General features: G+C 39.1%; 15 protein-coding genes and 2 long non-coding RNA genes across 50 annotated transcripts; 11 read left to right on the top strand and 6 right to left on the bottom strand.

Moving 5' to 3' along the window:
* Positions 1-11,778: 11,778 nt before the first annotated feature.
* Positions 11,779-17,581, bottom strand: mzt2b (mitotic spindle organizing protein 2B). 3 transcript variants are annotated; one of them, XM_003455158.5, is made up of 5 exons: positions 17,425-17,581; positions 17,025-17,210; positions 16,774-16,934; positions 15,301-15,438; positions 11,779-12,525 (listed from the first exon to the last, which is right to left on the bottom strand). In XM_003455158.5, the coding sequence occupies exons 2-5, from the start codon at positions 17,198-17,200 to the stop codon at positions 12,377-12,379; spliced, it is 624 nt and encodes a 207-aa protein (XP_003455206.2). In that variant the 5' UTR covers positions 17,201-17,210; positions 17,425-17,581; the 3' UTR covers positions 11,779-12,376. The 3 variants fall into 3 exon arrangements, with proteins under 3 accessions (XP_003455206.2, XP_005459739.1, XP_019216228.1); XM_005459682.4 differs by having other exon boundaries at positions 17,025-17,125; positions 17,425-17,576; XM_019360683.2 differs by lacking the exon at positions 15,301-15,438 and having other exon boundaries at positions 17,425-17,577.
* A 57-nt stretch (positions 17,582-17,638) lies between these two features.
* trim23 (tripartite motif containing 23) lies at positions 17,639-27,316 on the top strand. Its single transcript, XM_005459683.3, is given in 13 exon segments — positions 17,639-17,965; positions 18,588-18,629; positions 18,631-18,723; positions 18,725-18,752; positions 19,158-19,279; positions 19,369-19,647; positions 19,728-19,910; positions 19,992-20,207; positions 20,346-20,480; positions 20,598-20,727; positions 20,841-20,951; positions 24,936-25,060; positions 25,140-27,316. Coding segments are annotated over 13 exon segments (1,833 nt in total). The 5' UTR covers positions 17,639-17,776; the 3' UTR covers positions 25,320-27,316.
* Positions 27,317-27,508: 192 nt separating this feature from the next.
* Positions 27,509-33,811, bottom strand: ppwd1 (peptidylprolyl isomerase domain and WD repeat containing 1). Its single transcript, XM_003455156.4, has 11 exons — positions 33,485-33,811; positions 33,265-33,367; positions 32,300-32,403; positions 32,023-32,143; positions 31,456-31,903; positions 31,180-31,370; positions 30,800-30,989; positions 30,531-30,712; positions 30,367-30,448; positions 30,101-30,283; positions 27,509-27,715 (listed from the first exon to the last, which is right to left on the bottom strand). Exons 1-11 carry the CDS (start codon positions 33,615-33,617, stop codon positions 27,572-27,574), a joined length of 1,881 nt encoding a protein of 626 aa, XP_003455204.1. The 5' UTR covers positions 33,618-33,811; the 3' UTR covers positions 27,509-27,571.
* A 56-nt stretch (positions 33,812-33,867) lies between these two features.
* cwc27 (CWC27 spliceosome associated cyclophilin) lies at positions 33,868-64,702 on the top strand. The gene is made up of 14 exons (XM_013277541.1): positions 33,868-34,296; positions 34,425-34,521; positions 34,984-35,096; positions 35,208-35,351; positions 35,514-35,612; positions 35,701-35,804; positions 37,759-37,828; positions 38,040-38,119; positions 38,210-38,252; positions 38,329-38,504; positions 51,051-51,154; positions 57,885-57,994; positions 58,098-58,201; positions 64,199-64,702. The coding sequence occupies exons 1-14, from the start codon at positions 34,255-34,257 to the stop codon at positions 64,359-64,361; spliced, it is 1,449 nt and encodes a 482-aa protein (XP_013132995.1). The 5' UTR covers positions 33,868-34,254; the 3' UTR covers positions 64,362-64,702.
* A 14,683-nt stretch (positions 64,703-79,385) lies between these two features.
* adamts6 (ADAM metallopeptidase with thrombospondin type 1 motif, 6) lies at positions 79,386-152,943 on the bottom strand. 3 transcript variants are annotated; one of them, XM_003455154.5, is made up of 26 exons: positions 152,475-152,943; positions 150,942-151,104; positions 150,714-150,854; positions 150,228-150,610; positions 147,756-147,930; positions 146,939-147,141; positions 146,720-146,803; positions 144,428-144,573; positions 140,743-140,786; positions 136,298-136,403; positions 134,584-134,730; positions 127,644-127,785; positions 122,143-122,250; positions 118,689-118,834; positions 115,813-115,876; positions 112,814-112,916; positions 111,746-111,879; positions 104,749-104,872; positions 103,000-103,080; positions 97,544-97,707; positions 96,056-96,194; positions 94,129-94,258; positions 90,212-90,416; positions 89,952-90,128; positions 86,013-86,169; positions 79,386-83,124 (listed from the first exon to the last, which is right to left on the bottom strand). In XM_003455154.5, exons 3-26 carry the CDS (start codon positions 150,811-150,813, stop codon positions 83,015-83,017), a joined length of 3,372 nt encoding a protein of 1,123 aa, XP_003455202.1. In that variant the 5' UTR covers positions 150,814-150,854; positions 150,942-151,104; positions 152,475-152,943; the 3' UTR covers positions 79,386-83,014. The 3 variants fall into 3 exon arrangements, with proteins under 3 accessions (XP_003455202.1, XP_019216231.1, XP_019216229.1); XM_019360686.2 differs by having other exon boundaries at positions 82,986-83,124; positions 150,942-151,040; XM_019360684.2 differs by lacking the exon at positions 152,475-152,943 and adding an exon at positions 151,887-152,412 and having other exon boundaries at positions 82,986-83,124.
* Positions 152,944-156,271: 3,328 nt separating this feature from the next.
* On the top strand, positions 156,272-164,121 carry LOC100700860 (placenta associated 8). Of its 3 annotated transcripts, none has more exons than XM_019362035.2 (4): positions 156,272-156,399; positions 161,448-161,553; positions 162,081-162,205; positions 163,650-164,121. In XM_019362035.2, the coding sequence occupies exons 2-4, from the start codon at positions 161,469-161,471 to the stop codon at positions 163,752-163,754; spliced, it is 315 nt and encodes a 104-aa protein (XP_019217580.1). In that variant the 5' UTR covers positions 156,272-156,399; positions 161,448-161,468; the 3' UTR covers positions 163,755-164,121. The 3 variants fall into 3 exon arrangements, with proteins under 3 accessions (XP_019217580.1, XP_005459738.1, XP_003455201.1); XM_005459681.3 differs by lacking the exon at positions 156,272-156,399 and adding an exon at positions 158,043-158,239; XM_003455153.4 differs by lacking the exon at positions 156,272-156,399 and adding an exon at positions 160,200-160,296.
* A 2,758-nt stretch (positions 164,122-166,879) lies between these two features.
* Positions 166,880-173,796, bottom strand: cops4 (COP9 constitutive photomorphogenic homolog subunit 4 (Arabidopsis)). Its single transcript, XM_003455152.5, has 10 exons — positions 173,620-173,796; positions 171,741-171,820; positions 171,490-171,641; positions 171,272-171,375; positions 171,026-171,179; positions 170,783-170,933; positions 170,491-170,661; positions 170,065-170,180; positions 169,831-169,915; positions 166,880-167,426 (listed from the first exon to the last, which is right to left on the bottom strand). The coding sequence occupies exons 1-10, from the start codon at positions 173,691-173,693 to the stop codon at positions 167,293-167,295; spliced, it is 1,221 nt and encodes a 406-aa protein (XP_003455200.1). The 5' UTR covers positions 173,694-173,796; the 3' UTR covers positions 166,880-167,292.
* Positions 173,797-177,118: 3,322 nt separating this feature from the next.
* Positions 177,119-193,097, top strand: lin54 (lin-54 DREAM MuvB core complex component). 3 transcript variants are annotated; one of them, XM_005459679.4, is made up of 14 exons: positions 177,119-177,252; positions 179,223-179,995; positions 181,588-181,699; positions 181,841-181,971; positions 186,769-186,924; positions 188,132-188,324; positions 188,420-188,493; positions 188,578-188,775; positions 188,912-189,003; positions 189,183-189,254; positions 190,522-190,624; positions 190,716-190,853; positions 190,952-191,154; positions 192,049-193,097. In XM_005459679.4, the coding sequence occupies exons 2-14, from the start codon at positions 179,252-179,254 to the stop codon at positions 192,248-192,250; spliced, it is 2,418 nt and encodes an 805-aa protein (XP_005459736.1). In that variant the 5' UTR covers positions 177,119-177,252; positions 179,223-179,251; the 3' UTR covers positions 192,251-193,097. The 3 variants fall into 3 exon arrangements, with proteins under 3 accessions (XP_005459736.1, XP_005459737.1, XP_019216232.1); XM_005459680.4 differs by lacking the exon at positions 177,119-177,252 and adding an exon at positions 177,324-178,514; XM_019360687.2 differs by lacking the exon at positions 177,119-177,252 and adding an exon at positions 178,560-178,714.
* Positions 193,098-194,461: 1,364 nt separating this feature from the next.
* LOC106099039 (uncharacterized) lies at positions 194,462-195,242 on the top strand. The gene is made up of 2 exons (XR_003220845.1): positions 194,462-194,593; positions 195,055-195,242. It is a non-coding gene; the product is annotated as an uncharacterized LOC106099039 (long non-coding RNA).
* A 2,143-nt stretch (positions 195,243-197,385) lies between these two features.
* sec31a (SEC31 homolog A, COPII coat complex component) lies at positions 197,386-226,334 on the top strand. Of its 9 annotated transcripts, none has more exons than XM_005459672.4 (28): positions 197,386-197,696; positions 198,840-198,919; positions 202,478-202,601; positions 202,692-202,890; positions 202,991-203,086; positions 204,113-204,253; positions 204,360-204,502; positions 204,935-205,034; positions 205,124-205,285; positions 205,767-205,919; positions 206,018-206,248; positions 206,341-206,415; positions 206,509-206,550; positions 209,845-210,138; positions 211,078-211,192; positions 211,802-211,980; positions 212,063-212,189; positions 212,374-212,519; positions 213,325-213,498; positions 215,387-215,623; positions 216,501-216,602; positions 217,082-217,184; positions 218,382-218,783; positions 222,196-222,251; positions 223,404-223,646; positions 224,048-224,167; positions 224,255-224,326; positions 224,873-226,334. In XM_005459672.4, the coding sequence occupies exons 2-28, from the start codon at positions 198,841-198,843 to the stop codon at positions 225,050-225,052; spliced, it is 4,095 nt and encodes a 1,364-aa protein (XP_005459729.1). In that variant the 5' UTR covers positions 197,386-197,696; position 198,840; the 3' UTR covers positions 225,053-226,334. The 9 variants fall into 9 exon arrangements, with proteins under 9 accessions (XP_005459729.1, XP_005459731.1, XP_005459730.1 ...); XM_005459674.4 differs by having other exon boundaries at positions 197,387-197,696; positions 218,382-218,738; XM_005459673.4 differs by having other exon boundaries at positions 197,387-197,696; positions 218,382-218,738; positions 223,401-223,646.
* Positions 226,335-234,370: 8,036 nt separating this feature from the next.
* LOC109202746 (mucin-2) lies at positions 234,371-239,399 on the top strand. Of its 4 annotated transcripts, none has more exons than XM_019360691.2 (9): positions 234,371-235,165; positions 236,543-236,661; positions 236,750-236,872; positions 237,541-237,606; positions 237,750-237,817; positions 238,483-238,588; positions 238,786-238,891; positions 239,040-239,101; positions 239,196-239,399. In XM_019360691.2, the coding sequence occupies exons 1-9, from the start codon at positions 234,481-234,483 to the stop codon at positions 239,286-239,288; spliced, it is 1,428 nt and encodes a 475-aa protein (XP_019216236.1). In that variant the 5' UTR covers positions 234,371-234,480; the 3' UTR covers positions 239,289-239,399. The 4 variants fall into 4 exon arrangements, with proteins under 4 accessions (XP_019216236.1, XP_019216235.1, XP_025765266.1 ...); XM_019360690.2 differs by having other exon boundaries at positions 237,729-237,817; XM_025909481.1 differs by lacking the exon at positions 239,196-239,399 and having other exon boundaries at positions 237,729-237,817; positions 238,786-238,884; positions 239,038-239,106.
* A 573-nt stretch (positions 239,400-239,972) lies between these two features.
* On the top strand, positions 239,973-245,877 carry tmem150c (transmembrane protein 150C). 2 transcript variants are annotated; one of them, XM_013277539.3, is made up of 8 exons: positions 239,973-240,271; positions 241,371-241,485; positions 242,833-242,886; positions 242,965-243,000; positions 243,098-243,165; positions 243,421-243,548; positions 243,652-243,868; positions 244,052-244,068. In XM_013277539.3, coding segments are annotated over exons 2-8 (579 nt in total). In that variant the 5' UTR covers positions 239,973-240,271; positions 241,371-241,411; the 3' UTR covers positions 244,054-244,068. The 2 variants fall into 2 exon arrangements, with proteins under 2 accessions (XP_013132993.1, XP_013132992.1); XM_013277538.3 differs by lacking the exon at positions 244,052-244,068 and adding an exon at positions 245,267-245,877 and having other exon boundaries at positions 239,982-240,271; positions 243,652-243,829.
* Positions 245,878-246,163: 286 nt separating this feature from the next.
* On the bottom strand, positions 246,164-252,384 carry LOC102078962 (uncharacterized). 6 transcript variants are annotated; one of them, XR_003221212.1, is made up of 5 exons: positions 249,647-249,972; positions 249,297-249,567; positions 248,116-248,912; positions 247,182-247,307; positions 246,164-247,055 (listed from the first exon to the last, which is right to left on the bottom strand). It is a non-coding gene; the product is annotated as an uncharacterized LOC102078962 (long non-coding RNA). The 6 variants fall into 6 exon arrangements; XR_003221211.1 differs by adding an exon at positions 249,979-252,384 and having other exon boundaries at positions 246,164-248,912; positions 249,647-249,868; XR_003221210.1 differs by having other exon boundaries at positions 247,182-248,912.
* Positions 252,385-252,545: 161 nt separating this feature from the next.
* On the top strand, positions 252,546-256,626 carry enoph1 (enolase-phosphatase 1). Of its 2 annotated transcripts, none has more exons than XM_003455122.5 (6): positions 252,546-252,873; positions 254,186-254,287; positions 254,580-254,782; positions 254,938-255,070; positions 255,281-255,404; positions 255,708-256,626. In XM_003455122.5, the coding sequence occupies exons 1-6, from the start codon at positions 252,790-252,792 to the stop codon at positions 255,845-255,847; spliced, it is 786 nt and encodes a 261-aa protein (XP_003455170.1). In that variant the 5' UTR covers positions 252,546-252,789; the 3' UTR covers positions 255,848-256,626. The 2 variants fall into 2 exon arrangements, with proteins under 2 accessions (XP_003455170.1, XP_013132991.1); XM_013277537.3 differs by lacking the exon at positions 252,546-252,873 and adding an exon at positions 252,881-252,998.
* A 641-nt stretch (positions 256,627-257,267) lies between these two features.
* On the top strand, positions 257,268-264,678 carry hnrnpd (heterogeneous nuclear ribonucleoprotein D). 6 transcript variants are annotated; one of them, XR_002062659.2, is made up of 9 exons: positions 257,268-257,807; positions 259,166-259,334; positions 259,691-259,852; positions 259,971-260,102; positions 262,178-262,274; positions 262,603-262,758; positions 262,842-262,935; positions 263,282-263,383; positions 264,187-264,678. XR_002062659.2 is itself a non-coding variant. In XM_005459667.4 (8 exons), the coding sequence occupies exons 1-7, from the start codon at positions 257,641-257,643 to the stop codon at positions 262,907-262,909; spliced, it is 951 nt and encodes a 316-aa protein (XP_005459724.1). In that variant the 5' UTR covers positions 257,268-257,640; the 3' UTR covers positions 262,910-262,935; positions 264,187-264,678. The 6 variants fall into 6 exon arrangements, 4 of the variants coding, with proteins under 4 accessions (XP_005459724.1, XP_005459723.1, XP_003455195.1 ...); XR_001225344.3 differs by having other exon boundaries at positions 262,842-263,383; XM_005459667.4 differs by lacking the exon at positions 263,282-263,383.
* si:ch73-234b20.5 (vesicle-associated membrane protein 8) lies at positions 264,499-267,383 on the bottom strand. Of its 3 annotated transcripts, none has more exons than XM_013277534.3 (4): positions 267,243-267,383; positions 266,813-266,852; positions 266,262-266,432; positions 264,499-265,071 (listed from the first exon to the last, which is right to left on the bottom strand). In XM_013277534.3, the coding sequence occupies exons 2-4, from the start codon at positions 266,813-266,815 to the stop codon at positions 264,934-264,936; spliced, it is 312 nt and encodes a 103-aa protein (XP_013132988.1). In that variant the 5' UTR covers positions 266,816-266,852; positions 267,243-267,383; the 3' UTR covers positions 264,499-264,933. The 3 variants fall into 3 exon arrangements, with proteins under 3 accessions (XP_013132988.1, XP_013132989.1, XP_013132990.1); XM_013277535.3 differs by having other exon boundaries at positions 266,813-266,894; positions 267,243-267,380; XM_013277536.3 differs by lacking the exon at positions 266,813-266,852 and having other exon boundaries at positions 267,243-267,378.
* Positions 267,384-268,023: 640 nt separating this feature from the next.
* Positions 268,024-273,813, top strand: mat2al (methionine adenosyltransferase II, alpha-like). The gene is made up of 9 exons (XM_013277527.3): positions 268,024-269,752; positions 270,702-270,779; positions 271,177-271,299; positions 271,406-271,518; positions 272,301-272,444; positions 272,554-272,772; positions 272,861-273,043; positions 273,164-273,297; positions 273,377-273,813. The coding sequence occupies exons 1-9, from the start codon at positions 269,677-269,679 to the stop codon at positions 273,477-273,479; spliced, it is 1,173 nt and encodes a 390-aa protein (XP_013132981.1). The 5' UTR covers positions 268,024-269,676; the 3' UTR covers positions 273,480-273,813.
* Positions 273,814-285,447: the final 11,634 nt, after the last annotated feature.

The following is a 285,447-nucleotide window of genomic DNA, read 5'->3' as shown; positions in this document are numbered from 1 at the left end:
CATCCTTTTCTATTTGTCTTTATCTCCTTCCGCTCTTTCTCCCACTTCTTTCTGTTCTTCCTTCATTCCTTCCTCCCTTCAGAGTGGTGCTGTAGCAGCAGCCTGCCATGCTCTGCTGATTTCTAGCTGGAAGATGAAGATCGGCGGGGGAGCTCAGTCTGGCTGTGGGCAGCTGAGCGTTGGACAGAACACACATACAGACACACACACAAAGAAAGAAATGGGAAGAGACTGTATGTGAGCCCAGCTATGAGAGGAACTGTAGGTGAACATTTGCACCTTGTCATACTGAAATCTTTAACTTCCGACACACATTATCCTTTTGAGAAAGAAGGACTCTTTATTTATGTCTTTACACACGACGGAAGGACGATATATCTCAGCAACTTTGAAAATGTATTTTTGTCTCTAAGGGAGATTCTGCAGTCGCTACATTTGTCACTTGCATTGAAATTTTGGTATTCTTTGTCATTATGTATTGTTTTAAACAGTAAATAAAATAATTAGCATTGCAAACACGCATTAATGATAAGAAACAGCTCATTGTCTTGAAATTAATTGTCTTGATGGACTACAGGATGTTTTTGATTTCTAACGAAAGTTGCATTTGCAAGAACTCACACAGAACAGCAGAACAGGCTTTTTCATAAAAAGAAAGAAAAATGGAAAACCTAAGAACAGTAGGCCAAAAGTATTCAAATCTGAAGGCAAAGTCATCAAAGCTAGAAAGCACCGTGCCTTCATTAGTGCCTATTGATCAAGTGAACCGGACAACATGTTTACCAAACACTAATGATACTGCTGAAAAGTGAAATGCAAACAGAGAGATTGACATGGACAGGTCCATGTGTGGGATGAAGCGACACTCCACAGAGAGGAGGAGAGCCGGGAGAGGAGGCAGGAGAGGTGATGATGTGATAATGGAGGCGGTGGAGAGAAAACACTCCGAGGGTTGCACGGGAAGAGTATAGAGACGACGGATGCACTCCAAGTATTGGACAGAGGAGCAGGTAAAGTCGACTGCAGGTGAATGGAAGAGTGGGGGCCTGTGTGGGAGAGAGGAAGGGAGAGGGAGGGAGAGAGAAAGCGAGAAGGGGCGGGGGCAGGCATATTAAAAATGCAGCAGTGGGGAGCAGGCCGGGGATTCACAGTAATTAGATGACAAAACGGCGGCGGGCTGGAGATGAGAGAGAGGGGTCACACACAATGCCACTGCCGCCGGGTAATTTGTAAGTGTCAATCACCAGCCTGCCAGGGGAAAAGCGAGAGGGAGAGAGGGAAGTGAGAGGGCGACGAGGGAGGAAGGGAGGGAGGAGGGAATGAAGAAGGGGTGCAGGCAGAGATAGAGGGAGTGAGACTGAATATGAGGGTGCTAGCAAGCTGACAGAGAGGAAGGAAGAAAGAGGTTTTTTGGGGTGGGGGAAAGAAAAGATCAGAAAAGGAAGAGAAAAGGCAAATTTAAAGATAGAGAGAAGAGTGCGAGGCAACGACCAGAGGACAAAGAGAATAACTAGAAACTATGATTTGGGGGGGAGGGGGGATTTTTGATCTCTAAAAATCTTGTTAAAAAGTGGTGATATCGTTCAGTTTGTCATTACACATTATTTTTAGTTATGCATTACTCTAAAAACAGAGTATACACATAAATACAATCAAACCCCAAGACAATGCAGAGAGTAACATTTAGTCTGCAGTGCTCGGAGAATTAAAAAAAAACTAAATGTTTAACATAACAGTTTTCATTTCAGCAGCTTTGTTTTGTTGAGATTAAAAAGTTCTAGAAACAGTGTCTCACTTAGATTGGACAACCATGAATTTTCCTACAAATGTCCCCTCATTATTTGTTTAACAATAGGACCAGCACCAAAACTTCGAATGAATTAACTCATAAATTTAAAAAAAAAAAAAAAAAAAGATCTAATAAATAAATTCAACCTCTTTCCAGTGTTTTCTGCATGAGTGGATAATGTTATAAAATCAAAAACTTTTTTTATTTACTTAAAATAAGAGTGAACGTAAGTCTTTATTTTAGAATCATAAGAAAGATTGAGGAAAAATACAAAAATGGCCAGAATTAAATGGTCCAGCCTCCAACCTTAATAAACTGTCAAGTCCCTTCTAAACTTCAAAATTCAGGTGCAACTGCACAGAGAGGTTCAGCTCTCTGAGGCGCCACAGGAGTTGAATGAAAATGAGATTAACCTTAACGGGATCAGCAATGTATGTAAATATTCGTTACGTTATAGGCTAATTTATGGCTTTTTCCATGTGGTTTGATAGACGGATGAATGTGTGTGTGTGTGTGTGTGTGTGTGTGTGTGTGTGTGTCTGCGAGACAGGTCTTTCATTCTTTTCAGAGTGGGTACAATGGGGGTGGGGGGTGGGGTATTGGGGGGCAGTTGTTGGCATATTTCCAGCACGCCAGTGAGTGAGGACCCAACACAATGAGCATGCGGCACGGTGATGTTGGACAGCCAGCCCGTGCACGTGCAAACACACATGCACGCATCAACAAAATGGGGTAAAAGCATGTCACGAGAAGATGAAGAAAAAAAAAGTACATAATCTGTCTTTACACATGCAAAATACTTGTGCCGATACTGTACTGTAGCAGGGAGTCAGGGCTGTAACATAACATGACATAACAGCACTGACATATAAAGGACTCCTCAGGGGGGAAATGTCCTGCACTACAACTGGGTGCTTTATCTCTGGGCTTGCACACACCTGTAGAGGCGTGGATGCATGAATACAGACACGAAAGGTTAAAATACTGCATGCAACCAGAAACTAGGAGCTGTTTTGTTAAATAGCTAAAAAGAAAAACATAACATGGAACAAATATATTTTTCTTTAAAAAATGGGAGATGTTGATTGCTGTTTGTTCTCCCGCTTTCATTGATCCAAGCAAATACGGGTACTCAGACAGAAAGAGCTCAGAAATAATTCCTACCCAACAGGTTTAAAAGTTTGTAAACTGCAAATTGGAGGTGTATTAATTAAATATGCAGAAATAAAAGTCAATTAAAAATCTTCAGAGTTGAAATACACAGATTAGAAAGAATTGTCTAAATCTCACATAGACAAGGGTAGAGGAGTAACCTCCATCGTTTCCCTAATTAAAAAGAATTTGGAGCACCGCAACACACACATGCACACAAAACACCTTTGAAAGCATCTTAATTGGGAAATGATTAAAATCCTCTTTTCTTCCTTGTTTATTCTTTAGTTGACAATTAGCAGCTCATAATCAGCAGCACAGTTGTTGTTACTTCTCCTCCTCATAACAGCTATTACACGTATTCTTTAGAAAGTTTAAACAGATGTCATTTACACTGACTACTATGAAAAGGATGCCAAAGCCCTGGACACACTGCCAAAGGTCTAGGAATACTGTGGTTATCACTTACCCCAGTGCAATCAATCGGAAAAGCTGTAGACATTTTCGATCGTTTGGAAATTGTTTAGTTTAGAAAATACCAGAAAACGGGGAGAAAAAATCCCATCATATATTACAGTTTAGTTATTAAAAGCAATATTGTACATTAAAAATAGGCGACGTGCATATAAAGTATGTATTATTCACGGTTGATTGCATTTACTTGAAATCAGTTTTAAAAATTGAAAATTAAAGTGGATCTGTTTTTTAAACTAGTGGATCATTTAAGTTTTTTTAATTTAAAAAGCGGCTTATTTCCACATAAAATGCCACTTGCTTTGATAGCGATCAATAAATGCTGTGAAATGAAAAGTAAAATATTCTGTGGAATGAATTAGAGGGGCACTCTTGAGTAGCATGGAATGGGGAAAAAATTGCAGGCACTTGATTATATTTAGTTACATTTCACCAGTGGCAAATTGCTTGTTTTGTCTGACCAACATGTTAAACAAGTTAAAAATATGCAAACTCGTTGCCTCAGAACAAGTAAGCGCTAATTGAAGATGATGAGTTATTATAACATGTCTGTTTTAAGTGTGATATTTCAATTAAGTAGTATAAATAACCTAAAAGTCGATGAACCTGATACACTGTGCTAGAGCATGTGTGCTGCACTGTACATAACTTAGTTGTGCTGACGGAAAAATAAACAAACTGCAAAGCAACACACAAGACACAGGCAAGTGATTACAGTGAAACACTGATAAGACAAATATGTTGCAGAGTAAAACAGGACAAACAAGTAAGAGTCTCTGCACTTGAAAAGTGTGTGTGCATGTATGTTCATGTGTGCATCCCTCTTATCTCCAATACTGTCTGACCAGAAGGGGGAACCAAAGAGGGGCTGAAGAAGGGGGATAAAGGAATGGAAAATAAATCAATAAATTATGGCTATTGTTACTACAATCACATCCCACTAGGGATAGAGTGGTGCTTGGACTCTAGAACAGCAAGGGCAGCATGGTTAGGCTCGTAGGGTGAACAATATTACAGTTATCATTAATATTGTAATCATGTATGTTTCAATTCATCCTCTTTGTCCGCAAGATCATCATGTTTGCCGTTTTTCTGTTAAGTATGATTTTAGTTCCTTTTCTGAGATGCGTAGAGACCTCTTATAGAAGGAAACTGGCCCACTGGGTTTGATCCTTATCAAACGGCCCCCCAGACCCTGATGAGTGGGGACAACTTAAAAAACATTATGAAATGCTTTTTTTCCTAAAACTTAAGTGTTTAATATTACCTTCGATTTTTTTTTTCCCAAACTCCCTTTGCCCCTATACTCAACAGTTACACTAATTTAGCTAACAGCTCATTAATACGCCTGAACATGAACACTTGAGTCTAAGTCATGATGTTCAGTTGCAAGTTAAACCTTTAAACTGTTCCCTGCCACATCACAGAGCAACAACAATCAAAGCTGAAATGCAACATAACTGACAATGTCTATACAAAGGGAAAAAACAAGCATAAATCAGTAGTATTTGAACATCTATGCAGACAATAATTATGGAAAACTCCATTTAAACTTGTTTCTCCTGGAATGTCAAAAAAGGCTTAGCTTTGCTTCCGATCATTGCACGGAAACATATTTGAGACACAATCTGATAGTTGGTCTGGAGTGGCCTGATTAGACAAGCATATATTTATATAGTTGTAATAGTAAAGATTAGAAGCACCTTTCTACTGTAACTATGGAGATTTCAGAAAACAAATAATATAAGACAACAGCTGTGCACAGTGCCTCCCCTATTGTGTGTGCGTGTGTGTCAGCGTGTGTGTAACCTGACAGCCTGCCACACAATAGGGGTCCAAGTGAGTGTGAATTCTATTCGTTCCCACAGCTGCCATTAACAGACGGAATGAACAGCCTCTTGCTAATAAAGTGAATAAATAAATAAAGCTTAAGAGGCCTTGTTTACCTCCTCAGTCTCTGTTGATTAGTGCTACTTAACAAAAAAGCAGGATTCGGTATGTATGTGTGGATTAACTCTTTGTCATTACAGTCAGGGTTTATATGTTTACTTTGGTAATTACAGTTACTCGAGAATCATGCTGTTTGGTGGATTGTAAATCAGATTATGGTTAATGTAAAACAGCAGCGAGTGAACAAGAGAGCAGCAAAAGTGTCTGCAGAAAGTTTTAGTTTCCACACTTCAGTCATAAACTCAATCACTGTTAAAAGACAAGGCTGTGAGAGGCAGTATTGCTTTACAAATTTAGAAAACCATACAACACATGACAACAGATTTGTATTTATACTGCTCAATGATTAGTTCATTAAAAACACTGAATAATCAATTAATTTGCTTTGTTTTATGGATTAATACACCCATGCTGTAGTATATGTAGAAATGGTTTAAATAAACTACTCGGTGCATGTGTGTGTTTACTGTAATAACAAAGCCCAAATGAGCATTTTATCATTTTATCATGTGGCTGAGGCACACGGGAATTAAAATGCAAGTTATGAGCAAAGACATTATAAAAGGTGATGTTTGTCCTGCCTTCCCTCCAAGAACAAAGTAAGCAGCAGAAATGGGAAACGTGAGCTACTAATGGTTTTTATAGAGGTTCACAACAGTTTCAGCTGTGTGGTGGCAGATATACAGTCAAGGTGAAACATAAACTACGTCTATTTTTGTACTTTGTAGTTGTTATCAGGACATAATAACAATTATGTGGTCCACATAAAACCAAAGTTTTGGAAGTCTGCTGGTTTGAAGCATTCAAGTGTGTGTTAACACAGTGTCAAGGAGTGGCAATTGCTACTACTCATAAGGGAAGGGTTAAAAAGGTCCAAAACAAACAAAGGGAAAAGATTAATTCCCAGATGTGGACGTCCCAATTAGTATGCTGTTACATAGCATGGTGTCAGTTAGTCTGTTAAAGTTCATGACAGTACAATTTGAAAAGGTCTTAAAAAGTATGTAAGCTTGTTTGGATAGGTTTGTCAGGAGAAGGCCTGATTTTGGGACAAATGTCCTTTGGACAGAGGAGACAGCATGCAGTGGAGATGTTTGGTCACTATTCACAGTGGCACTTTTGGTGAAAACCAAGCTCAGCGTAGCAACTCAAACACCTTGACCAACTGTCAAGCATGATGGTGAAGGGGTGATGGCTTGGGCTTGTTTTTCAGCCACAGGACCTTTCCATCTTGCCATTATTGAACCAATAATGAACTCCTGTTTATACAGAATCATCTCTCTGACAGTTAAAGCTCAACCAAAACTGGATCAAGCAATAATCCCAAGCACAGCAGCAAATAGACAACAGAATAGCTGAAAAAGAAAAGAATCAAGGTTTTGCAGTGGGCCAATCAAACTCCAGACCTTAACCCAGCTGAAATGTTGTGGCGGGACATTAAGAGAGCTTTCTATAATTGAAAGCTGTTGTAAAGAACAGTGGGCCAAAACTCCTCCACAACAATGAGAGAGACCGATGAAGTCGTACAGAAAGTGATTACTTCAAGTTATTGCCGCTAAAGGTGGTTCTAAAAGCTATTGAATCATGGAGTGTTTTCACACACAGCACCTGCACTTTGGCTTTGTTTTTGTTAATTAACTGATCACACTGTGCAATATGTCATGTGTTGTTCATCTGACTTTGAATTCATCTAATTTAAAACTTTGTAAGCAGATAATTCAATATCCAATCCTGACTTTTTACCATCACTGTATCCACTTGTCTAAGTTGTAAAGATCTAAGTTGTTTTTTGTTTTCTCTCAGCTTACTGTATCCATAATATGTTCAATGGGATAAGCAGAGATGCTATTGGTGTCAACACTCTGGACTGGGATTTAATACATAAAAATATTATCATATAACATATTATAATATTATCATGTTCATATCATATATATTATTATATAATAACATTGATTAATACAAATAAACAAAAATATGAAACTTATTTTGGGGGTTGAATTATTTAAATGTTGTTCCACTGACATGAAATTAATGGTTGTTTCCCTCTTAATAGGAGTTTTACAGTACCTCGGTCAAGTCAAGAAAGCTGCCAGGTAGCAAGACGTGTATCAAGAAAGAGTTTTATATCAAAGTTAATTTACTGGATAGTTTTTTGTTGGCATTCTCCCCAGAATTTCTGTTTTCCCAAATTCAAAATGTTGAAATATTGTTAAGCCAAATTGCAATTTTATGATGGTCAAAATACATGATGAGATAAGATGACTGCAAATCTTTGGTGACTCATAAAAGAATAGAGTAGAATCAGCTGATATTTGCTTGTTAACCTCATATAATCAGAAAGAAAATCTGTGGAAAGAGGTGTAGCTTTGCTTTGAATAAGAAGACAGAACACAGACAAAGCAGAGAGGCTCTGATTTTTTTTTCTCTGCATTGTCTACCATATTCTGACTATTTCATGTGTTTTTTGTGGTTTTACAAGGTCACTCAACTTTCCTCAGTTGGTTTGACATTTTATAAACTCACGACAATTTTAAACTAATTCTAAGATCAGCTCCAAGTCACATTTTAAGGTGGTCAGTTTTTGTGTTTTTGAAAAAGTGTGTTACCTCTTCTTTAACGCTGCTTTAACCTCCTAAGACCCGAACTCTTGCACGGCATGCATTTTTAATTTCTCTTTGATATTTGGGCATATTGGGACAAAGAATAAAAACAAAGAATTACCAGATTTTTTTTTAACCTGATTTTTGTTTCTAAGAAAAATGAGAGCCACATATGAGGATATTTGTTTAAAATTTCGATAGAACAGTGACAGTATAATGTCCTTGTAAGTGGATATCAGGACCTTGTAGCTCAAAATTGAGTATTTTGGTCTAAATAACCCAAAATGACGATGTGATGTCCACATATGTGGACCCCAGGTCCTAGGAGGTTAATATCACATCTGAGTTTTCGTCTTAGAATACAAAAGCAGCTATGCAAGAGTCTTTTAAGACACCCTTTACACTATATCACACACACACAGACACATACATCATTATCTTTTCTCACTTATCTCTAGTGGTATCTAGCCATGTAGATACTCTTGTATTTGAAATATCTTTCACTGACTTTACTGCCTACATGCAGAAACAATGCAGGTGAACCTGTCTGGTGTTCACATTCAAGGCTGTAGCTATAATTACCAATACTTAGGTCATGTCCTTGAATTTTCTTTTAGGAGGTGTTTTTAGTCATCCCAAAGAAATGTATTTTTTTTCTAAACCACATTTTGTCTTATCACATGTTATCGCTTTATGTGTGACAAGATAATGTCACTTCAAGGTCTTCAAGGTCTATTTTATCGTATGCATCGTATGCAGGAATGCAATTTGACCGTTGATTTTGCAGGAGGTTTCCTGTAGAGAGGTACTGAAGGAAGTGTTATTACTTTAAAAAGGGAGATTTCTGAACTGCAGGCTCGTTGGCTAATAATTATGACTCACAAGAAGTTAGCCAAACTGAGTAGTCACGGTCCTGACGTGTTAGCATCATTTTTCCAAGAAAAAATGACCAAGAAAATCCATATATGTTTTACTAAGATTTTAAAATTTATTGCAAATTGCAACAAATTCAAACCATAAAGTGTGGCCACACTGTGACATTCTCATAATGCTCAACGCTGAAAAAGCAATCATCAGTGTTTTAAGAATCTCAGGAGATTTAGGTGTTCAGAAGATAGAACCGACATTTCCTGATTCAACTAAATGGACAAATATGTTGCTTTATAACTTGGACTATTGTTAACCCTATTGCTGCTTTTGGCAGAAATAAAGCAACTTTTATGGTCCTCTAGTGCTGATCCAGCTACAAGAGGAACAATGATGGAAGGGGAGGATCAGTGGGAAAATGTTTAGCTGCTGGTTGAAAGACTATAGTTTGAGGCGGGTATAGAGAGTGAATGGAGATAGAGACAGAGGATAGAGGGAGGTGCTGGTGGTGGTGGTGGGAGGGTGCAACAAGATGGAGAGAGACTGCCTGCACATACTGTCAAGGCAGTTAATATAAGGTGTGGAGATAAGGCCCCACAGACAAACATTGACCAAATCAGGCATTTCAGCAGCGCAGCCCAAACTGTCAGTCAGCCTGAGAGACAGACCAACAATCAGCACTCTACCTCTGATAAGGGCTCTACTGGGCGCGTGCAGGAAATAGCCAATCTGCAGCCGGCCTGGCAAGGAGGGTGGATGGCGGGGAGTGGGATGATGGAGAGCAAAGGGGTTAGAGGGAGGGAGTGGATGTATAGACAACAAGTGAGGGAAAGTGGCCTATAAATTTCCAGAGAAATGTGGGCCGAGAGTTCATGGAAAGTGATAATACCTGAGAGAAAAAGGGGAAAGATGGAAAGAAGAGAGAAACGGGATATTCCTGCGTACCACACCCAAATCCTTTCAGAGAGAAAGCGATTCAGTAGGGAATATAAGTGACTTGGTTAAAAAAGAGAGGGAGAAAGAGAGAGAGAGAGGGAGAGACAAGAGGTGTGATATCGACTCTTAAAATAGCGTCTCTCCCCAGTTTTTTGTCACCTGGGAACAGCTTGCACAGAGAATGTGAGAACTTGGTTTAGACCAGCACCTTACATTAATGATTTGCCAACAGCTTTGACTAGCTCATTCTTCAACATGCCATTCGCCTTGCCTCACACACAATAGCATCATTTCATCCTCTCTATTGATTAATGGAGCATATAGTGTGTGCAGGCGCGTGCACGTGTTTGCAGGCCTGAATGTTTTTCAGCGTGCCTGAGTGACGAATAACGCTCCCTATTTAATGAAAGGCTCTGTACGGGCTACGAAATTCCCTCATAACAAAATAAACACATCCAAAATACTGGAGCGGATGCCAATGGAAATCCAAGTCGGTTGGAAGGCCACTCCTCGTATCTTGGATCCACACTGGCCCCTGTAGGTGACATCGAGGCACTGCAGGCTGGCAGCAACTTTGAAGAAATAAATTCCCAGCTGTTTACCTTTGTCAAACACATTTAGGCTCCTCCAAGCAAAACAGTAAGGAGCCCCAACAGCTGGCGAGTATTTATTTTCAGAAGTGGAGTCAGAGGGGTGTCTGAGCTTCCTTGATCATGAACCAAACTGCCATTACCATGACCACTGATAACAGTAGGAATCGTAAACAAGCTAATCACCGAGGGCCTATTTGTATTCTCGTTTGTGTTTGCACGCGCTGATGTGCAGGGGGGAGGGCGCAAAAACTAGAGAACAGGCGAGGGTGGCAGGGGGGAACGGGTAGGGTCTCCGATGGAGGGTGGAGTGCGTGCGAAAGGGTTAAGTTCCCTCCCTGGTTGCATGCTGCTTTCCCTTGCTCTGTCAAGCCCCATTAAACCTGCTACACCACAGCAATATGGTGCCATCAATTACAGGCACGCTGCCATCAATGCAGAGCGCAGAGGAGAGGCAGGAGCACATAAACAGGACAAACGGCCACATAAAAGACATAAAGCCCTGCAGCCTGCCTCTCTCTCAAACACACACACACGCACGCACATCACCCCCTCTCAGTCTCTCTCTGCACCTTTTACCTTTTTGACGTGTCATTCTGTTTCTGAATGAGTCTGGGTTTGTTTCAAATACACATGGGAAAGAAAAAAAACCTGAACAATGCATGCATTCCTGATTCATTCATGATACTGAAGCAAATTTATGAAAAAGACTAAAAACTGTGTGAAAATTTAGGCTCCCTGTGTTAACTGCAGTGTGCTTCTACTGCCCCCGTGTGACAGAAGAAAACCGAATCACCAGTACAGAGCCCAAAAAAATGTCCAAACTTTTAAAAGCGCGTATTAACTTTACAGAACTCCATGCTCACCATCTTCTCATCATCAAAAGACCGAAAGCTCCAAAAGCAGTGAGAAAACCTCAAAGTGACACAAATCTGCATTTCAACTCTTTTGCATTTCTCAAATTCTTTGCTGCATTTCTCTTTCGGTCTCAGACAAAGAACCATTTGTCTGAGATGGAAAGCCATTTTTACTGACCAGCGAAGAGAACAAGAGCCACTCTTTACCTTTGGGTGCCGTATTGTCTTCAGTATAACAGGTCAGAGAAAGACACTGACAATGTCACAAAACAACTGAAAATCAAACATTGGGAAAATCGTGAAGATGCAGTGTTGCTGTGCACCACATACTGCTGATTATAAGATGACATATAACAGACATACCTCTGCACTCACTTTTAAACACCTTTAACATAACTGAGAATGAAATCTGCTGAATTTGAATCAGGTAACTGATCTTTTTTTTCCCCTAAATTACATCAAATACAAGCGACTATTCCAGTACATAGTTTTTGCATGCTGTAAAACGTGGAATTGGTGTATCTTGCCGCAGCAAGAGTAAAAAAGACAAATCTGATAAGTAAATTCTTAGGAGATTTATTAAAGAAGTGATATAAAAAAGAAAAACGTTCACGATGAATAGACATTTCTCACTAGAAATAATTCAAATTAAAACAATTATTTTTGTCTTCTTTTGTGTCTTACTCGTTTGAATTGCAAATACCAACTGGGCAAAAAGCTTTAGCCACCAAAATCTGACAAAGTAATAAGGAGACACACCACACACCCATTTTGAAATAGTTAGAACTTTAAAGGACTAGATTATCTAAATTTGAACAAATTTATTATTTTTTTTTATTGTATTTTTTTTTTTTTTTACATCAGTGACACTTGATTAAGTGATGCAGGCAGCTTTAATTTTTCAGTACAACAGACACTCCCTCAAAACATATCTTACAGTTAAGTGTCGGTGCCTGAACCACATAAAAAAAAAATCAGATGGATTATTTACACCAACCATTCATCTTTTAAAAGGAGGAGGAAAATAAAACCAGAACACCTATATTTATTTGTAATCTAGGTAAACCAGTCCTTCAAGATGTGAAACAGAGAAAGGTACACATAAGTTAAATGTAAAGAAACCTACATATTTACAAATAGCCTCCAAATGCCAGAGTTTTAGGTCGAGTTTATCTGTGAGGAAGAACTACTGCTGCCGGAGCTCTTGGTTTTCTGCCCTCTCGTGGCACTGGGCTGCCGCTGCACTCTCTGGCTGGAAGCCTCTCTGCTCTTCTCACTGTGGCTGGTACCGGCTTTACTGCGTACTCCTGAAACGAAGCAAAAAAGAAAATGCACTCAGGGAAAGGAGGAAATAAATGTTTAGGTGACTGTTATAGGACTGTTCGCATATACCATGCAATATGGTATTTTAGAAAAATAAAAATGGAAATGGTAATGACGGGGGAATGAAAAAGTGCAGCTGATAAAACAGCTCATTTTCTTATATACTTGACAGTATGTCACAACAGCACTGCGCATTAACTATGAAGTGGCGAGAAAGTGCCCTCAGAAATTATGAACTGCAAATATAGCAAGTGTCAAGAGACTTGACTATTTTACTGGTGAAGGAAGACAAAAAAAAAAAAAAAAAAAAAAAAAGGACTGTGTTATTAATAATGAATAAAAAAAAAAATAAAGTACTACTACTATAGCCTTTAGCTTACAGCTTACTTTAGCCAATATAGCTATACTTAAACAGATCTTCCTGTGTAAATGACATAATTCAGACACTTAACCGATTCTTTCCTTACATACACGATGGTTTAGTGCTCGTCACAGTGCTGTGCAAAAGTCTTGCGTCACCCGTTATTTCTTTATATTTTGCTTGGAAAATGAAAAATGGTAGCTGTGATTTACTGAAACAAGCATACATGGAAATACAGTATATAAGACAAAAAAGAAAAAAGAACTTGTACTATTTTAATGAGTGATAAAGTCTTTTCATTGAAAAATCTATTCTTCCGCACAGCCCGAACTCTCTTTAACTGTTTATTTAAGTAGTCTTCAAGAACATTTCTCCAGGCTTCTGAAGAACATTTGAAGCTCTTCTTTGGATATTTGCTGCCTTTTGTTTTCTTCTCTGTCAAGATGATTCAATAGCGCTTCAATAATGGTGAAATCAAGAGTTTTGGGGAGGCCAATCCATGACCGATTTGTGTTCTAGTTTTTCTATCCAGGTATGCTTTTGTGCACTGGCAGTATGTCTGGGCTCACTGCCATGTGGAAAAATGAACCTGTTGTCCAACTAGATTTCTTTCTTTCTTTTAGCTTTCCAGACGGGACTGTATGGTGGATCAAAAACTGACGGTACTTTATATGTTCTCAATTCAATCTATTTTGACAAGATTATTTAAAGTTTCACATTTGATTCATCACTCTATAAGACCTGATGCCACTGATTTTCAGTCTAGTTCTTTTGAAATATGAACATATATTGAAATATAGTATACCTCTGCATTTTCTCTCCGTTTCCCTTCCTTAAGAATGGCTTTTTGATGGCCACCCATTCCACTGAGCATATTTCAAATGAGGCTTCAGCAAAGAGTAGATGGATCAGCTGAAGGGCCAGATCCACCTCTAAGGTCCTCTTTGCTGGATTTTTTTCCCTATGTCTTAAAGACACGACTGTCAGATACTGTTCATGTACCGTAGATAGTTTTCTGACCTGCCAACTTCTTGTTTTGTCCTTCACTTCTCCAGTTTCCTCAATTTTTTTTTTTTTTTTTTTGGGGGGGGGGGGGGGGGGCCACACTGCACACCCATGCCTAGATACACCAGCTCTAAAAATGATCAGGTACAAGGCCTGGACTAAAAGGGAGTGGAAAAAGCAATCAAAGAAAAACTCTGAAGGACCTTTAGAAAACCTGGAGAAATATTTCTCAAGACCACTTTAAAAATACTGGAAATTCCCAGTACTACCCCTCAGATTCCTAGACGACATGCCTACAGAATCAATTTCAAAACCCTACGTTATTATTTTTTTGAAAAACCTTTAGGTCAAGGTTAGTGAGATTAAAACTCGTCCGAGATTTTTAGTAGATGCACCTATGGTATCAATTTGAAGGTTCTATGTCGCTTCGTTCTCAAGTTATTGCATTCACATACTTAAGTGTCCACGCTGCCCTCCCACCCAGCTCAGTGACAGCAATATCCCATAAGCCTTAGCAAAAATAATAATACAGGAAAAAGTGGAATTTTTTTTTCCAGCTGATAGTGATATTGTTCATTTTGTTTTTGTTTTACAAAAAAGTATTTCAATAGTGTTTATACTCTCCATTTGTACTAAAATCACAGATTTTAGCATTCATTTTTATTCTGAAAGGGCTTCTTCAAGTGAAAGTTCTGTATTATATATCACTAAACTGATGTAACCATTTACAAATACAAAATCAAGACATTGGGGTTGCTTAGGGTTAGGGTTCTTAGCAAGTCAAATGTTTAATACGTTATTTATAAAGTCATAAAAAGCTTGGTGCCCGCACACTTTTCTCTGCTTTATTTGTCAAGTTTAAGTTTCTGACCATTTATACTGTAGAAGACTATAAACTTGACTATCATTATTAATCTGTAAGTCTTTAGTGAAATCCTGAAAATAGAACTCAATAAGTGCATATTGTATGAACCAAGTCAAGATCCCCTTCTTTTGTGCCGCCACTCATATGGTGACAGGTTAATCACCACACAGCAACATAAAAGACTTCTTTTTTTTAACTTGTAAATTCAAGCTACTCTTGTGTAAAAGAATCAATAAAAAAGTACTTCAGAGTTTCTTTTTTAACTTTCTAGCCACTTAAAAACAAAGGGAAAAAAATCCACTGCACAGTGAATAAATCTCCTTGAGTATGAAAACATCCAAGGGCAAATTCAATTTTTGCGGTCCACACACAATCGCATGCATGCACATATAAAGAAAGCACAGCATGCAGTTTTTTTTTTCCCAAATCCTGCTCCATATCAAATTGCACATAAATACAACTTTTGTTAATGAGAAAGGCAAGCAAGTGGGCAGATGAAGGTGGAGGAGAGAGTGCAGCAAAAGGGACCTTGAGAGTGAGGAGAACTAGTGTCTTGGGGGCTGTAGACCACAATCTTAGTGTTGACCCTTGTGGCTCTGGGGCCTGCTGCTGAGGGGGGAGCTGCGGCAGGTTTAGGGCTCTTTCCAGAAGCCAAAGAGTCCTCTTCTTCAGGAAACAAGACACACAGAAAAAAAGAAAGAAAAGAAAGAACTGACCGGGATAGAGAGGAAATCAGAAAAACCTGTAACACAGTGAGGATGAGCGATTTGTAGATGAGTTTGCATGACTATGCCTGTCTTCAGATACCCTCCTTTTATGTGGAAAACCGTGCTGTGTGGGGTGAAGTGAAGATTGGATTTAGTTAGTGAGGTCAGGTAAGGGAAGAGTGCGGCACAGAACCTCTGCTACAGCGTGTACAGAACTTAAATGGGGGAACGTGATAATTTCACACACTTAAAAAGCAAAGAGAAGAGCAAAGAAAGAATATAACATAAATTGTTAGAAAAAGAAATTTAAAATTCTGAGTCTTTGCATCAAAAATCTAATCTGTAGCCACATACACACACGCTTTTTGTTATCAGAAATTACTGTTACCAACAACTGGGCTTGTTTGCATTGGAAAGTAGGTTGGTCTCAGGACCCCCTCTGACCAGTGTTCTTCCCTAATGTTCCCTAATCCTTGGACCTTTGATGTTCTCCATTCCCACCAGCTCATACACCACTCAAGCATAACATTATCACCAACTGCCTAATATTGTGTTGGTCCACATGGACTCCACTAGATGCCCTAGAGGTGTGCTTTGGTATCTGGGACCAAGAGGTTAGCAACAGATCCTTTAAGTCCTTTAAGATGTGAGGTGGGGACTCCATGGATCGGACTTATCATATCTCACAGATGTTTGATTAGACCGAGATCTGGGAATTTTGATAGTTTATACAATAACAGTTTATATATCGATTTTAAAAAAAACACTACATACATAATTTATGTTAACATAATAAAGATTTGTGGCATAACTATGCTACACTTTACAAAAGACAGTGATGAGTTCTTTCTCCTTCTAGCCTTGGCTTTCCTTAAAGGTGCAGGGTTTTATATTGCCGTAAAAAAAAGTGAACCCATAATGATTAAAAAGAGCAAAACACATCCTAAACTTTCCTGACTTTCAGAGGGTTAAACTGTAGGTGACAAATGACAGCCCACTTTTCCTCAGTCAGTTGTGATCTGGGGGGACGGATATCTAAATCCTAGCTAGTGTTTGTGGCTGCTGCATCCTGGACTGACCAATGTTGGGTTAGGAGGACCCAACAGAGGGGGAAAACATGAACGGACTAGGATAAGACAGTATAAATGGGGAGACTAAAACTTCCCAGCCTGATTTCTGCAATGTTTCTTAGTTAAAAGAAGCCAGACTATGTGCGCTGAAAGATATTCAACATTTAAATGAAAAATATACATATACTTTCAGTTGCATTACATCCCATTCTTCAGATACTAACCTCTGGCTTCTGTGTGCGCTGTGGTCATGCTTGTGGTGTGGGTGCCAGTTGAAGGGTCTACACCACAGCTTTCAGCTACCCTCTGTCCTGCACACATTGCCTTCAAAGTCTGGAAGACCGCTTGAGGAGCCACATTCATCTTCAGCAAGTCGACTATGATTCTGTGAGGAGGAGGAAGGGGGTGAGGACATAAAACCACGGTCTTCTCCTCCATGTAAACCACAGTTAAGGCCGATTATTATTAAACATACTTAAAAACTTCCTGATCCACAGTGATTCCTGCAGCCTGAGTAAGTTCGAACAGCTCCATTTCTTCGGCGCTGAGGACTTTCTTCTTCTTTATTGCATATTTCTGCACGTTAGATGTGACAACCAGCGCAGGGGAGTCAGGGGCGGAGGGAATCGTTTGTTGTGCTTGTTGAGACATCACTAATGAACTGAGGGGTTAGATTAAATAAGAAGGTAAAATAAGATGCAATGACCAAAAGAAAAACAGCGTAAACGATTGTTGCCCGCCCACGGCGAAACACGGCGTAACTGAACCTCCTCTCCGAATCAAAAATATCAAAATTTATCAAAAATATAACCACAATGAGACCTAAATGATTAACACAGCAAACGCCTGATTCCTCAAAATTAAAATATACCTACCATTAAGAGCGCAATGCCCAACGTTCAGTTGCTTCTGTTTGAGCCAAGCGTGACGCGCCAAAAATACGTCATTGTCTTGCCTTTCATACGTAATGCACGCAAAAATAAAATACAAGAAAAAAGTGGGTTTTTAAAAGTTACATTATTCAGTTGTCCGTCACGTCTTCATTTAAGATTTTAAATCCATGTTTTACAACCCCATATTAATTTAAAAAGTCTTTCCAGGGGGAAATCTTGCCGCTACTCAGCTATTTTCAAACGCCCTTAGGTATTTATTTGGGCAGGGTTTTTTTTCGTAAATTGAACATAAGTCACTGGAAATATATAGGCACGGTAGCCTATACTAGTAGAGATGCTAATAGAGCGAAAAAGAACGAAACCGGAAGTGCTTCTGGGGATTGTCCTCTCAAACCTGCTCGGGTCTCTGCGCTGTCGTCCAAGAATGGCCGCTGCTGCAGCAGGAATAAACAAGCAGGGCGCCGTAGCGACGATGGAGCCCTGTATCCGACACGGGAGAGGAGCTAATGGGAGCACGGTTAAGGTTGTAATGGTGTCACTACAATCTTGGATCAAACTACATGTCGATCGCTGGTGTTTGGCTGTTTTGTTATGTTGAGCGAATGACCGACATCAGGCTTGCCTCTGACGCTTTTGATTTTGGGCGAATGCTGCTGCGTTGGCGTCGTTGGCAGGAGGATGTCAGAGCTTTATTTTATAAATCGGAACAGAGTCATGTGTAAACACTGTTTCACAAGACGGTCATTTTTTTAGCGCTGCTTTATACCTTTAGACTTGTGCACGTTGACATGGCTGGTATTTGTGCCTGCATCATGCTAGCAGATGAGCTGGCTGGTCTTCTGTCGCTAGTTGGCGTCTGTGCTAGCTGTGCTTCACTGCTGCAGTTCCTCTGTGAGGGAGCCCAGCTCAGAGTGTGACCGTGTCAGAAGCTGCTTTTCGTACTGCTTTCAATGCATTCACTTAAAGATCACTGAAAGTAGAAATCAGAAGTGTTATTCAACTGTAACGCTACGGGTCAAGATGACTGCATCCGACTAGTTATTGTTCTGTCTGAGACCTTATAGAGCATCTCTCTGCAGTAACCCAGAAGCATCTGTACGCCCCAGTGATCGGGTGCTTTAATACTGGTATATGTTTATTTGCAGGTGCTGGAATGTGGTGTTTGTGAGGATGTCTTCTCTCTCCAGGGGGGACAAGGTCCCTCGTCTTCTGCTCTGCGGCCACACGGTGTGCCATGACTGTCTAACCCGGTTGCCCCTCCATGGCAGAGCGGTCCGCTGCCCCCTTTGACAGGCAGGTCACTGAGCTGGGTGAGTGATGTCATCACGCTTTCCAGCATTGTATATATAGCGGACACATATGTGTAATACCTGCTATATAAATCATTAAGTGAAATTCAGTTGCTGAATCCTGAGACTGCTCATTCTTCTAAAAACAAGAGCATAAAAAGAGCTATCAAAACCAACTAAGAACCTTAGAACAACATCCTGTGATCTGCATGTTTCTGTTAATTTGACTTCATGCCAGCCCCTTAAAAACAAAAGACTTTTACCCAGAAGTTGTGAAAAATTGGGTGTTTATTACAGAAAACATTATTCTCGCTGCAGAAATCTGTGATCCAGTTGAGGCTAAAGTTGTTTTTGAGGGCATGGAGCTGTACAGTGCTGGCATTATTTGCCTTTCAAAGTGAGTTTGCTTTCTTCACATTTGCTTAGGGGACTCTGGAGTTTGGGGTCTAAAGAAAAACTTTGCTCTGCTTGAACTCTTGGAGAGACTCCAGAATGGAGCGACTAACCAGTCAGGAATGGCAGAGGATGCCTTGAAAGGCATGGGAGAAGTAAGGCAGCTATGATTTTACTGATAAGAGATGTGTCACCTTCACACCTTCTGCATGCTTTATCCTCAATCCATCTTTTTTTAAACTAGTGTATAATTCGCTGCGATGAGGATGAGAGCCACACAGCCTCCATGTACTGTACCGTGTGTGCCACCCACCTGTGTGGCGAGTGCTCTCAGCTCACCCACTCCACTCGAACACTGGCCAAACACCGGCGGGTGCCACTGGCCGATAAGCCCCATGAGAAGACCCTGTGTCCACAGCATCAGGTCCACGCCATCGAGTTTGTCTGCCTGGAGGAAGCTTGTCAGTCCGGGCCCCTCATGTGCTGTGTATGTAAGGAGTATGGCAAGCACCAGGGCCATAAGGTAGCTGAAAAACTTGTTCCCATATTAGATATAGTCACTGAAAAAGATATGGTTATATATTGCCCTATTTTCCCTAACAGCATGCCGTTCTTGAGACTGAAGCCAATCAGATTCGTGCATCCATTCTCGACATGGCCCACTGTATCCGAACCTTCACAGAGGAGGTGTCCGAGTACTCGAGGAAGTTGGTGGGCATCGTGCAGCAGATAGAAGGTGGCGAGCAGATAGTTGAGGATGGAGTAGGCATGGCACACACTGAACATGTAAGACAAAGGGCTTCTTAATAAAATACAAATGATCATGCTTCTGTTTTGGCACTTATATCTTTCCCGTGTGTGCTTCAGGTCCCCGGCACAGCAGAGAGCGCCCGCTCCTGCGTCCGAGCTTATTTTGCAGATCTGCACGAGACCCTGTGTCGACAGGAGGAGATGGCGCTGAGCGTGGTGGATGCACATGTAAGGGAGAGGCTCATCTGGCTGAGGCAGCAGCAGGAGGATATGACCATCCTGCTGTCTCAGGTGTCCACCGCCTGCCTGCACTGTGAGAAAACACTTCAGCAGGTAGGAGATGTGAGGAGTTTAGGAACTCGTTTCCTTCTTTTTCCTCACCCCAGTTAAGATCAAAGCTGTGGTGATTTGTGGAAATGCTTGTGTAATGCCTTTAAAGGTGTGATGTGCGTTGCTTCTTATGTGCTTTAGGACGACTGCAGAGTTGTTCTGGCAAAGCAGGAGATCAACTGTTTGCTGGAGACGCTTCAGAAGCAGCAACACCAGTTCACTGAGCTGGCAGATCACATTCAGCTGGATGCTGGCATCCCAGTCACCTTCACTAAGGTACATACTGTCGCTGTTCATAGAAATTTGCTTCTGTAAACCAAGTATGTCACAAAAAATGGAAAAGCCTTGGGTTTTCCTATAAATGTAGTAATGACATTGAAAATGTCCTTTCAGGACAACAGGGTCCACATTGGTCCAAAGATGGAGATCCGCGTAGTGACTCTGGGGCTCGATGGCGCTGGAAAAACCACCATCCTCTTCAAGCTGAAGCAAGACGAGTTCATGCAGCCCATCCCAACCATTGGTGAATGCACTTGCAGTTTAATGGTTCACAGAGTTACTTTAGAGTCAGGATAATGCAAGTCTTTTTTTTTAATATTATCCTATATTAAAGCTTGTTTTTAATCTTTGTCCAAGGTTTCAATGTGGAGACGGTTGAATATAAGAACCTAAAATTCACCATCTGGGATGTGGGTGGGAAGCACAAGCTCAGACCCCTCTGGAAACACTATTATCTAAACACTCAAGGTATGTTTTGTGCTTTCTGTGCTTTGGATATTTATAGCATGTTCTTGAATTTAACTAGTACTTTTGTGTGACTTGGACCACTGACAGGTGAAGTGAATAATTTGGAGCATCTAGTTAAATGCACAGTTCTGCTGGGAAATCTTGGCTTTGTGTGTATTTCACTTTGACGTTCACATACAGTATATAAAAGACGAATGTAGTCACGGTGCCCATTGGGTTGCAGAGTCTAGTTTTAAGGCCTTGGCTTCTAGTATTTTGGCCAGAGGTATATTGGAGCCAGAAGTAACCATATTTGGACAAGGACATGGTCTGTTAGGGGACTTAACTGCACAGGAGTTCATATTAGGTGTTTATTAAAAATAATGTAAAACAGGTGAGGTTTTCTGACTGAAATTAGCAAAATTGAGGTCCAGCAGAGAGCTGATTGCAGGTGGTGTGGATACCCAAGTTTGTGAGGCGATGTAGGATTTTAAAAGTCATTCAATACTGTATTTGCATCTGCTGAAAACCTCTGGGAGTTTAAATCCTGGTGACACTAACTTTAATAGCAAGGTCAGTTGTCAACTTTCAGAAAATAGCATATGATTTTCAAACTTATACATCCATTGATGCATCTGCTCAGTGTCTAAAGGTTTAGCATTGGTGGGCACCAGTATTTTTGAATGAAGCTATGGAGATAGTGGATATACTTGACAAAAAGTGTTGAAGATGGAGCTGTCTGCTGGGGGTAAAGAGGAAGTTAACAGAGAACACTCAAAGATGTAGTGAAAGACGACAGGGTTAAAGTGACAGAGGAGGGTGCTAGGGTAGAGTGACGTGGCAGATGGCGTCGCTGTGACGACCCCTAAAGGGAGTAGCCAATAGAAGTTCTCTACAGATTGACTCAATTTCGTAGGCAGACTCAAGGGTGTGGTGGCAGTGAGAGGTCAAATGTACTGTGATGTAAGGAAACACCAGCAAATGGAAAATAAAAAACTGCAAAAACACACAAAACACAACCGAAATTAAATAAAACACAACAAAATATTTTTACAGCAACAATGATGTGACTGAACAGCTGCAGAAGTGACAGAAACCAAAACATGTGTAGGGTTTAAATGAAACACATGTAATGAAGAGAAGAGGAAGTTTCATCAGTGATGTGAGGGATTGATTTGTGGTGTGAGCTTTGCAGCATTTTTTTTGTTTCCATTGTGTTTTATTGAAATTCTGTTTTGTGAGCTTTTGCAGCGTTTTTCCAGTTGCTTGTTTGACCTCTCAGGGCCACCGTAAAAGTGGCTATTTGAGTTACGTCAATTTTTTGAAGCTCTAAGTTTGCTTCATTTTTCAGCCCTAGAAGCTGCTGCTTTGTGCCAGCTTATCAAACATTGTTTAACAATTCCTCCTGCCACGGTCTAAAAACTGTTCCGGTATGGCTCCGGGCATACAACAAAGAGCATAAGGCACTGACCGAGAATCCAAACTCCCCAGATCCCTATCCAATCAAAGGTCTGTGGAACAAGCCTGATCCATGGTGGCCCCACCTCCTCACCCAAAAGATCCACAGCTAACGTCCCAGTGCATGATTCCACAGACACTGGGACTGTATCTGACTGTTCAGAGCTGTTTTGGCAACAACAGTAGGACTTACAGCATATTAGTGTGTGATTTTAATGTTTCCCTCGATCAGCGTATGTTGACTTTAAGGTTTCTGAGAAACATTTGATCCCTATCATGTCACTGAAGCATTGCAGGTTCGAAGGAAAAATCATTGTTGTTCATGAGTAAACAGGCCCTTGCTTGCCAGACAAGCTTTTGGACTCCGTGTATTAAAAAAAAGCGTAATTGATTCGCTTTTTTTGCCATCTTTTTCGCAGCCATCTACTTCTAACCCACAGTACTGGTTAAAGTGATGGAATCATTAATGTTGTTACACTGTATCCTCTGCAGACCTGAAATATCTCCAGGAAATGTCAAGGCAATCCATCAGATAGTTGACATTTATGGTACAGACTGAACCATAAATGTCAACCTCTTTGTGGTGTGAGCGGAAAAGTCAGAGGATCACCAAAGTCAGCTGGTTTCATCCTTCGGGATCCATGCATATCTCAAACAAAAAAAAAGAACGTCTGACAGTGGCCACTGATGGGTTAAGAGAAATCATGGCACACCACAGAGTGATTGGTCAGACAACAGACCACAATAGTCTAGAGGTACTAGTAAAAAAGAGATTTTTTTGTTTTTATTTCAAATTCCTGGCGGGGTGTAAAGAGATGTCTTTGTTGCACCTTCAATCTGTTTGTGGTTTCAGCACAGGGAGGGAATTAAACAAAGTTAGAAAAATATACCAAAATAAACCCAGTGATTACATTGGCTAAATGAGAAACAGGTTGATTTACAGCCTCACTAAACTGTGAGGTCACACAGCGTGGTTCTGGCTAACAGCAAAGCAAACCCTCATTTATCTTGCAAAATTTAACATATTCCAGCTATCATGAGTTTGTTAACTTTAAAGTGTAGGCATGTGAAAGGCTTGTCGTTTACTTTAAAATAATTTGAGGACAATACAAGCACATTGGCTGAAGTACATTAATCATGGGTTCTGTTCAGAAGGAAGAATACCAGACACATTTACTTGGTCTTAACATAATCTACAAATAACCTGTGATTTATATATTAGAGAGCTCCACATTTTTTGTCTTGGACTCTACTGAAGTAGCTCTGCGCTTGACTCACAGTTTAAAATAATCCTTATTTTATGAGGTGTGGTGATGGGCCTCAGGAAGTTTTAGCTCTTTTCCTTTAAGCCGGCTTTATTGTGATCAGCTGCCCCTCAGGAACAAGATTTACCTCTCACCCACCTGCATAGCATGTGGCCATTTTTCAAACCTTTGTGGATATTATGGTTTTACTTGATTTGTTCTTGTTTTACATTGGTTGCATTCCATTATTCATTTTAGGTTTTACCATTTTGGGCTTTTAGTACATAGGACAGTAAAGATGGGAAAATGAGCCCTTACAGGCTGGCTAAATGATGCCCATGTCAGGCGGGGCTAGGGCCTCCCTGTATAATAGGCTGACTTAGCGCCAGATGTGATTTAAAAAAAAGCCTCTTCTCGCTTCTCACAGAAGCCTGTAGACAACTGTGCTGTTAGGTGCTAAGCTGAACTGTCCACAAATTCAAGTGAACAGCTCTGTCACCAGGTGCTTTGTTGCCAACATTTCAGTTGTTCACTAGCATACAAAAAGTAGCATTACTTTCCTGTTGCTGGTGTTTCGTAGCAATACTTTCACCCTGGGAAGTAGCAATAGTTTCCCAGAGAGTTTGTAGTGCGGAGATCTGGTAGAAGTGTATTCCAAAGTCTTACGGGTAGGTTCTGAGTCCCATGGTAGTCGGGTGAGCAGGTATAACAGACAAAAGAGAAAATGAAAAAGGCTAACCTGTGTGAGGCTGCTACAGCACAAGGAGAAATTGTGATGCCCAATGATTTGGCCACAATGCTGTGCAGAGAGAGACCCTCAGCCCATCGCTACTGCTTTCCCGTTGCTGGAGGTCCACGGAGTATGTGAGGGTTTCCCCCCTGCTGATGTCACCCTGGGAGGTGATGCTAATGAAGTCTGAACTTTTAGCTCATAGGAATTATTTGAACTTATTTTTGTCACATTTGTACAAGCATCACCCTTCACAGCATTTGTATGATGGAAGAAGGGGAAAGGCATCATAGGTCTGCTTTAACAGTAAATCAGATGTAGACAGAAGCCGCAATCTAACAGTTCTACAGGAAAATCCGTCCTGAACTGAGCATACTATGACTGCACTTGGGAGAAAGCACCTACTGCTCTTAACAGAATAGGGGTGGTGCCAGCCTTTCAGCGCTACATGTACAAAACGTTTGTACCCATAGTTGTTGTCAGTCTTGATAAGAAAGGTGTACAGACCACTATTGCCAATCATCAAATGCTTTAATGGTAAATCTCTCTCTTCCAACTCTCATATTTGTGCAGCGGTGGTGTTTGTGATTGACAGCTGCCACCGGGATAGACTCATGGAGGCCCACAGTGAGCTGGCCAAACTGCTGACAGAGAAGGAGCTGCGAGATGCCTTGCTGCTCATCTTTGCAAATAAACAGGTAGTGTAAAGAAAAAAGAAGACACATAATCTTGATTAAGCTCAGAGATGCCAGTTTGCATCACCTGTCCACTTTTCAGGACGTTCCCGGCGCTGTGTCTGTGGAAGAGATGACGGAGCTGCTGAGTCTGCACAAGCTGTGCTGTGGGAGGAGCTGGCACATTCAGGGCTGTGACGCCCGCAGCGGGATGGGCCTCCACGAGGGGCTGGATTGGCTCTCCAGACAGCTGGTAGCTGCCGGCGTCCTGGACGTCGCCTAAATGCCGCCTCTCTCCACATGCGGACTCTTTTCACCCTCCACCCAACCCCCCGAATCTGAACACAAACCCCCCAACCTCTGAGCCTGGTTCATCAGTTCTCCAAAAACTTTTTAACATGAGCTTCGCTACAAGGCTGCAGCTTTAAACCCGACTTCTCCACCTTTCCATCTCCAAGCACCATTGTCGGCAAAGAAAACAAAAGACGTATATATCTTCTCTAGCTTCGTAATATGGGAACTACAAATATGTCTTCAAGCCTGCCCTTCCTGCTACTCCCGACCTCTGAGAAATAGTCACTGGACCTAAATCCTGAGTTGAGACTACGTCCTCCCGTCCTGCTTTATGCCTTCATGTAGCTTACACACTTCATTTTTTCTTCATAGTTTAGGTGATGAGCAGTTTATCTGGCATTTATAGCTTTTGAACTTAGGTCCGGTTAAATGTTAGACATGCTCCTTGTGCCCTGACAAAGTGAACTGTGTCTGTTTTTTCTATCCCACGTTAACTCACCATAACTCCCCAAATACGTGACCTTGAACTGAACTAAATGCACACCGGTCCATGTTGTGATGATAGTATCATTTATGTATGCTTTTTAGTATGCTTAAAATCGTCCTGACAGTTGACTTTAGTCCCCTTTCAGTTTATTCCAGTACACTTGCAGGTTAAGTGAGATGGAACAGAAACATTGTTATGGTGTAAAGGGGACCTCTTATGCACACTTTCAGCTCCATAATTTTATTCTTGGATTAATTTTGGAGTAGCTTTGCATGATTCTCAAATCAGAATACTACATACTCATCTTATACTGGGGCTTCGGTGACAGTCTCCCCCAACACTTGGACTTTGCTCCAAAGTAAGGTTTCAAAAAGCTTTTTATCCCCCATGGAAGTTCTAGTTATTCCACTTCCTTCCACAGATTTCAATTCAGGATTCTTTGGCTGCCACATGTCTGCAACAAGCCGTTTTCCTTCTCTCCGTGTAGGTCAACTCATAAAGAGCATCATAAAGAGCAAAACTTATTATAATGTCACCATTATAATGACATACATATACCAGAAAGGAAGGAAAAGCATAACTTTTCAAGGATAACATAGGTCTACTTTAAATGGACACAGTGGCTTCAAGCAGTCTAATGTTCAGATTTTGCCTGGTCATCTACCGTAAGGAATAGCAGCTGATTTTTTTCTTTGGATCTTTATGTACAAAGTCTTTTGTTTTGTTTTGTTTTTAAGTGTGTGAACATATTTAAAAGTCACAGCTGGTGAGGTTTGGTTTGAATGTAGTGTTTTCTGTTACTAAGCAAACTGTTACCTGAGCTCGCTGATGAGCAGGACGAGCAGACTTTACTTTGATACAAGCTGTTGTGGGGTAAAAACAAATCAGAGTTTTTAAATGCACCAATTCTGCCTCCGTTTTGTGGAGCGTACTGCATGCAGAATTTGTCGACTGCACTCGTCTGCCGCCTCGCTCCAGAGTTTCCATTTGAAAGCAAATGAACCATCTGCTGTTTCTTAAGTAGACTATGAGACTGAGTGTTAACTTCAATGCGAAAGAAAAAAAAAAGTCTTGAAAATATTCCTCTATCCTACACAAGTTTTTTTGTTTTTCTGGAGTGCTTTCAAGATGGTACACCATTAATCAGCCTTCAGTAATTCTGTAATGTGAAAGTAGTGAAACTTTAAACCTAACACTTACACTTGTCTTGTTATTGAGGAACCATCATTTGAGTTTGATTTGATCTTTATTCATTGCTATGTAATGTTAACTATTTGTACTTATGTATAAAAATATTTAAACAACTACAAAAAGAAAAATGCACGTGTGAAAAGCTTTTCCGCATAGTTTGCAACATCATTTCCCTTTGTTTTGGTTTTTTTTTTGGAAACGTAGAAGCACAAAGTGCATTGAAACCTTTGTTACCAGTGGACTTGAATATGGCTTTTGTAAATTATACATAATGTGATGCTCTATAATAAATTTATTCGACTGGTAAAGTGACTGATAGTTAAACACCTCAAGATGAACATTCAAAGCACTTCTTACTACAAATATTATTCACACAGCACTTGTCTCCATCATTCATTCACACACACACACACACACACACACACACAGAGTTGCATTGGGGCAACTCAGGGTTCGGTATCTTGCCTGATGATACTTCGACAGGTAAACTGGAGACACACTCTTATAACAACATTTGGTCTTCTTTAATAAATCACTGTACATTACATGACAAAGGCATACAATTACTTTATGGTGATGTTAATAATGCTGATGTCTTCATATGGCTTGTCAGTCTTCGGGTTGACTTTGGCATTGGAGATCCTCTGGACTGCCTCCATGCCTTTAGTGCACCTCCCAAACACAGTGTGCTTGTTATCAAGCCAGGGCTGCAGAAAAACAAATTTAAAAAAAATATATATATATCACACATATGTTGATCTTATAAGCACTGTTGTACATTGCTGACCGAGGTCATTATCCTTAACTAAATATAAAGCATTTTAGTTAAATAAAAGGCAAAAAGCAAGACATTTGAAAAACACAACTAAGTTAAACAAGGATGGTGCAGAGGTTAGCACCATCAAATCGAGGGGGCTTGGATTCAGCATCTGGGTAGAGCCTTCCTGTATGCTGTTTGCACATTCTTTCCGGGTACTCTGGCTTTATCCCACAGTCCACCACAGTCCAAAGATATGTATGTCTAACCTAACAGTACTGCTATCCTTGTTTACACCTTGGTTACTCTAACCCTTCTCTTTTCTGTCTTCCTCTAAAGTCCATACAACTTCAACCACTGCTTGCATCATCACCAAAACTCCTTCCATTGGTCACACCACAGCCGTCCTTCAGCAGCTCCACCGACTTCTGGTAGATTTGATTACAAGATTTTGCTCCTCGTGTTTAAGGAGATTCAAAGCCTCACTCCACAGTACCTCTCTGAGCTGCTGCCATTTGCATTCTCAGGTCTTCTTCTTCCTATTTCAGAGTCCCTCCTTCCCATTTGAATACCATGGGGTATAGAGCCTTCAACTGTTAAGCAGCTAAGAAAATGCATGGATGGATAGAACTAACCCCTACCCCTACCCAACTAAACTTAAGTCTTAGTCAGATCAAATCTGTCAACACAACCTGCAAAATGAGGCTTTGGTGCACATTTATCGAGACTTAGGTGGATTTTTTGTTTCTGCATTACCGGTAAACCAATGCTGAAACTATGTTATAAGTGCAAACCTTCTCAAGCATACACCAGTAACTACTCAATAACCTGCCCTGCTCTTCTGACAACTGTAGCTACATGTGGTTTGGTTCAGCCTGCAATGTCATTGTTTACTCCTATTCATGTCTGGTAACTATTTTCTCCCCATACTTTTAAATTGACTGGAAGAGATTTAGCAAGACGGGTATAAATGCTGATTACCCATTATGTGTAGTAAGCTCTGCTTAGAGTCAACACAGAATCTTTATCCTGAAAAAAAATCCCCCATTCATAAAAAGTCAATTGGAAACTATATATAAAAAAACAAAAACAAAACTCAAAATTAAAAAAAGAAAACAAAACTATAGTAATTCTATTGCTAACTTCACCCCCCATTTAGAATCATTTGCGTATTAAACCGTGAGTCTGGCTCATGTAGTGATGTTGTGGATTTTGAAAACTTTGGTGAATGTGATTTAATCAAGATATGCAGTGTAATGATTCTGTGTCAGCAACTTTATTTGAAGAAAGAATTTACACACCTGATATGTGCAGGTCTTAACCTACACACACCTGATGCACCAGGTCTGTGTAGGCTTCCATTACACTCTGAGTGCCTGACAGTATTCATGTTTACTGTTGCCATGTTACACAGAAAGGGAATGAAACCCAACACTGTGCTTGGTCAATTACATGCAGCATTACAAGATTGTTGACACTGATGCTGTTCCAGGAACGACACCAGACTTTGCTGAATCGTGCATTTTCTGCTGTATCGCAAACGATGTGTTAATATAAATAAAAAATGACTTCATCTGTAGTTATGGTGAAAGGAAAGTGCACAGTAATTTTTAAGGTTTTACATATCAAGATGTAATAAAACATTATCTAGGTGTTATGAGCACTTCGGTAAATACAACCTTTCAACATTTCAAGCAGGTTGAGGTGTGGACTTTGGGTGGGCCATGGAACACCTTGATTGTTTTCTTTTCCAGTCAGAAGTAGGTAGTAGGTTTGCCACTGTGCTTGGGATCATTTGCCTGTTGCACAACTCACTTTCACTTTAGCTGTCAGACAGATGGCTTCACATCTGACTCTAAAATAACTTTGGTTTACACAGAAGTTCACAGTCAAGTCAATGGCTGAAAGATGCCCAAGTCTAACCATCGCCCCACCAATTCCATGTTTAGGAGCTGATGTGAGCGGTTTGTGTTGCCATGCCATTTGGTTTCACCAAACCTGACACAGTGCATTATGACCATAAGTCCTGAGATTTGTTAAATGAATATGAGACAGTGTCATATGTCATATTTTGTTATTCGTCTGAGGTTGTATTGATCTAATTTACCCAATTACCTAAATTATTTTTATTATGACCTGATAAATAAAATCTTAGACCCAATAAAGGGTGTACTTTATACAATCTTCTTTTTACCATAATTCTAATTATAAGTTTGAAATGGTAATGTCACCATCTTACATGTAGCTGTCGTACTTTTTCAGAAAAGTAAATTGAAATCTTATTCACACAATGATAAAATACAGGTCTGAAAGTGGTTTTAGTTGGGCTACTTACAGTGGGTACCACGGTGACAAAAAACTGTGAGCCATTGGTGCCGGGGCCTGCGTTTGCCATGCTAAGTGTGTATGGGCGGTCGTGTCTCAGCGTGGCGTGGAACTCGTCTTCAAACTCCCCTCCCCAGATGCTCTCTCCTCCCATGCCTGTTCCTGTGGGGTCTCCAGTCTGAATCATGAAGCCCTGTCAACGACAAAGAGACAAACACTCAGAGCCGGAATCACACAGTTGATCGCCAAGCTTCATAAAGAAAAAGGACAACGTACCTTGATCACTCTGTGAAATATGTGGCCATTGTAGTATCCATTCCTGCTGTGGACGCAGAAGTTCTCCACAGTTTTGGGGCATCTAAAATCAAAGAGAGGAAAAGTTCTGTTTCTGTCTTCTAAAATGAAAGGAGGAGCCAAAAGCATTCACACTGAGGACTTACTCCACAGGGAAAAGCTTGATGTGGATGTCTCCCATAGTGGTGTGGATGATGGCACTGTCAGACACTCTCTTGGGGCCCTCGGCCTGCGTGGCGGCCATCACCTCTTCCTTTGAGGGCTTCTCGTTAAAGATGTCTCTGTCCGAATCGGCGCTCTTGGTATCCTCTGGTTCTCTCTTCGAAAACTTCAAAAAGAGACGACAAAAAACTTATAGTAAGAAGGGAAAAAAATGTAGCACTGTCACTTTGAAATGAATGCCTTTCTGTCTCACCAAGTAAAAGCGGTTCTTCTTAAAAGCACTACAGAAGATGGTTGGGTCAGGCTCTACGTTCTGTAAGGCAGGGTTGTCAGAAGCTTTCATCTCCACAGTGGGTGCCACTTGCATGGCCTTTGCAACACCCTGGAACAAACTCAGCTGAACCACACGGATGTTCTCTAGCTTCCCAAGGATCCGCACACATCTAGAAAACAAGAAACACAGGGCTCGGGAGTTATATGTCTATATAACTCTGCATGTGAAGTGGTGACGTTATCACTTTTGATTTCATCAGTTTGTATACTACAATTAAAATACTCATTTACATCTCTTAAACATTATTTTATTACGAAACACAACTGTGATTTAGTCTCCACCTTCATTTGTGAGCATACCTGTTGGTTTCCACATTGATGACCTTGATGCCCAGCATGGTCCCATACAGAACAAAGTGGCCAGTCTCATCAAAGATGATGTTTGTCAACCGGATACCATCCACCTTCTCCAGTTCTCTCTCCACAGCCATCCGCCTCCCAAACTCCATGTCAGGAAGCTGCTGTCTCATCTGCTGCAGCTCTGTGAACATCTAACACACATATAGCAGCTGTGATTAGCGTGCAAAATTCATAACGCTAGCAATGATCCAGGCTGAAAGGTGAATGGCAGGTTACCGTTAATGATTCATCAAACACTCGCATTAGTTTTCCTGTTAGGAATCGGAAGATTCTGACTTTCCTATCAGAAGCGATGGTGGCCATCTTCTTCCCATCGGGGGAAAAGGCAAGGCTGGTGGGATAGGTTTTGTGTTTTGCAAATTCATACAAGTCAGTGTCCGTTTTGTATTCCCAATCCACATGTTTGGGGAACTTGAATTCATTTGGAAGGCCCGTCCAGTACTCCAGCATTCCCGCTTTGTCAGCAGACACAATGACTCGAAACTTGGGATTCAGGCGGATTTGGGAAAGCGGTGCGGAGTGCATTTTGTCAAAGACATGGAAGGGGTCATTGCCTCCCCTGCCATCATAGATGAAGATCTTCCCTGTGGACTTTTCTGAGCAGGCTACTGTGCAGATGGCATCTCCAGGATTATAGATCCACTCAGACTGGCCTGGATGAAAGCTACATACAGACAGATCACAGTAGAGAAACCAATCAAATTAAAGGAGAACTTGCACTCCAAATCTATCAGCAGTAAAAACATTATTGTGTCTAGCAAGAAAATTTTCATTTAGACTCACCCCAACTTCAGCATATTGATCATGTCAAAATTGACCACGTCAAATACTTTCATGGCCTGATCATCACCAACCGAACAGAAAAGGGCCCCTTCCGCACTGACCGCAATGCTTTCTATTACACCTGGGCAAAAAGCAAGAACAGTGTTTATACACATCCTTTTCACTCATTAAAGACACGTTATATTATAACATACAATGCACCGGGTCTCCATAACCCCCTCTCAGTCCAGTGCCACTCCGATTGTTAAAAAGAAGTTATCACGAATTAAGTTCATACCGAGATGACTTCGAAAGTGTTTGACAAACTCTATCCCCTCGTCCTCCTTCTTCTTCCAAAATTTGACATGGCCATCCTGGCTGGCAGTGATGATGAAGTCTGTCCTGAAACAGCACAATGTTATGGCGTTATTTCAGCTTCAGCCTACTTTTCCTATCCACATCCCATCTACTGATGGAGTTAGACAATCTTTATTTGAAGTAAAGAGAAAATTTTAAAAATCAGGATTGCGAATATGGATGCATCAAAGTTTTTCTTTGTTTGCCTGTTTTGTTTTGGGGGGTTTTGTCATTCAATTTATGCCAGGGAAACAGATAATAATACAATAATACACTTTCAGGCTAAAAGTGATGAGACCCAACAGATAAATGTTAGCCATTGCTGATGATAAAATGTCCTCTTACACGCTCACAGGTCAACAGCAAACAACACAGCTTATATGAGCTGATGGAACTTCATTGTTATTACAGATACAGCACTCAGTGGCTTTTCAAACAAACAATGAACAAACACAACCAACTAATAACATGTAATACAGCCTGCAAGGTTCCTCTATAAACAGTAAGCTGCAGGAAATTGGCATGACTTGTCACAGGAATGATAGAAAATACATCAATAATAATTATTAAAACGGCTGCCCACTCTTAAATAAAAGAACTACTAAATTCTGTTGCTTCGTTTAGATTTCCCAGGTGATGGTATCATAAACGTCACCATTTTAGGTTGACTTTTTTTTTTACATATTACTTTGGGACAAACATGAATGCTAACAATGGATCAGCACAAAGACAGTCCTGGAATATGAGGTATACTGGTAATACTAATAATTGATAGTTTAGGCATTTTAACATTGGATCGCTTTTATTAAGGTGGTTTAATAAGCTGGATGTAAGTGAGTAGTGCTGTAAAGTGGAAAAGCTTTCTCACACATATAAAGGAAAGTTTCCTTGTAGCTGCTGACTTACTTTGTACAAACTAAGTGTGTGATGACGTCCCTGTGCATATAGCTCCGTTCATACATTGCAGCCGACGGGAGGTTGTCCAGATAGACACGCTCGTACTCGAGTACTGAGAGAAACAAATACACACAGAAGTTAACGGACGGCGTTTGGCGCTTTATTAGCAGTGATTAGAGAGCAGTCGCAAAAAGCTGCCAGTGTGCCGAATGAACACCCAGAATCCCACCTTTTCTTTTCTTTGCCTTTGTGGCTTCGCTTGGCATGGGTCCAACCCACTCGGCATCTTCTTCGTCCCCATCCCCATCATGATCATCATCTACTTTGCGCTTCAGTTCCACATTCTTTTCAGTAGCCGCCATTGCCGTGATCGCCCGTGTGGTCCTTCCGTAAATACGGTACTTCCGTTCAGCGCCTAAATCTCAGATTTTTTGTGTAGTTGTTTTTGTTTCAAGTACAAGTTGCTAAAATTCTACAATTATTAATTATAAACAACATGTTATGTGTCTCACTTTTTCTCAAGAACACATAATTATTAGGATTAATGAGATTACGCTGTAATTACACGGAACTTGTTGTTTCCAGGGGGCAGTTGTGATAGCGCACTAGGAGCGATCCAAAAATCTGTTTCTCGGGGTGAAGTACCGAGCTTGTTTTGGATTGTTTTGTCATCAAAACTCTCGGAGTTTGATTCACGTGCGAATAAAAGTTTTTTATGTATTTTATGAAAACAGAAAAAAAAACAAATTAAGTGATGTTCTTTGAAAAAAACGGAACAGAAAATCAATAATTAAACCGAAACCCCTATGTTCTCGGAAGTAAACAATCAACTCATGTATTGCCAATATGGCTGTAAAGAGTGAAATGTGAAATGTATCACATTTAAAGTTACCTACTGTAACAAACTTTACTATCTGTATATTCGAGGAACCTAAAGTTCAGATCGTGTGAGAATATATTTTTTATTCTGCTAACAAAACACAGAAACGTAGCGGCAGGATGAGCAACATTTACATTCAAGAGCCACCAACAAATGGGAAGGTAAGCGCCAGTTTACAATTTGAACTTTAGGTTTTTCGTGCATAATATTGCGGATTTGTAGGTACCAATAGCTAGCCACTCCTAACACTGTTTAGCTCTGAATGTATAATTTCGTGGTCTTTTCGCAGGTCCTGTTAAAGACAACAGCAGGTGATATTGACATTGAGTTGTGGTCCAAGGAGGCTCCTAAAGCATGCAGGAACTTCGTGCAGCTGTGCATGGAAGGTAAGAATTCACTAAGGAAGTGCAGAAACCACTGGAGAATAACCTCAAATTCAGTTTGCGCTAAATTAGGCCGAATTATTCCAGGCGTGCCCTTAAAATATATTGGTTTGGTAAAACTAGCCTCTTTAAGTATTAGGCCATGATGCGTGTAAGTGTTATATTTTTTATCTTATTTTGAAGATTATTGATGGACTAAAATGTGAAGAAATTTTGAGTCTTAGACATAGTTACTTATATATTTCTTAAATGTTAGCAGTCGTTTTTTTTTTTTTTTGTTCACTTGTAAGCAGAGAAATGGCTGCTGTCAGTGTACATAAGACTTTTTTTTAAATCCCAGAACCTATATTCAGCTGAGCACTGTCTTTATTTAAATGTCCTTGTTGGCTCAGATTTCTTGATTGTTAGTAGGGAACTGTTGTTGCCTTATTGTTTTTTAGTATACAGTATGTCTTGATCTTCTAGGTTATTATGATGGTACAGTGTTCCACAGAGTGGTGCCTGATTTCATCGTTCAGGGGGGAGATCCTACTGGGACAGGGGCAGGTGGAGAGTCCATCTATGGCCGACCGTTCAAGGTGAGAATGCTTTTCTTCTCATTTTATTTTTAATTCTGAAGTGGATTTCTAATTCCTATGTGCAGGTGACACTAAAATACAATGTCTTCTAAACTTTCTGTCGCCTTTCAGGATGAGTTTCACTCTAGGTTGCGCTTCAATCGGAGGGGTTTGGTTGCCATGGCAAATGCAGGGCCACATGACAATGGCAGTCAGTTTTTTCTCACCTTGGGACGTGCAGATGAACTCAACAATAAACATACCATATTTGGCAAGGTAAAGCTGTAAGAACATGATGACTTATTTTCTATCTGTATTCATGAATGAATGCTGTCTTCAATGAATATATGAATATACCAAGATGAGTGCCATTTTCCCCAGGCAGGATGTGATAAGAGTGTGCCTGACCATTTCTATTTTCTGCAATCCCCACTCCAGGTCACTGGAGACACCGTGTATAATATGCTCAGATTAGCAGAAGTTGAGTGTGATGGTGAGGAAAGACCTCTGAATCCTCACAAGATCAAATCTGCTGAGGTATTTTAGTTCATTCTATTTTACCTGCTCAGCAATATGTTTAGTATCTAGCTTCTGTAATTTAAGCTTTTCTTTTTGTCTCTCCTAGGTGTTACATTCTCCGTTTGATGACATCATACCTCGTGAAATAAAGAAACTCAAAAAGGAAAAGGATAAAGAAGAGACGAAGAAATCACAGTCAAAAGCCACAAAGTGAGTGCTCGGCCTTCATCTGTCTTTCTGATTGAAACAAGATCAAGACTGTACCCAGGAGCACCTGCATTTTTGTACATAAGGGAATATATTATGCTCATTTCCTTATCTATATATAGATATTTTCTTGTACTTTACTAGAGTAGCTTTGTATGATTCACAGTACTCATTTGTCTTATACTGAGTCTTATACTGAGCCTTGGTCTATACTTCATCATCTATGTAAAACAGGTTAAACCTTTAAGGCAACCCATTCTATATGCCAACTTTTTTAGCTACCCCCGGTGTTGTTGCTCCTTTAGCTTAGCACCTACCAGAAGACTACAGAGGTCATAGACCACAAAGTTATTCTGAAGTGAAATCGAGTGTTTAAAAACAATGAAAGTGTCCACTGTAGCTGCTGTTTATGCTTCTCATACTGGTCACTGGTGGTCACACTGATTATCTCTTCATCATGGCACATGTTAGTAGGTGAGATATGTTAGACAGAAAATTAACTTTTTCCCCCAATTGATGTTATAAGCAGGAAAGATATGCAGTGGTCAGTGTCATTGGCGGCCAAGGCTCGTTGAGGCGCCTGGGGAGGGACATTTGGCCCGTGTTTCAATCCAACAATCTAGATACTGTAGCTCAAACTGCCAAAAATGTATTGCTGTTTCTGATAGAATCAGAATACACAGTACATTACATTGTTGTGTATGCATAGGCACAGTCCAGTTAGCATGCCCATGCTGACCCCTGTCCACCACAGAAAGTACCAAGCATCAGTATTGAACTACAGAGCAGTGGAAGAAGGTGGCCTGGTCTGATGAATTATGTGGATGTGCATCATTTACCTGTACCTACCATCAGGCCTCTTTCATTTTTCAGCAATGGTTTGAGGACAACAGGCGCAACAATGATTTTTTAAGTGTTGACTTGGCATCCAAATTCTACTTAAAGGATCTGTTGCTTGCATCTTTGTGCCAGATACCATAGCACACCTTCAGGAGTCTTGTGAAGTCAGGGGCCAACACAGAGGGACCAACAAAATATTAGGCAGTTGGCTATAATGCCTGATTGGTGTATGTGCTGTTATCCCAGATCTTTGTTGTTTTGTGTATATGTTGGTGTTAAACTATTAGAAAAAAATTTCTTCACACAGATTGTTTAGGTCAGTATTAAACCTCTGCTTTTGGTCTCTTGGCTCCTAGGGAATAATTGTACCTGTGCTAGCCTCATTATTATTATTATCATTATTATTATTATTATTATTTGAAACTTTGGCCCTGGTTTATATACAATATGGACAAAAGTGCCTGGCAACTTACACATTACACCTACAGGAGCTGATCGGCCATTGAAACCCATGCCACGAAGCTAGTAGCATGTCATAATTGTGCTGATGTGAGGCTGCAGTTTCTAGATCAGCAGAGCATTGATGATTACATGCACTGTGCCTCAGCATCTCAGTAACTTTTTATGGTCTGCCACGCTGCGACTGAGTTACTGTGATTCCTAAAGCCTTCCTCTTTGCAATCATGCCACTTATAATTAATCATGGAATATCTTGGATGGAAGAAATTTCACAAACTAACTTGCTGATCCTAATACAGGTCTACAGCTCCATGTCAGGGAGCTCTTTAGAGCAACCCATTCTTTCACAAATGTTGTGAAGGCAGACTGCATGGCTTACATACACCTGTGGCAATGTGACTGAAAACACCTGAATGCAAAGATTAGCAGGTTTGGTCCAGTATATTTGGCCTCATACTGTTAGCCTAGATCGCAACACTTCCCGTTCTTCTCTTTGAAGAACCTGAATGATAGGCTGAACTAGAGGTAAAAAGTTTAATAGGTCCTCATTTCTGTTTGCTACATGTTTAATGTATTTTTAGTGCCAATAATGTTATTGATAAAGATTTATAACAGTATGTTATTTCCCTGCAATCACCCATGTTGGTGTGTTTTGCAGGAATTTCAGTCTTTTATCATTTGGAGAGGAAGCTGAAGAAGATGAGGAGATGGTGAATCAAGTCAGCCAGGTACTGGATCATAAAGCCATTATATGTGGGCACCTCTGACATTTACTCTTATGCCACTCACACATCACAACTAGGTGTATATTAGAAATATTAAGACATTTCAAAAAGGACATAGACATGTAAATAACTGTTGTCTGGGCATTTTTCTTTTCTTTTCTTTTCTTTTCTTTTCTTTTCTTTTCGTTTCGTTTCTTTTCTTTTTTTTTAATAGACATTCAAGGGAAAAAGCAAAAGCAGCCATGACCTTTTGAAAGATGATCCCAGACTGAGCTCTGTTCCAGCAGTTGATAAGTAATTCATTAATAGTTATTAATCTATTTTAATTTCCTTTTTAAATTTGAATTATTAAAAAGTCTGAACCTATGTTGGCTCTGCTCACAGGGGTAAGAAAAAAAAAGCATCTGCATCTGGTGATGCAGCTTTGGTAAGTCTTTTAGATTTTCCTCCATTTCCTCTCAGAGGCGAAGTATCAACATTAAATGTTTGATATGTTTCTCCAGTCAGGTGACGAGGCTGAGGGTGATGTTGAGGATGACATGGACACAGATGAGGAATATGACTCGGAGAAGAAAGAGAAGATCAGAGAGCTCATAAGTAAAAAGCTAAAGAAGGAAAAGGGTGGAGAGAAAGTGACAGAGCCCACTGAAGAGGAGCAAGAAAAAAAGATGAGCCGCAGGTATGTTTTTTTTTTTCTTGTTTGTTTGTTTGTTTGTTTGCAACCCTGCTGCAATAAATTAACCTGAACTACTAGAAAAATTTAAAATGTAGCTACAGCATACTGATCTTTCTGAAATTATGTATTTTGAAAAATGTTACCACTAAAAACTGTTGTGTGTAGTTAAAATGACATGGCTGCTAAAAACAAAAAAATAGTATTTCATAGTTTTTCAGCAGCGTCTTATGGTTGTTGTTGAACTTGTAATGTGGTGTGACATCCTGGTGGGGGAGCTATTGGACTATGTAATATATAGACGATGCTAAACCTTACCTATTTAATGATTGTTAATATAACTTTTATTTTCCTGACAAGGAAAATATTTAGTAAGTCCAAGAGACAAATTGTTACTTTTCAGTGTTCATAGCTGCATATTTTTTTTCTTTTTTCAATTAGGTAATTGTTAGTCTGAGATTCCTAAAGACATAGCAGTGCAACACAATGATAAACAACAATTTGAAACCCACAAATTTCAAATTTCATTCAGATGTGATAAATAAAAGCACCAAATTTCAGTTCATGAGAAGCAGGAAATGGTAAACCTTTAGCATCTTTACAAGAAAAATGTCGTTGTTTTAGTTCCACCTTGACCTAATCTTGAAATTTCATGACAACAAGAACAAATTCAAGAGAGATGAGAAGGATTTGTATAATATTTTAACAGCTCAGTGGCCTAGACACAGTAGAAACAATCATTAGCTCGTATTAATTAGTGCCTCTCTGCAGCAGCAAATCCTCTTGAACAGTCATGTTTTGTCTGGCGGTTTCTCTGATGCAGTTGTGGTTGGATTGCTGGAGGACTTTGTTGTACAAATTAATGTATATTTAAAAATTTAGATTTGGTGTTACTTGTTCCTGAGCTATTTTAGATTGTCATCCTTTAGTGCCAGCCTTACAGCCACTTTGATGCTGATTTGCTCACTGTACCGGAAAGAAGGTTTTTGGGGCTCTTGAGCTCCAGACTGAAGCACTTGAGGCTCATAGGGCAGAGCGGTTCATACCTTGACATCACTATTTGAAACTTTAGTCATGTTTAATTTGAGCATCCACCATTTGAAACAATATATATGTCACAGAAGATAAGAAAATGCATAAGAAAATGCATAATAGATACCCCTTTTAAGTCATTAGTAGCAAAGCATTTATCTTTAACAGGCATATCTTAACTGGATTTATTTAAAATATTCCTCAGATGTATTTAAGCATTCTAATGTGATAGATTTCCAACCTGAAATAGATGGGGAACCTTAATCTTTATTAGATTTTTAGATAAAAGTAAGCCCAATTAGTTATGAAAAATAAGTTACGGGGCCAACTTGGTTATTTTTATTCATGTGTAGTGATTTATCCAGTTTCAAAAGCTGAATCCAGAGAATATTTGAAGCTTTGGCTTGAAATGAGTTCAATTAAAAATACGTTATCACAATACATTTTTACAGGACCCAGTGTAGTCTGATGAAATAGTAAGTACACCCGATCATAGCTTTAGTAGCATTCACTGGAAATAATTGTTTTGTGTTTGACCCTATCAATCTCTCACATCGTTGTGGAGGAATTTTGGCCCACTCTTCTCAACATTGCTTCACTTCATTGAGGTTTGCAAACATTCGTTTATGCACAGTTTTCTTAAGATCCAGTCACAGCATTTCAGTCAGATTGAGGTCTGGACTTTGCTGGGCCATTGCAACACCTTGATTCTTTTCTCTTTTTTTTCAGCCATTCTGTTGTAGATTTGCGGCTGTGATGGGGATCACTGTCCCGTTGCATGACCCAGTTTCAGCAAAGCTTTAACTGTCGACAGATGGCCTCGCATTTGACATTAAAGTGTGTTAGTATACAGAGGAGTTTATGGTTTACTCAGTGATTGTTAGGTGCCCAAATCCTCTAGCTGCAAAACAAGTATATATCATCAGGCCTCCCCCATCCTGCTTGACAGTTGGTGTGAGGTGTTTGTGCTGATATGCTGTGCTTGTTTTTTGACAAAAATAATCTCCACTTTTACCTTGTCTGTCCAAAGAACATTGCTCCAGAATATATATAAAAGACAGGCACAGCCTCCTCTGTAGTTTAGCTTCATGGTAATCTCTTTCTTGATCTTCCAGTGTCAAGAGTGACCATATTTAGACAAGAGCTTCAGTGGGCTGCCCACTAGGAGCTGTTGTGACCTGAGGGTTGTTTTGGCCAGCAGGAGTAGAAAACAGTATTTTTGAATGATGCGCAGCTCTCTTATAATCGCCTATAAGCTTTTACACTGTGGCCATGAGAGCAGGTGTGGACCACAAACAAATAGAGGCAGTGCTTTCTCTCTTTCTCAAGAAGGCACACTATGTCTGCTTGCCTCTTCCTACGCATAATGTTAAATCACCTCTCAACCACCTTTCCTCTCAAAAAGGAGAAGTGGTTGAGGACCAAAAAAAGATGATGGATCAAAAAACGATGCAGTTAAATACTTAAAAAAAATAAGTGTCAGCCCTGAACCAGCTGTTATACATTAAATGTCAATAAATCTGTGTGTGAAGTTTTTTGATAGTTTGATTTGATGCTTGAATGCAAAGGTATTCATTTGACTGTTTGAGCTAATTCAGGATCTTTTTGTGTTTTAAAAGTGTGACTCTTTGTTTGCATTTGTCTTCGAGGGTTTTTTGAGGGTGGGTCACTCTGACTGGTTAATGCCAAATGTTTGGATTTTTAATCTGGATAACTTTCATTCCACATTAGCATAGTGAATACATGTCATGGGGTATGGCTATATCCTGGTAGTGGAATTGTATAATTCCATTTGTTTACAAAAGGCACCATAAATATTTCCAAACGTCCACTTTAGTGGTTTCAGTTTGCAGAGTCCTAACACAAACCTGACAGCTGTAGGATATAGCTGTGTGTCTGTCAGAACATTTGCAGCCATAACTAGAAGCATTAGTGAAGTTCACACACGAGATATAAAGAAGAATCCTCCTCATACAGTTTTTATGAAGGGAGAGAAACTGAAGCTATGGAAAAACTGCTCCTATTTAAGGAATACTCTATGAATTTTTATTGGAAATTTGAAGTTGGTCGATTCACAAGACAAACTAAAAAGAATGGTCTAAATCAAAGTAGCAGAGACTGAAGAATCTTCCTGCTCCTATGCTGTTAGATATAACCTGGAAGCCATACATTTTAGACATCCTGCTTGAAGAAGTATGATGGAAGTTTGAAGTTCTTATTGAGAAACTAAGACTAAAATCATGCACCCTGATTTCATGAGTAGCAGTGGATGAACTTAAGAAAGTTCCTGCTCACAGCTATTTTGATTCTTTACATTTGCCGTGGAAAACTTTGAGGTCAGAATTCTGAAATTTCATACCAAAAAGTCCTAGTCAATAGTATTTGAAAAGCTCCAAACAAACCACTAGATCCTCAATTTCCCATGATACAGCTAACTTCACATTTAAACTTTAAAAACAAGCCCAAACTTAGAATACCCAATATTGTATAACTGATAAGTTTTTTTCACTTGTTACAAAACTTTCTTCAGAGCCAAAGAGACATTAAACAACTGATTTCAAAGCCTCCTTGTGACAAGAACACTAAACTTGCAGTGGCTTTTCAAGAAGAATTGTCTACTGGAAGTCCTTATCTCCAGTTCTCCTACTTTTTCCCCAAAATGATTTATTTAGTTCTCACCCAATGAAGTGGAGTCTAACCTGTTTTTCTTTACATTACCTCCAGCTCTGTCAATACACACCCACTTACTTTGATACATTCTCACAAACACATGCACACACACACACGCACCAAAGCTTGCACATCTCAGTTGTTTCTCACTGGACCAACATCAGGACTCTGCTCTTTGAAGCAGGAAAATTGGCATACAACACGAATTGCTTACTTAGCGGTAAACAGCACGTCTGTCCAAGCCAGCAGTGTGAGCGCAATGGAGGTGAGAGTGATGGTGTGTGTGATAATATTTGGATGAAAATGACCTGTGGAGAATGGAGAGAGTGATTTAACAGTTATCTCTCCACAATATCCTCTTAACAGGTAGCTCTCAGCACACATAATCAACATACCCCTCTCTCATTAGTGCTAATAGGATAAAGAGTGGGCCCCCAGTCAGGTGTGTGTGTGTGTGTGTGTGTGTGTGTTTGTGTGCGTGTGTGCGTGCCCTGACTGACAGCCAGCCCAATGCAGGCAGACTGCAGTATATTAAACACAAGCGCAGATTGTTTTGCTACAAGAACTGTAACCCAACACAGTGGTTTGTCTTGGCAGGGAATCAAAGAGCAGGCTGGTAGGTACAGTGTTAGTACAGGACAAAGAGGGCATTGTTGCAGGGTGAGCTTGCTCTCCCACTGTTGCTTTGCTTTGGGCTTTCAGCTACTTTGTCCGCAAGGAAGAACACCAACTGCTATCTAGTCACCTGGGAAAAAAGAGGCAGGATGTTAACAGCAGTCACTAATCTCCATTCTGTCTGATGGCCTTCACTGCTGCATGACTTCTGCTATTTGGTCTTTCATTTAATTCCTTTGTACTTGCTATGTGTGTGAGTGTGAGTATGTGAGAGAGAGATATACAGGTTTGTAGTGACTTACGGAGTAAATTTTACAAAGCCCCCCCTATTGCTGAGAAAACCATGAAATTAGGAGCGTGCATGAATCCAAAATAGTTTTGACTTGATGTAAAAACTATCTTAAGTTGCTTTCCAGGAGCCAGATGATATTCCACTGCAATATTCCGTCATTGCAAAATGCTTGGACTTGTTCATATTCAGCATTCAGTTTCCAGATAATGCTTTACCTGTTTGTTTTACAACATTAAAACTAAGGACACAATTGATCAAAACACCTTCATTTCTCCCAGAGTTTGCCTTAACTTCTTGTGTAGTCGATGTTGTTGGTACCTCTCTTTAAGCCTTTACAGTTTGACACTCCCTTTATGTTACTATTGATCAAGCGGCTTTGCTCTTTCAAGTAGGCCTCTTTGTCTTGAGGTGGGAGGGTGGGGGTGCTTTATAAAAGACACTACGGAATGAAGTCCCAAAAGCAGTGTATGTGGTAGTCGCCACTTTTGTTAAACCCGACGGGGCATGACTGGGGAAGCAAAATGCTTCCATATGGCTGTGGGACACAGGGTGAGCTGCTTCTGCCAGCATGGCCTGGCTCCCTCTGCTGTTTCTGGTAATGGCTTTTTAGTTACAGCAGGCTGAAGATAATGACAGAACAGCACATCCTGTTATTTATTCCACTTGTTATCACTTATGTGATTTGGTGACTTAATAATACAGATGGAATGACTTTTTTTTTTTTTTTAATTCAGTATGTCTTCCAGATTTTCATTTTCATGTGATCTGTAGAATATTCTAATTAAAATTACATTTGGTGGGGACTTGTGTGTATACATATGATACATAGAAATGTATTTAGGTGTGAATAAATGTAGGAAAATAAAGGATCCAGTATCTGATTTACAGTGACTTTTCAATATTGATTATGATATAGATTTTCTTCTTTAGAGTGTAAGAATACTGGATTTTGGGGCCCAATGCCAGCAACAGTTTTAGGGTAGTAAAAAATGTATTCATCAGCACATTGACTGTTTTTTGTTTAATATATATACTCTGCTTTTCCCATATGTTTATGAAAAGCTATGAGGGTCATTGTTCATTAACTTTGCATCCCGAACCAGCTAACATCTTATTGTGCTTGACTTTGCATTACTGTCTGCTCCACTGTGATGCAACTCTCCTACATGTGCTGCAGACAATACTAAGTGTGTTTTAAAGAAATAAGTTGAAACCATTCTGTAGGACAGTCTGTTTAATGACACTATTTCTAAAGCTACCCAAGCATCTTTTTTGAGTGTTGTACTATATTACAAAAAGAACGTTTTACAGCCAGTATAAGAGTATGCCAATATCAGTATATTATATTGGCTGTAAATTAATGTTTAATGTTCCTTTCAAACATTCCCAGCCCAAAGAAATTTTAACATCATAAAAGAAAACCAGGAGATATTCTCATCTGAGGAGGTGGAACCAGTGAATTTGTATATAATATATAATTTCAAGTTATCATAGTGTCAAACTCCTCGAGAGAAAAGAAAAATCTCTGTTCCCTCTGGCACTCTGCCATGTGCTCTAATCAAAGCTGTGTGTGTTTTAATCTTCTGAATGTCTTCTTAATTCGTTGAGTTGTTTAGTCTATAAAATGTTACCACAATTTTCCAAAACCTGAGTGTAAATGTTTGTGGGAGAGTCAGTTTACGTTAATATAAAACAGAGGAAAACCAAATCTTCGTGTTGGAGAAGGTTTTAGTTCAAAAACGACTACAAAGATTAATCATTTTTTAAAAGAGTTGCTGACTCGCTTTCCGTTGATTGACTAACTAATGAATTAACCGGCCCCTGTAGTTCTATTCTTCATCTGTTGGTCTTCTGCCACATTGGGTCTGTTTCTCTTTCCACATTTCAAACATCTTTTCAGTATTTAAAACACCTTAAGAAAGCATTCCCCTAGCCTTGTGGACAGTTTACCTTAAATGAGACATCAGACACTAATTATCCTGACCAAGCTGCAGACAGTATGTCACTGTGTATTAATTGGCTGCACCTGTCTCTTGTCATTGGTCATAACCCAGTGCGTTCTCAGGGAAAGGTTGCAGAGATCATGAAAGCATTCGGTGCTGCGTTTGTACAGAAACCTGCTTGAGATAATCCAGTTCTTGGCAGCAGAGTTGTGTATGTTTTGGAACTGCCAGGTTTACACATCTCTGGACCATTGTAGCATGTCTGCCCCATATGGGGCACTTGCTTGCTGGAAACAGTTCCATACAGCAATGCATATTTAAGATGTGTGAAGTTTCGAGGTTTTTTTTTTTGTTTGTTTGTTTTATATAATTCAAAGTGAATAAAAAGCAAAAGTGAGGCTTGGACTGTAATCAACATCATCATCATCTGGTACTGTGCACATTTATGTCTTATTCTCTCATAAAGGCAAAATATTTAAGTGAAGTTGAAAAGTGAAACTAAATATAATTCATACAGTTAATACTCTATGACATTAATGAGTTACTTCCAGTATAACTGATTGGATGAAGGCTAAAGCATCGTTTCTGAAATTAGGCAGGTGAAGCGCTCTAAAAAAGGAACCTTGGTCCACTGCGTTAACCTAGATCACTCTGCAAAGTCATGCAAATTCCTGTGTGGAGGTTAGATTCCTCAACTCCAGCTCACAGTTCTCCTTGGCTTTTGACCAAGCCATGGAGTGCCCCCCGAGGGGAGTTCACCCAGCCACCTTGTTATTCTAGCACATTCATCCACATCACTTGCTCAGTCATTAGACTGGATTTAATCCAACGTAGCAAAGAGAAGCTGCTGCTGCCACCCTTGTGGTGTACTTACTCTAAACAACTCTGAGGTGTTAAATTTTACTTTTAGACATACCTTTGACCCATCTTAATCACATTGTGGACACATTTTAAGTGAAAACTGTTTGATTTCTGCCGGTATTTACATTTCGTGAAAGCCACTTGAAGGCAAGATGAGAATACAAAGAAATCCAAAAAAGGACAGCACAGCATGCTTGTCCATTTTGGAAAAACTATTGAATTTTTGATGAACCATACAGTCATCACTGTACTATTTTTAAGGTTGTCAAATTCCTGTGTCAGCCTCAGACTCCTGCCAGACACTGGAGTATTAAATGCAAGGTTCTGAATCATGAGTACTTGGTATACTGCCAATCATTTCATATGCTTTCTTTATGAAAAGTTAATCATCCACAGCTCTCTGGTTTTCACATTTCTTGAATTTTCAGAAGGAGTGACAGTAGCTGGCAGCCCCAAAGTACACTCAGACCGCAGGGGCTAGTAGGGAGTCACAAAAAAGATTGATAATATATCTAGTCCTGCCAGTTTTGGTCTGTTTATCTGGCAACAAATGACAACAGATGAGTGCCTCTCCGATTGGCCTTGTTTTTTAAAATGATTGTTCAATTCTTCTCTCCTGCTGGCAAATAGATTGCCTTATTCAGAAAAGGGATGGGTAGACTTGCAGAAATGGGACAAGAAGGAGCTACCCTGTGCTTTCTCTCCTTTATTATCTTCTTCAGGTATTCTTGCCTTGCACTGAATGAAGTGTTATTAAAGTGTTATTTTCTTTTGTTTTTTTTCCTTGTTTTTTGCTGAACCTGAGTTATAAATGTCCATCTTAACACTGATAATGCTGGCTGCCTAAAAAAAAAAATCTATGACTAAAACATGCATTTACATACATTAGACAAAACATTGTGATTCAGACTGGGCAACAAGTGTAGAAACAGAGTAGTTTGTTGTGTTATGATGTGAGGGTCTTGGGAGGAATTTGCTGAGCCCCAAGGTGTGTCCTAACAGGTGTTGGTGGGGCTTTTCCTGTCCTTTCTGCCCTTTTTTCTTTATTGGCACTATGGTTATGGGGCTGATTGTTCAGCTGTTGCCTTGGATACATCTCCTGTTTTCCTAATGGCAACATGTAAAGGCAGGCCAAAAATGATCACGTAGTCCAGTGTGTTCTTTACTCAAAAAATAGGCTTGCAAAATCCTTCCTATTAATGCCTATTAATGCCAGAGAAGTGTCAGGGATGATGTTCCTATAAAACCCACAAGAGATACTAGATTAAAGGGCATTTGGAAATCCCAACTGTATGATCATCAGTACTGCCAAAACTACAGAATTGCCTCACAATTAAATGAATGAGGAGCTTCTGTATAAGGATAATATAATATAGTGTACTGCACAGTCTTTGCCAGCAAGTCTTTATTATTAGAATGGTCATCTGAGCTCAGTGAGCTGTGAAAGATGGCCACTGCAACTAGTAAAATAACAACAACAATAATAATAACAATAACTAGTAAAAAGCAACATGCCTATGTGACTTTTTGGAGGCAGGTAAATTTGTGTTGACTAGGTGCACTCAAAAAAAATAAGCATTAAATAAATCATAGAAAGGATTTCCACGCGATTAAACTGCTTTATTTTAGCATTAACGAGCTAACCGCGCTAACATGTTGACGCCGTGCAGCCCCACGCACAGGGCGATCCGTGATAACTCATTAACGGAGATTTGCCACATTAATGCAGTTATGGCGTTAAAGTCATTTTAACGAGATTAACGCTGACAGCACTAATCAAATTACAATTTAGACTCTTGTAAATGTAACAACCACCCAAATTCACTTTTTTGAGTGTTTGGCTAAAGAGGCTAAAACCTCAATCTTCAGCTGGTCAACCCTGTGATGTTTCAGTGTCCACAGCAGTATATATTCCTAGCAGCTAATTTCAATTAAAAGGTCTAATATTTTTTAACTTGATAAACATTAGCAATCCTAGCACCATCATCCTTCGATACTTGCATGCCTTTACTGAATATGGTTAGACAGTACTGGTGAAATAGTCAATACACGGAACAAAAGTCTTGGTCCCTCGCTACATTCGATACCAGTGTTATTCCCAAGTATTAGTATTCCCAAATCATATCAGATGATAGCAGACAAGTTTTGAAATTGTTACCAAGAAGTACAAAAAATTGCTAGAACATTGTATAAATGGGAAGAGCAGGATCAAGCATGTTTTTGAAACTTGATCCGTACTACTAGTAAGGCTATTAAACGGTCATTCCTTGTGTGTGTGATTTTTTTAAAAATATCTTAATGAAAGAGCAGTATTAATTATTGGAGCTGAGCTTGCATTTGCGCAGTCTTTGTTAAATCTGACAGTTGGTATTAAAAAGTTCTGTTGCTGCCTTCATCACCTTAAAAAAACGAAATAGTTAACTGGCCACCTACTGCAGTAATTCTGCAGTATCGTGGATGGAGAGTTTTCTGCTATCATTTTAATCAAAGAGTACCACCAGAGAGACAAAAACCCATTCATCATGTGGGAGTGTGAATGGCAGCTGGAGTCTTCAAATTATTATGTTCTTTGCCCACCTATGGGTTTTCACATCTGTGTCGCATTACAATGCTTTATGTAAAATATGTCTTAGAAAAGAGGTTTGTTGTTATTGATTCTCCTGTAGACTGAGCTGAGCAAGCAACTTCCTTGCATAGGCAGTGTCTGATTCTGCCAACCAGTTTCTACCCTTGGCAACCTAGTTTGGATTCAGCTGAAGCATTTTTTTTTCTTCAGGAAAATAGAGGACTAACAACTGTATGTCTGACTGATTCCTTATGTGTATCCTCAGAAGAACCAGGAAAGCTAACAAGGAAGAGACATGACATCAAGTCAGACACAGCTGTTAATATTTGCTGAGCCACTTACAGTTAAAATATCACTCAGTTTGATGCCTCAGTACTTTGCCACAGACAATGTCAGAGAATTAAACAAATATAGCACTAGCTACAAACACAAGAATCAAAGTTCCACATAAAAGGAAAGAGAAAGGATATAAATGAATGTCTGTCCAGAAAAGCAGATGTAGGAAACAAAAGCAGCCATTGTTTGGTCTGGAGATGCCTCAGATGTTTCTAGGCCAGGGGCCCAGACTGTGCAGCTTACCTGTGCTTTGTGGCTCTGCAAGTGAATGGGATGAAAACAGAGCTGTCAGGCAGTACAAAAATATTATCATTTCTTAACATAACATATCTGCTCTGTAACTGGCAGAAGTCTCAGTCATATGATGGGGAACAATAATCAGCATTGCTGGCCTCGTATGAGCTGGGCTTCAGGCCGCCTGCCAAAAAGGACACCACCTTGGAGTTAAGGAAGTGAGGATGTGCCTTGGCCTGCCTCTGTCATCCAGTTAAAGGTTTTATAAGGGTGGCTAGCCAGGAGAGGAGTGCCTGGGATAGTTATTGCAGTGCCACTTGAGCAGAGGAAGTATAAAGTTTTTTATTACTTCTGCCACTCAGAGCATTGTGTATTTTATGTATCGAAAAACATTCATATTTAACTTCACACAACTTGTGTAGTGCTCTGATTTATATGCAAATTAAATATGTGCATGTTCTTTTGTACAAATATGAACATGATACTGACCTCATTAACAAATTTTCTTGAGGTCAAATTTAGCTTTAGATTGACAAAAGAAAAAAGAACTGTAACTCTGTTTTGAAAACCAACACCAGAGATTCATCACTTTACATTTATATCACAAAAGGGATGAGTTTATGGTCTGAAACACAGCTTTGGTTCTTGGCTTGAAAGGGTTGCACTTGTATTGACTTTGGACTTCTTGAGCTTGACTTGGGGGCCACAGGCTAGTGTACTTCTAGTGCCGGTCCAAAGCTTGGATAAATGTGGAGGGTGTAGTCTAGCTAGGCATGTGTCGGGGTGATTTGTGGCTGAAGGATAGCAGCGAGAGAGAAATGGAAGGTTTCCAAGATGGTAGCGAGACAAACTATGATGTATGGGTTGGAGATGGTGGTGCTGACAAAAAGAGTTGAAGATGTTAAGATTTTCATTGGAGTGGTCAAGATCACAAATAAGTTTGTCAGAGGAGCAGCTCAGGTTGAGCGGTTTCGAGACAAAGTTAGAGAGTGAGACAGTTAGAACATGTGCCAAGGAGAGAGACTGAATATATTACGCACATAGGATGTTGAAGATGGAGCTGCCAGGCAGGAAGAAATGAAAAGTACCTGAAGGAAGTTCATGGATGTAGTGAAGGGCATGCAGCTGGTTGGTGTGACAGAGGAGGATGCAAGTGATAGGGTGAGATGCAAGCAGATCTCTAAAGGAAGCAGTCGAAGAAAGAGGAGGAAGATTTAGGCTTTAGACTGACTGGTTTTGACATGGTTCTTGTTAGTTATTACCTGTGACTTGACTTGGAAAATGTCTAAATCAACCTGGGATTTAATTTTTGAGTTCTTGATCTTCACTTGAGACCAAAGTTCAAATTCCAGACTCGCCTCTTTCCACTTTGGTCTTGACCATAATAAAAAGATGGGTAATACCCACTGTGACATCATCCACTAGTTAGTGAAGTCCTGTTTGAAGTGTCAAGTTGAGTGATTTGGCTGTCACCATTTGGATGTTTTGAAACTCAATCAGATGAGCGAAGAACCGATCTGACTGAGAAATCGGGGGACACTGGTCGTTTGCAGGCTAGCGTCTTGTTTGACTCTAAATGGGAACTATAATTTAAAAAGTTAACATCATGTTGTATTCAGTAAGACTTCAAACAAGCAGCTAAGGGCATAAACTCTCGAGGAAAGTGTTTTCTGTTTACTGAACCAACACCAGCTTTTCCATGTGCATTCTTTATTCTGTGTTTGGTGTATGTGCCCACCATAATGACAAGTAACAACTTGTTTGTTTATAAAGACATTTAATATTCTTAAAACTTAAAAAAATGTATGCCTTGTGTTTGTTTTGCGATGAAGCCAGTGGAGCCAAATGTCTGTTTAAACTATTCTCTTCTTGTTTGTAATGGATGACTTTTTTCTTTGAGCCTGTTTCTCTGGGATTCTTCTTGTCTGTTAACAAGTGTATTCCTTTTATAACAGATGTATAGTTGTGTTTATGATCTCAAAACTGTATTTCTCCATTTACAGTGATGAATTACGGAAAGAGGCACGGCAGTTGAAGAAGGAACTGCAGGCCATAAAGCAAAGAAAAGAAGAAAGTTCAAAACCTGCAAAAGATGACGTCAAGGAGGGTATGTGTGCAAATGTTTAATCCCCTACATGTACTCTTAAATGTGTCCTGGTGTAATCCATTATATTTTAAATTTATTGGTGGCAGATGATATAGTGGATGTATATTATATGTATATAATATATATTTATAGGTTTAGGGGTTTTTTTTTTTAATGATCTTTAAAAGTAGATCTAAGTGTGAAGTAAGTCTCTAGGAGGGTGGTCTGTGCTACATTCTCTGCTAATGGACACTGAGACAGGCAACCCTCTGATTTTGTCAATTAGTTGCAGACGTCTATTTCCCCCCCACTTAAACAGCCTACATTTTTGTGTTGAAGCTTTCTGAAAATTGCATGGGTAAAAATTGTTGAGTGGCCGCCATGGTTGCACATCAAACCCAATGTGTTTGTTAGTTTGCAGCTTTGGCCCAACTAAATTCTGTACAAATCTGCCCCCAAATCTCCTCGGGTCTTCACCACACTCCAGTCTGTCATAATGCCGTCAATCACTGGATTTTTGCTGACGCTGAAACGCATTTTTGAGAATTACAAAAACCACTCAGACACAGAGGTTAGCCTGAGGTTGTGTGTGTTGTTGTGCAACAAAACAAAGTGGTTTACAGGGGGTGTCTGCAGGGAGCAGCCTAAGTGTGGGATTACCACCAGCCAAAATTTACAAAAGTCCACGAAGAGCTCTTGTTGCTCAAACATTGTTTTTGTCTCCGCAAACACTGATGGAGTCATGCTTTTAAGTAGAGACACAGACCCTAATGTTTATTTGCTGCCAATTGGCGGCATGATTTTAGATTAAAGAGGACAAAATGCAGTCACTATGTTGTACTCCAATACTATTATTAACTACAATTCTTTTGCTCTCTCTAAATTTGTGTTGCTCTCAATTATATCTCTATTCTAACACTTAAGAAGTAGTCTCTAAAAAAATCCACTTATTGATTCAGGTGTTGAGACAGTAGCAGCCTTGCATTGTTATACCTAATGGCAAGCAGCCTAAGCTCCTCTATTATCTTACAAGGTATTTAAACTCAGCCAGAGGCCTTTGTTTTGTCCTTTCCTGTCAGCTTAGCCAGAGGCAGGGGTTTCTTTTAAAGAGTTCCTCGTTACATTTTTGTGTTGGAAACAAAAGTTAATTCCATTAAATGGAATGATAGATGTCACGGGCCAATGGCCACTGCAGGGGAGACGGATGTCTGCTTAAATGCAGTAAATCTTGTAACTCCACTCAGCCACAGACGAGCACTGTGGTGAGGTTTTTGTTTTATCTCATATCACTGGAGAAGCTGTGCAGTAATAAGGGCTACGCACGCGCACACACACACACACACACACACACACACACACACACACACAGACAATGCCATCCCTTTATGCTAAAGATTTTCTCCTGATTCTGCTTTGACCACTTTGTGAAGGTCACCGTCTGGTGCCATTCGCTCACATGTGTCTTTAATTGGTCAGTGCTGACTCAGTGAACACATGATGCATGTTTGAATTATTTTGCATCTGTAACAAATCGTCGGGGCGGGGCGGGTAAATGATGTCATCTGAGATAAGGCAAAACGGGAAAGTCATGATGGCATCTCCAAATTAACATTTTCTGCAGCTGACAGTGAAAAGTCCTAGAGATGATCAGTTTACTGTCACTTACGAGGCAGTTCAGATTATCAAAGATTTTTCTACTGTAAATAATTGAATACTTGAAATAACATAAAATAAATGTAAAAAAAAAACAATAATAATAGTAATTTATTGTGCTTGCACTAAAATATTCTCAAACCCATATTCTTCAGCCTGTAATATATCAGTGTGTATATGATTGTTGATCTGCATGCCTGCCTGATGTCATTCTGTGTCCATTCCTTACCCTCACTCACCGCTGTGCCTGGCATTAAACTTGATTGGCCTGAAATGCAAACCGTCTCTTCAGAATTCACCTTTAGCACACAGTTTAGTTCATCACAATCATCACTTCAGTTTTCTCTTCAGTTTTCACATAAATTATAGCATGTTCCTGCAGTCTGGATTTCTCTTTCTTGGCATGACCACTGGTACCAGAGCCAAAAATAAGAGAGGCATTCTGAAACCACTGTCCATTCAAAACGCTCTAAAATGATGTGGCAGCAGTCTTTATCCCACTTAGATATTATACAGGTCTGCCTGTGTATTCCTGGTGTTGTATTACACTGGTGCCTTGTCAGTCATGTTGTTCATTTTTAGAACATGTATCAATTGAATGCTATCTGAAATGCCAAATACTATGATTGGAATTATTATTTTAACTGTTCAGCAGATCAACTGGGAGTCTTAGACCAGCTTGATTGTTTTCACAAAACACATCTTTGGTATTTTCATCCACTTTAAACCCCCAAAAGCACTGCTCAGATAAAATAAGGTAACTCATTGCCTTGTTTTTTTTAGTCAGATATTTTCATAATTTGATCGCATGCTATCAAATCAGATGTTTTTACTGTTTGATTACAGTAAAACATGTATTATGTCATCTCAATGACACCCAGGAAGCAAGTACAAGCAACATGATGACCAGAGGGCACAGAAAACTGATAACATTCAGTGACAATGGGCAACATAACCACTAGAAACATTATGTTGCCACTTAAAAATTTCTCTGCTTTGAGGCAAGCAATTGAACCTACTGCCAATTAGAGGGTTACTTAGGCAACTCGAGACAGAAATGTTCTCTAGCAACCAGCAGGTACAAAGCAATGCAAGTCAGGGAATTGAATCCGAATTGCCAACGACTCTGAAACATGCCAGTAAGTGACATATGAGTGAGTAGTATAAATTAGAGGCTTACCTAGGCAACAGGAGCCTGGGATGTCCACTAGTTACCAATCATCAGCTACAAAGTGATGCAAGTAAATCACAAGCACATCACTTCCTGCATGGACTCTCAATGATGGAGTCCCTTTAGTTTTCTTAATGTCTTGCTTATTTTGTTTATGAATTACAAAAGGCAGTATATCACTGAATTGTGGTTACTTTAGGAAGGCATGTGTCATGCATCTATACAACAGCAACACAAAGCCATCTAAAAATTCATTTCAGAGAGGTGTTTCTTTTTTTGTGTGTTTCTTTTTAAACAATCAGCAGTGCAGCTTTTAAGTTTACGCAGTTTACTCAGTTTAACTACCTTTATTTATTACTTCTTATTGTGCCACTTTGACTTTGTTAAAAACTCTTGATTGTTTAACAGAGAATGGGGAAAACTTGATCCTGTGAAAGGGGCGTTTGTCGTCCACAACACACCTCGGTTGCTATAACAGCAGCTTGATTTGTAGCTCTCTAGATCCCAGGTGACAGGAAAGGGGAGGAATATAATTAGAAATGTCATCAAACTCAGGGATAGTGAGTGACAACAGCTGGAGAGGGGATGTGTGTTCTTCGCGTATGACCTCAGGGCATCATCAGTCAGCGTCCGACATGTCACAGGTTGCAGCAGAGGTGACTGGGCAAGAGATGGAAGGAGATCACGCGTTTGTGTCATAAATCAAGTCAGAAAAAGGGCTGCCCCTCCAAGCAGCACAACAGACTTTAGTAATGACACCAGTCAAGTGGGGGAAAGTGTTATACTTTGATTTTTTTTTTTTCCCCCTTTTTTGTGATCTGTGTGCATTTGTTTTGGAAATTAAGTGATTTCTTATTTGGAGTTATTTGCAAAGGATCCACCAGAATTTCACTCAACAAAACTGAAGCACTCACCTCTTGAATGAGCTGTACTGTACCACGAAGCAGGTTACATTATTCAGTTAAGTTTTTGTTTGTATAGCACCAAATCACAACAACAGTTACCTCAAGGTGCTTTATATTGTAAAGTATAGAGAGAAACATCAGAAAACTCCCTTTGAGCAGTTTGCGACAGTGGGAAGGAAAAACTCCCTTTTAACAAGATTAGACCTTCGGCAGACCGAGGCCCGGGGAGGGCGATCTCTTGACATTTGGTTTGGAGCGACTCCTTCTAATTTTCTCAAAGTGCATAATTAATTATTTTTTAAAGACACATAAATATTTTTTTTTCTTTTTTTTTTGTAGTTATAACACATTTTGTATTTGTCTTTTATTCAAACCAAGATTGATCAATGACTTGCATGAAACATGACCTGTCCAGTTTGTTTGTTTTTTTGTTTTTTTTTATCATATCCTCCTGAGAACCGAGGAAAAGGGAATTTCCTCATTGCACTTTTGTGTAATTGTGATTTCTTTCTTCTTGTACAGCTAAAAGAGGCCACCCAAACACATAAGATATCATGGAAAGCTCCTCTATTTAGTACATTAGGACATTAGTAGGTTAGCTGAAATAAGTCAAAAGATATAGACCAAAACAAATGTCCATTACAGAGGACATAAATGAATAGCCTGGTTCTCAGGAGGATATTTAAGGGTTTCAGTTGGTATAGTCTCTAGTTAGTTGTGCATGCTTGGGTCATTTAAACAAGCTTTTCAGTAAGGTCTGGTTCATATGCCTGCCTTAAGTTCTTTGTTGTTCTGTTAGTTTATTTTGGGAAATATGTTGTCTCATGAACTCATAAAATAGCAGCTCTCTCCTAAATGACAAGCAGGGGCCTCGTATGTTTTCTCTGTTGCATCATTTATTTAGTGCAGCTGAATATGTCAGAGCATCCAGTCAGGAGTGGCACAGCTTGGCGAGTGAGGTGACGGTGATCTGGGGCTTGTGTCTGTGTGTGACATCACATTTTGTTGTGGAAAGAAAGTGCTCAGACAGCCAGCAGACTGTGCTCACTGTCTGCCACTCGGTGACTTCACAGACTGTACGGCTGAACTCTGAGATTTACAGAAGCACATTAACTGCGTGAGACACCGATGTCAGCACGCTGATTGTCTCTCCTTCCATTCACGATGAGAGAATTTTTCACACATACTGCAGAGAGGACAGTTTGGTGGAAAAGTATTCCCAGCATACTGTGATTTTACCCTCTCTGTCTGTACTTTGTGACACACACAGCTCATATAGTACATCTGTTGCACTAGACGGCTACAGTCTAGTTTCCTTCCTTTAATTTGTATTAGAGATGAAACTAAGAATATCCTCATTATCAGTTATTTCAGTTGGTTGTGCTCTCACATATATGTTATGTCTGTAAATTAGACAAAACATAGAACATATAAAGAAGTAAAAATCCAAGGTGGCGTCTTTATATGCCATTTTTGGTGCTGTTTTGTCTGACTTTCAGTCTAAAACTGCTTCAGTGTTCAGAAGATTATGAAAAATAAAAATATTTACATTTAAGAAGCTTTATTAAATGTTTTTTTCACTTCATAGGTTTTGTCCAGCAAGTGATGTGAGAAAGAAAAAAAGCAAACAAGAATGAATCAACAACATGATTAATCCTCTTCTTTTCAGTGCAGCTTTATTTCCACATTACAGATCAGTGATGATTAGCTGAAGAATCTCTGACTCCTGCAAGTCAAGTTCCACATACGTTATAATTTAGTCTAGTATATTTTGAAGTAGCCTAACAGTTGTATCAGTTTCTGTATGTAGTCAACAAAGGCTGTTAAGTACAGTCAGTGCAGTATTTCAACGTTTATAGTTTTCATTATCAACTATAGGGTACGCTAATAATGAAACAATAAAAAAATGAGTCTCTTTTTCTTATTTGAATTCAAAAGTTTAAAAAGAGCTTTTGATCTTCAAATAAACTGCTTAATTTAAAAAAATAATTTTAAAATGTACTCCTGTTCAGTCCTTTCAAACGGGTTCAGACACTTGGAGATGGTGCAAACCCCTATTTTCCTTACATTTGTCGCCTTCTGTAATCATTGAAAAATTATAATAATAGAATTTTTTTTAAATCCTTGATAATATTTCAGTGGGACCAGTTAAGTGACCTTTACTACTCTCAAATCAGCTGAATATGGTTCAAGCATGCTCTAATCTGTGCTAAAGTTTAACCGAGCCGATTAAATCTTAAGGCCCGTTATGTATGTCATCTCTGATCAGGAAAAAATTAGGGATGATTATTTTATTCCTTCTTTGTGATGGTGAGCAGTAGCATGGATACATACAGAGCATGACAGTCTGAGATGGACGGACTATCTTTTCAGTTTTCTGGTAATCATGGTCATGGAGCATGTACAGCAGCATCTGTGAAGGCTTTTCCTTTCATGTTTTCTTGCTGTTCTTGTTCTGTTTTTGTTTTTTTTGTTTTTTTTACCTGTCGTTTGTTAAGTAGCAGTTAATTACACTTAAAACTGAACATCTAGAGTTGGCACAGTAATTCATTTATTTATTTATTTATTTAATTAGTTATTTTAAATCTGGTAAAATATCCCTGAATTCTGTTCAGTTTAGGAACAGTTTCACAAGTGGTCAAAAAGACGAAACCAAAGACAAAGACTATGATTAAAAGCCTCTCCAGTTATCTTTGCAAGAACCAGTTTGAATTTTAGACCATCAGAATAATGTAATTTTGTAAAAGTTAAAACTTCTTGGCCGGCTCTCATTCTGGCTCCCTCAGGCCAGAGAGAGTCGCTCATCCAAACAAGCTCAAACTTGGCAGTGCACTTAACTCATTTCCTTGGCAACACAGCCAGCAAGCTTGAAGTGGTTTGGATAAACAGTTGTTGAGATAGGTAAAGAACAGTTGGAAGTACGGACATGCAGAGATTTCTCAAGTTGTTAGTTAAGATTTGTCTGATTTCTTGCTTTGCTGCTATAACAGCTGTCTACTTTGTCTCTTTTGACTCTCTAAAGTGGAGAAAAAGCCAACCAATGAAGCCGTGGCTGAGTACTTGGAGGGAAGAAAGAAATATGAAGGGCTCAAAAACCGAAAACTGAAAAAAGGCTCAAGCAGAGAAGAACAGGCAAGAGGGCACAATATGTTGCACTAAATTACTGAAATTGAAATAGACTGTAAATTCTGTAGTTGTTAACGTGAGTTTTAATGATGTCTGATCTTTACGGTAGACGCTGGCCCTGCTCAACAGCTTCAAGTCCAAGCTGTCATCAGCCATCACTGAGGGTCCACAGGAAGACGTGGAGGAGCTGGCAGAGGATGATGACAAAGGATGGTCAGTGAGCCTGACACTATTCGAGATAAATAAGCGGGATATTTTCATTTTCTTTTTTCATGGTCATCTTTTAGGAAATAATCCAGACGTTGTTCATTTATTTCAATTAATGCCACTGAATAAAGCAAAGTCAAGCATGATCATGATCAAGACTTCACCCTTTTGGGTCCATTGAAACTGTATGTAATGTTTGGAGAGTACATAGTACCTCAAGACATTTCCCTTATTCAGCTAGTCAACTTCTTCACTGTCATTGCCACTAACACTATGTGCTATGTGAAAGTAAATCTGTGTACCAGTCCACTCACTGCAATTGCTGCTACTGGTATCATCATCCAGCCAAGCTTTCTAAAAAATAATTGTGGCCATTGAAATAACATCAAAAATATAAACCCCTTACTCCAGTGGTCCATATTTTCAGATGGGGCATTTTTTGGAAAGTCATTGTTGTTGTCATAGTTTTTGATTAATCCTTTTAGAGGTTGATGAAGTACAGGGCACAACATGGATACTGTTTGATTTAACAGATAACTTTAGTATCTTTAGCCCACTGGCAGCTAAAGCACCAGATATTTTGTCAGAAGGAGGTGAAAGAAACTGATTTTTAGTGATGTCAATTTCATCAACAGTCAAGTTATCCTTGTACCAGCCAATTTTTTGTGACCGGATGCAATCATATCCAATTATACTACTGCATGTACTTGTGCAAGAAATCGAGGCACAGAATTACAAAATCAACACATCCATCCATCCATCCATTCGCTTCCGCTTATCCTTTTCAGGGTGTGGGGGGGGCTGGAGCCTATCCCACCTGTCTTAGGGTGAGAGGCAGGGTACACCCTGGACAGGTCGGCAGTCTGTCACAGGGCTAACACATAGACACAGACAACCATTCGCACTCACATTCACTCTCGCATTGGGCAATTTAGTGTTTCCAATTAACCTAACCCCACTAACTGCATGTTTTTGGAGTGTGGGAGGAAGCTGGAGTACCTGGAGAGAACCCACGCAAACACGGGGAGAACCTGCAACCTCCACACAGAAGGACCCTGGCCTGACACATTTATGTTAAAAATGACTATTTAGTCTTTAAAATTTGAAGACATTTAAAAGATTAAATGGAAGACGGTTAAATTTTCATTTAAATGTTGCTTTTGGTTATTTTTTTTTAGTTTAAACTTGCTGATTATAGTGTTATACTCATAGACAGTAATAAAGACATAACCACTATGATGTCACCCACTGGTGTCTGGATTCCCATTTTTGAGGTTTCGAGATTACCGCTTTCCCTCATCAACATCTTGGTTGCAAGAAAACTGATGTAACAAGAAGAGGTGGGTCTGAGTGTAAAACCACTCACTCATCGGCAAATGGTTGTGACTGACAAGTTGTTAGTCAATGAGCAAGCGGATAATACTACGTTCCTCATTTCTAAAACATGGTATGAGCAAAAAGGTCAACAATGAAAGCCTTCTCCACCCCATAGCTTTCTATGGGGGGAAAAGGCTCGATCTGGACGTTTGTTTGCAACCCCAGCTATCGCCATCTGGTGGCTGTAAGACAGAATGCAGGTTTTAAGGCACTTCCGCAGTGGCTTCATTTTTCTGACTGTCTGTCTTTTTTGCTGTATCTGGTTAGACTACTTTAATAGATGAACAAACTTACTAGTCCAACTGTTAACCGAAATGCTGAGGCTATATAACTCCATTCCCCCAAGAAAAGTACCACATCATTGTTCTATAACTTAAATTCACTGTTCACTGCAGTCAATAATAGTAGAAGCTCTGAGCAGTACGTGAGCACACCAGTCCTCCCAGAGCCCAAGAAGCAGTCTGGCATACACACTATTTTGTGGACAGTGAAGTTTAAGCATGACAGGCTAACTAGAAAAAAGTTGTTTTATTATTTCATTCATATTATGATGACTATCGCTAAAAGACAACATAATATCAGGAGCAACAAACATGAGACAATGAAAAAAAAATCCTTCCTTGTACAGATGAACCTGAACTCTATGAGATCTAAAGCTCACTCCAAGTTCTGATAAATGTGTGTGAAAGTTCAGGTTGTGTGCTTGTGTGTGTGTGTCATGTTGGGATTTCAAGCCACAGCCACCAGATTGGCCATCAGGAAATCAGGCCTGACTGTGTGTTTTCCTCTCATATTCTGTTTTTCACCAAAGATCTCAAAGTCTAACTGCACAGAGTGAGGGTTTGAAATGAATACCATGTGTTTGAACGTGAGCAAAGTGTCTGTGCGCAAGAGATTTAGAATAACAAAATCTGTAGTTTCTATTAGTCTCAAGAAGCCCCCTTGAAGTTCAGTCTGTGTGTGCGTTTGTGTGTCAGCGTGCATATGTGGGGGCCCTAATGAATTTGAGAGAAACCCTGGCTGGCGTTTGGAGCCTCTCCCAGCTGTAGACACCTCACTGCGTTGCCCCTGCCAGGTATGGTGAGAAGGGAGGGACAGGGCAGTAGCATAGCAGTCCTAGAAAAACACCAGTGGGGAAGTCTGTGCCACTCTAGGAGTACTGCGAACAGAATCTGGGTTACAACAGGTCAGACATTGGAAGTCAAGTCTGGGCCAGAGGAGGTAAACTATTCCATCTGTGTCTGTGTCTCCAAATTCTGACTCTCCCTCTACAGCCCCCTCCTCCCCCAACTCCTCCTGCTTTGCTAACACACAACCTCAGAGCCCACTCTCTCAAAGCAAAGAGCCCTCCATTGCTTTCACCATTCCTCCATATTCAGTAAATCCCACCCCCTGCTTCAGTAAAAAGAATGCAAGACAAATAAATAGAAGAAAGGCTTCTGTAGACTCACATTATGGCAGCACAGCGGTTTTGATAAGCTTCGAACGCTGCCTTTCCACATCATGTTTCAGAGCTGGATGACTCTGAGGCTGTATGACCGGCAGGCTGTCATCACAGAGACTGCTAGACAAATTATCAGAGGCGGCATGCTCACGCAGCAGGAGTCCTCAGGGCCTGCCAGAGTCTAGCCGTGACATTCTAGATGAGCTGTCACAACTCCTGCCGATTTCAAATGAACAGGAGAAAAACCAGATCGCACCGACATACTAAAACACCCCAACCGCGCAGACACGCACAAGAGGGCATGCACACTAGAACAACCCTTGTTTAAGTTTACAGCATGGAGTTTTGTTTTTTAATACAGGCATGTGGAAACACACTGAAACAATCTGTTGATCGTGAACTTCGAAGGAAGCATTTAAAGATTTTCTTATTTTAGGTATGAACAAAACTACGTTTGCATTTCCATCTGGTGCTCTGGTTTCATACGACAAGCATAGCATGAGCTGATTGTGAATAGAATTTGGGTAGCACAATTGTTCCACCATGTAATGTTGGTTGGTATTGTTCATCGAAGGATTGACTCAAATAATGTACATAATATGTGTACCAGCTCAAGTTTGGGTATCAAAACATGAATTCAGTTTATTTCCCTAATTAAATCACAAGTTTTAAACCAGTTTTTGACAGATTTCTATTGTGTCGCCTTCTTTTTATGACAGGTGGTCTAATAGATTTTTTAAAAGTTAAATAAAGCACTGTACTTCTAAAATTGCATGAACAAGCAATAGGAAAGTTTTTTTTTTAAAGAAACAAATAACGTAACTTAAGATACATTTAAACCCAAGTTGTAGTCTAATCATAAAATGGTGTGTGTGTGTGGTTTATATTTTACCTTTCCTTCCCCCAATTCCAGTACCAGAACCAGGGGGGAGATGGGTGGTAATAATTTATAAAGGTATCTGAGTATCACACAGCCAGTTCTGAACCAGTTACAGTGTAAAGCTACCTTTGCAGCAACCCTGTGAGGCCATAATTAGGCACAAGTTAACGTGCTTAAAGTGAAAGCTAACATTGTAATGATGTACACTTGTGTGAATTCAGGTTCACAACAACAATTAAGCCAGTCATTTTAGAACTACCAGTTATCCTAAAGGTTAACTGCTGGACAAAGCTGGAGTACCTGGGGATGATGGAGACCATGAAACTCCACAGATAAAGGCCCAAAGCAGGTTAAAAATGCAAACCTTGCTGCGAGGGAACTGTGCCATTCACTGCCATTGCAGCTATGCTGCAACACTAACTGGAACCATTACTGATTAAGATGAAAATGTAGAGTGATTACATTTTTACCTTTTTTACATTTTGAAAAAAAAGACTTGAAGCTGGGAAAATGACTTCTCAGTTTAGGAAATGAGGCTAAAAAGAATGTGAATGCAAGTTAACCATGATTATTATGTTAGTTCTTTGTGTTAGAGTGCTAACATGTGGGTCTGTGGAAAACCTGTACCAAAGTTAGAGGACCACCAGAGTCACTAGGGTTAAGCCTCTCGGGACCAGGAATGTAGGAAACTCCAGTATTGGTTGAAAAAATTCAGTGTGGACTGTAGTCGTGTTTATTTTATGGTAAATAGCCTCATAGCTTTGAGTAGTTCCAATTTTTTTTCTTGGACCAGGACAAACAGGGATGTAGTTTACTGATGTAATGGGAGGGATTGATTGATCAGTTGCTTCTGCTTTGTAGGTTAGTTAGCTGTGAGCAGCTGAAATCCTGTTAGTATTTTATTTGTGAAGACTTCACCTTGGTAGTTTTTTTGTTGGGAAATGCCCTGCTTCTTTTATCTGTTTTTTTAGAAAGCCACAGTGAGGGTAAGCCACACTAGGTAAATAAACACAATACTATAGGTTTAATGTCAAAAAACACTGGTGATTGTAGAGCATCTATTTAAGTCGTTTTAGCTACTGTTTAAAGAACACTATTATCTTGACAAATTAGACTCTTAGTCTTGATTTAACATTTCAACTGGGTTTAAAGGTTCATTAAGTAATCTTATCAGATCATTAAATAGAAAAAAATAATGTAGTAGTTTCTAAATATACGTTGATTAGTGTGTAATTATCTGCCAAAGAGCTCAGTTTTGCTTTCATCTGACCAAAACACTTTCCCCCAAGTTTCTTTGAATCATTTACATGTTAACTGGTAAGATTATGATGAACCTGTAGATGTGCCTTCTTGTCAGGGGGGACCTATCTGGCGCTGCAATATTTCGATCCATTACAACAGAGTGTGTTACCAAAGGTTTTCTTGGTGACTGTGGTTCCAAGCGCCTCTCATGTAGTTTTGTGCTGATGCATCAACTTTCATATAATCATCTTCACCCCATGAGGCAAGACCTTGCATGGAGCCAAGGACGATTGATGGTCAACAGTTGGCATCTTTTCAACCAGCTTCTTGATCTTGTAATCCATTCCAGTCTTGTGTAGTTCTACAGACTTGTTCCTGCCATCCTCTTTGGTTTTTCCCCAAGGTGATGTTTTATAGGCTTTTCTATTCTACTTGAGCACTCAACGCTCATTCACCCATTCAAACACAGTTATACAAGCACTATTTTCTATGCCTAAATGTTTTCTATTTAACATTCACACGTTTTCACACTCCAATGATCACATCGGAGTGCAAATAAAGGTTCAGTATCTTGCCCGAGGGATTGAACCACCAACCTTCATATTGGTAGATGACCTCTGTCTACTTCCTGAGCTACAGCCACCTATCAGGAGTATCTGTAATTGATTCTTTCCCACACAGCCGATCTGCAGGAGCCCAAATTCTAGCTGGGTTGTAGGGCATCGAGTACTTATTTCACTCAATGAAATGCAAATCCATTTATAATTTTGATGTAATATTTTTTTTCTGGATTTTTGGTTTATATCCTGTCTATTTCCATTAAAATGAAGCAACCATAAAAATTAAAGACTGTTAATTTCTTTGTGTGAGCAAGCTTAAGAATTCAGCAGGTCAAATAGTTATTTTCCCCTGCTTCAACTAATTATTGGGTTTGTTGTTACGAAACTTCTCAAAGCAAAAGAGAAACTGGCCTCTAGGTAACGGTTCCACAGAGCAGTGATTTAGTGGATCCTGTCCTGCTGTTCTTTGAACTCTCTCCACCTCTCTTTGTCTGATTTAGGATGGCCCATGTTCTGCAGTTTGATGAGCAAAGCAGAAAAGTCAAGGATGCCAACATGCAGGATGAGGACACCTTTGAGATCTATGACCCGCGCAACCCCGTTAACAAACGCAGGAGAGAGGAGAGCAAGAAGATCCTGAAAGAAAAGAAGGCCAAGAGGTGAGGTCACAAGGTCATAGTTCGTGCCGAAGCCATGTGACTAAAACCAAAACTGGCCGTACAGCATCCTGCCAGTCTACCTTTCCATCGCTTCAAACCCGGCTTTGTTGAACCATTTCTTGGTGCGAACATTGCAAATGAGGATGCTGAGCCGAAAACACGATGTCCCTGTTTTCTGTGAGGAAACGGCTTCTCCACAGCTTCACCTGAACAGTTACTCATCAGGAGGAAAAAAGTAAAAACCCTTACATGTAATGTTCATTTATATGATTTTGTATTTTCTGTTTACAGTTAAATGTGAGCCTTAGACTTTGTTAGAAAAATAAATACCAATCATAAACAGCCTGTAATGACTCTGTTCTGTTTGATTTTAAACAAATGTATCACTAAGGACCCGTTTTTCAGGATAAATTGATACTCTAATGCAGTTTGTGAGGCCTTTCTTGCTTACATGGTAGGGCTATAAAACCTGGTGTATGTGCCCACTCTCTTCTTTCCATCTGGCATTAACTATTCGTGTTTGGACAGCTCATCCCTCCTCTGCTTGCACTGGTGCTATGGCTGACTTCCACATTCAAGTGTTCCTTCAGATTTAGTTTGAACAAATATGCAAGTAAATCTCTTGTGTGGACAGCCTACTATTCACTTAGCTTTCAGCCAGTTTGGGACAAGGCAGGCATATAGACCAGAACAATACTTGCACAAAAAAATGCTTACCTAATATCATTTAGGTCAGGGTATGGATACGGAAAAGCTGAGTGTCCTGTGGTTTCTGGCACAAGGATGTTGACAGGCAAGTGTGGCTTCTTTTGGCTTGACGGTGATGGTCTTTGTCATGTTACTCAAGCCTTTCCTGGATAGTTTTTGTGGTGTCTGGACCCATTATCACTTCTGGGGAGCGCTTGTGCAGTCAGGGAAGGTGTTTGATGGTCAACATCAATGTTTACGTGAGCAGCACATATCAAATGAATGCTATGACCTTCATGAACCACAACAGAATATAGTATTGTTATGTAAACTGTTTTAGTCAGTCAGCCTGGCTCTGGCTTTAATGTTGAGGCTGATCAGCGAATGCACATGCTCCAAATCAGCTATATATCATGGGTCTTTACCATTGGAATACTGCTTCATGGTTATAGTCAGTTAAAACAGCAGAAAGTACCACATTCTGTGGGTCTTTGGATATGAAAAATGAATGAAAGAATGATTCAAACCCAAGCAACAGGGAGTAACATTTCACAGGTATCCTAATATACAGATTTCCAAATGTTTTAAGTACGTTTGCATGAATCTGAGTTCAAATAAAATTCATCTATTTTATACTGGGCATTGGTGCAGTCCCTTAGCTCATCCTCTGTCTGGAGAAAAAAAAACATTTTAGCTCCCTTTCCCCCTGTCTTTAAGCCAGCTTTCTTGGCAGCCCTTGCTAACAGAAGGTTGGCAAGGAGCAGGTAGAAGGAACAGCAGGTGGGCGGAGCTTCTGTGCTTACAACTAGAGCGCCAATCAAAATCAAGAAGGGGTGGGTCTTAGAAAATCAGCTCTCAACAGTTGCAAAGAAGAAACTGATTGTAGTTGTCACCGAAGAGCCAATAAATTGCAACTTAACACTGAAGAAGTAGCCTAGCAACGATTACAGTGCTTGAGAGAAGCCCTCTAAAACTGAGGTCATGGGGGCTTTCAGTTAAAAAATGGCTGGCTGTGGACACAGACCCTAGAGTGGACAATTGATACCACCCTTTTCCGTAAGACAAATATGAATCTACAGCTGTTAGTGGCTCAGCTTAGCATAAAGACTGGAAACACTGTGCCACTAGCCTGGCACAGTCCACAGAGCAGGTGTAAAAACATCATTACACATTTAATGGACAGTTACGAGAAGTATTGATTTTCTCAGTGAACTTTATGCTATGATTGCATACTTCACAAAATATTAAATAGAAAAACAACTTTTTAATGCTGGGGTAAAAAGCAGAGACAGCTCAGTCATCCGGACACATTTCTTTTTCATTGTCCTGCTCGGGTCATCACAGGAGCAGTCAGGGCTTGTTGAAAACAGAACTGTTCAAACACTTAACTCAAAATGATCAGCTGCCGTGTGTGACCAGGAGCAGCACACTTGTTTTTTTTAACTGGACTTGTGGGATTATACTTAAATTTCAATATGAAACAGGCCAGCTCTGCCCAAGCTGCCGAACATTTAAAACAGGTGATACAGTGGTCTGACTGACTCTGTGCTTCTGGGTCTTGGTCACAATTAAATGTGCCAGTGTTAATAACTGAGATATTCTGAAATGTAACGAGAGATTCACTTTTTTCTTGAGTATGTCATAAAACAAGCCTTGTAATACTCCCATGCTCTTTCGCTCTAATTTCTAATGGCCACACTGGCCTTGAAGAGACTCTTCAGATAAATTAGTTCTTTACAAGGACTCTGCTTGCCAAGTAAATCGGTAATTTATGTTTGAAGGGAAGCCAGAGAGAAAGACGAGGTGGAGAATATTTAACATCTCTCTGCATCACTGCACCCAACTTCCAGTAGAAAATACCCCTCTTTTGCTCATCATGTGATTCCGGAGGAATGAGATGGGAAGGTAATGGCATTATCATGCTCTTCCATTGCCTTCTCCTTCTGCCCTTGGGTGTAAGCATTAAAAATGACAAGCTAATCCTTCTAATGTCTAAAGACATGACTAATTAAATTAAACATTCATTTTGGAACCAGGGCATTTTGTTCTTCTCTTTCCATGTAACTTGTATTTATGACATTGAAGAAGGGATTTACCATAAAGAACATAAGAAAGCAAGGTTCTTTAGATGTCTAGATTGCAAAACCACTGGGGGCATCTGATCAGTCCCAAAAGTCTGTATGGAGTCTTTATTACAATGACAAATCCAGACTCAGATAAACAGCTATCTCAAGCAATGAAAAGTACAAGGAGACCTGGTCTGGCCCCCTCAGTGCCCTTATCTCAGCTTGATGGAGTCAGTCTGGGATTACATGTGGAGACAAGACAGAAAAACTGTGGCAAGTTGTCTCAGTTGCTTTCTCATATGTTGAATAGCTATGCAAGAGAACACATGTGTGTTACTGTGACCATGAGTCCTCCCTCTATAGCTAACTCCTCTGGGTGCAATGGCCAGAAGAAAAATGCAAGATCAAAGAGGAGATGGTTTGTACAGGCACAGCAGAGTGTCATTGTTAAGCTCTGGCAATTCCCAGACGTCCAAGGACAGAGCAGTGAGTTCATTTGTCTCTGCTGTCAGCTTTTTGTCTGCACCTTATTGTTGAAGGACAGTTTCAAAATTTTCTTACTCCATCCTAATACAGCACTTGCATACCCATGACTACACTGAAAGATTTGCTGGTGCTCAGACTGCTATTCTTGTCCATACATCAGATAAAGTAATTTCGCTGTCAGTGGTGAAAGCATATGTTGTATCAGGATTCTGCAGTTTGAGTTAGTTAAATTAAACAAGTATCACTGAAACTTGGAATATGGGGTTTAGGAACAAATTCTTTCTTCTTCCTCAGACAGGGTTTGCTTGTGAAGGTGAAATAGTGTGATAGTAGATACCAAAATGAAATTTTATCAGATCCATGAATTTAAAAGATAATCAGACAACAGCACACAGTGCATTGGTTTACAATGCTCAGAAGCAAGATTATACACTTTTAGAAAATAATGTTTATTTGTGTAAAATAGTGTTATGTTAGAATAGAATGTCCTCCATCCAGGATCCTAATTACATAACAGTTATGTTATATTAACAGCCAAATGTCTCTAGCTGTTTAAACTGCAGCATATTAGTTTTTCTAATCAACAACAAACAAATTTGATGTAGAAGAACTTCATTCATTTTGGTTATAGAACTTAAAGGCAGTCACTTCACCAAATGTTTCATGCTCAGTAAAAATAGCAGTGGGATGCAATTTAATATCTATAACCTGGTACTGTGTGATGTTAGAATAATAAGAAAAATGTTGTTTCTGCAGTAAATCAGACACTCCAATTAAACATTATAAATTATGTAATTAATACTGATGTTGTTATAAGCAGAATGTTACTGTTTGGGAAAATGTAATGAGAAGAAGGATGAGCACAAGTAGCAACCTTTTGAGGTTGTGATATCACAGAGAATCACTTCATCAACACATGCTTGTGAAACAAACTAGCTATCTGGCAATAGAGTTGGCAAGACAGCATTACCATGTTGTTTAAATATAGTCATGTCCTCTTTTAAGCAAGAAAACAAAATGCCAGTGCCATATATCATAGTGCATCTATGCAAGGTAATAGACATGAGTATGACATCTGTCACAAACCTATTATGCTACAGTCTCACGATAGAAAACGGCGACAGGACCAAAACTGTTGTGAGCATGTGCAATGGACTTGTGATCTTGTTGCTTTTGAAATGGTTGCTTGAAAGCGTGGGACAACGCCTGCAACAACTTGCAGTCAGCTGCTATCCTCAAAGCAACATCTGTGCATCAGTTTGCGGTTGAAGTAAAGTTGGCAAGAAAGTACAGTCTGTTTGTGATAATACAGCAATTAACTGTAAAACATTAGCAAAAATAGCAAATCTTTTGCAATTTTTGTTATGTTTCCAAATCTGGTACTGTCTTCATATACAGAACTTCACATTAATTGTTTCCTTTCCATGTATAGCCAAACCTCACAGAATTTAAATATATAAAGTGATCTCAGTGACTTCAAGTCAGATTGCAGTTGTTTGGAGATAGGTTGCCTCCCACCAGGCAACTTTAAGACTGAAAGTGGTTGTCCAGAGGTTGAAGGTGTTGCACGCTCAGCCTCTGGCCAGTCAGCTGTTTCATTCCAAGTATTTGCCGTCAGTCACTGACAGCAAAAATTTCAACACAATCACCAAGCAAATACTAATTGTTCCTAAGAGGTTCCTGTTTTAGCTCTAGTCTAATTGAGCCATTACTAGAATCTATGCTAAAATGTAAAACTATGAATCTATTAACTATTAGCGTTAGCTGTCAACTAAAGTGGTGAACACAATAAATCAGTCAGTATATGAGCAAATTAGTTCACGCTAGAAAGGGATTTCTACACTTCTAAAACAGACAGGAGGAGGAATTACAGTCACCAATAACTCTTTTGATGTACATATGTGCATGTGGGTATTGTTTTAAGGCGGAAAAATGTGAATTGGTATTTTAACATCTGCTGAATCAGGGCTCCTTCTCCTTTAATATGCTTTGCTTGGATTAAAGTCCTCATGTCACTGATCATATTTCACAGCTACTTTATAAGATTTATTTTTCATATAGGCCAAGTCTTTCTCTTCCCTATTACAGTGCTTCTTCTCTTTTTTCCCTCTGTATGAACACAGTATTCTCAAAAAGTTCTTCTTGTGTTACACCAGACCAAAATTAGCAAGTGCTTTTGTTTTAACATACTAAGCTGATAAAGTAATACAGAGCAGTCTTTGTCTGGCAGTGTTGCTATGTTCTTTTTGTTGCTGGTATATTTATGGATCATAGTTGAGGCTACTTAGACACACCTTGAAAATGACATGCCAGAGCAAAGATGCCAGCCAGTGCTGGGTGATGCAGAGAACTGCCCGGGTGTTGGGATATGAGCAATAACATATTCATTTTGCCAAATATTAAGTCCAACAAAGGCCTGCCTGTGAAATTTCCAATACCACAGCAATTGGACAGGGCTGAAAAGGAATGAATGCAATTCTCTAGAAACTGAGTACACTGAAGGACACCAGTGTAAACAATAAATTAAGGCCAAGACTACAACTACCACCAAGGTTAAACTAAAAAAAAAAAAACTCAGAAAAGCTGCATTTGACCTCAAACTGGAACGAGTCATAGAATTGAGTTACATGGGCAGGAGTTGCTTTGTCAGATTTTATGAAATGTTTCCATTTCAGATCTAAAAGTCTAAGATGAATTTATTTCATATACTGACAGAGTACAGGAATATGTAAATATACCTGTATTTTGATAAGCGCCCAGAAATGTATGGTTCACATGGGCCTCAATGTGGTTTGGATTCAGTGCAGACAAGAATTCTATCCAGTCATGGTATACATGAATCCACTGTTTAATGACAGTTTCCTCAGCTTGGCCCCAACATATGATGCAATCTGACATATTAGAAATAATGGCGTGCATGAATGTCTTAGCAGCGTTGAGTACTGCATTGAGAGGCAGCCTCTAATGCGCCTAAAATTGATGAGATTATACTTAATAGTTCTGATCATTTTTCTTAATGTGATTTTTAAAACTGAAATTTGAGTCAAGAATCATCCCAAGGTATTTAAACCTACTCACAATTTCAATCCTCTCACCTTTAATGAAGGTTTCTGCTCTAGCAGGTTGTTGTATTATTCAACCCAACTGTTCAACCAATCAGCATTAGATCAATTCAATAGGGAAAAATGAATTTTCCCCAACCGATTGTGAGTGGTTGCTGGTAGTTGCTGTGAAATCAGTTACTATTTCCCAGTATTAGTCAGTGACCCCATGGTAACCATTCGTTGCTAAAGAATAACATGTATTCCCTGACCAACTGCATGGCAGTTGTTTGCAGGAGGTTGCTTGCTACTGCTATGTGAAATTGGTTGCAAATATGTTTAAAGCACTGCACCAAAAACCTACTTAAAAATGCTTTGGGCACTAGCAGATTGAAGCGGTTGCCTGTAGTTTGTATGGAAGACACGACTTGTTTTCCATACAAACCTGGCAACCATCAGTCCCAATAAACAAGTGGTTGCCAGAGAGTCATGGACTAGTGTCTATGCCTGTGTGACTGAGGCCTGAGGTTTTTTTTTAACTCCGACAGTCCCAGATGGATGGATGGATATTTTTTAACTAGATTTCTCTAGAAGTGGACACTGCTAAGTTTTTCATGAAGTCTTACAAGAATCACAAAGCTTATCCTCAGGCAAAGAAAAAAATGTTACAAGCTCAGACAGGTTGTCCTTCAGCTTTAACTCACTGTGACTTTTACAAAAATCACACGGTACTGCTGTTGTTACTTCTGACACATACCGCTCTGTTCAGTTCAGTGCTTATTTGGTTGCTGTGTTACATTACCTAAATAAAGTGTAATCACTTTTGTGCCATGACTATGTGTAGTATGTTTTCCAACTTGTTGTATTTCTTGTTGTGGTTTCTGATGGCCAGGACACTGGAGAACAATTTAATAAAATCAGAAATTATATATTCTGATTGCCTAGGGTTAGAGTTTGGGTTGGGTTTGGAGTCATCACCAATTATGATTTAGACCTCCAAAAGTTTACAGTGGCTCACAGAACCTCATAGAATATTGCAAATCCAAATATTTCCTTCTGAAACTGAAAGTTATGATAGCTGCAGTAGTTTTATGAAAATTGTGTTATCTGCACAATTTTGTTTGTAGGTGTGACTTGTCCTTTTTTTTACCATCTTAAAGACAAGAACAAGGGCTGTAATGGACTTCTGTTCTCTTATTATTACAACTTACTGATGAATCTCTTTTTCACTTAATTGAATTGCTTTCAAGCAGACCATTTCATCTTTACAGCCACTTTTTCACTGTAACGAGAGAGCAGTGAAATTACAGACACTATTAAACAGGATGACTTTTTCCTCCAGAAGACATTTTGTTACCTCATAAATTAATTACAATTACAGGCTACTAAAAGAATAGATCTTTAAAAGGTTTCACATTACTGGAGCTGTCAAACGCTTGGCGTGCCTTGACTGGATGTCCTCAACATGTCCATGTATTACAAAGAGATTCACCTTTTACTGTAGCAGTGAAGGACGCGCAAAACAGAGACAGAAGCAGCATTACAATGCAACTGAACGGCCTTGTAGTTTTCTGCACTGCCTCCTCATTACCATTTGTTCTCATTAGCTTACTCTCATTTATTAGATGTAGACAGCTGGAGCAGAAAAGGATGAATCACAACATCATTCACTCGTGATGGATTTCATAATGTCCTGAAGTGAGGATGTCCTTAAGCGTGGTGCATATAGAGTACGCAGTTCAACAGCACCATTTAGCCAAATGATAACACACACGTGCACACACACACACACACACACACACACACACACACACACACACACACACACAAAATTATTCAACACCATCCACAACCAAGCAAGGGCTCTTGGCTTTATTCCACTGGCCTAAGTGATTGGCTATTGATTGCTTAAACATATAATCCACTTACCTGCTGTTTGTCCTGCTGACAGAGGACAGTAATGTAACAAAGCCGTATCCTTTAAAGACGACCCAGCTGGTAAAACAGTACACACTGCTTTTGGAGAAAGCCAAAATTGACAGTTTATTTAGCTTTCTAAAAACAGGGAGTAGTAAAAACAGCACTGTGGCGCTGCTACTAGGATATCGCTTGAATCCATTTAGTAACCCTTTAAATTTTCAAAAATTTAATCTAATACTACAGGCTATACCCAGGGGAATCTACACCAAGTCTGTATGGTTTACCGAAGATACATAAACAGGGTGCACCTTTAAGACCGATTGTCTGCATGATCAACTCAGTCACCTATAACATCTCTAAGTTTCTGGCTTCGATCCTCAACCCGTTGGTAGGCAGCTCTGAACACCACATCCAGAACACCTTGGATTTTGTTGAGAAGGTGAGAGATGTCATTATGGAGGCAGATGAAACCATGTTCTCGTACAATGTTACATCTCTCTTCACTTACATCCCAGTCACGGAAGCGTTGAAGGTAGTTCGTAAGAGATTACAGGGTGACCCCAACCTCAGCAACAGGACCACTCTCAGCACCGACCAAGTGTGTTTGCTTTTGGAACTGTGTCTTAATTCCACCTTTTTCACATACAAGGGCCAGTACTACAGGCAGAAACATGGGTGTGCCATGGGTTTCCCAGTTTCGTGGCCAACTTGTACATGGAAGAAGTGGAAAAGAGGGCTTTGCTATCCTACCCTGGAACAACACCAAGTCATTGGTTCAGGTATGTGGATGACACCTGGGTGAAAATCAAATCTCAGGACGTACTACAATTCACGGATCACATTAACTCGTGAGAAGAGATATTTTACTGTTATTTTATCATTGCATCAGAATCATATAATAAGCATTGCATTAAAGCATTTATTGAAGCTATTGACATTACATTAAAGTTTGGATGACAGTGATTGTTATAACCTCATGTTAATCTTCTATTTACAGGTATTGTCATAATCCCATATTAACATTTTCTATTACAGGTGCAGTGATAATCATTTTGTTATACATGCATTGTATTTTTGTGCTTGGGCTTGGTCAACTAGCGGAGGGTTGGAAGCTTTGTTCAGCGCGAGGTCCGAACAATCTATTGTGTTAAGGACTTTGAGCTATGGAAAGAACACGCTTACAAAACACATATACTATGTGATTTATTATTATCCTTTATTCATTTATATTCTTTTATTAAGCTTTGAATAGTGGCATTTGATTAGAACATTTATTCAACATATTACATGTATGGTTTCAGTTAGGTTATTGCACACATGAAGAGTTGGCCTCTGTCCTTATAGACAGAGTGGATGCTGAGGTCGAGACGCACACATACACACACACACACAAACAGTAGTTAAGACTCATGTTTAGGTAATAGTTCAGATATTCAAATAATAGTTTGCAAAGCCTTGTAGCTGTAAGATTATGTTTGCAGAAGAGACAGTTTGTTCTAGGGGATAGGCAGAGTTAGAAGATTACCGGGAAGGATCTGGCCTCGGGAAGAAGAAGATGTTCTTTTAATGTGTTAAAAGTTGTCAACATTGATTGTATTGTACCTACTTTACGCATGAGGGGGCATTCCAATACCCTGATTTTCATAAAAACTATTGTTGTGTGGTTTTCGGTGAGAGATCGGATGCTGTCTGCGTGCAGTGTTCATCTCCCACACGTGTCTTCATTAAAATCATCGTTTGACTTGACCCGGCCGGACCAGTGTTGTTATTTTGGTTTTCCTCTTGTATCCATCCCCAATATTTTGAACTCGTGACAGTCGGTGGACCGACACATCAAATTCACCAGGGAGGATATGAAAAGTAGCAGGTTAGCCTTCTTAGACTGTGAGATTTCCATCAGTAGTGGGGGACATCTAAAAGCTGATGTGTACCATAAACCTACACATACAAATCAGTATTTAAGGTTTGACGCTCATCATCCACTGGAGCATAAACTGGGTGTCATCAGGACTCTACAAGACAGAGCGAACACCATCCCCACAGACACAACGGCCAGGGAAGCAGAAGAACAGCACATCAAGAAGGCCCTGAGTAAATGTGGTTATCCCAGCTGGACATTTGTCAAAGCTGGGAAGGCACCTAAAGAAAGCTCCAGCTGATCCAGGAGAGAAGGGCATCCGCTGCCTAAGAGAAAACCTGTAGTGATCCTGTATGTGTCAGGAGTATTGGAACAGCTGAGACGCATTTTTTATAAACACCTAGTCTCTGTGGCTTTTAAACCCCAAAATACGCTGCGCCAAAGATTGGTCCACCCTAAGGATCGGGTCCCCCGACACAAACAGAGTAATATAGTGTACGCTGTTAAGTGCCAGGAGGATTGCCAGGATTTATACATCGGGGAAACCAAACAACCTCTGGCGAAGCAGATGGCACAACACAGAAGAGCCACCTTGTCAGGCCAGGACTCCGCAGTCTATTCACACTTACAGGCCAGTGGACACTCTTTCAAGGATGAGGATGTACACATCCTGGACAGGGAGGAACGGTGGTTTGAGCGGGGAGTCAAGGAGGCCATTTACATGAAAAGGGAAAGACCATCTCTGAATCGAGGAGGGGGCCTGAGGGAACATCTTTCGCCATCTTACAATGCTGTGATTGCAGCCATTCTCCAACTCTCAGTGAATGGTACTTATGGCCATTGATCAGTGTTCTTTGATCAATGAGCTTTGATCAGTGGTTGTTGATCAGCGGTCATGAGAATTTGCATATTAATGATCAAGGAACTGACCTCCCAGACCACTGTTCCTTCAGTGGTGCTAGTTTCAGTCATTATGCAATGCACTGTTTATAATATTGGGGAAATCTGCAGTCAGCTGAGACTGAAGAAGTCACTTGGATGAGTGACGAAACGTTTCTCCCACTGAAAACGCTACAACCAGATGAACAGAATCAAACTTTGGGGAATTACTTCAAGTATTGCTGCTAAAGCTGGTTCTTTCACAGTCATGTGAAAAAGAAGAAAGTCAGTAGCTGGAAAAATATGATTTTTACATTATTTAAGATGTTTTTAAATGACAGTTTACTTTTTATGACCTGGTAATGATTAAACTTTATTTCACTCAATCATTTAGATAAAGGCTTCATATGTTCCCAAACAACAGACTGGAGGTGCTACTAAGACAGCTGCCTAGTTGTGAGACTTTGGTTTAATACAACAGTGTTCTTCTAGATGAGAAGTGCTTCCATTAAAGCAGTGGTTCTTAACCAGGGTTCGATCGAACCCTAGGGGTTCAGTGAGTCGGTCTCAGGGGTTCGGCAGAGCCTCCGCCGTGACATGCACGCCTCATTTTGTGCACCAGTAAAAAACATATTTATGTCTTGAATTTGAAAAAAATCATATTTTATTTTTCACTAAAGAGGGGTTCAGTGAATGCGCATATTAAACTGGTGGTGTTTGGTACCTCCAACAAGGTTAAGAACCACTGCATTAAAGTTTTCCTCTTTGTTTCCATTTTCCACCAAAATAAAAATAGCCACATCATTAGCCACATTCTGCTGCACAACCCGCCAGTAACAACTCCGTTCTAGGCTTCCCGTGGTGTATACACATAACTTTCTATGTGCCATATTTCAGTTCATTCACAAACACTGCCCTGCTGAAATGTAACAGTATGGCATCCATATACACATTAGTGTGTTTAGTCCACTGAGAAAGGTGTGAATAAAAGCACATTGTCCTGGTGTATGTGATAGCATGGCTGTTGCCTTCTCCTATGAAGTTAGTGGCCCTCAGGCCTTTGATCTCACCCATGGCGGTTCAGTCTGGGTCTCAGCTGTGGGAAAAAGCAGCAGGGCTTAATAGGACAGAGCCCAGTAGATAGCAGGTGCTGAAGCCATGACCTTCCCATCCCAGGCCAGCATTCCTGCCTGTCAGACCCCCCGGATCCACGCATGTAGTGTCTCCAGCCACACCATCTGGAGCCGTTTGTCCTGCTGCACTGCGTTCAAATGGAAGAGTGTCCAAAACACTTCAAGCACTCATCGCACACACTGCAGTAGCACAGTTCTTCTGATTAAGATAAACCTTTACAGTGCTACTGTATGTTATTCATCACTATGCTAATCCTCACACCTCTCAGCTGGAGAATAGGCACACAAACAGAGCTATGGCAGGGACACAGGACCACAGCCAAGAGTAATGCCACAGGTATTTGGGGTTTTAAACTTCAAGGGGAGGCAGATTGTTAAGTCGGACACACAGCAGAAAACTCTCGGAGGAATTCCAGCATGTAGTGGAGCCTGAGTTCTCAACCTGGGAATTGTTGGTATCTTATCATTGGTGTATCTTTGCACAGCTTTGTTTTGTCATAGCTTGTAAGATATTGTGTTGCTGATAAAACACAGCAATGGCTTCTTTCACTGTCAGGAGTTTGCTAGAGAAATCTGATCCTCGTCCTCTCCACACCTCTTATCATAAGTAGCCTGCTAGCTCCTAGTCTTACTAAGCCGATGTACTGGGAATCACACTATCACTCCTCCATTCAAGTGTCTCCCTGCAAGTCAGAGAGACTAATTTTATCTCCTTAACTATTAAAGGTAACATATGAGGGTAAAAACATTACTCTTTGCATTTCTGTAGTTTTCATATTATAACTAGTTGTGAACATGCAATGAAGTGCTAGGTGGGGTACTCTTATTTGTGTTTGTGCAGTTGAGCGATTAGCTTTTTTTTTCTTCTTTTTTTAAAGATTTTTTACCTTCATGCTGGACTCTGCTGTCTCTACCCCCCCCCCCCAACTATGCATAGCATCATCACTGTCATGCTACACGTCTGTATTGGTTGCATACCCTAAAATCCCTCAGTATGCACAGCAAAAGAAAACCAACCATGAATGATACTCAAGCTGCTTTTGGAGCCAGTTTCTGGAACATTATAGCACCTGAACTGCAATTTGTGGAACTTCTGCTTTGGCTTCATTTTTTTAGTCCTGGAAGCTGCCCCTTGCTTGGTTCTTCTCCTGCTGTATTACAGTTGAATTGGAAATCAAAAAATCAGTTGAGATGTTGCACACTGGTATCCTCAAATGTTGCACACAGGAGAGCTAAAACCTGTTCTTTTAAACTTGCATTTAAGAGAAAATCACATAATTTCTATATTTTTTTAAAAGTTATATTTGACTAGTTAAAAGTGCAGTTGTAGCTATTGTTGAATGGCCTATTGTTAGTCTTCCCAGTCAACCAAGAAACTACTTTTTCATGTCACCATCCCAGACAAATAAGTCAGCTCGATGGATTGGCGGGATTCTAAGGCCTGAACTCACGAGACTTAAGACCTGCAGCCCTGAAACCAAGAAAGGTAAATACCAGTAAATCTTGCTTTCATTGCCTGGAGGCTTCTTGTCCATGTGTACATTCACAGTATCCAGTGGATGGCTTCTGTTTCTTTCTGTTTGTGTGTTGAGTCTACAGCAAGCTCTCATGGACGTATGTGCTCACATAATCAGGTGTAAATGTTTCATGTAAGGCAGTCACCTCATGGCTGTCAGGTCATCTGCAGATACAGGATCCCTCAGCTTCTTATTTTTTTCTCTCTCCTTGTCACCTTAAGCTCCGCAGGTTGGGGCTAATGTAATCACAGACCCCTGCAGAAGGGCCAGTGTAAGAGACAGAAGCTGGGCCAGACATACAGGTATTCTAAACTGGTTACATTAAACCAAACAGGCCATCTGTCTCCCCCAGTAATTGGACACTGGATTAGACAGAGATGGCTGTGTTTCCCAGCCAAGTGGGTTAGTTACTGTTTATTTGGAATTAATTACCAGGGAGAGTGGAAATCTCAGAGCTTCCTACAAGTGGACCTAGACACTTTCTGATGGGGATAAGAGAACGTAGAGTCCAATAATAAGACTATATCAACAAAAATGTTTGGAAAGTTGTTTGACACCGCTCCAACAAAGTCTTATGCTTGAATCTCAGATAATGATGTGGCTGGGGATTTAGAGTAAGGTGGATCAGTCCCTTCTTTGATATGGTCACCCTAAACTGAGGCAGCAAATGAATGCACTTCTTTAAAGCTGGTAACCAATATCCTGGTGTAACACCATCAGCTGTTCTCACTCTGAGGGTATTCCAAAAGTTGAATTAAAAAAAAAAGAAAAAAAAAAAAGAGTATACATCTCTTAAACCCTGTGAGAGTGGGGCATCCACCCTGGCACCATTACTTATTTCCTCCTGAGTGTTTCCTTCTCACACGAATCACTGCTGAGGTATTGCAATGCGTAACCCTAACGTATAACTCCAACTCCATGCTGTTCCAGTACGTGATTCTCTTCACAAGTATTGATAATAAGCTGGCAGAAAAAACACATTCTGATGAACATTAATACATTAATTGTTTTTCCCCAGTAAAAGTTCCTTTTTGACTTCTCTAAAACACAGGGTTAGAGAAGAAACGATAAAGATAATAACATAATAAAATAAAATAAAAAGACTAAATGTTTAGTTTGATGACGGCTATTAACATTTATACAAATAAATAATGTTGATTCGAATTCTTTGAGGCGACTGTTGTGATTTGGCGCTATATAAATAAAACTGAATTACTTTATCTCCTGCCTAGCAGCTCCATGTTCAACATCCTTTGTCTAATATAGCCACCATCCTGCCGCTGCACATCTAAACTAGCTCAGCTCCACCTCTTTGTCTCCAAACCACTGAACCTGAGCAAAACCAAGTTAATGATGGAAATAACCTTGCCATGTAAGTTTAAGGTTGCACGCTCTAATATGTTTTGACAAGCATAGTAAAAATGAATGTGTTAACAGAGGATTCTGTTTAAAAGCTGCTCTTTTTATTCATTTATCTACTTAAAAAAAAGTTGGTGAAGGGCCGTATCACGGCATTTTTTTTTCACTATGCTAAATTTCAGTTTGCATGCAGTGAAATCAATGTACAAGTGACAATGCAATAAATTAGCATATAATTTACATTTGAAAAAAAATTAGTAACAGTGTACCAACAATAATACTGAATACAAAATATATGCAGCTAATCACATGATGCTTTTCATTTCGCTTGCACTTCAGATACGTTTTGAAGCAATGTGACATTCAAATATCCAAGTTCACAGCAACGAGTACCAGTTTGATTAAGTTGTCTTTTCTTTTTCTTTTTTTTAAAATGGAGCTTCTTAATCCCACAGCCAGTAGATGAGTCAGTTCAAGCAGTTTGAATTCTGCTGTCTTTGAATGCAGCATCCACCATCCTTTCCAACAAAATCTGCTCAGCACTGTCATTCTGAAGGTGGCTACAAAACAAAACAAAAAAAACGTAGCAGCAGCAAAATTATAACGTCGGTTTTAACAGCTCTGACAAGATCCTTACACACTTTAATTGCTGTTCCCCTTTCACAACCCAAACGTCACCTGGGTGAAGTGATCGCTTTCGTCCGGGGGTGTGACTGTTTTGTTGGCTGCACAAGCAACAATACACAGTTGACAATGAAAATTCCCAGTGTGAGGTATAGACAGATACAAACTAAACGATAACATGACCAGCATTAAATCAACAGAAATTTTGACAAGTATATATATATTTTTTTCATACTGTTTGGATCCAGCCTCACTTTTCTTTTCTTATTAGCACACTGGAACGGGTTTGAATGGAAGCACCCACTTGATAGCACCAGAAGCCTGGGAAGGCTGCAAGCCTCGAAGCATAGCAGGAGGAAAGAGAGGTAAACACAGTATTTCTTGGAAATTAAAAAAAAAAAAATACAAGAGCAGGGCAAGCACCACTGAGTATGCTGTTTTTGTTTTGTTTTTTTATTCATTTATGGGACAAAGATGATGATGATGATGATGATGATGATGATGATGATGATGATGATGATGATGAACATGATGGGGGTAGGAGGCAGAATGTGGTGTCTGTGAGCAGCAGAGTGACGCCCGCTTACATAGCCTGGCAACAAAAGTGGTGTTTGCATGTATATTTAACAGCAATATCTCAATATTTGTGAAACAGGTCTGTTCACTTCCCTGTGAATAATCCCACATGTTAACTTAGTCCAAAAGGCTGGAAGGTTGCTTTCTTAAACACTCTAAATCTTAATTTTGTCCTATATCACCTCCCATTTTTTTTGGGGGGGGGGGGTTGTTTTTTCATTAGAACAATTTTTAAAAGTATGTTTTTCAGTTTCAGTTTCTGATGCACATACCCAGCTCCAAAATGCCTAGTTGGTTTTATTATGTGCCAGCAAGCATCTTTGATGAGAATGAATGGATAGGCTACATTTAGTTCATTAGTCCCCTTTAAAGCATCAGCTTCACAAGTCAGGCAGCCAGTAGGGACTCCAGGTCACAAGTAGTCCTGTGTTTAACCTCCCATAAAGCCAGAAGTGTTCAACAATATTGACAACCAAATCTTCAAATTAAGTCTTTGCTTGCATTGGTGGCTTCAAGCAGATACAGTACTGCTTATTTAAAGATCACAGAGCTAAATTAAACAGATATGTTAGCTGTTGCTGAACTGGTCTTCATACGGCATTTATATGGAGCTGGTTTTGTACTAAATACAAAAGCAACATTATAAACACTTAATGATTTATGTCGTAATTTACATTTAAATGGTGACTTTTAATGATCCTTTTTTTTTCTTCTTTTTTTTACATTAAATGTTAATTGTAAATTGGTGAGCTTTAGATGTGCTAATAGGTTGATTCATGTCACCCTAGCTAATCAGCATTTTCCCTCCACTTTTCCTAAGGTCTTAGTCAAACAGCTGTGCACACTAGTGTGCAGACCAGTTAATGACCTCCTGCCAACCCCCGTGTGTATTTTACGACTGTTTGGCAACTGATTGCTGGAGGTTGCTGGCAGTCACTAGCATAAATTGGTCGCTGAGAGGGTGCTGGACAAAAAAATTCTCTGAAATTGCTTTGGACACTGGCAGATTTCCATGTTCAGCTGTTTTTTTGCATGGAAGAAGCGGACTTACCAAGCGATAGTGAAATGGTAAGTGTAACCTAAACATTTGCTTTCAAAGTAAAAGTTACACATTCCAAAATATGTAGGTTGCAGCAGTAAGACACAACTTATTCTTTAAAAGCAAATGTAAACTAATTAAAATGTCATTAAAGGTCAAGAAATAAATGTCTGCAGACAAGTTGGCATTTTTCATGCAAACTACAGGTGACCACAGGAATCTGCTAGCAACTAAAGCAATCACAAGGAGGTTTGCTGAGGATCACTCTATTTGTGTTGCCAGTATGAAAGTGTGACTGAGGCCTGAGCTAACAATCGTCTTGCCCAGACCTCATACATCAATCTTTTCATGTAATCATTGGTAAGAAGGCCATTTTGCAAACTGCGGGGCTATTAGTTTACCTCAAAAAGATCCTTAAAGAGAGTATGTAATGGTGACTGCACTTTGACTCAGATGAACAAAACATATAAATCCTTTACTACTAAACTCAGTAAGATGCTAGGTAAAGGTCTGGTCACTAATTTTTCATGTGGCGTAGGCACCATTTGAAAAGATGACTTTGGTGATTTTGGGTGAACTTTTACCTGACTGTTAAGAACTAAGGCACCCAGCTGGGGGGGGGGGGGGGGGGGGGATTTAAAAATCTCCAATAACCACGGTGTATTTTTTGGCCCTGGATTAACATATATATATAATATACAAATCCTTACAGTATACAAGGGTTTAACATATGTTACAGTATGTAATATTTTCACTCAAGCACAAAGAAACTGAATATGAATTCAATCACATTACATTCCCTTCCATAACAGTAGGCTACTATCTGGCAAAAAGATGATCAGAGGACAATATATCAGCTCTGTTTTGGATTGTACAATAAATATACAGTACACCAACAGGGATTCTCTGTTGCATTTGAGCAGTAAATTGGTATTTACATGAAAAAAGTGCACCGAAGCCAGAAGTCTGCTCTGCCATTAGCACCATCACAGTCATCCCAAAGACAGGAGTCTCCCATCCCCCCTCTTCTAATCTCCGGGGTACATCCTCTGTGAGCGATGTGTCCAGCACTTTGGATTCGTAAAAAAAACAAACACTGAGGAAGACTAACAATGATATTAATAATTATTATTATAATAAAAGATAACATCACCAACAGTTAATCTTCCGAGTTCCACTTCACAGAAGTGAAAATGTAAAAAACAAAAAAATAATGTTTGTGTCAGCATTATGGGCTGAGCAGTGGTTTAGATTCCACCACGACAGAGGGCAGGAGTATGGGGTGTGATAAACAGGGAAATCCTCACTTTTCTCCCGTCTTCAACATTGACAACTTTTTCATTCTTCCACTGGTTCAGAGTCGGGATGCATTTTCCAGTCTGCTGTTTTCTTCTCACCCTCTTAAGCACTGTATCCCTCCATCTTTCTTGCCTTTATGGCCATCTTCTTGTCTCGCTCTTGTATTCAAAGGGTCAGTGCCCCTGGCATGTCTTGCAGCACATCTGTCTGAAGTACGCTCGACTGCAGAACTTGAACTTCAGTACCAGCGGGCAATAAGCCACTTTGTTTACATCTTTGCATTCTGTGGAGAGACAGAAAAGAGCTCAGGTATAAAGACAGCAAAAGAAAACATATCTTTTATTAGTCTGGCTATGTTTAAGAGGAAAACTCCTCGTCGTAGCAGCTGACTAAAAAAAGACACACACAAGAAAGTTTTTATACCTAACATAACACAATCATTTACATATTGTCACCTTTTAAGTAAAACCACACCTATTTCCCTAGACTATATATAAATATATCTAATGAGAGCCTTAAACCTGCATTCTTTCTAATGGCCAGCAGGAGGCGGTTTCTCTGCTTGGAAAAAAAAGGGGTTAAGAGTATAAAAATCTATAAGAAAATGACCCCACTTCTTTCTTAAGCCATGACTTCAGTAAAAACTTTTTTGATGAGTTTACTATCTCAGTGGTTAGTGTCAGGCTTTATTTAAAGAAGCATGATGTTAAGTTTATAAAGTATGATCGCATTAAGAGTAAGGTGATATCACAGTGGCTGCATATAGTGCTGTGGAAAAGTATTTGCCCCCTTCCTAATTTCTTAGTCTTTTTACATATTTGTCACACATGTTTCAGAACATTGAACAAATTTTAATATTAGACCAGGAAAACCTTAGTACATAAAATATATTAAATACTGGTTTTATTTCTAAGGTGGAAAAAAATATCTAAACCTACACGGTCCTGTATTAACTTATTAACTGGTTGTGCCACCCTTAGCAGCAAAACCTTCATATGAGATTTTTTGTGACATTCAGAGGTGAACTTGCTAGTGTATTTTGGATTACTATCTTGCTTGATAACCCAATTGCGCTTATGCTTCAGGTCGTCAACTGATGGTTGGACATTCTCCTTCATAATTTTCTTGTAGAGAGCAGAATTCATGGTTCCATCAATTACGGCATTCATCCAGGCCCTGAAGCAGCAAAGCAGCCCCAGACCAGTACACTACCACCACCATGTTTGACTGTGCCAAATATAACAGGACTCAAACTTTCTGCAACTTTTGTCTTGTCAGTCCACAGAATATTTTCCCAAAAGTCTTGGGAATCATCAAGATATTTTTGGCAAATGTAAAACTAGCATTTTTGTTCTTTTTGATCAGCAGTGGTTTTTGCCTTGAAATTCTCCAATGGATGCAATTTTTCTCTTTCTTATTGTTGAATCATGAAGACTGACCTAGACTGAGACAAGTGAGGCCTGCAGTTAGATGTTGTTCTGGATTCTTCTGTGACCTCTTGGAGTTGATGATGCACTATTAGAGTAATTTAGGTAAGCTGGCCTGCCCTCCAAGTTTTCTCTATTTGTGGATAATGGCTCTCAACATGGTTCACTGGAGTCCCAAAGCCTAAGAAATGGCTTTGTAACCCTTTCCAAACTGATAAATGTCAATGGCATGTTTGTTTCTCAGCTGTTTCCTTAGATCATGGCATGATGTGTTATTTCTAGAGATTTTTTAGAGATCTGCTTCACTTTGTCAGACAGGTTCTCTTTAAGTGATTTCTTGATTCAGCGGGTCTGGCAGTAATCAGGCCTGGCTGTGGCTAGTGAAATTGAACTCAGCTTTCCAAAAAATGTGGTTAATCACAGTTAATTCATGACTTAACAAGAGGGAGCCATTACTTTTTCATATAGGGCCAGGTAGGCTATTTTCTCCTAATAGAGGAAACCATTATTTAAAAACTGCATTTTCACAAGTAATCTTTTACTAATATTAAAATGTGTTTGCTGATCTAAAACATTTAAGTGTAACAAATATATATTAAAAAAACTAGGAAATCAGGAAAGAAACAAATACTTTTTCACAGCACTGTGCATCTTTTATATACATCTTGTTCTCATGGAACAATATTATCAATCATTTGAAGTATTTCTGAATTGAAAATGCAGTGACAGCTGACATGCTGACTCCAAATGTGAGCTACATCAAAATTCAAATGATATCTCATCAACACTAATAATATACAGTCATTTTTCTTTGCAACATTATATTTAATAGAAATAACACATCTAGCTTTTGTTTTGCAGCAAAGGCAAACTTGATAAATAGGTTAAAATAGATGGTCAGAAGAGGTTGCGTATTTATTAAATACTTTCAGAATGAAGGCAAGTCATTAAACAGCGATGTAATGATAACATATGAGATGTACAAACTGGACTAAACTGCTACATGAGAGCTTGTGGATCTCCCTCAGGTCTGAATAGAATAAAACTGCAACTATACTTGGACGCAGAGACTAAGACAGATCCTGGCCTCGTTCACTAACTGGGCTGGCTGCCATCCCTACTATGCACACTCACAGACACACACATACACACACAGACTGCTTGCTGGATGCCAGACAGGCAGTGCTCTAAATGCCTTATCATGATCAGAGTGTCTTCCCTTATTAGGCTTTGGCCCCTGCCTTCTCAGAGCCAAATGAAACGAGACATTGCCTCACTGCTGTCCGTAAAGGAACAATTAGCCTACAGCTAATCCCATTAGCCAGCCTGTAAACGCTGCTCACGTTTTCCATTCAGGCTAATCGAAGGCCCCTTCTCTACATATCTGAATAGCCATCCATCATGTGTAAGTGTATATGGAGGGTTGAGCTGCTTCGCTTTGACTAGGAGCCAACCTCACTGGAAAGATTAATGTTGCTGGCAAAGTGTAGAAGAGTGTGTCATCCAACTGTGTTTAGGTCATAGTAGAACAGTGAAGATGAAGATAGAGATAGTTTATAACCTTTTCAAGTGGGGCTTTGTGTAAAAGCCGTGCACATACAGCACAATATCTATGAGCATAAAGCAATCAACCTTTGCTTATAAAGAAACTGCAGATCAGAAATTGTCTTCTCGACCGTGATGAAAACTGCGAGAAGTAAACTTTTCACACGATTTGACACGATGGCACGTTTCATCATCTCACCATCACCACTGGAGATCGGGGTGGCATCGCACTTGCTCTCACACTGCTGCATGGTGGCTGGTCGGAGGGACTCTGCGCAGTCATTCGATGGCTGTCCTGTGTAGGACAGACACTGTACCGTCCTCATCTGCTGGCCCAGACCACACTGTGCTGAACACTGAAACAAAGAGCACCAGACCAAAAGTCACTGTCTGCACAACACCATATTTAGCCAGTAAATTTAACAAGTTAAATGAGAACCATCTTTTCTCTGTGACCCTGAATACTAGGCAGGGAGTCTGCGCTCCCTCATGGACCTTCACACACATAGTAATCCCTGCACATGCACACATACACTGTACGACCTGATCCAATCAAACAATCACTGGGGCACAAAGGGAGGGAGCACACAGAGCCAACCAGAGTCACCTTCCTCAATCTGAATTCATTTTCCTACATTTGAGCAAACAGGTCAAATGAGGTTGAAAAGGTTACCTTTTGGCATTCTTTTAACTTTATACTTGTTGTGAGTCTTGTTTTCCTTTTCTTTCCCTCTGCTCATTTCTTCTTCACCCTCTGAAGGCTTTTGCAACATCTGTTTTGAAAACTGCTTGTCAAGGGATATTTTGTGCACATGTATATTAAGGGTTTAGACTGGTTAGTAATTCTGCTCATGATCACAAAAAGAAACGTGAAGCTCTCTTCAAGCTTTTTTTCCCACATTTAACTATTATTACATTTATTTATTTGCTTATAATAATTTGTATCAAAAATCTTATTTGCAAAAAAACAAAATAAAGACAAAGACATTCCCAAACAAAAATGTGAGAAAGATAGCAAGGTTTATGTTGTTTTTATTCTTGCCACGTGTCCTGAGTTTGATGTCATGAATAGAAGTGACTGAGCAAATGACGCGGTGCAAAGAGCGATCAATGCAGAGGGTATACTGGCACCTAGAGTGGCTTGATATAGGTTTGGGCAATAGGACAGCTGTAATGGATATCAGCCAGTTGGTCAATTTGCTTTTTTTCTCATTTTTTCTTGTTGTTATACTGAAATAAATCTTAAAATCTGCCTTGTATCTAAAGGGCAATCGAAAACATTTGACTAACAGGAACACATCTGTTTCTGCTGCAATACTGAAATTGTTTGCAGTGTTTTATTGTTGAAAATTATTATTATTATTGTTGAATCATGAAGACATGGATCATGAGGCATCTTGAAGTTTTTTTGTTTTATTTTGGGTTCTTTTGTGTCACTGATGTTTTAATTTTGGTAGGCTGGCCACTACTGGGAAGATTTAGCACTGTTCCAAGTTTTCTCCATTTGTGGATAATGCCTCTCACTGTGGTTCACTGAAGTCCTAAAGCCTAAAAGCCTAACAAACAGCTTTGTAACCCTTTCCAAACAAATACATTTCAATGTCTCTGTTTTTCAGCTGTTTCTTGAGATTGTGGCATGATGTGTTGTTTTCTAAGATCTTTGAGCCTAGGTTTGATTTAAGTGATTTCTTCATTCAACAGGTCTGGCAGTAATCAGGCACGGGTTCGGCTGGTGAAACTGAGCCCAGCTTTCCAAAAAGAAAAAGGGGGGGGGGGGGGGATCCAATTACTTTTTCACGCATAGCCAGGTAGGTTTGCATAGCTTTTCCCTTAATAAATAAAATCATAATTTATACATTATTTTGTGTTTATTTGGGTTATCTTTGACTAATATTAAATTTGTTTGACGATTTAAAACATTCAAGTGTGACGAAAATGCGATAAACAAAGAAATCAGGAAGAGGGCAAATACTTATTCACAGCACTGTATGATGATGATGATGATGATTGCATCATCCTTTCCAGTAAAAAAAAAAAATATCCAGCCAAGTGAAGAACGCTCTTTAAGAGGCAAGCATATAACTATCCAAGTCCTCCATGATCCATGATGAAAACACTTAATGAGAGCAAATAAAAGCCATTGAACAACTGATGTTCCAAAACATATTGCATCACCTCATGGTGGAGACAGTGTTACGCACTGACATGCATGACTTGTCTAATGGTGCTGGGAGACTAGTTCTCATTGAATGAATGTTGTTTATTTTTTTTTGGCAAACTTAAGGTCAAATGACCCAAGAAAAAAGAGAAACTGCAGTAAAGGACTGGCAAAGTAATCACAAAGGATGAATCCGATTTTTTTGATTTCTATTAGGTTGAGGCAGGAAGCCTGAAGCCTGAAAGATTCTCCAAGAAGTATGAGTTTTTTATTTATGAATACGGTAAATTGTCCAACTTAAAAATGGCTGCAATTCCACAAAGATTAATGTGATATCAATGTCCCACCGCTCAAACTACAGCAGAAATTCTGCACTTTAAGGCTATTTACTCATAATATAACTGTAAATTTGCTTTGTTGGTGCATAAAAGTTTGCCTTGGTAAACACAAAATGCGCTCCTGACTCTTTATATGCTAGTTGTTATAAAAAGTGAGATTGGCCTTGTGGGCAGCCGCTGATCTCCTTTGTAGAAGGAAAAAAAAAAAAAACAGACAGAAACAAACTAGTAAAACTAATAAAAAACAAAAGGTGTAGGTGCCAGCACACTTTCGACTCTATAATGGAATTGTTCATCTGAGCTGATGCTGGAAAGACTGAGAGAAAACACACCTGTGAGCCATAACTATGTGTGTGTGCTCATATACGAGTGTGTGAAATAAACCCAGTCACCCCCCACCTCTTTCTGTCACCTTCACAGATTCTCTCTGGCTGCCTTAGATCAGTGAGCCTGCATGTCATCCCTTCCCAATTAGAGAGACTTTATTAGGGCCCGCTGCAAGCTATGACAGATGGCATACGTCAGTGGTGCAACTTTAGTGGGATTTGAACTGGAGACCTTTTGGCCTGGGAGACTGGGATCTTGGTAGCTGGCAACAATCTCCCCTTTCTGGCGCTTTGAGGGTCAGCTGGCCAGAGAGGGACGAGAGTAGTGGAGGCTAAGCTTGTAATTACAGCCAGAAAAACAGAATAGGTGGGGGAGAGAGGGAGAGGGGGGAAGAGAGTATACACACACACACACACACACACACACACACTTCTACAGTGTGTCAGAAAGTGCTGTGTAAGGGCAGACTCCAGCTGTTGGTCTATGAGGTATTAACCTTGGCTCAGCATGGCAAGAAGCCTGTCCTTTGATGGACTATGTTGAGGTTAACATTTTGGTCTGCTTTGTTTACGGCTCAGACTAAATTGTAAAGGTGTGTTATCGATATTTGTGTGTGTTAACGGGCATGTGGCAGATATGAAAAGAACCCAGAAAGCTACGACTTAAACTGCCAGACTCTCAACCTTTGACTTCTGACCTGATCGGCACAGCTGAAACCATGACATCACCTTCATCAGAGCACACAATCCTTGCACAACTGCCTTCTAAACATCAGAGCACACTGTTTAAAATTCCACTTCTACACCGAGTTACTAACAAATCCTACAAAATAACAAGCCATACTTTTTGTAGATACAACTATCTCTGACGCACGACTTTTTGGCGTCCTCTCAGCAATATGAGTCAGCTGTGTTGTAAAGTGTTGAGCAGCTTTTTCAGAGCATACTAAGTCATATCAGGGTGAGCCCAAAACTTCTACTCCTCTGTCTTCCTCAAAACCCTGTTCCTGGAAGTGACAGAGAGGCCTGGTCTGGGGTGCAGATAAACTTCAAACAGCCAAGAAGATATTACTGCTGCCGATCACATACTCCAGGCCTGTTTTAACTCTTGGAATCACAAACACAAACACAGCCTCTATGCACTCACATGCGTCACAGGCCTGATTGGAATCCCCAGTATTTCATCCAGGTGTAAATGATACAAATCATTCACCTACACATAGAGTTTTATCTGTGGAAACTTTGTCTTTTAAACATGCCAGTAGGATTAACCGCCATACTGTTGTGGAAGAAGTTAGAGAGAGACAAGGTCCTACCTGTCCCCATTCACCAGGGATCCAGCGGGGAGGAGGACAGCGCCCTAAAGTGCAGCGCATTCGGACTTGAGGTTTGTTATGGATCGAGCAGCGGGCAGGCGGAAAGGTCTTGGTGAGGTCGCTGCTCTTACACAAGGCAATGCGGTGCTTAAAGCCAGGACCACATTTAGGTGTGCACTACAGAGGGAAGGAAAAGTGTTAAACACATATCTTGACAGTGCAATGAGTTACAGAAAAACACTTATTATTACTGGCATTACCTCAGACCAATCCAGGGTGACCCACTTTGGAGGACAGGACTGGTTGTTGCAGGACTCTCTCTCGATAGGCCGATGAGTCAAACAGTGAGTGTCCTCCAGTGTCTCCTCCTCAGCGGGACCAATCTTCCTGATACAGAGGACTGTCCTCGTCCTTATCCCGCCATCGCACGTCTTTGGACACTCTGACCAGTCGCCAATAAACCATCTGGAGGATGGAGCAACCAATGCTAACACTTTTGTTGTAAAGTGATTTCACGAGGTTATACTCACTATAAACACGCATTAAATAACTTTACTATAGTCACATTGCCAAAGAGGGAAAGAAGCAAGGCATCAAACATTAATACTTTGCAGTATCAAGAGTATCAATATATATAGTAAAAAAGGTAAATATGGCAACTGAGTGGCCTAGCCTGGCTTTTTTAAATTAATGTACAGACAAGACAGTGGTATCATTGGACAAAAAGAAAGCGCATAAAGTATTATGGGGGTTTTTATAAGACTATTAAATAACTGTTTTAATATTTTGACAGCTGTCTTTTGTAATATTTGCTGTAATATCCATTCTCATCAACATAAAAGAAAATTATATACCACAGGAAATTACACACTTTTTAAAGAAGTTTAAACTTGCTGCCTGGCTGACAGGTAACTAATGCTGAGGAGTGCATTTTAGTGCTATGCCATGTCAAGATGATTAGCTTTTGAACCTGAGAAAATTAGACCCAGTCATATTCAACCCCCTCCAGACTTTAGAATTAATATCATAAAACTGCACAGACAACAGTCCTCCAAACACATCCAGCCTGTGAGATATTACATCATCTAAAGGAATGTATACAGAATTAACGACATGTTCAAACATCTGTGTTAGCTTTCATTACCGGCGCCCATAAAACCCTGGGCTATTCTAAAACAATTGTGTTTACATGGTCTCCTTTAGTCGGCCTTTCCTGACGCTGCAAAAGGAGTGTTTGCCTTCCTAACAAACACAAATGCTGCATGAGCGCTCTAACTCGACACACACACACACACACACACACACACACACAAACATATATACACACACAAGAACTGCCACAGCCTTCTAGTACTAATCAAAATAAATGCGATACCACAAGTCTGCGTCCACTGAATACAGATGTGAAAATAAATTACCCAAGACTGCAGTCTGAACATATGAAAACAAATTACCGCTGATACAGTAGATTTACAATACTATCAGTTTTTTTGGCTGACACCCAGCTCAAAGACACCGGCGCTCCCTCTCATATACAAATAATTGTCAGCTAGTCTGAAACTAATTAACCTGGTGCATTTAATCCCTCTTTTTCCAGACATTATTGAAGTGAGTTTGGCCATTCTTCCAGCTACAGCGAAGGGATTTACAGACATTTGGCCACCAAACACAAGTTCATATTCCACCTGTATACGTGTGTGTTACCCCTCGAGGTTTGGTAAGGATGCCAAAACAATCAAACACAGGTGGTCATTTTCAGAGCTCTTATTTCTGGCATGAAGCAGATATTGAAAATAGTTAACATATGAAGTTATAAATCACTGCCATTTTATTTTATTATTTTCTTCCAAACACATTTTACAACTAGGGCTCATTGAAGGCGAATTAATATCATGAGTCAGTCTCATTTTTATGGAGGCTTTTTCTTTTGAAAACATTAACTTAGGCTGCTATACTCTGTGTTTTCATTATTGTTTTTATATTAACAATGCATTAAATGTTAGTACGTAATGCAAAAGATCCTGATCATACCAAAATGATGAACCTACAGAGAACTACCTTGTCAAAAAAGCATTATAGCATGCATCCATCCAGGATGGAACCTATTGCAGCTGCCACAGGGCGAAAGCCGGGGTACGCCCTGGACAGGTGGCCAGTCTGTTGAAGCCTAACACAGAGAGACTGACAACCATTCAAACTCACATTCATATCACCAATTAACCTAACTCTGCTAAGTGCATGTCTTTGAACAAGCTGGAGTACCCAGAGAGAACCCATGCAGACCCATTCATTCTTCCTTCTGTGAGGCAACAGTGCCAACCGCCGTGCCACCACGATGCCCCTACATGTTTCAGCAAAATCTTTTGGGTTCATACCCTGTAGTGCTCCAGTTTTTTTTAATTCTTTCTGCTCGCATGAGTTTTGTTTCCAGGTGTTTTTCACCAAAAAAAAAGGAAAAAAAAGAAAAAAAGAAACACAGTTACCAACTAGTTGATCACATAACGAAGCATTTAGTGGGATGAGACCGAAAACAGAGCTAAAGGTAAGCAAATACATACTTAACGTTGCATGAACATCATCACAAATACAGCGATGAACATCTATACATATTTTATGCACTCCATTTGCATTTGTTTCACATCATGACCAACATAAGTCGGCAGTACGCAACTTAACAATCAACAACATTTGTATCCGGGGCAGAATTTCCTTCAAGTCACCACTAAACACAGAATGAAGAATTAGAATAAGCACCGGAGATGAGTTAAGTTGAATGCTAATATGCGATCTAGCGTGGGAAAAGCCAAGCACAGAGACCAAACTGAGCACAAAATCAGCCAAGCAATGACATAATGAAGAACTCAACTTCCCAATATTTACAGTGTTTGCAGTCTTCCAATATTTCATCTTCTTTTGGCTACATGCCACCATTGATCATCTGCCTCAATCTAACTTTTTCACTGTCCTCACTATCCTCACAACATCATCTTCTGTCCAACCAGGAAACTGCATATCCTCTCACACTACATACATACACCATCGTTGTCATCTTCCGCTTTTCCTCATGCCTGGCAGCTCCATGGTCAAAATCCCTTGCATTCTTAATTAACACATTATGTAACTAATTTCAGTTATAACATTATAATTACAATTGTTATTTTTATGAATGAGTATTTATCTCTCTGCATTGTTATTAAAGCACAGTAATTCAAAGAACATATGCAATTTGACATCTTTCGTTAAAGATTTTTAGAAAATAAGCAAATAGATCAATTAATTTGTTTTTGCATGCCAATTTAGTAGTTTTTAGGAAATATAAGAGTAAAAAATTTACACTTTGGACTTTAGCCTGGTATTCACATCTTGCTTTACATGTCGTTGTCTTTGCATCGCATAGCTGTTCCACCCAGTTCAGGATCAATAATTACTTTTCTAAACTCTCACTTCCTTATATATGAAATGTTACATTTACTAGTTTTAATGGTTTCTTTCTATATATAAAAAACATACTGCATCAAATATACCAAGCAGCCTAGTTGGAGTGAATCAGCTAATGCTGAAACAACACTGTAAATCAAGAAAATATTTACATTTTTTTTCCTTTGGTTTCGAGTTTCTTTCAGGAAATTCTGTGAGGAACAACTTAGTGGAAGACTGATGGCTGGATCAGTGCAGCTGTGCAACTATCTGTTATGATGATAGGAGCTAAGCCTAAGGTCTAAGCTGTAGATTTACAATTTACCTTCTGACAGAATAAGACACAAGCAGGAGAAACAGAATTCTTCAAAAGCATTTAAAGGAGCCAGGTGAGGGAGTGAGGGCATCTGTGTCAGACACCTCTTGTTTCAGACTACTAACAACCTAAATATGCTGCAGGGGGTAGCGGGTGAGAAGGAAGTTTCTATAGTAATGCTAGAGCCGCTGCTGGCCTCATGACCCAAACCCTGACAAGAAGATGAAGATAGAAGGAATTTTATTAAGTGTAACAACTTTTCTCTGAATTTTTATCACTGCACTGTGATTCTGAGATAAAATAAGCAATGTAGAGATGTTACCTTCTACTTGGCCCCTGTAACACTCACTGTGTTCATCATTTTTCTCTAATTTTAGTCATTTGACAGATTTTACAATAGTAACCATCTCATAAAAAGAAGAATCATGAGTGAGTATTACGTACTCTGGAGGACACGGCTCAGTATTGCAGTCTCTCTGGTTTTCTGGAGGTTTGCTGTCTGGGTCACAGTAGTTGTTCTGTACCACTGAGTTGTCGTCCAGCCTTTTACAGACTAACTCCTGCTTCTGAGAACCTGCAGGAGAAAACACTGATCAATAGTGCGGCGCGGAGCTCAGCTGATCTGGCACATTAAAAGGCCTTCGCAGACACAGAAGCCTGCCGGCCGTCGTGTCGTGCACCGTGTTAAGAGCGGAGATGGGATCATTTTCATTCTGTAGTAAATCCAGACATGTAAATTCGTGATTCTTTGCAGGATATGTTGGCAAATCACTTTTACAGAGCAGAGAGCTCTTTACCTTGGCTTCTGCCAGAAAGAATGAAGGCTACCGTATCGGTGTCACACCTCCCACTGTGTGTGCGCGCCTGCTGCATGTGTTTTGTGTGTGCGCGTGCATGCGTACCAACCAGGAAGGGGTCTGTTTGGACCCTCCTGGGACATATCCCACAGCAGACCTGTCTGGCAGATGTAATGAGATATGGATGCATGTGTGTGCGTGTGCGCGTGTGTGTGTGCGTGTGTGTGTAGTATAGAAAATACACACATCTGTGCTTGAAGTGAAATACAGTTTAGAGGAATAGTAGAAAAGTTTCACTTGAAAGGCTGTCAAAAGGTGGTTTTCACTGATTTTTTTTTCACTGTGGTGATAAATTGAACAATACTTTATGATTAGCTGAGCTAGCACTATTGAATAGGTGTATGATTAAATAACATTTTACTGATTTAAAGCTCTGCACGGTCAGACACACACAGTAGACACAAATTAGATCATTTGGATCAACAATGCAAAGGCATGTTTATGATGCTGGAAAGCCATGGGTACTTCCCCATCTAAGGAATAGTTTTCTGGTCTGGACTTGGAAATCCTTTCTCAGAAGAACCCACATGCTTATTCAGTCATGCTTTTACAAAATATTACAAACCCTTCCAGGCCACGCTTGACAACTGGGAAGAAACACTATTTATTGTTATATGAAACCCATGGCTTTTGGACTAAAAGGTTTGGTTTAGTCATTCTTAAGGCCATAGTCAACATTTCACTGTGGTTTCTGATTTTGAATGTTTGTAGGACAGGCGACTGGGAAGAGCAGCTGCATCTCTACCCCATCACTGGTAAACCAGAAGCTATGCAGAGCAGCTCATTCACAGAATTTGCGCTATATTCATTACTTTGGCTATATTATTTAAAATATACATACTGAATTTATTAGAGGGCTGAATCTCCAGGGTAATGATTCTGGCAAACCATTCTCAAATTATGATACTGGGTTTCTGCACAGCGTTCTTCAGCATTTGTGGAAATATTGGTTGGGGAAGATTTACAGAATAACACACAAGATATAAAGTTTTAAACATTTGAAAATGGTTAGAAATATTTAAAGAGAATGTAAACACCCACAGCATGTTATGGTATTTAACACCAAAATGCTTGGAGTGCTAAAAAGGCAACTGACCATCATAGCTCAGTAGAATGTCAGACATTAATCTTTTCTCCAGAGTTTAATAACACAGTCTCTTATATTACTTTACATGCTTTGTGCCAATCTATGCTTAATAGCATTTTACAAAATATAATAAATTAAAAGATGCATTTGGAACCATTACAGATGCAAAAAATTAACTATTTTCCACCATGCTGTGAGCATTAAAAGAGAGGAGCTATGATCTAATTTAATATAATAAATGTACTTAAGCTAAAGAAAAACACAAGTAAATAAGCATTTAATAGGTTAAACGGAGCACCCCGGAGCTCTTTGACACTAGTTTTACATTTGACAGAGGCCAAGCAGAGAACATAAAAAGCACAAGGTAGTTGTAATGGTACTAGCACAGACAAAAAGTCTGTCATCAAAGATTACAGGGTGGACTTGCCTCCGGCACAGGTAGCTGAGCATTCAGACCAGGGCAGGTGGTGCCAGGAGAAGCCCACCTCATTATCACCACTCCCTGTGCGCTGGATGGGGACGTTGAACTTGTAGTGTATTCCAAGGTTCTGCTCTTGAAGGAGGACCTGAAGGGGCACCAGCCAAAAACATAAATAAAATAATTTGTGGAACCAGCTATAAGTATCACTCACTGGCATCATGTGCTACCAAACATCAATTCATATAGACAACAACAGATGATGAGCAGTGTAAACATTAAACTCAAGTCACGTTTCTATTCATCTGCATATTCTTTTTTAAATAACCAAGTATCAACAGATCAGGCATCGTATTACTCTAAGTCAGCCACAGGGTGAAGCTCAGACAGAAATCCCAGAACAATAGTTCGCCACCTTCTGCACATCCTCCTGGCCAATCTGATCTGAAATGTTCTATTTAAGTTGGTTCAGCAAACATATAGTTGTTGTTGTTGCCTCTACAAGCCACACCTCCACCTCAGTTCCTCCATTTCATGCCATTTATGTCATCTCTGCCTTAATCAGTCTCATGACCATTATCACTGATGACTTCCCTGTTTTTATGTGGACTTGCTGATATTCTCTGGAAGAGTGTAGGAGATTACCGTATAGCTCAGAAAAGAGCCTTAAAGTGGACTTGAGAGAACGAACTCTCTTTTCTTGATGTTCTATGAGGCTCATATCAGTCTTGTAGGCATAAAAGAAGAATTAGGAAGCCAGGATGTGCAAACCACAAAAAATGGCTAGCAGTTAAGTAGTCACTTTCTTACCATTGGTGATGTGGTCTGGTATTTTCAGCATATGCTGCAACAACCACTAAGTACTACAACAAGAAAGTGCTCAGTCGCCTCACAATATCTCACAAACGGACAGAAACCATCAATCCATTTAAAGTATTGTATGTATTCAACCATATATTTACATGGCAGTTAACATGTATAACTATAACTAAAGTACCACTCAATAATATCAGATTTTCTTCAGAACGATAGGTATGTTTCTCTTACCCATACCATTTTATGACTCTTTAGACCCCAAATTACTGGCTGAGGGTTACCCGTATAAGCTGGGAAACCAGGTTTAAGTTTCAAAGTCCAAAATACTCTCGGAAACTTTTCCAAGAAAGTTCGGCTTTGGGCCACCTTCAAATTGACAACAGTTTTGGTTTAAACTACTTTCTGGAAGTATTTTCTGAAAGTTGTACCCCTACATATAGGAGTTATGGTAGGTAACGAGTCCCTTGTTTTTACTGACCAGTCAGACCATGCATACTGGGCATTATGGAAAGTACAAAGCTAAATGGAGCCTTTAGATGGTGAAAAAAAACGGGTCAGTGTAATCTTTGGTATTTCAAAAAGTGTTTTTGTCAAATCTATTGTAACAGATGTTCAAAATAAAATGATGGTCATATAAATGATGTAAGAACTAGATTTGTAACAAATGAAATGTTATATTACCATGACAACCAGATTTTCAGTGGTAGCACCCAACGCTTCTAAAGACTCTGGTTCATCAGAGGGTCTCTTGTAGTGGAAGGCTGTCCCTGCAATGTCAAACTTCCTGGGCCAGTCAATAGTCCACGCTCCATTGATGTAATAATCATCCCCTTCAGATTTCAAAGCTAGGAATTCAGATGACAAGAAAAGTTTTCAGAATGCTGAAATCAAAAACAGACAGGAACAGTAGCTGGAGACAATCATTTGTTGTGATGTCACTGCCATTGTTTGTCTTCTTCATCAACCTCAGCCCCACCCCAAAAAGTCACTGACAACTTGCTATTTGGACACACTCAGCAGAACCAGACTCACGCTGCCAAGAAAGACATTCACGTGCACCGACACGTATATGCATCTAATTTAGGAAGAGAAGAAAAGCACAGTTCAGGTGAAAGCTTGGACGAATCTCATGAATACCGCTCTGTCTGGTTGTCAAAACAAAAGCTGGTCTCCAAGCACAACAGATCTGAAAATATCCACTTTCTCTGCATTGAAATGGGGCCAAATTGAGGAGAAACAATCCAACCGCTCACTCTTCTGACTCCTTGGCTCACGCTCTGCAGATCTCCCCCTCTGTAGCATTCACGCAGATTTGAAGAACAATAGTTTACTGCTCTTAATCATATCACAATCTCCTTCTCCAGAAATGTGCTTTCAACACATCTGGCACTGATTGTGGGCATTGTGACATTTGAACAGTGCAGTTTACGCAAGTCTTTATATTTATATTGTTTGACTAAAACTTAATAAAGGATTTTTTTTTAAATGCTAACTTTGCTGACCTAAATAGCAAGGACTCAACAATGCTACAAAAGAAAAATATTATCATTATCATTGAGGTCACAGATGAACTGCATAACAAAGTAAATAATAGATCAAGTCTAACACAATAGCCAAAACTACACTCTTTAAACTTTGATATATAGACATCATATCCCCCATAACCCCCCAGTGGACCAGGCAGCTGTCACCATGGCCCTGTAAATCTGGTCTCTGGTTCAAAGTATAACTTAAACCCTCCATTAACAGCATCCCCTATAAATTCAGCACGCAGTCAGATGTCTTTCTTGCGTTAATCAAAAAGTGGCTTAATTGAACTGTTTTTTTTCTGATTGTTCTGTATGGGGTGTGTGGTCTCAGACTGTTTTTGTCTTAACATTAGGCGACGGGACATTAAATGATGGGATCATCCTTTTGTTCTTGACAAAGACACAAGGAAATTACTAGAAATGTGGTTGACACAGAACTGAACAGATAATAGGAAACAGGATGACATTGCAAAATGCCAAGTCATCACACTGCAGTGATTTATAAGGCTTAAAGTGATTGATTAAAAGTAAAACAAGATCAAGAGTCTACGTCCATGCTAGGGAGGCTGTGAAACTATACTGGTGACTCTATATGGTCAGATTGGATGACTCTGAAGAAAGCCATGAGTCAATAAAATTCTCCTACATACAACAAGTTTTCTTTACAGCTTTACCCTCTTCAGATTTAAGCACTTCTGCACGCACCTTAGAAGCAGGTGGAGCTGTGCCAGAAACCTGCAGTCTGTTTACAAATACAGACAGGTCACAGAGCTACCCACAGGTTTTCTAAAATTTAATGATCTTGCATTAATTTGAAGAAATTAAATTAGATCATTTGAAAAACCTTACTGATGCTCTGAAGGTATGCCATGAAACGATGTTGGCTCCATGAAGAGGTGATTTTCTCCATGAAAATGAACGATGATTTGAAACAGATTAAAAATCTTCTATCAGGCTAGAGGAGTCTTTAAGGACTCATTAGAAGAGCTGCTAGGTATTTTTAAATTACCTCATAGGCTTGTTAAAACATGCCCGTTAATCAGCTTTTAGAGAAGCCAGGCGTTTTTTACTGTGACCCAAATGTTTGCACTGGTCAGCAACTTTTCAGAAGTAGTCTGTTAGAGAGATAAAATCTCATTTGTCTTACAATTTCTTAGTATATCCTGCCAGGCCAAGTCAAGATGTGTTAAGGTGGCATGTCAGTTTCATCAGCTATCCAGAATATTATGACGTATAGGTTTTCTGGTTTCAGCATTTGAGTACATATCTATCAATTGATGTGTCCAAAACCAAACATCTTTGATTATTCAACAATGTAGGCTACCAATAGAAGAATGGCAAAGGGTACACCTTGAAAAATGTTTGCCCCCTTCCTGATTTATTAGTTTGTTGCATATCTGTCACCGTTGAATGTTTCAGATCATCAAACAAATTTTAATATAACACAAAGATAACCCAAGTACATACAAAATGCAGTTATCAAATTATGATTTTATTTATTAAGGGGAAAAAGCTACCCAAACCCACTGTATGAAAGACTAATTGCCCCCTAAACTCAGTAACTAAATAACTGTTATGCCACACTTGGCAGCAAGAAATGAAATCAACCATTTGCCATTAGTAGCAATGAGTCTTTCACATTGCTGTGATATAGCCTTCATTTTTTTCTGTCTTTAGCCCTTCAGAGATAGACTTGCTGGTATGTTTCAGATCATGGTCCTGTTGCATAACCCAAGTGTGTTTTAGCTTCAGGGCATAAACTGATAGTCAGACATTCTCTTCCAGGATTTTCTGTGGAGAGTAGAATTCATTGTTCCATCAGTTCTATCAGAAAGTTTTCCAGGTTTTGAAGCAGCAAAGTGACCCCAGATCATCGCAATACCAACACTAACCTAGTAGCATATTATGGAAAAAAGATCCAACCAACAAGCTAACATTATTTCAGTCTCCAGAGTTAGAACTGTTGGACTGAATATATTTCAGAAACATTATGGCTATATACCAGCAGTAAGTGTGGTGATTTTAAATCAGTACTAACATTAAAATGGTAATGCTAACATACATGCTGTGATAGTGCTAGCAGTTAGTGGTTTAGCAGGTAACTATAGGTTACCAGCATAGCTGGACTGGCCATCGGGCATACCGGGCATTTGCCCGGGGCCGATGGTGATTTTTAGTTTTTATGGGCCATTGGTTTTTTGGGGGTTTTTTACGTAACGGTATAAACAATGAAAGGTGGTGGATTGGCCAGATGCTGGCAGATGTGTAAAAATAACTCAATTGCTTGGCAGTGGCTATGGCGGAGCTTCCACAGATTCAGTAACATTAGCAAGTGGTGGAGGCCAGCAGCTGGATGAGGGAAAGGTGAGGCAGGAGGATGAGAGACCCGAGGCGGCCGCCGGCCGAGTATCAGGGGAACTGAACTTCAGGTAAGAAGTTATGAATTGCAGTCTATCTGGGTCAGATATAAACCAAGTTTAGATATAGTTCATTTTCGTTGTGCTGACTTTTTACAGTCAGTTACAATAACTCGTACTGCGTACTAACTAGAATGACGGAGTTTCTGGGCGGGTGCTTTATTTTATTCATAAGGTTAGTTATTAAAGAACAGAATCGTCTCGTATTCAGAGAAAATATTACGTGTTTCGTATTGGGGTGAAAAGAAACGCGATTTGTCCCGTACTTCAGCTAGAATTTAAAAAAAAGACACAAAGCTGGAGCTATTCTGCGTCTTTACGCTACACAGCTGCCTCTTCTTCTGTCATTCTCTCCCCCTCCCTCTCCTGTTGCTACTTCAATCATGAAACTGATCAATGATCAGCTGATCGGCTTTTCTGTCGCACGTCCCGTCTCTCCTGTTTGTTTATCGTCCACTTTGTGCCAGAAAGAGGAAACCAGCGGAGGTCGCACTAAACAACAGCACCACTGAAGCTTGATAAGCTGTTGTTAGAATTTATATATTACTTTCTGGTATCAGCTGGTGTTTGCTGGAGCCACAGCCGTAAAAGCTGTTGGTCATGATATCGGTTTGGATATGTGGTGAGAGGGAAACATGAAGATGAAACCAGGAGATGTTCTTACTGAATCATCAGAGCTGAACAGGTGATGGAGAAACAGGTTTACCTTTTAGGTGACATGAATGAGTTGAAGGGAAGTTATGAACTGTTTCTGAGAGACAAATAACACCAGGATCCTTTTCTACGTTGCTGACAGCTGGTAACTGTGCAGGGGCGGGTCTAGCAAAGTCTTGCCAGGGGGCCAGGTAGGGCATTAACAGGGAAAGGGGGGCACAAAGAAATACTTTTCTTTCTTATTCTCATTTAAAATGTCTCGCTTTTAATAAATAATTATCTGAATCTTACAACCAATGTTTTCATTTGATGTAAACTGTATAGAAATCCATTATTGTACATTGTAATTTTTTTTCAGGGTCCCATCATTACTGTATATGATGCCAGTATTTTCCCACATTTTATAGATACTTTACCAATACTGTGTGTAAAATGTCATCAAAAAGTCAATTAAGTTTTATTCTTTCTCACCTGTCTTTCTGTCTCCTTTCACTTTTTAAAGGTTGCCATGTTAGAAAAAATATTTGCCCTGGCATGCTGTTTATTGATGTGGTAAATAAATAGTTTATGAAAATATCACTAAATCTGTCATTTATTAGTTTTAATATTCAGTAATGATCATGTCTCACCTCTAGTCTTCTCTGTCTTAATTTCAGGTTTCCACCATGTGTTGTAGATAGTTTAGGAGGTTAACTCGACCAAGCAGTCTTTGGGTTTTGGCTAAGTATTGTTTAGAATACCAGAATAGGGAGGATGGTGTAGGTTTAAGTTTATTGGATTGATACATATATACCAACAAGACAGTGTACATCACTGTCACAACAGCATTTGTTTTCATTCAAAGGCTTTATGGTTTTCCTATAATACCTGGTGGGCCAGTCTCTAGTCAAAATGCCCTGGCCAATATTTTGTCCCAGTCCAGCCCTGGTTACCAGCCTACTTATGATCACTAGCTAGACTGTTTCAGAAGATTGTTGGAATCTACATCCCGTAAACCACCTTTCTCTTAATTTCAACAAAAGCAATCCAGATCCACATGTAAATTATACCTTTGCAAATGCAGGTAATAGTGTTTCCATTTATCTCGCTGATAAAACAGATGAACAGTCACAGTTCTAGCTATCATGGAGAAATTAGTACATAAGGCAAAATACAGCTGCTTGTCATTGCAGGTACAAGGACAAACTAAAGTGGACAGCATGGGCAATTTTAAGAAATTTCACAGCAGTCAATTTAATCACTCTATATGGATTTTCCTCAAATGCCAATCTTTTGAAGGCATGAGGATTTTTAAATATATTTAAAAATATACTCTCAGTTAAATATACTTAACTTAGAATTAGAAATGTCACGCTTATGGTGCTTGCAAGAGAAGCCAATTGGTCATGAAATCAGTGGGCTATCCAGCATTTATTAGGACCAAAGTCTCAACAGATAGATTCCACCTTACACTTCTATCACTGCAGGTAAAAGCTAATAAAAATCTAATAAAATAATTCTATACATGTGTCTTTATCATTTCAAGGGTGTTACTTACCAATATAGTTCTTTGACATAGTCACTTCTTTGATTTCTATGTGAACAGAACCTTTTGGGATTTGAACCACCTCCATGTAGCCTGGAAGACAAGAACTTATATCGTTAAGATAGTGTTCCTCCCACTGACACAACCGCAGTTCTCATTCCTATCTGACATGTTTTACAACACAGAGAACACACAGAGTTACATATCATACAAGGTAGGAGTACATATATAGAATAAATTCCAAATCATCCAAAATGGACAAAGCAATCTTCCAGTAGCATGAAACATTCTCCTTTTTTTTAACACTTACACACACATGCACACACACACACACACAGTATTTTTAGATGGTTTACTAGCCATACCATAGAAGGAGAAATGTTTTCTCTGTCTCTTTTGCTCACTATAGACTACCTCAGACCACAACCAGCACCAAGTCCCTTTCTCTGCTAGTGACTCCTTCACTCCATTCCTTCATTCCTTCACTGATGTAAGTAATGGGAAAAGTATTGCATTTAGATGTGTCAGCATAATTTTAAGTGGCTCAAAACATTTGCCATGTTAAAAAACATGAAAAAAAAAATCACATGTTGATAAAAGATTATTTTTGTTGCGTGAAGGATGTTTTGACATTTGGACAGTCTCCACTGACTTTAAATTTGTCACAAGTGGTTAGACATTTCTGCATATTCTACATATATAAACTGCATTTTGCCCCCTTTCAGTAACTTACTGTAAAATCAACAGAGCCAGAAGTGATCTGCTGGTTAAGGTAAAAGTTTGTAGCTACACAATCATCTAATGAATATTCCATATTCTTGTTTTGTTGGCTGATATGTTGAAACAATAGCTAACAATAGCTAATTTTAATTAAATATCACCAGATTTAAATAAATAAATAAAAATTAAACAACTTTAAGAGTAAAAGCTGAATTCTGTGGAACCTAGTTTTGTGGAACCTCGCTGTTTGTCCAAAATTGCTCCTTGACAAATAGTAATTGAGCCACCAAAACTGGCACACAGGTACATTTATGATGACATAATGATCCCAATGACCATTTGTCTCATTTTCTTGTGTATAACACCTTGTAAAAGAATGCTATAATTTTAATTTCACAACATCTAAAATACCAATTACCCATTTTTGATATCAACAAATTGTGATGTTTACAGTATCAATATTATAACACACTGTTTGACTCATTAAGGTTTGAAGTTTATTGCTCTTAGAGACCTAGAGGTTCAACAAAAACAACTGTGTAAATGTATCTGAGGCTAATTCATTTTAAGCCATGTGCCTTAGTCCAGCCTACAAACGCATCTTTTCAGTCATTGTATGCATTTTTGTCAAGAACATGTTATTGAAATACATTAATGGATATAAATATGCAACCATAATGAAAGTTAAATTATAAATTAATCATTTACTTTATGGGTGTATATTCAATTGAACTTAATCTTGCATACCACTTTTTCATCACACTTATTACACTTAATGGGGGTTGATAACGTCTGGCTAATGAGTCTAGTAGACAATGCACAGTTGGCATGGTCCTTTAATCGTACCAAGATGTGACTGCATTTTGCTGTATAGAAACATACAGTGACTCCCATATTGTGTGTTTACATGCAATAAGATCTGGCTGTACAGTCACATCAATCACCAATTTTTTTTTATTTTTTTTTTACTTTTCTCAGTGTCATTAATTTTAACAGCTTAAACACACTAAGGAACACTTTCTGAAATCAGATGTGTTTTACCTCCTCTGGGTAGAGACTTGTTAAAGAGTCCCTCTGTGGCCTCGCAGGTGCTGCCATCCCCTCCACACACACGGCATCTGTCTTCTTTGGCATCTGAGCCGAGTATGTTGTCACAGCCAACATGCTTTGAAGTTGAACAAAGTTAGAGATTGAGAATCAGCATCGTTTTAAATGAAAACTAGAAAAGGGGTTCAATGTTTGCTTTATTTTGTACTATTTTACATTAAAAAAATAAGTTTTTTCAAAGATCAACTGGTTACATTCCAGAAAACAGGCTTTATGTCTTAAAAGAATAGTTCAACCTTTTGTGAAATATAGCTATGTGCTAAACTACATCATGAAGGGAAATAATAGATTAGTGTGTCGGTAAAAATTAAATCATAGTTAGGTGCATCTACTACACTACTAAGGAGTCTGTTTATCCAGCTCTGTTCAAAGGTAACAAAATACACTAAACACTGCCCTTAAAGTTAATTTAATAAAGTTATACTGTTTATTTAAGCTCCAAAAAGTGGTGTAAAAATATTGTTTTGCAAGCATTATGTAAAGGTTAAACCAACCAGATTTAATGTGTTATTTACCAAACTACAAAGCACTACTGTGTGACTGTAATAGGAATATTTTCATTAGTTATTACACAGTTGTTAGTAGTTGTTTCTTTTTGTTTCCAGGCTTTATGCTTGGCTCAGCTAATTAGCCACCAGCTGTACAGTATCATTGTACAGTAACATCATATGGGTAGCATCAAACGTCACCATTTAACACTTAAGAAAAAGGCAAACTCAGAAATGTCCCCAAATGTCAAACGATTGCTTAAAAGCCCATAAAACCTTCCCTTTAAAAGAAATAGTAAGACATGACTGACATGTTCACTGTGGGGGAGTTTTTTGGAAAGAATTTGTTTGTTCCTGAAGGAAGTCCCCAGAATACAGTGCCGTACTTTATTTATACAGTATTCACATAGGCCCATGCAAAGAGTAGTCCTTATTTTTGGGAGCTTCAGTGGACACACATACTGAGTATAAATCTTCATTCTTTACATTGAAAATCTGTCAAAATTCGTCAAAATACTTTTGACAAATCCAATTCCAAAAAATGTAAATAGAAATGTAATGCAATGACTTACAAATCTTATAAACCTATATCTTTTTCACGGTAGAACATAAAAACTCATCAAATATTTAAACTGAGACATTCTACTAGTTCCTGAAAAATATTAGCTCATTTTAATTTTGATGGCAATAATACATCTCAAAGTTGGGAAGGGAGCAATGAAGGGAAGGAAAAAAGTGGAACTAAAAGGAAACAGCTGGAGAAGCACTTTGTGACTAATGAGGTTAATTGGTAAATGGTCAGTAACATGAATACTCAATAAAAAAGAGCATCTTAGTCTTAGTCAAAAGTAAAGATGGGCAGAGATTCCCCAATCTACAAAAAGTTATGTCGACAAATTTTTTGAACAATTTAAGAATAATGCTCTGCAACGTAAAATTGCTAAGACTAGCTAAATCATCAAAAGTCGCAGAGAACCTGCAGAAATCTCTGTGTGCAAGGGACAAGTCAGTACTGGACTGCTGTGATCTTTGGCCTTCAGGCAGCACTACATTAAAAACCCGATTCTGATATGGAAATTAAATCCAGAAATCATTGTCTGTTAACATATTTTGCAGTGCCGTCTACAAACGCAGGTTAAAGCTCTATCATCCATATGTGAACATGAGCCAGAAGGGCTATTGTCTTCTCTGGGCCAAAGATAATTTAAAATGGACTGTTTATATACATTTTAATCAGTGTCCCAATACTAGTCAAGTTAGCATTAACAGCTGTAACTGTTTTTCTATCAGAGAGAAGCTTATTAAACTACCAGATTCAGAGTCTGAAACTAGCCAGTCTAACAGATATAAAATGTGTTGGCTCCAAATAAATTTTAATATGGAGTCCTTATGGACCCCATTAAATTTTTTATCTGTGCTCAATTTGCAGTGATTGCTTCATTGCTTGATTGGAAATGCCTTGGAGCTTCACAGAGGGACTGCTGGTGTTCAGTAGGTTTTAACTTAAGTTTTTCATTATGTCATTTTTTTTTTTTTTTTTTTTTTACTATTATTTAAAGGCCTTTAAGGGCTACAGTGCCAGTAGTGCTGTCTGTTGATGGTTAGTTCTAAAGCATTTCAGTATTATGCAAAGAACTGCAACTTACTGCTAATACTTTACATGAGAATATTTTACATCAATCTTTTTACACTTACATTTACTTTCATAAAAATGTGAATGCAGCACTTTAACTTAGAGAACTGAGAGCACTGACAGCTTTATGAAAATTACTTTCATTTTTGTTACACGAAAGGACAAGGACAAAGCTGTAAAGTGCAAACTGTCCAGATCAGAAAGAATCCACTGCTGCTGGCAGAACATTTGCAAAGACAAAAAGACAAAGCTATTAGCGAAGAACTCCAGATTAAGAAAGATGTTACAACTGAGTCTGTGCTAACCTTGAAACTATGAAGGGTGTTAGCTTAGTGATTTTGTGTTAGTGTGGTAGCCTAAAGTTTACATTAGTAACTGTAATTATGTGTCAGTGCATCAGTTCACTCATATTGTGAATGTCTACAGTAGATGAGCATTATCTGAAAGTCAAAAAAAATCTAACAAAGACATCACATCTTTGTTGATTTTCTTCCAACAGCACCTGAGAGATACATCTGGCCGTTCAGCTGATCCATCTACTGTTTGCCAAAGCGTCACTGGAAATAGTGGCTCTCAAGAAGCTATTGTTGAGGAAGTGAAACATTGTGAAAAGGCTAAGGTATGCTAAATTACACAAGAACTGGTCTGAAAATCTGTGAAAGTGGGCCTTATGGAGTATTGAATCCAAATTTAAATTTCTTTGGTTCAAATCGATATTTACAGAAGAAGCCAGGAGAGACATACAAATGTCAACAGCAAAGTTCAGGCTGTGTTGAAGAATAAAGGCGGTAATCCCAAATACTCCTTGAATTGTACAAACTCTCTTTGTGCCTTACATACTGTATTTCCATTTATTTGCACATTTCAGTAAATCACTGCAACTATCATGCAGTGGTGAATATTGTACATGTGTAGAAATGCTCTTACTTTGCACACATGCACAAGCAAGATTACTACTTGTTTGTGGGATGTTAGGGAATTAGACTCACTCTAAATTCACCAGGCTTGCAGACATAGCACTTTCTATGCTGAGCACTCAAAGCACTTTTTACTACACGCGTCATTCATCTATTCACACAATGTCAATAATCAATGCCTATAAGTGCTGTCTTACTATCACACAAACACTCACTCTAATGGATTCATCAGGGGCAATTTGGGGTTAATCATCCTGCCCAAGGACACCTCGACATCCAGACTGAAGGAATCATGCCCTTCCTCCTGAGGCAGAGCTGCCCATCATCTGCTGTCTATAGTATGTCACACCTTGATTACCCTAATAAGAAAATACATTGATCTTGAGGTAAGCTGTTCTAAGAGCGAAGCCTACTCCAAAAAAGAAGAAAAAAAGAAGGAGAGTTTATGACTGAAGAAACTAAAATAATTAAGCTTCCGAGGAGGAAGCCAGAGAAGGCGTAGCTTTCCAAAGTGTTTCCTCAGGAGAGTCGACAGTTACAAAAAAAAAAAAAAAAGGAGGCTCAGGCTATGCTAAGGCAGTCAATGTTGTATCCCATGAGATACAGACAACTAAAGAGGGAAAATTTTTGACATTCAAGTTGATTTGGAAAAAAGGAAGGAGGAAAAGAGGGAAGCGGGTGGAGGAGCACCTGATCTGCCAGCTTGAGATGAGAAACTCACTGCAATTATTGAAATAACATCCACAGATGAGTTATTGGACATTTATGTTGATTAAAAAGAGGGTAAAATATCAGCTGACCAGGGTTTGAGAGCAGCAATGACACCAAACCTGATGACTACAGACGGATTTCTGTTGTCATTGATCCTTACAGTTGTCCTGTGGGTTTCCTAGGTTCTTTTTTTACTCTGTCACAATCTCCAGTGTTATTCGTAATCGTTCCTCCTCTCTTTCTCTCTCTCCCCCCACCACATGTGCACAGCATAGCAGTTTTGAGTGTTTCTGAGATCTTTCCAGGCAGACAGTGTTCCAGAGATTTATCACAGTGTGACAGTAAACCCACAGAGAGCCAGCCCCTGAAATAAAACGACAAGCCGGATTCAGAAAACCCACAATACTCCTTCAGCGAGGAATATTCCACCTCTTCTGAGTTTTCTTGCTATTAAAGCACACATCATGTTGTGTTTTTATATTAGACTCGCAGTAATGTTGTGGGCAAAGACGCTGCGCTTTTATGCCAAACAGGGTTTCAGTTGTATCGGTCAGGTGGAAGTCAAAGCAAATACTTTAAAGTGAGCAACCAAAAAGTTATTTCAGCTGCATCTCAGAAAATACACACTCACTACACAAAATGATTTACAGTCATGAAAACAAAGACAGCATCAACTGCCAACCCCTTTCAATAAAATGTTATTTTTCCTTGTTATTAAATCAGCCTTTTCAAAAATATATATAATCATTATTCAATCAAAAAAAACAATGATTTTTGTGTTTTATTTACCACAAAACAATTCTGGTGGAGGCTGCAGAGTACTGATAAGAGTCAAAAAGAGCTATTCAGCAGTCATTCGATCACAATCAGCCACAGTCAAAGACCGGATTGTTCTTCACTGGAGAATGGTGCGGTTTTGAGCTTCGGCTCTTTTGTTTACGCAGTCAGTATCTCACTAGCAGAGTTGTTATAGATAAAAACTGGCTCACATGCTGAGCAAACTCTTACTAAGCTAAGAGATAAAATGTCACTTTAACAGGAACTTGATAAAATGCCAGGGTTAAACACCCACAAAGGACGGTGCTATAGCACAGTGTTTTGGTTGATGTTATTATTGCAAATCAGCATCAGCGTTCGTGTGAAACAAACATTTCATTTTCTGTTAATTTACGTGATTTGCCTTCATCGAGCAGGAGTCGTCTCATATTCATGTATGACTACAAATATTAGAATTGCTTTGAAAAGCTCTGAATGTAAAATCAAATTGAAAGGTAAAAGCTCATTCTTGACTAGAACATGAAGTAATGGTAATGTTTAGAGTCAGTCTTTCTAGATTTAAACATCACTGGGTCTCAAACTCTTTCTACAGTTCAATAAAACTTGAGTTTTATTTTTATAGCTCTTGCCATAATTCCATTAAACGTACATCCAAAAAGTCTTGAAACACAAGCCAGAAGCTTTCCGCAACAATTAAAGATATGTACAGTTTAGCCAGATTAGCTATGAGGCACAGTGAAAACATTCTGAGTTTGTGCCCCCTTCGAGGTCAACTACTTGTGCAGCCAAAATCCCCCCTCAAGTCCTCCTTCTACGTTTACACTTACTTGAAATCCTCCCTGAAAACGTATTAGTTCATATCTGCTGCTTTACCATGGACCTCAAAGCTTGCCAAACTGCAACCTTTAAAGTGGACATATTAAAAACATTTCCATCTCCTTATTTTGATTCTTTGATACTACTAGAGTAACTCCTCATGATTCACAGTACATAATAATCCTTATTTATCTAATAGGCGTAGGCGCCGTCTCATCATTTCATCCTTAATGGCAAATGGACTGGTTTTCTATAGCACTTTTCTACTCTACGTGAGCACTCACTTTACCTAACACACACTTTATATAACATGTCTCATTAACTTGAATGCATCAGGAGCTACTCAGAGTTCAGTTTCGTGCCCATGGATGATATGACATCCAGACTGGAGCAGCCAGGGTTTGAACTCCCAACCTTTGAATTAGTAGATCTCCTGCTCTACAGCTGCTCCTAAAGAACTCTTTTTCATTCCTCTCCCTTTAAGGCACATATTTGAAACTTAATGCCGGCCAAATATGGGCTTTTGCATATTTTAATCAGGCTTGTGTATTACTTTACGTTTTCAATAAATTTCAGCCCGCCCAGTTGTACTGTGGTCTGCACAGAAACATGCATTCTGAGTAAATGCAAAACTAAACAGACGTGGACTTCTACAGTAACTGCATGCTGACAAGCTAGCTAATCACAGAAGAAACAGTAAAGTGAATGCTGCAAGACTGATCAATTCTACCAAGCTGGGAAACTGATTAGCCTAAGGCTTTACTGCATGTAAATGCAAACCCGTTAACCATTTGTCACGAGAAACTTCCTACTTTTAGAAAACAGAGGCTTCAGAATGTCACTGAATTACAAAACGGTGTGCAACTACAGCATGCTTGCTGCTAACAACTTGGTTTTGCTAATTAATCTTTAAGTCAGTGGTCTACAGAATATCAACAAATAAAAAATTTTTTAAAACTATTTTCATAATCACATAACACAAAAAAAGTAATAACTTCTAATTAACTAACTAATAAACCTAATGCTTTTCCTCAAAAATTACTTACTCAAAAAACTATTACGAGAACAGTTGTTTATTGATTATGTAGTTAACTGAAAAAACACAATAGACACAATAAGTCCAATAATTACAAGGCATGCTGGAGCGGTGGTTAGCGCTGTCACCTCACAGCAAGAAGGCTTTTTTTACCCTGCATTTTTGATTCCTCATAGCTTCCTCATAGTTACCTCAATATTTCCTCAAACTACCCACATTAAATTTTCTGGACTGAAAACAACTTTTAAGCTCTATTTTTTATGTTTAAATGAACTCACAAGCCAAAGCCACAATCTTAGTTTTTGTCATGTACAAAGAAAAAAACAAACAAACAGCTGATTGTAAGGGTGTCAGGTTGGAGGCACTGGTTGATTTTTCATTGCATGACCCTCACTGATGCGGTTAGATAATTATAAAGATATTTACTATTTAATACATGTGCAGGGAGCAACAACAGTTTGTTGTAACAACTACTTTTCCTTCAATAATGAGAATCAAAAATACATTTGTAAAGCACAAGAAATGTTTGAAGATGTGGTTTTGGCTCCCTTACCTTACACTCTCCATTAATGCAAATGTCCAGCGAGTCAGCCTGACATTGGGTGCCATCTATGACAGCAGGAGACCGCTCAGTGTAGAAGTTATAGCCTTCTGCCAAGCAGTTCAGCGCACAGGGCTTCACACCACCTGGGTTACACAGCATGGACGAAAACCGAGCACGTCATTACATCATTACCTAAAGTTCAGTTTCACACAAGGAACAGACAGCGTGACCTGGCCCCTGACTGAACCCTAACAACACAGAGACCAGCAAATGCTGATGCTATTCCAGGACTTCCAGTCAGCTCTGGGATCTTCTCTTAACTTGTTGACAGTAATAATCATGAGGGGGGGGAAAGTCAGCGGTGCTCAGATCTAAAACCCCCAAAACTTGACGTCACTGTAACATTGACAGCAACAGAGACAGCGCTACTTGCCAAAAACAATTACACTGACATCCACGTGTAGGTTATCTCCTGTTTTTACATGACGCCTCAGCCCACGGAGCGCTATAAGAGAGGAGGTGATGGATTTGACAAAACAGACTTAAGCTCTCACATCTCTGAAAGAAAACAAAAGCTGTGTTTACATGCTTCAAACTTTATCACTTTTCTCTGAGATATTTGTGGTTTTAGTTAAGTGGATATTTTCCTTGATCTGCAGACTTCAAGGAGAGACACTCCTGCCAGTACCTATGACAATACAACAGTCCTTCCACTGGTATTGGCTCAATAAAAAACTGTTGATCCAGAGAGGGGAAAAAAAGCCTGAGATGGGTCCAGAAACCAGACTAGCCTGCAAACTGTCATTTGAGACACAAAAGGGATGATAGGGAGGCTTTACAGCTCAGCTCTTAGAGAGTTTTGTCAGAGCAACAGCTTCAGCTCTTAGCAAGTTCAAACTGAGAGTGAGTAATTATTAATTATTTAATATGAATTCAGTGGGAGTGAATTTAACTCTGATCAAACTTCATCCAGACACCATTGCCTATATAGTAATTAATCGTTCATGTTATACAGAAATACTTTGAAACCATGGATGTACTGTACAAACAGCTGATCACAACTAGTCCTGAACTCACCCCCAGTGTAAGGCTTCCAGTTGTAGTACTTCCCGCGGAAAGGGGAGTTGTCAAAATCAGCGCACTGCTTCTCTCGGAAATCACGAGATCCTACAGGGCACGCCTGCAAACAACAGTGAAACTGAATGTGAATACAAAGGACCAGTTCACATTAGACTGGTGCCAGTGACCTTTGGAATTAAGGTCAGTAAGAGTGATCTCCAGCAGCTTGTCATTATAATAACTGTGTGATCTGCCATGTAATCGGTTCATGTCAATATCTCGTCATTTAACCAGCACCATCTGCACTGCATTGAAATTAATCTGGAGAGTGACTATACAGGTTAGTACCAACAAGCCCACAGGTCTGGTACTCTCCACCTCAACGAATTCAAGTTCCTAAACTGAACCTCTGATAACAGCTAACACTTTAGCCCTCCAACCTCCTTTGACTTCTGAAAAGCCAAATTGCTAAAATCAAGCTTTAAAACAGGACTTGACAAACCAATCACATCAAGGGGGTACATCCATCTTTTACAGAGTCTATGTGTAGGTTTGCGTGTTGTTGCCTTTTGAGTAAATTAATTATCTGCTCATTTTATTTTCTAATATCCCTACTTTATTAACAATGTCACATTTTTTTTTTTTTTTACAGAGTAAAGAAGATGTGTTTCTTGGCATTTCTGTCTGAGAACATTGTGTTCTGTGTTCAGATGAATTGTTTATGTGTGGATTTATGATGGATAATGAAACATTTCTTTGGCTAGCTAATTAGAAACATAAACCGAGCCAGAGGAGGTGAAACAGCCCAGTATAGAATGCAGGCCGGGGCAGACTGAGTTCTGGCTCTGATTCTGGGATGGCACTCTACTGTGTGGATAATGCGCCAATAAGAGGAGGTAAAAAGTGGAAAGAAACACTTTACTGGTGTGAAAAGGTCCTTAGGAACCGCAAAACACTCTCCCTCGGTACAAATAAAGGCTCTCGGGTCAAAGCTGTATTTCACGTGCTCAGAGTGTTCCATGCTGGAGTGGGCCATAGGGAGGATAGGCCACTTTCATTACCATTCAAGTGTTTTGCCAATTTAGCCGCTTTAAACTTGCACATCAAACATGCAGATCCAGTCAGAGGAGACAGAATAATATTATTGCAAGTGTGTGTTGAAATGAGAACACAGTACCAAATGAGATTTACATGTGCTAACGTCTGTTGGAACAAAAGAAAAGATCACTTTAATAATGTTGGGTTTTCATCAATGTTTAACTTGTTGATTATCGACTGATTAAAATAATAATAGAACAAAAGGCACAAAAAGGGAGAAAAGTCCTATCATTTAAGCAACTGGAGTCCAGTTGCTTAAATGCTTGACACTTTCCCTTCATTATCTTGACTTTAAGCCAACACAATTTAAAAATTGAAGTTCTTAAAAACGTATTGTCTGTGCCTCTTGAGGAACTTAATATAAAAAAAAAATGTGGTATTTGTAGTGGGCTTTATAAACAAATCTAATTAAATGTCAGTGCTCTACCAGTGCTTGACCAAAAATGAGAAATAGAGTGAAAAAGACAACAAAAGAAGTCAGATAAGAAGATAAAATATAAATAATAAAAGGTAACAGAATTAGCACAAAAATACAATTGTGAAATATTATGCAAAATAAATTGATTGCTATAGAATGTTAAAACAAAATTATTATTATTAATCTCAGAGGTTTCTTCCTGTTAAAAGGGTCTTTTTTCTTCCCACTGTTGCCAAGTGCTAAGCAACCTCCTACAATCACTTGCCAACCGGTAAATTGGTAACTTCTGGTTATCATCAGGGTCACTGACAAGTCTTTAGGCGTGGATGATTGGGATTAGCAATCTATTTTACAGCAGCTGCCTCCAGCAACTACTCGCAACCAGTCAAGGAAATACTCATTTAACTGTTCTTAGAGATAACACGTTAAGTTAGATGCTAGTGGGATGGCTCTATGATTGGCATGCTCTTGGTAGTCCACCAGTTTGGTGAAATATTGCAAAAATTACTGTGATAAAATCTTTATACTGAAGATATGCATGGTAATCAGAGGATGAATCCTAGTGATTTGGGGGACCATCTGACATCACCAGCACCACCAGTTTTAATTTAGGTAATGAAATATCTCAACATGTATGGCATAAGCACAGATTATGATTAAGACATATGTTTTTTTAACTATGCTAAAGAGAAAAGATCCTAATGACTCTGGCAATCATCAGACCTTTTTCCAAGGACTGCTACTACCAGTTTAACTGTTTTGAATAAATAGGCTGTCTGCCATGAAACTTGGCCCACCCATTTATATACTTTTGAGGATAATTTGTGAGTATTTGTCATTGTATCTACATTTGGCACGCTCTCTCACACTCACATGCTTCCTTGGACAAGGTGTGGTTAGTGTGATGAAATAGTGGTTAGGGACATTGCTTGTTTTCCAAAGAAAACACTCAGTGCTTGCTCAGAACTGTTATTTTTAAGACTTGTGGTTAAATGTCTACTAAGGCCCTAATTATTTCAATTTTCACCTAGTGAAAAAAGGCCACCTAGAAATAGTTGAACAGAGATCTTAACTTGCAGCCATGTCAAATATTTGGATAAAACATTGCTCCAGACCTCAAAAAAAAAAAAACCTTGCTTCTTATGAAATACACATTGAACTGTCATCATCGTTTGACTCAAGTGAAATGTCACAAACAATAAATGAACTATAAAATGACAGAGGGCGCGAATAAACCCAAAGTCACCAGGGGAATATTGAATCTCTGCCTGTTCATTTTTATCATTGTCTGTCCTACGTTCCAGGAAGAAAATATGTCAGAAAGCTTAAAGGCAACGTGATGCTGTGAGCTAGTGTGCAGCCTGTAAAGCCCTTTTCTAAGATAACATGTTCTGCAGGAGAGCTGTGGAAGAGCAAAGAGGTGATCCAACATTTTTTTAAGTCGCTCACATGCTACCTGGCAGAAAATGAAAGAGGGAGGCAAAGAAATGAAGAAACTCACGTTAGTGTTACAGGATCTGTATCGTTTCCTCTCTCCGAGACAGTACTTGCCTCCTCCAGATGGGCTGAGAGACACAACAGAAATAAATGAGGGATGGGGAAAAGAGACACTTTACATCAAACCACATAAAACACCATAAATTATATTCACAAATTCCTCTCAGAGATTATCTTTAGGGCAAACAGTACATAAGAGATTTTTTTTTCTGATGAAACAGGCGCAAAAAAGTCTCTGCCAGAAAACAAAGAGTGTTTGTGTGTCAGCATTTGCTGCTTTGTTGAGCATCTGTGCCAATGATTCATTCAGGAAATCCAAGCTGTTCTAAGAGCTCTTAAATGTGACATGACATTTCAAGTCTAATGACTCTTAACTCATGCTTTTCCTTCTACTACTCTTCACTACACATCTACCACATCTCTGAAGGTTTTCTTTTCCTTTCCCTGTCATCTCTCTGCTTTTTCTCACCTTCAGAAGCCTCCCTTCCCTTCGCTTTATTGCAAAAAAACTGTGAGACAGGCCCTGTAATGAATGTGTTAGAGGCTGTGTCTGGCTGTGTTTTTTCTGCCTCCCTCCTCTTTGCATGGCTGAGCAGCAGTGATCACCTTACACAGGTGTTCCACATTATGCCTGTGCATTCACCTCCTCCCCTTTTTCTTCCTTCCCTCTGGTTCACCCTGGCTCTTTTTCTTGCCTTCCCATGACGTGTTTGACGTAATACCTAGTTTCCAAAACAAAGGAATGCGACAATGGAAGAAGGATAAAGATCCCAGAAGTCTACTTGCCCGCCAAAGGTGCACTGGTCAATGATTTGTCTAGTGAGGACACATGGGAGGTTTTAAAGTAAACCTACGCATCTCCATAATCTTTGAAGAAGAGTAAGCTATGTCTTAACTTATTGCACATGTCACATTGACCGAGACTTCGTGAAACTGCATGAGAACAAAGACTAAGAGCCTTTACAGTCAGTTGTAATGGCTGCAAAGTATTATCTGAAACAGCTAATATTGGTCTTTGTGGTAATTTCAGGTTACTGTTACACTGAGGCTTGCAGATTTTGATTTGAGGTGTTTTTGTCTTAACTGACAGTTGCGTTGGTGTATTCCTTTCTTTCCCCATTTCAAATAACATTTGTCCCTGTTGTTCAAATTTAGAAAATGGTAAAGAAGAAATCCAGGCTTTCAATTGAGCCTTGGAAAGCCAGTTACTATGGCTCATATTGCACACTTCTCTACTTAGACTCGCTGTTTTGAGTACATAAGTGTGTTTCACAGTGACAGTGAAATGCACTACGAGTATCCAGATGGTGAACTCATAACAATCAAGAAGAGTGTGGAACAATGTTCACGTCCTGCCATCAACGATCGTCATCTTCGGTATGCAGCAGAATGGGAAGGACCACCAAACAATTTTCAACCAATGGTGTCTACACTAGCCATGGACAGTATGCCAAAAGGACTTGAGGTTTTTTTTTACAGTATGAACTGAAATAAGTGACTAAGACTCATAAACTCAGCAGCCAAATATTCACAAAGGTCCTGGCAGAGGACCATTTTCCCATAAACTTCCACAGGCCCAGGAGTCTTTTTGGAAGCCCTGTGGTGGCCTTAAAAAAAAAGGCTTATGGCACTTTTGTGATGGCTTCACTTTTTAGAGCCCGAAGCTAAATCTGTATTTTTATACCTACCTTTTATACCTTACTAAGTAAAATTATATCTTAAAAAGTACTTTTCAGTTCAATAGAAGTCTTGACCTATTTAGAACTCTCCTACTGAGTTTGAGACCATTTTGAAAATTTTGGTCGTTACCAGAAAGCGAGATCATCCAAGCTAACGACTAACTGCCAGTAAATGGGTGTGGGGTTACACAAGTTATTGGTCACATCCAAATGGTGACAGTAAAAACATTTATAATGAGGCTAAAAATGGGAATTCCAAAGCCAAAAACATGGTTGAAACCCCAACGTCATCTCTATGGTCAAAACTGATCAAAAATGAACAATAGATGAACGGATATTATTTCCACACAGAACAGAGGCTGTGTCGGTCAACAATATTTTGAAGTTATTTATGGTTTTGTACATATAAATTCTATTGTTTGTAGGAATGGTGAACTTAATGTATTATAAAATTACAATTACCACATACCACATTAGATTTGAAGCTGCTTAGCTCAGTAGGGTAATTGGGGGACTTCAAAGTAGAAGGCTGCTTTGTTTATCCATAACTACCATAAAATCTATCTTACTAGAAATTTTAACCAGGCGTCTAGGCAATGTTGAACACGTTACTTGAACCAATGTCATAGTAAAATCCAAGACATCAGTTCAACTTTCATTTTAGAGCTGACTCGACTCGACATCGAGAAAAAAACAACAACTGATGGTTTTCTGGGCAGTAGAGATGTTTACAAGTCCAGCAAATATGCAGCAATATTCTTAAATGTGTTTAATAATGACAAATGTGACTCAAATATTCACCCCCTACATTTGGCTGTCGAGCTGCTAAATTGTTATTTGTTCTAAGCAGGTGGATGATTTTAAAATGGACATTAAAATCACTGTACCGCATGTGAGAATATTTACACTTGTCATAAATTAAAAACGTCATGACCTGTAGGAGTCAACATAGAAAAACAGGAAAATTAGAGGTTAATATTTTTACTTTAGGTCTAACAGTTTACTTTTCCCACTAAAGAAGCATTTAGCCTTGTGAATACTTCAGACTTGACTGCTATATAACTACTGTAGCTTGACTCACACTAGGACACACATCCGCACAGCCCCACATACACATGCACATCTACACACAAACACACACTTGTAGGCAAGGACCTGGATGTGTGTGTTCAGCTTGCTGTGGCTTACTTTGCCTACTTACGCTGGGCTGTCACAGTGCCTCATGGAGGAGGATACACCGCCCCCACAGGTCCTGCTGCACTCCCCCCAAATGGACCATGGCCCCCAGCCTCCATCCACACTCTGAGGCCAGGTACCAAACGCAACGCACTCCCCCTGGTAGCACCACTGGGTGGGGAGAAGCAGAAGCAGGCACAGAGTGGAAAACTTTGGTTATTACATATCTTAATAATTTCTTCAGACACACTTACCAGCTTCAAATTAAAGATGCCCATTCTCGCTATAACATACAGCTTATTAGAATATTTATGAGAATTTATGAATTTATGAGGACACATAATTCAAAATATATCTGCACATAGGAAAATATTGGCCGTGCAGTGTCCAATTTTTGAAGATTTCGTCCAATAATTAATTCTCGTGTATCTCGTGACTCTTCTATATTTATTTAATGTTTCCATTATGGAAGGTTCCAAGAGAGGTGAGGCAGAGAAAGAGCTGAACTACGTTTCAGGAGTAATCATGTTAATCTGTTCAGAGTTGTGGGGGAAGAGGGGATCAGAGACTGTCCTTTGTCCCTCCAACTGTGTCAGTAGGTTAATAACCCTCTAGAGACCGGTACAGTCAAGGTGAGGGCTAGGCTGAGCTGCTGCGTTCTTTATCTCTCTCACTCATTCACTTTCTGAGATGCTGTCTAAACAAGATTAGCATTGTGGAGAAAGAGAAATGTAGAGGACCAACCGATGAGGGCACAGAACCTCAGCGTTAACTGTAAGTTTATTGGTCAATTTGAACACACAGAAGAAACGCAAAGCTCCCCTCTATTGGTTAATTTCTGGCTGTCTCCCCTCCCGCTTTCCCTTCCCCCAGTCTCTACCTCTATCTCTGTCTGGTCCTGTTGGAAGGGGCTCTCTCCATTACACGCTGGGTGAGAAATGGCTGACATTCATATTCCTTTGAAGCCGTCCCCAGCAGGGGCAGACAGAGTATGCCACTGGCTCTCCTAAAGCTGCTCCAAAAGCTGTTCCAAAGCCCCCCAGGCTCAACCTGGGGCCCCCTGTGTTGTACAGGACTCTGTCCGTGGGCCCTGGTCCTCAAAGGCTCCACTGAGCTAATGGTAATTATGGGTGACAGCTCGTGACACTCTCCTATTCTTCCCTTTTACCCCTCGGACCATCCGGTGACAATGGTTGCCGTAATCCGTGTTAAAACAGTCTCCCCTAACCTGGCTGGCATCAGCACTCGGCTGATGACCTAAAGCCTGGCCTGCTTACGTCTGTGAGTTTGTGTATGTGTGTGTGGGTGTGTGGTTGCACCAAATGCATGAGTGCACACTAGTGAGGTACCACTAGCTACACACAGAGAAGAGAATAAAAGTGCTTGTTTCACATCACAGGTCACCAGTATTAAATATAGCTGCAGTGCTGAAAGGGCAGGTTCACCCAAATTCTAATTTAAAACATATACACTTCTAGAGGTAGCTTGGTCCATCTGGCAGCCTATTTTCACTTGGAAAAAATGTGTATTCCCTGACGGTTGCTGGCTGTCATTGGGTGAAATCGGTCACTGCAGGCCACTGAACCAAAAACCTCCTTGTGACTGCTTTGGTCACGAGCAGATTGCCGCGGTCACCCATCATTAACTGACTCATATACAAACACTTGCTAACTAAGAGCAGAGCGGTAGTGAAACTTGAAAAGGTGCAATGCAAAGTGCATAAAATAAAAGTTGTGTTACCTCTGAAACCAGCACATTTCAAAAGGCACAACTGTGAAGGTAAACAGTGTCTGTTTCCAATTTGTATCACACTCTTGACATTTTCACAAACACTTAGAGGCTTAGGTGAGTGTGTGCAGACAAGTTGGCAACTTCCATGCAAACTTGCAGCTGACAACAGTAGCCTGCTGGCGACCAAAGCAATCGCAAACAGGTTTTCAGTCAGACACCATGTACTTCATTGTGACCAATTTCACTCACCTACAGCAAACAGTTGCCACAACCGCTCACTAAGCAGGCAAGCAACTCATAAGTATTTTAACTCTCAATCTCTGGTGACAGGCAACTTGTCTCTAAAGAATTACAGTCCAAATTGGATTTCCCACAATCACTCTCAGACATAGTGGCAAAGGTTTGCAAGTAACTGCAATCTATTTTATAAACGCAGTCAATGTTGCAACCAATCTGAATCAGTCTGTGCTGATGAGCACAATTCATCTGCGAAGTGGCTCTTTCTAATAGGGTCCTTGACTTGACTGGCTACCAGTTGGTTGTATTCTGGTTATATTCCAACATAAAGGGATAGCTCAGATTGAGCAATATGGAGGCAAAGTTAGAGAGGCAAGGCTGAGATCGTTTGGACATGTGCAGAGGAGGGATAGTGGATATACTGGACAAAAAATGTGGAATATGGAGCTGCCAGGCACGAGGAAAAGAGGAAGACCTCAGAGGAGACTCATGGATGTAGTGAAGTGAAGGAGGACATGCAGATGTTTAGTGTGCTAGAGGAGGATTCCAGAGATAGAAGCAGATTGACCACTGTGGTGATCCCAAAAACAAAAGAAGATAAGAATAAAGTTTCCTAGTGCCTAGGCCATTTCCATTTAAATAACTATCCCACAGTAACTATCACTATATCAGGAGGGATTTCTGAATTTCTGAACTTTCATATCGATGAGCTTCTGTCTATACTGAAAATGCAAGTAGTTAATGTGAATTTCTGTTTAGTTTCAAATTTCTGTGCATGTAGATGGCAAAAGATTTGCAAGAGACAGTAACACATTTATGACTTCCTACTGCATTTCCTAGTGACTGTAGTATACAGTGCTGAGGAAAAAATAGTTATACTCTTTCTGAAATGGAGGAATTTTAGACCACTCTTCTTTGCAGAATTGTTTTAATTCAGCTACACTGAAGGGTTTTCAAGCATAAATGACCTGCTAAAGGTTATACCAAAGCATCTCAATTTAATTTGAGACCAGACTTTGATTAGGCCATTGGAAAACCTACATTTTGTTTTATATTACATATTTATATTTACATATTGTCCTGCTGGATAACCCAAATGTGTGCTTGAGCTTCAGGATGCAAACCGGTGGCAAACCCATCCCAGAGTGATAGATGTTAATGACTTTCTCTCTTTATTGTGACAGGTTTTGTCAGACAGGTTCTATTTAGGTGATTTCTTGATTCATCAGGTCTGGCAGTAATCACAACTAGGTGTGTCTAGTGAAATTGAGCTCAGATTTCCACAAAATGTGGTGAATCACAGTTAATTAATGATTGAACAAGTTTGGGCAATTACTTTTTCACACAGGGTTAGGTTTTTTATGTCTTTTTTTCCTGTTAATAAATGAAATCATCATTTAAAAATAGCATTTTTGTATTTATTTGAGACATCTTTTTCTCATATTAAAAAATTGTGTATCTGGAAAAAAAACTTTAACCTTTAAATGTCTGAGAAACACCAGATGACTTACCCCTTTCTCAATGTTGCCTGTCTGGCACAGGGTCCCCTCTGCAGCAGGAATACTGTTAGTTACACAACGGTTGCTTTTGCTAAGGCACCAGAGCTCTCTACACACTTCCTAGGAAAGAAGGCAAAAGCAAGTTGGTCAGAATAAATCAATTCAGCAAGCTGGGGGTGGATTTGTTAAATAAGGCTAAAAATGATTTATCAATGGCCTTTTACTGGTTTTCCTTTTAGTATTTTTTTTCGCAGTCTGACAGCTGTGAGAACAACAAAAAAGAATGGCATGGAAATGTGTCTATAAATCCACACAATTCCAGATCGAATCAGAGGATCAGAGATGATGAGACCACATCAAGACTGCTATCTTCAAGAGCCCATATGCTTTGGATCATAGTGTATTTTGAGCAACATGCTAAGGGTCACTGTGTGTTTTTAATGCTCTCTTATGAGAAATGAAGAGTCAGCTAGATCAACACCATGACTAACGTTTGCTCATGTTCATCTCAGGACCACATGGGACCGTGACATCAGTTCAAGAAATCCAACTTTGGCTTCTTAGGGGAAATAAAGAGTGAGCAATAGGCCTCCCAAGTCTTAGATAAAGATGGCTTGTAGCCTAACAAATATCCTTAGTATTACTGATTTGTCTGCGTAAACATCATCACTCTTCAGTACAGAACGGAGAAATCATTTAGATTACTGAAAGAGAAGAAATACACTGTTAAGTTGCCCCCTAATAAATAACTGGATAAAGTGAGCACATGATGTGCTGCACAACCAAGACTGGATTTCCTGTTTAAGTAAACTGGGTTGCCTAAAGTCTTAACTTCAAAGGTTTTATAACACAATTGAGTAGAGCAGAAGAACAAGCTCATGAAAAAGAATAACGAGCCAACACGTAGATTCTGACCCCCAAGGTCAGTAAATATCCCACAGCTCTCCAGCTCCTTGAGCCTATCCAGATTCAATAATGCAGCTAACTGCCAGTCTCTGGGTGCAGGGACTCCCCTATGCCAGCTGGTTTTAATAAGCCACCCCTGCTGCTCCATTCACTATCTCAGCCGTGGTAAAAGGTCACTGACCAGGCCTCAACAAACATGGATGCGGGGCTGATAGATTTATGTCAGACGAGAACAAGCTGGTGATAAAAAAGGTCAGAGACAATCAGTAAGAGCCCCACTAATATCAAAAGATTGTTTGTTTTTCATATGTTTCATACATTTTATGACAACCCTTGGTTCAAGGATTTTTATAATCTACAAATTAAGCCTAACCCCCTGAAGGCATTGTGGTTCTTAACCCTGGGAGGCATATAGACATATATATATTGTGTACTGTTCAAGTACAGTGATTTTGTATATACAGTTCGCTTCTTAGATTGTCTGAAGTGACTTCATTTTGTCCATGTTCCAAGATTTGTAAATAGGATAGAATTAAAGTGGTTGTATACAGTAATATAATGATATACCATTCAAACAATTCAAAACAAACGTCAACCTCCAAAATAATCACAAGTTTTAATCTTACCTCTCCAGAACTGTGTGAGCAAAACCAGAAAAGTTTAAGCATCATAAATAATTTTTTTTAAAATTTGGTATACCTAATAAGCTGTTTGTTCATATATACTGTATACATGATCCGCATGTGGTGTATGGAAGCTGCAGTGCATTTTTCTGGCTGCTTCTTACTAAGTCAGTGTCACAACTTTTGTCAGTGATAGCTGCCCTGTGCTGTTCTTGTGTTTTGCTGCCGCTCTTCCCAGCTCTGACTCATATATGCACATGCAGAGGTGGAAAGATTCCAAAACTGAGGCAATTCCTGAAAATGGAAATATCAGTTTCTTTTGATATTGCTGAGCCTCAGTGAATCATGACACAAGAATTGCCTGAGGACAGATATGGAGTATTAGCATTTTCAAAGCTTTTTCCTAACATGGGACAAAAAAAAGCAAACAAAAAACTTGAGGAAAATAGTAAAAGCTAGCATTTTACAGGCATGCTAGACTACCTGGAGACAGCAACATTTTGAGCATGGTCACATGCTAACAACAAAAATGTACGTACAATATCTTAGCTTTGCGTAGCAAAAAAAATCTTGTGATAACAAGAGACCTTGAAATTTGTCTTTTGGTACAAATATCAATGAATATCTGAGTTTTTGGTTTTTAAGATATTTCAGACTGGACCATGGTGGTTTCCCCAGACAACTCTCAGTGCCATCCTTACAGTTGTGTAGCTACAATGACTAAAAATAGTTTTGGACTGTTGGTAATAAACTAAAATGGTTTTTGATATTGTTGGTCATAGAAAATATTATGCCTTTTTAAAATCAGCAAGTTTGTTGAAGCAGGCACCAGGTCACAAGAGGGAAGCCAAACATATCGCTTGGGTAAACTCCCAAATAGTATGTCCAAACGTGGAAACGTTTGGTACATTCTGGGTAAGAATTGGCTTCAGAAACCAGATTCTTCCATTTATTAAAGCTTTGATCTTTTTCTGTGGTTACATCCATCCTCTCACTGAGGGCATCGATTTCAAAGTATGAAATAAATCTGATCGTCAGATGAAAAACTCCAATCGAGCTCTGATAAATCAGCGCCGGAATTCCACCCTTTCATAAATGGGTGTCTTTCTTGGCAATCTAAAACCACAATTATGAGCTTAGGAGCCAAAATAACAGAGCGTTGATTTGGGCCTTGTTGTAATCTGCTGTCAGATATTTCTTTCAATGAAAAGAAATAACTCTGTGATCTCAACTAATTCTCTGTCCTCTCTTCCATCATGTGCCCAATTTTCTATGTGATGCAGAGCAATATTACATTACTGTCCATTAGATATCAGAGGAATCTTTCAGCTGCTCATTTAAATGTGTGGTTGGTTCTTGTCTTTCACTGCCTGTGTCGCCTTGTGCCCCGTGGTTTTCTCATTAGTCAAGAGGGGGGGGTGACATATTGTCATTGCAGACCAAAAAAAATAAATAAATAACAGAAGACGGGTATGTTGGCTTCAGTCCTTCATCTGTGATTCTTAGATATTAATAAAAGTATTGTCTTCCTTTTCACCCCCTTTTAATCTAAATGAGGAAATAATGAAAAAAATGAGTTTTTCTATGACTTTTTTTTTTTAACTTAACACTTAGGGTTAACCACACTCAAAGGCATGGTAAGACACAATATGGTTAGAAAACTGGGATGATGAAGTACATTTTCACACACTCATTAATTCCAGCATTGGAAAGGTTAGGGAGAGAGGCTTTCTGATCTAACTGACCATCACAGATGTAGTACACTGGCCTCTTAAGGCACATTTAACCCTCTACAGGAGTTTCCTCAGGACCTTAGACTAAATCAGTCTGTTTTTACCACAGGGACCAGGGTTTAAATGAAGTTCTGTGTTCCGTTGTATTTATCTATTTATCTATTTTCCAGTTTCAGTGCCCAGGTTGGAAAGCTGTAGCCCACAATCAGAGGCAGCAGGACTGAAAACCCACCTGTGCTAACTGTTGTTGCAGTTGTCTGTCATTTGCTTGACATGGCGCAATCTTTGCTGCAAAATCTTCTGCATTACAACCACCTAATGCACTGGAGTCCGGAGTATGTCAGTGGACTCATTTGCTCCAATGAAAATGACCAACTGTCTCAAACAACTTTTTTATTTCCTTGTGAAAATGTAATTTGGTTACTTGGTAGTTTCAGTGTCCAGATAAATTAGATAGTTATTAAAAAATAAGAATGTATAGGGATATATTGCATGTTTTTTTTATATTGCAGTTAAAAGAAATCAAGATGTCAAGAAAACTAATAAGTGCTAAAAAGATTGGCATTTCTGCATTTACTTTTCAGACAGCTCAGCCCTTTCCATATGGTTATAATATGGGGGCTATAAGGTCAGATAACAAATGTGCAGTACAATTCTAAAGACCTGATGGAAAATTATTGACATCACAGGTCCTTTTGTTTGCTACATTTTGACAAATCGCCAACATGGAAAGACATGTTACAGTAGATACTAGCACTTCCTGTTTGCACTGTAGCCATGTAAAAGGTTTTAACAATGATAATTACACAACATTAAATTCTGAAGGACTTTTTTCTTAGTTACTTTCTTGTTCTACAAAATTTTTAACTTTAAGTGATCCCTTAAGAGTCTAAAACCTGAAGATGCTCAGGTTTACTATGACAGAGCAGTCATGTACTGTTAGTTACACAACAGTTGCTTTTCTAAGGCACATCCTAGGATAGAGGGCAAAACAAGTTGGTCAGAATAAATTAAATCAGCAGGCTGAGGGTGGATTTGTTAAATACAGGCAAAAATGATTTATCAGTTGCTCTTTACTGGTTTTCCTTTGAGTGTTTTTCTTGGTGTAGTCTAACAGCTGTGAGAACAAGAAAGAAGAAGACAAATGGCATGAAAATGTGTCTATAAATCTACACAATTCCAGATCAAATCAGAGGATCAGAGCTGACGAGACAACAATGATTTGGTTTTAAGAGCCCATATGCTTTGCATCATAGTGTGAAGATGCTCAGGTTTACTATGACAGAGCAATTTTTAATGATTCCAATGAATATTCATTGATTTATGTATATTCATTCTTAATGGACACTGAAGATCCTAACATCACACCAATGTATGCATAATGTTTCTATGTACAATATTAAGCAAAAAGTCTTGAGTCACCCATCTTTATTTCTTCTGTTTCTTTTTTTTCTTTCTTTGTTTCCCTTCTTTATTTCTTCTATTTTCCTTCCAAGGAGCCGACTGGCTTGTAATATTTTTTAAAAAGGCTTTGAGCAATAACTCTTCAGTTGTCTTCCAGTGTCCTTTTTTTTTCTTCATTTGGACATTGGCTGCTTTTTCACTCATTTTTAATCCAGTCCTTGTATCTGACCATTTTCAGATTTTGTTTCTTTGCTTAGCCACTTAATATTGACCTGTGAATCATTCAATCATAAACAGCCACCTAATTCAAGGGATGAACAGTTGCTGTGTCTACACATAACAGAAAACTTAGGAGAGAGATACAGCAGTCTGCTGCTATCTTAAAACACGGTGGAGGCTCTGTCATGGTCGTGTACATTTCAGGGAATTATGTTTATTATTTCTTGTCAACATTGTTGAAATTATAAATACAGAAAAAGGTGGTCATAGCAAATATTGACTTTCTAGCTCATTAGAATTCTACAAATTGTGTTTTTACCTTATACTACATTTCTATGCATGTTTGCACATTTTAATAAATTACTGTGCCTGTTTCTAATTACTGCAAATATTCATGTGTTTGTTTATATCCTTATTCCACTTTGAAAGTAAAGTCTAGCAATGTTTGAGTATTGTATCTACTGTGATATATCTTTCACTGTGCACTCTGTGTTCCAAAACTTGCACTTGGGAACTAGAAAATTTTATTTTAACTGCCCAAGACATAATATAGAAGAGAGATCCCATTTTCTCAGTGTAAAGAGAAAGAATCAGAAGGAGAGTAGCCTGAAAGATGCTGGTTTCTTACCCCATACTTGCACTGGCGTGAAGAGGTTCCATACTGGAAGCGACACTGCTCATCTGCATCATACACCTGCCCCGGGGCCACTGTTGGGTACAGGAAGTCTCGTTTCAGAGGTTCATTGTCCAGACACGTCCCCCGACCTGAGCTGTCAAAAAAACAAACCTACAATAGGATTGTTTCTTACACAAAGGAACCTTTCTACACTTGGATAATGGCCAAGTTAGAGATGCCAAGACCAGAACAATTAAAGTCAACCCCCTCTGAGACCTTTGCTAGTTTTCTGTGACTCCTTTAATTTTAGTACCAAACTACTGTTATAGGACGCTTTGACAAAGATCTGAAAAGTCATGTAATTAATGCTGATATTAGACATCAACGCCTCTTCATCAAATGAAGTGTTGAAGCACAAGCAGACATTTTACCCAAGGCAATAGGGTGCAGGCTGTCAGCCTAGAATGGCCAGCCCTCTCTGGTTATATGGCTACGTGCTCCACTATTGTGTGTATGACTCCTTAGACTGAGCCCACCGACTGCCAATTAAATGACAGTTCAGGAAAATAAAGAAAGAAATCTGGAGTTAGATTTGGATCTTATGTCCAGACCTAGGATTGTTTAGTCTGTTTTGTCAAATAAAAATATGCACAACATGTACACCACCAAAACCAGACACACACACACATACATACACACTGCAATTTTGTATTCTAGGAGTTAAAACAATGAAAATACTTTTACCAGCACAGACACTCGCTGGCATGAGGTTATAACTGATTTTTTTCTATGAGAGACTACATCCACTGGTCTTCCCTGAGTCAGAGGATTCTCTTGAGGCAGAGTATTACCATGACTGTTTACTATAAGAACTATGTGTTCCTTCCAGATGTGGCAGCTGTAGCATGCAGTGGAATGCTTCTCATCCCTTTAAAGGCAAAGTGGGCTTGATGACAACAACAATGTAAGTGCTACACATTATGATTGATCAAACTACAACTTAGGCCCAGAATGAAAATGAGGGGAAGAGTCAACAATAATATTAAGATAAATTAAACACCCGGACATGATTAGCACAGCTATTTTTGTTATTTTTGTAGACAGCATTTTGACTGACATATAAATTTATGTAAAAATCATCATAAAAACTCATTTAATTGACTTTCACATTGTAACTACCTGTCTAAACTCACAGACTCCTGGTGCTTGAACAAGAATGCATAAACAAAATATATTATATATAATCTTTGTTTACATACCAAATAGAACTTATTATGTATGTTTTATTTTCAGCGCTGAAGACCAAGAAGAGCAAGTCATCCTTCTTTTCTTTTTTCTAATCTTTTCTATCTTTCTCTTCCCTTTCTTCCATTTTTAATCCTCTATTCTCTGTTAATGAAAGGAATAATGTTTTTTCTTGACTCTTGTCCCTCGGAGGACCCTCTCATCACAGGGAGAGGCAGAAAAGCCAGCCTATGAGGCCCCCAGACACCCTGTGTACTAAGGGCAAGCCTCAGTATTTATTAGTTTGGAGAGAGACAAAATAGTCAAAGTTTAAACATAGAGACTATTATTTGACATCGTCGCAAAGGCTTCCTGTCCAGTGGATTTAGCCAAATTCATTATGCTGAGCGGAAATGTCTTCTAACAAGCAGGAACTTCAGCTATCCCTGTACTCTGGGACTAGTCATTCATGAAGATATTAAGCCTGCTGAGTGGATCCAATAAGTGGTGAGGCAGCAGTATGTTTAACTCAGTATAACCTAACAATTATTATAAGGTACAAGTTTAATATGAAATTCATTGCAGTATGTGGTCTCTGAGAGTTTAATAAACCCAAACTGCCTTCCTTTTAACATTTAGAACAAACTGGCACGCAGACTCTGGAGAATAAACTATGACTGAACTGTGAGCGCATTCATAAACCATTCGTAAAAAACCCAAACAAAGCACCACATATTGCCCGAGTAAGATGGTGAATCTAGGCCAATACCACAGCCAAAGTTGTTTACTTGGCAGGGAGATGCATGTGCAATATCCAAAATTCTGATTGAGGGGGAGAAAGGGAGGATAATTTGAGTTTACAGACAAAACACTTTTGTAAAAGCAAAAGGCAATAAAACTAAAACCTAAAACACAGATTGATACAAATATGCGTATAATATAAGTTAAGCAATAGTCTATTCTGCTCAAAGGTGAAGTAAAACAGCTTTGTCTCTTTGGGGTACTTTTTTTTTTTTTTTTTTAAATAGTGATTCTCAGATACACGAGCCAGAAATCGTCAGGAACCCAGGGGCGCAGAGTAGAAGCAGCTCTTTGTGTCCCATTTGGAAGCTGGCATTTAATACTGTCATCTCTGTCACAAGTGCTCTTCACTAACCCTCCTCTAACAGCTTTCAGCCGGAAACATCATCTGACAACCACAGCAGCTATTATCCGCTTTCTTGGAGGGCCTCGCTAACAAAACATGAATACACAAACAGAGGAACACACAGACACACCGCAGACTTGTAACCAATACTTCACCACAAGGTTGCAGTTATGAATTTGCTCTCATGGTCTTAATACTGAGAAATGAAGCTGAACTGCAGAGAAAAAAAAATGTGTGGTGTCTACAACTGCAAAGAAAAGCCATTAGTACTGAAACATTTACGGCCCCTTTGATTTCATTACAGGAACAGACTTAAAATGGACTTTTAATCTTCACATGGACCTTAAATTGGAGGCTTTTTCTTATTTTCTGTCAAATGTACAGTACAGCATACACTAGAGGGGTCAGATGCATCTCTTAGGTCCTGTGTCAGGTCTTTGTTGGGCCCCCCCCCCCTTTCTTGCGGACATGGGTTTTTGTTTCTTTCCATTTCTGTATAGCAGATACTGTTCATCTGCTGAAGATTTTTTTAGCCTGCCAGTTATCCAATTTCCTCAATTCTTTTAAATACACAGTGTCAAAATAGCTCTTATGTCTGTCAAGCAAACTAAAGACATTTTTGCAACATGCTGTGAATAGGAAAGTTGTTAAAGATATCGTTTAAAATTATATGTTGACAAAACACTTAACTCATTCCTTAAGTTAGGCTTTTTCATGCTTGAGTGAATTACATTTCAGTGTTAAGTAGCACTCCTCTGAAAACAGTCAGTTACATGGAATAGACTGAAAATAAGTGAAAAAGCAGCCAGCGTCCAAAGATAACCTGGAAAATGATTGCTCCAGACAACTCGCAAAAGACAAAGAAATGACAAGTGACTCAAGACACAGTACTGAATACAGCAACAATAACAGATTTGCATCTGAAATATTGCTGAAATTTCAATCAACAAGGTCAGCATGTTTACAAGTGCAATTAAGCACCATCATAAAGACAGGATATATCCAATATGATTATCTCAAACATACAGCAATATGTTGCTGTGGTGACAAAAAAAAAACCACCCACTCACTGGTTAAACTGCAGGAATGTCTTAAAGACATAAAGACCTGGATGGCCTCTAATTTTCTGCTTCTAAATTCAGATAAAACTGAGGTTATTGTACTCGGCTCTGAAAATATTGGAAATTTATCTAACCAGATTCTTACTCTGGATGGCATTACCTTGGCCTCCAGTAACACTGTGAGGAACCTTGGAGTCATTTTTGAGCAGGATATGTCCTTCAATGCACATATTAAACAAATATGTAAGACTGCTTTCTTCCATTTGCGCAACATCTCTAAAATTAGAAATATCCTGTCTCAGAGTGATGCTGAAAAACTAGTTCATGCATTTATTACTTCCAGGCTGGACTACTGTAATTCATTATTATCAGGATGTCCTAAAACCTCCCTGAAAAGCCTTCAGTTAATCCAAAATGCTGCAGCAAGAGTCCTGACAGGGACTAGAAAGAGAGAGCATATTTCTCAAGTATTGGCTTCCCTTCAGTGGAAGCCAATACTTGAGAATCGAATTCAAAATCCTGCTCCTCACATACAAGGTCTTAAATAATCAGGCCCCATCTTATCTTAATGACCTTATAGTACCATATCACCCTATTAGAGCACTTCGCTCTCGCTCTGCAGGCCTACTTGTTGTTCCTAGAGTATTTAAGTAGTAGAATGGGAATCAGAACCTTCGGTTTTCAGGCCCCTCTTCCATGGAATAAGGCTTAAAACTTTCCTTTTTGCTAAAGCATATAGTTCGGGCTGGATCAGGTGACCCTGAATCCTCCCTTAGTTATGCTGCAATAGGTGTAGGCTGCTGGGAGATTCCCATTATGCACTGAGTATTTCTTCTTCAGTCACCTTTCTCACTCACTATGTGTTAATAGACCTCTCTGCATTGAATCATACTTGTCTGGCTCTTGTCTGGCTCTCTTCCACAGCATGTCTTTTATCCTGTCTTCCTCCCCTCTCCCCAACCGGTCACAGCAAATGACCACCCCTCCCTGAGCCTGGTTCTGCCAGAGGTTTCTTCCTGTTAAAAGGGAGTTTTTCCTTCCCACTGTCACCAAAGTGCTTGCTCATAGGGGGTCATATGATTGTTGGTTTTTTCTCTGTATGTATTATTGTAGGGTCTACCTTACAATGTAAAGCGCCTTGAGACGACTGTTGTTGTGATTTGGCGTTGTGTAAATAAAATTGAATTGAATTGAATTGAATTGAAATATACAAACCTGTTTACAAACGGCAACCAATCAAAAGAAGGCTAGCTTAAAGGCTAAAAAAGCTTTTTTCAGAGAGTACATAAACTAAAGGGCAACACCCCCGGCTAATATGAGATAAATAAGGATTACGTAAACCTGAAAAGTATCTAAAGAATAAAAATAGGAAGTTGAAAATTAAAATAACAGGCCCATTTTTCAAAAATTATCTTTATTATCTAGGGTAAACTAAAAAAAAAACATACTAATGTTTTAATGTTTTTCTGTGTTGTTATCTCAAGTCATATAAAGCATTTTAAAAAATCAGCATAAAAAAACAAATATGCACATGCACAATAAACCAGACAGCAGAAGCTCCAGATACAAAGTTTCTTAGTGTTAGACCTAAAAGGTAAAAATAGACCCTGACCTCTTGCTCGCTGTCTAAGGCAGGTGACATTGCAGAGATAATGTTACCTGCTTTCTGTTTATGGACAAGGTAGTTTATATTGTAAGGTATAGACTTACTTAGGTTCAGGGAGGGGCAGAGAGGGGAAACTACAAAAGAGGAAGGAGGAGAAACGAGACACCACAAACAGACAGGACAAAACAGACTATGGGGGACAGCAAACAAAGGTTAGTGGCATACAAATGCATGGGAAGTGAAAAGAAGTCAATGAAGAAGAAATACTCAGGGCGTCCTGAGTTCCACTGCAGTTTTAGCCAACAGAGGTATAACTAAGGGATGATTCAGGGTCACCTGTTCTAAAGGTAGTAGCTTTTAAAAAATAAATAAATAATCTTAAATGTAGAGAAGGTGTATGTCTGCTGAATCCCAACTGATAGCTGGTTCCACAGGACAGTGGCCTGATAGTCACCACCCATTCTACTTTTGGAAAGGCTTATAACTACAAGTAAGCCAGCACTCTGAGAGGAAAGTGGTCTATTGAGATAACACAGTACAATAAGGTGTTTATGATGGATCCTGATTTTCTACATCTTGTACCTGAGGAGAAGGATTATAAATGAATAAAATGCTGCTGTATGAATCTAAATATCCAGCAGAATAAATGCTGTCGACTACTAGTTGATAGGAGTATAAGATAAAACAACATAAACAGCAAAGCAACACATCAGATTAGATTAGAAATCATTCATAACCTTTGGCCCATTTTATACTTTCCTCCATTGTTGTCAGTTTCTTTCCTGTTTCCGTGGTGGTCTTGTGCTACTAGCTCTGCACGATCAGCACTATTCCATTTTTGCAAACAAGCACTTTGAGTTTTGCAGTTTTTTTGTGCAGCAATAAAGCTACACGGGAACCTTATCAATCCCGCAAATGCTACAAAGTTAAGGGGGTCCTTGACCTCATTCTATGATCATTAAAAAGGCATTAGCAGCTCCATGCTACAATAGCTGTTACTAGTATAACACAGCTGGATTTCTGACAGAAGTCTGCTGCCGGCTGAGTTGCTCTGTGCTGCTGTAGGCTTAAATATGGAAAAAGAATTTGTGGAGCGAAAAAGATCATGACTCTAGTTATACTGCATTGATGTTAGATCATGAAAATGCATTAGGACAATGCATGGAGCTGGCGAAGGGCTTTGTTGATTATCAGATTTGGGGCATTCTGACATTCAGGGTCTCTGCCATCTAACAAAAAGGCAAAAGTGCCAGAAAAAATAAATAAATCAGGGATTCGCAAGCGTGAAGAGCAGTAGAATTTCAAGTAAGGCTTCAAATTGACACGCCTCCTCTAAATCATGCTGTGCAGAAATAGGTGTAGAAGTCTGTCATTGTAACGATTATCTGTTTGTTCTGTTACTCCAGTTGTTTTGTCTAGCCTCTGGAAAAGAAACAATGGCGTGTCCTCTATTATGCCAGGCTGGCAAGACTCAAATATCACTGCCTCATTTATTTATGTGCTCCATTTCTTTTTTCTTTTTTCTTTTTTGCCTCCTTTGGCCGATATATAAAACAGCAGAGCAGTGGTTTAAGGCAGCTGGCCTACACATCACCACCGAGGACCACGAGCTCTAACATCACCCGCCTTGTGGTGCAAGGATGCAGGGGTGGAAAGCACTCAGTTATCATACGCAGCCACAAGGAGGTCTGGCAAAAGTCTCAGTGATGAAGTGGATGTGAATAAGTAAGGGAAGGCCTCGCGTACAAAGCAGCCTAGCGGGTCGCCACATGGACCAGCTAGTGGCAGCGGGTTGTAAAGAGAGACAGCTGTGAGTAAAAAAGGAAAACAGGAATGCACCTTTCTTCTCTGTTGCGCGCACACACACACACACAGGCCCACAGGGAACAACCACCACCCATATCACCCACTTACTCAAGAAAGCTGGTGATGTAGTCTTTGCTGCAGGCAGACCAGGAGAAAGGGTTGGTGTTGGCTGTTATATGAGCAGCCATCAGTTTGGCTGTCTCGTGACCTTTGGTACCGCAAGAATTCCCAATCCCATCATGGTTCATCCCAAAACTGAAACAGAAAAAAATAAATAAGAAGAGGAATTAATGCAGCTGGGAGAAATGACCATCTGGTCTGAAAGTGGTAGTTAATTGCACAGTTTAGATGGGATCTCGCTGGACAGTTAAGGCTGCTGGATTGTGGATGTCAGCCTCTGTGGCTGTAAAGATTGAGCTCATTGGCTCTAAAACAGCTGTGTGGAGGGGTCAAGGGTCAAACCCTGTCTGGGGCTCTGCAGGAAAGAAGAAGTTCTAATCACCACTCAGATGCCTGTCTGTCAATCACCGCCTGCAGGTCTGAGCAAGCCAGGGAAGGAAAGTCAGCACAGACTGGAGCGAGGAGTCAAGACCCTTTAGATCATTACAATGATCAGCTCCAAACTTTGAGCACTGTTCTGAAAGCTACTAAATAGTTTCTTTCACACTGAATTCATGTTGGACATCAATGGTTGCAACAATTCATTTTCAGAAAAACTTCATCTGTCAGGATATCATTTGACAGAAAAGTTTCTCATTACAGCAGGATATCAAAGCTTAACTTTCCCTCACAGTCTAGTAGCGCGAATCAGGTCTAATGTATATAACAAACCCAACCACATTGCACAGACTGAACCTGTTTTTCTAAGGCTGGCGTTTATGACATTTTACCCTACTCTGGAAATAAATCAGGCCAGTCGAAACCCTGCTGTAGTGTGTTTTTTTATACATCCTCTAGAAGCAGAGACTATTTTTACAACTGCCCCACAACAGAAGCAGACATGAGACATAATAAAGGAAATCGCCATCTTGCCTAACTCTCGAGAGAGGAATACACAGACTAATACATCATCATTATTTTGCTTTATATTCAGGAAGAAAGAGGCCAAGGTATGTGGATACTGACATTTGCATGAGGAAATATGTGCAGTTAAAGTCTGCAAGGGGAAAAAAAAAGACTATATGCAAGTCTGGCAAAACCAGGCTGTAAGTAATGTTTGTTTAAGAATGGGTCGTGAAAGTGATAAAAGGTTTGAAGACAACCTTAAGTAAAAAGAGGGCATTTGCCAACACCTAAAACTGCCATAAAAGGTGCTACATTTGTGGAACGTTTCATTCCCAAAAATGTAAAAGGAAGAACTTCAAATCCTGCTTAGAAATCTGCTGATATCAGCAGTGTCAATACTCATATTGACGGATTTTATGCCACCAGAGAAGTTTAAGTTCTGAATTAAAAATGGTCTTTTCAGTCATGACGTCGTCAAAAGGATCCATGAATAAATATTGTCGGGGTGTAAGTTCATTGTGGATGTGCATAAGGTGCCATGCCAAATTATGCTATAACCATGAAAAAGTATAAAGACAAAAAAGGAAAACTTTTACAAGCCATGATAATGGTTAATTAAGGAATAATAATTCTCAAGTCAAAGTAGACAGAGCTGCACCACTTTAAATTAATGAGACAAGTTCTGTTAAGTAATTTAAATGTGTGCCTTCAAAACCAAGCCATTTAAGGCCCTCTGACTTGGTCCCACCACCTCTGCAATACGCATCAGGGAGTAATGTCAAGTTTTATATTTTATATTAGGATCCTAAAAACTCACTTGTGGCCAATCTCGTGCGCAATGGTGAAAGCAGAACCGAGGCCGATGTCTTCATTGATGCTGCAGCTCCTCTCTGGCTCACACATTCCAGCCACTGAGGCCAGACCTAGACATACACACATAAACACACATGCCAGACAAACATACAAACACAAGGTTGAGGCAAAGCATTCTTACGACTCGCTGTCATAAAACTGGGATTCCATACATAAGCTACTGTTTGCAGCAGTGCTGAGAGACTCAGCTAAAGGAGAAGTCCAGTTTAGCATTTGCTCCTAAATGTTTGTTGTTTTCTGTTTTTGTTTTTGTTTGTTACTTAAACTGGAATATTGCTGGAAAAGGTTTATACACTGGATTTCATGTAACTAGTATTCTGACAGAAAACTGACAGAAAATAGAGTTGTTTTTTCTCATTCCAAAAGCAAGACTTGGAGAAAGAGGCAGAGAGAAAAGAAGAAAAAGGGAGAGGAGAGGGCGTTTCAAGTTAAAAACGCTCCACAATCCAGGTGTCGCAGGTTCTTTTTCCCCTAAAGCCTGACAGGTCAGATAGGGAGACTGCTGGCGATCCTTCACAGATTACATCTACAGGTGACTGGAGAGTGGATCATATGACACTGCAAAGCAGGTGTGTGTGTGTGTGTGTGTGTGTGTGTGTGTGTGTGTGTGTGTGTGTGTGTGTGTGTGTGTGTGTGTGTGTGTGAGAGAGAGAGAGAGAGAGAGAGAGAGAGAGAGAGAGAGAGAGAGAGAAGTACTTTCTATTCATTTCATGTTGGGCTGAGGAGTTTTTCCCAGGTTTTCATATATTTAAGAATAAATTAAGGGGAATCCTGTCACTGTGGATAATCTCAGTCATTTCTGTTAAGTTTTACTTGACATTTTAAGTAAATTTGTAAAAAAAAAAAAAAAAAAAAAAAAAAAAAAAATGACAAACAGTTGATTGGAAGTATTCGCCAATTAGATGCTGTTAAACAATGGCAGGAGAGGGTGCAACAAGATGAAAAATTAAAAGTGCACCAGTTATAGAAATATGATATGCTTTAAGCTTCTTCATTAGTTTGCAACAGCTCAGGTATTTCCATTGCAATTTAGAGAAATTACATTTTTTTTTTATCATCACATCTTTTCCACTTTAAAAAGTGTCCTTTTTAAATGACAGTAAAGCTAGTTGGATTCAGCTTTAGGATGATAAATGACAATAAAATACGGAAAAGCAAATGCACATCACCCCATACTGATGGACTGCAGCATTACAGTTTGCATGGAGTGATAAATACACTATACTGACACTCCACAGTGTGCAAGCTGTTGATATTTTACATTATTTTACAGCATACCTACTGAAATGTAAAACAACACTTTCATATAGTAAAAAATATGACACTACTGTGCTGCATAATATAGATTTTACAACATAGTAAAGTCACTTGTTTGGTTGCCATTATAATGTTTAATGTACCTACTGTAATAACCATAAAAATGGAAAATGTCTCTGTACCCTCACCAATGTACCCTGAAATCAGTTTCTTTACATTTTCATTCTCCTTATTCACCACACGGTTATCCAAAAGCTCCTGTATTTAACACCCTGAAGATACACGCTGAATGGACATGACTCATCACTTCCAAGGAAGAACGTCAAAGGCTGAAAAGTGAGGCTCGTGTGTAAGTGCCAAAAACTGCATTTGTGTATTGGCAACTTGGGCCTGGCTCCAAAAGCAAGTCAGGCTCCACAGAGTCCCAAAAATGAAAATACCCAACTTTACAACACAAGCACATTTTTTATAGCCGAATACATAGCAGTTTTGGCCTTATTGATATTCATATCTTAATAGCAACTTGGGGTTGCTATGAAAGGTGGTGAAGGGGTGTGCCATCCAGTCATCCACATAGATGGCAGGTGGAGCTGTACCCACTGGTGTCTTCTGAGTCTTACCTCTGCTAAATATTGTCCCTTCACTGGATCTTTCTGCCATGTTTGGGCTGTAGGTGCATTTTGGATCAAGTTATATGTCCAAGGAAGTTGTGCCTTAGCTTTGATGAGTGACATTCTACTTTATTAGTCTGTTATGCAACACTAATTAACCAATACTGTGTTTGTCTGTGCCTTACAGTTTATGAATGTAGCTTGCAAGCATTAGCTGATAATTTAGCAGGCCACCCTTTCTTCTTAATAATAATGTGATGGCCAAAACACTAACAGTGAGGCTTCAAAAAACCCCAAATCAATGGGTGACATCACAGTGGCTGAGTCCATCTTTGATTTAGTCAGCAGTCTTGGTCATCATGGTGGTCCACTGCTAGTTAAACCTTAACATTACACTTAGCCACACACAAGCTGGAAACCACATCACACACCCACAATAATTAAAGTCTAAATGCAAAATAGCTAAAATAAACATCACAGCACTACATAATTAATGATTTGAGCCTAAGCATGTACATTCCCATGAGTCTTTGAACTTGCCACTGTGTAAATAACCCAAGCTACCACCACCTTGGGTTGCTACAATTGCAACTCACGTAGCTACTCTTTCTTTTTAATTTCTTTATTTTGACTATGTGCGTTTAAGAGTTAAGTTGTGGACGTACTAAAGCATCACAGTGAGACTCAAGTCTGACTTAACTAAAAATGAGAAAATAGGGTATCAATATTTATACATTGATATGAATCAATATTTTTTCCTGAAAGGTATTAGCATTTAAAGTACTTAACTGTATTTACAAAAGACGGTACATTACTGTATACTGTACTGTACATTCCCTGTATTTTTTTTTTAGCAATTGATACAAAAAACATCTTGCAATATAGTTGTGGGGATTTGTTTGGACTTTCATTCAAGAATTTTTCAAGCACTTAACATGTGCATAAATCATGTAGATAGGAGCACAGTTACTGTCAACAACTTTCAATTTTCTTTCTCTTGAGAACAAGCAGTTACCTCTGAACTTGGGCAAATCAAACCAAAACTAAATGTCTGAATGGTTTCATGCAACGAATGTGAGCAAGAAAATATGTTTCTTTTTATTCAGCTCGCATGCACCAGAGCGGTTTTCCAACTTGCGGTAGAAATTTTTGCAAAATGTTCTAATGATAAACTTTGCACACCTCTTTTTACACTGTTCATTAGCTACATAACATGTAGTTTGGCGACCAGTGCAGCTTCACATCTTCCTGTAACGCATGCATGGACTCCTCGCTTCCTCACGAGGACTCCATGCATGGACTCCTCGCCTGCTAAAAGTGGCATGGCCTTTGTGTCCTCTTTACTAACAGGCTAAACAAGAATAGACTCGCAAATCAGGAGGCCACTGAAACCATTACTGCAGGGAAAGAGGGAGCCTGAAGGTGAAGAGGGAGGGAAAAGAAGAAGGGTGTGTGTGTGTCTGTGTGTGTTCAGGGGGGGGCAAACATGTGCATTATCTCCACGCCCATGATTACTCTGCGACCCTAAATGCCAGCAGTCTGACCCGAGAGCATGATCCCTGGGAGGAAAAGGAGGAGGAGCAGAGAGGGAGGTGGGGGTGAGACAACGAGGAAGCCAAGCAGATGCCAGGGCAATTAAAAAGACCGGGGAATGTGACGAATGCGGTCAATCTGTCAAACCACCCCTGAAGTCACGATATTACCTCCAAGATATACTGTGGTGCCTGCAGGCTCCAGAAAAGAGAAAAGATAAGGTGGGAAAAGAAAGAGCTGGGTGGGTAGGAAGGTTTGAGGTGGAACTGAATGACTTGAGACAGAATTTTTTTTTTTTTTCGGGGGGGGGGGGGGGATCTGCCACCACTTGCTGTCCTTTTTCCACTCCCAGTAACACCAGAGCGTGCATATCACCCACTCCATCTCCCTCCTGCATACTCTAACACCCCCTATAATTGTCCTTTTCCACTTCCATTTTCCTTTCAACCCCTCCTCCTCTTCTTCTCCATCTCCCCCATCTGCCACTAATCTCGTCTCTTCTTCATCCCTCATTTCTCCTCCCCCCTTTTAAGTCTTTGCCCTCCTTAACTTTCCTGCACATACCTCTTCCTTTCTCCCTCTCAACCCCCAGTGGAAGTGTAAACACCTTAGACAAACTGAGGTTGGAGGCAGAGGACAGAGACAGAGGAGATTTATAAACTAGAGGTGACCACAGCTGTCCAGGTTCAGGGCTCCCGGCCTCAACAAACAGAGGAGAAGCCACTGAGGAGCTATAATAACACAGATGAAAATATTCTTCTCATTATGTCTCACCGGATTTGTCGGATTTGTGTTTTCTACACAAAATTGCGAAGGCTGCTAAATAAGGTTTTTCTGAGGACACGTTGAATGGGAAAATAAAAACCTCTCCAAAGAGGAGGAAAGGATAAACTCCAAAACTAGACATTTAGTGTAGTCAGCATCACATAAGATTACAAAGGAAACCTAATTTAACATATATGAAATTTACTCAGCCTTTTTCACTCACCTAAGGTACCACAAGGTTTGTTCTTGTAGGTGCAGATGTCATACCTAAGAACAGGTAAAAAAAAAAAAAAAAAAAAAAAGAAGAAGAAGAAGAAGAAGAAGGAGGAGGTCACAACACTCAAACTGTTTAATCACAGTCTGGTCAGGTATAATGTCACCTTTAAATCTTTCCCTCGTAAAGACGACCTCCCCGTTACCCTAATGGCTAGTTTTGACCCTCAGTATATGTAAGATAAGATAAGATAAGATAACCTTTATTAGTCCCACACGTGGGAATATTTGTTTTGTCACAGCAGGAAGTGGACAGTGCAAAAGTTATGAAGCAAAAATTAGAATACAGTAAGAATAAATACAGTACACAACTGTACAGAATAGAATAAAATACTATATACAGTAGAATAAGATAAAATAGAATAAAATATACAATAAGATAAAAATAGAATACAAATGCTATATACAACTGAGTAAAAATACAATGATGCCAGAAAAGATTATTGCACATTAGTGTTATTGCACATTTGTGGATGTGTGTGTTTGGTGTTTGTTGACTATTAGACTAGCTTCTGGGTTTTTCCAAACATAGCTGCATAGGCAGAGACCCTCACTAACTTCTGTTACACACCCAGTCATTTTGTTTTATAAGCAGCCCTTAAATATGACAGAAAATGCTCAGTCCAGAAAAGAGCTTCAAGTGTTACTCCTAGTTACTCCTAGTATTAAGAGGTAAAGAGTTATGCATAACAATATCATATACTAGCTTGGGCTGTCAAGTCAATGGATATCCACTGATTGCACTAAAAAAAAATTTCCCCATTCAGCAAGTGATTTCAAGTAGTCACCAGAACCTGGTCATCAATAGGTTAAGCGTGCAACACGCTGAACCGGCTGGACAGGTAACCTGTCTACTATTGGATGGGTTACCTGGTAGGAGGTAACCTGTCTCTAAACAACAGTGGCCTGACTCAGACTGATTGCAATCACTCGCAGACAGATTGGTAAATGTTTGCAAATACCTGTTGTCTAATATTTAGGCGCAGACATATTGCTAATATGTTTCAAGAAATCTGGGTCAATCTGTCCTGATGAACGCCACTTGTTCCTGAGAGTCTATTGGTAAAGGTTATATTTTAGTTACATTCCTATTTTGCAGTTACAGTGCCTACATGACTACTTATAGAGGAATTTTGGAGTTTGTTTCATATCTATGAGCCTATGGCTGTACTATGAATGTAAACTGTGTGAATTTCTGTACAGCAGATTTGCTGTTTTCGCTGATCACAGTTAACTGTGTACTATCACGAATACATTGCATAACTGTCAACTTGACCCCATTGAACTGTGAACCGATGGCAAGCTAACTCCATCTTATTGCCCTTTTATTGCTGTCTTGACACACTAAAGTTGGTTTGAAGACAGCAGCTGACTGCCAGTGGTCACAGAGCTGGTCCACCTCTTTGAAGGAACCATTTCAAAAGCAATGAGATCACAAGTTCATGGTCCCAATAATTTTGGTTGTGCCGTGGGCTCTTTTTTACAGTTAATACAATAGAGCAAAAGACCCACAGTGCCCAAGGAAATTTTTACAGGATTGCATTCAAATTAATGAGACAATCATACCAAAAGCTTTTAATCTATTAAAACCAAGAGCACAGCAAATTAAATTTTACCCTCCCACCACCACCTCCACCATCACCTACCACCCTCACTCCTTTGTCTCTGAATTACTCCTCTCTCTCTCTGTTCTCTTTTAAGTGACCCTACTTGTGACTTTTCTAATGCGTTTTTGATTTATTCCCCCACTTTTTCAAAGTTTTTGACACCACCCATTTCAAAACAAAGACTGGACAATGACATTCTTGTTTTATGCTAACAAGAACTTTCAATCATTCATTCACACTGATCCATGTTACCAAAGATCTGCAGGAAAAGTGTCTGTGGCTAATTTCATCACAGCTATAGAAGTGGTGTATTTTTATAAACCAAATACATTTAAACAAGCCCATCCATCCATTCATCTATTCTCTTCAGCTTATTCTTATTCAGAGTCGCAAGGGGGGTTGGAGCCTATCCCAGCTACCATAGAGGCGGGAGGCAATGTACACCCTGGACAGGTCAACAATCTGATGCAGGGTTAACACAGAGAGACAGACAACCATTCACACTCACATTTGCACCTATGGGCAATTTAGAGTCAGCAATTAACCTAGCCCCACTAAGTGGATGTCTTTGGTCTATGATAGGAAGCCAGAGTACCCACAAAGAGCCCACACAGACATGGGGAAAACGCCACACAGAAAGGCCCCGGCCAATGAGCTCATCACCAATGAGCATATGGATAATCCTGCTTTATAACACTTAGAAAAAAAACAAAATTTACTAGATTGATTTAATGTTTTATTAAATATGAGGTTTGTTGACTATGACCTAAAACACGTGACAGAGCTCAAGTCATCAGGAAAGCGTGAATTGAGGAAAGGGTTGGCAGCTATTTTCCCATAGACTTCTATAGGACAGGAAGTCTTTTTGCAATCACAGATTTTACCCCTTGGCTTACCTTTCAGAGTTTTCTTTTATACTATCTATGCTATGCACTCATACCCATGGTTTATAAATACATCTTGCTAGTGACACTAGCTAACATCAACTTAGTAACCAGCCTTTTCATTCAAATACAACTCAAGAGATCGGCACAATATTCTAATCCCCAAGAAAAACAATGTGGATATCAGATTTATTACTTGGATTTTGCTGTGAACAAACTGTGACAGATAATAGATTTGTAGACCAATGTTTGTTTGGAATGACCATTAGGTATAACAACCTAATGGGGCTTTTATATGTCAGAGCATTGCGTCTGTCAGCTTCCTTAGAGCTCATCAGTAACAGAGTATCCAAGTTAATTCATGCCCTCAAACTGAAAAAAATAGTTTGTGAGTTAAAAGCCCCTTCCATGTGTTTTTTTAGTTTATGAAAACAATAACATTTCTCAGCTTCCTGCTAAAAAGGGAAAGCCAAAAAGGCAAACTCCATGACCACTGCAGGCAGGCTCTATTAAGCAGCCTTTGCTGTTTAACCTGCATTTAGCTTCACTTTGTTTGTGCAAAGTGAAGCTAAAACCAATAATAAAACCAACAGCCAAAGAAGCTGGAGAATAACAACTGGCAGACAACAAGCAAGCACTAATGATAAAAAGGCTGTTTTATGCAAACTAGAGAATCAAAAACTTTGCCTTTAGCCTATGTCAATCACAGAACCGAATCCTCTCTCTATATGGAAGCAGCTGGAGGAATATACACATCAGTTGCCAGGTTAAGTAGCCAAAACAGTTCTGGCAACAATAAAGTCTATTCCAGGTAATGACAGAGTTTTACTATTTTATGACATAAATTGCGGGATGACAGGTACATTACGTCCGTAACAGCACATTTTACTTTCAAAATGATGGCTTTTATTCCTGTGAGCTGTTACAGGTAAAGTGTGCACACAAGACCTGGACTTTTGGATTTTCCAGTGCTGTAGCTGTCGGCATTTGCTGAAAGCACATCACAGAAAATAACCTGTATTTGCTCAAGATGAGAAAATTACAAATAAAGTAAGAAGTGAAAAATTGTATTTCAACACTGGATTATTATAATGGTGTGTGAGCAACATGTTGTCCACTGCTGTAGCTGTGAGCCAACTCTTACCGGGTGATTAGGACAGCATTGTCATGATGAGCCATCCCATTCTCTGGAATACTGTTTCCATTGCTGTGATGAGACAGGATGGACTTCTGCCACTTACAGAAACTGTCCAGAGACTTGTCAGCATGATGATTAATTTCCAGATTTGGCTGCAAAAAACAGACATGAAAAACAAAGTGATAGAAGAAAACGCAATTACTACCAAAAAATCTTTTATTGGGTGATGCTAGATACGTGCGGCTCTGCAAATTTGAACTAAAATATTTACCATAGTGGGCAGTATTTTACCAGCAGGCATGTTCAAAAAGTTCTTTCAAATTTTGATATTTCATTTAAGCCCAATATTCATTTTCTCAACAGGCTCACAGGTAAGAATGTGTTATTAACAACTTAAAGCTGAGGTTCACTCACTGCACCATCTCATGGTACAAACTGTTACCTTACAAAAGTACAGCCAGCTCCTACTTTTAACTTACGTTGACATCTCTTCGTCACAAACACAGATGTCAAGTCATAGCACCTTTCTTAATATTCCACTTTGGAAGGTTTTATACTACTTTTAATTAAAGGACTTTACAAGAGGTAACATGATGTTACATGATGTTTTTCCCATGTTGTTTTGTGGCCATAGACATTATAAAGGATGGATGCAGCTACCATGAACTCATCCATTGGTTTATTATGTCAAGATGAGCTATTTTGCCTTCATCGACTTGCTGTTTTAAAATGAGCAATGTGATCAGCAGAAGTAAAATTGCATCCTCGTTGGCCAATGACTTTTCAATCACAAGTCGTTAGCCAATGAGCATACTCTGGATAATCCTCCTTTCTGAAACACAGAATAAGCTAAATTTACAACTCAATGTTTTACTCAGCATGACTCAAAATGAGTGACTGAGCCCATATATACATCAACAAAGTTTTTAAGAAGGTCAAGTCCAAGGGCAGGTTTAACTTAGAATATTAAAAAAACCTTTTCAAAAAAACTTGAATGCAAGTTTTTTTGAAACCAGAGTTATTGCCCCCTTGTAATTGCTTAAAAGAATGGAGGTTTGATTTACGATTGATTAGCACCTAGGTTCTCCTGTTTATATGCAGATTAATTGATCATCAGCAAGTGTGAGCACCTCTATAGAGGCAATTGGCAGTTTGCTGGCCTGGAGCATTTTGTTGTATGTTAACATAACACCACAATCAGCCCAGTGGATATCCCAGCTAATTCACCCTAAAATCAGATTGTGCAATGCTCAGAGAAATTGTAAAAAACCCAAGAGCTACATTTCAGACTCTACAGGTCTCAGTCCTTTGGACAGATGAGCCCAAATCTGAGATGTTTGACCATAACGCACAATCCATCACTGGGTGTCAAACACAATGGAGATTTGACAGTGAAAAACTTTCTTTTCACATGACTTTATACCCAAAAATCTGGAGGCCTATTGCCTGCTGTCCAAAAAATAGCATGCATGCAAAACAAAAATGTAAAAAAAAAAAAAAGCTCAAAACAAAAAAGGGCATTGAATTTATTGTCATGCGTTGACAGCTCTAAAGACTGAGCCAAAGTAGAACGATTATCTGGATGAATTATTGGAGGAGTACTGTTGGGGGATCAGAGGGATGTTAGAGGACCAGATTTTGCAGAAGACAGGGGTTTTCTCTTTGATTTAGGAGACGATGCAGTTGTAGTAAAGGTAAAACCATTTACAGCAGGAAGAAAAAGATGAGTCATAGAAGGAGCAGAGGACTTGCACTATTGGAAAACAGGGAGGAAAAGTAGCTAATGTAGAAGGACAACTGGGGACGTTTTAGTGGAGTTTGGTAAATGCTTCTACTTCCATGAATGCAAAGGGTAATTAAACTGTGCTGATGTCAGCTTACCCACCAAAGAATTAGAAAACATTCTGCATACAATGTGAATTTTCATAATGACTGATATACTAGTGCTGCTTCATATAATTTAAAGTTTGATTCCACTTGACATCATTTTTGGAACTGATGCTACAAAAAGAGTTGCTCGACCCTTTCAGAAAAACAGATGGTAGGAAGACCCTCTGTTTCTCTCATCACACATACATGCACATGTATAGTACATGTACAAATGCTCAATAGAAGCTCCCTGAGGGAAGATACCTGAGCACAGCTTTCATGTGAAGTGGTGTCCATATGGTGAAGAGTCTTTCTACTCTCTACCCTTTCTACACAGAAGTTGCATTATACAGTTATACACTCAATACAGGTGAGGATATAGATACTAGAAGTAGTGGCTTAAAACAGAAAAAAGAGACTTTCTCTTACCTGATCTTCAGTCAGAACAATCAGCCGGGTCACAATAATGTTCACAACATTTCCTAGGCTGGCATCACGGTAAAGTTTGGCAACCTGACCTCCAGAAAAGAAGAAAAGACACAAAGTCAGACAACTGTGCCACACTACTCTGCCTGTCCACATATAACATGAGCAACAATGGAGAAATCATGAGTGTAGACTTGACCGAAAAAGTAGGCTCAAACTTACAATATTCATTACGGACAGGATGTAGTGCTCAATGTCTTTGCGTCCGTGGTAACCGACCATCATTTTATCAGCAACCACAAGCGTCTCCACAAAGCGCTCAGTGCTGATGGATCGCTTCTGTCTGTGGGTGCTGTTTGACAGCTTGCTGTAGTTTTGGGGCGAAGGCGTGCTAAGCTGGCAAGGTGCACTGGTTTTAATGAGGTCTGTGAATGACAGGGAGACAAAGACAGGTAACAGTGAGGTAACAATCAGAAGCGTGACACATTATCTGTTTGAGAGAGAGCTGGTTTACGTGTGATAGGTGCAGATATGGAATCTGCCACTTTGAACCTAGCAGCTAAAGTCTTTGTTTTATGGCCCAGCAGATGCTCTGGGAAAAAGCTATAAGATGCTGCATGTCAGGGCATGCTGGCTTCCTGGTGATGACAGTCTTTGCTCTTTCTCATAAGACCCTGGCCGAATACCTAAATATCCACCTGGTTATTTTTGGTTCTAACTTAACGTATCTCACCAAACAGAGCATTGGTGAAACTGAGAATTTTCAATTCTCAAAATGATTATTGGTCCTATAAATAGAATTTGTTCTTCTGTAAAGTCTTCTTTATGCACTGAAGGGCGTTATATGAAAGCTGGAGCAAGACTTTCTGTCACAGGTTGAAAGGTGTCCAGGCAACTATAGCACACAAGAGGCCCGGTCATGTCTAACAGAACCTGGGCCTAGAACCAAACCAGCACTTCCTCTAACTTGCTATGTATAGTTATTCCTTTACGTCAGTTCCACCCACACAGAGTCCAACCCAGATGGAGGTTCACCAACCTGAAATGCCACAGCTGAACTCCTGGCTATGCTCTTGTGGTGAGGGAATGGCAGACATTTTATAAATAACATGCTGCTGTGCTTCTTCCAGGTTCCATTCACCAGAGGTGGTTGAGGATATGTTCTTTAAAGGCTCTATTAAATACTGTTCTTCCTCTGTTGTAATAACACCGTGCTTGTTGGGGAAGAAAATCAATGAAAAAAAAAGCAGGTTAAAAACAGGAAACATTGGTACTAAAAGTACAGTCTTAAGAAAAAGCACTGTATTTCATAATCATTTCATTAAAGGAGCAATCCTAGTTTAGACACTTGTTACTCTTGTCTGTGCTCAGACAGGCGGACATGAAGGAAACTCAGGCATCCTTTGTTTCAACAGGTGAACATTTTCAAAATCTGCTTTTATGAATATATATGAAGAAAAAGCACAAACATTCAAGCTATATTGGAGTTATTGGTGAGTTCTGAAATCCAAGGGAGATAGTTTGAACCAAGCAGCCATCTCTGAAGGGAAAACTCAACTAAATGCCAAAACTGCTTTTCCTCTAATGACCACTTGAGGCTGGCTCAAAACGTGAAATGCATAAAATGGTTTGGTTTTGTGAATCATTTCCCCACCATAATGAGTCTATGGTGGGACATTTTGTAGTATAAAATAATCACTCTTGGTAATGGAATTAGGGGCATGGCCACCTTAATTGACAAGTGTCTCAGCCTAGGTTGCTATATGCAGTCACTCTTTTGTAGGCCTTACTTCTTTTAAGAGAAGTCACTGAATTGGACCTTTGGAGGTTCTGTGTTGGTGGCTTCTGGGAAATTTTAATATTTAATGATATTGTAATTATCTGATAAACAATAAAGCTTGCTGTGAGGTGCACACTGTCCAAGACGTTTGGGCTTCAGTTATGAATGGAGATAGATAATCAAGCTAGCTAGCATTAGCTCATAACTTGGACCTTCACCCAGTCATCCAAATATGGTCGTTTCTGACTACAAAGAACGAACACAGCAGCTAAAACGCCAACACTGAAGCTTGACACTGATGTCATAGTGCCTGATTCCATCTTTTATTTACAGTGGACAATTTCAACACAATGATTATTGGTAGCCATATCACAACTAAAGACTACACACCTCCAACAGCCCTATTATTTTCTACTTCTGGCTGATGGATTGTCATAATGACATCATAACAAAGTCACCTCAGTTTGAATCTGGATAGCAGGTGTTCCAAACCCTGATTTTTAAAGTCTGAAAATACTGGGCACTTGTCAGGTGGGGAACATGTGAGAAAAGATTTTGCTTTGTAGCAAGTTGTAAAAAAGTACAATCCAGAACTTGGGCGGCTAATAAAAAAACAAAAAAACAAAAAAACAAGATAGTCATTTTGGAGTGTCCCTTTAAACAACTAATACATCCCCTTATGTGACCTCTTGCTTCTCATTAGGGACATGTTTTCACATATACAATGCATTAGTCACTAATCTGCAGTAAAATTTAAGAACCCCAAACAATCAGTTACATCCAGACCAGCATTAAAACATTCTTCTCCCCCTGTCAATGCCCCCTCTGGTGCATAAACTAGGAGAAGTCCTTCAGAGTGGGTTTATAGGAAACACTGGCTTGGCTCTGTAAAACCCACAATAAAAGCAATTAACCACATATCACACTAGCCTACAGAAACATTTTCGATGTAGGGTTTTAATAGTGTGTGATGTCAAGATCTCAAAATGTCCAGACAGCTGATTACATTAAAGTACAGACACAGTTTTGTCCATTTTTGGTGATGTAAGAAAAAAAGGGCAAACACTAATTCAATTTATGATACTCAGTACTATGTCTTGCCAACACATTTGGCTAAACGTTTCCCCCACATGATTACATTTGCCAATAAGAAGCAGGGCCTTTTTTTTTTAACTTCTTTAGAGTTACTCTCGAGCATGGAGGGATAACAGCTTTTAAAATTTGGTCCAATTCCTTGATTAGTTAAGAGGTACTGAACAGTCACACAGTCTGTGGACAAAAGCCTCAGGAATAAAAGCTTAGACAGGATAATTAGATGCCTTATTAGAGCTGCTCAGTTTTGTTTTAGAACTGAAACCTGCACATTTATAGGCATATCATTTAAAGATCACACAAGGATCTGCTTAAGAAATGTGATCTCAACTACTCAAGTGTGACATCCAGCGCACAAGTGGGAAGAAAAGCACTGATGGTTATCACTATCAGATCACTGAGATGATGTGATTTTTCTACATAAACATCAAGTCACTCCAAGCTGCCTGCAGGCTCAGTGCGCCATGCGGAAAAAAAAGCCAAGATTCTCTTAAGCAAACTGCAATAATCTTGTGATAATATTCTGTCGAATCTACCAAAAGACTGGCTGCAGCGACAGAACCACAACCTAGTTATATCTGACATAAACGTGAGGGGTTTTTCGTAAGAGCTGTGAACCTTGTAGCACTTTGTACTCACCAGGCCTTTGCAGTTGCTGAGTGCCACTCTAGTTGTACTGTGCTGATTTTGCAAGAATCCAATATAGTGACAGTTATCTACCATATTATGCCGCCACTCCAGCCCTTCTTTACCCCAGTACTCCACTGTAAAATGTTTTGACACCAAGTGGGGGTTGAGAGTCAGGTTTAAGTGAAAGTGCTTTCCATAGGCTGACAGTCTGTAGAACAGTCGGGGCTCCAGTGGGTCTAACGCGGGCTGGGCTCCCATCATCGGATCCACCGCCCCCCGTCTCCGTCGGCCTGGCCGGTGGTGCTTCACAGTGTAGCTCAGGAACTCTCCATTCTCATCCACCTGCACCGGGACAGTCAACTGGTAGTGCTGCAGGTAGGACAGGAACTCCTCTTTTACCGGGAAAAGAAGAGAATGGAAAAGAAATGAAAAGATGTTGTGAAAATAAGCTGTTGAGTACAGCAGAATTTTTTTGTCCATGTGTCACCACCATACCTTGGGAGTTGTGTGAGAGTTTGTTGAAACTTTGAAATTCAGAAGCAGTCATCACCACCAGGCTCAGTGTCCAAGTCAGCGTCTTCCACAAAATTTCCATAATTCAGGGAAAGATGTGACATGGGGTAGGGGTAGAGGGTGCTACAAATGGGTTAAAAGGACATAATGGGTCTGATGGCAGACCACAACAAGTCCATGGTGCGCCTCCTTCACTTAAAATGCTCTCACCGTGCTTGAAGGCTCATCCAGGTCTCAGATTTCTCCTGAAGATGAGCACTCCCACATCTCACCAGCCTCTGAATTCATGTCAGCAGCTCATAAAAAACACTGTAATCCATCAGACACAAACAGGAAGCTCTGTATCTTTGTCTTGACCAATCCATCTGCACTGCTGTGGAGGAAATTAAGCAACGATTACCCAACAATAGCCCACTCTGTTAGCTGATTTATTGGTTGTTGGGTGCTGGATCAATTGGTTATTGACTGTTCTAAAACTTTGTACTTGTTACAATTTAATATCTGCATTTTTGACAGCTAGTTGGAGCCATTTTTAAGACCACTGGAGATTTTCATCTAATATAATCTGAGTATTCTTTTTTTATATTTTTCAGTCAAAACGATGATATATATATATATATATAAAAAGTGAATACTTTCATAGTGGCCAATCTGATTGGTCCAAGCTAATCATTTTGCCGACAAGGTGTCACAAAATTGTGGGAAAACTACCCAACAAAAACCAACAAAAACCACAAAGATGTTAAGCTTATAGTGACGTACTGTAGACCAACACCAAGCATTAGAACTATAATCTCACAGTTCTGTTGTAGGAACAGAGGAAAGGTTCGCTCTCATTCTTTTGTTTTGCTTATACTGAGCAACTAACTATAGCAGGCTTGATGGCAAGCTTTGACTCCATCTGTAGTTTGTAATCAATGAATGAAAAAGTAAGGCAACGCTGAACACCCCATGTTACAGATTTCCACGAGGAGCACTGGTGTCGGTTCCATTTGTGCCAGTACCTCTTTAAATACACGAATGACCGTTTAATGGCTGATACGCCGTGACAAAAACGTGGCAATACAATACAAATGACGTGTAAAACCCGCGCTGGAACGGACGCATACATGTCAGCTGTGCAAGCTGATATTTCTGCAGATTAGTTTTACTCACTGACGCGCTTGAAGGCAGCATGTGCAAACTACAAACTGCTGCACACAAAGGGGATCCAGGTGACACAGCAGTGACGATCCCGAGGAAGAGACCGGACTCCAAACGCGGGTGGTAGCCTTTTTGGAAAGGAGGGCTTTTCGCAAATGTTTCTTTAGCTGTAGCGCTCCTGCGGTCCAGACAGACAGACAACGCTACCTACTTGGCCACTCTGACCCAGACAGTTGGCAGCCAGCCCGCATGCATTACACCGGTACCGCAAACGCAACCCTCATGGAGCGTCTGCAAGTCAAAATAGACCGCAGCTTTTGTTGCTCAGGAGAAGTTTGGTTGGTTTGTTTTCAGCAGCCGGATAGGCAAACTTTTGCAGATGTGGACCTGTAACGCTGCGAACTTACTGTGCGTAAATGCTGCCTAAAGTACGCCTTTTCCACGCAACGACCCCCCCTTTAAACTCTCCCTCTTAGTGGTAAAATAGCTATTCTATCATTCGAAATGTTCACACGAATCATCTCCGATTATTTTAAAGAGAAAAATTAGAAAAAACATATAGTCTTATTCTCTTGACAGAGGAGATTTGAGCCCATTTACCATGTTCATCTTCATTGTCAGCTCCAGTCCGAGAGTGCAGACAGAGCCCAGGACCAAATCACTTCTGCAGCTCTCAAGTTCCGCACACAGACCTCCTTTGCTCTCCTCTTTTCATCTCCTTTTGAACTCTGCCATCCTGTGAAGCCTCACTGAGATTCTCCCCTTCAGCCCAGACACCCGAGCAGCAGTAGCAGCGGTGGTATCCCAGCCCCAGACTCTGTCTCTCACACACAAAAAAGCAGCTTTTCCAAGTTTTGGATTTCCTTCCGCAGAAGGTTTTATATGTTCAGTCTATCCTTATAATCTAAAGTTTGTGTTCATGGTGGTCGCTCTTAAAACCTTAAATATGTTTTTAAAAAAAAGTTTAGAGAAACTGTGCATCCATGCAAACACCAGAAAAAGTTGGCTTACAATTCTGGAGCTGCTCCTCCTCACTACTACACTGCAGAGAAACCGGGTATGTCCCAGCTCCGGACAGCTTGAAATTAGCAGGCTTTTTTTTTTCTTTTTTTTTTTTGAAGGGGGGGGGGGGGGGTGACGTCAGTGCAGATGTGCCTCTCTTCCATCCCATCAGTGTGCGCATGTCTATCACTGAAACAGCGAACTTAAAGAGCCGCCTTCAATTTCCACAACTTAAAGTCACCTGTTTTATTAACCAGCTGTGTTCCACTACATTACTTCACAGCTATAGCTAGCTGTCACACAAAGCACACAAAATTATCCTTAAAGATCAAACGTGTGGAGGACAACCCATTTTAAAGTATTCTGTTCATTATTAACTGAATACTTAATGTTTTCATTATGAACTTCAGGTAAGAGGATACAGAATTATGAATCAAACTTTCACACAGGAAGAGTCAACCCTGCAATTGTCGTAGAAAAACCAAGTACATGCATATATATTTCCATGTTATTGTAAACCAAAACCTCTTTGAAATACTTTTTACTCCAGTAGATTTAGTTTGACACCCCTGTCCGATTATGATATTACATCAAACACTCATGATAATATGATAAATTACAGACAGCATATTTTTAGAGGACCAGTGGGGCTCTTTGGGGCAAGAGGCCAAAGTATTCACTTACTTTCTTTAAGTAAAAACAATTCAACAATTCAATTCATTGATAGCTCATAATTCAAAAACAATGAATACACACACAAGTTAGTAACTGAAATTTCAAAAGTTTTCAAAACCAGAGATGTGGAAAGTACTTAAAACTTGAAGTACGTGTTGTTGTTGTTTTGTTTGATAGTGTCACATGAAAACATAAATTATGTGTTTATATAAATATGACATTTTATTCAAATTTAAATTAGCAGATCCCAGTCTGACTGACTTGACCAGGGGGTTAAAATCTTTGTTTAAAAAACTGGAAGTACTGACATAGTAGTGCCTTAAAACGACACTTTACTAAATGTACTGACATTGTCAAGTGATACTTTGGCAAAAGGGTATTCTGACATTCATTTGGCATTAACTTTGAACAAAAAATTAATCAAATAAACACGATTCTCTGGCTTTGCCTGTGTTAACCCTGTAGTTTCCTGTGTATTCCTCCTCAGATTACACTCACCAGTTTGTAAGACATCATAGAATTTAATGTCTGAATCAGAGGATGTGGTCTGTTTGGTATTTTTTTAGGGTCTTCTGTGCAGGTTAATAGTATCCTGTGAGCTTTGTTGTAATTACGACCACGTCTATCTTTAGCCTGTCGGAAATTGAAAATCATGCCTCTTCCAGAGTTTCAGTTACAGCTGCTCATTATGTACGAGCATGTATCATTACAGTCAGGTCGTCATTACTTGCCCTCATTCGCAGATGGAGTCGGTGTTATTCTGTTTTTTGGGGAGTAGCGCCATCGTGTGTTGAAAAGACCAAGGCAGGTTGGAAAGTGTAAACTGAAAGACATTCATGCCTGCGTGGACCTGTCAGTGCCTTACTTCAGGTAGATTACGTCGTGGAATTTAATCGCAAATAATGTATTTTTTGCTAAACTATTTAACTATTTATGCACACACTGTTTGACAGTCTGAACCCCCTGATTATGCTATAGATTTGTTGCCAGTTGACCAAAAGTATTTGTGGAGTGTACCATCACCGTTTTCAATATATGTATTTATTAAAGTATTACACATTTGCATAGAATGCAGTGAGACATGGCCCTGCCATTGTTGTTTTATTTCCTATGTCCACACTTACACTACACTTGTTATAGAGTCGGCTGTTTTTTTTGTGTGTGTGTGTTTTTCTTTTTATTTTAGGAATCTGGTTAAAAAATATATCAGTCCACTTAAAATGTTATAATTTTCTTTGACTTGGCAGTCTTCACAGGGATTTTTCTCCCTGAAGTTTTAAAGCTTGCGCCTATATTTTTCAAGAGAGAAGATGGAAATTATAAAATCAGTTCACTTTGACAGTAAGTTTCCGTTTTCTACTACACTTTATTGTATTGCCTGCTGCCACTTAGATGCACTGGATACTTAGTTAGGTACACTTCAATTGGATCCTTTTTTAATATTCAGAATTGCCTTAATTCTTCAAGGCAGATTCAACAAGCTTGTGAGCAATGGAAACATTCCTCAGACATTTTGCGCCACACTGACATAATATCATCACACAGTTGCTGTAGATTTGTCCATCCATGATTCAAATCTTTGGCTTCACCACATCCAAAAGGTGCTTCATTGGACTGAGGTCTGATGACTGTGGAGGACATTCAACCACAGTCATTGTCACGGTCAAGAAACCATTTTGAGATGAACTGAGCTTTGTGACATGGCATACACATGGCATTACAGTGTTGGAAAGTAACTGTTGAAAGATGGGTATACTGTGGTCATAAAAGGATGGGCGTGGTCAGCAACACTATTCAGGTAGGCTGTGGGGTTAAAACCATCCTTGGTATCAACAAGTCTACTAAGAAAATTTCCCTCACAACTTCACATCACCACAAGTATGATCTAGTACAAGTTTGGATGGATCCATGTTTTTACATTGTTTACACCAAATTCTGGCCCAACCATCCTAATGTACAAATAAAGACTCATCATACCAGGCAATCTTTTTCTAATCTTGCATTGTCTCAGACCATGCAAATTGCAGCCTCAGCCTTATCTTAGCTGACAGGACCTGGTGTGGTCATCTGCTGCAGTAGCCCAACATGTTGTGTGTTCAGAGATGCCCTTCTGCATACCTTGGTTGTAACAAATGGTTATTTGAATTACTGTCGCCTTCCTATCAGGTTGAAGTAGTCTGGCCACTCCTCTAATTGCTGATATCAGAACGGCATTTTCACTCACAGAACTGCAGCTCACTGGATATTTGCACATTTCCGTAACATGCTCCGTAAACCCTAGATATAGCTATGAAGAAAACCTTACTAGATCAGCAGTTTCTGAGCTAGACCAGCCAGTCTGTCTTGAATTACATGCCACATGCAAAGTCACCCTTAAATCACTTTCTTTCTGTCATGTTTCGCTGTGTGGCAGGCAGGGATTGGACCCAAATGCAAACTCACGGGGACTGAACTTGAACTCAAAAGCACAGCTTTATTGCTGGAAACAGATCAAACAATACAAAACTAAACTGGGAAAACTAATCATAATGCATACCAGGAGACACGGGGAGAATCACACACAGCATGAGGGAGAACACGACACAGAACTGAGGGAGACACAGACATAAATACACAGAGGGTTAACGAGGGAAGTGGGAGCACACGGGGAACACAGGTGACACTGATAATCATAACAAGACACGGCAGGAGTGAACGCAACACTGACGGGAGACTGACAAAGTAAAACAGGAAGTACAGAGCTTCAGACAGGAGGAGCAAATGCACGACACAGCGGGCTGGGGAAAGCATGAACTAAAACACAAGGAGGGGAAACGAGGGTTCACAGATACGGAAGGGCACACAGAAGGTAACCAAATAAGGAACATCTTAACTGAACAACCTAGGAACCAATGCATAAATAAAGAGCAAAATACAAAAATACACAACTACTAAGAATGCTGGGCCAACATGGCCCAGGATCATGACACTTTCTGATTCTGACACTTGCTTTGAATTGTCCTTTCTCATCATGGGGAGCAAAAAAACAGGAAACAATCACATCAACTTAACCTAATCCAGCATATTTTTTATGCTTTATTAGTCATATTTGTGTGGTTACACATTTGAAATGACTGGTTATTGAATGGGAAAAGCATATACTCAGAAAGGGTTTGCAATGTATTTTGTGGGTAGGGCTGAAGGGCTTTTTATTGGCTTTGCATATATATTTGATTCTGCTACTTCATCTGTATCTTGCAGTTTATTTCCAGTTTACACATTATTTAATACTGTGTGCATACCTGCCCAGGGACTGCAAGTGAAAATGAGTTAGTAGCTAAATCTGTTGCAAGGCCTCTATTCTCATTTGAGACCAGTGTTTTTGTGGCACACTAAAGCTCATACAACTAAACCAAGTGAGTTAATTTTTAACATATTTAATGCATTATAAAAAAAAATTAGCATCTGCCACCAGCTTGATATAGTTCAACAGTTCAAGGCCTACTTTGTTTTATATATACATATACTACCTGTGGCACTCAAGCTACTGAATACTATTTGTCGCTCTGTCCAAAGATTTATTACACTTATTATAAAACTCATCATTTTCAGCAGTGTGTTGAGGTTAGGCAACTCTTTTTTACTGAAAGGTGAGGTAAACACTTTCTATTTTATGTGTTTATTCATAAGGCAACTTTTTAACCCATGTACATGTCTTCGTGTCACTGGATCTTATCAGACATGCTCAAGTGCTGGCTTTTTGTTCACTTGGAGTCTGGCAAAACCTTTTTATCTTCATAGTAATAAAAAAAATGTATCTTGTATCTTTACTTATAACTGTTCTTGTCCTAGCAGAATAATTAGCTTCAAAAGTTAATTGACTTCAGCCCTTTTTCTAGTTATTTAGGTGTTTCAGGAATGTTACCTAGTGCCCAATAAAAATGTCGTGACCACTACTGACCTTTGTTCAGTGTTGTTAAGTAATGAAAAACATTCTTTTTCTGCATGAATAATCAGTTCCTGCCCACCATAAACTATGGTGGGCAGGAACTGATAGATTCAGTGTCGTCTTGCTATCTGGGTACCCTGCCCGGGTTGCACCCTACCTTTCCCCCCATGACAAATGAGATATGCTTTAGTCACACCACCAATCCCTCATTACCTCGAACTTGAAAAGCATTACCGGAAATGGATGGAAATTAAAATATGGCTAAACACCTGAGAGACCACATCCAAAAACATTTTCTCCACCCTATATTTTTATTCACAACTCCAAATAATTACTTATTTTTGAATGTAGTAAGAGTGAAACGTGAACATTTTCAACATTTATTTCTTTGACAAAATTTTAACTCTATCCACAAAAAAGTTGTATCCAAAGCCTATTGACACAGTTCAAATGCGAGTACACCATTATTAAGGTTTGTTCAAAGAGAAACAGAAAAGCAAATTCCTTAAGGATAGAAAAATAAAAGGTAAAAGGTCATTTAGAGTATTTATCCCAACCAGAGACCGTGAGTAAACCATTCCATGCAGCGCCTCTGATCCCAAACAGAAAAAAATAAAAATAAAATTACTCAAAAAACTGACGAATGGGAAGAGAGCTGTTTGAACTTCTTATTGTCATTTTTTTTTCAAACATTTGCTGGAAGCAGCAAGGGTTAGAAGATCATTTTTCCAGAAAAGAGCTTACTTTAGCTCAACAAAAGGCTTGTATAAATCATTTTCACTTCTGTATAAGTTGATTTGCTTGCAAAAACGTTGTATTTTGTTATACATTAGTTATTATCAACAGTATTGCCTATCGGTGCTATTATCAACAGAAGGATGTTAGCTAATAATGGTTAGCTAATACTCGAATACTTTTAGCAATATTCTTTTCTTAATATTGTTTATGTTAAACAGTTTAAATGTTTGGGGTTTTTTGTTAAATATCAATAAAATATAAAATGAAACTACAGAAATTTCATAAGCACCCCAAGAGATCTTGGCGAATTTAAAGAGGAAACTAGCATTTGCATGGGTGTGGGTGCAAAAAATCTTCTTTAATAGTATTTCATTACTTTTATTTTTAAAAGCTTTTTTTAAAAATTCTGTCTCTCTTTTAAGTTTCAAAATTTTGGTCTGAATTTGGCTCTTTTTTGAGTTGGTGAATCTGTTTGCAACTGTACAAACAGTAAGCTAACCTCAACCAAGTTAGCCAAATTAAACAGTTAAAAGTATAAGATATTCTTCTGCCTCCTAAAATGACTCACTAGGGAGAAGTGAACCTCTTAGAGGTGTCTGCTGACACCGTTTCTGTTTTGCAGTGGGCATAAAATTTACCTAGTGAATATATGAACATTAATTTAAAAGACAACCAAAAACATTTAGGTTCATAGATGCATATGAAACTACCTAATTCTTGGTTGGACTGAAACTTTTCTGACACTGACGCCACTGGATATGCATGTGTCTGCAGTGATGTGTGTTGGAAGCATACACAGGATTTTTTTTTTTTTTGATTAATCAAACATCTGCTTATGTGTATGCAGTGCTTTGTGAGGTTGGGAGATGTCAGCACATTGCATACATCTCCCTGTTTGTTCAGCTAGTATGAGTATTAAAAATAGTGCATAAAAGAGTTCTGTTTTGTTTCGTTAGATTTTTTCCCCATTAACAGCGGTAACAAGGACAATAAACAGACTAAACAGTAATATTACTGAATGCATATACAGTATAATTACTGTAAATGAAAATACAACAACATTCCTCCAAATCCTTTACACAGACTTTCTAATTTCAAAATAAATAAGTGGCAACTGTGTAGCCTAATCTAAGATTAGCTCTGGGGATTTTCCTGTTTCCCTCTGGATACTTGAGAAATAAAATGCACACATTTAAAAATAAAAATAAAAATATGTTTTTATCACAGTCTTTTGACTGAAAACCAAAACCCTCTTAGGTGGGAGCCAACATTTTTTTACGTTTTCATGACGTTTTCATTATTGGCTTTTGAAATCTAAAAATTAAAAAAAAAAAAAAAAAAGGCTGCTAAACAAAAGAATAATTAAAGTATAAAGTAGCATATGGTTTGAATACTCAGGAAGAGTACAAATATAATTCTGCAGAGGTGTACCAAAGCAAAGTACAACTAATATACACTACTATGTGTTGTTTACTCTTTAGTTGGTGAGCTTAACAACATTCATATGATGTATTGTTAACACAGAAATAGAGGTCAGGTGAGATAAAGTTTTTATTCCGTGCATTAAATATCTGCATGTTTATTACTGTTATCCGGCCAACGATACAGCTACTGTTAAAAGGCTACTGGAGAAAAGGTTATAAAAACAATGAAGCCCTTACTGGGTTAAACTTATTTTGATTCACAAATTATTCAAAAGATAATAGTAATACAGTTACAGAGCCTGTAAATATATTTTTCTGAATGATTTTTATGAAATGAAATTTTTTAAATGTTCATCCTGAAATTAAAAAAAAGAAAGAAAAAAATTACATTTTAAATTTCTTGTATGATCCATGTAGGACTTGTCCATTAATTTATAAAAATCAGTGATGAGAAGTTGACTTAACTACGCAGTGCAGTTAAGTTTTATGACCATAACCTGACATAAAGATGTAGGGCTGTCTTGTGGCTGTTGTTATCTCGTCAGAGCAGCAAAGGTGATTGAGTCACCTGCTCTTATATGTTATAAAAACTCAAGCTGCTTCCTGGTCTGGACAATCCTTCTTGGTCAGAATCCTTCAACTGTCCAACCAACTGGTAAGATTAATCTCCTTACAACAAATTCACGAGGAATGAAAAAAGTAACTAGAAAAATTTGCATTTCTTGCGAAAATGCAGTGTGAATGCTGTGTAGCTAAAATATTCAGCTGAAGAAGCTAAAGTCAATATTAGAAAATTTGCTGAAATGTAATAACTTAGCAGAAACATACTAATTTAGCAAAAGTATTGGAAAAGCAAAACTGTCAGCTGAAAACAGCTGAACAAGCTGAAGTTATCTCAAAACTACTTGTTGTCCAACTGTGAAAAATTGGCAGAAAATTTAGAAAAGCAAGAAAGAACAGCCTGCAGATAAACTAAAGTAGCACAAAACTAAGGTAAAACTGCATACCTAATTAAAAAACTGCATGGACACACACAGTCACGCAGTCTAAATCAGTGTCTGCCTTCTATACAGTCATTGGTCTAAATCTGCTCAGTTTTAATCTACCAATCAGAGGCAGCTTGCGTATGCTTTCTCAGGCTTTTGATCAGAACAGACGAGGGTTCTTTGAGTGTTGACAATGTATAATTAAAAAATGAATTATTAAAGATATATGACTTGTAAAGTACGGCAACTAAATAGATGAGAAAGGAAAACTACCTTGACTTGCTCTCAAACATTTTGTAACTCGGAAGCTATGTGGGCTATCAATTACATCCTTGCACCGTAGGCTTCTGTCACATTTTCTGAATACAAATATAAAAACCATCGTTTTGATATATAATTTGTGTGGGAAGACTGAAAATCGAGCCATTTAGAAGAATCTGTTCAGACATGAGGAACAGATTCAAAAAGCTAGAGTGGTACACTCTAGCTTAATTGCATAGCACCCATAGCAACACGTGTAGTTTCTAAAAAAAAAAAAAACATCACAAAAAGTTAAACAGGGATTTTATGAAAATGGTCAAGATGAAAAAGCTAAATTATAGTAATAGCCCAATAACTTGAGAGCATTTTAGAGTTTGAATGTTGTTTGAAGTATGTGTATGTGAAAGTAGCAAGGCCAAGAAATGTACGGAAGTACCTAGGATAATAAAGAAAAAAGAGAAACAGGAACCTAGGAACCAGTAGGAACACTACTGTATAGTGTTCCTCTTTCTCACATGCGGTAATCAAACAATAACTATAACCCTTTTTCATCCCACAGAGAGAAGATTTTAAAGTGATCATGGCTGTGGTCAACCAACCAGGCAAATATGAACCTTCTGAATTCCAGACAGGCATGTTAGATTGCTGTGATGACATTGGAATTTGTAAGTAACCCTCTTTACTGTTTCTGTAGCTCAAAATATGCACAAAGTTGAGACAGCATTTGCAGCAAGATATAATTGGATGCACTTTTTTTTTCAAACCTAAGAAAAGAACAGTTAAAACAGATTTTAACTGCTTTAACACATACTTCTGTTCATACTGGCCTTTGTAATGCTCCATCTATCTATCTATCTATATGTTCATGTGGTGGAAACAAACCCTCAGTCCTTATTTTAAGTAAATATATTATGTTCAAATGTCTATCTGAATGTATAATTAGGTTTCAGGGCTGTCAAGGAACTGACAAGAAATGGATACCAAACCACTGAAACTTGGTTAAACTTGAATGCATTTTCTCGTGTAAAATAAGGACTGTGGATTTTTTTTTCCCTTATCAGTTATATTAAAAATTAACTGGGAATGGATATTTTAATGGAATGTATGAAGAGCAGCTGCAGTTATAATAATAATAATAATAATGGATTTAAGTTGTAAGTGCTTCCTTTAACACACTTTCTCCCTGCCTTAGGCTGCTTTGGCTATTTTTGCTTCTGCTGCCTCGGCTGTTCCATTGCCAGTGACATGGGCGAGTGTTGCCTGTGTGGTCTGGGCATGCCCATCCGTAGCGTCTACAGGACCAAATATAACATCAAGGTAGGTTTTCAGTGGACAACAGGAACAGTAGCCAAGCTTTCTGCAGGATGCACCAATTTAAGTCTATTTGAGGCCTTTTTAGAACCAAAGAGGTGGTAAATTAATTACCTGTTTCACTGTGAGTGAAAACAGCCTATTTCGTGCTGTGTGTAACTAATAATTAAGTTGTTACCATCATGTTCCTCCTAAATTATAAAAAGAGAAAAACAGAAAATGCCAGAAAAAAACCAAACATGGATTTTAGAAAATTGATTTACAAAGAGAAAAACCTTTGTTTTAGTTGCCGTTGTTGAAGGATAAAAGTACTGGGACACCTACACATTACACCTACAGGAACATTAATGACTTCCTGTTCTATATCTATAGGCAATGATATGGCATTGCTCCACCCTCTGCAGGAAGAACAGCTTCCGCTCTTTCGTAAGGCTTACTATAAGCTTTTGGTGTTTTTCTGAATTTTTGCCCACTCATGCAGATGAGCAATTGTGAGGTCAGGCAATGATTTTGAACAAAAGAACCTGGCTCACATCTCCAAGTTTAGAAATTATATCAGTGCTTCTCAGTTGCCACATGTTTTACTTTCCTCTTGTGTTGGACATCTCCTGTCAGAAGATCATTAGACTAACACATTTACAGGGATGCTGATTGTTGTGCAACAATGTACTCAGCAACTCTAGCTGTCGGAGTCAAATTGCTAAATGTCTGAAAATGATCATGTAAAAAGTATAAGTACTTTTAACATGTCACCCAAGATTAATCAAAATATATTAGAAGATTAAGAGAAACAAAGGTTAAAAACAATAATGTGGTTCTGTCCAATGTGGGGGTTTTTCTAACCCTGCTCAAGCCATAATATTGCAACCCAGATTCATTTAGGTCATGGATGTCAAACTCACTGTACATTGTGGGCCACAGACAGCTCACTTTTAACTTACCGTAAGACTGCTCTGTAATAGAAAATGTCCTATTTAAAAGAAATACTGTGGAAAAAACAGAGAAATTTCTAGCAGTGCATAGCAGTAAAAACAGGGTGGTTAGGGTTAACCCTGACCCTTTGGTGTTGTATAATGGCCATGTGGGAGGTCTTTATTAGCAGGAAAAGCTGTAAAACTTGTGAAAAAATAGTTAAAAGTCCAAAATTTATGCCAGATTGGAGTCTTTGCTGGTTCGATTTTGGCCCCTGGGTCCTGAGTTTGACGCTTCTGATTTAGGCTCAGAAGCAGCAAAGTCATATAATTTACTGCATAGAGAAATTTTCCATTGCCTGTATACTTATTCAACTTTCTCCTTGATTCAGACACAGCATGATAGCATGTGTACACTTACCAGTAATCCAGCCCTTGTTTTTCATATAAAGAAATTCTGGTCGTGTCATTAGCCTAACTCCCATCCCTTCACTGATGTTGAGGCTGCACCTTCTAAGAGTAACTGTGTGTGTTTCCAGGGCTCCATGTGTAACGATTATATGGTGACCATGTGCTGCCCCCTCTGCACCACCTGCCAGCTGAAGAGAGATATCAACCGGCGCAAGGAGCAGGGCATTTTCTGAAAGAGTAACAGTCTTCTAAAAGCTCTAAAATGTATTTTAAAAAACATTAATGGCATGGATGTTCTGATGGAAAAGCCACTGTTATCTCTATGTACTCCAGATAAAGTGCTGGTGAAAGATTGACCCATCCCTTTCCAATAAAAATGTTGAATACTTTGAAAAGTATGGTGCACACCTCAGTGCTGTTTGCTGTAAAATAATTACCCTCCTGTGTATCAGCTGCCCTAGTCACAGGGAAAATTGCATTAACCTCTTCTAGTCAGTTAACCATTAGTCAGCTGCAGCACAGCATTTTTTTATCACTACTGTTCCTTCAGAATTTTCTGTTCTTTACTGTTTTAATAAAATTGTTTACATTTTGAACAGCGCTATTTTGTTTTTTTAAATTCTTTTTTCCATCTATTGTTATGAATGTGTTTGTACACTTCATATCCAGTTTTATTTCTATTTGATTAAGTCTGCTGTTAGTGGAGCCTGTTCCAGACAACAGGTTCAACAAAGCAGAATAACCATGAACCATGAATCAAACAGTTAAGACTTGTTATACTAGCTGTATCTGGTAAAGCAGATCTTGATCATTTAGAAAATGTCAAACAAAATGTTGCTGTTTCAAGTAATTTCAGTCATATATTCACTCAAATATTTACATACAGTCATAGTAAAACAGAAGTATGTTAACAGAAACACTTTTAGCAGCAGTAACTTGAAGTAATTGTTTTCTGTATGACTTTATCACTCTCTCAAATTGTGGAGGAATTTGAGATCATTCTTTACAGTGTTGCTTCACTTCATTGAGCGTTGCTCTCTTAAGGTTCTACCACGGCTGCTATTTTAATTAGTTTGAGATGTGAACTTTCACTGGCACATTGCAACACCTTTTTTTTAGCCACTGTGTTGTAGACTCACTGTTGTGCTTGGAATCATTGTAGTGTCACGTGTTACATGACCTACCTTCGTCCAAGCTTTAGCTGTTGGACAGATGGCCTCACATTTGATTTTAGAATATGTTTGCATTTAAGAGTTCATGATCGGTATACTGATTGCAAGGTCCCTGGGTCCTTTGGCTGTAAAACAAGCCCAAATCATCATCTCTCCACCACTGTGCTTGACAGTTGGTTTGAAGTGTTTGTGCTACTGTGCTGTGTTTGGTTTTTACCAAACATGGTGCTATGCATTATGGTCAAACATTTCTACTTTTTTCTCCTCTGTCCAAAAAACATTGTTCAAGAAGTCAGAGAGTAATTTTGCAGTCATGTTCTTTTTAGATAGAAGAGTCTTTCTCCTGGTAACACTCCCAAACAAGTCATATGTATTCAGTCTTTTTGTTTAATAGTACTGTCATGAACTTTAGCATTCAATGTGCCTATAGAGTCTGAGATATAGAATACACAAAAAGAATACGCACCTTAACGTACCAAACCAGCAAGCTTCTGCTTTTATACAGGTGGTCAAACTGACTGATGATCAGTTCATCAGATACATTTGTTAAGCAGAACCTGGCTGCTACTTACCCTATGAAAAGAGTGAGAGTGCACTAAGGTTTTCACCACACACTGCTTCTGCATTTTAGCTTAATTTTTGTTAAATCAATAATGACACGGTATAATATGCCATTTTGTAGTTCATCTGAGGCCACACCAGGACACGCTGGAGAGATTATATCTCGGCTAGCATGGGAACGCCTTGGTGTTCCCTCAGATAAGCTAGAGGAGATGGCTAGAGTGAGGGTGGTCTGAGCTTCTCTGCTTAGGCTGTTGTGCCTGTGGCCCAGCCCCAGATAACCAGAAGAAAATAATTGGATGGATTGTTTTATCAAGACTGTTTGAGATCAGACTCTTTGACATCATCCCATACCAAAGGAAATCATAATGAATATCCCCAATCATAATGAATAATGAAATAAGACCTTTCTTTACAGTATTTTCAAACCTGTTGTAAATTTTGTTTCATGTGGCTCAGATGTAGGACAGGAGTTTCAACAGAAAATTAAAATATTATACTAACACAACAATGTCTGCAATATCTGATCTGCTTTATCAAGTTTATAAAATGTGAAATTAGCAATTTTCTATGGGGGAAAATCACCATAGAAAATGACCCATTTTGTCTATGATGTCAGTAATCTGCAAGGTGAGATTTTTTAACGGCACCGTGTCAGGGAAAAAAAAAAAACAATAAAGCAGAGTAAGCTTTAGGACAGGCCTACTATGTGGGTGTGCAGTATCATCTGACTCTTTGTTTGTAATGGCTAGATTTAAAAACAAAGACTTGCGCTTTAAAAATACGACTTCCCAAAGTCGACTCATCAGCAGCAGCATCTTGAAAATATGTCTGAAGGTTCTCAGTCTTCCAGGTCATTGTAGTCTAAGGAGCTTGGAAAGAAAAGTGTCTGGACTTCTTTAGGTTTCTTGAAGATGTTTCACTTCTCATCTGAGAAGCTTCTTCAGTTCTAAGAGCAATTGGTGGGGAGTCCCAGATTTTAAACCCCAAGAGGGTCGTAGACCCCCTATTGATCCCTACCTAATCACACGAGCCAAGGTTTGAAAACAGGTGTAGGTCACGATCACCCAGGGTTTCGGGTGAACCCACTGTGAAACCTAGCCCCACCCTATCGTGTAATTTACTGTCAAATGGCCCAAGATGTGAGTGGGCGTTAATGGATCTCAAAACTGGATTACAGATGGCAGACAGTTGGTGTCGTAAGCCATAGCCTCTGTTCACCACCGTTGTCATTCTTTCCAGAATGCCAATGTTCACAATTTAGAAAGAGAGGACAGATGGCTTGAAAGAGGAGTGAAAGAAGCCATCTATGTCCATGGTGAACGACCATCTTTGAACAGAGGCGGTGGCCCCATGCTGCTTGGACCAGGGCTCTTTCAAATGTGGTAACCACTATACCATTGAACCACCATAAAACATATTTTTGTCTCATAAGCTGTCTGTATCATTCAGTACAACGATATCTACTCTTAAACTTTTGTTAAAATGCTTCCAGAACATGTATCCTAAGTAGAAAATTTTTACAGATGCTGAAAAGTGAACTCAAAGAGCATTTCATCAATTTGTTCTTCATATTTAAACTGTCAATGATAAAAAAGAAAAATCCACTAAGGCAGACAGTGACCTTGAATCAAACGATGATCCTGAGCAGTTTCTCTCAGCTCCGAGTTTAATACTCTGCTGAAATTCATTCAGTGTGGGCCAAGTGATAAATCAAGAAGTACTTGACAGATATAGCTGTATTATCAAGATAAAACCAGAATGTGTTTGTTGTGCGCATCTTATTTTTGACCCTATAACATGTCAACAATCTGAATATAATATCCAAATTTTTAACATGTAAACAACATGAAGTTACACCTGAATGTACAGTACAGCCCTATAAATACATGGATGCCACATCTCAAACAAGTCATGCTGGTACCAGAAGGATCTCCACAGTGCTTTACTACTTAAACTGCAGGTGTTTTTTTAATGTCTTTTTGGGGAGAAGCAAGACAAAACTTTCAGGGTGGGCTGACGGATCCTATTAGGAACACTACTGGGTCATCTGGGTTTCCATAGCCTGTGCGGCCCACTCTGGAGCAGCCTGACGGATCTTCTCTAGCAGGTTGTTGACTTGGAAACATAAAGACTGGATCTGTTTATCCCAGGTAGGAAGGGGTTCACGGGCTGCCAGAGACACAAGAAAAAAATTAGAAGGTGCATTTCAAAACAAAGACTGTTTGCATGTGAACCATGGTGAAAACCACAATGTGTGTTCCCCTTTGGCCACAGGCCAACTATCTTTTTGTTAGTGCCACTGTCACAAACCCCTACAGAGAATAGAATAGCATAGAATAGAATAGAATAATCCTTTAATTGTCCAACAAGGGGAAATTTGGTTGTAACAGCAGCAGAATAAAAGCACATATTCAAACCGAACAGGACAAAGAACAGAAACACGCACAATTTTTACAGAAAAAAATATTTACATCATGGACAATAGTTACAAAAACAGAGTACTGTACAGTTATTAAGATTAAAGTACAGGTTTTTTTTATATATAAAATGAGAAAAATAATGTGCAAGTTATAACAGTTGTTCGGTCGATTAGTGTTCGGTCGATTAGGTCACAGCGTTGATGTTAACATCTATGTTTGTTGGGAGCAGTTTTGATTGTACAGTCTGACAGCTGCAGGGAGGAAGGACCTGCGGAAACGCTCCTTCATGCATCTAGGATGCAGCAGTCTGCCACTGAAGGAGCTCTGCAGTTCAGCAACACTTAAATGCATGGGGTGGGAGACACCATCAGAGATGTTATTTTGGCCAGAGTCCTTCTGTCTCCCACCACCTGCACTGGATCCAGGGTGCATCCTAGAACAGAGCTGGCCTTCCTGATGAGTTTATCCTCTTACTCTCAGCTGTCGCTAAACTGCTGCTCCAACATACAACACATCATTCCTCACACCCATCAGCCTACACTCTCTTCGGCACTGTCCATTGCTCTGAATAATTGACCCAAGGTATTTAAACTCATCCATCTTCACTATCTGAACCCATCTTTATCTCCCACTCCTACTACCTCACCACTGTCTTGCTGTCCCCATACATGTCTAGCAACACCCTCATGTACTGCTCTGCCACTCCTGAGTTCCTTATACCACCGTTCCTCCCTTGAATCCTGTCACAGACTTTTCTAGAGCCACACAAATACAGTGCAACTCGTTCTCTATACTTCTCAATCAACACTGTCAAAGCTTCTATAATGCCATTTCTGAACATGAAGCAATACTGATGCTCACTGATCGTCACCCCACTCCTTAACCTTGCTTCAAAAACTCTTTCCCATAGCTTCATGATATGGCTCTTTAACTTTATGTCTCTATAGTTGCTACACCTCTGCACATTATCCTTGTTCTTAAAATGTGTCTGTGTATTTAATGTTAGTCAGCTCAATTTTGACCACTCCCACTGTGTGCTCTTAGATTTAGACTAGTCAACTAGTCTGTGTTTTATTCCTCCTGTTTAAATAAGTAGTAATTAATTCTAGTAATTAATTCACCAGAAACACTGCTAGAGAAGAGATGGGTGTCTGTGATCGACTTGTGATCTTTTCAGGGTACACAATGCCTCTCACCGCATGACACATGTTATAGGACTCAACCATGTGATTCTAAAAGGGATCAGCAGTTAAGAAAGGATTAATGGGTGGTCTGAGATTCTCTTGTTAACCTCTAGTTAAGTTATACTGTAATACTGTTATCATAATGCCAAAAAAAAGAATTGTTTTAAGTAATGGAAAATATTATTACTTAAAAGTGTTTAACTTACCTTTATTTAAAACTTACACTAATTTCTGTCCACTTATGTACGCAATTTATTAAATCCAAGTCATTTATTGTTTTATGTGAATACAGATAACAGTGATTCAGTTCATTCTGGCTAGAGTTAGAATCTCTTTCTTTCTAACCCATTGTGTCTGCACAGAGCTTTGGGGCAGCTACCTAAACCAGTGTCCTTATTCTGTAAATGCTGCAAAATAATGTAACAGGGATTAATGTAGCTAGTGCTACATTAATTTAGTGCACCACCCTCCTGCCACAGCAACACCTTTTCCGGCCACAGCTCTCCACAATAAGCAATGTTAGACAGTTGGAACATAGCAAAAAAAAAACAAAAAAAAAAAACTGATTGCACTTCTTCCTCTGATGTTGGGCAGTACATTGACTCACCATACCATCCTGAGGTAGATACTGGTATTACATGAAAGCCTGCTCTACTGTGGCTAAGGATTAGCTGTCAATTGTAAAAAAAAAAAAAAAAAAAAAAAAAAAAAAAAACACTGACACAAATAGTTCTGGAATAATTTTACAGCAATTTTATCCATATCTTCTGTTTATAAAATCTGTTAATCTGTAATTTTTGATTTACAATGAGTAAACAATGAGTTAGTATATAAATAATTATACATTTCAACTTTAAATTACTTTTATCAAGTGTTTTGGTTCCAAAAGATCTCATGGTCAAATCCTTATACCTATATAAACCTATATAAAATTTGTAAAACACACAAATAAACAATTTCATCACTTACTTTCAAAATGTACAATGCCATCAATCTGGTCAATGAAACCATTCATACGTCCCTCCGTGATCATCTGAGAAGCAATCTTTTCAGCCTACAGACACAAAGCAGAAACTAGAGTTTGTGTGTACCACTATAGAAAACAGGCACTTATTATCAACAGTAGTTCAATAACTTCCCAATGAAGCATAAAACTAAAGTGGCTCTTATACCAGTTTAGCATTAATCCGATTCATATCTCACCTTTGCAGGGGGGATTTCCAGCAATGCTCCTAGCTCTTCAAAAGTGATGTTGTTGTAGAGTTTACTGGCAGATAGGAGGTTGTGTTCAATCACAGCTCTGTCAAGGATGCTGGAGCCTGAAACAGATCAGAGTTAAGAAAGGATAGGTGTTGTGTTGCAACACCTATCGTTCAAGTGTAGAGTGCCCCTCAAGCACCAGCATAAATGGTTACAGCCCTGTGCTGACCTCAGTTATCATGAGCAATGACCAAGTCAACTATAGCTTTGACATTATAGCTGCAGTTAAGAGTATGTCTAGAAAAATGTTTCACAGTACGAAGGGAGCACAAAACCAGAAAGAATATAAGCTAGTTCACCAACTGATTCAATGAGGGTGGAGAAAATAAGGATTTCTCTCACTGTGTAAAACCCAGTATCTCAGCTTACCATCTGCTGTGGTGGCTTTCTGATGAGGCATCAGCATGGCAGCAAACTCCTGCAGTTGGTTACCTCTGATGATGCGGTCCAGGTACATCTTCTCCAGGATACCATAAGCAGCCAGCTGCTGACAGCGCTCATCCTTAAAGAGAGTAGCCAACATACGGGAACGTTGCTGCCCTAAAACAAATTACACCATTTTTGGTTAAGAGTGTGAAAACCGCAAATCAGTAGTATGCCTTTATATGTTTTCCATTAGTTCTCATTACATTATTTCTGAAAATGTAACACCTGCTTATACCTGCAGAGGCCAATATGGTGCAGTTCAGAGCATGCTTCAGTGCCTCCAGGCGTTCACTTTCATGAACAATTGACTTATAAGACAGCTCGTTGTATCTTTGTGCAGCTTCAATAAACTTCCTTCTGAAGTCTAGTACTCTGGCATAGCACACCTAATGAGAGCAGCATAAGCACTTATCCACACAGCTTCACTAAAACAACAGATAAGACTATGTAACTATGAAATCACTAAGCGATCATGTACCTTATAGTGTATCTGTAGCTGTTCATTAGAGGACTCATTCTGAAGCAATGAGGCTCTGTTGATGTAGGCCTCTGCCTGAACCGGATCATCATCTTCTAAGTAAAGTCGGGCAATTTTCAGATATGTATCCAACTTATAGTCAACATTATATTGCCTGAAGGAGATATTTTAAAAAACAAACAAAAGAAACAGGGATTTAAAGAAACAATTACCATCAAGACTTGCGTGTGACAATAGTTTACTTACTTCTGTCCTGTTTCGAGGGGAATGCCAACTAAAACTTGGGCAGCATTTCTCCAGTCTCCCTCCTTTTCATAAATGGTCGCTAAGTGCTGTCTGATTGAGGCTACCTGAGGAGATGGAGGAACATTACTCAGTTAAGCACTACAGTGACAATACTCAAGCTTAACTACCTGAATGGTTACCTCCGTTTGCACTGCGTCAGAGAGCTGGAGCAAACTTACCTGTTCCTCGAAGGAAATGACCCTCGGCTGGATCTTTTCCAAGGTGAAGTGATACACTGCTTTTGCTGTGGCGTCAGGCAGGTTGGGCAGATGTGTGCAGAAATCAGTGAGCAGCTGTCTTGAAATGACGAGACTGACATTTTCATTGACCACTGCAAGAATGTAAAATATAATAGTAAGACATACTCCTGAAAAATGAACCAAGGACGAAGAATAAGCAGATATTACAGAAGAATACAGGCACACCATACTTGCTTCTACAAAGGCCTTCAAGGATTCCAGTTGATCAGCATCTGTAAACTGAATGGCCTTTTCCAGAATTTGTCGATATCTGCAAAAGATTTCACCGGTCAGAAACCTTCCAACTTTGCTGGTAAGTTTAAAATGTTTACATAGAAAATCGAAGGATTAAAACTTAAATATGAAACACAAATACATTTTAGCTTATTGGATGAAACCCAGTGTTTTCCCCACAGATTAACTTTACTTGGGCAAGGTATGGGCATGGCTGCCCAAGTGCATCTGTCAAATCTTTATCTTTATACATGTGATGCTACAATGAGCTCACTAAGGCTACAGAGCAGAACAAGGCCTGCTGACACCCAAATAATCTCCAGGATGATGTAACTGAAAGTCATTTGCAGTATAAGAGACTCACTGATGAAGCAGCCAATAATATTCATATTCATCAATATTGTTAAAGCACATCTAAGACCCTCCCTCACCAGAAACAGATTGTAAATCTGTGGGAGAAACTGCATAATCCCATGTATACTGTATTCCCTTATGATATAACATATATATTATTATGAATTTAAAAAATAATTTAAAAAACCCTCTGACTGCTTGGTTGTAAAACTGCACCGTCATTTGTCAACTGCACCATCTAACAGACGTTGTGTCACAACCCTATAATAGTCTACAATTAATATTTAATATTGTCGAACACTATGACAGAACATCACAGACACTATGATGACACTGTGACACAACTAAAATGTTGTAAATAAATAGCAAAATGTACAAACTGAGAAGTATGGACTTATTTTGTGAGAGGAAATTTTGAATTTATTATTTTGAAATGAGTACCAAAAAAAGTACCAAAATCGAAGGAAAAGTACCCAATCCATTCGGTAAATATCATTTCATAAATAAATCTGTAATCAACATGTCACTAAAGTGCTCTGAACATAACAGAACTATGCACATAAACACCAGTTCACATATAATTACAGCAATGAGTCTGTGGTCCCTTACTTAAGAGAAGTCGATGCATTTGATTGTGACTTCTGTGAAAAACAAGTGTATTTAAGCTTGAGTGAATTAAACCCCCCTTTAATAAACAGCTATTTAAATATTTCCATTTTAATTAACCATTAGCATATACTGTGGATAAAAATACAGTAAACACTTTCTTCTTATACAAACACGTATACAACAGGACCTAAAAGATACCTTTTAAATAGATTTATCACCTTTTGGACAATACTGACGAAAACTGAAATTGCAAAAGTAGACTTTACAGCACAGTTGTACTTGGATTGCATAGGTGTTCCTAATAAAGATGTTGTTTATAGGATGGTAAGAACGTACGCAAAGGGTGTCCTGGCAGTTTTCTAGTCAAGTATCACTTTGTTCAAACTGTATTTAAGCTATATTTAAGCTATTTTAAATTTGTTTATGTCTTATGCTTTTATGATTGTGTAAACTCCTTGCTTTTATGTTGCTTTTTACTCTACTGTGTACAGTGACCTTGAGTGTTTTGAAAGGCGCTTTCAAATAAAATGTATTATCATTATTATTATTATTATTACCTTGTGCTCTGCACCAAATGTGCAGCTAAAGAGCAGCAAGTTAGCTAGTTAGCTTGGATGATAAAATATACAGTTCTCATAATTATTTTACCAACAATTAATGTGGGTAGTCACTCCTTTTATGTTCCTTGCACTTTGGATAAAACCTAAAAGCAAACATTGACAGACTGATTGCGTTTCTATCTGGTTTATCTGGATGTATGGCTAATGCAGCTAACGTTAGCTTAGCTTTGTGCAGACCAGTATCTAGCTGCTAGCTAGCAGTTTCTGTTGCAGTTTTTAACGAGTGATGTTCTCCCTAACTAACGTTACATACTTGGCAGCAAGATCTTTATGAGATCCACTTGAGTTCATCAGTTGTGTAAGCTCCTGCCTCACTTCGGTCGCCATTGTAGCCTGTGTCGAAGTGTCAACACCGGTTTCCTCTGCCAAGACAGGGGAGAGCCTTCCGTCTGCAGTCAGAGCGCAGAGCTCAGCCAGGAAGTGACGCAGCCAGCCATGGGAGCGGAAGAGGGAAAAGAATGATTATAATTATTTTAGGCCAGGCTTAAATGTTGATCTATTGTATTACTTTTTTATTGTCTGAATTTTAAGTGATAATATATGTTTTTAAACAAAACTTGGTGAGTATTATAAACTATCCATCCCTTTCCTGAAAATAATCATAGCTATATTTGGTTACATTTTTTCTGGTAATTTTGTGTTTTAACCTAAAAAAGGGTCAATCTATTTTTAACACTAGTATCATCTGAAATATGAGGGGCTTTCTTGTGTTTGCGCAATAAAATATCCTGTCTCACAGACATGCTGAACAACTACATTCTGTATTTAATGCCTCTAGGCTGGGCTGTTGTAAAGCATTATTATCAGGTTGTTCTAAAAGCTCCCTGAAAAGCCTTCAATTGATCCAGAATGCTACAGTAACAGTACTGACGGGGACTAGCAAGGCTTTTTCTCGTTCACTGGCTCCCTGTTAAATCCAGAATCCCATTTAAATTCTACACCTCACATACAAGGTCTTGAATAATCAGGCCCTGTCTTATCTTAAAGATCTCATAATACCATATCACCCTAACAAAGCATTTCACACTCGAGTTACTGGCTTACTTGTGTTTCCTAGAGCATTTATAAGTAAAATGGAAGGCAGAGCCTTCAGCTTTCAGGCCCCTCTTCTGAGAAACCAGCTACCAGATTGCATTCAGGAGACAGACACCCTCTCTACTTTTATGAATAACTTTTCTTCTTCACTTACTTCTTACTTTCTGTGTGTTTATACAGCACTTTACATATAATCATTAGTTACAGCTAATCTCTAGTAGACTTCCACAGCGTGTCTTTTGCCTTGTCTTTCTCTCTGCTCTCTTCTCTTCCCCACACTCCAAACCAGTTGCAGTGGATGGCTGCCCCTGTACCCTCTGGCACATTCTTCCTGGTAAAAAAGAGTTTTTCCTTTCCACTGTTTCCAAGTGTTTGTTCTTGGGGATTCATTTGACTGTATGGGTTTTCTTTTTATTACTTTTTAAATGCTATGTAAATAAAATTGAATTGAGCTGACATTTTTGTCAAACCAGTCAAAAGTTTGTTTGTTTGTTTGTTTGTTTGTTTAAGTAAAATACAACTAAAATATATAGCCTAACTAAATAATGTTGGATAATAGTAATAGTAATAAAATACATATGACACCAGAGGTCAAGTTATATACAAGTGGTATCAGTTAAAAACTAAATATCTATAATCAACATCAGTCAAAAAGTATATAAGTATTACGCAAAATACATAAAGACATGCCTGATGTATCGACTTTTGTACAAGAAAAAGTCAGCACCATAAGAGCTCATTGACTATCAACTGGACCTCATGTCACTTATGATGAATCTCCAAAAGTTGAATCTGTTCATCTGGACGTAGTGTTTTGTGGGAGAAACGTTTCGTCACTCATCCAAGTGACTTCTTCAGTCTCAGCTGACTGCAGGTTTCCCCAAACCTTATAAACAGTACATTTGCATAATGACTGAAACCAGCCCACTGAAGGAACAATGGGCTGTGAGGTCAGTACCTTAATCATATCACGTACTACATTTCACAGATCACATTAACTCGGTGGACCGGCACATCAAATTCACCAGGGAGGATATGAAAAGTGGCAGGTTAGCCTTCTTAGACTGTGAGATTTCCATCAGTAATGGGGGACATCTAAAGGCTGACGTGTACTGTAAACCTACACATACGGATCAGTATCTAAGGTCTGACTCTCATCATCCACTGGAGCACAAACTGGGTGTCATCAGGACGCTACAAGACAGAGCGAACACCATCCCCACAGACACAGCGGCCAGGGAGGCAGAAGAACAGCACATCAAGAAGGCCCTGAGTAAATGTGGTTATCCCAGCTGGACTTTTGTCAAAGCGGGAAAGGCACCTAAAGAAAGCTCCAGCTGATCCAGGAGAGAAGGACAACTGCTGCCCAAGCGAAAACCTGTAGTGATCCCATATGTGTCAGGAGTATCGGAACAGTTGAGACGCATTTTTTCTAAACACCGGGTCTCTGTGGCTTTTAAACCCCAAAACACGCTGCGCCAAAAACTGGTCCACCCCAAGGATCAGGTCCCCCGACACAAACAGAGTAACATACTGTACGCTGTTAAGTGCCAGGAGGATTGTCAGGATTTATACATCGGGGAAACCAAACAACCTCTAGCGAAGCGGATGGCACAACACAGAAGAGCAACCTCATCAGGCCAGGACTCTGCAGTCTATTTACACCTACAGGCCAGTGGACACTCTTTCAATGATGAGGATGTACACATCCTGGACAGGGAGGAATGCTGGTTTGAGCGCGGAGTCAAGGAGGCCATTTACGTGAAGAGGGAAAGACCATCTCTGAATCGAGGAGGGGGCCTGAGGGTACATCTTTCGCCATCTTACAACGCTGTGATTGCAGCCATTCCCCAACTCAAAGTGAATGGTACTCATGGCCATTGATCAGTGTTCTTTGATCAGTGGGTTTTGGTCAGTGATTGTTGATCAATGGTCATGGGAATTTGCATAATTATGATTAAGGAACTGACCTCACAGCCCATTGTTCCTTCAGTGGGCTGGTTTCAGTCATTATGCAAATGTACTGTTTATTAGGTTTGGGGAAACCTGCAGTCAGCTGAGACTGAAGAAGTTACTTGGATGAGTGACGAAACGTTTCTCCCACAAAACGCTACGTCCAGATGATCAGATTCAACTTTTCGAGATTTACTTTCCTGGATGATTGAGAATGCATCAAGACTTATGATGAATGTACTGAAGAGACTACGCTGGCCTGCCTAAGACCTCAGGCGAAAACATCTCTTGACACTCTGTAGTATGCAAGCAGGTCGAATCTGGGAGTGAATCATGGCGTAATCTCCATGCTGAAGACAGTTTACTCCCATCTAGGCAGTAACAACTGCAGGGTGAAGTTTATCTTCTCTGATTTTCTGAAGTGCATTTCATGTGTTTTGCCACTGTTACTGTAAGAGAAACTACGGGACATGTAAGTAAACATGTCCACCACCTTATTATTTACTGACTACCTGACAGTGGTACGTGAGACTGGGCACTTAGTGAGGCTGCTGGGTAGTGCTCTGTCAGATTTTGGTAATGTCCAGCACACGAGCTCCAAGGCTGACTGTGTTGTTTGTTTTTTATAAACTAATAAAAGTTTTTATTTTCCCAAAAAAAACTATAAAAAAGAAGAAGAAGAAGAAGAAGCATTAAATAGTTTTGTAGAAACAGTCCTAACGTTGATAAAGCAATTGTGCTGTAGCTTTAAGTGTTACGTCAGTGTTTCGTATCGCGTGGAGGGCGTGGCCGGCCTGTGAAATGTCAGGGAGGAATGGCGCTCGGCGCGGTATTTTGAACAATCGTCTTTTCCTTTCCTCCCTTTATCTGGAAACGCTGCTTAGCTTAAAAATTTGGGGTAAGCATGACTATGCGTTGGCCCTTTCTAGGATTTAACACACTATATTCAACATAAAGACTCACACTAAAGAATGTATTCAATGTTGAGATATAATGTTGTGCTAGCTAGCTCGGGTTAGCAAGCTCAGCAAGTTTGCTAGTACAGTTGTCCTGCCCGCTGGGCTGTCTAGATGAGACTGCTGTTGCTGTCTTTGCTGCTGATGGTGATAATGATAACAATAACGATAACGATGTTTAAAGATAGACTCCGGTGAAAAAGCAGTATAATATTCCCAGGACTTGGTTCGGCAGAGTATTTTCAGCGCTTAAGGAAAGTTTCTCGTGCACAAAACAGGGACTTGGTGTAAATATCATGTGAGCCGGCCGCTAAGTTTACTTACTGCAACGGCAAATGAAAAGTAAAAGCTAAGTTAGCTGCACATCGAGTTTCATTTGACATACTGGCGAAACGTCTAAAGGATCATAGATATTTTTATATGTATGTAAAATATTAGAAGGCACAAGTCAGCAGTTCCATTTGCTGTTAGTTGTTTTCATATTACTTTAGCTGTTGACCCCGTAACATTCTTGGAATTTACGCTTTTCTGGTTCATTCTCAGACTATAACTCAGTCAAAATATGACTTTCTTGAGGTTAAACTAAAACATCATTTTGAACTGGTTAGGCCACGCTAACTCCAGCCCTAAAACACAGACTGTAAATGCTCTTAAGGAGATCTATAGTAGCAATCGCAATAATTGCATTGTGGAATTAAAATGTTGTATTTCCTCCTATGTCAAGTGACAGGAGAAATTAGTGAAAGCTAGCATTGTTTACGTTGTCAGAGTCTGCAGAGTTTTGTTGTTGTTGTTGTTTTTTGTTGTTTTTTTACTCGCCAGCAGCACCCTGTTAACATCAAGTCTTATCTTCAGCGATTGTTTAGTAATGCTTGTTTTGCAGTGAACTGTCAGTGTAAGTGTCTCTGCTTATTACCAATATTTATAAACGCTTCCCCTCAGCATAGCTTAGCGTTAGCCGGGCAGCTAACTAAGCTGATGACGAGGTAAAAATGGCGGATCTTTCGAAATCCAACCCCGGCCTGAAATAGTAACGCAGCCAACAAAACAGCTTGTCGCTTTTTTTCCTCGCTCTTTGCCCCAGTCAGGACCACTTCTGGGCATTTTTAAAATAAACGAGTGCAACTCAGCACAGTTTTCTTTTGATGGCTTTCATCTGGGGACGTGAAGAGATTCAGCTCAGTCAGCTCTGCGTGTGAATGTGGTATGGAGTGGGTAGGGTTCATATGTGCGTTTCGGTGGATTAATGTTGAGTAGAGTGCAGCAGGACAAAGATACGGCAGAGATGATCGTTGCGGCCTAGCATCAGCTGTCTGCTTCAGTCAAAATCAGCACAAGTCAAACGTTACTCATGCCCACCTCTTTATTTATTACACCTCACGTAATTACTGAAGTGATTTACAGGTAAAGTTATGACAATCTGGCACTTCTACTGCACCAACATGGCTAGCTCGCTAGCTTGAACTATCTTGCTCTATATTCTCAGCACAGCTTTTAGCTGTCTGTCTGTATTATAATCCAGTTATGTATATTGTATAAATGAGTAGAGGAATACATTTTTAAATGAATTGCAAACACTGTTGACTGCAATTAAATGCAACAGCTCTCTAAAATGATGAATGTATATCCTCAGAATTTTAAAATTGTATTATCTTTGTCTGTCTCTCCCTGTTCATGGTGCATCTAGTGCAGTAAATGTAAGCTTCTAGGTCTTTCAAATAATATAAAAGTGATCAAATACAACAGAAAACCCTCCTGCCTAATAGCCAATAAAACAGATTTGACCTGCTGGAGTTTGAACATGTGTGCCTGTATTATAAGTTAAGCTGACAGTGGTGTTAATGTTGTGGCTTACTGGTGTTTTTGATGTATTTTGCAATGACAATTAAAGTTAATTGTATTGTTCTTTCAGGATTAACAGAAAGCTGAGAGTTTGCAAGCATGGATGTAGTGTCACCAGAGCTCAACAGCCTCCTCCCTGATGAGATCATGGATACTGAGGATATAGAGGATGTTCCTCACTCTCAACCTGGCACCACTGGAGTCCACTCAGAGCCCAGTGATGATGCATCGGTCCCAATGGAAACTGATACACCCATGGCTTCAGAGAACGTGAGCCTCTGTTCAGACGCCGCTTTAACCGAACCCACTCAGGCTATGACCACCTCCACAGCCACAGACTCCATGCTTAGTGCCAGCCCCAGAAGTCCGCCTCCTGTCTCAAATTCCAGCACATCGTCTCCTCTTCTTACTATCAAACCAGGCTTGGCTACTTCGACAGCCACAACCAAAACCACAGACAGTGTTACTGGAACTAGTGTGACTACAAGTGGATTACAGAAGCTCACAACTCCATTTACAATCTCTCCTGCAAATCGCCAGATTATTCTCAATAAGGTGGCCTCTCAAGCCTCAGAAGCAGCAAAGTCTGCAGGTAATCCACCTCAGGTCATCAAGCAGGATGGACAGAAACTTTTGGTTACAGCTATAGGAAAATCAGGGCAGCCTATAGTGCTTCAGTTACCCCACACAGGCAGCAAGCCTGGTGTTTCACAGACTGCCGGGGACACCAAGTCTCAAGCTCCGCAGTTTAAAGTGGTGACTATAGGTGGGAGGTCAGACCTGAAGCCAGTGGTGGGCAACCAGGTGACCACATTACAGACCCAGCAGCTGAAGACTGTCCAGGTAACAATGACCTTTTGTATTATTAATACATTTTTACAAAAATATTGCTTGTCATGTTCCACATGTTACTGTTAAATTAAATATATTTACTACTGTAAATGATTGCGTCAATATCAATTGAACATACTGTGTACAAAGGTTTTCAAGCTATTAGATAAGATCTGCTTTGACCTTGATCTAGGCTGCCAGTAAATGTAAGCTAACAACAGTGTACTGACTAAGTACAGTTTTGTGTTTCAGAGAAGATGGAGTGGGACTGTGTCTCAGTAACCAGCAGAACCACTAGGAATCTAGTGTGGAACTATAACGCACATAGCTCAATTCAATATTATTTATACAAATCCAGTCACCTCAAGGGACTTTATATTGCAAGTTAAAGGCTTCTACAGCATTGGTGAGAGAATCCTGATGACATGATGATCACTTAGCACATGACGATGGTAGAGTAGAAAGTCTTTTTCTGAATAGAAGGAACCTGCTGGTAGAACCAGGCTCATGGAAAGCCTAACATGGCCTGTGACTGGTTGGGAGATGAAGGGAAGAGAAGGTAGAAAAAATGAGCATAGAGAGACAACCACTTTGGTGAAGATTAAGAGGTTCAGCCATGTAGTTTGAATGTTGAATGTAAAGATTCCTTGGTGTTTATATTTGTAATTCCAGGGTATTTCCTGTATTTTTTGTTAGGATCTGGTTAAAACCTCTTGGGAGGGGGTGGGATTTGTCTGACTCATAAAGTACAGATGTAACAGGTTTACATTACAGGTTACAAACAAATTGATAAATCTGCCCATTCAACTGTTCTTCGCCTGTCTGGATGTTGTTTAAATGAGCAGTTCTCATATTTGGATTAAAAATTGTTACCAGTGACTGCTTCACTCTGTGTATAAGGGCTAGAGCAAGCATATACACTCGGGCATGTTTGTTTGGGAGTTTTTATCCTCTTAAATAATTTTAAAATTTGTAGGGGAACAAGTACACTCACTCTCAGGGTTTAGGTGAACATTATTAGTGCGCTATTTATTAACAAGCCTAAAATAATATTTTTGTCTAAAATCGTAGCTCAGAGGAGAAGGAAAGGTACATGCTCTTGTTATCCTACATGTAGGAGAATGATTGCAATAATTTACCCCCAGTAAGATATTCAGATTTAAATATGTTTAAAAAAAAAAAGCCACTGGTGTAACTGTGAAAGGAATACCTCAGCTGGTGTGTCTGGCTGCATAAAGTCATGTTGAAGAAGTGCTGATATTGTGTGTACATTGAAAAAAAGTGTCATAATTTCACAGTTGGTATATCAGAGCACTAACAAAGAATTGTCTTAATACTGCACATTGACCAGCTCAGTATGTAATCTTACTATATCACTGATGACCTTTTTCCCTACGAATATAAATTCAGTTATCACCCTCATAAATCCAGTATCAATTAAGTTGTACAACCAGAGATCAGGTATCAACATCAGTATCAGTAAATGAAAATGCAACAGAGCTGACCAAGCTAGGACACACCAGTAGCTGTCAACTGCAGTAAGAGGCAATGTTTGGATATTGAAATGAATATGTTTAAACATTTCTGGCTAATTGTCTTCTCAGATTGCCAAGAAGACACCAGCATCCTCAGCTGCACCAATCAAGTTTATCATCACAAAAACTGTTAACAGCAAAGGTATAAGTCCCCAGACATCAGTGCCTCCTGTGATCACAGGTAAGTCTGAGTAATAACTTTTTGAGGCTATTTTTTGTTTCAGTTTTTAAATAATTATCAAACCACATAGTTTATTGCAGTTTGTTTTCTAATTATGTTGTAATTAGCTTTGTCATTAAACCTTGCACTGTTTGTTCATAGGACGGGTTCTGACCCAGAGTTCACCAGTGATGCCCCCGAGGACCATTACTCTCTCTGAGCCCCACAACACTAATTTACAAAGTATCCCTGGCAAAAAGATTGCCATTTCCCCTCTCAAGACTCCCAGCAAGGTGATATTATATTTTTCTATATTTACTTTAACTGAATATGATCAAGTGGCTAGAGACTAAAACTAATAAGTCTATAGTTTAATTGTCACATAATTACAAGGTTTAACCTGTTACTGCAGGTAAAGCACAAGTGTAATAAATCAGCTCGAAACCCCCTGCAATGTTTACTCAAAAATGTTTGGAATCACAATGATATAATAATGGTACTTTGATCAGAGAAGGATGTTTGCTAGCCATTCTTCTTTAAGGGCTTATCTGTTTCACTCAGTTTAATTGAGAACCAAAGACCTTAGTGTAACACGCTTTTCAAAAAATTAAAACATTTAAGAACACTTTGCAAACACATCGGACTCAACTGGAAAAAAAAAAATCATGCTGATATCTAGTGCTGGGCGATATGACGATATATATCGTGTGGACGATAGAAAAGTGTCTATCGTGCCATTTGTCTTCTATCGTTTCTAACCCTAATTTTATAAATTATTACATAAAATATATCATTAACCCTTTACAACCAGTCGGATCAGGCACACTTCGTTTTGCCTAACTATTTTTAAATCCCTGTAGAACTGGAACCACGTAAGGTAGCGCAATAATTTTTTTTTGCATATGAAACCGTAGGAGTTGTACTTACATCTTATTCCATTAGCTTGTCCTAAGTCACGGTTTCCTTCCACAAATAGCTTTGCAAAAATTGCATAAAAAGCACTTCCAGCAACAAAAACAATATTCCAGAGACACGCTTTGCCGATCCAATCAGCTGTTCATAACACTTCCTACGTTGGAATATAAGTCAGCACGAACTATCGCATGTCCGCTATTACCTGTCCGAAACCGGAAGTGACGTCATTTTCGCGGAAAATGTAGTTTTTAAAAGTCATGTTTGACTTTATGGTTTTCTGTATCGTTTCTGGGATGCTTAGAAGTCAAATGACACCGTTGGAAATGTTTGATGCACATGCTGTTTTTTTGCAAATTTGCATTATAATATTTATTTTCATTTTTCCTGTAGTATATAAAAATTAGTGTATCTCAAAAATAAAACTATGAAGACACTCAAAGTAAATTTCTCGTGGTTGGAAACTATTTTGTGCAACTTTTTTGTATTTACAGTTTTGAGGGATAAACCTCTTAAATTTCTCTAACTAGAAATATATGTTTAAAAAAAACAAAAACAATTTTCAATTTTTTTGTAGTTTATTGCACTTTTTTGCAATTTATGTAGTTACTATGGACTTAATGCATACATATTATTACCATTTGGGCTATAACGGTTGTATTGATGTATAGCAACTTGAAATGCTCCCACAAATGGCACTACATCATGTAAAATGTAAAGATAAGCTCTGGCGGACTTGGTTCTATGGTAGGTCTTAAAGGGTTAAATAGCCTGTGGCAAATATATTAGTGTTGTCTTCTCACTATACATACTCTTAACTTTATGCAAGAGAAAATAAAGTATAAAAAAATGATATTTTTCGCAAAGAAACAGTGTCTTGTGGTTTTGCGACATTGTGCTGCTTTACGTGCACCCGGATTTGCGACATGCTTTACGGTAACTCAAAACAAAGACTGCACCCTCTCCACTCGCTGTTTACAGACCACAGGTCAGGTGGTATATCGTGATATATATCGTTATCGTGATATAAAATAATTCATATTGTGATAAATATTTTTTCCATATCGCCCAGCACTACTGATATCTATATCGATATGGACTGGATAATGTGTTAAGAATGGAAGGTCCACATCATTTAATGGAAATGAAAATTTTCATCCTCCAGATGGCTGAATTCAAAGACGCCCTGAAACACAGGTAGAGAGTATTTTGTATGGGCCCTTACATGCTCGCATTCATGCCTGACAACATTGAGGAATTAACCATAATGAGACGATAGATGGTGTACTGGGGGATATCTTCTTAGATGTGAACCAGTGCATCACTGAGCTCCTGGAAAATCTCAGGTGCAACTTGGCAACATCAGATGGACAGAAACATAATGTCCCAGAGATGTTCTATTGAATTCAGGCGAGAATGGGGTCCAGTTAATGGTATCAGTTCCTTCCAGAAACTCCCTATATACATTTGACACATGAGGCGCAAGGGTATGGTCTGACAGACTCACACTCAGGGTGTGAGGTCTGTGCGTCCCTCCATTCCTTCTCAGACCATCACTGGGCCACTACCAAACTCTGCTGAATGACATTATTGGCAGCAGAATGCTCTCCATGGCTTCTCCAGACCCTTTCACATCTGTGACATGAGCTCAGGGTGTTCTCACTTGTGAAAAGCACAGGATGCCAGTGCTGGACCTGCCAATTCTGGTATTCTATGGCAGTCGGGCTTCATGATGCCAGGAAGAGAGCACAGAGGCAGAGTAACTGCCTGTCTCCTGGAGTCTCCTCCATGCTCTTGAGACTATGGTGGGGGATGTAGCAAACTTTCTAGACTCCAGGTACCCCCTCATGTGAAACTGGCCCTAACCAAATGCAAAACTAGTGAAAAAACAGTCAGAAAAGATGAGGAGGGAAAAAATGTCAGTGGCCTCCATCCAATTTGGTTGCACATGTGACCTAATTTCTCAATGGTGCGACTAGAAAAAATCCTAGGTCGCACCGGTGTGACCAGCCGTTTGAGTTAAAAAAGAAAAAAAAAAAGGCTTTGCAACTCTGAAAGTCTCCGTGTGGTCAACAACAGACACATTATGCTCATATTGTGGTTTAAACCAATCAGAGAGAGAGAGACTCAGTCAGAGGCGGGACCTCTCTGATATTCCTGTAGGCTTACGTTTGAAAGTGCAGGCAGATAGAGAGAGGTGCGTAGCCTAGGCCTGATAGTGGATGTAGCTGTGGGTAATGAGAAAAGATGAAAAGAAAGATTGATAACTTTTTCGTGAAGTTAAGGCCTGATCCGTTGAAATTCATAGCCAGTGCTCTGACAACCTCTCAGGTTATGTCTAACACTTGTCCAGAGACGGCATCAGATTATGAGCCACATATGATCGACTTCTGAGCCGGAGCCCACTGAAAGTAAAAGGGGGAAAGTGTATACATTTTGAAGAGAGTGGCTTGACCAGTTTCCCTGGCTAAGATATAGTAAAGCTGACAACATTATGCACTGCATTTACTGTCGTGAGTGTAGAAAGACCATGCCCGGTAATACTGCATTTGTGACTGGTGCAAATACATTTCGAATTGAAACGCAATTGAAATGAAATTATATGACGCAATATAAATGCACTGCCCAAGTGTCCCTTCTCCCCACTGCCTTTCAGCGGCAGGCAGCAGCAAACAGGTCATCAGAGGAGGCCAAGATGATGATTAAGTTTAACATTGCCTACAGTATTGCCAAAGAAGAATTTCTGTTCACTAAGTTCAAGTCCAAAATAATTCTTCACAAGAAAAATGGCTTGAACATAAACCCCACATACAGTAATGATATCGCATGCGCCCAGTTTTTAGGTGTCACCCAGACACACGGGGGGGGGGGGTCCTTTTAATTTAGATTTTTTTTTAATTTAATATATCTTCAGATGTTTTAAGTTTAAATTTTAGATCAGTGTAGCACTTTAAGCACAAACACTTTTTCAATAACTTATCTGTCTTTTAGAACTGTGCTCCAAATAAAGTTGTTAGTTAATCATTTACAAATCAATATTGTCTGAATGGACAGCAATTTAAAAAAAAAAAAAAAAAAAAAAAAAGTGAACATGTAAAACTGCGGTGTTAAGCAATGTCGTTGAAAAGGTTGGGTGAACCTAACTTTTGTGCTGGTTCACCCAAAAAAAAAGTTAGGCGCACCAATGCAACCATGGCAAAAAGTTAGTCTAGAGCCCTGGGGTATTATCGTCACCCTGCTGGGCAGGTGGGTGGCATGGACACCTACATTTGTGAATGGGATAACGTAGACACTTCAAGTTGATACTATAGGTGTATGTACTAAAAATCTCAGAAGAGTTCGAATCTCAGTGACTTTGACCTTGAGGTCATAGGTAAAGTTTTATGAAAATCTTGTGACTGCGTTAACTGAAGAATAAAATGACGTAGGATTTTGAAATTGATCCCATAGGTGTGTCTGCTAGGAAGCTGAGGGGTAGCATTGGTGGTTGGGCCGATACAGTTATTTAAAAAAACAATTTGATTATCTTTGTTTTTTGGAAATGTAGTTATTAAAAAATGCAGCAGATGTATTGTAAAGCTCTTTATCACACTCTTTGAATATTTAGACGGCCCACAACGGATTGATGTGTCACAGTACATAAACATCATCGTATTTGCAGACAGGACTTTATATTGTATTGTATTGTATTGTATTATATTATATTATATTATATTATATTATATTATATTATATTTAGTGCTGTCAGCGTTAATCTCGATAAAATGACGTTAACGCCATAACCGCATTAATGCGGCAAATCTCCGTTAGCGAGTTAACGCGGATCGCCCGGTACGTGGAGCTGGACGGCGCTAACGCGTTAATGCTGTGTAGCCCCACGCACGGAGCGATTCACGATAACTTGCTAATGGAGATTTGCCGCGTTAATGCGGTTATGGCGTTAACATCATTTTAACGAGATTAAGGCTGACAGCACTAATTATATTAGATATTTCTTTCACCCCTACTAATTAATGAATATCTATACGTAGTGTTTTGCAATTGACTTGTTATAGAATGTTGGTTTATGTGACATTCCTGTTACCACACATAATGGCAGCTATATTGCCATCCAACTAGGGTCTTTGTTTAATCAGGTGACATTTTCACAGCTCATACTGCTTGTCTGTTCCTGCCAGGTGACTGTGGTGTCTGTGGCTTCCCCGACCTCCAGTGCTTCTCAGAAGTCTGTAGCACTGCCTGTGAATGTAGCACTTGGCCAGCAGATCCTTACAGTCCAGCAGTCAACATCTGTATCTCCAGTCAAGGTGGCCACTAGCCAATCAACAACGCAGGTAACATGAAAGCACAGAACAGTCAGTTGTAGTTGATGCCATCTGATCTGAGGGGAAAAAAGGAATTTGAAAAGAAAAGTATTCACCTTGTTTATGTGCATAAGTGTCATTTCAGCTCAGTATGAGAGACAAGGAGTTGCTGCATACTGCTGTAATGTGCAGTCATGCTAGTTTCCTCCCTTTTCCTCCTCTCTTCTTTCTTTGCTCTTGAGTGCACCTCATTTTACTGCTACACACAAACAGGCCGCATTTAGAATTGAGCTGACAGGAAGCAGGTGAAGTGGGAGACGACTCACTGTTACTGCAAGTGCAGTTTAAAAAAATAGAACAAAAAACCCCCAAACTTCCAAATAAGCATTACACTGATGAATGAAAACAAACATGGAGCAAACATACAGTTGAAAGCTGTGAAAAGATAAAAATAGAGTGAAATGGCTTCTTCTGTGCTATGTTAGCTCTTGAAATAATAATTGCTGCTGTGAAGTGAACACAGAAAGGGCAATTCAGAAACCCCTATGAGTGAAACTGAGGAGGGTGCCCGAAGGTGAGCGGCTGTACATTGGAGTTTTTCCTGGTGGATGATCCCGGTTTTTCGCACTGCAAGTTCTAGAGAAACTGAATTTTCTTCTTTGTATATAAAACAATAAGTTGTGCAGTTGTTTTTGTTAAACTGACTGGATTGCTAAAGCTATGGCCATCTGATGCAGAATATGCAGGACAGACAGTGTCATGTTTATCTCAGTGTGCTATGTGGGACACCAATGATGATGACTTACCTCACATATAAATTTTACCTCCATAGCAATATACATTTTTGCCAGAAATAAAATGGTTTTGTAAGATTGTTTCCAAGCAGATAGAAAGATAATTAATACTCAAAACAATTAAATGTTTTCATGTGACCACATGCCACAACTATGATATAAAATTGTTTTTATGCATTTTACATGTATAACAATGGATCAGCATTTGGGGAGCTTAATCCTGGCCTGCAAAAAAGAAACTGAAGTACACTTTGAAGATTGTATTGCCAGAAATGTGTAAAACGGGCAGCTCTTAACAAACTACTTTCAGGATGAGGTTCTCTGGTATTTGTTGTTGGTGGTGGTGGTGGGGTTTTTTTTGTTTGTTTGTTTGTTTTTTTTAAATTTTCTCTTCTATTACTGGCTTCAGTCTGTTTCTCCTTTTTGTATGTGAATGTTTTCAGAACATTAAACCTGTGGCTGTTGGAGGAGTGGGAGGTTCCCAGTTTAAAACGATCATACCCCTGGCCACCCAGCCCAACGTGCAGCAGATCCAGGTGCCTGGCAGCAGGTTCCACTATGTTCGCCTCGTCACAGCAACGACAGCGAGCAGCACAGGACAGCCCAGTGGTCCCAGTACCAGCTCTATACAGACAGGTGACCTATGAACTTGTTTTGTTTCCTCTGCTAACAAATACAGGCAGCACTTAGTAATTGCGCTGTACCAACTTGTGATGGTGCTTATTCCACAGCTAAACCCATGGTGGTCAGTACAGCAGCAGTCAGGATGTCTGTCCCAGTTGTCCCAGCACAGACCATGAAACAGGTAAGCTGGGTATCCAAGTTCATTCAAACAGAACTTTCTCTGAAATGTCCCTTGAGCTGCATTCATGGTTTTTATTCCCCGTAGGTGGCACCTAAGCCCTTAACATCAGGACCACAAGTAGTAACCACCACTCAGACTCAGCAACGTTTGATCATGCCTGCCACTCCACTCCCCCAAATCCAGCCCAACTTCACCAACCTCCCTCCAGGCACCGTCCTGACCCCAGCTCCAGGAGGAGGGAATGTGGGTTACGCGGTTGTGCCAGCACAATATGTCACACAGGTTAGCGAATGTTCTTTGTGTGCTTTTTGGTTTGAAGGGTTTTTTTGTTTTGGTTTTTTTTTGTTTCTTTGTTTTTAATAGATGCATTTCTTTTTCCTGAGTGAGTTTCAATATTGTGTTTCTGCCTTTCTCATAGATCCAGCAGCCACCATTTGTGACGCTTGCCAGCAGCTCTAGTTTTTCTGCATCCACTGGTATCCAGACTCAGGCCAGATTGCCTCTTAATGGGTAAGAAAGAGCAGAAGCCATCTTACTATAACTTTTGTTTTTATATATATTGCATTGATAGACCAACTAAATGATATCCGTTCTATTTAAAAAGATGTTTACTTTAATATTAAAGTGATTTTCTTCATTTGTTCTCCTGACTGTCTATAGTTTAATCTAATTAATGTTCATTGGTTCAGTTTGTCAGCAGCAGAAACAACCTCAAGACCAAGAAAACCATGTAACTGCACCAAGTCACAGTGCCTTAAACTGTAAGTGTAACTGTCATTAATAATGTTTATACATTCGATAAATCCAGGTGAAGCTCAATAATTAATGCATGTTTGTATGCAAACTATATGTTTGTAATTTCAGCTGAATATTTTGTAAAGTCATCTGTTACATTATATTTTAGCTTTTCGTCTGTGAGTCAGAAAAAACAAACAATTCAAGTTCCTGTTTACGCTCCATAAATATTGATGCATATTTTTAATATTGTAAATATTTTTTAGCTCATCTGGCAGAGGGACAAGTCTCCTTTTTTAAAAAAACATTAAGACAAAAGTTCAGTGCACTTGAGCTTAAATTGATTTGTTGGTCAAAGTAGGGCTGGGTTTTTATTAATGAACCTGTAGAAGGATTATCAGTTGCCTGCAGCTGCTTTTGTCTCCAGATTGCTCAGGTTCTCTAACCTGGTATGCTTTTAGTACTTTGTGACAGTTGGCTTTCTGCATTGGCTCTCTGTTCCAGCTGCTGTGTAGGTCTCCTGAGGCTCACAAGCCCACTGCCACTTGTGGCTAGCTGTGCCCCTACCTGCACCCACAGCCATCTTACAGTGGAGGCCAAAGGCTGGCAGGGAATCACGTGTGCCCTTCCAAAATGAGATTTAGGGTCATAAACACCCCATGGTGTTTTTGACCCTCATTGTATTTAAAGTTAAATAAAATCTCAGTTCAGTGACTTTATTGTGTTTACTTTAAGGAATAGTTATTGTTCATAATATAGATAACAATAATCTTCTCATACACAAATGCCTAGGTAAAACTATAAATTCATGACCCTTATTTCCAGGAAATCAAAGAACAACTTTGCTATGAAATCGCCATGGTAAATGATAAATGGACTGGTTTTTATATAGTGCTTTTATACTCTGCTTGAGGACCCAAAGTGCTTTATACAACATGCCTAATTCACCCTTTCACACAAGCACTTCTTTCTACACCTAAGTGCTCTCTGATGTGTTTCTTATTAACACTTGGAGCATAACTTGGGGTTCAGTATCTTGCCTAAGGATACTTTGGCATGCAGACTGGAGCAGCAAGAGATTTAACAACCAAACTTCCAATTAGCTGAGCTGGTAATGGCTAGTTTTAAAAAGTCCTAATACAGTATTATTTTGCGGTGGAAACCATCTTTCCTTTTTATCAGAGTTTAGGAAGCACTGAGAGACTTAATGTTGCTGAATCACATTACAGTTGACGTGGTTTTAATAAATGGTGTTTTTTTGTTTTGTTTGTTTGTTTGTTTGCCTTCCTGTAGCTACTGTGACTGTTTTGCAAATGGAGAGTTCTGCAATAACTGTAACTGCAATAACTGCTTCAATAACCTGGAACATGAAACTGAACGTCTCAAAGCTATAAAGGTGAGGCAGAAGTCCACTTTCAGAATTCTGTTTTTGGGCTGAACTGCATCCTGTCTGACCCATAAATCACTGCACAAACGTGTTTTCACAGACTTGTTTGGACCGAAATCCAGAGGCCTTTAAACCTAAAATTGGTAAAGGCAAGGAGGGAGAGTCGGACCGTCGACACAGCAAGGGCTGCAACTGCAAACGCTCAGGCTGCCTGAAGAACTACTGCGAGTGCTACGAGGTAAGCTCTCCAGTTTTCATTTTTTACAGATGGCATCACCTACATTCATTCTTCTCTTATTGGCATTTAATTTCCTTAATTTTTGTTTCTCTTCACAGGCGAAGATCATGTGTTCGTCCATTTGTAAATGCATCGGCTGCAAAAATTTTGAGGAGAGCCCGGAGAGGAAGACGCTAATGCATTTGGCAGATGCAGCAGAAGTGAGAGTTCAGCAACAAACGGCAGCCAAGACCAAACTATCCTCACAGATCTCAGATTTGCTCATGCGGACGACGCCTGTGATTTCAAGTGGAAGTGGCAGGTACCTGAAACACAGTTCACACTTTTTTCTAGATAAAATCACATTTGCGAGGAGCTTCTTTTACAGTAAACATATGATGTGTACTTTTGTAGAATCTTTAGATAAAGAATGTTGCACAAGTAAGGGCTGCAGGAGATTGACTGACAGATTGGTGCAAGATCTGCAGTGATGCGGACGCAGTACCGCAAGAATGAGATTATGGAAATGATCTTCCAGTGAAGGGTGGCTGGACACTCCTTTAGAGAGAGGGTGAGGAGCTCAGTCATTTGGGAGGGACTCAGACTGGAGTTGCATCTTTTGATGGCTTATGAAGGCCTTTATGTCACCCTGCAAGAAGTGTCCAGGAAGAGGGAGGTTTGGGTGAATCTGGATCCTGATACTCAGGAGAGATGAATGAATAAAGCACTTATCTTTTATTTCATTTAAACAATAATGGCTACATCCCAGATACATTGTAAGGAACAAGTCTTCTTTTCTTGCAAAGACCAACTTATGTCTAGGGATGCACCCATTCAACTTTTCAGTTCCAGTGCTTGAACTTAACCCTGGGCACCAAACCAATACCAGTGTTAAATTAATAAGCTGTATAGCAGAAGACACTCAGAATCTCTGTTGTCTGCAATGCATCATCAAACTTGACCTAAACTACCTAAACTTTAAAACTTTAAGTAGAGATGTATGTGCTTTCAGAAATGGTGCAAAATGTGTGCGTTTCCTGTACAAGCTGCAGGAGTGTCAGCACATCTATATGAAGCTATTGGGGGGGAGGGGTCATTAAAACTCACCTGTGTCTGATTGACATAGTCTCCACGATCCATCTGCTTACTACTGGTGAGACCAGATAATGATGGCTTTGTTGTCAATACTTAGACTTTTGTTTTGCTTTTCCCCCAGGCTCCCATATACGTTTGTAACAAAGGAAGTGCTTGAAGCAACGTGCGAGTGTCTGCTGGAGCAGGCCAAAAAAGCAGAACAGACTCACCAGCCTCAAGTCGAGGCAGAGAGGATGATTCTGGAGGAGTTTGGACACTGCCTCATGAGGATAATCAGCTCGGCAGGGAAAGCCAAATCAGACTGTGCCTCCATCAACTGCTAGGCCGAGGCCTGTAAAGGCTCTCCACCCTCTAACCCTCCTACCAGCTGTGGAGGCTAAGAGCATGGATTACTTTTTGCACTCTGTCCTAGACCCCCAGGGTTTCTGGCCTGCAGGGGAACAGGTTGTCTCCTTCATCAAAAGGCAGAACAATGAACTGAAGGCAGGCAGATCCCACCCCACCCTCCCACCCCCGCCTTAGCCAAGCTGAGGCCAGCTGGAATAATAAAAAACATGGAGCAGTTGTTTGCACTGTTCACCTATGCTAACAGAAGGAGAAATGGACTGGCTTTGAAGATGTTACCATACTTGTCCACCTGAGTGTGATGCACACAAATGACTGAACAGGAATACAAATGTTCTTTCACTTGATTTTCTTTTTTTTTTTTTTTCCCCCATTTTTTTTTTTTTACAAATTTCCCTCCCAAACCTCTATCAAATGTTTCCTTCACATTTGCTGTTTTTCTTTGAGGTTTGTTTTGAGATTTAAAAAAATGCCTGTAATTTTATGTAATCCGTATATTTGTGCTTTCAGTAGACAAAAAAAGAATATGTATCTTTTGATATTTATTTTCACAGGTATTTGTAATCATTGTCAGCGCTAATATTGTGTGGCTTAAAATGCTACAACATGTTAATTATTAACCAAGGCTAGGCTAAATTGTTTTAATGAGAAATAAGTAGATGCAATCTTTGGTTTTATCCTAAATCCAAGTGTAAGATGAATGCATACACACACAGTACAGAATAGTTGTAACTTGGTTACACTGACAGAGGTTCACATTTCTCCTGGTGCTGTTTTGTTTTCTTAGTTACATGCTTACTGTACATTAAAAACCAATTACACCCACGTGACTTGTTTGGTGTTCTTTCAGATGTCTGGACATGATAGCCTAAGTGTTTTCCAGCCCTGTCCGCACCTGTGTACCTTTAGACTCTCTAATGTCTCAATTTTAGTCTGGCCTAAGCTATAAAGTTGAGACTTGTGAACAAGGGCTAGAAGAGCTGCTTGTTGTGCTTTAAGCAAACAAATGTGGGCAAAGCTTGTTTTAATGTTTGTTTGGGGTTTTTTTGTATTTAGGGTATGAACTTCAAACAGAAAAACAGAAAAGTTATTCACAGAGTTCCACAGGAACACTGTCCCAGTACTGTCAATGAAGCCAGATGACACAAATCAATTAAAATACAGGCAACTCTGGAAAAACATAAATCTGCTGTTGTAAAACCCCTTTAAAAAGCATTCAGCTGATCCAAAACACATCAAGTATGCTAACAGGAAAAGAGATCATATTTCTTTCATATTGTTTTCTCTTTCTTGTTCTCCCTTTGAGCACCATTACAGACCTGCTAGTTCTATTATTTTTCATTATTTCTGTCATGTACACACTCATATATACAGACATGATATATCTGTCAGCATACATTCAAGTAATCGCTTCAGTCTGCTGGAGAAAGCTCATGAACCAAAGCATGCTACAGCATCTGCCAAACATGGTGGAGGTGGAAACATTGCTATGGCATCTCTGTATAGCTGCCAGTGGAACTAAGTCGCTGCTGTATATTGATTATGTGACTGCAGATAGAAGAAGTCCTCACTCTCTGCTCAGACTCAGCCAAAACTGAGCGGATGGTGTTTCACGGTGTAAATGGATAATGCCTTGACCTTTGGTCTCAAAGAAATGGGCTGTTCTTCAAAGGATCAGTCAGTCGTCTGATCATACAGGTTACTGAAGACAAAAGTGAAGGCAGAGAGACCCATAAACGAGCAGCAACAATGTGGCTGGAGTGAAGACCTTACTCTGTGCTGTGTTTGTTAAGAAAAAGAAAAGAAGAAATATCAATTACTTCTAGACTTCAGGCAGTCATTGACTGCAAAAGATCTTCATACAACTAAAGAGTCCTTAAATTTGAAATGATGTCAATTTGTCCAATAACCTTTGAACATATAAAAATAGGCAACCTTGCATAAAACTATTTCTAATTCCTAAAAAGTTTGCAGAAAATTGTTTTGCAAGTCACTGAATTAAAGCTAAAAGTCTTATTATTAGGTAGACATGGTACATGCAGGTGAGATTACTGAGATAAAACAGTGCAACGTGCCGGATGTGTGAGGCAGAAAGAAAGAAGGTTGAGTAGATTTTAACTGGGTCTATTATAAATATAAAGCAACGAGGGTTATCAAGTTGTATTTGTTTGGAGCGGGTAACACTTGATTTTCTGTACCACTTGGTGGCGACAATCTACCACTTCGTTGTTTGACCCTCGAAGAAGAAGAACAGGAAGAAGAAGACACACGAAGAAGAAAAAGAAGCAGAAGGAGGACAACCATGAGTGTTGGTGTTGGCGGTCAGTATCATGGCTGGGAAAATAAGGCTCTCAGAGAAAATTAGTTTCTGAAATGCGAATTGTTGTATGTATCTTAAATTGCATTATCTACACCATTCCTCTAAATTAAATGTGTAGACGGTTTGGGGAGCTAGCTCGCTTCCGAACGTGATTTGAAACGAGGTGTGGCATTGAACGTTAGCCTAACTAACCCCTCTGCACGTGTGGAGAGAGACTAGGTTGCAAACTTTGCTGGTTTGGTGAAAACGTAAAACGTTGATCAAGAGTCACCGCCAGCAAAATAAGCCAACATTTTCTGAAACTGGAGTAAACGCTTAAAAAAATCGGCGCACACACCATAATTCTAATTCAGTTTTTTTTCTTTGCAAAATACAACTATACGATAATCGTATTTTGCAGGCAACTTATGTTCTGATTCGTGTGCCGGTTTATATAGAAACTAATTGATTTTGTTTTCACAGGTCAGCTGCAGAAAAGAAGTTCCCTTGAAGTGAGCCACGTGTGGATGTGACTTGCATGTATGTATGTCTAAATGCCCAACAACATATTGTTAACTAAATATGCTTCCCAATGATTATACCAATCACTACCCATCTGACCCATTCATATGTCTGGGGAAGATTATACACACGCTTTCAAATGAGGGTGTTATCTTATATTTTCTTAAATAAAGTGCACCTCTATTGTCAAATTTAACTGTTTATTTTAAATTGTTCTTCCAGGGTTCAACTGCTGAAATGTTTCCCCGAGTTCAGGTGATGTATTGATACAGCTGCATAATGACCTGACTGCTTTGTCTTCATGTTACTTTAAATTTGTTGTCAAATAAAAGCAAATTGTCAATGAAGTTTTGTTTTGTGACATTCATTGGCTGTTGCTACTTTTTTGGTACATATATTAAAACAATGCAGAAAAATGCATTGCCTTTGATCCTCTTTACTGCTAGCATTGACAGAGTCAGACAGCCAATGTTGTAGAGAAACTGTAGTTACTCTACTTCTATAGTTATTTTGTCCTATTGCTTTATCGATTTTTGGTGCTAATTTGTAATGTAAAACTGACGTTTCTTAATGCTTTTATAGATAATGCAGTTTTCATATACATTTTTTTTAAGATTTTCAAGCCAAGGAAATGGAGAGGTACATGCAACTCAGTTCAAACCAGTGTTTATATGGGAGTCCTTGTTACAATTACTTGAATATGTTTAGCATTAAATATTTAAAACTAAAAAAAATTGGACAAAACATGAAAACCAATTTAAAACTATTCTCACCACTCATAACCTAATCAGAATTTAAAGGGTCTTTAGATTTCCTTAATGACCTTTCTATGGGTTTAACTGGGGGAAAAAAACCCACTAAAAAATTGGATTAATCCCTTCCCAAGATATTTGAACAGTTAAGTAGTTAACTGAACAAGTTTTAATGACAATTTGAGTCAAAACAGGCAAAAATATAGTCAATAATAGTCACTCTGTTAGTAACCAAGTTTCTAAAGATACAATTTAAAATTTGTTCTTTTCTATCTTGTATGTTATGTGCAAACAATTAAATTCTATTTAGTTTTTATGTATATAGCACCAAATGGCAACAGATACACCCGTTATTCCTATCGCTTAGGTGCCCTTTTTTATCAGTGTCAAGTGGCTTAAACAAACAAAAAAGGAATCACTCCTTTCAAAATGGTGCCGTACAAGAACTGAATATAAACCTAAAAGAACAGCAAGAATGCCGAGAAAACTACTGCTCGAGTCATTGGGAGCAAAATATAAATGAATGAGGGGTGGCTAAAGGTTTTTGCATATTACTGTAAATGAAATACTGAAGCATTTAAATGCTATAAAGACCGGTTCGTTACTATTCCTACTCCTTAATAAAAAAAAATACTTTAAAATGATAAATGTTTACATAAAATAGCTATTACTAATATTTATAGCGTTTATCTTAACATTAGCATAAATTAGCAATGTCACTACCCGATCTGTACCCCGCATGCGCAAATGTTACGTCACTTCCTCTCTTTGCCAACATTGCGACATTCAATATATTTGAACGATACGGTTAGCGCCCAGTTAGCTCCTAGCATTTCTCAACAGCTCTGCCTCCTTTTCGACTACCGGGACATTTAAACAATGGATAATCCGTATACAAACAAATTCATGCTTTTCTCCTCAACAGAGAGCGTCCCCCGATTGAACAACAGCGCCGTAAAATAAGAAGAATGGCGCCTAATTACAGAGTTAATAATACAGACTTTGTAATGTGTCACGTGAAGATTCATCAGCCAGATGAAGTGTTTACTGACAATTGACAGTGATAGCGGAGATCATCATCACTATTCCAATCAATCCTCTCCACACAGACAAGCATAAACACACTGACTATCACTAAATCAAATTAAACACACGTTTGTAATGACGCTAATTCAGTTTACAATAGGGTTCATTCGCTCAGTCAGCAGGTGGCAGTATCCTCGAACACTGGGGAGTAAACTACCATTAAACGAACAGAAGAAGAAGAAGTAAACCCCTGCACATGCGCGGTACGGATCGGGTAGACCCGATTTGTACGGTCCGATTTTGCGCATGCGCAGTAAGTATCGGGTAGTCCTAATCCGTAACTATCTTTTTATTTTTTTGTTTTTGTCTACATTATATTAAACGTTTCATTATCGGAAACATTTTGAGAGACACTTATTATTCTTAACATTATAACAGATACTCTGACCCGTAACTATCGTAAAACGCTTCGACCGGAAGTAGACACCTTTCGCGCATGCGGGGTACCGATCGGGTTTCCGGTACGGATCGGGTAGTGACACGGATCGGGTAGTGACAAGCAAACAGGGAGAAGCTCCCCCGGAAGTCGTTCTTCTTCGTGGCAGGAGGAGGCTGTTGCTTAGTGCCACGTTGATGGAGACCAGTGGGGACGTGGAAATCTGTCTGGAGTCCGCAGCCGGGACCCGGTAGCCTCTTCTTCTGTTTCTACAGCTGTAAATCCCTGAGCAGAATCGAAAGGGGAACCTGTACGGGCGGAGACAGTTAGTGTTTGCCTACTTTTTTTTTTATGTGTGCGTTCATGTGAGAAGAAGAGAAGAAGAGAAGGTAAGCTGCTTTAGTGAAGTAATAAGATCTGTGTGCGGGTTTGTGAGTGTGTAACTGTTTCTTCTCTCATATGTTCCTGCAGGTAGCTAGCAGGCTTCTAAACGCAATATCTCATTGTAGCTGTATTAGGCCAAGCTGAACCATGTCCTAGTAAACATGTACAAGAAGTGACAATACCATTACGCGCATTTCTCGTATTATTCGAGGCTCATTAAAGACACAGCTGTGTGGCTTTTAATTGGTCCATCAGCTGTTAGCTTGCTACTAGCAAGGACTTTTATTTTGTAATTTTAACCAAACGAGTGCAAAACTTCTCGGAGCTTCTTTTGAAGCTAAATGTAGCATTTCTGATGTCCTTTCCCAACACAGCCCTGAGCTACACGAAGCTTGTGATAATTAGTGCCAGTCAGAGCAGGCCTTTGTTACTCTGTAACTAGTGTATTTATTACAGCAGCAAGATGAATGGGAAAGCGTGTGTAAAACTGTAACTACTTGTTTATTAAGCGGTTCGCTCCCCTCCATGTAAAAGAGACAGATTCACACTTTTGAAAGTCGTTATTAATATGGTATTAAGATTCTTTGATATTGTTAGCACACCTAACGGAAAATAATCCACTGCAGTCCTGCAATAAATCTCAACTCCATGAAGGTGTTGTGTTGTGGTTGAACTGATAGAAAAGTCAACACATGAAAACGGCCCTAATAGTCACCATAAAAAGTTATAAATGCTGATTTTTTTTCACAGCAGAATTCTGCTTATATATCCAGCCTGTCATAAGTGTATAATGAACACCTAACAGTGTTTACAATGTGGTAAACGATGCTATAACTCAAATAAATAATTCAGTAAGATTCAGCTGGAACCTCTAACGTGATCATACAAACAAGCCAGCACCTTGCTGAAACACTGAGAAAAAGCTGCACATTTTAACCTTTATAAAGCTACCATTAGACAGCATTGTATTTAGCCATTGAATTTGAAACTGATCGTTTAACGTCTTTTTTATTGTCATAGAAACTAAACTACATGAAAGGATCCAATATCTGGTTATTCTGACAGAACGCTAAAGTGAGAGAAAAGTGTCATAAATAACTTGTAATAATCACTGTACAGTCGTTCAAACTTTGTCCTTATTTCTCCAGGATGAAACTTAAAGAGATCAACCGCACAGCCATCCAGAGCTGGAGTCCTGCACAGCACCACCCCATCTACCTGGCAACAGGTATGAGCATGCAGAGAGCATCAGCACAGGCATGCAACTGCTGCTGTCTGTCACTTTGACATGAAATTACATAATTTATGTCAGTTACTTCAGCCATTTTCACAACCTCTTTAAGTGAAAAAATTGCATGTTTAGTGTTGTATATTTAGGGCTGCAAGCATGTAGGACAATTAATCATGTGAGGATGATGCAGGCTTCAGAATTCTCTATGAAGTTGTCCTTATTATGAAAATAGCAGGCGGCCAGGGCAAGTACAGGGAGTGCAGAATTATTAGGCAAGTTGTATTTTTGAGGAATAATTTTATTATTGAACAACAACCATGTTCTCAATGAACCCAAAAAACTCATTAATATCAAAGCTGAATGTTTTTGGAAGTAGTTTTTAGTTTGTTTTTAGTTTTAGCTATTTTAGGGGGATATCTGTGTGTGCAGGTGACTATTACTGTGCATAATTATTAGGCAACTTAACAAAAAACAAATATATACCCATTTCAATTATTTATTTTTACCAGTGAAACCAATATAACATCTCCACATTCACAAATATACATTTCTGACATTCAAAAACAAAACAAAAACAAATCAGCGACCAATATAGCCACCTTTCTTTGCAAGGACACTCAAAAGCCTGCCATCCATGGATTCTGTCAGTGTTTTGATCTGTTCACCATCAACATTGCGTGCAGCAGCAACCACAGCCTCCCAGACACTGTTCAGAGAGGTGTACTGTTTTCCCTCCTTGTAAATCTCACATTTGATGATGGACCACAGGTTCTCAATGGGGTTCAGATCAGGTGAACAATGAGGCCATGTCATTAGTTTTTCTTCTTTTATACCCTTTCTTGCCAGCCACGCTGTGGAGTACTTGGACGCGTGTGATGGAGCATTGTCCTGCATGAAAATCATGTTTTCTTGAAGGATGCAGACTTCTTCCTGTACCACTGCTTGAAGAAGGTGTCTTCCAGAAACTGGCAGTAGGACTAGGAGTTGAGCTTGACTCCATCCTCAACCCGAAAAGGCCCCACAAGCTCATCTTTGATGATACCAGCCCAAACCAGTACTCCACCTCCACCTTGCTGGCGTCTGAGTCGGACTGGAGCTCTCTGCCCTTTACCAATTCAGCCACGGGCCCATCCATCTGGCCCATCAAGACTCACTCTCATTTCATCAGTCCATAAAACCTTAGAAAAATCAGTCTTGACATATTTCTTGGCCCAGTCTTGACGTTTCAGCTTGTGTGTCTTGTTCAGTGGTGGTCGTCTTTCAGCCTTTCTTACCTTGGCCATGTCTCTGAGTATTGCACACCTTGTGCTTTTGGGCACTCCAGTGATGTTGCAGCTCTGAAATATGGCCAAACCGGTGGCAAGTGGCATCTTGGCAGCTGTACGCTTGACTTTTCTCAGTTCATGGGCAGTTATTTTGCGCCTTGGTTTGTCCACACGCTTCTTGCGACCCTGTTGACTATTTTGAATGAAACGCTTGATTGTTCGATGATCACGCTTCAGAAGCTTTGCAATTTTAAGACTGCTGCATCCCTCTGCAAGATATCTCACTATTTTTGACTTTTCTGAGCCTGTCAAGTCCTTCTTTTGACCCATTTTGCCAAAGGAAAGGAAGTTGCCTAATAATTATGCACACCTGATATAGGGTGTTGATGTCATTAGACCACACCCCTTCTCATTACAGAGATGCACATCACCTAATATGCTTAATTGGTAGTAGGCTTTCGAGCCTATACAGCTTGGAGTAAGACAACATGCATGAAGAGGATGATGTGGACAAAATACTCATTTGCCTAATAATTCTGCACTCCCTGTATTTGTAAAACTGGGTGCGATCAGTGGACTTTTAACTCACATTCACTAAATAAGAATGAATGATAAATCAACTCTGCACCTCTGGAGACAGAGTTGTTATGGTGTGACTGTACAAACTGTAGTTGGTGTTAATAAATAGAGTATTTTATCTGTAATTTACACTTAGTGTGATGCTACCACGTTTTCTGTTGTCAGGAGTGTAAGGTACATGAACTAATACAGTCTCTCACCATCCATCTCCATGGTCTTTAAAATGCACCTCAGCTCTCATCAGGTTTTTTTGGAAGTACACCAACAGAAAATGTTCTGTCCCATTTCAGCTGGGTTTTTTTCTATGTTTCAATTTTAGCCATCACACTGTTGTTTAATCCCTGTTTTACATATTTGACATGATATAGTAAATGTATTAGATAGTAATTGATCATGTGAGCTGTTCTTACTAGTAAAATAAACTTTTAAAAGAATATATTGAACTTATTTTTGCAGAAATAGCTGGAAGGATTTTTTGTCCTCAAAGAATGAGCAGTGCCATGTGGATATGTAATATCACAGTTTAGGAATGGATGGATATGCTACACATCCCCAAGAATCAGTTGTATGAGGAATAAAATGCTCTGGACTGATGATATAAATAGAGCATTTATCTTAACAGCTTGTTTTGTTTCTTTGTTTGCATATTATTTTTCACACTTACATGTTTCAGATCATCAAACAGGTTTTAATATTAGATAAAGATAACTCAAGTAAATACAAAATGCAGTTTTTAAATGATAAAAAAAAAGTTATCCAAACCTACCTGGCCCTTATCAACCAGGTTATGCAGCAGGACAATTATCTAAAACATACCACAAAGTCCACTTCTGAAAATCTGATTCAGATGGCAAGGAGTCGGCTTGTTTAGTGACCTTAAGTACACAGTGAGATTAGGAACGCCTCAATCCCTACAAATAAATCTGGTAAAAGCCAGCACGTCTCTGGTAAACCACTTAGTATTAGTGTTACAGTTAGGCTGAATTTTATCTACATGCTAAAAAAGCATAGTTTCTGTTACCTTTCACATCTAATTTCTTACATACATTTTGACTTTAGAATCCATTTGTTATAATATTCCCCTACAGATGAAAATTAACAGTCAAAAAATAAACAAGAAAACAAAAAAATAAAAAACAAGTCGAAAGCTAACTTGCTTACCTAGCATGGGTTCTTAGAAAGTTATGAGACAGGAATGGAGATTTCCTCACTACTGCAAAAAACTTTTCTACATAGTATAAGAGTTTGAAAAAACAAGGCAACTGCACTTAAAGTTTTGTGAAGATGTTTCACCTCTCATCCAACAGGCTTCATCAGTTCTGTGCTTTGTGAGTTCATTATTAGGGAAGTAAAAAGAGGAAGACTGCTAAATGATCACAATAACAATCCCCTTCATAAATATTGAGTGGTAGTGGATATATTCATCCAGTGGTGCAGCTATTGTTGAAGATCAGAAAGCAGTGACAAATATCCATAACAATTTTTAATAAAAGATGGGACTGAAAGCCTTTATTGTTTTTATTTTTATGTGATATTCTTCTAACTTCAGTGTAGGACAAGAAAAAAATGCAGATTTTTAAAGCAAACCAAAGATTGTAAATTGTTTGGATTATGGGTTGGAAAAATCTTAAAAATCTATAAACATAGCTGCATATAGTTTTTCTGTTGCTTTATTGATAATTGTTGATGTTTGATACCTGTGTTCCTGCAGGAACATCAGCTCAGCAGCTGGATGCCTCCTTCAGTACCAATGCCTCCTTGGAGTTTTTTGAGCTGGATTTGGCTGAGCCATCTCTGGATATGAAATCATGTGGCAGCTTCTCCTCCAGTCATAGGTAGAATAAAGAACTCTCCACAGTAATATTGCTGATTTTCTATTTTTCATCCTGCTGTTAATCAGGGCTTCTTCTTCTACCTCCTCACAGATACCACAAGTTGGTGTGGGGTCCATATGGTATGGATTCCCAGGGTCATCCCTCTGGTGTTCTCATCGCAGGTGGGGAGAATGGCAATGTTATCCTGTACGACCCTGCAAAGATAATGAGTGGAGAGAGCGACGTCATCATCGCTGAGAGCGACAGGCATACAGGGCCAGTGAGAGCTCTGGATGTCAACCCTTTCCAGGTATGGTGCATTTCACCTTGTGCAAAGGATTTCATCCTGAAGCTGGGTTTAAACCCAAGGCAGTGACTCATTTGGTGTTTTGTGTCCTTTTTTCCTGCAGACAAACCTTGTTGCATCGGGTGGAAATGAGTCTGAAATCTATATCTGGGACATGAATAACTTTGGCTCTCCAATGACACCAGGACCTAAAACACAGGTATGAAGACTTTTAGCCCTTTTAGACTAGAACTTACTCGGCTCACCTCAACTCAGTTTTTAGGGTTTTTCGATAGGTGGTAGTATCTCTTACTAGGTGCTTTTTTAGCACCTGCTCAGCGGGGGTCTGAAGCGATCTGAGTCGATCTGAAAGTGTAACGTCAACAGATTGCACACCACTGATTGGCCAGTCAGTGGCATCACTTGATGAGTCATAAGAACGACTCCTTCACAACAATCAAAACTGCCATTTTTTAAAACCTTCTAATGAGGGAAATGGCTACACAAAAGCCAACACCGTGGTCCCTGAATCTGAAAAAAAGAAAAAAAGCCATACACTGAGTAGGAGGTATACCATCACCTTGGTGTCCTCCATTGCTGTGTTGTGTTTGTGTCACAAACAAATGACGTCACAGGACTTTCAGCCATGTTGCTCTAATGACCCTTTGCACATTAGGTAGTACTCAGTTGTTTTAGAAAACAACCAAAACTGAGTTGAGCCGAGTAGGTACTAGTGGAAAAGGGCCATTACATAACAACAAAATAAATATCTACCAATGGCATTTTCCACTTTCACTCAGTTGCACTTTTAACCAATGAAGGTCTTCTAATGATCAAATATGACAAAAATGTTTTCATTTTCAGAACTTTAACTCTTTAGATGTCAGTTTGTTTACAACATGACATGGCTAATTTTCACTACACTAAATGTGAAGCTGAAAATTTTGGGAGGATTACTACAGTTAGTGATATATCCATAACTAGAATCAGCATTAATTTGGATGCTTTTTTGTTGTAAGGACTACACAGTACCTTTCCATTGTCATTTGTAAATTTCGTATACTTAAATGTACCATTTAGTACTTATTTGGTATTACTCTGCTATTATATCATCATCTTTCAAATATTTTAGTTGTCAGTTTTATGTTGGGCACAGTTTTTCTCAATTCATGTATCTAATTAACATTTGTATATGACACTAATGAATGAACAGTCCATATGAATGTTTTACGTTTTTCTCTTAAAGCCAATGGAAGACATCAGCTGTGTGGCTTGGAACAAACAGGTCCAATACATCCTGGCCTCAGCCAGCCCGGGGGGTCGAGCTTCAGTGTGGGACCTCCGCAAAAATGACCTCATTATCAAAGTTAGCGACCACAGCAACAGAGTACGTTGTCAGAGAAACCCTCAACATGCTGCATTTTCTCCCAGTCCTTTGGCTCTGTCTACTCAACTTAAACAGTCTAAGATCACTGTTGCATGTTTGTTTCCAGATGCATTGTTCTGGCTTGGCTTGGAACCCAGAGGTGGCCACTCAGCTGGTCTTGGCTTCGGAGGACGACAGGATGCCCGTCATCCAGATGTGGGACTTACGATTTGCTACCTCTCCTCTCAAGATTCTAGAGCATCACTCACGGTAAGCACTGATAAATCAGTCTAAATCTAATCTGTTTTATAGTTTTGCTTACTGATAACAAGTCTCCCTAAAGACCAAAGCAGACTAAATATATCTTTCTGACAAGCTTTATCTGCATATCCAGAGCCGGATATATCATATTCTTTGATCCATAGGCTAATATAATTCTAAGATATAACAAACAGTCGAGCCCACTTACCCTTTCTTGCTGCTGGAATACTCAATGTAGCATCATTGTTAAACTGCTGCTGACTAGTCCATAAAATACACGGTTTCCTCTTGTCTGAGCTATGCTTGCGAAAACCTGCAGTGCCCAGTGCAGTTCAAAGAATATTTTAGATTTCTTTTTTCAAAATTCAGCTGTACCTAAGTAAGAACTAATCAGACCTTTAAATAGCTGTGCTCTTTTTCATCTGACCGTTCATTTGACAGGGGTATCCTGGCCATTGCCTGGAGCGTAGCAGATCCTGAGCTGCTTCTGAGCTGTGGGAAGGATAGCAGGATTTTGTGCTGGAATCCAAACACAGCAGAGGTAAAAATTGTGTGTGTGTGTTTGTGAACTGACAGTTATCATTTCATGATTGCCACTGATGTTGGCAAGTCATTTTCTTGAATCCTCAGGTTTTGTACGAGTTGCCCACCAGCAGCCAGTGGTGTTTTGACATCCAGTGGTGTCCCAGAAACCCTGCTGTGTTGTCAGCCGCGGGCTTCGACGGACACATCGATATCTACTCCATCATGGGAGGGAGCAGCCAGGCACAGAGCCAGAGGCACGCTGACCAGGTAAGATTAAGTCTCCTGAAATAAAAGTGTTGTTTGGGGTTTTTTTGGCATTTCGCCTTTATTGGATAGCAATAGTGAAGATAGACAGGAAAGCTGAGAGAGAGGGAGAGTGGGGAAGACACGCAGCAAAAGGCTGCAGATCAGACTCAAAAGCTCCCCACTGAGCTAAACTGACGACTGTTAAAGTATTGTTTTAAAAACAACATTTAACATTTAAACATTTAAAACAACTATAAGAGTAGCATAATTTATATTAGACTTACAGTCGGGTCCCTAAATATTTGGAAAATGACACAGTTTTTTATAGTAGTTTTGCCTTTGTACACCACCAGGGAGATTTTAAACAGTCCAGAGCAAACTTTCAGTTTTATGCCAGCTTGAAATTAACTGCACGTATCCTTTCTCTCTTTTTTCAGAGCTGTGAATTATTTATTTTTGTCCATATTAATTTGTCTACCTCGGCACTGTGTGATTCTTACAGATTAGCAACTCGTTTGGGAACATGGATCCTTTTGGGACAGGGCAAACGTTGCCTCCCCTGCAGCTGCCTCAGACTCCAGCTACTCCAGCTAGAGTCAACCCCCTGAAGAAGCCACCCAAGTGGATTTGCAGACCTGTGGGAGCCTCGTTTGCAGTGAGTTCTGTTCCTTTAAGCTCTGATCAAAAATATGGTGAGACTGATTTTATTTTTTTAAGCACACTTGAAATCATTTTTGGTTTGTTTCCTTTTAGTTTGGTGGGAAGCTGATATCTTTGAAGAATACAAAACCAAACCCCCAGCAGCCTCAGCAGCCCACTTCTCACGTTGTGCACGTGAGCCAGGTTGTTACAGAAACAGCTTTTCTGAAGCGCTCCAACCAGCTGCAGGCCACTCTGAGTTCAGGCAACTTCGTGGACTTCTGCCAGGAAAAGATTGACGCGGCTGAAAATGAGTTTGAAAAAACTGTTTGGTCTTTCCTTAAGGTATGAGGAAGCATTAAAAAACACATTGTTTAATCAATGATGTTGCTGAAATTTGTGTCAATAATGGTAGTGTGGATGTTATGTATTTTAAGGTTAATTTTGAAAGTGACATCCGTTGCAAGTACCTGGAACTTCTGGGGTACAACAAAGAGGAGCTGGCTTTAAAGGTGCAACATGTTATCTGTTCATCTGTATGTGAAATATGATGCTACACATGTTTTTCAGTTGAACTTGTGATTAATGTATCCATTTGTTGTCAGATTTCAGCAGCGCTAGAGGAGCAGTCTGCCAACCCCCTGAAGGTAAGCTTGTCAAAGCAGCTAATGTTATATGGTGAATTTTAAAGGAATATCCCAGCATTAAATCTCTTTATGGGGTATCAGAGATAAAGGATGCCACTCTGATGTGTGTCCTTTAAAAATGAATAAAGATGAATGTGAAAGTCAATACTTAGTGTGATCACCTTTATCCTTTAACATAGCCTGACGTTTGTTAGCAAGCTTCTTGTCATTTCTGTAAGTGCTCTTAGTAGTTTTTTTCTGTTCTTAGTTAAGATGATCCCACACTCCACCAATAATGTTGAGGTCTAGGTTCTAGGAAGGCCAAACAACACTGATACTGATAGTGTTTTTCTATCCAGGTTTGCTTTTACTGCACTGGCAGTGTGTTTGGTGAAAAATAAAGCTGTTGCAAAACAGATGCTTTCCAGGTGGTATTACATGGTGAATCAAAATCTGACAGTACTTTTCTGTGTTCATAATTCCAACAGTTTTGACAAACTCCCCAGCACCACTCAGTGAAATGCAGGTCCAAACCATAACAGATCCTCCTCCATGTTTTACAAAGGGCTATAGACACTCACTGTTGTCCCTCTCTCCTAACCTCCTCTGTACAAATTGATAATGATGTGAGCCAAAGATTTTAAATTCAGTTCTTGTGTAATTTGGCATACCTCAGCCTTTTCTCCCTGTTTCCCTGCCTTCTTGAGAACATTTCTGAGGAAGCTTTGTCAAACAGTAGATGGATTAACTGAAGGGCCAGATGTATCTCTCAGGACCTATGTCGGGTCTTTGCTGGATTTATTTCTAATTCTTAATAATGTGACTTTCCAATACTGTTTATCTGCTGAAGTTTTTTTGTTTTTTTTAGATCTTCTTCTTTTGTCCTCCACTCTCCAGTTTCCTCAGTCTTTTAAAGGATACACTACACACAACCTGTGTAAAAAATACTGTTTTATTCTTGTCGAACTGTAATATCTTTGGCATTTTTCATAGATTTAACTTAAATATGAAATGGGAACAAATTATATGTTTTTTGCGATGGGCTGCTAGTAACAAAATGCACATGAATGTAGACAACACCCTGAATGAAAAGGAAGCAAAAAGTTTGCAGCCAATGTCCAAAGACATGGAGAAGCCTGGAGAAGTATTTCTCAAGACCACTCATTGGAAAGCCAATGAGAGACTTTTGCACAGTACTGTATGCACAGGAAACTAGTGGGAAACGCACTAACTAGCCAGCTAGCATCCTCCTTCAGATATTTTTATGTCTGTGCTTTCTGAGCTGTGCTTTCTGAGCAGTCCAAGTTTGAAGTTTTCCTTTGGTGTAAAACTGCTGGAAAAGGACTTTTGGCTTGCCACATCAAGTTTTTTATTTAAACAAGCGTCATGGAGATTTGTAATTTTTAAGTCTCTCCTGAGACTCAGCCTATTCATTTATGTCCTCTGTAATGGACATTTGTTTTTGGTCTATATCTTTTGACTTATTTCAGCTAACCTACTAAGTCCCAGTGTGCTCAAAATAGGACATCCTGGCCTTTCCAATTATATCTCATCTGTTTGCTCCAAAGAGGCAGGAAATCACCAAAAAGTTAAACTGAAAGATATTTTTTCCCCTCAATCCTCACAAACAAAAGCAACTCAAAAAAGTCAAACCCTAATCCACAGGTGTCGAACTCCAGGCCTCGAGGGCCGGTGTCCTGCAGATTTTAGATGTGTCCTTGATCCAACACAGCTGATTTAAATGGCTAAATTACCTCCTCAACATGTCTTGGAGTTCTCCAGAAGCCTGGTAATGAACTAATCATTTGATTCAGGTGTGTTCACCCAGGGTCTTATCTAAAACCTGCAGGACACCGGCCCTCGAGGCCTGGAGTTTGACACCCCTGCCCTAATCCAACAAGAACTCCTGCTTTTTCAGCTTTGCAATGAAACTAATATTGGGATACAGCCAGGCTTACCTTTCCAGGCTTTTCCTAGTAGCAAGAAAGAAATATGGATATCAAAACATTATTGACATGATTCTGGCTCATCTGACATTTCATTCTGTGGGTAAAGCAGCAAAATTATATCTCAATCAGTGAAGTTAATAACAATTTGTAAAAAACATTAAACATAATGTTTGCAGTCTAATGATGAATAGTAGCAGTTTTATATTGTTAAACACTGGAAAATGTATCACTAAACCGCTGTTCAGGTTTCCAGACAAGGACTTTACCACAGTGTCACCAGTTTCATAGCAGGAAGACTTAGCAGCTCAATAATGTAACGTTTCCTTCAGGTTTTGGTGGACTTCAAAAACAGAACTGAAAGACCATATCACATCACGCTCACATTTATCAGGTGCACACAAATGCAACACTACATGCAACATTAAACATAATGAAAAGCTGCTACAAGGGTCAGCCTGCCTCTTTAGAAGGATGTAGTGGTTACCTTCTAAAAAACTTCCTATGGTCTTGAAATGTTTGTCTTTCCATTCCAAGACCATTTCTTGAATGAGCAAAGTTTTACATTGATGTAAACTTTTTATTTGCTCCTCACATGTATTTTCACGACACTGCTATGCTATGCAGTCCATATTTCACCCCACATTGGTCTCCATTCAACTCAGCCTCTTCTGATCTGTTCGCATTTGTTCACTGGCAGAAGAATCAGTCTGACTGATTGCTGCTGACAGTAATTACAGCTTGTCAAAGCCTCAGTTCACGGCGGAAAAGATGTAAAGTGTTTGTCTCTGTCTTATGTTTTGCAATATGGGAAGTGTTGTAAGCAACAAAGTCGTGTTTCAATGCTATAAATTCAACTTCGCTTTTTGACATTACTCAGAGGAAGCTCTACTTTTGAAAGTCACAATCACAGCAAAAAAGTGGAAATTCTTGAGTCTGCAGTGCCGCACACTTTAGGAAAGCACTCTGTCACACGCGTTTGTATGGACTGTTCACTTTCTGTATAAATGTATTGCAGTGTTTATGCATCTGCTTCCACCAGTGACCTCAAATAAGAGCTTTACTCCAGTGCTAAATCTAGTGATTTTGCATTCATCTTCATTCTCTGAAATATGGAAAATAATATTGGTCTGACTTAGGTTCTGATCCCAGTTTGAAATTTACATTTCCCTAAATGTTGATTTAAATACACTTTTTTTTTTTTTTTTTTTTTTTGCTGAAACCAATCAAATAATATATACCTGACCTGGCTGCCCTAGTAAGCTGAATCCATACTGTTTCTGGTGATGTACACATCCCAGCCTCAGCCTGATGTGGCAGATCAAATTATGCAGTTGACTCTGAATCCATCTCCGCTTCTTCTGTTCAGGTGGATGTGCCTGCTCCAGCCACGCTGCAGCCATTAGCAGACCTCAGCTTCATGCCACCTGCTGACACTCCAGAGGCAGCATTTGACATGATTGCTGCTGTAAACCTTCAGCCTGCAGCCATGCTTGATCTCAATTCCACTCCTGAAGCAGAGGAAGAGGATACAGCAGCACCAGCGGCAGATCCAGAAGATGCTCTTCGCAGTGAGCCATATGCAAATTTGAATCAGGTTCTCCCAGAGGAGGAGGTGGATGAGAATGAGAATGGAGAGGAGGAAGAGATCCCCTTAGATCAGGTACACCTTTGTTTCCCCATTAAAAAGAGCTGAGCAGCAAAGTTACAGGAGTGCAAACTTTTTAGCTGTTTTCAGTAATGAACTTCAGATAATTTGAGGAGAATCAATTCAGCATTATTTCTACAGCTGTCCATGAATTAGTAATAAAATTTGATTAAGATAATACATTGTTTAAATTTATAATAGAGAAAACTCAATGAACAAAAAATAATCTAAAATCATTTTGGCTGTAATGTGGAGCTGTCACCTTAAATATTAAAACAACTTATTGGAAACTGATTGAACACTACGGAAACCTGAAAACACCTGTCTGGGTGTGCATATTTTTTTATGATTAATGAACCATGTAATCTGATTACTAACACTGTTTGACTCTTCATGCAGGAATAGATGGATTCTGGGTTGGTTTTAGGCATGCTCAAGGGGTTAGGCCAAACTGAAATATCTCAAAAAAACTGTATGAATTGTTATAAAGTTTGGTACGTATACCCTTGTTGCTATGGCAACTTTTCATCTGGCATCAAGCTTTATACATTCTCAACATTTACTTGATTGAAATAGCAAAAAGGCAGTTGTTACCCCAGGAACGTGGAGGGCTCACTAAAGTTATCATGAGAGTGGCAGTGTCAGTTGTTTTAAATGAAATATCTCAGCATCTTTGGGGTGGCCTATCATGAAGTTGTTGATCCCATGACTTTGCATAATCTTACAGTTCTGAAATTTACAAAACTAAGGACATTTCAGTGAGTCTCAGCTGCACTTTATAACGCTAGTGAGCAAATGTTGGCATGGTAACCTGCTAAAATATGATTATGAAACTGTACTGTTACTAAGTTTAGCCTCAGGGCCTTTCATTATGTTAGAAAATCTTTAGTATCCTGCAACACTTGAAGGCTGGAGAAAAGATGCAAGCATCATTACATGTTTCTGTTGTTACAGGAGATGACAGCATCAGTTGATGAGGAGCCCATTCCTGCTGAGACATTAGCCCCTATTGAGGTCCGAGCTCCAGCTCCAACACCAGCAGGAGGGGTCAATCTCAGCATCAGTCAAGGTAACGGCACTGTCAGTGTTTCAACACATCAACTCAGTAATTTGTTGTTTGCCCTGAGATTTTAACCATCATCAAATTGTAATGGGTATGGATATATGGCAGGATAAATCCAAAGGTGTGTATAGTAAGGCACCAGAGAGTTGAAAAAGAAATCCACTAGGAGGTGGATTTAAGTGGAAACTTATACTCTTCTGACTGATTATTACTAGCATTTTCTTCAGTATTAAATGGTAAATGGTAAATGGCCTGTATTTATATAGCGCTTTACTAGTCCCTAAGGACCCCAAAGCGCTTTATTAAAGCGGTATTAAAGTAATCTAGTTAGAGATGTCTGAACTTTTAACAGCTAATTCTGCTGCTTTTGAGGATTTACTTTTCTTTCAGTAGGAGAAAGAAAAAGCAGCTCTTTAGAAAAGAAAAGCTCAGACATACATTTAAAGCAGACAGCTGTTATATGATTATAAATTGGTTGAAGGTCTCACACTAGTAGAGACAGAAGCCATTCGAGGAGGGCTTTGTTTGTTGGACATGAAGATGTCACATTTATGAAGCTCACACCTGCCACTGGGTTTTTTCCTGAACATAATGTTTTTTTTTATTTCTTGCCAGATGTGGATGGGCTCATCACACAAGCTCTGCTGACTGGAGACTTTGAGGGAGCTGTGGAGCTTTGTCTCCATGACAACCGATTGGCAGATAGCATTATATTGGCCATTGCTGGAGGGCCAGAACTTTTAGAAAAAACCCAGAAGAAGTATTTTACAAAATCACACAGCAAGATAACCAAGGTGACAACTGGGGGAAACTTCCTTGAGTGTTTTTTGATTAAGAACGTGTTACTGGTGTTGTAACTGTGTATTTGTCCTGCAGCTGATCAGTGCAGTGGTAATGAAAGACTGGCACGACATCCTGAAGACGTGTGACCTTCAGAACTGGAAGGAGGCTCTGGCAGCCGTCATGACCTATGCTCAGCCTGAGGAGTTCTCTTCCCTCTGCGGTTAGTTCACATTTATTTTGTTGTTGGATATCAGAGGGTCAATCACCTTTTTTAAGGTGAAGACTTACTATTTGAATTTAGTATTTAGATTTTCTTCTCTATCCAGGCATTTTGTAAATTCTGTATAAATAAAGCTATGTTTTTTACTTACATTCAGTCCATCCTGATTTTCAATTTTTTTAAGACCTTCTCGGGGACAGACTGGAGGCATCAGAAGATGCTAACCTACAATCCCAAGCCTGTTTGTGCTACATCTGTGCTGGCAATGTGGAGAAACTTGTCTCTTGCTGGACCAGAGTGCAGAACGGACACTTTCCTCTCTCACTGCAGGTATAGAAGCTCTGCTGCTCATGTTTTGTTTTTTAAATGTGTAGTGGCATATGTTTCCCCCTCGCCTTTGTAGATGGTAGAAACAAGCTTATTAATGCTTTTCCTTTGATTGAACAAATTTGTCTTTTAGCTTTCATTTTTGTTTTTTCCAGGAATATATCTGGCTTTTTAGCTGCTAAACAGTCTTCTATGTTCACTAGCTCTCTCCAACTGTGTCTTTCTGCTGTTTGTTGATTAGCAGGAATTAAACAGTGGCTTATTAGAGCTTTTACAGTGGGAGTGAACCAAAACAATCCTATTGTGAGCTTAGGACAATCACTACCTTTCATTTTGTCATTTTATGTTATATTATGAAAAAAAATATTCAGTTTACTTTAAATCTGTGCTAACCAATATTTTTTGTATTAGTAATGGCACAAATGATGACTGAGTCAAAGAAATTCTGAGGAAAATCTTCACCTAACCCTGCAGTGTCCCTGCATTTCCAGTCCAGGACAAAACTATATGCTACCACTCCAGCACCAAAGAGCACACAGACACAAGTAGCAGCTGGCTGGTGAAGACTGTGAAGTATTTAGCAGCTAAAGAGAGAGTTTTCTGGAGACAAAAATAGAAAGCACCTCCTAAATATGAAGTCAAATTAAAGTAGGTAAAGTTGCTGGTTAAGTAAACAGGGAGCTGTTTACTAATATTGTAAATTATGAACTGTTTATAGTTGGTAATAAGCCAATATTTCTCGAAGTGACCATTGACATATTTAATTGATGACGTTGTCGTGCTCATGTATTGTGCCTCTGTGCCTCAGGACCTGGTGGAGAAAGTGGTGGTGCTGCGGCGTGCAGTAGAGCAGACCCAGCGCTCTGGCCCTGCTGCTATTGGCATCCTGCTAGCTGAGAAGATGAGCCAGTACGCCAACCTGCTGGCCTCCCAGGGCAGTTTGGCCACTGCCATCACCTATCTGCCTGACAACAGCAACCAGGTATGTACACAGCTGCTGTTTGTTGCACCTGCTCTCTGAAAAGTATGTTTTTTTTTTAAATATTTTAATATTTGGGAGTATTTGTCCTTAATGAGATATAAATTTCTATGAATACACTCGGCCTAAACATCCCTACTGTTTTTCAGTGTTACTGGTTGTAGCTTTGTTTTCATGACCATGAACAGGGTCTATGGTATTAATAAAAATCATCAGTTTAAACAAAGCATCACTGACCTGGACTTCTCCACCATGTCAGTGCTGTTGTTACTTAGGATTAGCAGACATGTCTAGGGATGGGTATTGATAAGATTTTCACGATTCCGATTCCATTTTCGATTCTGTTTAACGATTCGATTCTTTATCGATTCTCTTATCGATTCTTTTTAAAAAAGGAGAACACTAAGGTCGATTAGCTTAGAACTTTGTTCTAAGCTAATATCTTGTCTTTGAACAAGATAGAAATTTAGGAGTAACATGGCCTTACAAACCCAACAGTGAGATCTTAAGAGATCCACAGCCTTCGTATAACATAAATTATTCTGTAGCAATTACACAAGAATATCCAGTAATGTCCCTGCCTACAATTAAACACATTCACTTACCGAAAATCAGGGGCATCTGCTGTGGCAAATGGGTGCAAGCCTTTGACCACAAACTTAGTCACTGCTCGGTGACATTCGTCTATCCTGGCCTGAAAGGAGACGCTAACGGTAGACTGCAGCGAGAACTGCCAGCATCTGAGCCAGCCAGACTCTGTCTGTCTCTCTCATCATGGTCACCTAAATGCAGCACAAAGTAATGGCAGGTTTTGTAATAAGGCAGATCGCGCTAACATAATATGCACTGTTAGTTGATTATTTACCTGCCGCATTAATGGGAGAGGATGTGCAAACGTTACCACTGCTGCTGGGTTGAGATTCACGAGTCCGGAGCGGAATTAAAAACAAGACATTCATTTAAGGTTATCGCGTGTTTTGTGAGCAAATGCTTTTGCATATTCATAGTGTTTCCTCCCTTAAATGAAATGTTGTCATCCGTTCTCGTAAAGTATAACCAAACTTTTGAGCGTTTGAGCCGCTTAGGCGCCATGTTTCCTGCCAGGTAAATGACGCTGCGCAACATGGTGACGTCATTCGGGGCGACTGGAATCGATAAGGGAATCGTTTGCAAAAATGGCAAACAATTCCAAGGAATTGAAACAGTGGGAACCGGTTCTCAACAAGAACCGGGTTTCGATACCCATCCCTAGACATGTCTGTCTGTGCCGTGCACCTGTACAGGTTGAAATGCTGCTTGCTCACCAAGCTTGTTAGTGTTGCTGTTAACAGGACTCTAACAGTTTTACATTAATAAAGTTCTTCTTCATGCAAACATCCAGACATTTAAATGACAGTAAATGACCTTTTTCACTTTCTGCAATAGAAATTTAGATTTTTATGTGTTTGGAGTGAGTTTGACATCGCAGGTTTGGACCGTCAGACCCCAGACAGACACGGTCAAATAGAGGGACTTACTAAGCTCATTTCTTTTTTACTTAAATAACACATGGAGTTATTTAATTTGTCTGTGTGCAAAGCAATAAAAATGTATAATGTTTAGTTTCATAATTCTTAATCTTAATTTTTTTCTTAAATAATAACAGAGGTACCAAACATGCAAACAGTGAAAAACATTTTATTCCAGTATTTTTTTGATGGCATGCACACTTTTTATTGTGCTCAGTTATTGGAAACTGCAGAAGGAAAAAAAATGAAGTGATCAGTTGAGAAGTATTGCTGTTACTGGTGGTTTTTGAAATTTATTTTGAACTTTATTATCATTTAATATGCAATGTAGGTATCCTGATCAAGAATGTCAGGATCTAACCCAGGTCTTTTGCTCCATCCAGGTTGCCATTCAGCAGCTTCGTGACCGTCTCACTCGGGCTCTTGGGCAGCAGGGGTCAGCTCCTGGAGCTTCAGTGCAAACCCAGAGAGCTCCATCTCAGCTGCCTGCCCCTGAGGTTCAGCTTCGGCATCCTTACACCCAGGTCCATCCCACCATGGTGCCTCAGCACACCCCAGCAGCACCAGTGCCCATGCCTACATCCGCCTCCGACCCAGCACAGTCACAGTATTACCAGCCAGTATGTTCATAACAGTGTTTACACACAGATCTGAGTTTTCTTTGGTTCTTATCTCTCTATCATTTACTCTGATTTGCATTTGTTATGATTTTATTGACAAATTTTTTATACAAATGTATAAACTACCCAAGACTAAGATTCTGAAATCCAGCATAAACATACACAGATGCATCGTCTTAACCACGCTGTAATAAAAAAATTGGATTTAAAAAAGAGATACTGCAAGTAAGTAATCCCCAAATTTTCCCACATTAATGAAAACAGATTTTCTGTTAGTGTATAACCATTTTCATACAATATAATACAATTTCATAGAATATAGTTAATATAGTTTCTTTTCTTGGGAGTTTTGTTTCCTCAACAATACCTGTCTTTAAATCTAGAAAATGAGAAGATCTCTGTCTCTTAGCCTTAATTTACAATTTCAGTTCGTGTGTGTGGATTAATCTGTTCTTTAATGTGTTCATGTTGAAACTTGATGTAAGTTTATATCAGACCCGAGGGCAGACTGGTCTATTTCCTGTTCTTCCTCTAAATTTGACATCTCCACACTTACTAACTACCTGACAAAGTGCTCATTTTAATTTCCTGATGTGTTGTAGTCATTTCATCATTTGCCAGTCCATTCTTGCCAGGGTTTAAATGACAAGCTGTGGGTACTTTTATCAGCGTCTGGGCAATTTTGTTATTGTGTCTAAACTTTCTTTCAGGATGTTGTGTTCTTGTAATTTAAACCTTGGCTCTTATAAAGTCCTCTCTTATGTCCACCCGTCCAATGTTTGTGCATTGTGGCGTTGCTGTGGCGTTGTTTGGTGTGTGCTCCCCTCCCATGCTGCGGCCATCATTGGTATGTGCCGTGTGTTTCTGTGTGCTTCAGATGAGGGCTGCCTCCACTGTCACCTCCTGGAGTAACCAAACTCCCACAGCCCTCCCCAATGTCCCTCCTCCTCTTCAAGTAGGCAGCGCCTCTGACCAGAAGGTATACTGAGCATTACCGCCCATTCAACCTTGACACACACTTCTTTTTGCAAGTTAAAAAGCTTCACTGAGCAGGCCAAAGGTCCACATCCCAAACCTCCTCATGGCTTCCAACCCTCATTGCTAGCTACCATCACTGAACTTCCTGTTAGTACTTCCGTGGCTACAGTGCATTCAAAAGCTTCATTCAATCTGTTTCTGCTGCCACCTCATAATTAATGTGAATCATTGCATGATTTATAGCTTACTCTTTATGGTTTAAAACAAAATGCATGCCCTTCTGCACAAATTAAGCATCACTGAAGTGCAGTTATTGCATCACTTTTATCTATGAAAGCTCTTTTAACATAAGACTATTCTGCCCTCTAGCAAAACTAAGCTTTATTATAATCACTACATAACTTGCTTTTGTAGAGCACAGTGATGATTCTCAGTGGACAGAGGAGGAAGAGTTCAGATTTGTTGTCCCTACTTTTTCAGGTGGAGCCTTCAAACCCAATGTACAGGATTCCAGCCTCCGGCACGGCTGCAGCTCCTCCGGTCTCCTCCCTTCCTGCTTACATGTATTCTCATCAGTACCAGCGTAAGTGTTTTCACTTCCAGAATTCAGCTGTCTATCATGAGGGGCATTGGCTTACGAAATAAATAGATTTCATTTTAGTAAAACAACCTTGTCTTGCACATTAGGCCCAAATTGATTAATATATATATATATGTATATATATATATATATATATATATATATATATATATATATATATATATATATATATATATATATATTTATATATATATATATATATATATATATATATATATATATATATACTACATTAATACACACACATACCCTTGACAATACACATTTGATACAGTTTTATTCAAGTTTTTTTTTTTGACCTAACAAACAGGAGTATTCCTACAATATGATCCAGTTAGATGATCATGGGCTACGGAATTATATTTGTTGATAAAAGCTCATCAAATGGGCTCATGTAATACCAGTTTTCTACTCCAGATACTAGAAATCATATAACTATTTATCTTTAAAAGCCCCCGAGTCATCTATCGGCAGTTCCGGCCTGCAGTGTAATCATCAGTGTACAGACAGTTATCTCTGGGTTACTGAAACCATGAGGAAAACTTCAAAATGTGATGATTATATAAAAGTTTCTTTTATAGTCTCCTTTCTGTGATTTCTGGCTACAGAAGCTATTATTCATCGATGATCCACACTGAGCTAATTTCATTGAACCAAATCAGACCAAGATGATGAACACAGCAGAGTTTGTTTAAAACTGAGCTGTCCAGGTTTGATCATTTTTGGCATATTTTAAAGCCGCACTTACAAGAAAAAAAAACTGGTGTTGAAGTGCTGTACTTGTGAATGAGGTTATGTGGAGCATACGCTCCTCCTCCAGGCTGCAGTGATGTATGGGGAAATGAATCAGTAGCATCTAAATCTTGCATAAAGGAGACAGGATTCCACCAATTCCACCAATTAATCTATTTATGTATTCTTTGAAACACTAGCAAGTATTTTGCTGTTTAACACTAATGTCGGATCTCTTCTGTGCTGTCATACTTAATCTTAGTTACTAACAGGAAGTGAAAATGTTCAGTTTGCCTATCTCTTTGTCCGTTGAGTGTTTTATAATATGCCAGCGAAACATTAAGTACTTCAGCATGCTCTGCACTGTAACCATCCTGTTGCATGGCGCACTTGGTTTACCATGCAACAGTTTTTTCACTAACAGAACATCCTCTGTGTGACTCCCAGCTTACCCCCAGGTCAACCAGTACCAGCATGGAGCTGGTGGCGTGCCTCTCTTTCAGCCTCTTCAGTACTCCTCTGTTCCTGCTCACCCACCTCCTTCAGTAGAGCCATCCTCTCCTCCTCACCCCCCTGGCTTTCTCTCTGAGTACACACAGCCCGTCCAGTCTCAGCCAATATCTTCATTCTATCCTGGACAGCCTCCCATCAACCAGTGCCTGTCCTCCTCTCCTCCTTCCCAGCCTCTTTTCTTTCCTAACTCTTCTTCCTATTCCACTCCTCCGTCCTCTGGAGTTTCTTTCCAGCATGGCGGGCCAGGATCTCCTGTGTCATACATGCCTCCTCCACCGAGCGGAGTCTCAGGTACAAAGATAGACAACAAGCTGATCCCCGCCTCTCAGAGAACAGGTCTGCATGCCTCTAATCACCCTCACTGTCACTGTGCTCCTCACAAATTTTCTCAGCCTTTAAAACTAGTAGCGTTCCAGTTTCCTCTGTTTACCTTCACTAACAGTTAATATCATATCTAGTTACTAAATGAATTCATTTCATTAGTGTTAACCTGCAGTGCAGGTTATTAAATCTTACCTGCTATAATGTGAATAATAATGTCAGGAGATAACAAATCTCAAACAAACAAATAACAAACTTTTTCTGCTCACTATTAAATTAAATCTTAATTATTAAAGCAATTTGCATTTAAATGGTGGTAATGTTTTCTGCATTAAGCTAATATTACGCCTATACTTATTCCAGTGACATAGCGCAACCAGATGATATTTTATTCAGATAAGATAAGATAAGATAAGATAAGATGGCCTTTATTAGTCCCACAGGTGGGAAATTTGTTTTGTTACAGCAAAAGTGCAAAGTTATGTAGCAGAAATTAGAAAACACTGGAATGCAATAAAATAAAATAAAATAAAATAAAATACTATGTACAATAGAATAAAATAGAATAGAATAATATATACAATAGAATAAAATAGAAATACAAATACTATATACAACTGAGTAGGAAAATACAAAAACACAACTTCGTCAGAAGAAGAATTGCACATATAGCAGTCTTATTGCACATGTGTGGGTTTGTGTGTTTGATCAGCTGCAAAAGTCTTTATTGTAGAGTCTGACAGCAGTGGGGAGGAAAGACCTGCGAAATCTCTCCGTCCCACACCGTGGGTGCCGCAGTCTCCCACTGAAGGAGCTGCTCAGTGCCTTCACAGTCTCATGCATGGGGTGGGAGATGTTGTCCATCAGGGATGACAGCTTAGCCACCATTCTCCTGTCACTCACCACCTCCACTGGGTCCAGAGGGCCTCCCAGAACAGAGCTGGCCCTTTGGATCAGCCTGTTCAGTCTCTTCCTGTCCCCAGCAGAGATGCTGCCTCCCCAGCAGACCACACCATAAAAAATGGCTGAGGCCACCACAGAGTCATAGAAGGTCTTCAGGAGTGGGCCCTCCACTCCAAACGACCTGAGTCTCCGCAGCAGGTACAGCCTGCTCTGCCCTTTCCTGTAGAGGGCGTCTGAGTTATGAGTCCAGTCCAGTTTGTTGTTCAGATGAACACCAAGGTACCTGTAGCTGTCCACAGCCTCGATGTCCATACCTTGGATGTTCAGTGGTTGCAGTGGAGGATGCTTGTGCCTGCGGAAGTCTACCACCAGCTCCTTGGTTTTACTGGCGTTGATCTGGAGGTAGTTCAGCTGGCACCAGTCCACAAAGTCCTGAGTCAGTCCTCTGTACCCCATGTCGTCCCCAACAGTGATGAGGCCGACTATTGCAGAGTCATCAGAGAACTTCTGCAGGAAGCACTGGGTGGAGTTGTGGGAGAAGTCTGCAGTGTAGATGGTGAAGAGGAACGGAGCCAGAACCGTTCCCTGTGGGGCCCCCGTACTGCAGACGACCCTGTCCGACACACAGCCCTGAGTCCTCACATACTGTGGTTGGTCGGTGAGGTAGTCCAAAATCCAGGTAGTGAGGTGATGGTCCACTCCAGAGTTCTCCAGCTTGTCCTTCAGAACCGAGGGAAGAATGGTGTTAAAGGCACTGGAGAAATCAAAGAACGTGATTCTCACAGTGCTCCCAGCGGTCTCCAGGTGAGCGAGGGAACGATGTAGGAGATGAATGACGGCATCATCCGCTCCAATGCCAGGCTGGTAGGCAAACTGAAGTGGGTCCAGTGATGAGCTCACAAGGCGCCGAAGCTGAGCCAGGACCAACCGCTCCAGGGTCTTCATCAGGTGGGATGTCAGAGCCACCGGCCTGTAGCTGTTGAGGTCCTTGGGGCGTGAAGTCTTTGGCACTGGAACAACACAGGAAGTTTTCCAGAGCTGTGGGACTCTTCCCAGCCTCAGGCTCAGGTTGAAGAGGTGCTCCATCACCCCACACAGTTGGTCCGCGCAGGACCTGACGACCCTCGAGCTGATGCCATCTGGACCCGCTGCCTTCTTGGCTTTAATCCTCCTCAGTTCCCTCCGAACCTGGGTGGTTGAGAGAGACAGGCTGGAGCCTTGTGTTGAGTGTGTATTGGATGCTGTTGTTGGGGGTGGGGAGGAGTGAGCAGGGTGAATAGAGGAGTTGTGAAGCGTCTGAGGTGTCAGAGGTGGAACAGCAGCAGTGGGGGTGGGTAAGTCTGCAGCCGATGTTGGAGACTGCCTCATGGCTGAATCAAATCTGTTGAAGAAATGATTCAGTTCATTTGCCCACCTCACATCCCTCCCAGGCAGAGAGTTCTGATGTTTGTGGCCTGAGATCGTTCTGAGGCCTCTCCAGACTTCACCAACGTTATTTTGCTGAAGCTGGTTCTCCATCTTCTGCCTGTAGCTGTCCTTCCCATTTCTTATCAGTCCCCTCAGCTCTCTCTGCACCCTTTTCAACTCCTCTTTGTCTCTGGATTTGAAGCAGTTCAAGTGTGAATTAGTAGTGTCCTGCTCTAAAAGAGTGCAAAAAGCAACAATGTCACAGGTTTTCAGCGAGACAGTGATAATCGAGACTGTCCTTTTCTGATTTGTTGGGAGAATTCACCAACTATGAACATGTAAACAAACCAGACTACTTTTTTTCATAGATAATAGTAATCATAGAGTTTAAACTGTGTAAAAATCACACTGTTGTCCTATGGCTGAAAACATTTCCAACTGAAGCAGAGAGAAATGCTAAATGCTCAGATGACAGAGTTGTTATGGACACAGCCAGGTAATCATACTTTTTACACTTTGCATGGCTTCACAGAGTATGAGAAAATCACGGGTATAATTGTGACCTACTACAATCACACGTGTAATAAAATCCATCTATTCTGGAAGAAATTTGCACAACTTTTTTGTTGATACGGTGCAATCATCTTTAACATTCACGATATTTAATGAAAACCACAGTGAATACTTACTCTTTTAAACATAACAGAATCTAATGATTATACAAATCAAAGTTTGGTTAACAATGTATTTTTGCACCTGTTTAGCATTTATAAGCAGTTTAATTCATGGCATGTAACACAAAATAATGTCACTTTTAAATGATAAAAGTTAAATTTTATTGAACAATGTCATAAGAGGTGGCAGCTGTTTAAACATTTAAGGAATGGCACCGTAAAACAGTGATAAGTGATTGTTTTCATGGCTGAAAAAAGAATTAACGACAAATGCTGCGCATTAATAAAGAACTAAAAAATCTTTATAGCTCCTTAGAGATATATCATAGTCTGTTATCAATAACCAATTAACGTGGTTATATTTTTTAAACTTCTTATAAATGCTAATAGGGGGACTTGTAATAAAAATTCAAAACATGAGACAGATTTGTTTTCCATTGTAGGGCCTCAGAACGGCTGGAATGACCCTCCGGCCCTGACCCGAGCCCCTAAAAAGAAGGTAGGTTTCATTAATCAGAGTTTGGAGTGACACATTTTAGAATTAAGACACATTTATATTACTCTGTTGCTGCTGTTCGACAGGCAGTTTGAGGAGGTAAATTGATTTATTTGTAGTTATTGAAATTGTTGGATGAGAAATGCCATTTTGTGGTCTGTTTACACCTGATTCTGCCTAAATAATGTGAACATTTTGCCTGTTATTGTTCCTCTGGTCAGTTTAGTGCACTAGTCAGCATCAGGTTGTACCATTATCTGAATTGTAGAGTGAAAATTGAAAAAACGCAATGCAAGGTGGAAATTGAGGCAGGTTTAGTTTTTATGGTAATATGAAATATTTTGAGGTAACTCAAGTTTTTTATATATATACATATATATATATATATATATATATATATATTTATTTATTTTATTTATTTATTTATTTATTTATTTTTTTAACACATAAAAGCTCTTTGAATATTAGCTATTTTGAGTTACGTACTGTCATTTTATTGTTTGGCTCTTTATTTTTTGTTACGCTCAATAAGATTCATTATTTATTTTACCTATGTCGACTGGCCTTGTATGGAGAATTATTGTTATGACAACAGAGCCAGTACTGAAGTAAAGTCAGTATCAGACAAAGGAGTCTTTATCAAAGAAATCATGTGAATGAAAGCAACACTTTTCAAAAGAGGCAACTTTTCCTTTGAACTCCCTCTTTTCTGGCTTATGCCAAGCTTCTTTAGAGTTCATTATGGATAATAGTACAAACTGATGTTTTGGTGTGCTGAATTTGCTTTGTCCAAAACAACAATAAGACAGGCAGAGTTTTTATATCATTTAGGCGGCATTAGCTCCCGAAGAACAACCTCACCCGTGCTGATCTGTATTTGCATTTACACAAGTAGGACAGTGAAAGTATGTAATATGTCCGATGCTGTCAGTTCTAATTCTAAAACTGCAACAACTGCAAAATAATTATACTTTAAACATGGAGTGGGTACAACGTTTGGCTAGCTGACTACTAGAACAGTTTGAGAATTGAAGATGGATTTCTGGACAGTAAGAAATTCCACATCTGTAAAGTTTACGTCTATGTCTGCGTTTAAGTTACAGACAGACAGCCATGACAGAGTTTAAACAAACTGTGCTTAATTCTATTCAGCAGGTTCCAGAGAACTACACCCGTCCTATCCCCATCACTGCTCCCATAATGACCCCGCTGGGCACTGACCCTCAGGCACAGCCAATGTCCTCTGGGGATCCTCAGGCCATGATGCAGGGCCAACCCGGTGTCCAGGTCCCCTACTCAGGCATGCAGCAGCAGCTCTCCCCTCCACCTATGAACCCTGCAATGCCAAAGACCAGCATGGAGGGTGCACCAGGAGCACCCACTGGAGATGTGACCCAGGTAAATGCCTCTCAGGTCTAACTAAATGTTAAACCATAGTTTGTATATGATATACCGCAGATGGCTGTCTGGAGGAAATGATATATCTGTGTATTTGTTTTTAATTGTCTAGCTCTGCTGCTTCTTACCAGATTGTCATTCCACCAAGAGACATACCTTAGAATCATGTATGATCTGCCACAGACTACAAATCCAGTATTCCCTCGATAAATATCATATACTGTATAAATATCAAGTATATGGGTTATAAAACTGTAAAACTCTGCAATGTAGTTAGCTCTTTATTCTAAATAAAATCTTAAGTGTTTCAATTTTTTAAATTTATTCTTTTAATGATGAATGATTCACATTTTTATATTTTTGGTAAGTACTAGTTGACACGCCTCTTACCTTACCTTCAGCCTCTGCAGTCCATCCCTGCTGAGAAGATCATGAAGAAACCCATACCTGATGAGCACCTCGTCCTAAAGACCACATTCGAGGGGCTGATCCAGAAATGCTTGGCTGTAGCTACTGACCCTGTGAGTCTATGTAATGAAATTAACAGTGCAGTTCAACAAAGTGAGCCCTTAGATGAGTAACTGAGTGGTCTTTGATCTTTTTTACAGCAAACTAAGAGGAAGCTTGATGACGCGAACAAACGCTTGGAGGCACTCTATGACAAACTCAGAGAGCAGACAGTGAGTATCCAGCACACCACTGCAGAGGTCAACACTGAATCTTGCCTTTAACAAGAGTGTGAAATGGTTGTTTGATCTGTAAAATGTAAAGAAAATAGTGAAAAATTTCTCACAGCCTAAAATCATTTTCTGTATTTGTCATCTGTAAATTTAGTCATCATAGGGTTAGTGTGATACTCCATGCACACATCTTCAAGTGCCTTGATATGCTGTGAAATTACAATGTCCATATTGTCTCTACGCAGACTAGAAACATAATGAGAACCACTTAGTGGTGAAAGTAAATTCTGATGTTTTGACCAATAGTCAAAACATAAAGAAATTTGACCCCCGGAATTTAAACAACTCAGCAGATTTTCACATGAGAAGCTCCTTCCCAAAAGAGGTGCTTCATGTTTAAAGAAATAAACATATTATAAAATGTAGTCTCAGTCAAGAATTCATGCCATCAACTGCCTTATAATGACTGTTTCCCAATGGGTGTTTTGCATTGATTTGCTAGAGTTGGCCATTCTACTGACATAACTCTGCTGTTCCTCTGTGCAGCTCTCCCCTGCCATTGTAGGAGGACTACACAACATAGCCAGGAGCATAGAGTCCCGATCCTACACAGAGGGCATCAACATCCACACCCACATAGTGAGCAACAGCAACTTCAGCGAGACTTCAGCGTTCATGCCTGTACTCAAGGTGGTGCTGACGCAAGCCAACAAACTCGGGATCTGATGAGGCTGAAAGTCTCACAGGTGGAGAGAGGCCCGGCATGGGTCGATCTGAGTATTAAAAAATAGTTTCATGGGAAGCTCCTTCAATGCAAGTAATGAAGAATTATGTATGAAAATACTGTTAAATTCTTCTTTGTGCCATTCATGTTTGTCAAACAGAAGCCATGCTGTCAGTTGCACTCAGTGGTGAAAGTAAATTCTGAGCCAGTTAAGGGGCTACCTCTCGACTGGCTGACAAGCAGACACTAAGCATTTATTTTTAAATCAGTCAACAATTAATACACAACAATTAAGAAATAAATATGAAAGATATCAATCAGGAATAAAAACTGGATAAGGCAAAATAAAGATAATGAATTTTAAGGGCATTCCTGTCTATTGATAATCAGTGAATTGTGTATTAATGGCAGACTCCTGATGCATGCTGTTGGCTCAAAATGTATGCAGCTGTGGACGAAATATCGGCCTCTTCATCTTTAAAGTCTTTGAACTTTTGTGCACTACACTAATGCTGATATACCTTTAATTCATAAATATCTCTAAATTTTTCTCAAAAGTACAAAGTAACACTTTAGTTGTACATACAAATGCATCATTACTTGCATGCATTTTGCAGTTGACCTGCAAATAAGATTGCAGATATAATCACTCATTTTACCAGAGAGAACATGAATTTGTTAAAAACATGGCATTATAGTGACAGTTAGGGTTAAAGCAATACTACGTGTCACATGTATTTAGAGTAAAATCAGTGCGTATCGAATGCCAGTTATTTTTTAATGCATCTATTATGACTTTTGTTTAAACTTTAAAACCTTTTTTCTGCTTTCACTGACTTACTTTCACCACTAGTGTTACTACATACAACACATTGGACCAAGATACAGTCAGTGTGTGGGATATTTCAGTGCAGAGCAGTGTAATCCCAAGTGTTGAGGACATTGATGTTTTACTTCTTTGTTTGTTTTTTCAGTGTAATAATAAAGCTCAGCAGAGTGCAATGGACCTTTCAAAAGCAGGCTGTGCTTTTATTGAGTTTTTAAGTATGCATGCGTAAACAAATGCTAGCAATCGTCTTTCCTGGCATTGGAAGTAATTTTCTGCTAATTAATCAGACCTCAAGCGAAACTGGAAGGAGACTTGTACTTGATTTTCATTTCAACTTTGATGAGGGCTGAAGTCTGAGTGGTCAAGCTCACGTTTATGTTGTTGATAAAACGAAAACAAGTCTTTGTTTTTGATTGACTACATGCAATATTTTCAATAAATAATATTTATTTACAGTTTGCATTGTTTTTTGTTTTGTTTGTGAAATGAAAGACTATTGGGGAAACAGTTGCAGAAATCTTTGGTCATTTATATGTGTTTGTGTTATATAACACAGTCAGAGTTTAAAATATAATGCACTGTTACACATGCAACTTATTGTTAATGCAACTGTTTTTCGGCACACTTCGGGCCCCTTATTATCAACTGACCGTCTTTTAAACATCACAACCTAGCTGAGTATTGTTACTAACAATATTCATTTCTTTATCCCCACAGTGTAACCATTTTTACATTATACAGGGAGTGCAGAATTATTAGGCAAATGAGTATTTTGTCCACATCATCCTCTTCATGCATGTTGTCTTACTCCAAGCTGTATAGGCTCGAAAGCCTACTACCAATTAAGCATATTAGGTGATGTGCATCTCTGTAATGAGAAGGGGTGTGGTCTAATGACATCAACACCGTATATCAGGTGTGCATAATTATTAGGCAACTTCCTTTCCTTTGGCAAAATGGGTCAAAAGAAGGACTTGACAGGCTCAGAAAAGTCAAAAATAGTGAGATATCTTGCAGAGGGATGCAGCAGTCTTAAAATTGCAAAGCTTCTGAAGCGTGATCATCGAACAATCAAGTGTTTCATTCAAAATAGTCAACAGGGTCGCAAGAAGCGTGTGGAAAAACCAAGGCGCAAAATAACTGCCCATGAACTGAGAAAAGTCAAGCGTGCAGCTGCCAAGATGCCACTTGCCACCAGTTTGGCCATATTTCAGAGCTGCAACATCACTGGAGTGCCCAAAAGCACAAGGTGTGCAATACTCAGAGACATGGCCAAGGTAAGAAAGGCTGAAAGACGACCACCACTGAACAAGACACACAAGCTGAAACGTCAAGACTGGGCCAAGAAATATCTCAAGACTGATTTTTCTAAGGTTTTATGGACTGATGACATGAGAGTGAGTCTTGATGGGCCAGATGGATGGGCCCGTGGCTGGATTGGTAAAGGGCAGAGAGCTCCAGTCCGACTCGGACGCCAGCAAGGTGGAGGTGGAGTACTGGTTTGGGCTGGTATCATCAAAGATGAGCTTGTGGGGCCTTTTCGGGTTGAGGATGGAGTCAAGCTCAACTCCCAGTCCTACTGCCAGTTTCTGGAAGACACCTTTTTCAAGCAGTGGTACAGGAAGAAGTCTGCATCCTTCAAGAAAAACATGATTTTCATGCAGGACAATGCTCCATCACACACGTCCAAGTACTCCACAGCATGGCTGGCAAGAAAGGGTATAAAGAAGAAAAACTAATGACATGGCCTCCTTGTTCACCTGATCTGAACCCCATTGAGAACCTGTGGTCCATCATCAAATGTGAGATTTACAAGGAGGGAAAACAGTACACCTCTCTGAACAGTGTCTGGGAGGCTGTGGTTGCTGCTGCACGCAATGTTGATGGTGAACAGATCAAAACACTGACAGAATCCATGGATGGCAGGCTTTTGAGTGTCCTTGCAAAGAAAGGTGGCTATATTGGTCGCTGATTTGTTTTTGTTTTGTTTTTGAATGTCAGAAATGTATATTTGTGAATGTGGAGATGTTATATTGGTTTCACTGGTAAAAATAAATAATTGAAATGGGTATATATTTGTTTTTTGTTAAGTTGCCTAATAATTATGCACAGTAATAGTCACCTGCACACACAGATATCCCCCTAAAATAGCTAAAACTAAAAACTACTTCCAAAAACATTCAGCTTTGATATTAATGAGTTTTTTGGGTTCATTGAGAACATGGTTGTTCAATAATAAAATTATTCCTCAAAAATACAACTTGCCTAATAATTCTGCACTCCCTGTACTACCGGTGCCACATCACAAACCTCAAACAGTTTAAGACAAGCTGCAGAACACATATACCATACCAAACATACTATTCCCAGTCCACAAGTAGAAAGTCAAAATTTATGACCAAGTAGCTCGGAGCTAGAGTCTGATGATGGTCAGTAAGGTGCTTATTCTGGTCCTTTGTCCTGAGGAGGGTGGTCCAAGTGGCCTTCAAGATGCAGAGACAGTGACAGAACTCTCACCTTTGAGAGAACAGAGGAGGTTGATAGCCCAGCGACGCCTCGAATGGAGAGAGACCAGTTGCCCAAGATGTCATTGTGTTGTGGGCGTACTCAATCCAGGTTAACTGCATGCTCCAGGAGAACTGATTAATGGAGGCAACACCCTGGAGAGCCACTTCCAACTTCTGGTTGGCTCGTGTAGTCTGCCTGTTAGTCTGCGGATGGAAGCCAAATAATAGACTAACCTGGACCGAGCCTGGCACAGAACTCTCTCCAGATGTGAGATATTAACTGGGGTCCTCAATCAGACATGATGTCTTGAGGAATCTCATGCAGAAAAAAAATATAATTAACTGGTTTCTGGGCTTTCTCTAAGGCAGAACGGAATTTGAGGAGATCAAAAAAAAGTTGTTGGTAGTGGAAGCAGCACACCGGGAGCACTACACTAATGCTGATATACCTTTAATTCATAAATATATCTAAATTTTTCTCAAAAGTGCAAAGTAACACTATAGCTGTACATACAAATGCGAGACATTCAAGTGGAAGCAGCACACCGGGAGTCTTAGACGTTTTATTCAAGCAAGTTTGCCTTCGACCAAGTAGTGGAGAAATGGCTATGCTCCAAATCAGATGGGTGGTGCAGGACGCCCAATTTGTAGCCACCTCACAAAGTAATCTAAAAACAATGAATTGTAAATAATACTTTTAACAATAAATGTTTTTTCTATATAAAATAAACTGTTTCCTTAATTGATACAAAGATGTCTGTTGTCATTTTTTTTAAAAAATTAGATCAAGCATGAAGCTTAATGTTGTAGGTATATTATTATGGACATGTTAAATTGTAACACAATGTTTAACAGATAATGGTTATCCTTTTTTTTTAGATAATACACAATTGTCTTTTTCACAGGCTTAAGTATTGATGGTAGTTTGCAGTGGTTTAGTATTGATTGAAATACCTGTGAAGTCCTGTTGATTTTTAATCATGACTTTATTGTTGTTTCGATATTAACCAAGGGTGCAAAAGTGGTGGAAAATCAACATCAGAATTCAACACTGATTCATTATTAACCGAGGGTGAAAATTTGATGTAAAATCAATGTGAAAGTTCAACATTGATTCAATATTAATGCGTTTTGCTGATTTAATGTAAAATCAGCATCAGATTTTTAACATTGATTCAATATGAAATTCTAACACTGTTTCAATCTTAACAGAGAGTGCAAAATCAATGTCAGATTTCAGTGTTAATTCAAAGGAATTGCCTAATATTGATTTAACAATGAGTGTTCGCTATCTGGGTGACTATTGCATTGATTTTATTTTTTGATATAAAATAAACTACATAAATAAAGAAAATGTATATAATAAAAAAAGTAGAATAAATACAGGTTACTAAAAATACTGAAGCAACTGTAGTGCAAAAAAGTGTGAATCTGCTGGTGGGGGATGGATGCTGATGTACCTCCTGCCTGATGCAGGAGCGTGAAGAGTGTAAGGCTGAGGATCCTCTGCGTCTTCCTCCTACAATGCTGTCTGCAGAGGTCCTGGGTGGTGGTGATTGTGCTGATCTGACCACTAGAGCACTAAAACCTCCTACCAGGTCGTGATGCAGACAGACAGAAAACTCTCGAGGTTGGTGAGTATTCTGGAGTCCATGCCAAACAGCATGAAGTTAGCAATTCAATTTAAACTTATCAAAAAAAATAAAGTGAGCCCTTGGACCAAAATCAGCACGATGAAACAAACTAATAATGGCAGAAAGGGCTTTTGAGAAAACAACATGCATCCGATGTGCACATTTTTAATTTTAGTCCTTCACCACTCCTATCCACCAGAGGGCGTTGGACGTGGTACAACCAGTCTGTGCTGGGCTAGGTAACGCCCTTCTTCCCTTCTTCGCGGCTCACTGACGGACAAACAACAGCACAGAAGCCCACAAACCCCAAGAGCACACTGCCCCCATGTGACAGCAGGGCGCTCTGCGGGCACACAGACAGCACCGCGGGCGACCAGAACAGGTGTTGTGCCAAAGTAGTTACCCCCGTCAAAAATTGTTTCCCCATCCACGAGAGCGCGCAAAGTAGGAGGAGCCACTTGCCCAGCTCCGTTCTGTACGCTACTTGTCACTGATCTGCAGTCGACGCAATAAAGAGTAAAAGCTGGAAAACGGCAGGCTCGATTAATTTAATATTAGTTTCGTGACATTGTAATGTGCCGTGTGGAAGACAATTTACATTAAACTGTACACTGAAATAACCTGCTGGGAATACTTTGTCTAGAAAAATACTTTGATACTATAATACTGTAAAACCAGACGCGATCATGGAAACACGTCGCTCTCCGGTGAATTTACACTCGGTTTACACTTTGTAGCGAAGCTATCACGAAGGAGTTTATTTGCGAAATCAATCACAGTATAACCAATAACTACAGTAACGTTGGAGAGGGTTTCTTCACAGCAAAAGTTATGGAGGGATACAGATTTTATCAGGCTGTGTGGCATCGGCTGCCAAAATGTGTGCCCCCCCCATCTGTAATCCATATTGGCGTTGCTATCACAAAGGGTATATTTGCAAAATAAGTCACAGTATAACCAATAAGTACAGTAATTTTGGAGACGATTTCTCCTTCACAGCAAAAGTTATGGAGGGATACAAAATTTATCAGGCTGTGTGGCATCGGCTGCCAAAATGTGTGCCCCCCCTATCTTTTATCCATATTGGCTTTGCTATCACAAAGGGTTTATTTGCAAAATAAGTCACAGTATAACCAATATGTACAGTAACTTTGGAGAGGATTTCTCCTTCAAAGCAAAAGTTATGGAGGGATACAAAATTTATCAGGCTGTGTGGCATCGGCTGCCAAAATGTGTGCCCCCCCCATCAATAATGCACATTGGCAGAGTTTTTCTTTGTAAATAAATAAAATTTAAAACAACATTTAAATATATATATATCGTCTTTGTAAGTCACAGGGCTTTTCAAAATTTTGCAAGTTAGTTTTGGCCAACCTTTCGTAGGCCTACTCGACTCCGACATTGTCAAATTTTTCCAAAATCTCTGGTCACGTGGGTTTTCCTCATCAATTATGCAAATTAGCTCACGTTGTGCGCACGAACCGAAAAACAGAGTGGCTCTGAACTAACTAGAAGATTACTTTACAATTTGTTTTCGAAAATAACAAACACCACAAGAGGATGGAACCAGACGAGTACAAGATTTTGGTTGCATATAAACTGAAAGGCGAGTATCCAGCGCTTTTCACGAAGAAAGAGAAGTTTCTTCTCCGAAGAAAAGCTGCTATTTACGACATTGAAGGTAATAACAGCAACTTCGTAGCGTTTATAAATGTCATCAATACATATATATTAACACATATACAAAAGCATAATGTGTAGTCTTAATTTGCACTAACCGATTTAATTAGCTTGACCTTTCTTTGACCTAGTTAACCCCGGTTAATAGGCACATGGGCGTTTATTAAAGTAAAAGTTTTAAGGTTTGCTATTAAGAAGACAGCGTTAACTAAGAACTGTTTTTGTCCTTTTATAGCTTAACTACAATATATTATGTCGTAATTACTTTTGGAGTGGTATGTGCCACACCCTTTTACGCAGGTGTACCCACTGTTATGTCTTTATGTCTTTAAATTACATATGTGGAAAATTACGGACAGCAGGAAATTTGGAATTAAACTACTTTGAATTGATATTTGTACAAAAGATAACTCCATGATATCTGAAGGCCATTAGTTATAATGACTTTACACATCCATCACTTTGTTTAGTATCACTAATACAGTCTTGTGAGTGGCATAATCTTTTTGGCTTCTGAAGTAGTCATACTGTCATAAATATAGAGAACCAGTCCAATAGTCACCCCCAAATTATATCACATACATAATTGATTCATTACATTGAAGATGTATTGTCATGACTTTTACCACATATAGACCTGTCATGGTTTAAACAGCTATAATAAACTTTTCTATTTTCTTGTTTATGTTTAGGGGAGCAGCTGTTTTACTGGCGCTACAAAGGCACAGACAAAACCATAAAGACAACGGTAGTCTGTGGGGCTGATGAGGCAAACACAATTTTTTCAGATTTTCATGCCAGTCCTACTGGGGCCCATTGCGGGCAAACAAAAACAAGAGAAGCCATTTCAAAGCGGTTCTACTGGCCAGGGATGTCAGTGGACATCAATAATTGGGTGGGTACTCCAAAACAAACTCTATGTAATTCGACTACAGCTAATTTATTTTAAGAGGAACACAGCAATGTTTCTGTATCTCTCATAATAAGTTATGTAAACCTTGATCATCAACTCTTGTGTTTCTTATTGAATTGCTTTTATTTTTGATTAGGTTTCCCAATGTGCACTTTGCCAGGCAAGTGCTGCAACAATTAAAAAACCAGCGGAATACATTCCGATAAAGGTTAGTCATCGACCACAGCAAATAATCACATTTAATCACACAATGTTTTCATTGCTTAGAAACCTACTGATTATATACTTGAAAAAATTATAACAGTAGACTAGCATTCTGTGTAATTTCAGTATTATTAACTTAACTATGATTTTGTTTTTAAGGTCTCTCAGCCATTTGAATTGGTTGGGATGGACCTTATTGGAAAACTTACTGAAACCAACAATGGACATCAATACATATGTGTTTTTATTGATTATTTTACAAAATGGCCACAAGCATACCCTTTAAAGTCAAAATCAGCCGGGGAAGTGACAAACTGTCTCATAAAATTTGTCCACCAGTTCGAAGCCCCCAAAAGGATTCTTACTGACCAAGGCAAAGAATTTGTCAATTCTGTAAGTACTTTAGTCTTTGGCAAAAATATGTGAACTCATATTTGAATAATTTTTTGAAAATGGTTAATTTTCTGGTCTTTATAAATCTGTTTTTGAGATATTAGTATGACAGCTGTTTATTTAAATTCTTATTGTAATGTGCTTATAGTCAGTGTATATAACTTTCTTTTGCAGCTCAACAAAAGGGTTTGCGGATTGTTAAAAATTAAAAGAAGCCTCTGCTCCCCCTATCACCCACAAACAAATGGGCAGGTGGAGAAAATGAATGGCACCATCCAGAGGTAAATTCTTGGAGTACATGTTATACATTTATGGGGGTTCCCTTCAACCAAAACATGAATGCATGACATTAAACTATTAAAAAATGTAAATGATCTTTCATATGAATGTCTTCTATGTGCTTTCATTGTCAGAGCCCTGTGTAAAGTCGTTGGCGACCAACCAGAAATGTGGGATGAGTATCTGGATGCTGTAATGTTTGGACTCAGAACTAAAAAACAAGTGACCACCAAATACTCACCTTATTACCTAATGTTTGGCAGAGAGGCTCGCTATCCTTCCGAAATCCCAGAAGAGTTCATGGTATGTCTTTCTGTCTGTGACAAACTACACGGAAATCCCACACAACAAAACTTTTTTTAGTTTTTGAGGCGCAGGCAGATCAGTTTCAATGGATGCTATGTCACCGCCATAAAAGCACTACACCACTGAATATTTTTATGGATTGTTCAAACCCTCAATAACAGTTTTCTTCATGTCCAATCAATCCCAAGATACACTGAAGCTTTGCCAGAAATACATTGTGTCTTAAAACCTTAGCAAAGACACTTAATGTAAATTTTCACTGTATTTCTCAGTTCTTTTATGTATTATCTGTGTATCTTACACAAATTATAGTAATGATAGACATGTCTTTTGATTCAAAGGTTGATGAGAGTGTGGAAGACATTGTGGGGCAGGAGGAGCTGTCGGAAGACATTCAAAAGCATCAAAAGCTGTTGGAACTGGTGAAGGACAATGTGGTCAAAGCTCAGGAAAAAACAAAGGGCAAAATAAAAATGATGACGAGAGATGTCGTCTTCAAAGTTGGTGACAAAGTTTTAAGAGCTAACATAAGAAGCCAGCAGAGGAAAGGGGGAAAACTTGAAGCAAACTTTTAGGCCCTTACATTATTACAGCAATCCAAGGTAAAAGTGCAGATCTTCAGGATTCCAATGGGACAATCATTCCAAAAGTAAATATTGACCAACTAAAGTTAAGCAAAGACAGCATGCCAAGAGTGCCACACCGGGGTTCAAAGAAAACAGCAGCCACATTACCAACAGCACAACCAGGTCCAGCAGCACCACAAGCTGCAGCAGCACCAGCATCTGCTCTAGCTTCACAGGCTACAGCAGCACCAGTGGCGGTAGCACCACCACCACCTCCTCCTAGAGCTACACAGCCTACAGCACCAATGGCATCACTTACATCACTATCGGTTCAAACACAACATCCATCTCCAGTTCCACAAGGTATAGCAATAACGGTATCAGATCCAGAGTCAGGAGCAACACCACAGAAAGAGAACGAACCAGCCACAAGTGCTACAGCACCAGAATATGCTACAGCTGTACAAACCGAATCCCAAACAGCAGCAGACCCAGCCTCAAAGACCATAACAGCAGACCAGGCCTCACAAACCACAACGGCAGACCAGGCCTCACAAACCACAACAGCAGACCCAGCCTCACAAACCACAGCGGCAGCAGACCCATCCTCACAGACCACAGCTCCAAATGCTACAACCACACAAGCCTCAGCTCCACAGATTACAGCCCAGCAATCTACAGCACAAACCATGGAAGCAACAGTTCCACTTGTGACACCAGCCCCAGCAACAGCCACACAAGCTAGCCCTGCACCACCTCCAGCATCACCATCTCAGAGATACACTGAACCTGTTGCAGAGAAATGTAAATAAATATAATATTTTTTTATTTTTAAAAAAGGACTTTTGTTCCTATGACAGTGTTTGTTTCAGTACTCTGTAGATCATGGCATAGCAAATTTTACACCTTTAAAAAGATTTTTTTAGGTATATTTCCTAACAGAATATTTAAATTTAACAATATGTTAATGCTTTAAAAAAAAAAAACCTTCATGGGGCAAAACATTATAGAAAACTTGTAAAAGGATGTAAGCCACATGTGTAAAATTACACAAATGAAAAAGTGAGTCCTTCGAAACTGTGAATCTTTCTTTTGTTGTTGTGGAACCCAGAATGTTAATGATTGATATTGTACATCTGATGTACACTAAGAGTGAAAAGTTTGGACACACCTTCATTTTAATGTTGCTTCTTAATTTCCTTGTCTATTTTGTAGATTCATTGTTGATTAGAACTCGAGGCATCAAAACTATGAATGGACACATATGGAGCACTAACCCTAACACAAATGATGTAGTAAACCAAAAAATATGAAAGAACCAAAAATATTTTTTATATCTTAGATTCTTCAAATTAGCCACCCTTTGCTTTGATCACTGCTTTGCACACTCTAGGCCTTCTGTCAGTGAGCTTCATGGGGTAGTCACATAAGATGATTGTCACTGCATGAAAAGCATGAACACACAGAAAAACACTGAATGGGAAGGTGTGTCCCTAATTTTGACTAGTAGTGTATGTTCTTCATTTTCTTCTTTTCTGAAATTGCTGTCATATATGCTGTTAGTGACATAGAATGCCCACTACAAGCAGTATATTAATGTTGTGATGATGACTGCCTGCCAGCAATAGTTCGAAAGATCAAATACTCTTTAAGAAGCTGCTTTTAACAGCCCAGAAATTGACACTCTATTTTAAAGACAATAAAACTAGTTTTGGAGGAGAAAAATAACATTTTTCCAGAAATGGTTATGTAATAGTAAAGGCCACAGGTGCAAGCCTTGAGCCTGAGTATTTTAAAACATATTCATGTAGCTTCAACTAAACATAATTTTAAAAAATTGTTGTAATAGGTGTTTCTGCTGGAAAAAAAATTTGATAGGGGGCAAGAGCATTTCTATTGCTATGTATTTAAATTCCTTTTCTTTTATTAATATGAATTTATTTAAATTTCTTTAGAGGACATTGTAAGTGTAACTTTACCCCCAAATAAAAGCAAATTTAAGTGCTCTTTTTTTTCTACAAAATACAATGTTAAACCATGTGCCCATTTTATCAGCGTCTTAAAAGTATTTACCCTGAAACACGCCTTTTGTCAGACAACTACATAAGAAATTATGCATTTTAAATTTTGATTTACATTTAGTCCTGATGACTTATCTCTTTTTCTCATTACTTTTTGTAGATATAATGGATGCCTGGACTGGAAAGAGTCCTCACGTTCTACTCTCCAAAATTGGTGCTTACAAATTATTCTACTGGGATATCCAACAAATTGGTCTGGACATGGAGTTGGAAAGTGAGGTACAGTGATCTTTACTGACAACAATGCAACTAACAGTGTTTTATTGCTTGACAACAGTTAAAAAATGTTTACATTTTGTATTCGCAGTCTATTAATGCATATCTTGCGATCATGGTGAGACAATGCAATCGCCATAATTCAGCCAAAGCAGCATTCATTGATTCATTTTCAATGACTGCCATTTGGAAGAGAAAAGCTCCAAGACTCAAGGTAGGTATCTCTAGAAAGAATCTTGTGTGTATTGTTTAAGTACCTCAGATCATATCCACATCCAGATTTAGATTGGATAACAGCTTATGGAGAAAGAACGAATTGAGACTGGGGTTAGTAGATGTGGATAGTTTATTAGACTTGCCAGTTCTCTTTTGTTCTCTGCTTGTCTGGTTTCCTCCTTTTTTTGTACACACTCCAATCAATGCTTGATTTGAGATTTGCAAACATTTGGGCTAATATCTCTTTTGAAATCATCAACACTGCTTCATCTCTTTAATAGGTACCTTTTTATTCTCAAGTGATTCATACGTCACTGTTAAAGAGGCTTAATAAAGCATTACACATTATTTTGCAGATGGCACAATGATCGCATTGAAAATGAGTGAAAATGAACTCCATGTCCAAAGAAAATCCTTAGAAAGAGCTTTATTAGTCTTGGAGGAAGTAATGTGCAAAACCACTTATAAAAAATATAAGATAGTCCAGCTTCTTGCACAGTTTAAAGAAATGAGGGATGAATCATGGCTGTCACAGAGTACTTTATAAGTGGATGATATATAATATATCATAAATTGCTTTAATAAAAAGGACTCTAAACAACATGTTATTGCATTTCTTTTTTTATGTCTGAAGTTAATATTTTTATTCTTTTGTTTCAATTTAAGATCAAACCCATGGAGCATGAAGTGATTCTGGGAATTGTAAATGAACATCATCACTGGACATTAGTGGTAAACAAAATAATTGCATTTACAATATTCATCAAATCAGTTTTATAAGAAAAATGCATGGCATGCAGATAATCTTAAGTCTTGAATTATTACATGTAATTCTCCACATAATTTTACTGTAGGTCATTTACCCACAAGAAAAGAAGTCGCTGTATCTTGATCCACTCGGAGAAACTAAACAAGGTATCCAAAATTGTTTGGAATCAACAAGGTAAGGATAACTGCTCAAATTTATTTCGACCCTTTATTAAACTCTTTGTTGCTGTTGTTATTTTTGTGTTTATTATGACAATTACAAGTATGATGTCAATCAAAAAATAAATGGTACTCAGAATTAAAAAACTAGCAGCAACAGGTTTAAATTTTGGTGTTCGTCTTCTGATATTGTGGTGTTATGGGTTAATTTTGCCTTTAAAGAAAAGTCTCCCCATGTTTCAATGTTTATTTGAGGACCTGATGTCTGTATGAGATGATGTTTTTACATTAGAAAATATAGCACGGGGATAATAATGTTTAGTAGTTGCATAAAGTGTTGCGGAGGTTTAGCACTAAAACATCAGACAAATGTCTAAAATAATTTCACATAGGTTATACATGTGTGAATTTCATCTTTGCTTCTCCTCCACATCTCTTCAAAGTGTACTGTGTAAGTGATTGATTTCTATATCATGGGAGGAAACAGGAAAATAAAAGCACAAGTAATTGTCCACGAAAATGCGTTGTAGACTTTTAAAAAGTAATGATTTTAACAAAACAGTGTGGTCAGTGTTCTTAACTTGATGTTCAACAGACACTTAAGCTCTCCATACTGTTCATCTTTTTGTGTCACCAAAATTTTAAAACATGTTATTTGTTTTTATTGTACTTGTCTTTCAGGGGATTCATGCAAAAAAAAGGATGCAACGTCTCAAGATGGACTTGTGACACAGTCAAACACCCAAAACAATTGGACGCTACCTCATGTGGAGTCTTTGCATTGAAAGTACGAGTCTTAACCGTAATACATACGTATATACAAGAATATTGGAAATGTTGTGTTGTAATAAATGTTAATGACAGGAAAAGGAATATAAGATAATTACACAAAAAAAGAAAGAAATTGATTCACAGCAAACAAATTTCTATAAAATAACATTTACGATATTAGCCTATTTAGTCATCTTAGAATCTCTTTTTCAGTTTGCTGAAAAGATCTTGCAAAAAGAGTCAATAGACTTTCCGTCTACAAAAAAGGCCATAAACACACACAGGCTGCAAATTGCCACCACTCTCCTCCTAGAGACAGGTAACTCATTTTCCACAATTCAGTGTTCTGAAATCATGAATATTTTCATCATGATAGCTGTAGAAACAAACCATATAGTTGTTTGAATGAAGTAATAAGTGCAGTAGGTAGTATACTCTATGTGCTATTTTTTCACTTTTTAAAACAGATGACTTGACAAACATCTGTCTTTTCTGCGGCGAAGAAGAGCATGAAACTGACAACAAATGGGTAATGTCATCATGAAAGACTGCTAAATGTTATGATCAATTCCCGTAAATGAAATTTTAACATTGGGATTTATAATTATTTATTTTTTTTACAGATTCAGTGTGAGATGTGTTTGCGGTGGTTCCACCAGCTCTGCATGAAAAGCCCACCACCAGAAGACCTGTTTATTTGTTTCGCTTGTACATAGTTGACACTAAAGGTGCACAGCTAGTGTTCTTATGGCACACATTGTTGAGAACACACATATCGACATATATATATATGTAGATGTTAAATTAAGAAGTCTAAAAAAAGAAAATGGTCTCCAAAGTTACTGTAGTTATTAGTTATACTGTGATTTATTGTGCAAATAAACCCTTTGTGATAGCAAAGCCAATGTGCATTTTTGATGGGGGGGGGCACACATTTTGGCAGCCGAGGCCACACAGCCTGATAAATTTTGTATCCCTCCATAACTTTTGCTGTGAAGGAGAAATCGTCTCCAAAATTACTGTACTTATTGGTTATACTGTGACTTATTTTGCAAATATACCCTTTGTGATAGCAACGCCAATATGGATTACAGATGGGGGGGGCACACATTTTGGCAGCCGATGCCACACAGCCTGATAAAATCTGTATCCCTCCATAACTTTTGCTGTGAAGAAACTCCAACGTTACTGTAGTTATTGGTTATACTGTGATTGATTTCGCAAATAAACTCCTTCGTGATAGCTTCGCTACAAAGTGTAAACCGAGTGTAAATTCACCGGAGAGCGACGTGTTTCCATGATCGCGTCTGGTTTTACAGTATTATAGTATCAAAGTATTTTTCTAGACAAAGTATTCCCAGCAGGTTATTTCAGTGTACAGTTTAATGTAAACTGTCTTCCACACGGCACATTACAATGTCACGAAACTAATATTAAATTAATCGAGCCTGCCGTTTTCCAGCTTTTACTCTTTATTGCGTCGACTGCAGATCAGTGACAAGTAGCGTACAGAACGGAGCTGGGCAAGTGGCTCCTCCTACTTTGCGCGCTCTCGTGGATGGGGAAACAATTTTTGACGGGGGTAACTACTTTGGCACAACACCGGGACTGCCAGCGGACTGTGAACGCGATATACCTGCAGGACCATCAAGTCCGCTCCTCGGTGCGCTGTTTGGGGGATTATCCGCCACAGAGACAGGTATGCTCCACAGTTTGATATGTGCTAACCGATTAGAACAGCCTACTATCTGCTTGTAATGTTTGTGTGCAGAAGTATCATGTCCTCCTAACTCTATCTGACAGTATTACACAAGTCGCTTCCTGATGGTCCTAAAATACGTATACTGTGTTTTTTCTTCTGTCTTCCCACTGAGAGACACGTCGGAAGGAAAAGGGAGATTTAAGTATTTAGAAATAGTTAAAATGACTTCTTCATCGCCTTCCTCGTGAATATAAAAGTATATTTTACATGTCTCAAACGACCCTGGTCACAAACCAGTTGCACATTTGCTACAAGGAAATTAAAATTAGATCCTACGGATTGAAGTCACTGTGTCTGAAACTCTGATTCCAAATAACTTGTTATTGTCCTCATAAGGGTCATTTTCCCAAAAAAAGATGACCTAACGCCCCCCCGCCCCCCCCCAATGGTCGTGTGAGGGCACGCTCACGTGTCAAACACATTTAAAGTTTAGATCTACTATGTAAATTTAAGATTCAGTTTGTTGTTGAAAATTTGTAAATGCTGTGAAAAATGTAACACTGCATTTTTAAAAAAATGTTGTTTGGAGCTAAATTTGCTAATATGTGGTTTTAAAGGCTGCATTTGTAATGCACAAATGCCTAACAGCTATATGTATTTATGACAGCATATCATGATTTACCACGCGTCTTGTTAACGGTTTTCCTTGTCCCTCCTGTGTCAACCCATCATAACATAATAATAAACATATCTCCGGTCAGTAGGTCACATGGCAAGGTCGGATCTACAGCTGGATCCAGCTGTAGATCCTTAATGGAGTTAGCAAAAAAAGTCATTTCAGGAAATCTAATACAAAAGCATTGTTAAGCCAGGCTGGATCTGTAATTTTGCTGCTTCTTCCAGCTGTCAGGTAATACAGGCTAACGTAAGAAAACGCAAAATTGAATGCAAGAGGTAACTCAGAAGTAGTTCTTGAAAGTATTTCCTGCTGTATCCCTTCTGGACCCTGCTATTGTCTCCACCTGAACGAGTTCTCTCTTAATCTCCATCTCCTTTACGCTTCAAATATATTAAACAGATACATGTTATCATGCAGACTAACACAGCATCTTCATCTGTGGACTGAGAGAGGACAAGATGCTGAATTTCAGCCTGTGGGCTCTTCTGCCTCCCATCTACTCTGTTTGTACTGCTACTGGACTGTGGACGGTGTAAGTTTTGTTCTTTTTAGGAGCACAACACAACAAAGATAACCAGATTAACTGGTTATTATCTGTGTACACGCTGTACTATACAGATACCCAATAAAAGAAAACCATGAAGACTCCAAAAAGGATCACTTGCAACACAAAACAGCACTGACACAAATATCTATGGCTCCTAAGCAACTAAAAAGACATAATATCAACACGGAGACATAACGACTAGAAAGAAATGTCAAGTTATTGAAAAGAAACAGAAAACCTCACAAAACAGTCAGGTTCCGTTGGCTATTCTAATAAAGATAGTAAGGTAAGTTGAGTACACTTTGCTGAAGTAAAAGCTAACTTTGTGTGGCACCTGAAAGTTTAAGAAGTGAGAGCAAAATACTCAGAAGGTAAATTAAGCAACAGGAAGTCAAATATTAGGGATGAATAAGATTAACCAAAGAGAGATTAAAAATGATAAGAAAAACATGTGACACGCAAATCAGAAACTAACAAGAAGCACTCCGACAGCCCAAACCTGCACCAAGGCAGCTCACTCTCTGGGGAGTATTTACTTTTAACAGAACCGTTTTGTATTTTGTTTTTCTTTGTTCTTTTTAAATGGACTTGAAGAAGTCTGTAGTGGAGTAAAAATGCATTTTGGTTTCAACTTGAAGGGAAGGCAAATTTTCTAGATGTTGACAATAGACACCACACGTATAAGATTATAAGTCAATTTCCAACCAATAATTCATTACGTTGACCTTGAAGATCTCGGTGCATGTAAGGCAAATTTCAATGGATTGTTAACGTCACCCCACCCTACACCTGCAAAGTTTTATCAGGATTCATTCAAAACGTTTTGAGCCATCATGTTCCCAGACAGAATAACACACGTGTGCACACCTGTATGTGTGCATACTTGGGAGGGTGGGTTATGTTTAGCAGTAGGTTACCAGTGAAAGGCTACAAGTAAGGGAACAAAAATGGGAAATATAGATGATAACCAGATGATAAGAGACTATGAACGCTGGTGTCACATGAAAGCATGCCTGTAATAAAAAAGAAAATGTTCTGAGAAGTGAGTTCGTGATCATTATTCTTCTCAGATATATCATTTCAAAGTGAAGGGGAGGCCTGATGGCAAAAGGGTTTTTGATGTGGCGTTTTTGGATGCGTATGACTAGGAAACCTTGCGGTACATCACAGGTTATTTGAGCTGTAGACGAGCAGCTCATGATCGAAATATTTCAATCCAGAGTAGTTAAAAAAACAAACAAACACATACACACACGCCTCAGTATTGCTTCCACTTTTGTTACAGAATGTTTTATTTATCATGTTTCTTTCTGTGTTGCTGCCTTTAAACAGGTACTTCATAGCTGTTTACAATAAGAACATAACACCGCTGGGTTCAGAATACAGGTTTGAATTCATATATTTTATACACTTCAGGTATTTCTTTTGCTGTATCTCTGGATTCATGCTGTTCATTTGTTTTAGGAGAAGAAATGGCTCCCTTTATCCTCCCTACATCAGGTGTGTGCTGTGCTCTCCGTTTCATATCATATTAACAATAAAAAAACGTTTAATTTAAGAATAGCAAATATGATTTTTCTCCTGCTTCCTGTCTCAGTATTGCAGGCAACTTTCCTCCAGCCAGCTGTGTCTTCAGTGAAGTCATGAACCTAGCAGCATTTGTAGGTAATGGAAACATTGCTCTTGATACTGTTACTAGAGCTTTCATTAATTATTGGACAGCAATGGAGCGCATAAGAAAAAACGTATATCAAGCTTTGGATACATAGACAGTACATCAGTTTGCTCTTTTCATTAATTCAGAACATCTTTCAGCTCATTTAAAAACAAAAAAGAAAAAGAAAGTCTTGTTTTTAACCTACTCGCTGTGTGCTGAGAGGTTTGTTTTTAGATCCGTAATGGTTCTTCTCATGTTTTCAGGGTTTTTTATTGCCGTTTTCAGATACCTGCAGCTGAAGGGCAAAATTGACAAACCTTGGCTGAACATTTCTAGTTTGGTGGTTTTTTCTATTAGCTCCTTTGGAATGACCATTGTAGGAAATTTTCAGGTAGTTACACACAAACATACACACGAAAATTAACATCTGGTGGTTAATTTTCCGACTTAAGAACTGAAGTCTGGGTTTACTAACTGACTGGTTTTTGTGTTAGGTATTCACTGAGGAAAACATTCACAACATTGGCACCATTATGGTGTTTGGACTGGGAACCTTGTTCTGCTGGCTGCAGTCCTATATCACCCTGAGAGTTAACCTGAAGAATGAGGGGAAGATGGCTGCCATCGCTCGATTCCTGTTGTCTGGATCCATCACTCTTTGCATGATACTTTGTATCCTTTTACTTGGTATAAAGAGAAGAATCTACTCATGTGAGTGAGATGCCTATTTTTCACGTGAAATACAAAAGAGCAACAAACTCTCCCTTACTGGCATTCATAGAAGAACGAATTACAACTCCAATTCCCACAGAGTTTTGCACCTTTTGTGTAAAAGGTAAATGAAAACAGTATGCAATGATTTGCAAATCTCATAAACCCATATTCTATTTACAGAACAACCCAAAAAAGTTGTGACGAGGGCAACAAGAGGCTGGATAAGTAAGAGGTACTAAAAAGAAGCAGCTCCAGGAACATTTTACAACTAATAGGGTGACCTGGCAACAGGTCAATAACATGAATAGGTATACTGTAAGAGGCAGAGTTCTCTGGGGAAGGCAGACTTTGATCTCATCATCTAGATATGTATTATCAGAAGAGTTCAAGAATCTGGAGAAATGTCTTTGCATAAGGGGAAAGGCTGAAATTCAGTACTGGACACTAGTGGTGCAACGGATCACGGTTGATCCGTAAACCGAACCGATCCCACTCCACGGTTCGGGACGCACGTGATCCGAAGATTCGAAAAAGAAAGAAAAAAAGTATGTGTATGGTGCGCGTGGTCAGTCTGTCAAGCGATAGTTATGGCCAGCGCTAGCGGTCTAAGGGGAGGAGCAGAGGAGTTTGCGGCATTTAAGCAGCCCTTTGCTCCCCAATCCGATCGGGCTAAAGCTATTACAAAAGCTACTGGGGTGTTTAGCTGCAGACGGGAGGTCGTATTCCCTTGTGCAAAACAAGGGGTTTAAACTATGATGAACGTGCTTGAGCCACGCTATGATATCCCGTTGCGCGTCCACTTCAGTGACAAGATCGTACCCAGGCATGTATGAGCAGGAAAAGTTTAAAGTTATGCTCTCCAGACTAAAGAGAAGTGATATCATCATCATTTAAAAACTGCATTTAGTGTTTACTTTGTCTGATATTTAATTGATGCACGTGTAAGTGTGACACATATGCAAAAATATAAGAAAAGGGGGGTTACTTTGAACCAGCACTCTGTTTATTTGAAATGAGAATTTATTTGGGTTGTATCGTTAATGCTTCATTTTTACAATTTCCTTATATACATATATTCTAAACTTTAATGTTTTAATTTGCTAGATTTTGTATTTTCTCTTGGCTTTGGTCTTTAAACGTCTTACGTTTTTTATCAAATTGTCTAACATCTGTGGAAACTATAATTGCTTCATGCTGATTCTTTACCTAATAAGAAGCTATAAAAATACTTCCAGACCGTCTCTCTGCTCTTAGTTTGGATGGAATTTATTTTCTGCCCGGCTCAGCAGATGGATAGCACATAATTCTGGTAGAGGGCTGTAAAAGTATAATGCGATGTTCATTTTTCATGTCATCACACCTTCACTCTCCAAACCCTTAACTCCCTCGACACAGACTTCTCCCTGATGTCTCAACGCCTTCACATGCATGCAAGTCGATGCCAGTGGGTGCTCGTCATGATCTTGCTCATCTTCATCAGCACTTTTGCCATCGAGTTTCGTCACAGCAGCTTCAGTATTCTGTGCACAGACAGACCAGGGTATCCCTTCCGTTGCTCAGAAACCTCTGAAGTGCCCATGTAGCTGCTCAGTGAGCTGTAGGGTGTTACACAGGCTCATGTTTAAGGTCTGATGTTGTATTTACAAGTACATACTTATTACTCAGTTACAGCTCTCTTTCAGGGGCGGATCTAGAGAAAGTTTCTTAGAGTGGCATGAGGGTGAAATCAAATGGGGTGGCAAAATTACACGTTACATTCTGTAATCTGCTTTATATATGGTTAAAATACATCAAATGCAGTAAGTACACACGTTTCATATAAATATACTTTGTAACGTTCTTATTTTCTTTAACCTACATAATTAAAAATTTTAGTTACGTAAAACATGACCGTGGCTCAGGGGGTTGGGAAGCGCACCTGTCGCCGGTTCGATCCCCGGCCTTTCTGTCCTGGTCGTTGTGTCCTTGGGCAAGACACTTTACCCTACCGCCTACTGGTGTGGCCAGAGGGGCCGATGGCGCGATAGGGCAGCCTCGCCTCTGTCAGTCTGCCCCAGGGCAGCTGTGGCTACAACCGTAGCTTGCCTCCACCAGTGTATGAATGTGAGCGTGAATGAATAATGGCATTGTAAAGCGCTTTGGGTGCCTTGTAAAGCGCTATATAAATCCAATCCATTATTATTATTATTTTCACATTTTTCTCTCATGTTTAAACACTCTCAAAGTTCAAACCTTCGTAGAAAAAAAAAAGTCCAGTATTATAGAATGAAACCAAAGGCAACCCCGGTTCTCTTTGACGGTGCAAAACGTTTCATTGACATTGTTGTGTTTATTGACATGGAAAATTGCACACAAAGAAAAATCAGTGAAACAGCGAGGCTGCCAGAGGTGAACTGCAGCGAGGGACCACTGTATAGCCAATATAATAAATGAGTATGTAGTCCAGTAATCCAGAAAGCTACACAACACGGGGTGGTTTATTTCCAAACACAAGTCTAACTTCAGTTTCACACTCTTTTTTTTTTAAAATTAGAAATAATCAAATTGTTAAATGCTTAAATTTACACAAAATACCAGAAATCTGCACTGTCTCAAACACAAAACATCTCAAAAGTATTACAGATAAAAGGTGAATGGATGGAATGACCGCTATATTAAACAGTTTAAAGGTAATGTTTGAAAAGCACATGTCATCTGAGAGTGTAATGAAAGAAACAAAACCTTAAATAAACACTGCATTCTTGATGGATTTTAATTGACTTAGTACTTGCAATCATTGCCAGTATGATTGTTTGTGTTATAATGTACTCTGTGTGTTAATGTGTTTTATAATCTTTTATAGGTTTCCTATTCATTTTCAGTTATAAAAAAATACAGTGAAGGAATAAAACTGATGTTTCTGACAGTATTCATCTTTGCTGAGGCTCTACATAACTGCACTGTAGCACAGCTGTGTACATACAGATGTCACTGTATCTGTAAACCTCAATAATGTGGTCAGGGGATTCTCTGAATGTTCCAACAACCAATAAACACAAAATATAAAAACTTTGAATCTGCCCTCATCTTCCAAGGTGGAGTGGCACTATTCCCTCTTTGGCTGGTTAAACCCTTAAAATTGTGCGATCGTAGCAGTGTAGCCATGTGAAGAAAATACAGGCAGAACTAAGTAGATCCAGTTTTCCTGTGAATAACATTGGACCTCATTCAGTATATGTATGGAAACATTGTTATCCTGTGCAAAAAAAAAAAAAAAAAAAAAAAGTGCACACACAAAATTACATGAAACCTGTGCAAATTTTGTTCTTACCACTGTGTGTGTTGACTCTGAATCATCCATATACTGCCATGCTTCTACTTCTCTTTGTAAATAAGCAAGTTTACCTCAAGGTGAAGTGGAGAAAGTGATGATGGTGTAAGAGAGACACCTACATCACTAAAGTAAGAAAACAGGAGGAGATATGACTAAAGAAACTGAAACAGTGTCACAAGTCAGTGATTCATCTATATTTTAATACATGAATCTGCTGGTGCTCTACACACAGATTTAGAACAAATGATGAAGGTCTGGCTATCTTAAAAATGTAAAAATAATCAGTAATCATAACTATTTGTACCATTATTAATATTATTAATACTGCTGTTGTAGTTATCATTTGATCATTATTTACATGTGCCAAACGACTCTTAGAATTACAATTAAATTTAAAAAAAAAAAAAAGTTCTGGAAATGGCATTAAGGCTCTTGTGCTTTCCTGGTTAGCACATCTCTGGAACATTGTGTGGAAGTCTGGTGGTGGAACACGCCACCAGCACTTTATCCTCTGAAGAACAGTGTCAACAAGTTTGCCCAACTGATCGATATGCGTGTGGGTTTTTGTCTTTGAGGCCGTGAAAATACTGTAAAATTAATATTTTAGAGAGAAAATTTGAGAGCTAAAGCCCTTATGTCACTATAAGACACATAAGTTACTAGACCAGTTCTAGGCTGCAGGAGTGGTGGAGCACAGCACAGTAAAGAAACTAGAACCTGAAACCTTTAAATGAAAAGCCGACATACAAACTAAACTAAATCAGTGTAATTTAATGAGGGAAATTCTTTTGTGTGGTGTCTCTTCTTTTTTCTTCTGACTTTTAAAAGCAAAAAGCAGAAAAGCAACAATAAAAAGTTAAAACTTCAAGATGTTTTTTAACATTTTGGGACATCAATTTAGAGACAACCTAAAACATTACTTATTACTCACCACTTTGTTCATTCTTGCTGTTGTCTAAGATGCAGCAGAGGATAATTTACACTTGGCACTGTCTTTATGGATCCTTAGTTCGAGTTACAGTTGGCTCTACAATAGATGTCCCTGGTTCAACATCCAGTCACAGCCCTGCCATATGTCCAATGCAGTTGACAGAAGTCTTAAAACTTAGAGTCTTGAGAAAATAAGTTCTCCAGAGAAGGCTTCACAGTTTCTTTGGTGGAGTGGGGCTCCTGCTGCTGCTCTTTTCCTCTTCATAACCCTTTACAAACATCTTTAGAAACTGGCAGATCTCCCGACATGATAACGCTGTCCTCTGAGCTGTAGTCTGACTCTCCAGTGCCTTGTCATCTCACTGTTTTCTGTGCGATAAACAGCAGAGATGACTCTGGTGACGATGAGGCTGACATCCAGGGTGTGGACACTGTTCCTCCGGTCTGTGTTCAGCGCATAAATATCCACCTTGTCTGGAAGTACAGGAGTCAGGATCTAAGAATGTAAGTGGCACCATGCAGGCAGCACCATCATACCAGCTGGTGAGTCTGTAGAAGGAGATGGAGTGGCGTTCTCCCTCTAACTCTGCAGCACAGGGGTAAAAGGTGTCCTCATCTGCTCTGAGTGAAACAATCCCCTGACTGCAATATGAGGAAACTCCTTGGACCCCGTAACAAGGTCATGGTAAAGGGAGAGGATTTGATTGTTCATGGAGTCCAAAGGGCTGCTGCTTAAAGGCCGGTTCCTCAAATTTGTGACGACCATCTGACGTAGACTGACTGGACTCACCAGCTCAGCTATGAGAAATAAAAATGTCATCTATGTTAATCATGACATAATCAGGTAGATTAAGGATTTAAATGTCAAGACATGGCTTTAGTTCATCATATGCCATTTCCACAAACGGGTTATGAGAGGCCCACAGCAGAACTCATTCTTTATAAAACCCTTAGGTGAATACAGGCTGTACAGTCTGTATTCACTTAAGTAAAAAGTAATCAAGTAAATAAGTAGGAAAAGTGGTTCCATTTCACTTCCACATTAATAAGATTATAGCTGGTGATTTTCTATGCTGTGTTAATATCATCAAATCCTATTTAAAGAGCAAACCAACAACAAATGGCCTCTGTAGCAGAAAGGAACTACACATACCAGGTTTTGGAGAAACAGAAAATACTTACATATGGTACACAACCCTTCTGACATCTCTCATTTCCCCCTCTTTCATGCCAATCTTTGTTACATTCTCCGTTTGTCACGGCAGGGTTGCCAGTACAACAGGCTGGAATGCAGACAGAGGCGGAGGCTGAGTGATTTTCCCAAAACTGAATATTTATTTATAAACACACAAAAATTGAAACTACAAAATGTAGCTATATGTGATTCTAGTGGTGGCAATTATGGTACAGCGCAGGAAGGGGATCAGGATAAAAGGTGCTGGGGTCAGAGGCTCTGTAACAGAGGAGACAGGTATCAGGTGGGCTTCAGGAGGTAAGACAAGTAAACAGGTGGAAACAAGTTTCTGCCTTACTTGTGAGCAGGTCGGAGGGAGCGTGGGGAGAAAACCGCCAGCGGGTTCGGGGTGAGTGTCAATTTGACTGTGATCCAGACAGTCCAGAGTTCCCGAGAGTTCCAAGACCAGAGGTGACGGCAGGGGGGCAGGCAGGTGGAGCAGGTCATCTGAATGACGGAGTGACCAGCGATGAAAAAGTAGGTAAGGAACTGCACAGATGAGTGAATGGTCTGAGAGGTACTGTGATACAAGAAACAATAAGTCAGCACAACGAGAATGAATAATGACAAGTAGACAAATTGAAGGCCTGGCACTAAGTAAGGTTGCCAGACATTCTGATGAAGACTCACTGAGAGCGCTGGTCTTAAATACCGCCAGCTGAATTGCCAACAGGTGTGGAGAATAGGTGGGGTAATATGGCTCCACCTGGGGGTTGAAACCTAGAGCTGCTGGAGAAACACTGCAACTCACCCAGACCATGACACCATTTTTATCTTTCCCCCTTCCTTGACCGACATAAAATGAAAACCTCATATGAACAATTTAAAAGTCTGCTAAAACATACGGACATAATTTCCAAAGGCCATTAGTAGTTCAATGTCTGGATCCAAAACTTTCCAGTTCTGTTGATCGTTGGGGACAAAAGCCCTTGTTCCATGTGTTCTGCAGTTCCATTTCAAGGTTACACTAAACAGTCTTTCAGTGCTTCTCTGTTTTCTTGCAGTTTCTTGTCTGAACTCAAGTAGCTCAACTGTAGCTCAAGACCAGTGAGTAAATGAGGCCAAACAAAATGGCAACTGGATTTGCAATGTTACCAAGGTCATGAAGCACTTCGACACATTCAGTGATTAGTCCAACATTTTCAAGGTCGTCTGTGGGTTCTGGACCTGCCACATTCCCTAATGGTTGTTCTCAGATTCCTAAAAATAAAAATAAATACATCTTTAGCCAGAACACAAACCTGCAAAAACATTCTCTTTGCTTCCAGAGAGCAAATTTGTGTAAAGTAGAGGCCACTAAACTTATCATGTTCTCCTTTATGAGGGTTTCTGGGTCTTCAGTGAGATAAACAATTAGCACCTTCAGTACACAAGCTCTTTTAGTTTAAATGTCACCTTCCTACCGCAAAGAAAAGGGCGATGTGTGAGATTATTGTTGTATTGTGCAGTAAACAACACTAGTAAAATAAACTACAAGGAAGAAACACAAAAAGTAATCACTGAAAAGTCCACAATACCCAAAACTTTTAATAGTTTCTGCAGCTGAAAGTATCAGTTTAAACAGTTTAAATCTTAAGTTTAGGGAGATTTTTCCCAATCTACTTACTTTGTAAAAAATCTTGTGAGAAAAGGTTATTATAGAAAGGAAGAAACACCAAAAGTTATAGCACCCAAAAATAACCCACACAGAATTCTAGCTGTTGCATGAACTTGGATGTCAGTAGGACAGTGGTGATGCAGGCAAACTCTGCTTCCACCTGCAAACATTTAAGAATTACAGTAAAATGTGAAAAATGTGTTTGGTGGACCAGAACAATATGATGTAGGAAAATCCATGAAATGCATTTTTATTTCCTGATTCATTTTAGTTAAACAATGTGAAATAATGAGACGTGGGAGTGGTGCTCTTTCTTAACTACAAATCCAATTTGAAAATTGCAATTTCTAGCTCTGGGTGAATATTCATGAAAAATTTGAACACTTTACAATTTTTTTTTTTTTTTGTTAATGGAATAATCAAGACAATATAATGATAATAATACCTCACACTCAGAAAAGACAGCTGGTCACCTTCTTTTAAAATCAGCAATGAAAAGCTTGTCTTTAATCATCTCACCAGGAATCTACAGATCTCTGCAATGTCTGATCAACATGTGATCTACATAGGTAACTTTGGGGTGCATTCCAAGCTTTAAAGGTGCATGGAAAATTTAAATATGTGCATGGATAAGGGTGTCTCCAGCCAAAGTGGCTGTGGTTTAACCTGTAGTGCTTCAATGACTGAGATCTTGTAGCCTCTTGTGCTGCATACTCTTTACACTTCCACATTCATGTTAGTGAAATTGAAACAAAACAAAAAGACACTACATCATATATTACTTTAAATATCCTCACGGAAAGTGTAAAGATACACTCTGACCCTTCATTATGATCTTGAAGATGAATTCTTCTAAACATTTAATGGTGATGGAATTTTACTTGCACTATGTAAGCATCACCAATAAATTGAATTGTTCCTGTGCAGCCTTCAAGTTTGGAGATGCTTTTCAAAAAAAGAGATGTCCTGTAATAACATATTAACCAAACTTGTGGTTATAAAATAGAAAATGTACAACAAGCCCAATTTTAGTTTTACAGTACTAACTACATTAAAACATGACAATAATAGCTGATTCATTACATGTCAAACTCGGGACCACCATCACAGTATTTATTTTTAAGACTGGTGAAAGAGTATATGAGTTGAAAAGTTTCATAGAGACTTAAAATCAGCTCATCAGCTCTGTGCAGATTTATTCACATTTGTTCACTCACGTTTGACTTATTTAAGATAGCCCCTTTATAGCCCTGTAATTTTTATGTTGAAAGGGGCTATACAAATAAAATTGTGTTAATGATTAGTTAACAGGTGTACCTTATACTACTACTTCTGCATTACAGTGTGGCACTAGCATAGTTTCAGTATTGCTGTTGTAGGACAAATAACACACTTTCATATAAAATAGCCCCCTGTTGTCATAAATGTTAACCAATACATAATACCTAATGCAAAATATGCTTTCATTTAATAAAATGGCACAGACAAGTAAAGTGGGTGTTGGAATATAGATTTTAAATAATGTTTTAAACAAATAAACTCTTCTTGTTGTTTTACTTGTTGTTCATTATTAAGGTACCGCCACCTACTGGCGTGGAGTCTGAACTGACGGAGCTGGCCATGTGTGCATATTACTGCCCTGTGTGTTAGCTGTGAAGTGATAGCTAGTTAGTGGTTTACCACCAGATAGATTTGTTAGCGCATGCATAATCTGTGGTCTGCTTGATCTGTTAGTCTTGTAGAAACAGCGAGGACCGGGTACAGCCTGGTTCTTCCACCGCGGTGCTGCTAATTAGTAAGCTAACGTCAGCTAACAAGAGCAGCTGCAGACTCACCCAGTAAAAATGGCCACTGTTTCTATTCCTGCCTGCACTAGTGCCCTGCTGCTCGACATTGAAGGCACCACCACACCGATTACATTTGTGAAGGTAAGCAGCGTGAAATGCAAACAAAGTCTGCACGTCCGGTTGTGCGGCTATGCTAACAGCTGCCTGTCACCGGTAGCACATAGCTAAACCAACAGAACTTCACAGCGTCTCTCTATCGCCTGAATGTAATGCAATTTTATTGTTTTGCTTCTACAACTGTCTGCTTTTGTCCTTTTATTGTTTCGTCCATATTTGCTTTATATAACCAGAAATGCCGTTTGACAACGAACACACCTAACGCTGCGTTTATGTCACACAAGAAGTGTTGTAATTAGCAGTTTCATGTAATTTTTTTTTTACTTTTATGGAAGCCTCTTTGCTTTGTGTCTTAGAAACACAAAGCATGCGTTAGAAACAGACATAGACATGTGGAGTCAGGCCAGTTTTCTAATTACTGTTTAGCGTCACGATGTAAGTATGCAGCTGTTGGAAGTCAGTAATGTGGAGGTCAATTCCCGCTCTAGATCATTCCACACGGCGTGAAGAAACATGACAGTTTATTACGGTTCGGCGGTGGCAGTGTGTTGGTAATCAGTGGGCAGCTATGGACAGTCCGCCTACCTGCAGACGGTCCACACCGTCTGTCCACTGTCCATACACTATCTGTGTGTTGCCAAATGGAGGCAGTGTGCTACTCTTGCTTGTGCTGTTGTTGGTCCTTCAGCCTGATGTTAAGACCAAATGTTAAAACCAGTGGAAGGTGTCCTCTGTATTCGTCATACTTTTTTCTTCTTTTTCACTTAAATTTTTGCGTTTTGACGCATCTCCCATGCCTGGTAGTCTCCTGTTGCTCCTGATCATTGGTTTACCAGTCACCATTCACAATGCTCATCAACATTGAGCTACACACTGTTGGGTTTTTCAAGAACTGCATGGAAGCACATTTGCGTGGGTTAAAAAAACTCCTCTCTGGGTAGGCAAATGTCTATGCAAACGGACACAACAGCTGTACCATAAATGAAAGAAAAGGCTTTCAAAACAGGAATCAATAAAAATTGTTCTGTTAGTATTTTCTGACTAGAGGGTCTGAATTAGAGCCTAACTGATATATGTATGTCCTATATTGCCATCGGGGAAGTTGCAGAGTGCCCTCCGGTGGAGAAACTATGGACATCAGCACTGGTTGAAGGGTGTTTCTACCATCTCTTCTGTAGTTTCTGTTATTAAAATTTAACTTTATTGGCTGCTATAAATACAGATTGGCAGATAGGTGATATCGGTCTGCTGACAAATCACTCAGGCGTTAGTGTGGGTTTTATGTTTTGATTTTATTTTATTTTTCGCTGTCACATGTCCATATTTTCATTTCTAGGATATCCTTTTTCCGTACATCAAAGAGCATCTTGAGGATTACCTGTCCACTCACTGGGAAGAAGACGAGTGCAAACAAGATGTTCATCTACTAAAGAAACAGGTAGCTGGCAAACATGTTTTTAAGTGTGATTCCCTACTGGAAGAATGAAATCCAGGCTGTTACTCAGCCTGGCAGGAATGCAGCTTGTTATTTATCAGCAGCTAGTGAACAAAGGAGGGAAAACTTTTATTTGGGTACTGAAGAATTCTTATATTTTCATCTTCTATCCTTTATTTTCTGAATTGCTTGCCTTTTTTTTTGATGAATATTGTCGTCCCTGTTTTAATCCACCAAGTAAACCAGGGAACATGCCTTAGCGCTCTTTTAACAAAAAGGCTGACTGTCACGGCAGATTGAAGAGGACATGAAACAGAACCGGGCGTGTCCTGTGCACACTGTGGACCAGACAGTTCACACAGATGAGGAGAAGGCCATTAGGGAAGTAATAGAAAATGTTCTGTGGCAGATGGCGGCAGACAGGAAGTCCACAGCACTCAAACAGTTTCAGGGTCACATGTGGAGGGCAGCTTATGCATCTGGGAGAATCAAAGGCGAGTAAGTACACTGATCATTTTCCTCACTTTTAAAATTCATATGCGCTCTGCTCAGGTTTGGGTCATAATTTGGCTTGTTTGTCAGAGGTTGAGATAAAAAATAATAATAATATTAATAAGCTGCAGTTTTTTTTTTCCATCCCTTTTTAAAATCAGGGTCTATCAGGATGTAGTTCCATCCATCAGAACATGGAGAGCACGTGGCCTGAAAGTCTACATCTACTCCTCTGGAAGCGTGGAGGCACAGAAACTTCTATTTGGATACTCTGTTGAAGGAGATCTTCTAGAAGTATGTTCCCCTCTCCCACTTTAGTGCAAACACAACCTTTGCTTGCACATAGTTTCTATTTTCTTTTTCTTTTATTTATTTATTTCTTTTATAAGAAGGTTAAATTTTTTGTATTGGAGGGGCTGTACTTGGCTAAAACAAATTGTAAGCTCTTGTTGTTTATGTTATTGATATTGTCTAATCTGATGGTTTGATTTTTTTTCTTTTCAGTTATTTGACGGTCACTTTGACACCAGTATAGGGGCTAAAGTAGATGCAAAGAGCTATGAGAGAATTACAGAGAGGATCGGCTGTCAGCCTGAGGAAATCACATTCCTGACAGACGTCACCCGGGGTAAGTATGTTAGCAATGATAATATTCTGGGTTTGGTCTGCTAGTAAGATCACATCAAGACTACCAGGATGAATAGATCGGTGGGGGCGAAGGCAGTGATGGGCAAAGTGAGGCTTTGTGAAACACTGAAATGTTCAAAGTAGTCGTTTTGTGTTGAGGTTTTGAAACCGTCTGACACCCGTCTCCAAAGAGATTCCTATTGGCCACTTTTGTTTATTGTCACGTCTTGATAATAATATTCTGTTAAGGGCAAAAGACAACAGTGTACTTCCTTTTTTAATGTGACTGCATTTGTCATTGTAGAGGCCAAAGCTGCAGAAGAAGCCGGCATTAATGTTGTGGTGGTGGTCAGGCCTGGAAACATGGAGCTGACAGATGAGGAGAGGGCCCATTATAACCTCATTACCTCCTTTAGCCAACTTCAGCTTACAGGACATGCTTAACAAAGAGTTAACAAAGGATGACTTCGTGATGACCTCTCCTCTTTTTTTGCCCCCACCTTTTTTGCAATTCTAGTGTTTTATTGTTTTGTTTTCTTTCTTCCACATTGATGGGTGACGAGGGACTGGTGATGCTGCTGGGACTGCTGGCAATCAATGGGGCTGATCATGAAATTCCAGTCTTTAAAGGTGGCTCACTATGCAGTTCTTTCAGGATGCCTTTCTCATGAATAGAAACGGATGCACCAAGCATTATAGGAACACAAATGGGACGTCATTGTCATTGGACCATTTGATTGAATGGGAAGCTGTTGCTTTACATTTACAAGCCTGAAGGAAACTGCACATGACATGTGAGACTAGCTTTTTACCTTTTAGACGAACTGTATTTGACTGCCACTCTCCAAATGTATATGCGTGAACTGTATTTCTTAACCATTTTGTAAATGTTCATGTACCATTTTCCTTCCCCTCTACCCAAACAAATGTGTTGCAGACGTATGGAGTCCTGTACAGTTAGTGAACTGTCTCGTTTTAGAAAGTATAATTACAGTATAGATGCACTCAGCAGAATGAGAGTCTTCATTTGAAACTTTGTTTGAATGTCTTAATTAATCCCCTCACAGGTGAATGGTGTCTATTTAAATGTGCCATACTTGTTGTTCATTTGTAATGTTGATCTTGGGAAGTGAAAATACTGAAACATTGCCAGACTTTGTGTGAAACATTGTTGGTATTATTCAGGAAATTGACTTCTAATAAATGCCTTGTCTCCCCCAGAAGCCTGTCTTCTTCTTCAGTCCAAACTGTTTTAAAAAAGTGCTTTCAAATTGAACAGTAAGGATCACAAATGATAAAACCACAAAAAAGAAAGGAAAACAAAAAAACCCTTAAAGGTGCAATTTAAAACTGGTGCTTTGATAAGTAGCTTGTGTCAACATAACAGTGGTTCGTGCCAATAGGTAAGTGATTTTAACAATTTTTGCTCAAGATTAGTTAAAAAAATGACAAAAGTCTGGCTCCTTGGAAGAAAAATATAAATAAATGAGGGGTGAGACTTTTGCACAGTACTGTAGTCATTAAATTAAATTTTATGACTTAGATTCTGCATCTTATGATATTCTATAACATGCTGATGGGTGGGTTGGTTATTTGATTCATCAATCATGATGAATCTACTTTTTGTCTTTGGTGTATTATTGACCAAAGATTTGTTCAGAGTATAAATTACTAACTGAAAAATGTCTTTTACATAATTCTACTTTAGTATTTTTCTGTTTACTTTGCTCAGTTCCTTATTTTTGCCTCAATTACTTCCTCTTTTTCATCTGTAGTTTGCAAACTGCTCCACAAAAAAGAGGAAATTAAGCCGAAAATGTACTATTTGTTACATAAAGAGGGGGGCGGTCTAGCTTTCACGTCGGTTTGTCAGCCGGTTTTAACCGACGAAGAAGAAATGACGGCGACGAAAACAAAGCGACGCTCATAAGTCACCTCTCAATATTATCGTAACTCAACCTAATTTTTTTTTCATACCGAGCGGTGTTTTCTCCAATTTCATACTAACCCCACATTGGATTCACGTAACCTAACCAGTTAGCTTGTTCTAACTAGCGACAGACATTTTATTTAACAGCATATGATATCAAAATATTAGCCAGCTACTAGCCTGTCATCAGCTGACAGAAGCCAGACCGTTAGCTTAGCTCCAGCAGAGATATCTGACGTAGCTTGGATTTCAGAGCCCTTTAGGGGTGAAGCTTTAGTTTAAGACTTGTTCCAGAAAAAGCCGAAACATGTCGGATGATTATGAATTAAGCGACGACCCGAACATGATGAGAATGGAGGAGGATGGAGAGGCGAACAGTGACGACCCGATGTCAGCAGCGGGGGACTGTGGCCTTATGGGGGGCGAGGCCGAAGGATCAAGGATCGACGCCAGTAAAAACGAGGAGGATGAAGGGTATGGTGATGATGAAGGGTGGCTAGACTCAGGTTCACTGTTGATCTCTGTTGATAATCGAAAAGATGCTGTAGCTGCAGGACCGGATTTTTGCAGGACCTGGCATTGTTATTGTTGGGTACTACTTCTGCATTCATAAACTAAACATTACACTAGAACGATTTCCGAGGTGTTTGAGTGTTACCGGTTTGCTATTTTAAAAGCTTGGGTTTTAAAAGGATATGTTACACTAAAATAAGTGATATTTTCGAATATCATTTATTTTGAATATTTGTTATTATTTTCAGTTTTCTGTTAAGAAAAACAGCTTTGCCAGTTGTTCAGAAAATCAAAGTACAGATGCATGTACAGAGTATTGGTTTGTTATTGTGCTGTGGTGTGACAGAAGATGATGCCAAGAATAGGGTGAAGTATAGGCAGATTATCCGTTTTAACGACGCCTAATGGGAGCAGCAAAAAGAGGAAGATTGCGTTAGGTTACTATTCATGGATATTGGCTAATAATTAGCAAATGTTCAAGTGTTGGCAATATCAATCATTAGTGGAGCTAATGGTTCCAAAATTGTATGAAGAGCATACATTACAGTGCAGGATTTTTGTTTCCCTTTTTAGAAAAGGCTGAGAGTCACAGTGCTTTTATATCAACATGGTCACTGAATCCCTTAATTAAAAAGAATTAGAACAGGTTCAATTTAGGGAATATCTTAACATTTTTTCACTGCAGTTGTAAACAAAACCATCTTTCTTGCTAACTGGTTGGTTGCAGGTCTACAGTACTTCACTGGTGGATTTATATGCATGGTTTTCTCTGCAATAAAGTATTCTGATTCTGTTATAGAAAGGGGTTTCGGACTTCCACCATTTAAAAATCACCATCACTGTAAAATCACAAAACAATTACCCCCCGTTTTATGATTATAGTTGAATTTACTCAAGAATAAATACATTTCTCTTTATCAAATGGTCACAAACAACAGGAAGATGTTCACAGGCTTCTGTTAAGAAAGGTAACAGACTCTTTGCTCTATTTTAATATGGACAAAACATGTTTATATGTGAAGGCCCATTTTGATTTCGGAAAAACCATTGTATGTGTTCACATTTTGGATGCACATAAAAGATGAAATCAGGTCCTCATTAGTCACCTAATGAATGGAGGATCTGCTGTGTTTTGATATTGTATTGTCCGGATGTAAATTGATGATAAATTACTTATTAAGCAAGTTACATAGATTACTTCTAGCAAATGAGGGGACCTTTGAGCAGCCCAGCTGTTTAAAGAAGCTTGCATAGATGTCTTATAAAGTAGTCTGCACACATAGACACCACCTGCTTATTTTTGTGTGATTTGTCAACAGGAAGATGTTTGTTGGAGGCCTCAGCTGGGACACGACTAAGAAGGACCTGAAAGATTACTTTTCAAAGTTTGGGGAAGTTGTAGACTGCACGTTAAAGCTGGACCCCATGACTGGACGGTCAAGGGGTTTTGGGTTTGTGCTCTTCAAAGAACCTGAAAGTGTTGATAAGGTATTATCCTGTTCCCATAAGTGGATGTGTTTTTTTTAATTACCAGTGAATTTACTTTTCTAACAGACATGAACTTGCTGTGATTGTGCAGCTTCATGTCTGTGTGCGTGGGGGTTTTTTTCAGTTTTATTTAATGATTAGCAGAAAAAATTCATTTTTGGCCTTTTTGGCCTGTCATACAGACTTAAATTAGAATGAATGTAACTACAGTACTGCGAGGTTTATGAATAAAACATATAATAAAAGTTTGGTCTCAATGATGCCCAAACAATCAAACATCCATTCCGCTAAATCAAGATGAAAGATGAAATATTCACGTATGTAAATTTTTGTCAATTGTCTATATTGCTTTACAGGTTGCCTCACAGAAAGAACATAAACTTAATGGGAAGGTCATTGACCCCAAAAAAGCCAAGGCCATGAAGAGCAAGGAGCCAGTAAAGAAGATCTTTGTTGGTGGCCTCTCTCCGGACACTCCTGAAGAGAAAGTCAGAGAGTATTTTGGTGCCTTTGGAGAGGTTTGTGACTTATGAAAATTAGGTTTTGTTTTAAATCTCCTGATCTTTTTCCCCACTTGTTCTGTGTGGCTCTGCAGGGCTCCTATTTGCCCATTAAATTATGTCTTAATGTGAACAGGTGGAGTCCGTTGAGCTTCCCATGGAGAACAAAACAAACAAAAGGAGAGGCTTCTGTTTCATCACATTCAAGGAGGAGGAGCCAGTAAAGAAGATCATGGAAAAAAAGTACCACAATATTGGATTAAGCAAGGTACAGTCCCTTTTTTTTAACCTTAGGTCCTATATTATGTATTTTTATTTTTCAGAATTTTTTTATATGTAGAAAAAAGTCTGCGATACATATGTTGAAAAGCTGCGTGTCTTCTCTCACTCAGTCTCTCCCTAACTTCCTATCTCTACTACAACTAAATAAATGAATTATTAATACATTAATTAAAAAAAAAACTGCCAGTTTTTCCGAACTGAGGCCACTCTCATTGTCTTATCAAAGCAGCCAGACTCCACTTATAAATTTTCTATCACAGAGCAACCTGTTGCTTTACTGCTATATCAAAAGGTTCGTTTGTGTGACTTTGGTGTTTTAACATGATATTATGAATAAAAATAAGGTGTTAAACACCAGAGCCACACAGCAACGTCCTGTTCTCCAGTGTAGGGTAGTGGGATTTTTGTCAATAAAAGTCATGTGGCTTTAAAAAGAGAACTTCTCTGGTAAAATATCATAAAGGGCTACGTGACAGCAACTAAAGCGATGATAATACTATAAATATGACTGAGAAATCACAAAATTAAAAAAATTCAGAACTGAATACTTGGTGGATTACTGTAACAGTGTTCCTGCAGAAGTAGGACAGCCCTGTTCTTTTCAAATGTAGATAATGTGGCTAACATAATTGTTAGCTTTGACTGTATACACAGATTGCGTGTGAAAGCTCTGGGGAAAAAGAAATGCTGAAGAATGACAGTGACTTTGTGGAATTTTTACAGACAGATTAGTAACCTTTTAAAAAGTACTGGGTGGGTGTTACTTTATGTGCTTCAGTGCACTTAAACTCATCTGGCTTTCTGTTAGCATTTACATCTGTTTGCTTCTTTTCTAATCTCTGTACTCATTCAAATTTACAATAACTGTGCACTCATGGGTACTTTTTTTGGTTTCTGTTGTCAGGCAAGAGAACTACTTTGAAACATTGACTTTAATGTGGTCCAGTACTTACTGAGAGCTGTTTACCAAGAGGCTGCTCTCCACCAATGAAATTCAGATTTTTGTAACTGCAGCACCTTGTTTGACAAACTCTGCATTTATATATGTCAAAAAACAAAGACCGTGCAGAGAATTTGGCTGTATTTTAAAGTAAGGCTGGTGCGCAGGGAGAAAGTTGGAAGCTACAGAGTGTCTCATTCTGGTCTGTTTTGACAGCAGTATAGTCTACTGAATGAGCTGGGCTGCTCCTATTGGCTGCTTCTGACTGTCACTCACAGACCCTTCTTTAAAGGGGCGGATGCAGAACCAATCCAAATTTAATTTAAAGCTACAGACACTGAAATTGGAACGTAATTGAAATGGAGCTCAAAACCACGCACACACACACACACACACACACGTATACATATCTATATATATATATATATAGATATGTATATTGTGGGATTATAATAATACCTTATGTCATGTTATACCCCTAATTAAAGATTATGAAATATTATGTAGTTTTAGTTTGCATTATTCTCCTGAATTAGAAGAAGGTGATAACTATTACATTTGTTAAACTGATTTGGATTACATTAGACTGCTGATTTATTGTGAATGAATGATATTGTTTTATGATGCATTATATGGATGAGTTATAAGAAATACTGTTTTCAGAGAGTCTTGATCTTATTTGTCTGATTAGAAGAGAACAGAACATACCGGAGAGGTTTTCTGCCCCATCTCAGCAGGAGCAGATAAACAGGGAGCCAAGGTCATAGCTTAGGCGCCGTGTGAGAGAAAGAATGTCAATGTTTAGGCTTTTATGACTAGGTGGGGGCCACTAGAGGCTATAAGAGTTTGAGCAATGCTCCACCATTTTGAGATCTGGTGCTGCGTACGGTGTCCCATCTCCCACGCGTGTGTTCATTAAAATCATCGTTTGACTCAACCCAGCCGGACCAGTGTTGTTATTTTGGTTTTCCTCTTGTATCCATCTCCAATATTTTGAACCCGTAACAATATATATGTATAAATAACTAAAATGTGTACGAACATGGGAGACTAATGTGAATTTGTCTTAAAGTGGTGAATTATGGTACCTTAATTTGACTCAATCTGGTAATTTCTTATAGTGTGAAATAAAAGTGGCGATGTCTAAGGAGCAGTACCAGCAGCAGCAGTATTGGGGCGGCAGAGGAGGATATTCATCTAGGTCTCGGGGAAGAGGCGGTGAGTGTAGACTACAGTAATGGTTTTGCATAACTTCTTGCAGGTAAAAATATTTATAAAGCTTACTTGTACAAACTGTGCAAAAAAAGTATTTTCTATTCTTAAAGATAACAAAGCTTTCTCCTCTGTTAGACTTGTTATGTAAATGTGATGGTAAAACAGTAATTTAACTGATTTACATTTCTGGGATGTAAATCACAAAGTTACCAGTTAAGTCTGCTCTCAGTCTAACAGTCTGATTTAATAATAGAGGCTGAGGTTTCATTTTTAGCTTGAAACAGAGGTCAGTTTATGTCAACTTGCTGTCTGTTTTTTGTTTTAATTTCAGGCCCAAATCAAAACTGGAACCAGGGTTATGGCAACTACTGGAATCAAGGCTATGGAAATTATGGCAACTATGGTTACGGTAATCAAGGCTATGGAGGATATGGTGGCTATGATTACTCTGGTTACAACAACTATTATGGCTATGGTGACTACAACAGTGAGTATAGTTTTACGGCCAGTTTTGTTCTACTTTTGAAACAATACAAACATGTGAAATTCCCACTTTGTTCACATGTATAGATCAATCTGGTGGTTATGGCAAGTCGCCACGGCGTGGTGGTCACACGAACAGTTACAAGCCGTATTAATAGGGGAAACCCTCCTCTTGAAATAGGTATGTAACAGTACATATATACTTTTTTGCTTTTAAACTTAAAGTAGTTTTATATTTACTTTGATGTTTGGTAACATTATGCATAATTTCCTCCATAAATTTCTTTTTCTCAGCACCCTCAAGTGCTTTACAGTAGTGGTAACATAGAGGCTACGCTCTTGTGGCGATTATTTTAACAGCCGGCTTCTGCTGCCTCTTTTGCATCTTCTCTTTTTTTTTAAACTGTAAAGTTAACAGGTAATGTACTGCTACTACAGTAAATGGATGCCAAAGTTAAGGATGTGCAAGGAAACAGAAGGAAGTATGTTGTCTCCTAACTCTGACATACCTTGTTTGTACCTGCCAGCGGAGCTTCCTTGCAGGCCATGAGCTGACTCCCAGATACTCTCAGGGCCCGCTCAATGCGGACCGGGTATGAGAAGCATACGCTCTCGAATGCTGCCATTTGGTATGGTCTTCCAACATCCTGTATCAGCATTTCTAAACTAAACAAATATGGGACACGTCCAGCTTTGTCATCTTTCTTTCCATTTTTTAATTTCTTTGCAATTGTTTGTAATGTAAAACGTAAAATATACACATGTAATTGTCATTTTTTACAGGCCCTTACTCCCCCACAAGTAATAATTATAAATCTGAAAAAATAACTTTGTTTTTTAAAGGATACATACAGCTTTCTCTGGACTTTCCAGTTCCTAATGTTAATATATGCATCCCTAATCTTAATTAAAATGCTTGTTTCTTTATTTAGCTCTTGTAGCCAGTAGTCCATGAGCTAAAACCTGGTTCGTATTTGGACTCTACTGTGCTGGGGGATAAAGTGCTTTAATTTGTGTACATGTATTGTTCTGTTTTGTGTTACTCACAGCGATGGAAAAGGCTCCTCCTTTTGTTAATTTTCCTGTAACAAATTTTCCTCTTTATAACCTTTGGTAAAATGAGAAGAATCAAAGTGTCACTACATCTCCAGAAAATTTGCATGTAATGCTTTCTTTAATGTGTATTTTTGACCAATCTGAACATTTCTTCCATTTAGTATTTTGGCTTTGACTTCTTCAATTTAATGCACTTCAAGATCTCTAGCTTAACTTTCTAACTTTTTATGTAATATGTTAAAATAATCAGTTTGTTTTTTTTCTTATAGTTTTTTTTATTACATTGGACATTATAAACACAGGGGATTCCTATTGTTTTGCAATCTTACCCTCTTTGTTTGTCTATAGCTGATTTGTTGTTGTTTGTTTTTCATAGGTTTCAGAGTGATGAAAGTCTACCGTGCGCTGGTGGAGTGTTGGCCAGAGAGATGATGGTATCCAGCAAAGATTACTTAGCTAGTTGTAAGACAGTAATTGAAGAACACCGTGACCTACAGTACATTTTCTTCTATACCTACTGAGTATTTCATTGTTTTGCATTTGTTTAGATTGCTGCAACGTTTGATCAGTTTGCTTTCATCCCTTCGTTTTTTGTACTCATGTCCAAATGCTAACTTGTGAATTGCTTCATATATTCCATGACTGAAATGTAACATTGGTTGGAACAAATCACTCACATATTCAGTAATGTGGTAGCAAAGATACAAAATGTGTTATTACAATTTATTATCTTTAGTCATCAGTCATGTATTAAATATGTTATTACAGAGTTTGACAGTCATAAACATACAATATATATACAGTGTATTGGACATGAAGAAATGCGACAAATAAAAATAAACACTCATTTGAATTTCTGTTCCATTAATAGAGTGGTTTTATGTCACACGTGTAAGACTGTTGGAGTGTTAAAGTATTTCAGCTAACTTGATATCACTTCAATCTCTGCTGCTCTCAATTTCTTTTTCACATTATGTTGTCACAAAATAACATAATCAACAGTCATTAGCCCTTTGAATTTACATGTCTTTGCTTAAGCTGAAGTGATCACTTGCAAGAGCAATTCAAATGCCAGTAAGCGCCATGTTTGTAGCTTTCAGCCTTGAGTGGGTAAACGTGGAATTTATATAACTTTTGTGGCAGCAAGGATGATGAGGATGATGATGATCAGCACAATCACACCGATTAGGATCATCATTTTAACATTTTTCCACCAGTATTTTCTGGCCACCCTCGTGGATGTTCTCTGGAATGAGTCAGCCTGAAAAGAAAAACTGCCAAATTAAACCCTGATATTTGAGGAAGCACATGCGTTGTTTAAAGACGAGCAATCTCCAGAAGCCCTATAAAGCAGCGGTCCCCAACCCCCGGGCCTCGGACCGGTACCGGTCCGTGAGTCGTTTGGTACCGGGCCGCGAGAGTTGAGGCTCAGGTGTGAAATGTATGGTTTTCAGGGTTTTTATCGGTTTTCAGCGTTATTTTGTTATCGTTTTAATCGTTAACTCGGATTTCTTGGGTCTTTTCACGTGTGTAATGAATAAATCTTTTTTTTGGTACCGGTACTAGTTATATTTTGTTGTATTTATCCGCGACACCTTAAAGGCCGGTCCGTGAAAATATTGTCGGGCATAAACCGGTCTGTGAGGCAAAAAAGGTTGGGGACCGCTGCTATAAAGCATAAACCATTTGCAAGTTTTAGAGATGAACACGAGGGTTTCTGATTAAGTGATTACAAAGTGATGAAGAATGATGAATGGATAATTAAAACAGGAACCCTAAAATATTAGAAGAACAAACTGAATCTTTATTGCCCAAGGATGGTTACATGTATTGCAAAGATGTAAATGTGCATTAAGTACTAAAATATTAAGTATCTAGTGAGAACAAGTTACCATACATATATAAATAATTGAGGTGAAATAGATACTAAAGTAAAGGGGTGACAGCAGTAATGCATAACTGTTTAAACATCCTAGCTAAAAGTAACAATAAAACATTTATAAGTGGGTGAGCATAGGTGAATAGCTGAAACGGGTAGCAATGTGTGTGTCATGTGTGGGTTATTTTACCCATTTGGTCTGTAAATGAAAGCAAAAGAAAACAAAGGACTGGTTTATAGGGGAATTGGGAACTGCTAGGGAAGTTTCCCTAATCAGACGACAAACTGTAAAGGTTGGGAAACTGCTTCAGTGTCTAATAATGCATTTTATTATCACTATATGTATCAGGAGTAGGATTTTCTTTTTCTTTTTAAATCTTAACCCGTCTAGTTACAAACATACCATACTATCCCCAAAAGTCATGAAAAAACTCAAAGTATCTGAAAGCTTTACTTTATGAACAAAAAGCATAAATATGCTTTGTAGCACAGTTAAACATAATTTCTTCATATATGATAAAAGATAAAATGGCTTCGAGCTTACCCCCCCACTATCACGATCAGATACTTACAGATGCCTGCAGGTCATCCGTCTTGCCAATCAGATCATCTAATCTGTCGCCTCTCTCCAGCACTTTGTTGATGTTGTCTGTCAGAATAACTTTAACCTCATTTACCTGACCTTGCACTTGGTCAAGCTTAGAGGCCGCAACAGCGGGAGGTGGCTGAGAATGTTCGTCAGCCTGTGAGAAATGGTGGAAATTGATTCACTTTTAGTGCTGTTGGTCCCTTATCCAAACATTTACTACAATGTGTATGCTACTACAGGTCTGCCGGGCAAATGGCGGTGTTACAGTCCCTGTATACGTTATTTCTAAGAATCAAACATTACTTCCTGCAACTGTGCTAACAGGAAAAAGTGCTGTCAAGTGTCGGTAAGTCTACCAAGGCCTGTGTTACTGCCAGATGAGCACCATTGTCACAAAGTAAATTTTGCTACAAAATTTTGACACAGGATTGTTCAATAATGTCAAGATTGACATCAAGTCACCCTCAGTCATCAATAAAAGAGCAGTATATTAGGCAAAAATGAAGTTATAGTCTGAAAATAGCATCGACTTACCATAGCAGCACTGTTTCCTGGTCAAAACAGCAAAACGCAGCTTCGAACAAAAAAAGGAAATCTTCAGACGAGTTCAGTCCAACTAATTTAATAAACAAACATAGAGATCTGTGTTTCGGGTCATACAGCAAAAGCTGGACAAACGTTTCCTGAAGGTTGCACCTCTTCACAGTTACTTATTAACTAACAGTTGCCTCAATCAAAGTCTCACTGTTTTACCAGAACAGGTCACCATCACCAGAGAGAACTAAATTTAGTTGAACATGAACATGCAGTACTTTCATTTCCTGCTTTTGAGGAACTAGGCTGCTATATGATCACTACATAAGAGCAAAAACAGCCACCCTGTTTAGTTATTACAGACAAAGAAGATTGAAGTTAAGCTGGTAAATAAGAGTCTACTGTTTTTAGTTCTGTGTGGTTTACATACCATCAGCTGTCAGAGTGGTAAATGCAGGCCAGTGTTGAGCTGATATGTCTGGGCAAAGTACTCTGTGTTTGCGGCAGAGTGATATTTGCAAGGCAATAAAGGGGTGTATTCACTCGGTTGCTCCACTTCATTTCCTCATCCTGTGTTGTGCAGTTTGTTATTTCACCAGTGTAGCAGCCCACACATGACAGTTTCAAAGTTCTATTGTGAAATTATGCTTCATTCCAACATATTCAAGTGTCGGTTTAGTGCAGGTTAGTCCCTTTTTATGTAATTACTAGAAAACTTTCGAAAATATGTTATATAAAACAGGTCACAAGACACACTATTTACCAATGTCTGTAAGCTGTCTCATCAATGTTTCTTATCTATTTCTGGTAATTTTTGCATGGCCTTTGCCTTTTTAAATCTTCTTTGGCGTCGAATATGTCATGGAAACATCGATAATGTTCCTCATAGGTAATTTTGTATCGCCTCTTGCCAATCAGCATATCTTTTGGCAGCTTTGTTTATCTCTTTAGCCATTTCATATAAAATGCAATAGATACCCTTTAAACCTTTTTAGCTATTAAAAATATATATGTTTATATTTATTTGTGATTCAGAAATAGAGCTGCAATATGGGATACAAGTTGAACATTATTTTAACAATATAACCGTTAGATTAACACAGTGGGTTAGCCTGTGGGCCTGGATGTGTTATGTGTGTAGGTTTTGTATGTCTTCTTTTCACACCAAATTGTGCTTCATTTACAGGTTTTTTTTTTTTTTTTTTGCTGTCTCAGCTTTCTTCCCCCACAGTGCAACACAGTAGTGTTTGTGTGCACTTGTGTTCATTTGTGTGTCATTTTTCTGCTGAAAGGACAAGGACTAACTGAAGATTGTGTAGCAGTCAAAGAAAAATAAAGCATTAATCACACACAAATACTGAAACCATTCAACCATTAATTCTATTTACTGAGCTCAGGATGTACTTCTCTAATAAAGAGGATCTGGGTGTGAGTTGTGGGAACTGATCATTGGGAGGGAGAATGCTTGCCAAATACTAACAGTAGCTGTGGATTACTGAAGTGGAAATAATAAAGACAAATCTTTAAGTGTGCATCAATGCTGGCTTGCTTGAAGTCACTGGTACAAAAAAGGTAGCCTTAGGCTAAAAGGGAGAGGACAGATACAGGTTGGTTACTTGCCAGATGAAGTAATGGGTATGACTGCAAACTGAGGGGGTAAAGGGAAGCAGGTGTGTGAATGGGTGTGGCTACAGATCATGGGTTAGTGCAGATAAGTGAATCAGGTGACCAGGTGAGGAGCAAAGTCTGATGGCATCGGGTGGACAGATGTAGAATTCCAGAGAGGTGCTAAAAGAGTGAATACTGAACACCTAAATCACAGAAGAAACTAATATTACAAGTCTTTGCATCACTAAACATTATGTTTCTTTTCTTTAATATGAAGCAATAAAAAAAAAGTTGTATCCATGGTCTTAATAGGCTTATCCAGCTACAATCACAATGCAAGCAAGTATTCATAATTAGTTGAGTTACACACAGTACAAGATTTGAGTAAATTGCCTCTGTTTATTTCTCTTTGGAGCGCATGCTTTTATAGAACCAAGGTTTTGTCTGTAGTTTTATTATTACATGATGAACAATTAATCTTAGAAAACGGGGCTCTAGAAAACTTTACATTGGGGGGCAAAGAGGTCTAGGCAGTGTCGCACATACCTCTTCAGTGAAGCAGTGAAAATCCCCTGGAGTCTACAAAATATCCACAAAAACACTTTAAAAGGATTTATTCTATTATAATGTTTTCTAAGAAAACAAAGACGATTTTTAGGTAGGTAAGTTTAAACAGTTCGTTTTTACAAGTAGTTTAAGGACATAAAAGTGTAAATGTAGGGGGGGCTCAGCTGGAGGGGACCTGTAGATCCGCCCCTGCCCTGTTAAGTGGCTCAGTCTAAATATATTCCATTATAATTTTAGAAGCTGGGAATGTGTTGTCTAGAAAAGTCTTCATTTGTAGCCCAAAGCTGTGAGATACATGGAGTGGGGAGTGACAAGTTCAATATAGAAAAGAAAATACTTATGCGTCCCAACAGTGCCATCTTGAGGCTGCCCGAGCTTGTAAACATTCCTTCTTCAGCCATCACAGCTGTTTGCAGATCCTGAAACGGAAATGACTTCTACGGTGTGCTGATTTATCATGTTTTCCTGCGTGACTACTGATGAAAGGTTTCATCAGTGGCTTTCTAGAGTTTCTAAATCCCAATTATCTTCAACCTTCAGAGTTAATCATTGCTTTATATAATCGGCGTCGGCGAACATCACAGGCTGCTTTCACTTTATAAAGCGATCCTACATCGGTACGATTGCCCTTTGCTTCATTTCGACGCGCTGAATTCAACTTTTCTGCAGCGACTGTTGACGAGCTGAAGATGAACCCAAGTAGCGGAACCCGCAGCGGGAAGACTTTCCTGTTCACGTCCGAGTCTGTCGGAGAAGGACACTCCGGTAGGCTAATGTGCTGTACTCATGTCTCACTGTGTAACGAACAATGTCCAGCTAGACATTCACACATGGATGTATCAGAGACACTTGGATATGTCTGGACATGCACACATACATTGTCTGTCCTTGTAACTCACTTACCACAGCCGTGATGTTAGCAAGCTACACAAGTGTATGGAAGATCATTTTACCTAAAACTGATATTGGGGGCAAATTATGATGATCAATTAACACTTCAGTTATTTCCGTTAAATGAGAATATAAATGTTAAAATATTCTAAAAATGTATTATTGCGGCAGAATAATTTAATTATATCCTTATATCCTAAATTCAAAATTTTAAAAATATGAAAAAAATGAGAACCTTAAATAATTAAGACGTTTTTTTGATAACTAACACTAGAGCGTGAAATATAATTTAATCCAAAATTGAAATTAAATAGGCAAATTGCCAAAAATGTGACATAAAAATGTATTTAAAATAGTTTTCATATTTAAACAAGATTGAAGCTTCAATACTAAAAATACTTTAAACATCTTTGAAAAAAAGAAAAGAAAGCATGATAATCTCAAAAGGTGGGAGGAGAAAAAAAATCATTTATTGGAAAGGTTCAGCATTTTAGAAAATATGTTAAGTGGTTTTCTTGGTATGAGTAAGTAAGTATACAACCATGATGCAAACTAAGTAGCTTGTAGAATCACCTTTATTAGCAGTTACTTGAAGTAATGTATGACTTACTTTTTTATCATTCTGAAGGAATTTTGGCCCACACTTCTTTAATACATCGCTTAGTAAAAATAAACATTGTTATTATATTTTATATATTATTATCCTTCTCCAACATGTCAGGATTCAAATTGAATACAAATCGGCAGAATGTATTTATTTTATTTTATTTTACTTTATTGTTGCCTAATTAGAATTTCTTACATACTAATTTTGTGTTCACAGATAAAATGTGCGATCAGATTAGTGATGCTGTGCTCGATGCGTACCTAAGTCAAGACCCTGACTCTAAAGTGGCCTGTGGTAAGTTTCCAGTTTTATTAGATTGGCGTGATCAAATTTTCACTATTTAGTAAGATTTCCGTCAGAAAGTCAACATAGAAATTCCAAATCATCTGCTATTGTTATGTGAATGATGAGATAAGCAGTTGGAGCATAGATTGTGATGTGTCAGAACTAATAGTACTAACAGATCTTTAGAGTGAATAAAGTTCAATTAGTTTTGAATGTAGCTGCAAAGGTAGGCTACTTTGGTAACTAATAATTAAACAGTGTTTGCCTTTTAGATCAAAGTTCAGGTCAGCATTTTTCTTCTGGGTGCCTCTTGGATGACGAAATAAATGCGCTTTCAGATAACAAACATTCATCTTCTTCCTTTCTCCCTAAGACTCGCTCACAGTATTTGTTTCAATTGTTACAGAATGTGTGGCAAAGACTGGCATGATTTTACTAGTTGGAGAAGTAACATCCAAAGCCACGGTAGACCTCCAGACAGTGGTGCGAAACACCATTAAGAAGATTGGCTATGATGACTCCTCAAAAGGTAAACTACGGATGGAACTGGTATTCTTTTGTTACGTGATTTTACTGAAGCTCAGAAAGTCAGAGTCAAAGAGTGTTGCTGATATTTTTTCAACTGTGATGTGCAGGCTTTGACTACAAGACCTGCAATGTACTAGTGGCTCTGGAACCGCAGTGTGAGGAGATCTCAGACTGTGTGTTTGAAGGCAGGGATCAGGAGGATATCGGTGCAGGGGACCAGGTTCAGTATTTGATTTTCAGCCACCATGTTTGAATAAGTATTTTGGATTTATGCTTGGAGTTGGGGCTAGGATTAGGAGGCCAATAATAAACACATTAACCCTTTTTTATGTTTTTGGTTCAGCAGCAAAGGCATAGGAAATTCATAAATCAACAATTTTGTAATTTAAAGATGAAAATATTGAAAAAAGTCATAATTCTGATTGTAACTCTTTTGACATTCAAATACTGAAAACTACCCATAAGAAACGACATCACAACTTTCATACATATTTTTGTGTTACTCTTACTGTTTTTGATCTCTTTAATGAAGTAGAAATATTTCTTCCTAAGTAAATTATTATTTAGATTTTTGTGCTATAATATTCATAAGAGATTAATATGTGTGTGTGTGTGTGTGTGTGTGTGTATCATGTAACCACAAGGAATTTCCAGTTTTTCAGAAATCGTGAATAAACTGATGATTGGCGCTACTCCCTCGCCTCCCTTTAGAATTTTTAAATGGTGTATTCACCGAAGGACTGTTTGAAAAATACTTGATTTTTAGCACTAAATAAAAAATATGGAAAGAGAGGGTCAAGGCATTACCTTGACTACAGGGTTTCATTTACTTGGAATGACTGTGTAAGCTTATTCGTTGAGATATTCAAGTGGCAAACCAAGCAACATATTATTTGCAAAACATTTCATATTTTTCAGAGACATAATTTGTAAATATTTGCAATCACTTCTATTTAAAGATTTAAACAAAAACTTTTATGTAACTGGCCTTTCACCCTTAAGGGCTTGATGTTTGGCTATGCCACAGATGAGACTGAGGAGTGCATGCCGTTGACCCTGCTTCTGGCTCATAAACTCAACTACAGGATGAAGGAGCTGTCGCGGAATGGAGTGTGTCCTTGGATACAGCCAGACTCCAAATCACAGGTAAGGTTTTTCATAAGGAAAATCTTGCACACTTCATCTTTTTTGTGTTTTTCCTTTAATATTATGGATGAAACTATACCCTCTCCGCTTTTTGGTTTCTCTTCTGTAGGTCACTGTGGAGTATCGAGACAACATGGGAGCCATGGAGCCCCTGCGTGTCCACACTGTGGTGATCTCAGTACAGCACAGTCCTGACATCACCCTGGAGGAGATCAGATGCAACCTGATGGAGAAGGTGGTGAAGGCTGTCATTCCTGCCAAGTACCTAGATGATAACACCATCTACCATCTGCTGCCGAGTGGGAAATTCCTTATGGGGGGTCCACAGGTTAGGAATGACTAAAGCTTGGAGGAAATTGTGATTTTCATCCGATGTGAGGGCATGAATGCCTTTGACATTTTTTATACATCAACAGGGAGATGCGGGACTCACAGGACGTAAAATCATAGTGGACACCTACGGAGGATGGGGTGGGCATGGAGGAGGGGCTTTCTCTGGAAAGGACTATTCCAAAGTAGATCGGTCTGGAGCTTATGCAGCACGTTGGGTAGCCAAGTCACTTGTCAAGGCTGGACTGTGCAGGAGAGCTCTTGTTCAGGTGACGATCGAATGGTATTAAGGCGATCAAAGTGTAAAGAAAGTATTTCACTGTTTATTCGCGTCACTGTTTTTGTGCCTAACGTGTGATGGTTGGTGTCCACTCTGCCATGCTCTTAAGATCTCCTATGCTATTGGTGTGAGCCATCCACTCTCCATCTCAGTGTTTCACTACGGCACATCTAACAGAGACGAAGATGAGCTGCTGCAGATCGTACAGAAGAACTTTGATCTGAGGCCTGGAGTGATTGTGAAGTATGTGCAGTCTGTCCTAGTTGCATCTGATAAAGATAAGAGATTCTTTTATTAACAGTGTAACACTTCGCTTTTACAGAGAGCTGGGATTGAAGAAGCCAATTTACCAGGCCACTGCCTGCTACGGTCATTTTGGCAGGAAGGAGTTCCCTTGGGAAAAGCCGAAGACTCTGGTGTTTTGAGTTTAGTGTTGAGTGTTTTCTAGTTGTGTCCTAGTAAAGTCCGCTTAGTGTCACATAATCAATCATGTCTAAATTCACCTGTTTAAATGTCTTCTCTCTGTTTAAGTGTCTCCTCATTTCTGGCTTTAAACTGCAAAAGCAGTGGCCACCACCTTTTATAACAAAGATTAATTACTATTTTTTTAATTAGAAAAAAGAAACACATTGATGTATTGTTGTATGATGGTTACTGTAAAACTGTCACTTTTATACACACTGTCAAAATTCTGAATCTATATCTGTACTATACATTTATTGATTAAAAGGCTGCAATAAAAATGGACTTTTATTATAATATCATGTAACACTAATACACTAATTTGAAATACTTCTTCACATTGCACTTAAAGATGGAGTGACCAATGAAGTATGATCTGTATCATGTAACCACCCACAAATATATACAGATACTAATCAGTCTGCATATTCACTCTATAAAAAAAAAAAGATGTTGCTTTGGCTCTACAAAGTGGACATGAACATCCATCTACTTTTTCCACTTACCCAACTCCGGGTGAACTTATCCCCGACATAGGGAGACAGCCATTCACAGTCCCATTAACACCTATGTGCATGTCTTTGGACTGTAAGAGGAAGCTGGAGAAAACATGCAGGGAAGAGGGTGAACATGCAAACTCTACACAGGAAGACCCCAGCTGGCTGCTAGAGGCAAACCAGGACCTTATTACTTCTTACTTAGTCCACAGTGCCAACTGCCGTGCTGTCCTGGTTATGAACAGTCAAACAATCATTTTGAGATGCATGGTGAGAACAAACAGTACACTGGCAAGGAGACGTTGTTTATTATACCCGTTGCTATGGGGAGTCCCCTTTATCAGTTTAAACTGATCAGAACTCTATGTGAGGAGGTTTAGAGTAAATACACGCCCACTTAAAAAAAAATGTGCTTAAATCAACAGTGCCTTGCTTTGTGGAGTTAAACTACTGCACATCCAAAATGAATATTCCCTCAGGATCGATGGTAATTACCTTAGAAAGCTGAAGCCTCTAACTAACCTCCCTCTTGCAAGTTTAGATAATAAAGATAGCAGTAATACAAATGGCAAGTTCCAGTTTCTAAGTTTCTTTTTAAGATACTTTGATGTGTTACTACATTGTCCCTTTTTTGTATGTATTTTTGACTCACTTCCACCATGCATTTGACTCCCAGATGAAAGCACTATAATAGGCGCACACTACTAATTGTGACTTTTAATCATTTTATTTCAATTATAGAAACAAGATTAATTCAAATTGTTTTTTGATGAGGAAAACAAAATTCCAAATGACTCCACGAATGGACTGATAGTGATGTTCTGCAGATGCCATGCCTGGAGATGGCGCTGTTGCATCATGTGTGGGCTGGACTGACCCTTTGGCCTTGTAGCCACTCTGCTTGGTGAGTAATGTCCCCCAGAGGACATTCTTCTTGTTGATGGAAAAACATGACATACACCTACAGAGTGAACACTTACATCGGGTGTTTCCATGAAAGTGCAGTGCACAGAGAGATGAATAATACCACCATGTTGTCAGATTTCAGTCCAGAGGGGGAGTGAGTTGGAAATGTGGGGAAAAGAGAAAAACATTCATTTAGTGATTCTGGCTTTTAAGTTCATGCAGAACTCCCTACATTTTACCATGCAGCTAAAGAACAGCCAGTTTGCAGCAAACTGAATGAATTTAATGGTTGGGAAGTGTAAAAGCTAAAACTTACGTTTTTTTTCTTTTCTTCTTTTTTATCGTCACTGTGCCAAAAATTATGTGTAAGGAAATCAATCCAGCGAGGTGTGCAGAGGCATGAAGCAGCCACTCTGTCCTCAAGTACAGCCTTGTTTATCTAATGTGTCATCCATGCTAATGGAGAGAACAGGATACTGGGTAACTCGTTATATTAAACCTTTTAAAAACAATTAGACTATCATATTTAAAGGAACATAAATCACAATCTTAATATTCTGTAAATATTAGCTTAAAAATTACAGAAATATGTCCTCTTGTAAAACAATTTATCTGAAAAGGATATCTTTATCTTCAATACAAAATTATACAATATTTATAATCAAGGAGCTAAATTAATTTGCTGAAATCTAGATTTACATATATTGGATTTATTTATTTAGTAGTTTTTTGTTAGACAGAAGGACATAAAAACACTAACAGTTGCAGTAAGCCAGGTTTTATGCATTGCGTAAACAGCTGATTCTACCTCATTGCAACATAAGAATTTTGCATAACACACTCAAAATACGGTGTTTAACTTTTCTTTTTAAACTAAAAATTTATAATTAATCTTTTGCACTCAGTTTTTAGCTGTGTTGAAACATTAAACTAACAGGTATTGGTAATATGACTGTATTTAGCATTTGTGCTATTATTTCGTCACAAGATTTTTTACTAATGAATTTAGTTCAGTGGTATATGCTTAAATAATTTTATTTGTGTTAAATCACTAACAAAAATCCTATTCAGTATATAAAAAACATTTATTGTATTTTGTATTATACTGTAAATGCTTTTTAGTCTAAACCTTAATAGTGGAAGTACTGTATTGGTAAAGGTTACACTCACGTGTGCAAAAGAATTCTTGTGATTTCCTTTTGATATATTTCAGAGGTGTTAAAACGACTGACTTTAGCCTTTATGCACCTATAACACCTTATAGCATTTTTCATTTAATTTCATAGCAATAACATCTAATTTGTATCCACAGCACTTGTATATTACTGACACTTTATTTGGCACATCTTGCTAATACTCTTTTACTCTAATACGCTTTTTATCTTTATAGCTGGCCAACTGATGTCGGTCCATGTTGACATGATAAAATCACTCATTTGCTGCAGATTGTGCCAGTGGATCAGCAGTTTCTGCAATCCTCAGACCAGCCTGTCCTTTATCAACAGCCATGCTGTGTTCAGAGTCACTTAAATCACCTTTCTTCCTCATTCTGATGTTTGGTTAGAACTTGACCATGGTTGCATACCTGAATGTGTTGCTTTCATATGATTGGTTCATTAATATTTGCATTAACAAGGAGCTGAACAAGTATATATAGTGAATATACAAAGAGTTTACATTTCTAATCCAGATCATGTTAACAGTTATTAATGCCACTGATTCTATGAACATCCTTTAAGTTTTAATTTCAGACTGCTTTCTGTATAAATCAGCTTCCACACACTTCACATATTTTCCAGGCATTTCTCAAATGCATGAACAAATGAAATGGAACAAATGGATTTTGTTGTTGCAACAGCTGAAGATACTGTATTTTAAAAAGAAAGACCTACACTGTGCTTTTATTATGAAATCTCACCTTCGTTATCACATTTTACCACTCCGTCCTTCTTAACAAGAGAGACACATTTGTGTGAGACTTACTCTGTCAAAGAAATTATTCATAGTTTTCAATCAGCAGTTCGTCAGTGTTTAACAGTAATTGAATTTTGATATGGGGGCAATTATTCATCATTTAAGGTTATTTGCATTAATTTGGAATATTAATGGGTTCTTTTGGGGTGAAAGAGGAGATGAGTATTTGGTCACAGAGGAGCTACACCACTCCAGGCAGCACATGGGAGAAGTTTGCCTTAAATTCTTTCTATCAGACAGGTTCTGTAAGACGTGATTAATTATGTTAAAAGGGTTTTTTTTTTTTCTTTAACCTGAGCTGTTATCATTTTCTAACCCTAACTAAACTGAAATATAAAATATTTTTTAAAACCCTGAAGGCTAAGTTCTCCTTGCCTTCAGGTCCAGGTCACTCAACACTGCTACTAACATTTTATGGCTCAAACATAGTGCAAGCATCTGCAGATTATTTTTCTTTGAAAATAATTATTCAGAAAATTAAGTCTTTCTGGAAACAGGCCCAGAAGAGCTTAAGAAAATCATTCGGCGTTTCTTGATATCTTCTCAGAATTAGAATTGAAAATAGTTTTTTTTAAATTAAATTTTCTGGATATTTTCCTCCAATGAAGAACATACATGTTGTCATAGTTACCATTTGCTTTCAAGCTCATGCTCAATGATTGCTCAGCATCTACAAGATGACCTGCTATTATGTTTTTGTTTGTTTGTTTTAAATAACAAAATTTGTGTCTCTGTTGAAAGGCATAAACCATAGGCAGTGGTTTGAGGCCTGCGTGTGGCTTCTCCAGATAGTCACTTTGTGTTCTTCAAATTGGTCAGTAATGAGCAGGAGCTGGACCTCTCCACAGAGGTCCAGCTAAAAACAGACATAGCCGTTATAGCATGCCGCACAGGATTTTGAGCTTCCGTTTTTGAACTATAGACTGCATTTTAATATGACACTCTATTGGGTTTGACTGACTTTTGAAGCAGCCTCAAGTGGCACACAGAGGAACTGCAGCTTTTCACAGCACCTCTGCCTTGGCTTAATCTTTCAGCTTTGCAGTTTCCCCTTGAATAAACTGAGTTAAGATGTGTTCCTTAGCACACCCTTCTAGTAGTATGTGGTTATAACAAAAGTCAAATGCTTTTCAGCATTCAGTTTTGCGTTACTGAATTCATAATAGTAGTAATTTTTAATTCCATCCCCACTAATACTAACATTTGCATTCAGCACAGAGGTATGTTTTGAGTTTTGCAGAAAACTTAGCATGGCTGTAGACTCTCTCTCTCTCCCCCTCTTTTTCGATTTCCCTCCAAGTAGCAGATGATAAGAGGCAATCCTATGGTGCTACATTTTCCCCTCAAATTTCAAGTGTAATGAGATTTTTCGGACTGGACACACAGCAAGGTTACAGTATAAGGACAGCAGCTGTGAGGGTGTGAGATAAGAACAGATTGGCTTGGTGATAGAAGAGACGAGACGGTTTCAGTCTGGAATAGCTGATTTTCTGATTCAGCGCTCAGAGCTCTTTGATTGTTTTGACAACCTGCTAAGATATTCAGGAAAAGGACCGCTGCAGCTCATGAAATTTGCAGATCCTGATTGACTGTAGGATATTTTCATAGAGGCCATCCATATGTATGGTATGTGTGTGTGTGTGTGTGTGTGTGTGTGTGTGTTGGCATATGTGGGCTGGTTTTAGCTGAGCTGGAGGTGGAGGACTTGGATTTCTTTCTCAGCTGGTCTCTTATAGGATTTTCAAAAGGATGGGAAGACTTCTCCAACCATCTCTCTCTCACACACATCAAGCAGACACACAGATTTTGTATCTTTTTTTTAAAGAGACCTCTTTCTGGTTATACTTGACTTTACTTGGTCTTTGCACATTGTGACAAGACGCCAGAGGCTTTTCCACAAATGTGAATTTACTTAATTGACCACACGGGGCTCTAGGAGGATTCTATAGAAGCCAGGAAGCCAGGAGTCCCAGTCTCCAAATACCACCACAGAAGCTTACAAAATGAAAATAGAAGTTTAATTATAAATGTATTTCCGAATTTAAAATTTTACAGTATGGCAAATTTATTGCAAAGCCAGATGATGAATAATTTGAAAGCAACAAACGTCACCAGACACCCCCCCCCCAATAAACAAAATACAACACAAAAAACTGTAAACATAACATTGATTAATAGATATTTGTTAATACCACTTTATTAAGGTAAACTTCTCAGCAAATAATTGTATTTTTATACTTGCAGTAGTTTATGTCTAATAGTCAGACATGCAGAAATACTGCACTTCCACAATGATGTGGAACATCGTCTTTAGTGCAGATATCCATTAGTTGTGGTTGCAGCATTTTAGCACTTAAATAGCACTACAGAAGAGGTACAAGCATAAAGGGAGTAACATTTTTAAAGTTGGAGGTAATTTCAAATGCAAAATGTCTAACTGATCAACAAATTTCGGCCAACACACTACACAAACACAGTGTGTGCAGTTTGTCACACATCATGTCTGCTAGCTAAAGTTATGGCTGCTGTTGTTTCCCAGGGAGAAAAAAGAATGCGAGGTTTCTAAATATAAAGAAAGACAGAAGAGGAGAAGAAAAAAGGAAATGATTTTAAAGGTAAACACCCTTCAGTGACATTTGATAAACTAGGAATTTAAAGCTTACATGTCCTAATTGATTTAAAAGGTTTTTGAACGTATATCTACACATGATATGTTGCTGAAGGGTTTTTTTTCATATTGTGAAATGTTTTGCAAAACAAATTGAAGTATTTGAACTCTGTGTTATTCATAGTTTGCATGAATATACTAGGCAGTTTAGTGCAGGCCAAACAGGTTGGTTTGCACTGCACTGTACTTTGTACTTTGGTTGCATTATGCCGGTCTAGTACAGAGAAGCTGTGGTATTCATAATCAATGTTAGCTTACATTAGGAGTAGCAGACATATAATTTGAATGTAAGCTGATGATGTTGATTAGAGTCACTCACTGAATTCCACTTTTACACTAGCTTTATACTAGGGTTTGGAAAGCAGTCATGATATAGCTCATGTATTGCCATCTTATAGCTTGTTAAATTCAGTTGGCTAAATCCACAAAAGAGCAGTAAATCTTAGAATGGTAGCAGCACACGTCAGCTGATGACAACCTGCATACAAAGAAATGCTGCTGGAGCTCAAAATAGAAATGTTTGCGTTATTTCTAATTGATTATTTTACCTGGCTGACCCACTGCAGCTAAACTTTGGATTCGACCTGACAAATCCAATTTTAACGCCTAACTGTGCTCATTTGTATGTTAAGGGTGGCAAAATCATTCATGTGAAATGTAGGGAATAGGACATTGATTCACTGAATAAGTACTTGAGTATTTTTAACACAGTATATATATATTTCTGTGTAAGTGAAGAATGTACTTTTTGCCATCCCTGCCAATATTATCACCTTCTTCTTCAGCTTGAACTGAGCGGTACCCCTAATATACTCCCCTTTAATCATGTTCATTCTCATTAGTACAAACAAAAATCTTAGCATCTTCAGCTCCACCTCCTGTCTTTTTGTCACTGCCACCATCTCTGAACCATTCATCATAGCAGGTCTGACTACCATCTTGTAAACCTTCCCTTTCACACTTGCTGCTATCCTTATCTCACAAGTCACCCCTGACGCTCGTCACCACCCACTCCACTCTTCCTGCACTTTCTTCTTCACCTCTCTCCTGTAAAGATTTTCCTGTTGAGTTCATGAGCTCTGCCACTCATCTCAAGTCATATTGAATCTGTTTTGTAAATTCTAAGTTTAAGAATGGATGATTTAGTATTCTGCTGCTTCAAGCTTTGATGTGTAGGGCATTCAGAGATGCTGTTCTCGATACTTTGGTTGTTATGATTGGCATCAACAAGATCCCAGAGAACTTACTGGATATTTCCTCTTTTACCAAACATTGTCTGTCAACCATAGAGATGGTTGTATGGAAAAATCCCAATAGACATTGGTGAGTGCTCAAGCATCCCAAAATTAGATATATAGCATCCTGAAAAATAACATTGTTTTCTAATATTATCTTTTCCCAACGTGTCCACTGGAAACAGTGCAGGTCCAGTCTTGGTTATATATATTTATTCTATAAATAGCACCAAAAATGTAATTTAGGCTAGATTGTTAGAGATTATTAGCTAATTTAGCTTTCTGAGCTATAAGTCTGCTGGTATATCACTAGTTGCAAACCAAGGAGTAGGTGTACTTTGTTAGCATCCTGTTCTGCTCAAATTGAGCTTCAGTTTTTGTTTGTATTACAGCAGAGTTCCAGAGATCAAGTCAGAGGGATGTTACCTGTCAGTGGCCAGCAGCAGTCCAGTTCATTAAGAATATGTTTATGAAGTGATTATAAATGAGCCTTTTATTGGGTGGTAAATTCTGTTTCACTGTTGCATTTACCTTTTGGTGTCAACACAAAGCTTGAAAGAAGAGGATAGAAAAGGTTAGAAGAGAGCTGGATGACAGCAAAAGGAGAGAGAGCAAAAAGAAACAGGTACAAGTGGCCAAAAAAAAATCAAAACAAAATTATAAAGATATAATCATTTCACACTCTAAACCCAACATATGAATTGATATGAACGGTACCATTTAACAGGATCCATTTCATTGTATACATTGGCTTGAACAGGATAGTTTCCATTATGTTGAAGTGACAGACTACAAATCTATTCTTCACCCCATATCTGCATATCTGATATCCCGTGTTAATTCTGTACATTAAAGGGAGGATTTATATGAGTTACAAAACTTTAATGTGAAAGAAATTCTATTACTAGTTTGCATTTTGTCCAGGTGGAGTGGCAATGTATGTGTGCGTATTTTCTTAATTAAATTAATAAATTAGTGCTATATTGAAAACTGTGATTATTCATTCTGAAACACTGTTAGACACTACAGTAGGTCAACTAATTAGATTGCTTTTGAATATTTGTAACAGTTTAATGTGTACCCAGTTGAATTTAGGTTTGCAAAGGTGAAAGGGATTGAATATGTCTGCAAGCAGATTATTGCATTAATATTAATAGCAAGACGATGTATGCATGATATTATGATTTAAGGCTGAGCCACCCTAAAGGTTGCAGTTCCTGATCCTAGATCAGTAGTAGTAGTTTCTTCAATACTCAAACCAGCTCATCTTGCACCAACAACCACATCATATTCAGAGTCACTTAACTCACCTTTCCTGGCTGATTGATTGGTTGACAGATATTTGTGTTAATTGGGAGTTGAACAGGTGTATCCAATAAAATGAGTATTTTGATTTAATCAGATCCAAGGTTCTTTTTTTTGTCACATGCGTAGTCATACAAGTACAACACACAGTGACTGTGCAAAACATTATAAACAATAGGTATAGTTAAACTAATCAGGCTTCTAACATCTAGTTATTGTATCTGAACCATCATGTTAGTGTGTTCTGTCTTAAATGCTTAATGCAATGAGCAAAATCAGTTTCCCTGTAAGAAAAATACTGAAGGACATAATTGTTATTTTATCAAACATTTGCATATATTATTAATAATATATGTGCAAAAGACAAAATAAGGGGTTTTTCATCTAGATGCAGGCGTAAATAATAATTTTAGTCATTTGACTCCATTCATACCTTGAGGGCCTCTATTGCAACCCCAGTTAAACTGCAATCAATGTTGGGTGTAATAGGATTAAAAGAAGGTGAAATGTGTCTTCTAGAACAACTCTGAACGCTAGCATACATACATGCTAAAATGTTAGCAAAAAAAATGGAGGCCTGTTGGTAGTGGTGGAGTAAATTCACTACAGTCTTTAGGGTTTATCATCCATCCATCCATCCATTCGCTTCCGCTTATCCTTTCCAGGGTCGCGGGGGGCGCTGGAGCCTATCCCAGCTGTCATAGGGCGAAAGGCGGGGTACACCCTGGACAGGTCGCCAGTCTGTCGCAGGGTCAACACACAGGGACAGACAACCATTCACGCTCATATTCACTCACACATTCACACCTAGTGACAATTTGGATTTATCATCATAGTAACAAAAACATCTGTACACACTGTGATGGCAGTGATCTGAAAGTTGCCATGCTCTTGCACTGGAGTCTGAAAAGTTACCCGTGCCACATTGCAAAAACTCCCAATTTCCCAGAAAAAAACCTACTGGGCTCAGTGCCCTGTTTCTTGACTTCTTCTGAGTTTCTACCATCAAGTATTCAGTAGCTGACTTTGTGAAGTCAGAACGATTCATTTCCACATCTCAAATCTGCCATCCACTCACAAAATCCACCCAGAGAAATCCCGCTGACTTCACTGACTGAAAGATGTTGGCTAATATGCAGATCAGGGGCTGGAGCAGACACTTTCCCCTCCTTTAACTTTTCTCTTTTAATGTATCACCTTGAAATCCACAGGGCATCCTCCCAGGAGTCCCTTTGTCTATGAATGCTAATGGGATCTCTCTATGTTAATAATAAATAGCTGCTGATAAAATAATAAATTTCTAATGTCCCTCTCAGACCTTATTCCTGCTCCTCCATCTCAGATTAGTTTATCAGGGCTTTGCTGCCCCCCCAAACACTTTGAGCTTAATTATTTAAAAAGCCTGAAAAATTCATATCCTTCTTTTTTTGGGGTGCAAAAGCCATCGTTCAGCCTGTGAAAATTTGGAAAAAGGCAGAGGGGGATGAAATATTAAGTAGCGCACAGGCCCTTCAATTATTTTTAAGATGCATGAATGTTAAAAAACACATGCAGCATTTTCGAGGCAGAATTATTCTTATAGCAATATAATACAGCATTGTTAATTATTTAGGGCTAAATCTCCCTGCCGAGACTTTACACATTTAAGTTTAATCACCTTTAGGGAATTTGGATACAATCGCTCGCCTTTCATTTATTTTGTTCACCCTCAAGCTATAAAATTAAGTATAAAAAATATATATTTTATGCTGCAAATATTAAAAAAGTGGCCATTTGGGAACGCACCCTAGTGGCTTCCAGTCTTTTCACTAGCTTTTCTTTTGGATGGTCAGACACTGGAACGCTGTCGCCATCCTCTCTCATTAATGTTTAACAGACAACAAATCGTATAAAAAAGATGTTTCCATTCTCATCTGTAATTCAAGCATTCCTCTGCCTCTATCCTATCCCCAGTATCGCTCCTTCACAACACAAATGCTTTTGTTTGCTGGCTATCATTGCGCTGTATTATTTAGAGGACGAACAACAGAAAGCCTTTCGCCATCTTCTTCTCCTCTTCTTAATTCATTTGAACACTGGCTCCTCAGGCCTGTCAGTGCATCTACCACTGGGATCAATTTCACCACTGCAAACCTGCTGGATCAGATCAGATGGGAGGTACACGCTTAAAAACGCCCTCGCTATCTTTGGTACCGGCCCTCTGAGGGTGAAATCTTCTGGGGGAGCTTTCCTCTCACTGAAATAGATAAAAAAAAACTTTTAGGAGAAGAGGTTCTAGATTAATAACAGTTTAAAACTCCTTCATGTAATTGAAAAGAACATAAATGGCAATGAGAGTTAAATGATGGGCTTGGAGACGTATTTGAGTCTCAAATTAATTTTAATGGCTTCGTGACATGCCCAGAGGTTCTGGGTCAGTTTTTTCTTTTTTTTCCTCCCTCTGTCTTCTTCTCTGTCCCTGTTTTACGTACTATTTAACTAAAGAACACAGAACTGAAAAGATCTGAAGATAAAACTTTAGAATGAAATATGGAACATAATTGGTATTAAAAGTCAAAAGAAGTTATATTAAATGTTATTTTATGTCTTTTTTTGCAAACCTTTTGGTGTTTGGATTGTTGGACAGAATCTAAAAAAAGGATCGGGATCAAATTTGTGTCAGTACATCTTAACAAATACAGTAAAATGAAACAATAGGACTACATTTGATTGCAACATCCATGCCTTTCATTGACTCGTCTGTCTCTTCTGTGGATACCTTTTCCAATTTCTCTGTCAGTTTTTAGTTTCAGTTCTTTCTTAAAGAGAGAGGTCAATAGACTGCAAGTGCAACTAGTGGTAAGGCTAATTTCACCCAGCACCTTCTTTTACCTTCAAATTTGATGCAAGGGAAAAGACTTTTTAATTTTCATTTGGCTGTTTTGAATTACAAATGCCACATGCTGTGATGCAAACATATAAGAAGTGTGTCAAAATATCCTTGGGCATGATATTAAACCCCAAGTTGCTCTGATTTGTCCATCGGAGGATGAATGGGTGTGAATGTTAGAAAGCACTTGTTTGAGTAGGTGAATGAGACATGTAGTATAAAAAGCTTTGAGTGCTCCAGTAGAAAAGAACCAGTTGATTTACCATCTCAGGAGGACGTTTCTTTGCAGCCATCTTGAGTCCAGTGCTGATGAACCCAAAGATGTAGCTGAGTCAGATTCATGTCCTCAGGCTAACAGTAGTGTATTTGCTTTAGGTTGTGGTCAAATAAGATAACATCAAGCTGTGCTTTTTATTCTTTATCTAGAGCTACATTAGTTGTTACAACAACAACAACAACTATTTTCCTGTTTAAAAT

The sequence above is a fragment of the Oreochromis niloticus genome, linkage group LG7 (genome assembly GCF_001858045.2).
Source record: "Oreochromis niloticus isolate F11D_XX linkage group LG7, O_niloticus_UMD_NMBU, whole genome shotgun sequence".
Classification (NCBI taxonomy): Eukaryota; Metazoa; Chordata; class Actinopteri; order Cichliformes; family Cichlidae; genus Oreochromis; species Oreochromis niloticus.
The sequence above is the reverse complement of the archived record's forward strand: the minus strand, read 5'-3'. Positions and strand labels throughout refer to the sequence as shown.

Excerpts from the sequence above, each read along its gene's own strand:
- si:ch73-234b20.5 (XM_013277534.3), bottom strand. Across the intron at positions 265,072-266,261 it reads CGGATGACCTGCAGGCATCT|GCTGACTCATTCCAGAGAAC; the intron begins GTAAGTATCTGA and ends TTTTCTTTTCAG.
- sec31a (XM_005459670.4), top strand. The coding sequence starts at position 198,841 with ATGAAACTTAAAGAGATCAACCGCACAGCCATCCAGAGCTGGAGTCCT. Across the intron at positions 206,416-206,508 it reads AAGAGGAGCTGGCTTTAAAG|ATTTCAGCAGCGCTAGAGGA; the intron begins GTGCAACATGTT and ends ATTTGTTGTCAG. Across the intron at positions 215,624-216,500 it reads AGTCACAGTATTACCAGCCA|ATGAGGGCTGCCTCCACTGT; the intron begins GTATGTTCATAA and ends TGTGTGCTTCAG.
- lin54 (XM_005459679.4), top strand. The coding sequence starts at position 179,252 with ATGGATGTAGTGTCACCAGAGCTCAACAGCCTCCTCCCTGATGAGATC. Across the intron at positions 189,255-190,521 it reads AAGTCACAGTGCCTTAAACT|CTACTGTGACTGTTTTGCAA; the intron begins GTAAGTGTAACT and ends GCCTTCCTGTAG. Across the intron at positions 190,625-190,715 it reads AACGTCTCAAAGCTATAAAG|ACTTGTTTGGACCGAAATCC; the intron begins GTGAGGCAGAAG and ends GTGTTTTCACAG.
- cops4 (XM_003455152.5), bottom strand. The coding sequence starts at position 173,693 with ATGGCGACCGAAGTGAGGCAGGAGCTTACACAACTGATGAACTCAAGT. Across the intron at positions 171,821-173,619 it reads CATAAAGATCTTGCTGCCAA|ATATCGACAAATTCTGGAAA; the intron begins GTATGTAACGTT and ends AATCTTTTGCAG. Across the intron at positions 171,376-171,489 it reads TCATTTCCTTCGAGGAACAG|GTAGCCTCAATCAGACAGCA; the intron begins GTAAGTTTGCTC and ends CCATCTCCTCAG.
- adamts6 (XM_003455154.5), bottom strand. The coding sequence starts at position 150,813 with ATGGAAATTTTGTGGAAGACGCTGACTTGGACACTGAGCCTGGTGGTG. Across the intron at positions 97,708-102,999 it reads TATGTCAAAGAACTATATTG|CTTTGAAATCTGAAGGGGAT; the intron begins GTAAGTAACACC and ends CTGAATTCCTAG. Across the intron at positions 90,129-90,211 it reads TCACCCTGGATTGGTCTGAG|TGCACACCTAAATGTGGTCC; the intron begins GTAATGCCAGTA and ends TTCCCTCTGTAG.
- ppwd1 (XM_003455156.4), bottom strand. The coding sequence starts at position 33,617 with ATGGCGGCTACTGAAAAGAATGTGGAACTGAAGCGCAAAGTAGATGAT. Across the intron at positions 33,368-33,484 it reads AAAGGCAAAGAAAAGAAAAG|TACTCGAGTACGAGCGTGTC; the intron begins GTGGGATTCTGG and ends TGTTTCTCTCAG. Across the intron at positions 30,713-30,799 it reads AGAAGAACCGCTTTTACTTG|TTTTCGAAGAGAGAACCAGA; the intron begins GTGAGACAGAAA and ends CTCTTTTTGAAG.
- mat2al (XM_013277527.3), top strand. The coding sequence starts at position 269,677 with ATGAACCCAAGTAGCGGAACCCGCAGCGGGAAGACTTTCCTGTTCACG. Across the intron at positions 270,780-271,176 it reads TGACTCTAAAGTGGCCTGTG|AATGTGTGGCAAAGACTGGC; the intron begins GTAAGTTTCCAG and ends CAATTGTTACAG. Across the intron at positions 271,300-271,405 it reads CTATGATGACTCCTCAAAAG|GCTTTGACTACAAGACCTGC; the intron begins GTAAACTACGGA and ends TGTGATGTGCAG.
- enoph1 (XM_003455122.5), top strand. The coding sequence starts at position 252,790 with ATGGCCACTGTTTCTATTCCTGCCTGCACTAGTGCCCTGCTGCTCGAC. Across the intron at positions 252,874-254,185 it reads CACCGATTACATTTGTGAAG|GATATCCTTTTTCCGTACAT; the intron begins GTAAGCAGCGTG and ends TTTCATTTCTAG. Across the intron at positions 254,288-254,579 it reads TTCATCTACTAAAGAAACAG|ATTGAAGAGGACATGAAACA; the intron begins GTAGCTGGCAAA and ends CTGTCACGGCAG.
- hnrnpd (XM_005459667.4), top strand. The coding sequence starts at position 257,641 with ATGTCGGATGATTATGAATTAAGCGACGACCCGAACATGATGAGAATG. Across the intron at positions 259,335-259,690 it reads AACCTGAAAGTGTTGATAAG|GTTGCCTCACAGAAAGAACA; the intron begins GTATTATCCTGT and ends ATTGCTTTACAG. Across the intron at positions 262,759-262,841 it reads TGGCTATGGTGACTACAACA|ATCAATCTGGTGGTTATGGC; the intron begins GTGAGTATAGTT and ends TCACATGTATAG.
- LOC109202746 (XM_019360690.2), top strand. The coding sequence starts at position 234,481 with ATGCCAAGAGTGCCACACCGGGGTTCAAAGAAAACAGCAGCCACATTA. Across the intron at positions 237,818-238,482 it reads AATTGTTTGGAATCAACAAG|GGGATTCATGCAAAAAAAAG; the intron begins GTAAGGATAACT and ends CTTGTCTTTCAG. Across the intron at positions 238,589-238,785 it reads GTGGAGTCTTTGCATTGAAA|TTTGCTGAAAAGATCTTGCA; the intron begins GTACGAGTCTTA and ends TCTCTTTTTCAG.
- LOC100700860 (XM_005459681.3), top strand. The coding sequence starts at position 158,123 with ATGGGAAGAGAGCTGTTTGAACTTCTTATTGTCATTTTTTTTTCAAAC. Across the intron at positions 158,240-161,447 it reads TTACTTTAGCTCAACAAAAG|AGAGAAGATTTTAAAGTGAT; the intron begins GCTTGTATAAAT and ends TTCATCCCACAG. Across the intron at positions 162,206-163,649 it reads GGACCAAATATAACATCAAG|GGCTCCATGTGTAACGATTA; the intron begins GTAGGTTTTCAG and ends GTGTGTTTCCAG.
- cwc27 (XM_013277541.1), top strand. The coding sequence starts at position 34,255 with ATGAGCAACATTTACATTCAAGAGCCACCAACAAATGGGAAG. Across the intron at positions 35,805-37,758 it reads TCACAGTCAAAAGCCACAAA|GAATTTCAGTCTTTTATCAT; the intron begins GTGAGTGCTCGG and ends TGTGTTTTGCAG. Across the intron at positions 38,120-38,209 it reads TCTGTTCCAGCAGTTGATAA|GGGTAAGAAAAAAAAAGCAT; the intron begins GTAATTCATTAA and ends CTCTGCTCACAG.
- tmem150c (XM_013277538.3), top strand. The coding sequence starts at position 241,412 with ATGCTGAATTTCAGCCTGTGGGCTCTTCTGCCTCCCATCTACTCTGTT. Across the intron at positions 242,887-242,964 it reads CCGCTGGGTTCAGAATACAG|GAGAAGAAATGGCTCCCTTT; the intron begins GTTTGAATTCAT and ends CATTTGTTTTAG. Across the intron at positions 243,001-243,097 it reads CTTTATCCTCCCTACATCAG|TATTGCAGGCAACTTTCCTC; the intron begins GTGTGTGCTGTG and ends TTCCTGTCTCAG.
- mzt2b (XM_003455158.5), bottom strand. The coding sequence starts at position 17,200 with ATGTCTCAACAAGCACAACAAACGATTCCCTCCGCCCCTGACTCCCCT. Across the intron at positions 16,935-17,024 it reads GTGGATCAGGAAGTTTTTAA|AATCATAGTCGACTTGCTGA; the intron begins GTATGTTTAATA and ends TCCTCCTCACAG. Across the intron at positions 15,439-16,773 it reads AGCGCACACAGAAGCCAGAG|AAGAGGACTCTTTGGCTTCT; the intron begins GTTAGTATCTGA and ends TGTTTCCTGAAG.